The 288,358-nt window shown below is 36.5% G+C and overlaps 1 protein-coding gene and 1 non-coding gene across 3 annotated transcripts; one reads left to right on the top strand and one right to left on the bottom strand.

The window, feature by feature from the left end:
* Nucleotides 1-79,316: 79,316 nt before the first annotated feature.
* Trnaa-agc (transfer RNA alanine (anticodon AGC)) lies at nt 79,317-79,387 on the bottom strand. The gene has a single exon. It is a non-coding gene; the product is annotated as a tRNA-Ala (tRNA).
* A 19,066-nt stretch (nt 79,388-98,453) lies between these two features.
* On the top strand, nt 98,454-268,414 carry Parp8 (poly(ADP-ribose) polymerase family member 8). Of its 2 annotated transcripts, XM_027954404.3 has the most exons (27): nt 98,454-98,749; nt 98,837-98,938; nt 99,877-99,931; nt 196,672-196,709; nt 204,512-204,601; nt 205,112-205,182; nt 206,552-206,629; nt 208,452-208,546; nt 216,334-216,394; nt 216,818-216,908; nt 225,644-225,710; nt 230,588-230,713; nt 231,217-231,781; nt 233,508-233,558; nt 233,664-233,759; nt 245,123-245,215; nt 249,163-249,288; nt 250,435-250,500; nt 252,724-252,791; nt 254,621-254,669; nt 255,808-255,920; nt 256,136-256,208; nt 257,583-257,652; nt 260,406-260,479; nt 261,599-261,668; nt 262,655-262,739; nt 268,038-268,414. In XM_027954404.3, the coding sequence occupies exons 1-27, from the start codon at nt 98,644-98,646 to the stop codon at nt 268,138-268,140; spliced, it is 2,682 nt and encodes an 893-aa protein (XP_027810205.2). In that variant the 5' UTR covers nt 98,454-98,643; the 3' UTR covers nt 268,141-268,414. The 2 variants fall into 2 exon arrangements, with proteins under 2 accessions (XP_027810205.2, XP_071468711.1); XM_071612610.1 differs by lacking the exons at nt 98,454-98,749; nt 98,837-98,938; nt 196,672-196,709 and adding an exon at nt 99,184-99,471.
* Nucleotides 268,415-288,358: the final 19,944 nt, after the last annotated feature.

Below are 288,358 nucleotides of genomic sequence, written 5' to 3'. Positions count from 1 at the left end.
CTTTAGATTTTGTGTCTTTTCCTCCTATAGAAGTCTGCCAAATTCTGTGGCATCTGGGGTATATAAATTTACCAGAATTATGGTATACTTCACATTTTTGGTTTTTACTTTTCTATGAGACGTGAAATAAAATTAGTTTGCCTATTAAAAAAATTTTCATGTTCAATAAATGAGACTCTGAACTCTGAGAAACTTCTTCAGAGATACGAAGAGAACTTCAAGTTCATATATTTGCAAAAAATCAGAGGTCCCCTAAAAGAAAATGACCTAGAGTTAACTTCTTTCTCTTTTTTTTTTTTTTTTAATTTTTTATTGTTGGCTGTTCAAAACATTACATAGTTCTTGATATATCATATTTCACAATTTGATTCAAGTGGGTTATGAGCTCCCATTTTTACCCCATATACAGATTGCAGAATCACATCAGTTACACATCCATTGATTTACATATTGCCATACTAGTGTCTGTTGTATTCTGCTGTCTTTCCTATCCTCTACTATCCCCCCTCCCCTCCCCTCCCCTCCCCTCCCCTCCCCTCCCCTCCCCTCTTCTCTCTCTGCCCCCTTTACTGACATTCGTTTGTCCCCCTTGTATTATTTTTCCCCTTCCCCTCACTTCCTCTTGTATGTACTTTTGTATACCTCTGACGGTCTCCTTCCATTTCCATGCATTTTCCCTTCTCTCTCCCTTTCCCTCCCACCTCTCATCCCTGTTTAATGTTAATCTTCTTCTCATGCTCTTCGACCCTACTCTGTTCTTAGCTACTCTCCTTATATCAAAGAAGACATTTGACATTTGTTTTTTAGGGATTGGCTAGCTTCACTTAGCATAATCTGCTCTAATGCCATCCATTTCCCTGTAAATTCTATGATTTTGTCATTTTTTAATGCAGAGTAATACTCCATTGTGTATAAATGCCACATTTTTTTTATCCATTCATCCATTGAAGGGCATCTAGGTTGGTTCCACAGTCTAGCTATTGTGAATTGTGCTGCTATGAACATCGATGTAGCAGTGTCCCTGTAGCATGCTCTTTTTAGGTCTTTAGGGAATAGACCGAGAAGGGGAATAGCTGGGTCAAATGGTGGCTCCATTCCCAGCTTTCCAAGAAATCTCCATACTGCTTTCCAAATTGGCTGCACCAATTTGCAGTCCCACCAGCAATGTACAAGTGTACCCTTTTCCCCACATCCTCGCCAGCACTTGTTGTTGTTTGACTTCATAATGGCTGCCAATCTAACTGGAGTGAGATGGTATCTTAGGGTGGTTTTGATTTGCATTTCTCTGACTGCTAGAGATGGTGAGCATTTTTTCATGTACTTGTTGATTGACTGTATGTCCTCCTCTGAGAAGTGTCTGTTCAGGTCCTTGGCCCATTTGTTGATTGGGTTGTTTGTTCTCTTATTGTCTAATTTTTTGAGCTCTTTGTATACTCTGGATGTTAGGGCTCTATCTGAGGTGTGAGGAGTAAAGATTTGTTCCCAGGATGTAGGCTCTCTATTTACCTCTCTTATTGTTTCTTTTGCTGAGAAAAAACTTTTTAGTTTGAGTAAGTCCCATTTGTTGATTCTAGTTGTTAACTTTTGTGCTATGGGTGTCCTATTGAGGAATTTGGAGCCCGACCCCACCGACTGTAGATCGTAGCCAACTTTTTCTTCTATCAGACGGCGCGTCTCTGATTTGATATCAAGCTCCTTGATCCATTTTGAATTAACTTTTGTGCATGGCGAGAGAAAGGGATTCAGTTTCATTTTGTTGCATATGGATTTCCAGTTTTCCCAGCACCATTTGTTGAAGATGCTATCCTTCCTCCATTGCATGCTTTTAGACCCTTTATCAAATATAAGATAGTTGTAGTTTTGTGGATTGGTTTCTGTGTCCTCTATTCTGTACCATTGGTCCATCCGCCTGTTTTGGTACCAGTACCATGCTGTTTTTGTTACTATTGCTCTGTAATATAGTTTGAAGTCTGGTATCGCTATACCGCCTGATTCACACTTCCTGCTTAGCATTGTTTTTGCTATTCTGGGTCTTTTATTTTTCCATATGAATTTCATGATTGCTTTCTCTATTTCTACAAGAAATGCCGTTGGGATTTTGATTGGCATTGCATTAAACCTATAGAGAACTTTTGGTAATATCGCCATTTTGATGATGTTAGTTCTGCCTATCCATGAACAGGGTATATTTTTCCATCTTCTAAGATCTTCTTCTATTTCTCTCTTTAGGGTTCTGTAGTTTTCATTGTATAAGTCTTTCACCTCTTTTGTTAGGTTGATTCCCAAGTATTTTATTTTTTTTGAAGATATTGTGAATGGAGTGGTTGTCCTCATTTCCATTTCAGAGGATTTGTCGCTGATATACAGGAATGCCTTTGATTTAGGCGTGTTGATTTTATATCCTGCCACTTTGCTGAATTCATTTATTAGCTCTAATAGTTTCTTTGTAGACCCTTTTGGGTCTGCTAGGTATAGAATCATGTCATCTGCAAATAGTGATACTTTAAGTTCTTCTTTTCCTATTTTGATGCCTTTAATTTCTTTCGTCTGTCTAATTGCTCTGGCCAGTGTTTCGAGAACTATGTTGAACAGAAGTGGTGAGAGAGGGCATCCCTGTCTTGTTCCAGATTTTAGAGGGAATGCCTTCAATTTTTCTCCATTCAGAATGATGCTAGCCTGAGGCTTAGCATAGATTGCTTTTACAATATTGAGGTATGTTCCTGTTATCCCTAGTTTTTCTAGAGTTTTGAACATAAAGGGATGCTGTACTTTGTCGAATGCTTTTTCCGCATCTATCGAGATGATCATATGATTCTTATTTTTAAGTCTATTGATGTGGTGAATAACATTTATTGATTTCCTTATATTGAACCAGCCTTGCATCCCAGGGATGAATCCTACTTGATCATGGTGCACAATTTTTTTGATGTGCCTTTGTATCCGAGTGGCCAGAATTTTATTGAGGATTTTTGCATCTAGGTTCATTAGAGATATTGGTCTGTAGTTTTCTTTCTTTGAAGTGTCTTTGTCTGGTTTAGGTATCAGGGTGATGTTGGCCTCGTAGAATGAATTTGGAAGTTCTCCCTCTTTTTCTATTTCCCGAAGTAGCTTGAAAAGTATTGGTATTAGTTCCTCTTTAAAGGTTTTGTAAAACTCTGCTGTATACCCATCCGGTCCTGGGCTTTTCTTAGTTGGTAGTCTTTTGATGGTTTCTTCTATTTCCTCAATTGATATTGGTCTGTTTCGGTTGTCTATATCCTCCTGACTCAATCTGGGCAGATCATATGACTTAAGAAATTTATCTATGCCTTCACTATCTTCTAATTTATTGGAGTATAAGGATTCAAAATAATTTTTGATTATCTTCTGTATTTCTGAAGTGTCTGTTGTGATATTGCCTCTTTCATCCCGTATGTTAGTGATTTGAGTTCTCTCTCTTCTTCTCTTCGCTAGCATGGCTAAGGGTCTGTCGATTTTGTTTATTTTTTCAAAGAACCAACTTTTAGTTTTGTCAATTTTTTCAATTGTTTCTTTTGTTTCGATTTCATTGATTTCAGCTCTGATTTTAATTATTTCTTGCCTTCTACTTCTTTTGCTGTTGTTTTGCTCTTCTTTTTCTAGGATTTTGAGATGAAGTATGAGATCATTTATTTGTTGGTTTTTTCTTTTTTTAAGGAATGAACTCCAAGCAATGAATTTTCCTCTTAGAACTGCTTTCAATGTGTCCCATAGATTCCGATATGTTGTGTCTGTGTTTTCATTAATCTCTAAGAATTTTTTAATTTCCTCCTTGATGTCTTCTATAACCCATTGATCATTCAGTAACCTATTGTTCATTCTCCAAGTGATATATTCTTTTTCCTTCCTTCTTTTATCGTTGATTTTCAGTTCCATTCCATTATGATCAGATAGGATGCATGGTATTATCTCTACTCCTTTGTATTGTCTAAGAGTTTCCCTGTGACATAATATATGATCTATTTTTGAGAAGGATCCATGTGCTGCTGAGAAAAAAGTGTAACTGTTTGATGTTGGGTGGTATATTCTATATATGTCAATTAAATCTAGGTTATTAATTGTGTTATTGAGTTCTATAGTTTCCTTATTCAACTTTTGTTTGGAAGATCTGTCCAGTGGTGAGAGAGGTGTGTTGAAGTCTCCCATGATTATTGTATGGTGGTCTATTAGACTCTTGAACTTGAGAAGAGTTTGTTTGATGAACATAGCTGCACCATTGTTTGGGGCATATATATTTATGATTGTTATGTCTTGTTGGTGTATGGTTCCCTTGAGCAGTATGTAGTGTCCCTCTTTATCCCTTTTGATTAACTTTGGCTTAAAATCTATTTTATTTGATATGAGTATGGATACTCCTGCTTGTTTCCGAAGTCCATATGAGTGATATGATTTTTCCCAACCTTTCACCTTCAGCCTATGTATGTCTTTTCCTATCAAATGCGTCTCCTGTAGGCAGCATATTGTTGGGTCTTGTTTTGTGATCCATTCTACTAGCCTGTGTCTCTTAATTGGTGAGTTTAAGCCATTAACATTTAGGGTTATTATTGAGATATGGGTTGTTCTTCCAGCCATATTTGTTTATTTATGTTACTAAACATGGTTTGTTTTCCACTTTGATTATTTTCCCCCCTTTAGTGTCCTACCTCCCACTGTTGGTTTTCATTGTTATTTTCCATTTCCTCTTCCTGTAATGTTTTGCCAAGGATGTTTTGAAGAGATGGTTTTCTAGCTGCAAATTCTTTTAACTTTTGTTTATCGTGGAAGGTTTTAATTTCATCTTCCATCCTGAAGCTTAATTTCGCTGGAAACACAATTCTTGGTTGGAACCCATTTTCTTTCAGTGTTTGAAATATGTTATTCCAGGATCTTCTAGCTTTCAGAGTCTGTGTTGAAAGATCAGCTGTTATCCTGATTGGCTTACCCCTAAATGTGATCTGCTTCCTTTCTCTTGTAGCTTTTAAAATTCTCTCCTTGTTCTGTATGTTGGGCATCTTCATTATAATGTGTCTAGGTGTGGGTCTCTTATGATTTTGCACATTCGGCGTCCTGTAGGCTTCTAGGATTTGGGGTTCTGTCTCATTCTTCAAATCTGGGAAGTTTTCTCGAATTATTTCATTGAATAGATTGCTCATTCCTTTGGTTTGAAACTCTGTTCCTTCCTGTATCCCAATGACTCTTAAATTTGGTCTCTTGATGTTATCCCATATTTCTTGGATGTTCTGCTCATGGTTTCTTAACAGTCTTGCTGAGCTGTCTATGTTCTTTTCAAGTTGATATACTTTATCTTCATTGTCTGATGTTCTGTCTTCTAAGTGTTCTACTCTGCTGGTAGTATTCTCAATTGAGTTTTTAAGTTGGCTTATTGCTTCCTGCATTTCTAGGATTTCTGTTTGTTTGTTTTTTATAACCTCTATTTCCCTGTATAGTTGATCTTTTGCTTCTTGGATTTGTTTATGTAATTCATTGTTGAAGTGATCTTTCATTGTCTGATTTTGCTGTCTGATGTCTTCCTTGAGACTCCAGATCATCTGAAGCATGTATATCCTGAATTCTTTATCTGACATTCCATCAGCTGCAGCTATTACCTCTTCTAAAGTTGAGTTGACCTGCAATGCTTGTGGTCCTTTCTTTCCTTGTCTCTTCATACTGTTCGCGTTCCTTTCTTCTTGGTGAAACTGTTGTGCTATTGAATTTTCCCCCTATATATTTATATTGGTCTTGTATAGTTGCAAAGTCTCCCTCGCAGGCACGGGCGGCGGCTCTGCCCCTCCGCCAATTGGGGCAATGTGCCTACCACGCCGGCAGGCCGCTGGGCCTGCTCTGCCAGTCGGTAGCAGGTCCGCCGTCCTTGCAGGCGCGGGCGGCGGCTCTGTCCCTCTGCGGGCCGCTAGGCTTGTTCTGTCGGTGGTCGCAGTTCTGCCTACTTTGCAGGCGCAGGCAGCGGCACTGCCCCTCTGCAGGCCTCTGGGGCTGTACTGCCAGTGGGTCGCAGGTCCGCCTACTTTGCAGGCGTGGGGGGGGGGGGGCGGCTCTACCCTTCCTCAGGCCACTGGGCCTGTTCTGTCTCTCGGTTGCAGGTCTGACCTGTTCTGATGGTGGTCTCAGTTCCGACTACCTTGCAGGCGCGGGGGGGAGGGGGCGGCTCTGCCTCCCAGCAGGCCGCTGCTCCTCTTCTGCCGGTGGGTCGCAGGCCCGCCTACCTTGCAGGAGTGATTGGAAGCTCTGTCCCGCCGCGGGCCACTGGGCCTTTTCTGTCGGTGGTCACCCTTCCCCTACCTGGCAGGCAAGGGGGGTGGGGGGCGGCTCTGCCCCTCAGCAGGCCGCTGGGCCTGCTCTGTGTTTGGTCCCAGTTCCCTCTACTATGCCGGCGCAGGGGGAGGGGGCGGCTCAGCCTCTCAGCAGGCGGCTGCTCCTCTTCTGCCAGTGGGTCGCAGGCCCGCCTACCTTGCAGGAGTGATTGGAAGCTCTGTCCCGCCCTGGGCCACTGGGCCTTTTCTGTCGGTGGTCACCCTTCCCCTACCTGGCAGGCGAGGGGGGTGGGGGGCGGCTCTGCCCCTCAGCAGGCCGCTGGGCCTGCTCTGTCTTTGGTCCCAGTTCCCTCTACTATGCCGGCGCAGGGGGAGGGGGCGGCTCAACCTCTCAGCAGGCGACTGCTCCTCTTCTGCCGGTGGGTCGCAGGCCCGCCTACCTTGCAGGAGTGATTGGAAGCTCTGTCCCGCCCTGGGCCACTGGGCCTTTTCTGTCGGTGGTCACCCTTCCCCTACCTGGCAGGCGAGGGGGGTGGGGGGCGGCTCTGCCCCTCAGCAGGCCGCTGGGCCTGCTCTGTCTTTGGTCCCAGTTCCCTCTACTATGCCGGCGCAGGGGGAGGGGGCGGCTCAACCTCTCAGCAGGCGACTGCTCCTCTTCTGCCGGTGGGTCGCAGGCCCGCCTACCTTGCAGGAGTGATTGGAAGCTCTGTCCCGCCCTGGGCCACTGGGCCTTTTCTGTCGGTGGTCACCCTTCCCCTACCTGGCAGGCGAGGGGGGTGGGGGGCGGCTCTGCCCCTCAGCAGGCCGCTGGGCCTGCTCTGTCTTTGGTCCCAGTTCCCTCTACTATGCTGGCGCAGGGGGAGGGGGCGGCTCAGCCTCTCAGCAGGCGGCTGCTCCTCTTCTGCCAGTGGGTCGCAGGCCCGCCTACCTTGCAGGAGTGATTGGAGGCTCTGTCCCGCCGCGGGCCACTGGGCCTTTTCTGTCGGTGGTCACCCTTCCCCTACCTGGCAGGCAAGGGGGGTGGGGGGCGGCTCTGCCCCTCAGCAGGCCGCTGGGCCTGCTCTGTGATTGGTCCCAGTTCCGTCTACTATGCCAGCGCAGGGGGAGGGGGCGGCTCAGCCTCTCAGCAGGTGGCTGCTCCTCTTCTGCCAGTGGGTCGCAGGCCCGCCTACCTTGCAGGAGTGATTGGAAGCTCTGTCCCGCCCTGGGCCACTGGGCCTTTTCTGTCGGTGGTCACCCTTCCCCTACCTGGCAGGCGAGGGGGGTGGGGGGCGGCTCTGCCCCTCAGCAGGCCGCTGGGCCTGCTCTGTCTTTGGTCCCAGTTCCCTCTACTATGCCGGCGCAGGGGGAGGGGGCGGCTCAACCTCTCAGCAGGCGACTGCTCCTCTTCTGCCGGTGGGTCGCAGGCCCGCCTACCTTGCAGGAGTGATTGGAAGCTCTGTCCTGCCCTGGGCCACTGGGCCTTTTCTGTCGGTGGTCACCCTTCCCCTACCTGGCAGGCGAGGGGGGTGGGGGGCGGCTCTGCCCCTCAGCAGGCCGCTGGGCCTGCTCTGTCTTTGGTCCCAGTTCCCTCTACTATGCCGGCGCAGGGGGAGGGGGCGGCTCAGCCTCTCAGTAGGCGACTGCTCCTCTTCTGCCGGTGGGTCGCAGGCCCGCCTACCTTGCAGGAGTGATTGGAAGCTCTGTCCCGCCGCGGGCCACTGGGCCTTTTCTGTCGGTGGTCACCCTTCCCCTACCTGGCAGGCCAACTTCTTTCTCTTTAAGATGTTATCAGAAGAGAAAATTAATGACTGAGGCTCCAGCTGCCATAATAAAATGCCATAGACTAGGCAGTTTAAAGAATGGAAGTTTATTTTCTCACAATTCTGTAGGCTAGAAGTCCCAGAACAAGGAAGGTCAGGGTCAATTTCAGGTCAGTTTCTGGGCTCTATTCCTGACTTACTGAAGACCTCCTTCTGTGACGTTCCATGTCAGAAAGCCAGAGTGAGGTCACTGGTGTTTCTTCTCAGAAAGATGCTAATCCTATCAGATCAGGGCCCCATCTTTGTGACCTCACTTAACCTTACTTCTTAAGAGCCCTCTGCCTCCAAATACTACCCCACTTGGGGTTAGAGCATCAACATCTGAAGATTGGAGAGACCCAAACTTTCAGTTTATAATAGGTGGCTAAGCTAAATTATTACACTAGCAATTAGTAGTAGTATGACATTAGACAGTAATGTGTATGAAAATTATTTTGTGATACTGATTTTGGTTATCTTTAGTTATTTGCCTATTGTTGTCAAACTCAGAAATGACATTTATTCTTTGGATGCATTAATAGAATATACCTAATTATCATTGCCTATAGTTGATTTTTAGAATCAGGGATTATAGTTTTTATGTTTTTTAAAAAAAATATCTACTGATAGAGGCTTGGGGCATGGTTCAGTGTGTGTTTAACATGCATGAGGGCCTAAGTTGATCCTAGCACCATTAAAAAAGAAAGAAAAAAAATGCCACTGCCTTCAATAAATGGAGAAAGAACCTTTGCTATTATCACACATATTTATCTTTCAAGGCCAAATTAAAGGCTGCATTAAGCTCTTTTGTTGTAAGATTACTATCACTGTTAGAGGAGGTGAATGAAGGGGCAAAATTCACATATCAAATTTGTTTTTCAGTACAGTCTCCAAATAAAAATGAGGCTCATTTACTAAGATCTCTCCCTTGGGTTTTCTTTTAGAGGTTATAATGGTAGTTTTCCATGAGTATCTGTAATGTAGTAGTCGTGAAACTAATCAAGTGTAGTGACCCTTCATCTGTAAAGTCCTCAGATTTTGTTTAATGGGTCATGGAAGTTATTTATACAGACCATGAGTCAGTGAATCAAGTCAGTGTTTTTAGTGGTTGTTGTTTTTTTTAGTGGGAAGATATGATAAATAGAAAACACTAAGGTTTTTCTTTATAGAAAGTAAATATACATTCTGGATATTTTCATTTCTATACAACAGAAGTACCACCAGGCCTTTCTGACCAGATAACCGAATGCTTTGTATATGGTGTATACCAAACTGGCTAACCAGTTAACTTGCAGGCCTTCTTAAGACTTTATTGGGCAAACAGATAACCTGAGAATACTGTTAAATTGCCCTTTCTGAGTTTCATATGCAGTGGATCTAGGGTGGAGCCTGAAATTCTGCAATTCTGAGGGCAACGCTGATGTCGATTCAAACCACATTTGGGGGAACAAGTCTTCAAAGGTGCAAGTCACAGTCGTTTCTATAAGAAACATACAAAGCTCAAGTTAGTAAAATAATATTACCAGTTGATTCTCTGGGAGTAGTTTTTGGGGACTGAAGAAAAAAAATGTATATAATAAGCAATTGGCACAAGATAGTTGAAAAAAGATAGAATCTATTCATTGAATAAACGAGATCTTTGTCTAATATGGTTAATTTTATGCAGCTAAATTGACCTAAGGCAGAGAATCCACGGGGCTTGTTAGGATAGGATAGGCATGTAGATATGAATTTACTGAGTATACTCAACTCTAAATATGTAGGACTTTACTTCAGAAATGGGATTAAACTCATTTATGGCTTTCCATCATTACAATGAAAAAGTAAAAGTGATCATTTTGCCCAGTAAAATCAAAGTCTGAGAAATTAATGTGGATACTTTTACATAACATATATCTGACCTGATGAAGGCCCGAGGGTAGTGGTGGAAGTAACAAACGACAGAAGGCAAGCCGCAGCTTACTGAGCGTCCACTCTCAGACACTCTGCTTCACATTATGCTGGTTGCATAGCAAAACCATCTGGAAGACTTTCAAAATGCATATCTATGTACCCTCACCTCTCTAGGATTTTTGTGGGAGGATCCCGGTAGCTCTTTTCAAAAGCCCATCAGGGGACAAGTGTCCCACTCTTTGCCTGTAGGACTTCCTCTTCCCAGAACTCTCCACTTTGTTCCCTCCCTGGTCCTCCCCCTCCAGCCTGCCTACCTCCATGGACTGTCCCCTAGGAAGAGGTAAATGGTCACATCAGGTATGCTGTGTTCTGCTCCCCTGACCACTGTCTCTTCTTGTTCTCAAAAGTCCAGATTAAAAGTAAAAAACATTTTTAAATTAGCTGATTTTTATCTTAGCCTCCCTGCTCTACCTAATTCTTCTAAGACAATGTCGACACTTTTGCTCACTGAGCTATGATTGGACATGCAGAAAAGCAGGAGATGCAATGGTTTAAGATTTTTTTTTCTCATGCCAATAAATGGCCTGAGTCAGGGTATAATTCCAGGTCTTACTGAGTCCCAAATAATTATTATTCCCCCTATGTCCTACTGCCAAGAATTGCAAGCTATCTAGGAAAAAGCAATTATATTAATAACAGCTTTTGCCTTCCCTTTTCTAAGACAGGAAGGAAAGGAAGTTATCATTTCATCCTGCAAGAACCATAGCATGAAATATTAAGAAATAAGGTGAAGCAATTGTAGCAACACCCTTACCACAGCTTCCATTTTTATCATTTAGCTCAAACCTTTCCTTAGTTTTTTGTTTTTTTCTTTTGTTTTCTTTTGTTGCCCGTGACTGAACACAGGGGCACTCAACCACTCAGCCACATCCCCAGCTCTTTTTTGTGTTTTATTTAGAGATAAGTTCTCACTGAGTTGATTAGAGCCTTGCTAAGTTGCTGAGCCTAGATTTGAACTTGTGATCCTCCTGCCTCAGTCCCCCAAGCCGCTGGGATTACAGGCATGTTCCACCATGCCTGGCTTCCTCAAGTTCTTATATTTGGTCCAATTCACATTTTTTTTTTAAGTTGTAGATGGACACAACATCTCTATTTTATTTATTTGTGGTTTTTTTTTTTTTTTTTTTAATGTGGTGCTAGAGGAACCCAGTGCCTCATGCTTGTAAGGCAAGCGCTCAACCACTGAGCTACAACCCCAGCCCCCATTTCATATTTTCACAATTTGAATATCTGTTGTTCTTATAGATCTTCTTCACCCACTTCTGCCTTTTCAAAGGTCTTCTAATGCCTCTAACCCATCTAGACTATGTCAAACCCTCTCCCTTCTATTAATTTGTAGTTTGTCTCTTTTTTAGCATGAGACAAACAGAGTAGTTGAGCCCACCCAACTATAACTCTATATGCATTAAAAATCTTAATAATCCATATCCATTATGACTCTGAAACTCTCTTTCAAAATTGGAAATTCCTCAATATCCATGTCTTCTTAATCTATGTTCTTTTAAAAGTGTGTGATATTATATTACCTCTGATGTTTACTTTGAATCTTCTCTGAAATATATCTATTATGATTTTCTAGGAACAATGATTCTCAGCACTGGCTACATGTTAGGATCACTTGGGTTTATTTTTTGAATATTGCTGTTTGGCTGGGCTGAGGTTGTAGCTCAGTGGTAGAGTGCTTGCCTAGCACGTGTGAGGCACTGGGTTAAATTCTCAGCACTGCATATAAATAAATAAATAAATATCGATCAACAACTAAAAAAAAAAAATTTATATATATATATATAACTATTGTTGTTTGGGTGCAATTAACAGAATCTCTGGGGTAAACCCAGGTTGAGCATATTTTTAAATGTCAAGATTGAGAACTGCTACTTTGATCATACAGTCCTTCAAGTTTAAAATTTCGTTTTTCCTTTTCCCTGGGAAAATCCAAAAACAAACAAATAAAATTTAAAAACACAGGGCATTGGTTTGGGCAGAAGAAGCCCTACAAAATGTTTGAAGGTCTGAAAACCAAAGGGTTCCCAAGACACAAATCTGGAAGTCTCAAGAATTGAAGAAACGTAATTCAACCAAGGATATTGACTGAGCTCCCAGGTGCTGTGTTTGTAGTTAGTTCTCCAGCTAAATCCCCTAAGCAGATAGGAAGTAACTCTTGCTCAAAATCAATTTTTCAGTTGATTGCGGATCAATTACTTGTGTTTCTCTGGTCTGCACTGGAGGCTGTGGGGAGGAGACTTGTCACTGTGCCTTCATAGCTGCTCCTTTTCCCTGATACTCATACAGACCCTGCATCTTTCAGGTCTCCACCTAACTTTATTTCACATTTAATACAGGGTAAAGGAGATGTTTCCATGTTCATTTAATAAAAGGTCCAGAGTTTCTAGCTAGTCCTTGGCCATAGGAGGGCACAGGCCCAGAAGGATGTCATGGGATAGCCTGTGGTTCAGAACTTGAGCCAGGGGACTCCTCTCTATAACAATTTCTCTTTATTTTGAACTCATCACTCATAACCATGTGCCTGGATTTCTTCACAGGGTTAATGGACGTAGGATCGAGTACCAATATATATCTTAAAGGAGTTTGTGAAGTGAGACAACATACACCAGTACTTCGTAAAGTACTATGCAAACAAAAATTATTTTTATCCTTAGTAATCTATGAATGATGAGTTTAGGCCAGGCTTACCCACTTCTGTAATCGAATGGTGTGTACAAAGAAAAAGGAAAAGGAAAAATTCATCACTGTATACTTGATGATACGAACTCAATTAAAAACAAAGAAAAAAGATTAAAAACCTATACATTGAGCATTAGTGTTGGTAATGAAAATTTGGGGGACAAAGAGAAAATGTTGTTTTGTTTTTAAAATTTCTGCTTTATTTGCAATGCAATGATAGTCCTCCTGCTTATTCTTCCCATAGTAACCCAAGCATTGCTCTGGGCTGAGATGGCTGACTTTTAATTTAAGTTGAATTCTCTAAACTCCAAAAGGAACTTTAGTCACTTCCTAAGCCAAATAAAAAATTCAGTCTCTATCCTCATTACATTCTCCAGGGAAATTTCAGCTTCTTAGTACAGCCCCTGAGACCTGCTTCAGAAAGGCTGTTTGGCTGTTCTGGAGAGAAAGAATGCAAACTTCCCCCTGAGATTCCACCATAACTGCTCATTTTAGATATTCATACATAGAAAGTCTTTATTTTCAGAGTAATTTTTCAGGGATGTGTTTTCCAAACAAATCATACATATTAAAATTCCATATCATTAGTTACTCCTTGGTAAAAGGTTACTCCACATTAAACAAGAAAGGTTGTAAATATATTTTATGAATGACTGGTAATCTATCAAATACAGGAAAATTATAATAAGCAAAGGAAAATATGTTTTAAGCCATCAGAAAGAATTGTATTATATTCTGTTCCTGCCATGATTACTCTTCTATTCTGTTTTTCCCCAATGTTTATGAAATTAGTCAAGCAATATGATTTCATTTTTATTATGTCTTTGGATAAATGATTATAAAGAATTAATTAAAACATTTTCTTCTTTTAAACACATTGTACATTATTACACATACAGCTAGCATTCAGTAAATACTTAGGAATTATCCACCAATTTCAATGACATCAAATTTCTGTTTTCAAACTTGGAATGGAACCACCTTTTGACCCAGTTATTCCACTCATTGGAATATATACCCAAATATATACCCAAAAAACTTAAAATCAGCATACTATAATGATGCAGCCACATCAATGTTTGTAGCAGTTCAATTCACAATAGCTAAACTTTGGAACCAACCTAGGTACCCTTCAACAGATAAATGAATTTTCAAAATGTGGTATATATACACAATGGAATATTACTCAGCCATAAAGAAAAATGAAATTACGGCATTTGCCAGTAAATGGATGGAACTGAAAATTATCATGCTAAGTGAAATAAGACAATCCCCCCCACACACACACAAAAAAAGGCCTAATGTACTCTCTGATACGTGGATGCTAATACACAATAAAGGTGGGGGTTAGGGAAGAATAGGAGTACTTTAGATGAGACAAAGGAAAATGAAAGGAAGGGTGGGGGAATAGGAATAGGAAAGATAGAATGAATCGGACATAACTTTCCGATATTCATATATGAACACAAAACCAGCATGACTCCACATCATGTACAACCACAAAAATGGAAGTTATACTCCATGGATGTATGATATGTCAAAATACACTCTACTGTCATGTATAACTAAAAAGAACAAATAAAAATTAGAAAAAACAATCTCTGTTTTCATGAGTTGAGTATAATTCAGTATCATCAATCTCTTATGTCTGGTCTCATACCTAATTGTTGACAACTACTTTTCACATATCAATTGTTTTTTGGTTTGGTTTGTTTTTTGCAGTACTAGGAATTGAATCCAGAGATGTTCTACTACTGACTACTTCCCCAGCACTTTTCTTTCTTTTTTTTTTTTTTTAACATTTAACTTTATTTTTACTGCATCAACAATGTTACAACTTTCACTTTTTTTCATAATGAATTTTGAGAAGTTTACATTGATTTCAGAAATTGGATCACACACACACACAAAAAAAAAAAAATCAAGCCATTATTGGAAATGACTTTTTGAAGCATGAAGGACATTGGGAAAAAAAAAAAAAAAATTACATCTTTGGAAAAGATAAGAGGCCCAAAATAGCTAAAGCAATCCTTAGCGAGAAATTTGAAGCAGGAGACATTACAATACCAGACCTTAAAATTATACTACAGAGCTATAGTAACAAAAATAGCAGGTATTAGCACCAAAATAGGCAAGAAGACCAATAGAATAGGAGACAAAGAGGCAAACCCACATGAATCCAGTTATCTCATACTAGACAAAGGCACCAAAAACAAACTGGAGAAAAGATAGCTTCGTCAACAAAAGGTGCTGGGAAAACTGGAAATCCATATGTAACAGAATGAACATTAATCCTTATCTCTACCCTGCACAAAAATCAACTAAGTAGATTAAAGAACTATGAATTAGACCAGAAACTGATGAACCCAGCCTAATGCCATCTTAAGATTGGGATCCATCTCACCAAAATGTCATAAAAATTTCCTTTCTGTTTTACTATAAAATACTTAGATTTCTATTTGGCCTGACCATACTCTGATGCCCAGCACTTTTTAAATGTTTTATTTGAGAAAGGTTTCCCTAAATTGCCCAGGGTGACCTCAAACGTGTCATCCTCCTGCATCCTCCTGCCTTAGTCTCCCAAGTGACAGGCATCAGGTAGCTTATTTTAAATCTGTGAATATCTTTTAAACCTATCTTTTACCCACCTATGTCAGAAAAGTTGAGCTAAGTTTTTCTTATTTCCTTCTTAACGTGTAAAGATTTGCTTTATGTGGCGGGGGTGGGGGGGGATTCAACTCAGCAGCACTCTACCATTTATCAACATCTCAGCCCATCTTACTTTTATTTATTTGTTGGTTGGTTGGTTTGTTGTGGTGCTAAGGATTGAACCCAGAGGTGCTTTACTGCTAGCTATATCCCCAGCTCTTTTTATATTTTGTTTTGAGACAGGGTCTTGTTAATTTGCCCACGTTGAACTAGCAATTCTGCTGCCTCAGCCTCCTGTGTAGCTAGGATTAAAATGTGCAGTAGCAACATTGCTTTTTTATAGCAATTAAATAATATTTTATTCATTGTATCACCATTTCAATTATTTAAAAATATTTTCTTTTCATAAATCTTAACACAATTCTCTATAATTCACTGATTTTAATTATACTTCTTTGAGGTTAAAGAAAAGCACCTCATAGATAGGTAAATTAAAACTGGAATATTTTAGCATTACTTTTTTTTTGAACAAATGGTTATAAAGAATTAATGAAAACATTTCCTCATTATAGGCACAATTGCACATTATTGCATATGCAGTTAGCACTAAATAAATACTTAGGAATTATACAGCAATTCGAATGACATCAAATTTCTATTTTCATGAATTGAGTGTAATTTAGTATCATCAATTTCATATGGCTTTGTATTATTGACATATATAAATCACAAATTAGCTAGCAACATTATGGTTTCTTTTTGGAGGACAGGATGGGTACCAGGGATTGAACTCCTCAGGGGAACTTGATCACTAAGCCACATTACCAGCCTTTTTTTTTTTTTTTTTTTTTTTTACTTTATTTAGAGACAGGGTCTCACTGAGTTGTTTAGTACCTCACTTTTGCTGAGGCTGGCTTTTAATTCTCCATCCTCCTGCCTTAGCCTCCTGAGCTGCTGGGATTATAGGCATGCACCACTGTGCCTGGCACATTATGATTTCTTTAACACCATTTTGAAATTGTGTTCATCCAAATTTAAAAAGGCAAATTTCCCAAATTCCTTTTAGTCAATCCTAGAGCATTCCTCCATATTTTACTCTTTTCCTGCTCCTCCCACCAATAGTAAACCAATATTTTAAAATGTTTATTTCAGAACAAGAAACACAGATTTCTTTGTGATAGTAACAGAAATCCATGAGTGTTAAAAATGTCTAACAAAGTCATACTTCAAGTGACTACACATCTTTCAGGATGGACTCAATTTTCATGATTTTCTTCTCACCACCAAAGCAATACAACCTTCATAAATACTAGATAACAAAGTACTAGCCAGGCATGGTGGTGGTCATCTGTAATCCCAGTGGCTCAGGAGGCTGCAGTAGGAGGATCTCAAGTTTAAAGCCAGCCTCAGCAGTTTAGTGAGGCCCTAAGCAACTCAGTGAGAACTTGTCACTAAATAAAATACAAAAAAGTCTAGGGATATGTTAAGGTTTAGAGTAGTGTCTCCCCAAAACTCATGTGTGAGACAATACAAGGTTTGGAGCAGAAATGACTGCATTATAGCCTTAAACTAATCAGTGGATTAATCCCTTATGGGATTAGTTGGAGGCAGGTGGGGTGTGGCTGGAGGAAGTGGTTCATTGGGGCGTGGCTATGGGGTATATATTTTGTATCTGGAGATTGGAATGTCTCTCTCTCTCTCTTTCTCTCCTTCTAGATCATCATGTGAGCTGCTTCCCTTTGCTACACTCTTCACCTTGAGCCCCAAGGAATGGAGCCAGCCACTTATGGACTGAGACCTCTGAAACCATAGCCCCTAAATAAACCTTTTCTCCTCTACAGATATTCTGGTTGGGTCTTTTAGTCACAAAAAAGCTGAGTAAAACAGGATAAGTCTCAGTGGTTAAGCTCCCCTGGGTTCAATCCCCGGTATTTTATGTATATAAAAAAAATAAAGTGTTATAAAGAAAAAGTATCATTGTTTTCCCTTTGCTTCCTGTTCCATTCTCTTTTCCAAAATGTAGTTCATTATTTCAAGATCATTCATCTACCAAGATGGACACAGCTGCACTTTCAAAATACTGATATTCAGGCTGGGACGGTAGCTCAGCAGCAGAGCGCTTGCCTAGCATGCATGAGGCATTGGGTTCAATCCTCAGCACCACATAAAATAAACAAATAAAATAAAGGCATTGTGTCCATCTACAATTACAAAAAAAAAAAAAATTTAAATAGTAGTTGCTTTAAAGTTTCAAAAACAAAAATGCTGATATTCTGGAATCCTGTTTCCCACGCTAATATAATGAGTCCACTCTCTCACATCCTGATTTCCTACACCTTAATTTTAGTTGAGGTAAGTTCAGAGCTTATTTCGCTTTTCTTCTGTATGCCCTTCTCCTGGACAAAAGCTTTTCCCTTACCTAAGAATTCGTGTTGACTTTAGCTAGTAGTTACATAAAACCTTTCATGTGCCAAGTCTGCATTGTTCTAGTTCCAATTTCAGCAACCCTTAAAGCTGTTCCTCCCCAGCTTTACCATTCCTTTCTTGCATAATAGAATCGCCCTCAATATTCCTTTGTGTCCATTTATTTTCCAACTGGTCTTTCCCCATGAGAGAGGGGAATGGAAATGAAGCGTGGAGCTGGGAGGAGGGAGGACTGAGAAAAGGGGACCAGAGCTGGCAGGGTGGGGAGGAGGAGAACAAGACACTGCTGGTGAATTCAGTGCTTACTACTAGGACTGCCTCCTTTCTAAAAGTTCTGGAGACTGAAAGAAAGAAGATATTAGAGAAGGTGTTGTGAAACTGGTGACTGAAACTTGGGTCTGGTCTGATGAAGAGCTGTGTGCAGAAGGTATTCAATAAACCACAGGATACTCAGTGCTGGGTTTTCCTCTACTCCCACCCAATGCCCAGCTCCAACTCAGGCTAACTTGCTTGAATAGCTGATCACTGTTAGACTTGTCTCCAGTGTCTTTTCATTGTCTCTCTCTTTTAGACTGAACTTGAAAAGCAAACTATGAAATAGTCTTATGACACATTTTTCTAATTATTAATCTATGTCTTCATAGCATCACTTTTAGGAACTACCTAAATTACACTATTCTGTTAGATTGTCAAAGTTGGTTGTTTTAAAGTTCTAACAAACAAAATTAAACTTGAGTTAGTTCTATCAATTTAAAAAGTTTTAAAAAAGTTGAGCACAGTAGCACATACCTGTAATCCCAGTGGCTCAGAGGTTGAGGCAGGAGGCTGGCGTTCAAAGCTAGCCTCAGCCTCAGGAAATTATCGAGGCCTTAAGCAATTTAGTGAGGCCCTATTTCTAAGTAAAATATTTAACATGGGGTGAGAATGTGCTACCGTGGTAAAACACCTCTGGGTTCAATTCCCTAATACCAAAAAAAAAAAAAAAAAAAATCCTTTGCAAGACATAACAAGGTAAATATTTGAGACTCTACACCTTCTTCCAGAGCTGACAGCTTCCAAAAATAAAAACTTCTTTGTTAAAAATCACTAAAAGAATTGATTTTAAGTGTTATTAACACACACACACACACACACACACAATAAAAAGTATGTGAGGTAATGCATTTGTGAATTAGCTTAGATTTAACTATTTTAAAATGTAAACAAATATCAAGGCATCATATGGTACACAATAAATAGATAAAATTTGAGTGTATGTAGGGTACTGGGGAATGACCCAGGAACAATCTACCACTGAACTACATCCCCAGCCTTTTTTTCAATTTTATTTTGAGACAGGGTCTCACTAAATTGCCCAGACTGGTCTCAGACTTGCAATCCTCTTGCCTCAGCTTCCTGAGTAGTTGGAATGACCGGAGTATACCACCATACCCAGCTATTTGTCAGTTAAAAATAAGTAGTATTTAAATTTTTTTCTGTTAGTAATGGGAACAACTTTTCTAAACCTCATGACAATTTGGCAAATCTTCATCCAGTGTTTGGTTTTTTAACAAGCTGAGTTAATTCTGGGATTCTCTTCACTACCAATCCCTAGGTCTTCTTGGCAAATCCCCATAAAAACAATTGTTTGTTTTTTTTTTTGTTGTTGTTGTTGTTTTTTCAGAGTAGAAATTAGAAGTTTATTAAAGGGCAGCAGAAAAGACTTCTCCCGGAGGAAGAAGGGGACCCAAGAGGTGGAATCCCTAAAAACAATTGTTTACTTTTATTCTTCAGATGTCCCTATTGTCTATCTGCCGTGCTATTCATTCAGATGGGTATTCCAGGGATGGCCTATTTCTTGTCTTCACTATTCTGCTGCAGTTTGTTCATATATATTTCTACTTCCATTTTATGCATTGCAGCTTTAAAATGTTTTATATCTGATAGAAAACTCCCTACCCATCTCTCTTCTTTTTTCAAAATGACTTAAATTATTTAGTTTGCATTCTATTAAATACATTCTGTTAAGAGTAGATTTGATTTTTTTGTAACTATATAAAAAATGTTTTCCATAGTAGTTGTATTAAACATAACATTAAACTTCTAAATTAATTCTGAAACAATTCAATTTAAAGTCTTAGAATTTAGAGTATTTCTTCAGTATTTTATTTCTGAATATTATTTTGTCTCTCAATAAAGTTGATTATTTTCCTTTATTTATTTATTTATTTATTGTATTTTGGTACTGGGAATAGAACCCAGGATTGCTTTACCACTGAGCCACATCCCCAGCCCTATTTTGTATTTTACTTAGAGACAGGGTCTCACTGAGTTGCTTAGCACCTGGCCATTGCTGAGGCTGGCTTTGAACTCACATTCCTCCTGTCTCAGCCTCTCCAGAAGCTGGGATAACAGGTGTGCAGCCCCGCACTCAGTCCCCAGTCTTTTTTATTTCTTTATTTGAAATAGGGTCTCACTAAATTGCTTAGGGCCTCACTAAGTTGCTGAGGCTGGCCTCAAACTTCAATATTGCTGCCTAAGCATCCCAAGTGGCTGGGATTATAGGTGTGTCCCACCATGCCTGGCAAATTTGTTTTCTTCAGAAAAACTAATATAATAGAAATTTTCGGAAAAAATATACATATGTGTCCCGAGCCAGCCATGGGCTGTGTGTGTGAGCTATGCGCAATTGAGCACATGAGGGGACTGGACTGACGTTGCTGCTCTGACTGGGCTGTCTATATATGTGTCCTTTTCAATAGCTCTGTCCTCCCACACAGCACCTGAGATGGGTGTGGCTTTCCAAGATGTCAATCAATCTGCTGACCACAAAACATCAACAAGCAACCCCCTGAAACCCAACCCCTTGTCTTATTTGGGTTGAACTTTTGAATGTCTTTCCCCTCAATAACCAGGCTTTCAGGCATTCTCTATCTATCTATCTATCTATCTATCTATCTATTTATTTATCTATCTTTTGCTTGCCTCTCTTGCCTCTTCTGTGGGAGCTGGGGCAGAGGAGCTATCGCTGAACCCAAAGAAAAAGATACTTTCTGTGTCTGTGATTATTTAGTGCCAGCCCAATTCACCTGGAATGACCCTGACTGACTTAGTTGTGTGTTGCTGCACATATGATCATACCCCTATAGAAGCTATGATATCAATTTCTTCCTTTTTTAAAAATTCACACAAATGTAAAACATATAAGTTAATTTGGACCATTTTATTCAATTAGTATTGTTTTCATTGGTGTTTAAAATTTCCCGTTTTCCAGGTGACTGATAATATTACCCCCAAAATATTAGTGATTATATTCCATTTTTTGGGGGGAGGAGGGTACAAGGGATTAAACTCAGGGACACTCAACCACTGAGCCAAATCCCCAGCCCTATTTTGTATTTTATTTAGACTCTCACTGAGTTAATTAGTGCCTGGCCATTGCTGAGTCTGGCTTTGAACCCACAGTCCTTCTGTCTCTGCCTCTGGAGCTGCTGGGATTACAGGCGGCACCACCGTGCCCAGCCCAGCTGCTTTTTAAATGTTCCACCTCTAATTCTTGTTTCATGTTATGACAGGTTAAATAATAGCTTCCTAAATTCAATGTTTGCATCCTAATGCCTGTAAATTGTGAATTTCTTGTGTTTCGTGGCAAAAGAGAATTCAGGTTGCTAACTAGTTGATCTTAAAAAAAAGAAATTATCCTGATGGGTGCAGTCTAATCACATGATTCCCTAAAAGCAGAGGACCTGTCCCAGTTTCAGTGTGATAGAAAGCCACAGAGTTGAGACATGAGACTCTGAAATCATGAGAAAGGGAGCCAGGAGGCCAGGAAACAAGGCGGCTCTGAAGGCACTTCTCTAGTTCCTCCAAAAAAGGTCACAGCACTGTCAGCACCTTGATTTAATCCACTAAGGTCCCTGTTAGACTTGTCATTATAGAACTGTGAGATAATAAATTTATGTTGTGCCAGGTGTGGAGGCACACACCTATAAACTCAAGTACTCAAGAAGCTGCAAGTTCACGGCCAGCCTAGGGAGATGCTTTCTCAAAATTAAATAAAGGGCTGGGGACGTAGTTCAGTGGTGGACCACTTGTCTAGCATTGGATTCAACAACCAATACCAGAAAAAAAAAATAAGTAAATAATATATTTTGTTTTATGTTTGTGATAATTTGCTAACACGGCAATAAAAAGCAAAACATCAGCTGGGCAACATGGCGCACACCTGTAATCCCAGAAGCTCAGGAGGCAAAGGCAGAGGATCGAGTGATTTCAAAGCCAGTCTCAGCAATTTAGCGAGGCCCTCAGAAACTCAGTGAGACCCTATCTCTAAATAAAATACAAAATAGGGCTGTGGATGGGACTCAGTGGTCAAGTGCCCCTGAGTTCAATCCCAGGTATCCCCCCACAAAAAAAAAAAAAAAAAAAAAAAAACTTCTAATATTGACCTGAACAATGCTTAATAATACAAATGAAAATTTTGGAAGGAGAGATGTGGAAAAATACAAGTAAGGCGTCAATAAGAAATGATAGGGGCTATGGCTCTGTGGTAGAGTACTTGCCTAGCACGTATGAGGCACTGGATTCATTCCCGAGCACTACATAAAAATAAATAAATAAACAAACAAACAAAATAAAGGTATTTTTTTTAAATGACACCTTTAAAAAAAAGAAATGATAAATAATTCTCCTTCATTTGACTAAACATTCCTAAATTTCTGGGTTGTTTTTTTTTGTTGTTGTTGTTGTTTTGTTTTGTTTTGTTGGTGGGAGGCACTGGGGATTGAAATTAGGGGCACTCAGCCACTGAGCCATATCCCCAGCCCTATTTTGTATTTTATTTAGAGACAGGGTCTCACTGAGTTGCTTAGTGCCTTACTAAATTGCTGAGGCTGGCTTTGAACTCCTGATCTTCCTGGCTCAGCCTTCCCAGCCACTGGGGTTACAGGTGTGAGCCACTATGTCTTGCTTCTTCATTTATTTTTTAAGAAACTATTTATTGGCCTTTTCTCCACTGAGTTTTATTTTAAGGACATAATCTCTGTAAAATATTGGCCCCTTTACTGCTTTTGCTAGCATGACTCCTATACATGCTATGACAAGACTCAATTTTTATGTGTGCATTCTTAATTCATCCTTTGATATTCCTCAAATTTCAACTAAATTGCTAAAGAGAATCTGTGAGCAGTGTATATAGTTAACAGCCTGGCTGCAATCTCCCTGATTTCCTCCTTTGCAGATCCACTAGTTTTAGACAAAGTGAATTAAATTGTCTTTTCAGAAACCTTTCTTTTTTTCTCTGGGAACAACACACAGCTATTTTATTATAAATCACGGTGGCTTGCCTCTGTAATAGATAGGGGGGAAGAAGAAGAAGAAGAAGAAGAAGGAGGAGGAGGAGGAGGAGGGAGGAGGGGGGGAGGGGGGAGGGGGGAGGGAGGGGGGGAGGGGGAAATCTCCCCTGGGAATCTGAAACTAGAATAGAATATTATGGTGTTCTTGAACTTGAATGTTTGGACCTCAAAAGAGTTTATGACTGAGATGCCCAAAGCTCCTGGAGTTCTCTTTCCTGAGACCTGGTTTCCCTCGTATTATGTGAGCTATACAACATCTTCCTTTTAAATATCTCTATTGAATTTAACAAGTGTTATTTTCTAGTGTTTTCTGCCAAAGGCTTTAAATGGATGAACAGAGAATGGTGGTCAAGATGATACATAAAATCACACTTATTCCTGTGGATCATATACAAATGTGTTTCTTCCAATTAACTCCTGTTTTCTCTCAGAGTAAGAGATCCCAGTGGTTGAAGTGAAATTGTTGGGATAGTACACTTTTTGCTTCCTCTTTTACTGTGAAGATGTCAGCAAACAACTTTTCCAAGTCAATTCCATAGAACTCTCAAAGGCCCTAGCAATCACAGGTCTGTGACTCATTCCAGCCCTCCACAGATGGATGATGACCTATAAACAAGGATGATGCATGTAATGGGTTCTATATAACAAACAAGGACAAGCTATCCCATGGCAAGAAAACGAGTGACAAGGAGAGCAGCCCTTGGGGGGAAATGCCAGAATGCTACATTGCATCAAATATGCCAAGCAATAGACATCAAAAAATAAATGAGGGGCTGGAGTTGTAGCTCAGTGGCAGAGTGCTTGCCTTGTACATGTGAGGCACTGGGTTCAATCCTCATAAAAAATAAATAAACAAAATAAAGATATTATGTTCATGTATAACTAAAAAAATTTTTTTTAAATAAATAAATGAGGTTTTACAGTGGATCCAATAGTTTGGGCTTTGTCTCTAAGCCATTAGAGAGCACCTACTCTCTTACCCCACATAAATCCGAGCTTCCCCTATTCCTTTCACTGAAATGAATCTATGCCAGAAAAGTTTCAGAGCCTGAACACCAATGAATATACAACTCCATTTATCCAGAAAGAAGAATAAAAGAATTTTTTTTAAAGCTACTCAGGTATCACTTTTTCTAAGGAAAAACAGGAATACTGCCACCAGGATGTCTCAAATCAGTGTAGCTCAGAGAAACCAAGCAGCAGTTCCTGTGACTCCCTCTAGAGTTCTACCATCAGGTTAACTTACTTCACAAAACTAGGGAGTTAAACATGTGAGAAATGATAGTCAAGGGCTGTGGCATGTGGGGCACCCCTAGATTTACTCTCCAGTACCAAAAACAAAAACAAACAAATAAAAACACATTTCTGAGCCAGGTGTGGTGAAGGCTAGACAGAAAGATTGCAAGTTTAAGACCAGCCTCAGCAACTTAGCAAGACCCTAAAGATAAAAAATAAAAAGGGCTTGGTATGTGGCTCAATGGTAAAGTGTCTCTGGGTTCAATTTCCAGTACCAAAAAAAAAATAAAAGGATAGTTTTAAGTCAATCAAGGAAATTACATTAAGGAATAATTATTAACTTTATTATGAATGATAATAGCATTATCCTTCCCCACCTGAGCTACCTCCAGCCCCTAAAAATCTATATATGTATATGTGTATATATATATATATATATATACACATACACATATATATTATATATTTTTATATTTATCATACATATATTTGGACTATTTTAATAAAATATATACTGTTGCATGGTAGAGTAACATGATGAATGAAATTTGATTTTAACTACTCCAGTCTCACAATTTCATTTTGGCAAAACTCTGACTTGGGATGAGGAATAGTTGACAAGACAGAAAGAGTGTTAGTAATTATTGAAAGTGGACAATGGTTGTGAAGGGATTCATTATTCTCTCCTCTCTGCTTTTGTAAACATTTGAAAATTTCCAAGTAAGAATGATGAGTTCATAGGTGGTTCGTCTTTCCTTTCAGTATTTTCTAATTTTTTTACTATAATGAATAAGTATTAGTTGTGCAACGACAAAAAAAAAAAAAAAAAAAAAAAGACTTTAAATTTTTTAGATGCATGTCCAACATTTTAAATGAATTGCCATTTCTAACAGGACTTTGTTCATATTTCATGTGTCACTGCCAGTTTTTCAAGTTTTGAGAAATGAATTTTGACATTATCAGGAAAGATGCCATCTTCCATCACAAAGCAGTTTTGAAGTTCAATTGAGATCAGATTTTAGAAAAATACAGTACAGGCATCATAGCATTAGCCAAATCTAATCTCACTTGCCAAGGACTTGTTTCTTTAAAAAAAGAGAGAGAGAGAGAATTTTAATATTTATTTTTTTAGTTATCGGCAGACACAACATCTTTGTTTGTATGTGGTGCTGAGGATCGAACCCGGGCCGCACGCATGCCAGGCGAGCGCGCTACCACTTGAGCCACATCCCCAGCCCCTTGCTTCTCTTTTTGTTATTAACAGTCCATACTGTTCGCACATATATTCAAATATATAGACTTACATCTTATATTCTATCATGCCTATTGCTGTTATTTAACGTTAGAAGTTATGTTGTTTTCTTCTGGTTCTAGGCTCTTTTCCCTGAGATGCAACTGAAAGAACAAACAAGGCTCATCCTTGGAGAAAATGCCCGTTTATCCAGGAACAGCTCTGCATATTTATAGGGGGGGTAGTGGTTTGACAGTTATGACAGTTAAATGGTTGAAGGGTTTGACAGTTGGCATGGGGTGCTTTCTGATTGGTGGGTAAGGATCATGTGAGTCAGCAGGGCTAGTCTGATTGGTGGGTAAGGATCACGTGAGCCAGCAGGCTCACCATTGGATGGCTCTCCTCGGGGGATGGGGAAGTTAGTCTTTGGAGCCTGGGCGACTCCCAAGAAGTTATGTTGTTTTCTTCTGGTTCTAGGGTCTTTTTCCTGAGATGCAACTAAAATCTCCTTTGAATAATTGTTATATGCAGAGAAATTATCTTCAGATAACTCCTCATATTTTTCTTAATTATAGGTTCCTCATGTTACACTGTTAGGACAAAGCACCATCCTCTTGAGAGGTGAATGTAAATACCTTGGCACATGAGAAATATTGAAGTGATAATAAGTTTTCCTTTCCATACCCTTCAGTTTTTCTTTCTGCTATTTCCACTTGTCTCATTCCTGTTGTTATTGCCCTGCTCTTATGTTCCTGGTTCTTTTAGGCCTCATGGTCCATTTCATTGGGCCTTTTAACCCTGTTTCTTTGATCACTTTACTCAGTTGATTTATCCGTATACTCTTTTATTCCTTCTGACTTTCCCCTGCTGGACTTACACAAAACTTCTTTCCTAAAAAAAGAGCTATAATTTAATCTGTTTTCTTTATAAGCATTGTTTAATTTGCAGCTACACTGTTTGTCTTCATGTCACCTCTAACATCAGAAATCCAATTTCTTTGTTTTCTGTTTAATTTCTGGAGCATTTACTTACTCTACTGCATTGTCTCATGAGGGTTTTTTTTTTTTTTTTTTTTTTCCTTTTCTTCTACCAGTCATTTGAGTAGAATTAGCCAATTCTATTCTTTAATTTTTCATTGGTTTGAGCTGGCCTGACTGTGTCTCTCATTTTTCTTTTTGTTTTTTATGACAAGTTTCTTAGAACCCACAGAGCACACAGGGGGCTCTTGGAATTGTAAATCCAATGTCCTCATTTTAATGGTGAGACACGAGAGCCACTGTTTCCTGATTTCTGGAATTCTTTTTATGACACTTCAATTCATTATACATTTTTAAAGTGATTATATATATATATATATATATATATATATATATATATATATTTGCAAAACCTATAGGTTTTGCAAGGGGCTTTCACATCTATCTTCTCATTTGTCTATGGACAAATAAGCCATTCCTACATACTAACTCCTAAACATATCATCCACAGCCTTGAGAAATTTCTGTCCTTTAATTTCACTTGCCCATCTGGGCCTTTGAATCACAGCAAAGAATCCTACACTATGTCTGCAGTAATGCTTGTTTTCTCATTCTCTGGGGAACAAATTGCATTATATGCCCCATTATCATGGTAATACTTGCCTTCAGTCCTATGTAGAAACATTTAAAATGTGCCTAACACATATCCTCTTAATTTATTATCCACAGAAGCATCACTAGGGGTGGAGGGGATGTAGATGAATAAAAGAAGAACACACTTTCTTCTAAAGAAACCCACCAAGAAAATCCTGAAAAGAATTATGATAACAACCTGGATAAAGAGGCATACTTCAGGGGCTAGGGTTGTGGCTCAGAGGTAGAGAGCTTGCTAGCATGTGTGAGGCACTGGGTTTGATCCTCAGCACCACATAAAAAAATAAAGTTATCATGTTCATCTACAATTAAAAATATTTTTTAAAAAGGGGGGCATACTTCAACAACAAAAGCAAAATAATCAAGATAATCTTAGATGTAATCTCATATTAACTTTCTATAGCGTTTTCTAATTCTTTTCACACACTCTTTCTTATCTTTCTTGTCCTACCAGAAATTAGTTATGTTGCCAGGCACAGTGGTGCACACCTATAATCCTAGCAAATTGGGAGGCTGAGGAAAGGGAATTGCAAAGTGGAGACTAGCCTCAGCAATTCAGCAAGTTATTGAGACCCTGTCTCAAAATTAAAAGAGAGAGAGAGAGAGAGAAACAACTCTATGGTAATGGCCAAATCTCTCCAATTCTGCTCCTCCAGCCTGCAAAATTAACACAACAGAAAAAAGAGTTTTTCTCTTGGACATCCTTAGCAACCTGCACCATCTCTACCACATGCAGGTGCTCAGGATCTGCAGACCCAGAAGAAATGTAAGATCTAGATGGAATTTTCATGGCTTACCCACTTTCCACACTTTCTCATGCAGCCCACCTTCCTCCATAGCACAATGTTCTACCTGTGTAAGTAATTTGCCAATCAAGTCACCGGTAGATCCATTTAGACAATGTTGCCTTCAACTCACCAGGCACTGACCCTTAACAGAATCCCGTAAGGAAGTCAGGAAACTTTAGGAATGAAATGGTTAAGAAAGAAAAAGATTAAGCCATTTTCCTAAATATCACAAGCAATTAGGAAAAATTCCAAACTTGGACTCAAATCTCTGGCTGAGAGTTTAGTGCTTTTCATTTGAACCATACTGCTTCATAAAAGTAGAACAGTAGGAATACTAAAAATTTCCAAAGTGCATTGTGGCTGATAAGATACTATGGAAACAGATATATTGCACACAAAGCATTTGACCATATGCCACCCTGGTCCCCCTCGTGGATTTTGTTTATATACTTACTTTCCTTGGGCAGCGGGAGGCAGCACAACAACTGTCAGGATGAATTTAGGCCACAGTTTTATGTGGCTAAATGTGTTGAGTCATTTCCCTTAGTTCACACTTCTACCTCGCTTTATCTTCTAAGTCATTATCATGGCTTTAATCTCTCCTTTATTTTGACAGTTGGGATTTTTTTAGCCATTATCCAAATGAAATATTGATTCTCACTTAGGAGCCCCTAATCCTTCCCCAGTGGAACTGGCTATTTATTTGATACAACAGCAAAACCAGGGTTAAAAAATGCTTTTACAAAGACACTAAAAAATTGTTTAAAAAAAATTTAATTTACAGAAAATAGAAACTGAAACTAGAAACCATTGTCATCAGCTTTCTCTAATGTGTGCCTGGCTCTTTTCTCCCTGTGATATAAGTTGAAATCTTTTTTAAGAGACCATTACCATTCATGTGAGAAAAAAAAAAAAAAAGCCAAATCGCTGAATTAGTTGGTAAACATAACAATTTGTATATTCTATACTAATATAGGTATTATCTTTTGAGGCCTCTATATCATATTTAACTCCCAGATAAAGAAAGTCTATGTAATTTCCTTATCATCTATTATTCCTTGGTGTTTAAATCTTTTAATTAACAGAAATACAGTTTAATTTATATACATAAATATTATTAGCAGTCTCAGTGTACAGGATGAATCCATTTTGGAAATGGAATCAGGTAATCACCATTGGAGAGCTGGTTTATTGAGGAGAAAGGACATATCCAGACAGAGGGAAACCAGGCAGCGTGAAGAGTGGAGAGGTTTGATGGAAGGGAGAGACCTAATATAGTTTATCTTTATGCTTATAATAGTTTACTTCTTGCTTCTGCTTGAATGCCCTCTGTCATTTATTATAACTAGATTTATTGTTCAAATAGGGATGTACCTGGAGTTTCGACTATAATCAGAACAAACAAATCACTGGATTTAGCTGCAGCCTCATATATATATGACATAATAGGGATTTGCACAGATTGGCCCCAATGCCTTCTCAAATTTCTCTCACCATAAATCCATCTAGCTGGAGCTCACTGAAGGTCATCAGAGGTCAATGCAACTTTAATAAGGTTTTAACTAACGAATAACCTTGACTTTCAGTGACCTTTAGACATGATTACAACCAAGAAGCCGCTTGTCTTGTTGAAGGATCACTTGGCACTAGAGTCCTTCAGCCTGCATCACATAGCCCAGGGTGCTCACACTCTGATCAGCCACTGATGACCACAAAACCAGCTTCCCCAACATTAATGATTGAAATAACCTGAATTACTAGCCTAACCTTGCCAATCCCATCTCTTTTCTTCATGCTTTTGATCACACTGTGTCCACCTGGAATGTCCATATGCATCCACTCCATTTTCCACTTCATCATTCCATCTTCCATATGCTCTATAGACTGTCCGTCATCAGGACTGATCCTAGCCAACCCTCCTCCAGGAAGCTTTCTATGAGTTTACCCTAAATATCATATGTTAGTAAATGACTTCTATAACTACCTTAAAATGGAATAAATGAGAAGAAATCTCTTCTTAAAGAAAAGATCTGCAGGGCTGGGGGTGGAGCTCAGTGGTAGGGCGCTTGACTAGGACATATGAAGCACTGGGTTTGATCCTCAGTACCACAGATAAATAAATAAAGATATTGTGCCCATCTATAACTAAAAATATTTTTTAAAAAAGAAAGAGAGAGAAGGAAAGAGGATCTGCAGGAACAGGCCTGCCTTGAGTTGATGTAAGGTCTAGATGATAGGTTTAGAATCTGAAGATTACAACAACCAAAAATGAGTGTGAGCCCAGGAAGCTATCAGAAGGAATGCAGGCAGGGCTGCAATGCAAAAATATTGTGGGAAATTGGTAAGAAAGACCAAGAATAACATTGCCACCTAAGTTGTTAAGAAATTAAGCTTGATATCCAGACACTGAATCAATTATATGGACATAAAACCACACAAAAATATATTAAGAGCAAAACTGAAATAATTTTGAGTTCAGAAATACTGAGCTAGAAATATTTAAATCCTTCTTGCGAATGACCAATATAGAGGACAATTTATTGGTTCAGGGTGAATTTCAGGTCTTACTTAACAAAGCTAGAAAAGAAATAATCCCTTCCATTAAAAGTGAACAATGAAGCTCTAAACTCCAAGCGTAGCTGCAGGTGTCATCTCCTGCAGATTTATGAGCACAGCATATGAAAGGAAGGCTCAGAAGCAAAAGCATACACACAAAAAAGGAGAAGTTGGCATTTACTTGCAAAGAAATGTGAAGAAGTCAAATTTCAAAGTAAATCAGCAAATTTTAAAAAATAAATAGAACACTTTTTTAAACAAAAAAAATATGAAGACTATCAAATTTGCACCTTTTCATAGTGGAAACTACAATTTTATTATAGTTACCATACTGACAAAATTCATGCATAGATTCAGACAATAGCATTACAAAATTCAGGGATGACATTATTGCCATTCAGGAGATATCAGCTTAAAGGAACTTCTGAAGATTTTATTGATTTGCAGGATGACAAGTACAGACCCTTTATTAATTTATGCAGTACTGGGGGTGCTTTACCACTGAGCTACATCCCCAGGCCTTTTTCTTTTTTGAGACAGAACCTCACTAAAGTGCTGAAGCTGGCCTTGGATTTGTGATACAGGAGGCAGGAGGCCTCAGTCTCCCTAGTAGCTGGAATTTCTGGTGTGCACCACCTCACCTGGCTTATTTTTTTTTTTTTTTTTTTTTTAATTTATGTCAGAGTGGAAAGTGAGGTTTTTTTTCTTTTCTTCAGCAGTGGGCCATGATGTACGGGTATATGATGGTGTCAGTGACAGATGTCACTTCTGTTTCAGAATCCTCCTTCTTTTAATCAGATTTTTTTTTCCTGTAGGATATATTGTCTGCCTACAATTGCTTACCAATTTCCTCAATCAGTACTACTAATTTCATATTGTACTTGAAGCCATTTATTTATATAGATGTAACAAGAAGTACTAATTAATATATCACAACCTTCATGTATTTATTTTTTAAAGGAACAATATGATACTAAGGCTTAAAAGTTTATTCCTGCCTGCATATTTGTAAACCCTTGTATATTTTATTTCTCTGAGCTACAGTTGAACAAGTTACCTGTGTTTATACAGGCAAATGAAAACAGGAACTCCATTAAATTTAAGAGATTGCTTAACCTAATTCATTAATTTTCTCCAGAGATAGGGGAATGTACAAAAATTTATTCAAAAGATATTTACAGGGCTGGGGTTGTGGTTCAGTGGTAGAGCACTCACCTGGCATGCCTGAGGAACTGGGTTCTGTCCTCAGCACCACATAAAAATGAATAAATAAAATAAAGGTATGTGTCCATCTGCAACTAAAAACATATTTTTTAAAAAAAGATATTTACACACACACAATAGGAAGTCATTATCAAATTTCTGAGCCAGCAAGATTTTCTTCCTATTTTATTATAAACTTTTGTGTGTTGTTTGTTTATGGTCTTCATCCAGTCTGATTGTAGGTTCAGTTAGGAGCATAATTTTTAAGATTTAGTAATACATTGCCATTTACCTACAGAACATTCCCCATATCTTATTTTGATTCATTTTTATATTTCTAAGATATTTTCCTGCTTCTTTCTGAGAGAAGGGAGAGAGATTTATATGCTTGAAACCCTTTAGAGCTTTCAGGACATGGAACTCCAAAAGCAATGATTCCACTTCAAAATGCATTCAGGCACATTAATGCTTTTTTTACACAAACCAAGCAAAACCCTCTCAAAAGTTATAGCTCTCCATGTATAGAGCCATGCAAGACTGTCTTCCATAGTTGTTATAGCAGTGATTCAACTTGAGTGTGCCCAAGAATCATCTAGAAGCCTTAGTTAAACACATTCCTTGGCCCTCATTTGGCAGTATATGAGTTAGTGAATTTGAATTTGCAGATACCAGGACTCTGGGGACCACTTTAGAATGCTCAAAAAAAAATGACTCTAATTTTTGCACCCAATTAGTATGCCAAAATTTCCCAAGGGGAAAAAAGTAAAGAGAAAAATCAAGGGAATCAGCCATAACATTGAACTTGTCACACTTAAAAACAAACCATTCTAAAGGTTAATTAACTTTTTCTCATAAGAATGGGAAAAGACTTTTGTTTCATTTCACACATATGGAAAGTTTTATAACTTCATTCATTTTTCAGTAGAAAGCATAAAACCTCAAAATTTCTTGGATCTCAAAGTGTGCCTCTCCATTTCAATGAGCACAAAAATCTTGAGCTCACATTTTTGCACAAGAAGGATAAAATACAAAGCATGTTAGAAGCTATAAAATCCTCAATACAAATAGGTTTTTTTAAATTATAAAATATCTACTAGATTTCCTATCACTTCCACCCAGAATGACTCCTTGATATGTGCTACACAAGCCCATCAACAGATGGCCCAGACCATAGAATCAGATTCTCTTTTGCAGCTGCCCGTAGGGACATAAGGAACCAGGAACAAATCTAAGTCAGAATAGATAGGCCTCTGCCATGAATAAAAGATTTTGCAGTTATGTACAAGTGAAGATGTGAAAGTGAAGACTATGTGAAAGAATCAGGAGCCCTATTCTTTTGCAGGAATAGGTACGCCCTGTCCTAGTTCTTCCTATGTCATTTGTTCAGTTTCTCTGGGAAAATTTTGCTGGGCGTCTTGTACACACTGATAGGGGGAAAGGGAAAGAATTGAAGGAATGCCTGGAGATGAAGTTCTATCAACAGGTCTCATGGCACAGTCCCTCCTTGCCTACTTGCCGCAGTTCTTCACACTAATGGCTCTAGGTCCAGAATCTCATTCTATGGAGCAGACTCTCTCCTTCAGTGTGGTCTCTCACTGAATGTAATCATCCACTACTCCTTCATTCTGTGATATCTGTCCAATAAGCTTTCATTTTTCTGTACTCCAGAAATTAGTTGCAATCCCGTAAAATGATAATAATCTAGTCTCTGTGTTAAGAGAACTCAGAAGGAAGAGGATCGAAACATCTCTACTCTGTCCTCCACCATCAAGATCTGGAATCCCCTGTATTAATCACAAACAAGGAACGCAGGTTTCTTCTCCCCAGCCATAGCTAAACTACGTGCTACCCGTCCCTTCTCAGTCTTTACAACTAATTCTAATTGAGAATTTGAATTGATTGAGTTTGAACATGAAAAGATGTATTGGCTCATGTGACCAGGAAGTCCAGAGGAGAGACTAGCTTCAGGTATCTTTATTTGTTTTGAGTGGTTCAATGTATCATTAAGGTATGTAGCTTAGTTGTAGAGTGCCTCTGATTTCAATCTCCAGTACCAATATATAAATATATATCCATATGTGATAGTAAAAGCAAATGTGACTCCATTTTGTAAAACAACCATGCCAAAAAAAAAAAGGGTCATGACTAGGGCAAGATGTTCTTTTCCTTTTTCTATAGAAAAATTTAAGAACATGGAACTACCTAATGGGGCATTGTTTCTGTAACTAGGGTAACGGGGCTCTATTTCTATAACTGGGGTGATTGGGCTAACTGTGATTGGTTAGGCTTCCCGTTGCTTGACTGCACTCTCCAGCTTCTGTAACCTGGCTTGCTTGCATTGGCTAGACCCCCCAACCTCCCTTTTGCGGTTTTCAGGCTTATAAGGAGCACCCTTGCAATTGTTCGGGGCTGATCAGGGGAACAGCTTTATGTTCTGGTCAGCCGCCACTGGTGTGCTTCAATAAAGGCTTGATTCAATTATACGTGTGTGTATGTATGTGTGTGTGTGTATATACACACACACACACACACACATATATATGTATATATATATGAAAACATTCTTCAGTTTGAAATTTCCTGGTGACTAAAGATGTTAAGACAGGTGCCATGATGCACGCCTGTAATCCCAGTGGCTCAGGAGGATTACAAGTTCAAAGGGAACCTCCGCAATTTAAGAGAGGCACTTAGCAACTCAGCAAGATCCTGTCTCTAAATAAAAATATAAACAAGGGTTGGGGATGTGGCTCAGTAGTTGAGTACCCCAGGTTCAATCCTCAGTACCAAAAAAATAAAAATAAAAATAAAAAAACAAAACAAACAACAACAAAAACAACAACAACAAGATGTTAGGCATTGGCCTTATTCCTTTAAAGCTTAAATACTGAATGTATGTATAATAGACATTCAGGGAAAGGGAAACTTTGGTCACTGTGCTTGCAGAATATTTTAAATATCATGGTAGAATATTTGAAAATTCAAATATACATGAGAGAAACCTCCTTTGTACCCTTAATTCTTTCAATGTTAATTTATTCACTCTTTACTAACTGATTAACTGTTGGAGTCTACTCTGTCTACCTGAAGTCTGTCAACAATATGAAATAATAATTCCATGGTACATCTTAACTTTCCCCCATATATTGAATTATAGCCAAATTTTAATTTTAAAAATATTTTTTAGTTGTAGATATACACAATATCTTTATTTATTTTTATGTGATGCTGAAAATTGAACCCAGTGCTTCACTCATGCTAGGTGAGTGCTGTACCACTAAGCCACAACCATAGCCTCCATTGGGGATTTTTTCTTTTCTTTTTTTTAAATTTTGGTACCAGGGATTGAACTCAGGGACACTCGACCACTGAGCCACATCCCCAGGCCTATTTTGTACTTTATTTAGAGACAGGGTCTCACTGAGTTGATAGTACCTTGTTTTTGCTGAGGCTGGCTTTGAACTCGCTATCCTCCTGCCTCAACCTCCCCAGTCACTGGCCACCATGCCTGGCTCCTGATCTTCTTTTCCCTAAACTTCTCCTCCCTGATCTTCTTTTCCCTAAACTTCTCCTCCCTGGTCTTCTTTTCCCTAAACTTCTCCTCCCTGGTCTTCTTTTCCCTAAACTTCTCCTCCCTGATCTTCTTTTCCCTAAACTTCTCCTCCCTGGTCTTCTTTTCCCTAAACTTCTCCTCCCTGGTCTTTTTTTCCCTAAACTTCTCCTCCCTGATCTCTCTCCTCCCTAATCTCATTTTCTCTGAATCACCATTATTAAAAAAAAAAAAAAAAAAACAAACCTGTTCCTGCTGAAGGGCAGAATCACAGTCTTTGGGACAGGAGTTCCCTGTGTTTCTCCTTTGCTAGCAAAGCAATAAACCTTTTTGTTTTCCCTCAAGATCTTGTCTTCATTATTGGATTGGCCTCAAGGATGAGGACTGAGCTCTCAGTTACAAATGTATTCATAGTAGAAATGACTTTAAAATACTTTGCTGAAAAATGTGAGATACCTACTGTTTTCACAGGCCATTTACCTTTTCTTTAAAATACACAAATAAAGCATATTATAAATAAACAACAAAAAACAAAACAGAAAAGAAACCCCATATAAATATAAACCTTAGTGAAATTCTTACTGGTGAAATAGTAGTACAGTGATCTGAATAATAATGTCCTCCAAAAATTAATACGTTGAAATTATAACCCCAGGGTGATGAGATTAAAAAGTGGGGCCTTAGAGAGATGACTAGGTTATAAGCACAGAACTCTCATGAATAGGAATAGCATCCTTATTTAAACAAACAAAAAACATTGGCCCCTTCTATCTTGTGAGCACACGGCAAACAGGAGCCATTCATATGCCAGAAAGGGGGGGCCTCACCAGACACAGAGTTTACCTTAATCGTATGTTCATCACCAATAAAACTTCACATCAAGTACAACCACAGGAATGGGATCTTAATTAGAAAAGTTATATTCCATGTATGTACAATGTGTTAAAATACACTCTATTGACATGTATATCTAAAATGAATAAATTAAAAAAAAGAATTTGCCTTAAGCTTGGACTTCCCAACCTCCACAACTGTGAGAAATAAATTTCTATTGTTTATAAGCTACTCAGTTTACAAGTGAAGACCCTGTTAAACCATTTCCTCAGCTCATTCCATTCATTCACTGTTCCTGTTTCTTTCAGTATGACACCTTTGCTATTTGTGTAAATGCACTCATTCTTCCAATTTTCCATTTTTAAACTTTGAATTATGTGATCACTTTGTAATAACTTCTATCAAGTGTTAGTTTGCATGTGTTTCTTCTTGGCAGATTCAAAGCACTTGGTGCAATTTCCTGCAAATCACCTTCCTCCCATCTCACAAACTGCATTATTTTCAATTAATTCCCAATAAACTCTCAATTGTCCACGCTCTGGAAGATCTAGCAGAGTTAATCCCCATTTAAGCTAATAGGTTCAACTTCTTCAACAAACAAATCTTTCATGAAAGCTGCTGACAAGCTGGAGTATTAACTGAATCTAGTTTCATTGCTTCTTGTTTTCCTTGATCTTTCTCTGTTATTTTTCAGGAATTCATTTTGGTGCTAATGGATATGATAAAAAGTAGAGAACACAGTTCAAGGAGATAGAATATTCTTAAGGCTCATGTGATGCCTCTTATGCATCAAGCTTCGGCTTCCAAGTACCTAAACTAGTAGCAGTACTCCCCAAACTCATCCTCAAACATAGGCAAGGGCCAAATAGCTGGCAAAATGTGATTTCACTAGTACTGAACACAAGCACCAAGAATAAGAATGCCCTGGAATGCAGCTCTGATATAATGATAGGACACTTTTCAATAAGAATTAATTTTTCAAAGTGGAAATAAATTAGTCATTATTTTTATTATAAAAGCAATATGTGTGTATCATTTAAAAAAATAAGTATAAAGCCAGCCACAGTGACACACACCTGTAAGCCCAGAGACTAAGGAGGCTGAGGCAGGAGGATTACAAGTTCAAGGACAGTCTCAACAATTTAGCAAGACCCTGTCTCAAAAACACACACACACAAAAAAAAAAAAAATAATAATAATAATGATAAAAAGGACTGAGGATGTAACTCAGTAGTAAAGCATTTCTGGGTTCAATCTGTAGACCATTTAAAAAAAAAGTTACATTTCACTTCATGGGTGTACAATATAATATTTACTAATACCTCTGGATGAGAATTTATGTTGTTTGTAAATTTTGCACTACAAACATTATAAGAATAATCTTTTTAAAGGTAAAATTTTTCTCCCATATTACCATTTGTGTGGGAAATTACTAGAAGCGGAATTGCTGGGTCAATGATTTAAAACACCTTACTTACCCAGGTGTGTTAGCATATGCTTATAATCCCTGTGGCTCAGGAGGTTGAGGTAGGAGGAATACAAATTCAAAGCCAGCCTCAGCAAAAGTGAGGTGCTAAGCAATTCAGTGAAACCCTGTCTCTAAATAAAATACAAGACAGGGCTGGGGGCTGGGAATATAGCTCAGTTGGTAGAGCACTTTCCTAGTATGCCCAAGGCCCTGGGCTCAAACCCCAGCACCACCCCAAAAAAATAAAGGAATAAAATAGGGCTGGGGATGTGGCTCAGTGGTTGAATGTCCCAAGTTCAATCCCCAGTACCAAAAAAAAACCCTTAAATTTCAAGACATTGTGTCAAACTTTACTCCCAAGTATTATAGTATATAGTATTTGAATTTCGTTTTCTCCATTCTTACTACTGCCGATCTGATTATCTTTGCCAATCATGAGGCAAAGAAAAAAAAAAAAAAAGAACACACAACGCAATACTATTATATAAGGGAGATGAAGTAGCAGAAAAAGGAATATAAATGGCCAGGACTAATAAAGGATGATCAGTAAAAATCTAATCAAATTATCAAATTAGTGAACCTTTTAAAAATGTAATAGCAGTGTTAGCAAGGGTATAAGTATAGACACTTTAATGATGTTGATAAGAATATAAACTAGGGCCATGTTTTAGGAGCATATTTGGTCACAGAAAAAAAAAAAAAAAAAATGTTGAAGTCGGGTGCAGTGCCACAAGTCTGTAATCCCAACTGCTTGGAAGGCTGAGGCAGGAAGATATCAAGTTCAAGGATGGCCTGGGAAATTGGCAAAACCCTGTCTCAAAATAAGGATATAAAGTTCAAGGATGGCCTGGGAAATTGGCAAGACCCTGTCTCAAAATAAAATTTAAGAAAGGACTGGGAATGGAGCTTCCCTAGCATGTGTGAAGCCCTGGGTTCAATCCCAGTATTATAAAAAAGAAAATTGAGAAAAGGTATTTTTTTTTTTTTTAACAGCAGAATTTATCACACAGATAATCTTGAGAAAGTCCACAAACTAAGGTGTGTTATTTATGTTATCAGTAACAAACCATTTCAATAAAGAATGACTCAGTCATACAATAATGTTGTCACAAGTAGGAATATCTTGAAAATAAATTATTTTTAAAAAGTCACAAAGCCTAGGTTCTGAACATCCTTTTGTGTTGTATTAAAATATAAAATTGTATTTTTGATAACTTATATAAAATACATATTTTATAAAGGGAACTGTGTGTATTTAGATCATTTTGAAAAAGATACTGAAGAAAAACTGCTCTATGATTCTCTTTGGGGAAGTTCTAGATGTCTGCTAGTGGGAGACAAGAGAGAAGAGAACTTTATATTTCATTTTTACCTTTATTTAATTCTTGAATTTTCCTGACAGGAATATGAATTATATTTTTATGTCATCATGAGTTATCAAGTAAATGAAATTATGAACCAGTTCCTTTTTATCCCGTTTATTTTTATGTATAAGAAAAATGAAGCTTATCTTTTTTAAATTTCATAAGCAAGTCCATGATTTGTAGGAAAGCCCTCTGCCATCTTCCTATTTCCTTTCAACAATTTTTGTTGTGTAGTCAGTATTTTCTCATGACAAATATCTTAGGAGATAGATACAAAAAAGAGTATATATTGTAGTTCAAATTTCATGTCATGAACAAAATTGTGTAATGTCACTTCTAAGACTTTCTCTGATCTATCAATCCACCAAGTTAAACAGCTGAAATCACTTCCAAAACAAATCCTTTTGCAGTCAGCAAAACGAAGCAATTACATGAATAAGTTTTTCCACTTGGCCTATTTTTCTGCCCGTGGTTATTAATCAGTCTCACTGACTACATTTTCCATTTTATATCCACTTTCAGGCACTATTCCAGGTGGCCAAACATTTCACATTACGTAAATAAAGTAAAACAAAACCTTTGCCCATTGAGCAAATGGATATACTTCATCCCTAATTCCCTCTCAAATCACTGAAAATTACAATACGGTTTCCATGAAAGGACATTCAGTATTTTCACTCCATTTAGCTAAATGGAATTTATTTAAGTAAAATTTTACTTTAATAATCTTAACCAAGTGATTGAATGAATTTCTTTGGAGGCCCTGCAAGGCACCAGCTCTTCCAGATCCTTTGCTTTCTGGTTGTATTGCTGCCTTATCTCTTCTTCCTGAATTCAAAGTATGGAGAATGTCTTTTCTGAAACAGCTATTTCACAAAATGTTCTTTAGGATACTGGTTCTTAACTGGCTGCACATCAGAATCACTATTTCTTAGCCACAGGCCATAGCACATACCAGTAATACCAGCAGCGCTGGAGGTTGAGGCAGGAGGATCGCAAGTTCAAAGCCAGCTTTAACAACAGTGAGGCACTAAGCAACTCAGTGAGACCCTGCCTCTAAATAAAATACAAACTAGGGCTGGGGATGTGGCTCAGTGATTGAGTGCCTCTGAATTCAATCCCTGGTACACACACACAAAAAAAAAAAAATCACAATTTTTTTACATCAGTTTTCTGGACACACTCAAGCAGAGATTCTGATTTAATGGTTAGGGAGTGGTTACCCATATTTTTAAACATCCCCATGTAACTTCATTGCCCCATACATATCTTAGCCCTCAAGAAGAACCAAATATTTACCTTACTTATATTTCCCCTAAATGTAGTCCTGGGCTGGGTTGTGGCTCAGCAGTAGAACACTCGCCTAGCACATTCGAGGCCCTGGGTTCAATCCTCAGCATCACATTAAAAAATAAATAAATAAATGAATAAAGGTATTATGTCCAACTACAACTAAAAACCCCTTACAATGAGTAGATTTAAATCCACTCACATCACCCATATTCCTCATAGGAATTGCAGTGCTGTAAGATCAGTGGTTCTTCCTGTCCTATCCCTAAAGGCTCTAGCATGTGAATCAGGCATTGGAATATTTTAAAACTTTGCTAGGTGATAACATTGTACAGCCAAGTTTGGGATACACTCTGCAGGGACTGATTTAAAAACAAAACAAAACCTTTAAACTTTAAAAACTTTTTAAAAAAAGTTTTAAGTTCTGACTTGTCAATTACAATGCCCCGCTTTTTCCCAAAGAGATGCCAAAGGACACCTAGCCTCAGTATAATGACAGAAAAGCACATAAACCACAACCAATATGTACACATATTCTTCTGTTTTAGAACTTCTATTTGAAAATATCCATGTTAGTGTTTATTTCTAAAACCCTATTTCCAGAAAAAAAAAAATATTATTCACTCCTCAATACAGGACCAGTTATAAGAAAATTTAGATTGGAAAATGTTTTCCATGGTTCTCTTTCAGCTTCTACTTTCAACTTTGCTTTCTTCTCTTCTCAGTGTCTTCATTGATGCACAGGAATCTCTGTCGTGGAGCAACCTTAGGGAGCTTTACTCTTACCTTATTAGTTAGACACCAACTTTCAAAAGCACAAAATACTCTTACAACATGTAGAGTGTCATAATGAAATGACATATCTATTGTCTGAAATGGATACCCATCATTTTCCATAAAATTTCTAATCCTCAAAACAACCAAAGGCGGGTGGGGTGGGGGGGACAACCACAAGGATACATAGAGTATCTATATTTAATAGGGCAGGTTATGTAAATATTAAGTTCCTTTCCAGAAATATCACATAACTCTTGCCATTCATCAAAATAGTCACATCTCTGGACCAAGATAAAAATTCACAGTCATAAACTAAATTCCTATAGGACTTCTGTACAGGCTTGGTATGTCTGATACTGTCCTGATTTTTATCAATGAAAATTCCCCATTCGGAAAATCCCTCATTCCTGGGTGACTTGCCAGATCAGTCACCTGTTCCTTTTTGTGATTCTCCCTTTCATCATTGGCTTCCTTTCTCCCTCCCTTCCTTCTTTCCCCTCTCTCTCTCTCTCTCTCTCTCTCTCTCTCTCTCTCTCTCTCTCTCTCTCTCTTTCTTGATACCAGAGATTGAACTCGGGATATTTAATCACTGAGCCAAATCCCCACCCTTTTTATTTTTTATTATGAGGCAGGGCCTTGAAAAGTTGCTTAGGGCCTCACTAACTTGCTGAAACTGGTTTTGAATTTGTGATCCTTCCGCCTCAGCTTCCGGAGCCATTGAGATTACAGGTGTATGCCACCGTGCCTGACTTTGTTTCTGAATTTTATTATAATACATTACTTCTTGCTGTTTTCTCAGTTTAAAAATTAAGTACTCTTGAGGAGGGATGGGAATAGGAAAGACAGTAGAATGAATCAGACATAGCTTTCCTAGGTTCATATATGAATACACAACCAGTGAAACCACATCATGTACAACCACAAGCATGGGATCCTAATTAGAATAAGTTATACTCCATCTATGTATAATGTATCAAAATATACTCTACTGTCATGTATATTTAAAAAGAACGAATTAAAAAAAGAAAGTATTGGTAATAAAACACAAATCTTTTTGACAGAAATAGTCATTAGTAAAATCTTTTTTTTAATAGATGCACACAATATCTTTATTTTGTTTATTTATTTTTATGTGGTGCTGAGAATCAGACCCAGTGCTTCTCATGTGCAAGGAAGCACACTGCCACTGAGATACAACCCCAGCCCTAATAAAATCTTAATATACTCACTTTCAAAATTTATACTCTGACGTATACTGATCCTTATTGATGCTGAAAGAAAATTTGAGGGAGTCACTCCTGTAAAGCAGATGTCCTTCACCTCTACATAGTAGGTAACAAACACATAGCTCAAATCTGTTCATCCAAGCTTCCCTTTTACAGATGCCATACAGATTGACATTCTTCTATCAACATCATTTCTTCACAAAGAATAAATATGATTACTAGATGCTTTCTCAATTACACTGCAATCCAGTTATGCACATTTATAGTAATTGGATTTTGAATGATCATTGCTAAAGAAGGTTGATCTTATCTCTGACAATTTGCATCTTCATTTTTTTTTTAACCTCCAGCACTGGGGGTGGAACTCAGGGTCTCATGTGTGCTAGGCAAGAGCTCTACCACTGAGCTACATCCCAGGCCTTTTGAAATTTTTATTTTATTATTTTCAGTATTTTTTTTGTTTATATATGACAGCAGGATACATTACAATTCTTTTCTTTTTTATAAAGAGAGAGAGAGAGAGAGAGAGAAATTTTAAATATTTATTAGTTTTCGGTGGACACAACATCTTTATTTTATTTTTTATGTGGTGCTGAGGATCGAACCCAGCGCCCTGCGCATGCCAGGCGAGCATGCTACCTCTTGAGCCACATCCTCAGCCCCCATTACAATTCTTATTACACATATAGAGCACACTTTTTCATATATCTGGTTGTATACAAAGTATATTCACACCAATTCATGTCTTCATACATGTACTTTGGATAATAATGATCATCAGGTTCCACCATCATTTCTAACCCCATGCCCCCTCCCTTCCCCTCCGACCCCTCGAAATTTTTATTTTCAATCAGGTTCTAGTTAAGTTTTCCCAGGCTGGCTTTGAACTTGAGATCCTCCTACCCCAGTCTCCAAAGTAGCTGAAATTACAGGTATATGTATCACCACCAAGATTTTTTCCTTTTAAAATTTAAGTCTTGTGATATAACTCTAGTTTGGGGTTGTTTTTTTGTTTGTTTGTTTGTTTTTTAATTTGGCCTTATATTCAAATTCTCTGTCTCATCAAAGTTCATGTATATTTCTATATTTATGTATTTGTTTATGATATATAATACTATAGAAAATAATAATGGGATTATACTGTACATACAAATTTGTATCCTACTGTCTTAAAATGAAATTAAGTAATATGTCTGAGAGATTATTTGTGAAATATGTGTAACGGAATAATAATAATAATAATAATAATAGTCTCTATCTCTGCATTTTAAAACTAGGACATTGAATATGATGCTCATTCACTTTGTCCAGTATCTCTTTTTCCTTCTCTGCTTCAATCATCTATTGAGTCTCAATGAGTTTTCTCTCAGATCTCTTTCCAATTACTCTCCTACTCTGTTCTGTCTCAGGGAAACACACCCGCAGTTTCCTTTGCCCTAGAGTTTCCCAGTGGGCTAGACAAGGGGAAACAATGGTCCGTGGCAAGATGAGAGCCTCTCCTTGTCTCCTGAGGTACTTCCAGCAAAGCCTGCATCTTTTCTGCAGGTCTAATTCCTGCCAGATGATTCCTCCCTTCATGAGCCCAGTTCCTGCCAGGCAATGCTAATCTTACCTTTAGCACCTGCCTAAGGTCCGGCCTCTTGGCTCTGACAATACCTTCTCCATTACCTTTCCAGTCCTAGGGGAGTGCTAGTCTTCTGCTCTTAGTTGCTGACTCATTATGCCTGGTTTGACTCCTATCATCTGTGTAGTCAATTACTTGTATTAAATCATCTCTGCTTGAAAAACCAAGAATAGCTTCTGATTTATAAGCAGACACTAAAAGCTCTTCTATGTCTCATTTGCTAAGAAGATGTATCATACTTAATTGTTTAAATTTTATTAAATTCACATTTTGCTTCTCCTTAGATGATGATTTGTTTTTCCTCCTTCAACGTGTTAGTGTGATGAACTACATTTATATGTTTATACATTTTCTTCTTGTTGAAAATATTTGTATTCATGGAATAAATGCAATTTTCATACTATATTGTGTTTTTTATAGATTGCTAAGCTTTGTTTACTAATTTATAATTTATAATTTTTGCTACAAGTTCACAAAGAAAGATGGTCTATGATTTTGCATTCTTAAATATTTTGTTGTTTTGTTTGTTTGGTTGGTTTGGGTTTTGTTTTTGGTACCAAGGATTGAACCCAGGGGCACTTAACCACTGAACTACATCTCCAGCCATTTTTATATTTTATTTTGAGACAGAGCCTCACTAATTTGCTGAAACTGACTTTGAACTTACAATCCTCCTGCCTCAGCCTCCCAAACATTTGGGATTATAAGTGTATGCCAGCATGCCCAGTTTAAATGTTTCTTTTATTACATTAGTATCAAGGTTGCATTAGTTTTCTTCTTTTTCTATTTTGGAATATCTTTTATAAATTGGAAATAATCCAGTCTTTGAAAACAGCCAATAGACTTTACCAGTAAAAACATTTAGGCCTACTGGGTGTGGTGGTACACACCTGTAATCCCAGCAGCTCCAGAGGCTGAGGAAAGAGGATCATGAGTTCAAAGCCAGCCTCAGAAACTTAGAGAGGCCCTAAATAATTTAGCAAAACTCTGTCTCTCAATAAAACATTAGAAGAAAAAAAAGAGGGCTGAGGATGTGGCTTAGTGGCTGAGCACCCTAGGGTTTTCCCATACCAAAAAAAAAAAACAATGTATAGGCCTATGGAATTTCTTTTTGACAGAAAAAAATTTGCCCTTCTAATTAAAACTCTTTAATAGGTTAGAAAACTTTTCAGGTTTCCCATTTCATCTTGAAATTTATATTTGAATTATGAAAAGTCTTAGATATTATTTATTTCCTTCAATATAACATTTCCCTAATTATTTTTTTTCTAAATCAGATTAAATATAGACTCTACGGATTTCTTAATTTCTGTTTCACATACACACTTTCTTTCCTCTCTGTGCTGAATTCAGAATAATTTCTTTCTTTCTTTCTTTTCTTTTCATTTATTTTTTTGGAGTGCTGGGGATTGAACCCAGGGCCTTGTGCATGCAAGGTAAGCACTCTACCAACAGAGCTATATCCCCAGGCTCCAGAATAATTTCTTTATGTATAACTTCCAATTCAATTATTTTTTCTTTGGCTGTATCTAATATGGTATTTAACTGGTCCATTGAGTTTGTAGTTTTACTGTGTTTTGTTGCTTTTAAATTTTCTTAAATTGAGTTCCAAACCTGCTTGATAGATACAAAAATTATATATATATATATATATATATATATATATATATATATATATATATATTTAGAGATTATATATATATTTAGAGATTATATATAATTATATGCAATGATATGTAATAATATATAATATATATTATATTACATGTAATTTATATTACATACATGTAATATAAATTAAAAATTATATATAACTAAATGTAATATAAATTTTAAAATATATATAATTAATACATACTATAATATATATATGTATTACATGTATAATACATACTTATGTTTATTTATATATATTAATTTCTAATTTTTATTCTTACCATAACTGATTGATGTCTTTAAGCATATTAGGCAGTTTTTAAGTCATCTTATAATTCTAATATCTATAATCTTTATGATTATAATTGTAGGCTGTTCTTGTTTGTAACCTCATGAGTTTTGTGACAGTCCTATTTTTATGTTACTTGATAAAATTTTATAATGGTAATTCTTTGAGACCTGGGAAAAATGTGGATTTCTCACAAAATACTTTTCTTCTGTTTTGCTGGGTGCTTGGAGGTAACACCAACCAGGGACTATAAACTATAAAATAAATTCTGCTTAAAATGGGAATTTAAACCACAAATTCGTGTGAAGATGGATTCAGGATTTTTGTTTTCCTGTCAACCTAGCACCAAGTTTTGGGTGAAAATTTTCCTGCCTTCTAAGAGGCAGTCTTTTTTTCTTTTTTGCTTTTCCTAGTTTACCATTTTACTGAAATTACCAACCTTTGCATTTCTAGCATTAAGCAGGCTTCTCCTGTACGAGAGAAAAGACTGAGAAGATACTAGGCTTTGTCTTTTCTCTTCCATACCCATGTAGTCATAAAAATTGAAGCTTAGGGGAGTAGAAACAACATTCCTTTTACAGCAGCTTCTGTTTTGATGCTTGCAAAGTTCTCTAGATTCATCTATTTCCCTCCTAGTTGAAAAATGGGGTTCACCTTAATTGTTTTTCAAGAAGTAACAAACTTTAAAACTATGACATGCAGGACTGGGGATGTAACTCAGTGGTAGAGTACTTGCCTAACATGCACAAGGCCCTGGGTTGAATTCCCAGAACAATAAAAAATAAACTACGTGTCCATTTTATCTGGTATTTGCAGATTTTTTATAACAGGATGGTGATTTAGCAAATCTAGTTTATCATATTGCTCTCAATGAAAATCTCATTTTTTAAAGTATTATATCACATTTTTATTGCCATTAATATCTTTCATAAATGTATTTTCGAGTAACTTCACAGCATTTTATCATGTATTTAACTAATCTGCTCCCCTTATGGTTTGTTCTTTAAATAAAAGTTGTTCTCAACTTTCTATTTTAAGCAATGCTGCATTAAACATCAATCTATGCATTAATGATGATTTCCTGGAAAGCAATTAGTGAATCATGGTTTCTTTTATGTGTGTGTGTGTGTGTGGTAGTTGGGGTTGACAGTAGGGCATCGTACATGCAGGACTAGCACTCTACCACTGAATCACATCCCCAACCCTTTTTTTAAGATTTTAGTTTAAGATAGGGCCTCACTAAATTGCCCAAGCTGACTTCAAATTTGCAATCCTCCTGCCTCAGTCTCCCAAATAGCTGGAATTACAGGCATGTGCCACTACACTTGGCACGTGATCATTTTTAAGACTTTAAATTTTCAAATTGCATCCCAGAAATAATGTTATTAATTTACACTCTGATCAGTTTCATATGCAAGTGCCCTCTTCACTCCACCAATGCAAGCTATTGCTTTTTTTAAAATCTGTACATGGGGCAAATATTTTAAGAGAAGACATCACCATCATTCCAACCTGTATTTTTGTTTACCAATGCACTAAATTACTCAGTGTTCTATCATCCATTTTGAACACAACATGAACCATTTTCATATTTTTAATACTCATACAAGTCCTAAATTACTACCTTGTTTATCCAAAATTATTTCAAAAGCAAAATTTTATATTACTCTACTCATACATTTTATGTTAGCTTTTACCTTTGTTTTTACACCTTGAAAAATCTGGCAGATTTATATATTAATTATGAACATTGATCATCCATAATGTCTTCATTTGGATACTCTTTATAAATCTAAATTTTATCCATCTTCCCTTAAGTAGCTCTATAGAATTTCCTTTGGTTTTAATAATTGTAGATAAAGTTGTTCAATTTCCTTTTGATTCTGGCCTGTTGCTCTCTTTTTTCTTCCATAAAATAAATAATTTTAGCACCAGACTCTTATAATGTACTATTTCTTACTCCCAGCTTCCCACAACCATTTAAACATTCAAATTCACCTTTTCTCCCATCCTTATTTCAAGTTACCATCATGTCAATACAGAAATCTCATCAAAAGTTTATCAATCCATACCCTACTGACTCATTCTTATTTCAATTTTATTTTTCTTATTCCCATTCAACATGGTTTTCAATAATATAACTTTTCAAGCTTTTTATTCTCTAATGCATTTCTCCAAATAGCAGCCGTGACCCTTATTTGCCCTCATTCAGGGGAAAAAAAAATCAAGTGCATTAGTCTTCTTGGAAGAAAAGCACTATGCCAACTTGAAAACAAGAAAATTGATGTACTGATGAACTGATTTTCAAATCATCTTCCTCACAAATAGAGCAGAGTTAGAGTTAGGAATACCTAGGACCCTCCTGGGTTTTATTTTCAACATGTTCAACAAATTACTTTGTAAAAAGTTAAGTTTTTCAAAAATTAACAAATGCTGGCCAGGACATGGAGAAAAAGAAACTCTTGTTACACTGTTGGTTGGAATATAATTAGTAGACCCTCTATGGAAAACAATATAGTGATGCTTCAAAAAACTAAAAAATACAACTACCGTATGATCCAGCTATCCCACTCCTAGGTATATAGCCCAAATAAGTCAAGTCAGCACATAAAAGAGATACCTGCATAAGCATTTTTATTGCAGCAATATTCATAACTACTAAGGTATGAAATCAACCAATGTGTCTGTTAACAGACAAATGGATAAAGAAAATATGATACATATGCACAAGGGAGTATTATTCAGCCATAAGGAAGAATGAGGGTTGAGGACACAGCTTATAGATGGAGCACTTGCCTAGCATGTTTAAGACCGTAGGTTTGATCCTCAAGACTTAAACAAAATGAATGAAATCCTATCACTTGTAGGAAAGAGAATGGAAATACAAGATATCATGTTAAGTGATATAAGCTGGACACAGAAAGATAAGTAGCAATTGTTTTCTCTCATATGTGGAAACTAAGAACAAACAAACAAACAAAGACAAACTGAAAGTAGAAGAGAGATTCCTAGGGACTGGGAAGGAGACCAATAGAGAGGGAGAGGAGAAGGGGAAAGAGTGGAAATGTGGATGGACATGATTAATTGGGCATGATTAATGCACAATGTATACATGCATGAAAATATCAAAATGAATCCCATTCGTTTGTACAATTAATGGGTGTTCATAAGTATAATTTTTAAATTAAATAATTATTTTTTTCTACAGTCCTGTATTGTTTATTTTTGCTGATTTTTCATTTTTTAGACCCTGATGGTTAAAGACCTATAGATAGACCCTGAGGCCTACAGATAGTATCACCTTCACTTGAGGGGTTGCCACACAGGCAGATTTCAAGTTCAACTCAGACCCACTGAATTAGAATCTGCTGTTTATCAAAATCCTCATGTAATTCGTACATATAATCAATTTGGAAGCACTGCTACGGCAGACTGGAAGACTCTCCTACCTGACTCATGTAAGTTAAGTTAATTAGTTCATCAAGCTAAATGATCACATTTCTTAATGAGAAGAAGATGATACTGGGTCTTATTTTTGTGTGGTAAAACAAGTTATTCAGCCTTAGCTAAAAATAGAGATGAGAGGAATGGAGATAAAGATTTTTACTTTGAGACACTCCTGAGCGCACTTACATTTGCTGAAGGAAAGCGCTCAAGCAACTCATTCTTTCTTCTTTATGAGATTAAGATAAGAAAGGGTAGACTGATGGAACACAAGGGAGTAGATGCCAGCAAAACAGGACATCTAGTTGTTTCATATTACTCAAAGTCCTCTGCCAGTGACTCTGGAAGTTTGGGTTTCTAGATCAACTTATGACCATATATACATACACATTTGAGTGTGGTGATAAGCACGTATTGTGTCTTATAGAACTTTCAAGTATAATAGAATGTGTATGTTCTTTATTTGTGCAATGTTTAAGCAGGAATACGAGATAAAACTGTCATGTTTTTCTAATGCACTTAAGTTGACATGGAAAACTGGCTTCAGTAACTAAATACAAATAAGAATATTTAAATGTACTCTAAACCCTTTTGAGTGCATTTTGTGATGGAAAAGAACATTACTTTCAATTTGAAAATATTCCAGAACTACAATGTTTAAGTATACTTTCCAGGGGCATGCTTAAAGACAGAATCTCATTTTTTAAATTAGTTGGGTTTTTTGTTTTTTTGTTTTAATATGCTGATCAGAAGAAGAAAGTCTAGCCAGATGTAATGGTGAAGGGCCTATAAATAATCCCAGCAATTTAGGAGGCTGAGGCAGGAGGAAGTTCAAGGCCAACCTCGTCAACTTAGTGAGACTGTAAGCAACTCAGAAAACCCAGTCTCAATATTGAAAGCAAAAAGGATTGGGGATGTAGCTCAGTGATAGAGTGCCCCTGGGTTCAATTCCCAATACTCTCCAAAGAAGGAAAACAAGAAGTAGAAGAAAGCCTGGTAGTTAAGAATAAAGTGAATATTTTTACATATTGCTAATTGGATTAAAGAAAGAAGAATTGTAACTACTAGTACTCTATGAAACTTGCAAAATGAAATTATGATGTGTCTTTTTTTCTTTCTCTCTATTGAATGTTAGTTGGTTTTATGCAATGATTTCAAGAGAGCAAGGGGGTGAATTTACCTGTATCATAAGGTTTGACTGGCTCTGTTTGCCCTTTTGTTCCATGTTGCTGAATAAATCCATACACTTGGGGTCTGGCTTTTCCTATTCTGAACCATCTTGATTCTTAACCTCTGAATCTTATGTTTATTTTATAATAAATATACATGGCACATGTGCCAATAAGTAGAGTGGAAAATGGTAAAAATTGCCAAGAAACTGTGTTTAATTCTGTTTTTTTTTTTAAATAAACCAGACACTAAAATGCAGGAAAAAAATTAGAAATGTGTGAACTTTGAGAAATAATAATACAAATGCTATATCCTTTATTCTCTTAATATTTCTTCTGCATATGGTGTTTGGTTTGCACATGTGGTTATTTTAATAAGGTCAGAGGCAAGTAGTGTTTATCATGACCTTTCAACTTTTTTTATATACTCAATTTTCTGACCATTAATGATTCTCTGTAACCCATCTTTACAAGATTTGGAAACAATTAACAGAATGACAAACAATAGCCATATTGGGGCTGGGGTTGTGGCTCAGCAGGAAAGCGCTCGCCTAGCAAGTGTGAGGCCCTGGGTTTGATCCTCAGCACCACATATAAATAAACAAATAAAATAAAGGTAGTGTGTCCAACTACAACTAAAAAATAAATATTAAAAAATAGCCATATTAAAATATTAATTTATCTACAATCAGTCCAATTTTCAAAAGACCCTAGTGAAATTATTTCAAATTTGTATGGAGTATTATTCAGCCATAAGGAAGAATGAGGGTTGAGGACACAGCTTATAGGTGGAGCACTTGTCTAGCATGTTTAAGACCCTAGGTTTGATCCCCAGCACTTAAAAAAAAAAAAAAAAAAAAATGAATGAAATCCTATCACTTGTAGGAAAGAGAATGGAAATACAAGGTATCATGTTAAGTGATATAAGCTGGACACAGAAAGATAAGTAAGAATTAGCTTTTTGTTGCTGTGATAAAAATACTTGACCAGAACTTAGAAGAGGAAAAATTAATTTTGGCTCATGATTTCAAGAGGTTTAGTTCATAGGTGGACAATTCCATGCCTCTGGACCCTACATAAGGCAGAAAATCAAGGTAGTGGCAGAGGCTCACTACAGTTGAGAAGCAGGGGAAAAGAGAGAGGGTGCATAGGGAAGATGAGCCCTTCCAGGACAAGGCCCCAATGACCCAGTTCCTACAGCCATACTTGCCACCCGTCTACAGTTACCACCCACTCAGTCTGTTCATATTAGGATGGACTGACGAGGTTACTACTCTCATAATCTAATTATTGCACCTCTGAATATTCATGCATTAACACAGGAGTTTTTTTGTGGGTACAGCTCATATCCAAACCATATTAAGATCATAGCACAAAGTCATTCAACAGATTATAGAGCTAGAGAATAGAATGACCCCTCCACACACAATAAGTGCAATTGAGGCAGAATCTCTTGCTGCCTACCCAAGAGCTATTTGTCATCCCTCCTTGATAACAGATCTGATGTTGTTTAGGACTCTGGTCTCAGTTGATGAATCATGAAAGGGTCTGAGCCAACCATGTAATACAATTTCTCCCTTACTTGGGATTGTTGTGGAAGCTGATCTGCGATCGAGTTTGAACTTTGGGATATATGAGGAAACAGGGTGAGAACTTATGGGGAAGATCTGACTGCTGATAGAAGAAGGAAGGCTACACAGGAGTCTTCTTCACCTCTTTGTCCCTTCCTACTTTGGAAACTTTCAAATAAATATGGGCTATCTAGAGTTGCAGCTGCCTCTCATTGAAATCCAGCATTGTGGGGAAGGCAGAGTAAAAACCAAAACAAGGAGATGTAGTGGCCCATGTCTGTAATCCCAGTGATCTGTGAGCTGAAACAGAAGAATCACAAGTTTGAGTTCAGCCTCAGCTATTGCAAGCCATCCATGGGCTGTATGTATGAGCTATTGCATTGTAGCTATAGGAAGGGACAGCTTTGGCATTGCACACTGATTGGGCTGTGCAATGCAAATGCGCCTCTCCTCTCGCTCTGCCTGTGATCCCACAGAGCACCTGAGATGGATGTGACTTGCCAAGGTGTCAATCAATCTGCTGACCACAGACATCATGAAGCAAGATTCCACCTTCGAAACCTTATCCCCTGCCTTATTTGGTGAAGAACATCCCATCAAACCTCCTTTGTGTGTCCCCCCTATAAAAATAAAGAGATTCCGGGTGCACACTCTTTTCTCTTTCGCCTTCCAGTGTGGAAGCTGACCCTTAAGGTCTCAGACCCGTCCTACCCTCGACATGAAAACTACTTCTGTGTTGCATGATATCTTGCTGTTTTCTTAGCTTAATGTTGCAGCCAGCTCTTTAAACCCAGCTCATCTCATCAGCACAGGTCACTGGCGAGACTCAGTAACTTAGTGATGCCCTAAGCACTTAGCAAGACCCTGTTTCAAAATAAAAAATAAAATTAAAAGGACTGGGGATGTAACTCAGTGGTTGAGTGCCCCTGGGTTCAATCCCTGGAACCAAAAACAAACAAACCAACCAAACCAACCCTGGAACCAAGTTATCTTAAGACTTCTTGTCCAGTAAAAATCAAATGTCACAGTGTTATGTCACTATATTAGTAAGGTTTTCGGTAGCTTTCAACCACACATACCCTCACTGGGATAATCTACTATGATTAATTATGTACCACATGCAAGGGTTTGTCTCTATTTTCAATAATTAGCTCCTTTCTGAGTAGTCTACCTTTTCATGCATTATAATTGCATTGCTTTCATTTCTACTATGACATTTTACATTGGTATTCCCACTGATTTAATACCTTATGGTTGCTTTGCTTGCATAATATAATCCAACATACTCTATTAGAAATATGAATAAAATATATTACTTATGCTAATGAGCTGGCACATCCCTCCTTTGGAAGGTCAATATATACCCTCCACAATGAAGGACAGATCATGATACTTTGCAGCCCAAAACATTAACTATGAGCATTGATGCTTTTGAGGTCTCTTTGAATTTTGGAGACTTCATTTTTATTTTTATTATTATTATTTTTTAGTTGTTGATGGACCTTATTTTATTTATTTATATGTGGTGCTGAGAATCAAACCCAGTGCCTCACACATGCTAGGCAAGCACTCTGCCACTGAGCCACAATCCCAACACGAGACTTCATTTTTTTTACCTAGTTTATTTACTTTATGACTTGTAGTGCTGAAACCTGTTGAATTGGCCAAGATCAAGAGAATGATTTCCAAGTGGTGCAGATTACCATACCCTTTGGATTTGGGGGGCAGGATTGGGTACTGGGGATTGAACTCAGGAACACTCAACCACTGAGCCACATCCCCAGCCCTATTTTATTTAGAGACAGGGTCTCACTAAGTTGCTTAGTGCCTCACCATTGCTGAGGCTGGCTTTGAACTCGCAATCCTCCTGCCTCATTACAGGGCTGGGATTACAGGCATGCACCCTGTGCCCAGCTCTTTGGTTCTTAGGCCTAAATACAATAGTGTTTCTGACAAACCACAGCTATAGATTTTAGGATTTGGAGCATAGGGAATAGTAAATACTATGGTGGATCTTGTCCTACATTGTCTTCAAGGACCTACTTAATAACAAAAGAGTAAGTTATTCATTGAATTTACCTTTTTTCATCACTTTTCCTATCAACTCAAAATAATAATTACTACAGAATGGTAAATATTACAATTAAGACTTTATCATAGCTAGGCATGGTGGCACATGCCTGTAATTCCAGTGGCAGGACAGGAGAACTGCAAGTTAGAGACGAGTCTCAGCAATTCAGTGAGACCCTTAGTAAGACTTTGTCTCAAATAAAAAATAAAAAGGGGAGAGGATGTAGCTCAGTGGTAAAGTTCCTTGAGTTCAATGTCTAGTCCCCCCCCCAAAAAAAAAAAAAAAAAAAAAAACAGAAAGAAAAAGAAAGAATTATAGTACTAGCTGAAATACAATGGCTCACAAAGTTGAGCTGATGCTAGGGAATGTGGTGTGTGTTCAGAACTAGAAACTAAATGAGAGTTTATATGATGTATCCCATATTTTACATTGGTATTCCCACTGATTTAATACCTTGGGTATGAATGTCAGAGCTAAATGTTTCATTATCACATCAAACGATCCACTGCACATTTTTTTGTTTCCTGCACTGAAATTCTAGACTTTTCTGAATAAAACCCAGAGAATATCCACAGCAATATTCCATTCCATGATCCATTCTTCATTAGAAGATGAGAAATTGCTACGTGGCCTTTTGTGGCTACTCAGGCCAATAAACCATTCAATATCTAAAAGGCAGATATATCATTGTCCGGGGTAGTAAATCTTAACTCTGAAATTACTATTTCTGAGAAAAATGGAAAAAAAATCAGGGGATCCCCTTGGAAGGCTCCTAATCCTGTCATGTCCTGTGGTTGGAGTTAATGAAGACTAATTACCAAAACTTGAAAGCAACCAAGATTTCCTTCTATGGCTAAATGGGATAAACTGTGGGTATATTTATAAAATGGAATAGTATTCAATGATAAAACAGAAAAGCTATCAAGCCATGAAAAACACATGGAAGTTACTTAAATACACTTTGCTAAATGGAAGAAACCAGTCTGAAAAGGAAATAAATATACTGTAAGATTTCAGCTGGGTGGAGTGGCACATGTCAGTGGCTTGGGAGGCTGGGGCAGAAGGATTTCAAGTTAAAGGCCAGTCTCAGCAATTTAGTGAGGTCCTAAACAACTTAGTAAAATCCTGTCTCAAAATGAAAATTTTTTTAAAAAAATGAACTTGGATGGGCTCCTGGGTTCAATCCCTGGTGAAAAAAAAAATCCAACTACATGACATTCTAGAAAAGGCAAAACTATAAAAACAATCAAAATATGAGTGGTTACAGTGCTTGAGGTAGGTAGGGAAATGATAGGAAGAACACAAAGCATTTTTACAGCAGTGAAGCTATTCTGTAATGACTGATACACATCATTAATGTCATACTGTAATGACTGATATTGATCATTATGCATTGGGCAAAACCTCTAGAACATGAAGAGTAAACCTTGCCAGATGCCATGGTGCATCCTGTAATCCCACTGGCCCGGGAGGCTGAGACAGGAGGATCATGAGTTCAAAGCCAGCTTCAGCAACGACAAGGCATTAAGCAACTCAGTGAGCCCCTGTCTCTAAATAAAATACAAAATAGGGCTGGGGATGTGGCTCAGTGGTTGAGTGCCCCTGAGTTCAATCCCAGTACCCACCCCCCGCCCCCCAAAAAAAGAATGAACCTTAATGTGAACTGAAGGTGAGGGGCTGGGGAAAAGACTGTGTGGTACTTTCTGTTCTTTGTACTCAATTTTCCTGTAAACCTAAAACTGCTCTAAAAAAATATAGTCCATTATTTTTTTCTGTACCATGACAATAGATTATCAAGCATATCCATCTGTCCGTTGTGAAGATTTGATTGTCTCACAAGGTAAAACTTGGACTGGTCAAGATGTTAGCTGAGGTCACATGGTCATGGACTCTGCAACCAGGTGCATAAACAATGGGCTTGACATCCCCACATTTTCTTCTTGAATTGTCTTGCATGTATTTATACATATTAATGACTTTCCCTCTTTGTCTCTCCATTTCTCCATTTTATATTGAGCATATTTGGAGTGGTTAACTTAATTTTTAAATGATATATGCCAGAATATCAAAATACTATACTGATGATTTAGAAGAGAAATAGATATCACCCAGAATTCTTTACTTTTTTATTTTTTTATTTACTTATTTTTATTGTTGTTGTACATGGACACAATGCTTTATTTTTATTTATTTATGTTTATGTGGTGCTGAGTATAGAACCTAGTACCTCACACATATAAGGCAAGCACTCTACCACCGAGCTGCAGCCCCAGCCCCCAGAATTCTTGAACTTCAAGTAGATGTTCAATTATTGAAGAAAGTTGCATTCTGTTAGGATGAAGCTGAGATCATTTGTGTTTAGTTTTTGTCTTTGGGAGTTTGTTGTTGTTGTTGTTGTTGTGTGTGTGTGTGTGTGTAGATTTTTGTTTTTGTTTTGTTCTGTTGCTGTTTTGTTGTCCTGGAATAAAACCCAGGACCTTGTGCATGCTAGGCAAGTGCTCTATCACTGAGCTACAATCCCAGTCCTTTGTAAAATTTTATCTGAGCCAGGGTCTCTCTAAATTTCTGAGGCTGGCCTTCAACTTGAGATCTTCCTGCCTCATCATCTAGAATAGCTGAAAACCATGCCCAGTTTGTGTTTAGTTTTAAACAGAAAAGTCTATATTGATACTGGTAGCATCAGTCATGCTTGCAACAAATCAAAGCATGAATATCTATTCTTACTTGAGTTCTGTTGCTTTCTGAGGAATTTCCCAGCCCATCAGGTTTGATGGGAGCAAGAAATCACCACCCGCTTTGGAAGTTAAAATGCCAAATGCTTGCTTTCTCAGCCTCCTTTGCAGCTAGGGTATGAGCATATGATTTAGTTTCCGTCAATCTGTTTGCCTGTGCTGAATTTTGACTTGGGAATTAATAAAAATGAAACCGATTCAATTATGCTTTCTCTGTTTCTAATGGAGGCAACATAGCAGCTGCTTTGGTATCTGCTGTCTAGTGAACAAGTGGGAGTGGTGATGGTGGTTTAGCAGTTGGCCTCGATTGAGCAACTGCTACAAGACTGCTGTCTGCAAGCTGGGGCAGTAGTTAGTTCCCAGTAGTGCTTTCCTCCCTGCATGACATGGTTTGGGGCACATTTCCTAACTGCTTAGCTTTGAGTGTGGCTTTCAAGCACTTTCAACAGACTCCCCAATATTTCTGTAATAAACTTATGTACTTTCAAAGTCAGTGGTAACAGACTTCTGTGACTTCTATTTTTAAAACTCCAATGTATATAAATTGTAACAGATGCTCAGGGTACATCTTATTGTTTAGGTTAAAATGTAGTCTGTGTCACATAGGGTATAAAAGTCAAAAACTCAATAAGTAATTAAACTAAAGAACAAAGCTATATTAAGCCTGGCTGATCTTAAAAATGTAACTGGATAGACCTTAGGTTTTTGACTTAAGCAGAAATTTTGATGAGCTGAAGGCATCTGCTCTTAGCACCAATTAGCACCACTGAGAATTGGGCAGAGATCATCCCACTCAAACATGGTGAGGCTGACAAACTCACTGTTTAGTTAGGAATGTGAGTGAGTGGGAAACATGGAAAGCCTGGGAGGCCACAAGGATGTTCACTGTGTTGCCATTTCAGTAAACATTCCACTGTGATGGTGCTAGAAGGAAATCAGAGTAGAGCCTGGATCCAGGTCTGATGACCTGACAAAATGAAGTTGTTTCAATCAGACAATTTTAGATCTCACATATGTCGGTATCCCACTTCAAATTTAAGTTAAGCCATTTTTAGATCCATTTGTTGATCTATACATTTATGTATTAAATAAATACATAAACATTTTTAGCAGGCACACATTCTTAAACCTCTACATGTTTTGGAGGTATTCACATGAAACTGGCAGCCACTATGAAGTCAAACAACAACAAGTGCTGGAGAGGATGTGGGGAAAAGGGTACTCTTGTACATTGCTGGTGGGACTGCAAACTGGTGCGGCCAATCTGGAAATCAGTATGGAGATTCCTGGGAAAGCTGGGAATGGAACCACCATTTGACCCAGCTATTGCCCTTCTTGGACTTTTCCCCGAAGACCTTAAAAGAGCGTACTACAGGGATACTGCTACATCGATGTTCATAGCAGCACAATTCACAATTGCTAGACTGTGGAACCAACCCAGATGCCCTTCAGTAGATGAATGGATAAAAAAAAATGTGGCATTTATACACCATGGAGTATTACGCAGCACTAAAAAATGACAAAATCATAGAATTTGCAGGGAAATGGATGGCACTAGAGCAGATTATGCTTAGTGAAGCTAGCCAATCCCTAAAAAACAAATACCAAATGTCTTCTTTGATATAATGAGAGCAACTAAGAACAGAGCAGGGAGGAAGAGCAGGAAGAAAAGATTAACATTAAACAGATAGATGAGGTGGGATGGAAAGGGAGAGAAAAGGGAAATTGCATGGTAATGGAGGGAGACCCTCATTGTTATACAAAATTACATATAAGAGGTTGTGAGGGGAATGGGAAAATAAACAAGGAGAGATATGAATTACAGTGGATGGGGTAGAGAGAGAAGATGGGAGGGGAGGGAGGGGGGATGGTAGAGGATAGGAAAGGTAGCAGAATACAACAGTTACTAATAGGGTATTATGTAAAAATGTGGATGTGTAACCGATGTGATTCTGCAATCTGTATTTGGGGTAAAATTGGGAGTTCATAACCAACTTGTATCTAATGTATGAAATATGATATGTCAAGAGCTTTATAATGTTTTTAACAACCAATAAAAAAAATTAAAAAAAAAAAAAAGAAAAGAAAAGATGAGTGCAGGACTTGAGAAGAAAAACTTTATTTACATTTGTAGTGTTTGCATCTAAACATTTCGCACTAAGATGTATTAATATTTTATAATTATTTTATCTTGTAATTTTATTTTCTCTTTATATTTTTATAACTTTAAACACCACTTAGAAACAGAGAGATGCGGGACTAGGGATATAGCTCAGATGGCAGAGTGCTTACCTCACATGTACAAGGCCTTGGGTTCAATCCCCAGCACCACGGAAGGAAGGAAGGAAGGAAGGAAGGGAGAGATTTGCCAGGTGTGGTGGCACATACCTGTAATCCCAGAGACTTGGAAGCCTGAGGCAGGAGAACTTAAGCTTGCACAACTAGTGAGGCCCTTAGTGAGACACTGTCTCAAAATAAAAAATTAAAAAGGGTTGGGGAGGGGCTGGGGATGTGGCTCAAGTGGTAGCGCGCTCGCCTGGCATGCGTGCGGCCCGGGTTCGATCCTCAGCACCACATACAAACAAAGATGTTGTGTCCACCGAAAAATAAATAAATAAATATTTAAAAAAATAAATAAATAAAATAAATAAAAAGGGTTGGGGAATATAGGACAATGGTACAGCACCCCTGTGTTCAGTCCCTAGTACCCTCCCCCCCAAAAAATAAGTAATTAATTAAATAAATAAATAAAATAAAAAACAAAGATATGATCACATGAATCAAATTTGGTTGTCAACTGAAAGATATCAAAGTATATCCTAAATGTAATTGACTTGTCCGGCTTCTACTAGAAATTGAAAACCCTTACATTTCAGAATGGGCTGGACCTGTAATTGCACGTCAATACTCAGGTCTACAATTGCCAGGTCTGACAGACAGCTCCAGGGTGTTGTAGAGAGGTGGCAGCTCTTGTGTTTACATCACCCTTCTACTAGCTTCTTCATTTTCCTGTGTCTGGCGTGTTTCGTGTTACTGTCTTTAAAGTTGCCTTAACTACTGAGCTATTGTGCTTCTATCCCTTAGGGGTCTCATGTGAACCCTTAAATAATTAAAGATGCATTAGCTCCCTGGAGAGCCACCATGACTCCCTAAAGGATCTAAAATGCCTAAAGACCTAGTCATACAATTTTCCTAAGAAATAGCCTACCCTGGAGGAAGAAGTCACACCACTCACCAATGAGTATTATAATTACTCACAGCAGTTTGCCTGGTGCTGTATAACATCCAATTTACAGAATTAAAGGTAGTGTAATTCCAAAGAAAAAATGGCTGGCTTTAAGGAACCAGTGGCCACATCAACTGTCGGAAGTATCTCTGGGTTAGACTCTACCTTAGGATTCCACATTTATATTTTTAATTAATATCCTATTCTACTTGTTATAACTTTGTTCTTAAATTATTATTTTTATTTTTTTTTTAATTTATTTACTTTGATGTAGTGCTGAGAATCAAACCCAGTGCTTTACACATGCTAGGCAATGAGCTCTGCCACTGAGCTACAGCCCCAGCCTCTTGTTATAACTTTCATTGAGCTTTTCTAGGACAAAACAAATCACAGCTTGATCTTCGAACGTAATCCAAAAACCAACTGGGAGTGGTGGTGTACATCTATAATCCCAGCTACTCAAGAGGCCGGGACAGGAGAATCAAAAGTTTGAGGCCAGCCTTATCAACTTAGCCAGACCCTGTCTCAAAATAAAAAGGGTTGGGGATGTAGCTCAGTGGTGAAGCATTCCTGGGTTCAATTCCCAGTATTTAAAAAAAAAAAAAAAGGATTATAAGACTTAAGATCTGAGACAATTTTTGAAGAGATCTATCTACCTAAGAAAATAAAGACTAGCTAGACAAAAAAAAAATGTGTCAAAGTCTCATGAAACAACTTAATTTGTTTTTGTTTACTTGTTTGTGTTTGTGTTTTTCTTAAAGAGGAGGAGTTTAAGCTGGGGGTGGAGTGGCTCCATGGTAGAGCCCTTGCCAAGCATACCTGAGAAATGTATTTGAGTCTTAGTACTGCAACAAAACAAAAAGAAAAGAAAAAGGTGACTTGGGGATCTGGGTTGTGGCTCAGTGGTAAAATGCTTGCCTAGCATGCACAAGGTTCTGGATTCTGTGCCTAACACCACTAAATAAGTTGAGAGGAAGATTTCCATTTACCAGAGAGAAAAGTTAGCAATCTGGAGGCCTAACACTGCTAATTTCATGCCTGGAGAAGAACCAAATAAGATACCAAAGAATTACTTAAACCGTAGAAATGAAACTTCAAGTGTTCTCATAAAAAATTGGGATGCTAGAGTACATAGTATTGGAGCTCCATTATATTCATGTTTAATTTATATTAGTGCTTAAAAATTACATTTCATTGTTTAATTATTTTGTTATAAAATAAGAAATGCAGTAGCATTAGATTTAAAGAATTCATTGAGTTTAAAATGAGAAAAAGTGCCTCTATCACCACTACCGAGTCTTTATTACCCAGAGGTAGCTGTCGATAATTTCTTGTTTGTGCTTTTATGTGTTACATTCCTTATTTTAAAAAGAAGCATATTTCTGGGTGTGGTGACTCAGACCTGTAATTTCAGGGGCTCAGGAGGCTAAGACAAGAGAATCGCAAGTTTAAGGCCATCTTAAGCAATTTAGTGAGGCCCTAAAGATTTAGTGAGACCCTATCTCAAAATAAAACATTAAAAAAGGGGTGATAATGTGACTCAGTGGTTAAGCAACATTGGGTTAAATTCCCAGTACCAGAAAAAAAAATTACTGTAAAAAGAATACGATTCTAGTATACATACCATTTACTCATGAAACTTGCTTTTGCCATTTTGTAATATATTTGTGCTCTTTTTATGACAGCATATATTTCTGTCCCACACTGTGACTACAAATAGTGCACAGTACAAGCGTACCATTATGTGCTCATTCAGTGTCTTAATGATGATTATGTAGATGTTTTCAATTCGCCCTTGCAGACAACACTGCAGTGATCATCCTTAAATGAACTGTTGCAAATGTATTACCATGGTTGTTTTCTCAAAGAGAATATATGATTTTGGTAGATACCACTAAATTGTACACCAAAGAATGTTTCATCAATGTGTGTAAACTCCAAGAGTGTTTGGGCATAGTCTTTGCTTCTCAGGCTGTCAACAACACTGGATTTTATCAAAATATAAGTTTTGCCAGTTATTTGTTATAAAATACTGGCTCCATCTTATCTGGATTTGAACTACCAAGGTGTTGAGCCTCTCTTCACGTATTCATGAACAACTTCTTGTTCTTCCTCAATTTTTCTCTTTTCTTGTGTATAATAATTGTCTATACAATCTACCATTTTGATATTGTGTTGTTTAATATTTTCTTATTTGTGTGTGTGTGTGTGTGTGTGCGCGCGCGCACGCGTGCGCATGCTAAAAATCAAAGGCAGGGACTCTTGCATGCTAGGCAAGCATTCCACCATTGAGATAGACACCCAGTTCTCTTAATAATTTTTAAGTTAAAAAATGGTTTTTAAGTTTTAAAAAGTAATTTTTTCAGTTTAAAAAATATATACATTTTTTTCTGGGCCTGATATTATGTACCTGTCATCTCAGCTACACTTTGTGAGGCTAAAAAAGAAAGATAGCAAGTTTGAGGCCAGCCTAGGTCTCAAAATAAAATATAAATGACTGTGAATGTAGTTCAAATATAGAGTGCTTGCCTAGCATGTGCAAGGACCTGGGTCCATCTCTAGTACTACAAAAATAAATAGATGGATAGATAGATAGATAGATAGATAGATAGATAGATAGATAGATAGACAGATAGATAGATAGAGTAATATAAAATTCACAAACCTTAATGTTGCAGAGAACCCTTCTCCCCATCTCCTTGCCTTAACTCAAACTTGATTCTTTTTCTTGGAATCCAGCTCCTCAAGTGAAATGAATACTGTTTATTTCAACACTAGAAAGAGATTATTAAAAGTTTCAGCTTATGCTCTAAATTTTTCCTGTTAGCATATGCATTGTTGCTAAAATTACCTGGGCTGGGTATGGTGATGCATACCTGTCATCCCAGCTACTTGGGAGTCTGAGGCAGGAGGACTGCAAGTTCAAGGCCAGCGAAGGCAATTTAAGGAGACCCTGTCTTAAAATAAAAAAGGCTGGGGATGTAGTTCAAGGGTATATTGCCTACCTGGCATGTGTGAGGCCCTGGGTTCAATCCCCAGTACCACAAAATTAAGCAAACAAAACTACTGGGATTCCAGAAGTTTGACTCGATGTTCTTTCTTTATTTTGAAGTACTGGGCATTGAATCTGGAGGTCTTCTATCACTGAGCTACATTCCCAGCCATTGTTATTATTTATTTGGTACTGGGGATTAAACCCAGGGATGCTTTAAAAATAAAAAGGACTTTTTAGTTTTTTTATTTTGAGACAGGGCTTTGCTAAGTTGCTGAGGCTGGTTTGCTATCCCCCCGGCCTCAGCCACCCGAGTTGCTGGGATTATAGACATGCACCTCCCTGCCTGGCACTTTAAATGACTTTTTAAATGGCTTTAGAAAATATGCTTTTAAAAAGACTGTCCTACACATCCCTGTTCTTGCCTCCTACTTATTTTCACTCCACCTTAGCAATCTGGCTTTCTACTGGCACCTTTTTACTAAAGCTCTTTAAGCAGAGGTAACTTGTTTTATGATGATGATGATGATGATGATAATAATAATAATAATAATAATAATAATAATACAGGTTTTGTTTCTAAATTGTGATTTGATGGGCTATCCCAACATTTAAACTATCAACAACTTTCTTGAGCATGTTGCCTTTGTGTTATTGTCAAGTTGGGACTTACTCCCTACTTCTCATTATTTCTTTCATCATTCCACCTTTGCATTTCCTACTGATTCCTCTTACCTCGCCAAAATTTAAATGTATGTTTCCGCGTGTCCCATCCATGCCTCTTGCTCAGTGAACATTATTTTTTTCTGGGATCTAACCACTACTCTTGGCTTTAACAATGCCCAGATGACTCTAATAAAACACCCTAAATAGCAAATCCCTGGGAGATCTGCTCCCAGACATACACAAGCACCCCATCAACACTTAACTTATGACTTTCTCTGTAGTTCCCCTCCAGTTCCACGAACTTTCCTCATTTTGGGTCTTCCTCTGCCTGAATGGCATCACCACTCCTCACCCACATCAAATGTGGAACTCACATCTCCTTCTCCTCATGCTTCGTTAAAGAGTTATTAGATTCTTCATTACTAAGTTTTCTCCTATTCACCTTCTTCTATTTTTGAAGCAGTAGCCACCTTCCGCGTTGTTGGTGGGATTGCAATAAGCACAAACACTTTGGAAAGCAGTATAGAGACTCCTCAAATTATTTTGAATAGAGCTGGGTGCGTGGCACATTCCGGTCATCTCAGCAACTTAGGAGACTGAGGCAGGAGGATCGCAGCTACAGCAACTTAGAGAGGCCTCTAACAACTTAGCAAGACTCTGGTAGAGCACCCTTGGGTTCAATACTCAGTGCTAAAAAAGAAAAAAAAAAAAAAAAGACTAGGAATATAAGCACCACGTGATTCTGCTACCCCATCCTTGGTATTTATCCAACAGATCTAAAATCAGCATATTATAGGGATACAGCCACTTCCAAGTTTATAGCAGCATTTTTCAAAATAGCCAAGTTACAGAACCAAACCACCATCAACAGATGAATGGATAAAGAAAATATGGAATATATACACAGTGGAGTTTAACTCAGTCATAAAAAAGGATGAAATGATGGCATTTGCTGGTAAGCGGATTGAAGCAGAGAACGTTAAGCTAAGTGACTCAAAAAGTCAAGGGTCAAATGCACTCTTTCATATGTGTAAGTTAGAGAAACGGAATACAAAAGGGACTTGATGAAAAGAGAAGGGAGAACAATAGAGGAAGGTGACCCAGAAGGAGGTAGGAGTGAGACAATAAGGAAGTACTGGGGAATGAAATCTACCAAAGAATGCTATGTCCGTGTATTCCATGAATATATCACATGGAATCCACTTTTTTTTTAATTGTATTTTTAGTTATACATGATGATAAAATGTATTTTAGCAGAATATACATACATAAATTAAAACTTATTCTACTAGGTTTCCACTCATGTAGAGTTACCTTGGTCCTGTATACAGATACAAGGCTAGGAAAGTTATGACCAATTAATTCTACTGTCCTTCCTATTACCCTCTCCCCTCACATCCCCTCTCCAGTTCTATTTCTATTATTTCCCTCCCCAACCTCCCCTGTTTGGGAATAGCATCTGTTTATCAGAGAAAACATTCAGCCTTTGGTTTTTGGAGACTGGCTTATTTCACTTAGTATGATATTCTCCAATTCCATCCATTTACCAGCAACTCTATAATTTTATTCTTTATGGCTGAGTAATAATCCATTATATATATATATATATATATATATATATATATATATATATATATATATATATATATCTCACATTTTTCTTTATCCATTCATCCATTGAAGGACACCTAGGTTGTTTCCATAGCTTGGCTATTGTGAGTTGAGCTGCTATAAATATGGATGTGGCTAGAATACACTTTTATATATAACTATAATGCACTAATTAAAATAATATAAAGGAGACCAGTAGAGTAGAGCAAGGGGATCTGGGGAAGGAATAAGGAAGGGAAAGAGAAGGTACTGGGAATAAGATTGATCATATTATATTATGTGCATGGATGAATGTGGCATAATGAATCCCACTATTATGTATAATGCACCAATTTTAAAAAATTGATGCAGTAGTCAGACACTTATACCCTATCTCCCAGGAGGGAAAGGACATCTTCTGTATCCCTACTGTTACCAATTTTTTGCCTCAAACTGGATCCTCTTACCCTCTAGGAATTGTGGAACCAAAAATAAGAGCAATCGTCTATACAGCAATGAAGGAAGTTAATTCCTGGTTAAAATTAGAAGTTGGGAGATAAACTCCTAGACCAACTTTCTAACCTGTTGTGAAGGTAAGAAAGGGGACTAATACTGATGTCTTTTCTGGAGATGGGCAGAGGGTTCCAGGAATTCAGGCCCCACCTCCTTTCACTGTTCTTACGGTTCCTGCCAGTTGTTGTCATGACAATTGTCAACTGTCATGGCATGGATGAGGGGGTCAATAAGCATGAAGATGGGATCATAAGGCGTTCAGAGGTTGTCTGGGGTCAGTCTGGCAGTCATCCTAGATCCAGCCAGTTCAGGGAAGCCCACCTGAAGAGGGACTTCCGGACTACTGGCATCCTGTCCTCAAAGAGAAACAAAGTAAGGGCAGGGTAGAAATTTAGCTAGGTCACATAGGCAGCACAAGACAGGGAAGGGTGGAGAGATGGAACTTTTGAAATAATTAAGTTTCTTCCATCCTCCTTTAAAGCTGACTTTGAATAAAACCGATTTTTTCTACCAATTTGACTGGAGCAAAGAGCATTATAGTCTGAACTCTTTCCTCCTCAGGCAGAATCTCCTGCCACCAGTAACAGTTTTGGCAAGTCATCCAGGAGGGAAATCCTGCCCTTGATCACAATAGCTCAGGCTGGCAGCAATCTCTGAGGGGGAGAGGGTTCTTGCAACTTACTGAACCTGCACTTGGAATGCTGGGAAAGGGGCTGCAGCTGCCCAGAGATATTCAAATCCTGGGAGATGTATCCCTTTCCATCTTACTGCAGTCTTGACCTCCAAAGATTACTGCCTTGATAAAGAAAATAAGATTGGAAATGACCAACAGGTTATGTTTGTAGTCTGATCGGGGGCACAATGAGGATTTTCTCTCTCCTCATTGAGTCTTTTGACCACAAGTAGATCATTTTGCAGTAGCCAGCTATCCACTCTCTGGACTTTGAGCTAAGGTGAACTGTGGAACTGAAGGGAAAGTTAAGCTGCTTGGCGCTTAAGCTGTCCTAAGCCATTTGCTTTTGGGGTACCAATCAGTAAAAGAAAGGATATAGAAATTTTCCAATAATTATATTGGTTTGGTGAGTGCCCTTTTGTTCAATTTGTTTTGGAAGATTATATCTGATTTAGTACAAATGTTTCAAGTTTGTTATCTTGACAAGTGGCTTCAATAGGCCATGTTCTAATAGCCACAGCAACAGATTTATCTGCTAGCATAGAGAATTCCATCAGAAGAATGTATCTCATCTGTGTGGTGGAAAGAAGTTTGAGTAGCTCATCCCGAAGGTGCATAATAAAAGTGTGGTCAAGCTGTGTGTGGTGGCATACTCCTGTAACCCCAGCCTGTACCTCCCCAGCCATTTGAGGAGGAGGCAGGAGGATGTAGGTTCAAAGCCAGCCTCAGCAACTTAGCAAGACTCTTAAGCAACTTAGGGAGAACCTTGTCTCAAAGTGAAAAAAGTCTAGGGATATGACTCAGTGATAAATTGCCTCTGGGTTATATCCCCAGTTACTCCCCCACAGTACCAAATAAAAAATAAAATGCTTAATTTCCATGAGTAATCTAGACATAGTTGAGTTGTTAAATTAAATAAATTAAATAAATACATAAGACAGCCATTTGGAATTCTTAAAAACGTTGCTTTTTATTTAAATTGTTTAGATTTTGCAAGAAAACCTTAATCCAGAACTAAAAATCTTGGGTTTTTCACAGCTCAGAAGTGTTCCATTTCCTCTTAGTAAGTATGTTCTACTTATCTCTCTATATGACATTCATGTTTTGTCTAAAATATTGATTTTTCACTTGATTTGGAAATTCACAAGTGAATCTTCTTTCCTTGTTCCAGGCCTGTGATAAGTCAAAGGAAATAACCAAAGGCTTAGAACACTAACAACCTATGTATAGTTTGTTTCTAATTTTTTAAATGACATTATCAGGAGCTAAAATTGTGGAATTTTTGTTAATTGATTATAAATCCTAGCAGTACTTTCAGAAATTAACCATCAGTCTGTCTGTACCTGAATGTTATAAAACTAGTTTTGTTATCATCTGAGTGTCCCGTTGGGAGTCCTTGATGTCTCACACTAAGAACTGAATAAGACACACAAGTAACAGGCAAAGTACAGATTTAATGAAGGTGAAGGTGGAATTAGCACTTAATAAGTTGTTAAATTAGGGTCTTACATGCTGAGCTGTGAGGCTTTCTCTTCCCTGTGTAATCGGATCGAAGACCTTACCCTGCTTGCTCCCATTGGTTACTTTTTGATATCTCATTAGAATGTTGTCCAATTTTCCCTATTGGTTACTTTAGAAAATCTAATTAGAATACTGTACAAGTTACCCCCATTGGTCATTTTAAAATCCCAAACTTTGGGTGGGAGTTGTCATGGTAATGGGACTTATCATAAACGGGGACATGATTCCTCCTCCTGTCTTGTCCTCCAATGGCATTCTTCTTATGCCCTGCCTCCTTCTCCAACTTGGATCAAGGACCTTGGAATTAAACCAGAGACACTGAGTCTAGTAGGAAAAAAAGTAGGCCCAAATCACCAGCATGTCAGATTACATGCCCCAACTACCTTAATAAGACTCCTATAGTGCAAGAATTAATATTAAGTATCAATAAATGGGATGGATTCAAACTAAAAAGCTTCTTCTCAGGCAAAGAAGCAATCAGTGAGGTAAATAGAGAGCCTAAAATTTGGGAACAAATTTTTACCACACGCATGTCAGATACAGCACTAATCTCTAGGATATATTAAAAAAAAAAAAAAACTCAAAAATCTTGACACCAATAACAAATAACGCAATCAATAAATGGGCCACACTTCTCAGAAGAGGATATACAATCAATCAACAAATATATGAAAAAATGTTCATCATCTCTAGCAATTAGAGAAATGCAAATCAAAACTACTCTAAGATTTCATCTCACTTCAGTCAGAATGGCAGCTATTAAGAATATAAACAACAATGAGTGTTAGCGAGGATGTGGGGGAAAAGGTACACTCATATGCTGCTGGTGGGACTGCAAATTGGTGCAACCAATATGGAAATCAGTATGGAGAGTCCTTGGAAAGCTGGGAATGGAACCACCATTCGACCCAGCTATCCCACTCCTGGATCTATACCCAAAGGACTTAAAAGCGGCATACTACAGGGACACAGCCACATCAATGTTTATAGCAGCACAATTCACAATAGCTAAATTGTGGGTCCAATTTAGATGCTCTCCAGTAGATGAATGGATAAATAAGATGTGGTGTATATACACAATGGAATATTATTTAGCATTAAAAGAGAATAAAATCATGGCATTTTCAGGTAAAAATGGATGGAGTTGTAGAATATAATGCTAAGTGAAGTTAGCCAATCCCCAAAAACCAAGTGCCAAATGTTTTCTCTGATTTAAGGATGCTGATTCATAATGTTGTGGTGGGGGAGGCACGCGAGGATTAGATAGAGCAAAGGGGAAAAGGGGAGGGAGGGAAAGGAGGAGGTATGGGGGTAGGAAACACGGTGAAATGAGATGGACATCATTCCCTTAAGTACATGTATGAAGACATGAATGGTGTGATTCTACTTTGTGTAAAACCAGAGGTATTAAAAATTGTGCTCTATATGTGTAATATGAATTGTAATGCATTCTACTGTCATGTATATAACAAGTTAAAATTTAAAAAAAAATAAACTTAAGTACTACAGGAATTAATATTTTTTAAAATCTTCATTTGTTCTAAAGTCCTATCTGGTTTGTGACTCTAAAGCTTTAAAAATCTGATGGTTTGAATATAATGCTATAAATCATTATTGTTATCTTAACATATAAGAGATATATAGACATATATAAAGAGAGAAAATTAAATTCTCTTGTTAAATTGCTAAGTCCTCCAAGTAACAATGCCATCTTATGGTCCATTTTATTCTTTCAATGTAGCCTGTGCTGCTCTGCTGCCTTGACTTATTTTAAAAACAAACATGTAGGAGGCTGGAGATATAGCTCAGTTGGTAGAGTCCCTGCCTTGCATGCCCAAGGCTCTGGGTTCAGTCCCCAGCACCAAAGAGGGAAAAACACACACACACACACACACAAAAAAAAAAACCAGACATATTTATTTCTCTTCCTCTCTTCTTCCTCCTCCCTTACCTCTCTCCATTTCCAATCTGAGGGGAAACAGGATTACTTTTCTTCCCATCCTAGAGTCATACCCAGGAACAAAGTAATTCAGACTTTGGCACCAGAAGATCTCAGAAATAACTATCTCCTAAATTAACAAGTGACTCAAAACTCCAAAAGAGAACACAGGGAGTGTAGCCTTTGAATCACCTCTTTAAAAGCCCCTTGTTCCTGCTGATGGGCAGAATTATAGCTTCTGGAACATCGGTACCTTGTGTTTCTTTTTGCTAGTAAGCAATAAAACTTCTTTTTATCAAAACTGTGCCCTCATTATTGGATTGACATTAGGGACAAGGACAGAGCTTTTGGTAACATTTATATTGTGAACTATGTCCCTGTAATTAATAAGGGATATTACTGCTTTGTTCATCTTCCATCTGAAGAGAAGTTTGAAGTTAAACATTTTAATATAGAATATGTGTAAGACTGGCTATTTTAAAAAGGTGATTCTATCTCTTTCCTTCCTTTTTGGTACTGGGGATGAAGCACAAGGGTGCTTTATCAGTGAGCTATATTCCAGCCTTTTTTATTTTGAGACAGGGTCTCACTAAATTGCTGAGGCTGGCCTCAAACTTGTGATCCTTCTGTCTCAGCCTCCTGAGTTGCTGGGATTATAGATATGTGCCACTATGCCTGGTTTAAGAAGGGATTTTTTTTTTAAATTAAACTGTTTATATTGTGTTGTGACTCAGTTTACAAACTACATTTTAATGTATACCTATATTTTTAATTAATGGAATGACATTCTTATAACCTGTGCTCAAAGAAAATAAAGTGTACCTAAATTCTCAAGATGCTTTCTATCCACATAGTGATTAACCTTGATTTGTAAAAGAATGACTCTAGCTAACAATCTTCTAGACAAGTTGCTTTTCTTTGTGTAAAGATAATAAAATTAGAGAAATTGCACTTATTTGTTCAAATCAATTTGGGTCGCTTTGCTCTAGTTAATTGTTCATATATTTCTGGCCTAAGACATCCTTTCCAAAAACCTTCTGTTAGTTAAAATTAGCTAAATAGGGGGTCTTATGATACAGACTCAAACTGTCCTCTTACATCCCGTTAGAAGCAAATGATCAACAGAGTCTTCAGAGGAAATTGTCTAGAAACAAATAGGAAAGTCTCATGGAGTTGTGGTGTGAACTGATAAATACAATCAATAAGAGTGTAAGTTATAGGTTATAGATTAGTAAAAAAATATAGATTATAGATGTAAGATTTTGATAAGTGAGATAAGACAATTATAAAGCAATAACTATTATAGACAGACCTAAGACTCCATTTTGCTGCATTCTATTAAACAAACAAATAACAACAAAAAAAACTGTCACAAGAGCTGTTTCTGAGAAACTAAAATGAAAACTGTTTTCTTATATTGTTTTCTGTACTTTGTACCCCACAAAATGTACTCAACCCAGGATATGGTGGTCTTGGTGACCCAAGACTTTGAAGTAGATTCTCGCTCTTGCTAACCACCTGCTCGAACTCAGGATACGGTTGTCTAACACCTGCTTGCAACCAAGATGAGGTTAACTGAGTTGCAAGCCAACTGCTTTTTTTAGCTTCTGTAACTTGCTTGCTTGCTAACTGGAAAATTTTAGCTTCTGTGATTGGCTTGCTTTCACGATGCTGAGAAAAGCCCCTGAGCTGTGGTTTTGGTCCTCAAGTTCCCAAGACACAGGCCAGGAAATTGTTGATCTCCCACAGAGCTTCAGTCTCTATGGGTGGGTCACAGTCCCTGGCCAGGTAAATAAAGAACTCTTTGATTTGAATTCGGACTTAAGAGTGTTTTCTGAAGCGGCTCCTCATAACAGAGTCACTTATCAAACTCCACCAAACAAACAAACAAACAAACAAAAAATTGCACAGCTGGGAGATGATGAAAAGAGAGCTCTTGGGCAAACTCACATTAAAGTCCTTCCCTTAGACAGAGCTATTTCAGAATTTGCCTCCTTTAGGAATAAGTGTCTGACCTTTTTATATTTGAGTTCTATGCTCTAATCCAACTGTGGACTGCCAACCAGATAACATAGAAGTCCCATTTCCCTAAAGGTCGAGGGTATGAACTACCTGGGGAGACTTTAGTGCCCTTCCATCTGAAATTGGGAATGGCTTCCTCATGTTGAGTGGAGGCTGGTGGGATTGCAATCCTCCTCACTCCTATTCCCCTACAGGTGCCAAAGAAGACAGGAGCAAGGTTGCCCTCTCAGGCCAATTAAATCTGCATATGTGTAGTTCCCACCTTTTATTGCACTAACCAGTTCCCCTTTCCTTCTTTTCTCCCCTTGCATCCTCTCATGTAAAATTTTTCTAATCTTCAGGGACTTGGGAGATGGGACTTCTAAGATAATTAAATTTTCCCCAATCCGGGCAGTTTAGGAGGCTGAGGCAGAAGATCACCAGTTTGGGGACTGTCTCACAATTTAGTGAGGTTCTAAGTGATTTAGCAAGACCCTAACTCAAAATAAAAGCATTAAAATAAAAAAGGACTGGGAATGTGGCTCAGTGCTTAAGCGCCTCTGGGTTCATCCCTGGTGCCAAAAAAAAAAAAAAAAAAAAGAGAGAGAGAGAGAGAGAGATAACTATGCCATAAAATAGCACATTCTTCCGTCCTTACTTGTGTGAGACTTTGGAGAAATTTAATCCCTGCATAATTGCTTTTAATTCTCAGTATAACATATAGCATAAGTGATTTTTATTATAACTGTGGTATAAAGACTTCATAATTTACCCCAATTATAAAAGAAATAATCAGGTATGTTTGCACACACACCTGTAATCCCCAGCCTGAGGAGGCTAAGGCAAGGAAGATGACAAATTCAAGGCCAGCTCAGTGATAATGTGCCCCTGGACTCAATCTCCAGTACCTGAATAAATAAATAAATGAAAGAAATTATGTGACCAGAATTCCAAGCTGGGCACCTGAAGTTGAGCCTGAGTCACTTTGCCTCTGCCATAGCAATCCCCTGTTGAGAATTACATGGCAATATCTACCACATTTAACAACTGTTATTCTTACATGTCTATTTGGGAGAAATCTGCTGTGTGGTAAAAAATGTGTTAATTTTCTCTGTATTCTCCAGTGCATAGCACAAGACCTATAAACCAACAAAAAGACGGCTGGTAGTTGTTATCACCGTTCAACTAATTGTGAGTATTTAACAATTACAGTAAGGATTAAAAGAAATGGACATTACAGACCCTTGCCCAGAGAATATTTAGGTTATTTGGAAAGATAAACTAAATATCCTTAGAAAGACTGAGGTAAGATAGAATTATCTCCTTACCTCCCCAAAGAGACTATATTAATATTGAAGCAAGGCCGGGCGCCCACCTATAATCACAGAGGTTTTGGAGGCTGAGGCAGGAGGATCGAGAGTTCAAAGCCAGCCTCAACAATTTAGTGAGGTGCTAAGCAACTCAGTGAAACCCTGTCTCTAAATAAAATACAAAATAAGCCTGAGGATATGGCTCAGTGGCCGAGTGCCCCTGGGCTTAATCCCCAGTACCAAAAATAACAAAGCAAATCAAGTTTATTCATGAAAGGCTGAGTGAAGAGTGCTTTGTCTTACAGGTTATTTTCTTCCTAATATTTTGACTGATGTTTTGTTATTTTTTGCAAAGTATCAGATTGAATTTTTAACGAGAAAATTCAGTATGAGCTTTAGATTCAGAAATAAGGTGATATAGAGAGGAAAATTCAGGATTAAGGTTAGGTTCTGTGCAACCACACTGATACAGAAAAAGAAGATTTTCAGTTTAGTCTCCAGCTGAGTGTGAATTAAATGGTGGGGCAGTGAGAAGGTGAGTGGGAGTAATCGCCTCTGAAATGTTTATAATTCCATCTCAGTATGGGCACAACATTTATTTTGACATTTGGCCCTGGCAGGGTAGAAGGGAATGATGACATCACTCTGAAATCTGGACTTGGAGAACTTTTTCATATTGTTCTCTGAATTGATTTCTCTCTACTTCATTCTTCTGTTAAGGGCAGACTCAATTCTCTCTCTCTCTCTCTCTCTCTCTCTCTCTCTCTCTCTCTCTCTCTCTCTCACACACACACACACACACACACACACACACCATACAGTAACCCAAAACTTTCCTTCAAATACATACATATGGACTGAATATTATCCCCTACAATTATTATTTGAAACTCTGACCCCTAACATATCAGAATGAATTTGGAGATAAAAACTTTAAATAGGTAATTAAGGTAAAACGAAATCACACAAATGGGCTCTAATCATAGGCCCTTATGATGGCATACACCTGTAATCTGAATTTGAGTTTACAGGAGATTGAGGCAGAGAAATCCCAAATTCAAGGTCAGCCTGAGCAATTTAGCAAGAGCTTGTTTCAAAATAAATTAAAAATGGCTGGGATACTGGGAATATAGCTTAGTGGTAGTACACTTCCCTAGCATGTGCAAGGCCCTGGGTTCAATTCCCAGTACTGCCAAAAAAAAAAAAAAAAGGGTGGCGGGGGGGTTACAGAGAGGGGGCTGTGGATATAGCTCAGTGGTAGAACACCCTTGGGTTTAATCCTTAGCACTGGGGTGGAGGGGAATGGTCTTAATCCAATATGAATTTTATCCATGAATTGTGTCCTTATTAGAAGAGGACATTTGGAGATGGATGTGTGCATGTAGACAGAGAAAAAACAAAAAGACAAAGTGGGAAATAGCCATCTACAAGCTAAGAATGGAGATCTCAGAATAAATCAACTCTGTTGAAGCCTGATTTCAGACTTCTAACCTCAGAAAATAAATTTCTGCTATTTTTACAAGTTACTTTTGTTACCTGGATTCAAAAGAGAGAGAGAGAGAGAGAGAGAGAGAGAGAGAGAGAGAGAGAATACATAGATTCTTAGTATTTAGGGAAAAATTATCTCAAATCTCCCTTTCTCCCTTTTAGCTCTTTTTGGATGACAGACCTTCTCTCGTAAACATAAAAGGTATAATATCGTTTCTAAAAAGATATAAGTAATAATGTTTTTTAAAAGAACAGACAAACCCTTAGCCATGCTAGCAAAGAGGAGACAGAAAACTCAAATTACTAAAATTTGTGATAAAAAAGGAAATATAATGACAGATATTATTGAAATACAGAAGATAATTAGAAACTATTTTGAAAATTTATACTCCAATAAAATAGAAAATATTAAAGACATCAACAAATTTCTAGAGTCATATGATCTACCCAAACAGAATCAGGAGGATATGCACAATTTAAGCAGAACAATTTCAAGCAATGAAATAGAAGATGCCTTCAAAAGCCTACCAACCAAGAAAAGTTCAGGACCAGATGAATTCTCAACTGAGTTCTACAAGACCTTCAAAGAACTAATACCTGTAATCCTCAAATTATTCCATGAAACAGAAGAGGGAACCCTTCCAAACTCATTCTATGAGGCCAGTATCACCCTGATACCAAAATCAGACAAAGACATATCAAGGAAAGAAAATTTCAGACCAATATCTGAATGATGCAAAAGTTATGATGCAAAAAAATATCTGAATAGATAGAATAGATCAAAATTCTGGCAAATCACATACAAAAACAAATTAAAAAGATAGTGCACCACAATCAAGTGTGGTTCATCCCAGAGATGCAAAGGTTGGTTCAACATACAGAAATGAATAAATGTAATGCATCATATCAAGAGACTTACAGATTTTAAAAAATCACATGATCTTCTCAATAGGTGCAGAAAAAGCATTCAACAAAATATAGTATCCCTTCATGTTCAAAACACTAGAAAAACTAGGGATTACAGGAACATATCTCAACATTGTAAAAGCTATCTATGCTAAGCCCAAGGCCAACATCATTCTAAATGGAGAAAAATTGAAAGCATTCCCTCTAAAAACTGTAACAAGACAGAGATGCCTTCTTCCACCACTTCTATTCAACATAGTCCTGGAAACTCAAGCCAGAACAATTAGACAGATGAAAGAAATTAAAGGGATATGGATAGGAAAAGAAGAACTCAAACTATCACTATTTGCTGATGACGTGATTCTATACTTAGAGGATCCCAAAAATTCCACCAGAAAACTTCTAGAACTAATAAATAAATTCAGCAAAGTAGCAGGATATAAAATAAACACTCATAAATCAAAGGCATTTCTGTACATCAGTGATGAATCTTCTGAAAGAGAAATTAGGAAAACTACCCCATTTACAATAGCCTCAAAAAAATAGAATACTTGGGAACCAACCTAACAAAAGAGGTGAAAACTATAGAACACTAAAGAAAGAAATTAAAGAAGACCTTAGAAGATGGAAAGATCTCCTTTGTTCTTGGATAGAATTAATATGGTCAAAATGACCACACTACCAAAGGCACTATATAGATTTAATGCAATTTCAAGCAAAATCCCAATGATATTCCTTATAGAAATAGAAAAAGCAATCATGAAATTTATTTGGAAAAATAAGAGGTCCAGAATAGATAAAGCAATCCTTAGCAAGAAGAGTGAAGCAGGAGGCATCACAATATCAATCTTAAACTACACCAACTATACTACAGAGCTATAGTAATAAAAAAAAAAAAAAACAGCATGCTATTGGCACCAAAACAATGTTACAGAACAGAGGACACAGAGACAAACCCACATAAATATAGTTATCTCTTACTAGACAAAGGTGCCAAAAACATACATTGGAGAAAAGATAACCTCTTCAACAAATGGTGCTGAGAAAACTAGACATCCATATGCAGCAAAATGAAATCAAACCTCTTTCATTCACCCTTCACAAAACTCAACTCAAAATAATACAAGGACCTAGGAATTAGACCAGAGACTCTATGCCTAATAGAAGAAAAAGTAGGCTCAAATCTTCATCATGTCATATTAGTCCCCAACTTCCTTAACAAGAAATAAAATCAAGAATCAATAAATGAGATGGACTCAAACTAAAAATCTTCTTCTCAGCAAAAGAAACTATCAATGAAGTGCATACAGAACAGCCTACAGAATGGGGGCACATTTTTACCATGCACACATCAGATAGCGCACTAGTCTCCAGGATATATAAAGAAATCAAAAAACTTCACATCAAAACAACAAATAACCCAATCAATAAATGGGCTAAGAAACTGAGCAGACACATCACAGAAGAAGATATGCAATCAATCCACAAATTTATGAAAAAATGTTCAAAATCTCTAGTAATTAGAGAAATGCAAATCAAAACTACTCTCAGATTTCATTGTACTCCAGTCAGAATGACAATTATCAAAAATTCAAGCAACAATAAGTGCCAGAGAGGATGTGGGAGAAAAGTACACTGATTCATTGCTGGTGCGATTGCAAAATGGTACAACCACTTTGGAAAGCAGTATGGAGATTCCTTAGAAAACTTGGAATGGAACCAGCTATCCCATTCTTCTGTCTATACCCAAAGGACTTAAAATCACCATGCTATAGCGATGCAGCCACCTCAATGTTTAGAGAAGCTCAATTCACAATAGCTAAACTGCGGAAACAGCCCTGATGCCCTTCAATAGAAGAATGGATGAAGAAATACACACACACACACACACACACACATAATGGAATATTACTCAGCCTTAAAAGAAGAATAAAATTATGGCATTTACAGGTAAGTGGATGGAGTTGGAGTATATCACAGTAAGCGAAGTAAGCCAATCCCCCAAAACCAAAGGCTAAATATTTTCTCTGATAACTGGATGCTGATCCATAGTGGAGGGTGGTGGGGCAGGGCAAGGAAATAATGGAAGAACTTTGAGCAGAAGCCATGTTGAGGAGGATGGTGGGATGAGTTGAACATTATTACTCCTATGTATAGTTATGACTGCACAAATGGTGTGATTCTACATAATGTACAACCAGAGAAATGAAAAGTTGTGCTCCATTTGTATAAAAAAATTAATTAAATAAAAATAAATTAATTAATTAAAAGAGTAGATCAGAAAATAATACTGTTTTTGACTCCTTTTTAGTGCTTTCTAAAATTACCAAAATGTAGCTTTTTTTTTTCTTATAGGGCACTTTATTTTATCTTTTTTAATTAATTTTTATTTATAGATGACAGCAGAATGCATTACAATTCTTATTATTCATATAGAGCACAATTTTTCATATCTCTGTATATAAAGTATATTCACTCAATTCATGTCTTCATACATGTACTTTGGATAATAATGTCCATCACATTCCACCATCATTTCTAACCCCATGCCCCTCCCTTCCCCTCCCACCCCTCTTCCCTATCTAGAATTCATCTAATCCTCCCATGCTCTCCCTCCCTACCCCACTATGAGTCAGCCTCCTTATATCAGAGAAAACATTCAGCATTTGTTTTTTTGGGGGGATTGGCTAACTTCACTTAGCATTATCTTCTCTAACTCCATCTATTTACCTGAAAATGCCATGATTTTATTCTCTTTTATTGCTGAGAAATATTCCATTGTGTATATATGCCACATTTTTTATATCCACAAAATGTAGCTTTTATTTACATCAAAATATTGATATTTGAAATCTTGGGGGGAGGGGGGTTGGGTACCAGGGATTGAACTCAGGGGCACTTGACCACTAAGCCACATCCCAGCCCTATTTTGTATTTTATTTAGAGATAGGGTCTTACTGAGTTGCTTAGCACCTTGCTTTTGATGAAGCTGACTTTGAACTTGCAATCTTCCTACCTCCAACTCCCAATCCTCTGGGATTACAGGCGTGTGCCACTGCGCCCAGCTATATTTGAAACTTTTAACAACATGGAAATATTCACTCATATTCCAACTACACAGATATAGAAGGAAAATGTGACAGAGACATCAATAAGACTGAGATCTTAATTAGAATAAGATATATTCCATGCTTGTATAAATACATCAAAATAGATTCTACTGTCATGTATAACTAAAAAGAACAAATAAAAACAAAACAAAACAAAAAATAAGACAGAATTATTCTAACTACACAACTGGTTTAAAATAGTATGAAATAATTCCCTGGCCCCACCAGGTGCAAAGCCACAGGCATGTCACATTAGGTCACGGCAAGCGCACAGGTTACTAGATTCCAGTCTATGAGAAATAGAAAGTTTGGTGACCCATTTTCAGAATATAGTGTTCAGCCTTCGTTGGATCAAATTGGAGTCATCTTATCGTAGTCTTTCCCTTTTGCCAGCCCTAATTCTGAAATTAGCCAATTGTGTAGATTATAACCCTGAATCCTTCAATCAAAGTGAAGGGCAGTGCTGGGTTAGGTAGATAAACAGGTGGACTGCCTACCCAGGTGTACTCGCTAGCCAGGTTCCTATAGCACAAGTTTTGCCTTGTCAACCCACTTGTGTGTGTGTGTGTGTGTATGTATGTGTATGTGATACTGGGGATTGAACCCAGGGCCTCATGCATGCTAGGCAAGCACTCTACCACTGAGCCATATCCATAGCCTTTGCCCACCAACTTTTAAGCACGTTTGATTTCTTGCGGCACCTCGCTATTTCTAACAAGTCTAAGGACTGAAACAGAATATACATTAAGAGAGAGAGAAAAAATGACAACCCAGTTAGGTTTAATAAATATAGGCAAGTTGGGAACAATGGCACATGCCTGTATCCAGTACTAGGGAGGCTGGAGCAGGAGGATCATAAGTTCAATACCAGCCTCTCCAACTTAGAAAAACCCCGTTTGAAAATAAAAAACATGAAGGACTGGGGCTATAGTTGAGTGGAAAAGCACCCCTAGATTTAATCCCCAGTGCAGTGGGAAGAGAAAGGAAAACGTAAAAAGCAAATTAAGGTAAAAGTGTGTTTGAATATTATTTGTGCTATGTTAATTTTTTCATTTTTTATTTTCAAGCTTATCTGTAAGTTGAAATTATTTTACAGTAAATTTTTTAAAATGCTTTGTGGTGACATTTTCATAACTGTGCCTTCTCAGATTTAGGAAGTACTCTAAGATCTGAACAAACTCAGTAAGAATAAATCCATACCTGGATATACCACACTGAAATGTAAGACAGTAAAGACAAAGAGTCACCCAGAGAGGCAATGCAGATGATCTGCAAAGGAAGAACAACTAGATGGTGGAGACTTCTTTTCATCAACAATAAGAACAGGCAGACAGGTGTGGTGGCACACGCCTGTAATCCCAATGGTTTGGGAGGCTGAGGCAGGAAGATTACAAGTTCAAAGCCAGCGTCAGCAAAAGTGAGGGGCTAAGCAACTCAGTGAGACCCTATTCCTAAATAAAATAAAATATAGACCTGGGGATGTGGCTCAGTGGTTTAGTGCCCCTGAGTTCAATCACCAGTACCTGCCACCACACACACACATAAAAAAAGAAAGAAAGAAAGAAAGAAAAAAAAATAAGAACAGGCAATAGGGAAACATTATCTTCCAAGTTGTCAGGGAAATTACCTGTCAACTTAGAATTCTACAACTAAGTAAAATTTCATTCAATAATCAGGGATTAAAGATACTACCAGAATACTACAAGAGGTTTAACTTAACGATCTCACTTAATGAGATGATTGAGATGTGAAAAATGGATCTCTGATATGCCTTTTGGGATTAGTTAAAGCTCTTCTGGGTGTCCTCATTGAACATGTATTGCTTCCCACCTGGTTCCTCTCCAAAGCCTGGTCCTTCTCCAAAGAAGTCACCCAACCTCAGAAGCCATGTGGAGAACATCTTTCAGTTCTAGCAAAAGCAGGGTCTCTATCCCCTACTTTCGTGTATGCAGATAAGCATGACACAGTGCCTCTCCTTCAGTCATGACATTCCTGAGACTGTCTGTTTTAAAAATCATCATATTCTCCCAGCCTAGATGTCTCTCAATGGATGAAGGGTAGATAAAATGTGGTATTCCTATACAGTGGAGTTTTAGTCAGCCCTAAAAATGAAATTTTGTCATTTGCAGGAAAATGGATGGAAATTGAGAACATTATATTAAGAACTTAGAAAGTCAAGAGTTGTGTGCTTTCTCTCCTATGTGTCACTAGAGAAGAAATCGAAAAAAGTGAGAGGGAAGGATCTCTGAAAAATCAAAAGAAGTACAGTAGAGGAAGGAGATCAGGCAGAGGGAAAAGGGAGATACAGGGGATTAATATTGGCCAAATTATGTTGTTATATTGTGTGCATGTACAAATATGTAACAACTAATCTCACCATTATGTACAACTATAATGTATGAATAAAAACTTGGTACCAGGGATTGAACTCAGGAGCACTTGACCACTGAGCCATGACCCCCCTATTTTGCATTTTATTTAGAAACAGGGTCTCATTGAGTTGCTTAGCACCTCACTTTTGCTGAGGCTGGCTTTGAACTCTTGATCCTCCTGCCTCAGCCTCCAGAGCCTCTGGGATTACAGGTGTGCACCCTGGATCCTGGCTGGAATTTTTTTTTTTTTAAATCATTGTATTCTCACCAACAATATAGAGTTATGCTAAGTAAACTTACTTTAATTGTATTGACTGCATGGCAGTTATTTGGCTGCTGCATTTATTTTCAAAAGAAAATAAGTTAAGAGGATGTAATCTGGGATGCTCTCCCACTCCACTGAGCTACATCCCCTGCCCTTTATATTTTTAATGTTTTACTTTGAGACAGGGTCTCCCTAAATTGCTCAGTCTCCTGCCTCATCCTCTCTAGTGCCTGGGATTACAAAGTATGAGCTACCCTTGCCCAGCTGGCATATTTCTCTATAAAATATTTTATGCCTAAATGGAGAACTGTAGATAAATACTGCTAGGAGAATATTTTCCTTGGCTGTCTCTAGAAACCTAGAGACCTATTGTTAACTCCTCTTGCATCTAACAAACAAGGCAAAATAAATGTATTCACAAACATAACTGTTTTGATCACACTTTCAGTTGGTATGTGAGGTAGCACACAGAAAACAAATAATATGCAAGAGAGAGAAAAAGATCATTTTTTTGAAATTGGTGCTGAGAAAGAGAAATGTGTGAAGTGTGAGCAATTGTGTGAGAAAAGCTGGAGCATAATCGCATCTTTTATTTCCGTAAAATACTCTTTTCTCAGAGGGTCTGACACCATTGCAATAACCTATTACAATGAAGTAGAATTTACATTATATGAAAAGAGAATATGACTCCAAGAGATTGGGCTTCCTAGATGAGAGTTAAACAATGTGGATCTGAAAAAGCAGCAGGGAGAGGAAAAGAATTGGAGCATGGAGTGAAGGGAAATTCTTGGTGCTGCAGAAAGCCATGTGAGGTCTTTCTGGAAAAACTTGATTTAGGTTAACGTAAGGACAAAGCAGGAATTTTCAGTGGAGAATTATCCCATACAAAAAAAAAGGCAGATGCCTTCCTTCATCATTTGAGACACATTGAAGGTAGGGCTGCAAGGCTTGATGGGAATGGTGGCTGCTGGTTTTCCTAAACAGTTAATCCCAACAATCATCTGGTCTTTTCCTGCTGAACGAATGGCAGACTAATGATGGAAGGTTAAGATTTTCCAGAAGAGGAGAGCAAATGACTGCCTTCTTAGATCCAGTGCGGAAAAATAATCATTAAGCCATGCTCAGTGGCGCACAACTGTCATCCAGTGACTTGGGAGGCTGAGGCAGGAGAATTCCAGGTTCAAAGTTAGCCTCAGCAATTTAGCCAGACTCTGTCTCAAAATAAAACTTAAAAAAGGCTGAGGATGTAGCTCAGTGGTAGAGATGTGTTCAATCACCAGTACCAATAATAATAATATTAATAATAGAAAAAATAGTGTCCTCCTTATTTATTAAACCTATGTCTACCTACCTCTATATTGTCACTAATTTGTTTAATTAATTTGTTTGATTATTTTTCCCTCTCTCCTTCTATCCTAAACTTTTCAATCATTTACTAGACCACTTTGTGCTTGTTGACTCTGGGGAAAGAATTGAAAAGATGAAGCCCAGAATAATTTCTGGCTTTGGTTTCTGAAGTTCTAAGTCCTTGGGAAAACAGAGAGATTCCAGACTTCAAGTATTTAGAAGCAGAACGTTTTGTCCTTGGCTTCTCATTGTAAACAAAAACATACATACAAAAACCAAAATCCAAAATCCTTTCAGTTTAAAAGAAGAAGAAAGAAGAAGAAGAAGAAGAAGAAGGAGGAGGAGGAGAAGGAGGAGGAGAAGGAGGAGGAGAAGGAGGAGGAGAAGGAGGAGGAGAAGGAGGAGGAGAAGGAGGAGGAGAAGGAGGAGGAGAAGGAGGAGGAGAAGAAGAAGGAGAAGAAGAAAAGAAGAAGAAAAGAAGAAGAAGAAGAAGAAGAAGAAGAAGAAGAAGAAGAAGAAGAAGAAGAAGAAGAAAGGAGAAGGAGAAGGAGAAGGAGAAGGAGAAGGAGAAGGAGAAGGAGAAGGAGAAGGAGAAGGAGAAGGAGAAGGAGAAGAAGAAGAAGAAGAAGAAGAAGAGCGGGAGTGGGGGTGGGGAGATAATGAAAGTACAAAGAGTCAGACTAAAAAGAAAAAGAGAAATATCCATAATGCTACCACTCTGAGGCCAGGCACTATGACATAGAGCTTCAATCCTGGCTAACCAGGAGGCTGAGGTAGAATGGTCTCAAATTCAAGTCCAGCATGAACAATTTAGGGAGACCCTGTCCCAAAATATAACTGAAATGGGAGCTGGGGATGTAGCTAAGTAGTAGAGCTGCCTAGTGGATATAAGGCCCTGGATTCAGTTCCTAGAGCCACTAAAAACAAACAAACAAACAACAACAAAAAAAAACAAAAAACAAAAACAAAAAACAGAAAAAGAAAAAGAAAGCAAGCCACTGAGAAGAATGAGGAATGAAGCAGCAAAGACCCACAGTAAGAGGTATTGTTAGGGGCCCAAAAGAGCTAGCTGAGCCTCAGCCAGCACTTAGCTTTCCCTTGCACGCAGCCTAACCCCAGGAGTGAGGCACACTTAACTTCCCCTCCAGTACTCCTGTAGACTGCCTCTTAGCAACAGGAAGCATCCTGCCTGAGGAACAAAGGTAGCCCCTATCAGTGCCCATGGGATGATTAATGACACCCCTAAAATGGTACTGGACAAAAGGGTGTGTGGAGGTTTATATGAAAGAGCCATTCCCTTCTCTTGGACCCTGGTGAAACCTATTCCTATGTTTTTAGAGCCTTCTACTCACATCAAGAAAGCAGTATCTAAATGTTTACTTAGAGGATTCTGCAACAGTTCATTAAAAAAAAAAAATTTATAAGAGTTAAGAAAATAGAGTAAAAGTAAAATAAATACCATACTGATTGAAATGTAGTAATGTTAATTTTTCATCTTTTGTTCTTGTCATTCCTGATATTCCCAATTTGGGGACATAAGTAATCATTTTTAAAAGTATAATTTGAAAATCAGAGTAAATTTGTTTCTTTTGTAGCAAATCAAAATGTTTTCAAATTATGCCAATAATCTGTGTATTACTGGAAAATTACAAGTAAAGAAAAACTAAATACAAATATGCATAATGCCACTACCCAGAAATAATAATTCTAAAAATTTTGGTATAATGTCCATGCATACTGTATCATATACCTATTTATATTTCAAGAATTTTATTTTATAAATTTTTGAAATATAATGTCAATTTGATTTCAGACTCTCCCTTCAGGTTAAAATCCATGAGCTAGGGCCGAGGTTGTAGCTCAGTGGTAGAGCACTTCACCAGCACATATAAGGCAATGGGTTACATCTTCAGCACCACATAAAAAAAATTAATAAACAAACAAAATAAAAGTACTGTGTCCATCTACAACTGAAAAAAAAAAAAAAAAAAAGCCATGGGCTGAGTGTGATACAATGGAAGTAAAAATGGAAGGTTCAAAAGCATCATTTACGTAAAAAGTTGGTGATTTTTTTTTTTTTTTTGATACCAGGGATTGAACCCAGGGGTGCTTAACCACTCAGCCACATCCCCATCCCTTTTTAAATTTTTTAGGGAAAAACACTTTAAAAAATATATATATATATATATATATATATATATGTTTTTAGTTGTAGATGGACACAATATCTTTTTTAAACATTTTTTTAAATTTATAAACAGAATATCTTTATTTTATTTATTTATTATGTGGTGCTGAGGATCAAACTCAGTGCCTCACACGTCGTGAGGCAAGTGTTGTACCACTGAGCTACAACCCCAGCCCAGGGAAAAACACTTTTATTGGGTTTTTCAGAAAACACATTAGACTCAGGGCTTTTTATGCCCTAAGGCATTAAGGGCTGGGAAACCAGCTTAGGGGAGGCCACATCCACTGACTGGAGCAGAATGAAGTTCCTGGAGCTTGGGACCGTGACAAACTTGGAATGTGTCACTTTCCAAAAAATGGGAGATTTACAGCAGGTGTTATAGAAGATGCCCCATTTACCCAAGCCAGCAAAGAAGGGCCCTGTGGTAGCTCTGTGGGAAACCTGACATTCTAGAAAGAGACCTTTGAAGTAATTTTTAAGATTTTTTTCTTTTGAACTACCCGTGAGTAGGGAGAATGGAAATGTGAGTGAAGTGATGGAAGATGAGAACAAGTGATTAAGGTCTATTGAGCCCGTGCATTGTCCCTCATCTGTAATACCAGTTTAGGAGGCTGAGGCAGAAGCATAGAAATTTCCAAGTCAGCTTCAGCAGTTTAGGGAGACTCAGTCTCCAAATAAAAGACTTCCAGGCTGAGTTTGTCACAAGGTAATTTTTTTTTTTTTTTTTTTGTAAAAGCTCTCACTAGGTAGCTGAGACTAGCTTTGAACTTGAGATCCTCCTGCCTCAGCCTCCCCAGGGATTAAAGCCATACCCCAGTACTTTTATTGGGTTTTCCTTTCTAGAAACTCAAAATTTTCTAGTTTATACAAGCAATGGTCTCATAGACATTTTGCATCATTTTTATTGATTTGTTTGGTGTTCATCATGTATATCAGTCAGCAATTAATAGTGCTGAGTAACAAAACCACTCCAAATTCAGTGACTTAAAATAATTCTCACTCATGTCTCAGGCTGGGGTAGTCTAGACTTGGCTCTTAAGTTACAAGTTGGATCCCGGTCTGTCTTCCATATCTCTCATTTTTCTAGGAACTAGCAGATTACTGAAGCTATGTTTTTCTCATGGTGATGTCAGAAGTGAGAGAGAGCAAGTCTAACCACACAATCATATTTCAAGCTCTTACTTGGTGTGTATCTGCAAACAAACTCTTAGTTGACACAGCCAGTGCATAAGCCCAAAGTCAAGGGGCGGCAATGTGCCCTCCATTTGGCATGAGGCCAAGGAGTTCCACATCCTACAACAGTAAGAAGCATATTTTTTCCCATGCAGATTGACAGGCAAGAGGATTTTTGAGGAATAAAGTAATCTTTTCAATTCATTCTCAATACCAACATTAAGTATAGTTTGCTTTGTTGATTCTTGAAGAAATTATATACTGTTAATGTAATACAATTGTATTTTGATTCACAGAAATTTGCCCTCTGATAGTCAGGCATATCGGTGTATGTCTGTAATCCCAGCAACTCAGGTGGCTGAGGAAGGAGGATTACAAGTTAGAGGCCAGCCTCAGCAACTTAGTGAGATCCTATCTCAAAATTAAAAAATAAAAAGGACTGGGAATAGAGCTCAGTGGTAAAGTGTCCTTGGGTTCAATCCTCAGTGCTACCCCCTTGAACAAAATTTTCCCTATGACATTTTTTTTCATGGATGACTCAATTGCATTAGATGAAAAAAGAAAAATAAGGTTTGTTTTTTTTTTTTGACTGTGATCTTTTTTTTATTATTATTATTGGTTGTTCAAAACATTACAAAGCTCTTGACATATCATATTTCATACATTTGATTCAAGTGGGTTATGAACTCCCATTTTTACCCCGTGTACAAATTGCAGAATCACATCGGTTACACATCCACGTTTTTACATATTGCCATACTAGTGACTGTTGTATTCTGCTATCTTTCCTATCCTCTACTATCCGCCCTCCCCTCCCCTCCCATCTTCTCTCTCTACCCCATCTACTGTAATTCATTTCTCTCCCTTGATTTTTTTTCCCTTTTCCCTCACATCCTCTTATATGTAATTTTGTATAACAATGAGGGTCTCCTTCCATTTCCATGCAATTTCCCTTCTCTCTCCCTTTCCCTCCCACCTCTCGTCCCTGTTTAATGTTAATATTTTTCTCATGCTCTTCCTCCCTGCTCTGTTTTTAGTTGCTCTCCTTATATCAAAGAAGACATTTGGCATTTGTTTTTATCTTCAGTAACTGCTTTTCCATGTCAATAATTGATAACAATACAATTCTAATTCCTGGTTCTATTACAGATTTTCTTTGTAAACTTTTAGAAGTTTGAACACATAGAGCAATATTTTTAAACACAAAACTTTCCCTGCAACAGGGCAGTAGAAAGGTCAAAGGCACCCAGAGAACAGGGAGTCAGATTCAGGGCAACTACAGCTCTGTAGGCTGTTTTTAGGGACCAGAAACTGGAGAAAGGGGAAGAAGGCACTTTGATGGCTCTGATGCCAAAGCAGAAGTTTGCAGGAGCCTCTCTATTAAGGCCCTCAGGCTTTTATATGCACAAAACCCTAAGTGAAAAACAAAAGTGACTTTGATAAGAGTGTTCCAATGTAATTTCTCAAGACAACCAATTTGCTGCTGCTGCTTTCACCATTGTATAAGCTTCCACTTCAACAACTGTGGAAAGAACTCAGCTTACTTTTTAAATAGGTGCCATGCTTCCTGTTCAAAAGCATTTTAGTCTTGTCTTCCCTCTCTCCCTCCGTTGTTCTTGAATAAACTCCTCTCCTCTTCTCTCTCTCTCTCTCTCTCTCTATATATATATATATATATATATATATATATGTGTGTGTGTGTGTGTGTGTGTGTGTATACACACATATATGCATATATACATATACATACATATATATGTACATACACACAGATTTGGAAGCAATGTGAAAACCCATTTAGTTTGTACCTCTGGCATTAGGCAGGACCACACCTAAAATAACCCAGACAGAAAAGAAAATATATGGTAAGGTTTGGCAACCTTTTTGTTGGAAGTTTGCTAATATCCACCTTTGAGGAGGCTGGTGTGCCAAGGGGCATGAGGAAATAGACTTGTACCATCTGGGATATATGAACTGCTTTCGCTGATTTAAGTGGTGCTGCTGTCATGGCCACACCTGGTCCTGCTGGAATCAGGAAACCTGAGAATGGGTCTGGCATAACTCCAGGGTAAGCTGTAGGCTAAGATTGATTTGCTTGGACAGACAATAACTTCTCTAAAACTGCATGGATTTCATACAGAGTCATTATTTGTGCCACATTCTACCAATTTTGCCACGCAAAGCTACTGTTGAAGATGCTGGTCAGCAGAGGTTAAGCAAGTAGTATAATGTGCTTTCCCTTTCACAATCTTTCTGTGGCTGAGAAATTTAGCTGTCTGTGCTTACCACATAAGTTCCTCCATGATTTAATTTTGGAGTACCTTAAGCCTCATCAATAGCAAAATTCCTCTCCCTTTTCTTCTTTCATGCGATAGCATGATAAATGTCCCTTAGTTCCCTGGTGAAAAAAACAAAAGCCTTACTTTGTGGTGATTCCAATTTGCTTTTATTTTTTTTTTGATACCAGGGATTGAATCCAGGGTGCTTACCCATTGAGCCACATCCTTGGCTTTTTTAATGTTTTATTTAGAGACAGGGTCTCTAAGTTGCTTAAGGCCTTGCAAAGTTGCTGAAACTGGCTTTGATCTCAGGATCCTCCTGCTTCAGCCTCCTGAGCCAGTGTGCTACCAGGCCCAGTGGTGATTCCAAGTTCTATGGTGTAAATACTCCCATTATGGCTGATTTCAAAATACCAACATGAATCACTGGATATAGAGCTGGGAAGAGAAGCACACAATTGTTCTTGGAAGTTTGTACAAGCCAACCCCAGCACACCACTGCTTCCAAGCCCTCCTACCGCCTAGAATGTCCTTCTTCACTTTCTTCACTCCTACTCTTTCTTCCGTACTCAAGACTCCCCACACCTCCAACCTCCATCCCCAGCAGTCTGAGTTATATGCTTCCGTTCTGCGTTTCTATTTTGTACTGTGAAACAGTATGATGTGTCTTTCTTTTAACAAGTATTTATTGAGTGTCTGTTTTTCACACATTAGCTGAAGTATAGGAGAAACACTGCTGGACAAAGCAAATTACCCAGGCTTTGAGCACAGGGTTTAGCCTCTTAAGAAAGGAAGACATACAGGAAGGGAGGTAAGTGTTATCACTGGGCAACCACAGAGTAGAAGCAACAATAAGCAGCATAGCCTGTAACTAAAATTATTACACTATGAGAATACAATAATCTTTTTCATGTTTTGATTCATTCCCAAAAGAGATAGATGAGTGACTATCCTAGATGTAGTTTAAAGAAATGGAGTGAACTGGGTATATCAGAAAAAAAACATGGCCTTCACCCTTTTCCCACTCTCCCTGAACACAGAGTAAGTTCTAAACACTGAACGCGGGCCTAACAAATCATTGTCCTTCATCCACTTGGCAATAGTGGATAGTCCCTTGATCCAAAGTGAGCAGTTCGTTCTATTATTTTAATCCGGTATTGGTACCTAGATCCGTGTGTGTGTGTGTGTGTGTGTGTGTGTGTATGTGTACTTTCCTCATTGAATTTAATAAAACAAGATGGTGTAGGTTTGGGATTAGCAGAGAACTGTTTTCCCATTACCCAAAAGAATGAGAATGCCAAGCAGAAGTGGCAATAGGAAGGTAATGAGCTCTGATTGAGTTGAGCTCCCTGTTTAGTTCCCTGAGCCTCTGAGCCTGTTAGTTCTTCTTGCATCTGCTAGGCCACCCAAGCATGCTTCCCAGGTATATGAGCCAACAAACTGCATAAAGTCTCTGTAGGTGTGTGTTAGAGTTTTGTCCTGGAACCAAATGTTTCCTGACTAATACAGCGACCCTGCACATGACCTCAAGAAGGCAGAACTGGATTGCGACTGCTAGTAAGAAAACAACCTACAAGGAGGCAGTTTTTGCACAATTCCCTCAGCGTCTCAAATATGTTTGAATTCCCCATAGCACCAAGCACACTTGACTTACTATTATTAATAAGAGGAATTTCCCTATTCAGGGAATTACAACTGTGACAAATTCAAACAGTACAAGTAGAAAACAACTGGATAAATTGGGGGGGAGGAATTATTCAGTGGGATAGATATGTGAGACAATAAAAGTAGCTCCTTAATTACTTAATAATAATTCTTTTTTTCTTTTGCAGGGGGCAGAGTTGGGATTGAACCCAGGGGTGCTTTATTTTCAAGCCACATCCCCAGCCCTTTATTTATTTATTTTTATTTTTAGACAGGGTCTATTTAAGTTGCTTAGGGCACTCACTATGTTGCTGAGGCTGGCTTTGAATTTGTGATCCTCCTGCCTCAGCCTCTCAAGATGCTGGGATTATAGGCATGCCCCACTGGGTCCTACAATAATTATTTCTAATAAACAGCTTTTGTATTTTTGTCATGTTTATCTCATTTAACCCTCTCCTACAACTGCTAAGGGATGGAAGACTTTGTTCCTCCCATTTTTCAAATGAGAAAACTGAGATTTTATATAATTAGAAATTGTGTTGGGCTAGGAGTGTAGCTTAGCGGTGGAGTGCTTGCCTAGTACACACAATGCCCTAGGTTCAATGTCCCTGGCATGCAAAAAATATAACAAATAAATAATGGATAAAAAGAGAGATGGCAACAACAACAACAACAACAAAATCATGCACCTCACCCTGATTCACATATTTGGAAAGCTGCAGAGTCAGAAGTTGAGACTGTTTTCCTCCAAAGTTCAGTCATCACAAGCTTTCCTTGAGATGAGTGTTAAAATTGTTTCACAGTGCTGGGTGCAAAAATTTCTATTGCATTATTTTGCTGAAGACAAATCAACTTTGCCAGGTGCTGTGTCACATGCCTATAATCCTAGATTTGGGAGGCTGAGGCAAGAGAATCACAAGTTCCAGGCTCAGCAATTTAGTGAGGCCCTAAGCAACTTAGTGAGACCTGTTTCAAAACAAAAAAATAAAAAGGGCTGGGGAATGTAGTTTAATGGCAAAGCATCCCCAGCTCAATTCCTAGTACCAAAAAAAAAAAAAAAAAAAAAAAAAATTCATAGTTGATATTCTAGGAAAGAAAAACAACATACAATGGAAACTTTACCTGAATTTTAAAAATGTGTTATTGAAATTACATGAACATAACTACTGAGTAAACATTTTCAAAGAGTCAGGGAGGGGGGGCAATGATAAACAAACCTAAATGTTCAATCATCTAAAACTTTTTAAAAATGCCACATTAGGTATAGTTCAGGCCCAAATTTATTTAGAGAGCACTTTATTTAACTTTATTCAATCTACTTTTTCCCCAAATCTACCTTGGATCATCTTGATGGGAAATCTCATTATATAATATAAAAATAATGTCCCCTAAAGTACTCTTGGGGAAATATTTCTGTTGTAAAGAAAGCATGAATACTGAAAGTCAGTACAAAAGAGAGTCAATTACCCAATCAATGAGTACTGTACTTTGTATCTCCAATGTAGTTAGCATTGTCTCAAGGGCTGTTTAGGAATAAACAACAAGTGGAATCTAAATCTATGGGAATTTAAACAACAACAATAAAGGACAATAAGTAAGACCTCACATCAACCCAATGCTTATCCATTGAACTACTTCGCATTCTATTAAAATAGTCTCCATCATATAGCATTTGGTGATTACTAAGGTGAATAAGAACAATTCCCGCCATGAAGGAATTTACATTGTATAAAAGGAAAGTTCAGAAAGAAGGAAGATTACTGACTTGGAGAAATCAGGAAAGTTTTTTTTTTTTTTTTTAAGAAGGTAGCATTTAGTTTAGAGTTGTAAAGTTTTTGGTAAATAAAAATGTATAACTTCTGTATGACTGAAGATTACAACAGAAAAGGGATTGCTACCCAGAATATATAAGACCTTTCATGAATACTGTAATACAAAGTCAGAAACCTCAATAGGAAAATACAGAAAAGATATAAGAGGTGATCATACAAAGAAATTATACAGCTGATTATGATGGTCTGTGTCTGCAATCTCTGCCACTTGAGAGGCTGAGGCGGGAGGATCACAAATTGGAGAAAGTGTGAGCAACTTAGTGAGACACTGTCTCAAAATAAAATAAAAAGGGTTGGGGCTATAGTTCAGTGGTAGAGTGCCCCTGGGTTCAATCCCCAGTATCAAAACAAACAAACAAATTATACAAATTGTCACTTAGCAGTTGGAATAATGCCCGATTTCACTAATAAACAGGGAAGTTCAAATAAAAATAAGATGAATATTTTTTATTCAGTTGTTTAGAAAAAAATTAAAGACAGACGGTGTCTACTGCTAGGAATGTTGCAGAGAATTAGGTATTCTCAAATATAATTGATGGGGTATAAAATGATAAAGCAATTTGAGATCAATTTGGTTGTACCTATCAAAATTGCCAGTTCCCTGTGATCCAGTCAATCTACTTCTAACAATTTATCCCAAAGAAACTGCTGAAACTGTGCATAAAGATGTGGGTTTATTGCAAATTGTTTTAATCACAAAACACTTTGGAAAGACCAGCATGACTGCAGAGGCCTGGTTAAAATATATTACCTGTGCATTCATTTGTTACAATTCTCTGCAGTGACTAAAAGGAATGAGATAGATCTTTTTTGCCCTGATGTAGGAAGTTATTACTAGACAAGTAGAAACATCATGTTGCATCTATTGTTTAATTCTATATAAGTTAAAAGTTATATTATAAATCTATCAACATATTTATACTCATGTACAGCTATATGAATGCAAGAATGAGAAGATTCCCAAGTAATTATTAATAGGTTGTTACTAATAGGGTGAGGAATAGAACTAGGAGTTTGAATGGATGGAGATTTTGACATTTAACTCCATGTACTAATACAAAGGTCTGTGTACAAATGTCTCAAATCATTTGAGACTTCATGTACTAATTTACTCCATGTACTGAGAATATGTTTATGCAGTATTTGTATACTTTTAAAAATAAAGAATACCAGGGGGCTGGGCATACAACTCAGTTGGTAGAGTGCTTCCTCTCACGCACAGGGCCCTGAGTTCAATCCCCAGCACCACAAAAAAATAAAAATAAAAATAAAGAATACCAGTTGTGGCCTGTAATTTCAACTACACAGGAGGCTGAGGAAGGAGCATTGCAAAAAAGTCAAAGCCAGCCTAGGCAAGACCAGATCCTGTTTCAAAATAAGATTATGAAAGGGCTGGGGTTGTAGCTCAGTGCTAGAGCACTTGCCTAGTACAGGTGAGGCACTGGGTTTGATCATAAGCACCACATAAAAATAAATAAACAAGATAAAGATATTCTGTCCATCTACACATATATATATAGCTATGTTTATAGGGGCTAGGGATATAGCTTAGTGGTAGAGCACTTGTCTAGCATGCATGAGACCCTGGGTTCAATCCCCAGTATCAGAAAGAAAAGGAGAAGTATGTATTCAAATCAAAGAACTAATATAAATTAGTATAAACTGAGAAGTTTGTTTATATGAGATGGTGAGGAGTCTATACTACCTGGGACTGAGGATGCTTCCAGAATACAGTATTTAGCTTTAATTGGGATGGAAGATCCAATCATAGCCATTTTGAGCTTCCCAACCTGTATCCAATCATAACCATTTTAAGTGCATCCCTTCACTTTGCCCTCCTCAATTTTAAAATTAGCCAATTGCATAGGTTGTAACCATGAGCCTCTCCTACCAGAGAAAATGGCAATGTTGTGTTAGGGATAAAAACAGGTGGATTGCTCACCCAAGTGTGCATGTTTGCCACTTTGTTTGGTAACACAACCTGTAGAAGTAAAGTTTTGCTGAGCTGCCTTTTTTTTTTTTTTTTTTTAAGATGGACGCAATATCTTTTACTTTATTTATTTTTGGTACTGGGGATTGAACTCAGGGGCACTCAACCACTGAGCCACATCCTCAGCCCTATTTTGTATTTTATTTAGAGACAGGGTTTCACTGAGTTGCCTAGTGCCTCGCCATTGCTGAGGCTGGCTTTGAACTCGTGCGTGATCCTCCTGCCTCAGCCTCCTGAGCTGCTGGGATTACAGGCATTCACCACAGCGCCCAGCTATTTTATTTATTTTTTTGTGGTGCTGAGGATCGAAACCAGTGCTTCACATGTGCGGGGCAAGGACTCTAACACTGAGTTATAATCCCAGCCCCTTGCTGAGCTACTTTTGCGCATGTATTTGATTCCTTGCTATACCCCCGTATTTCTAACATAGGGTAAGAATGGAAAAATAACACTTAATGTGAAAAAAAAAAATGGATCAAAAGTAAAGCAAAACTTGCAACTAGAAAGAGTTCAGGTTTCATGCTGTAGTTTTGGTATTAGTGGGGTTCAGTAAAATGCTAGAAAAGGTCATACAACACCGTCATTGTGTTGTTCCCTTTGACCTTAGGTTAGGAGGTATGTTAAGAATGAAACTGTGACAAATTTCACATTAAACCACCTAAAATACTCTTCCGTTTTTCAAATTTATTCAAAGCTGATTTTGATTTGGTCATACTTTGATTACTAGACTTATCCAATGAGATAAACAAAGATAACCAGAATTAAAGAAACAAAGAAACCAGAATTAGTTTCTCCCAAAACAAGACACAAAACTACTAGTAGTTCCTAAAGTAAGTTGCTCTATTTAGAGGAGGCTAGGGGCAGGGAATGCTCAGTTGTAGAGTGCCACTGGTTTCCATCCCCAATACCTTGAAAAAGAAAAAGAACTAGAAAAGGCCAATTGGACCCAGCAGGCATTTTGAATTTCATGCATGTCTTTCCACTAAAGAACTACTTCAAGGAGAATTTTCATAAATCCAGTAATTGAAAGGCATTTTTGAGATCTGGTGACTTAACATTTCTCAACTTGGTTTAAAGTCCCTATGTGGTTGCTTCCAACCAAGATTCCTTGGACCCACCCTGTCTTTCCCTGATTCTGCTACAGGGCAAATTGGATGCTGTTTCTACCAGAGACCCTAGCTGCTGGGCATTCCTTGATCATGACATCATCACCTGTTTGACAGATGCTATAATCCTATCTCCTTTGCTAATCCTGTCTCTCTCTCTCTCTTTTTTTCTCAATTCCCCTGGAATAGCAGAGGATAGGCTCTTTCCTTAAGACTTTACTAAGAGTTGGATCATTTGAGAAAGGAAGTTCAGTACAAGAAAGGGAAATAAAACTGCCACTAGCAGAGACTATTTTGAGAAGCCATAGGCCTCAGGCCTCCTTTAGAATCTATTATATGGTGTCCTTGGTTTCACTTTTTAGCCTGCGGCCATTGGCAGGACCAGTTTATTCCCAAAGAGATTTCTCTTCTTTTTACTTTATTTTCTCGTGGTACAGGGGTGGGGTTGAACCCAGGAGTGATTTACCACTGAACTATATCCCCTACATTTTTTAGTTATTATTTTGAAACAGTGTCTCACTAGATTCATGCTGGCCTTGAACACTTGATCCTCCTGCCTCAGTCTCCCAAGTCACTGGGATTACAGGCATGTACTTCTGTACCTGGCTACATCCCAGTGAAAATACTGATCACTTATCTCTCTTAAGTTCTGTTCAAATGCTGAAAGTTTGGGAGAGAGGAAAACATTCATTGAAGGCCCTATCTCACCTTTGAGGAGTTAATTAACCCTGTTGTGCCTCAGTTTCCTCCTTGGTAAAACACAAAGAATAATAACAGCTACTATATAGTGTTATTGTCAATGTTAAATGAATTAATATAGGTAAATCTTTTAGAACAGTACCTGGTACTTAATAAATTCTGGACTTATTTTACATCACATAGCTTACACACTTACATGACATTGTTGAAGTTCATGCTATAATGACCATTACCTTATATTTCTGCAGTTGAGTCTTTCAGTATAGGCAAGGAATTTACATTTTGGCATGAGATAATTTTCCTAAATGGATGAGTTTTTCAACTAGACTTTATGACCCAACATATAAATTATTATCTTTAATCTATTATGGGACACCACCAGAACTCTCCCTCATCCTGAATGTTGGTTTTAAGAAGACAATGAAGGTCTATCATATGGTATGTTCCTGGATGCAAGTGTGTTTGTGTACATGAGTGATAAAGGCAGGGATAGTACTGTCTTCTCTCAAAGGTCATTATAATTGTCAGTAAAGGAGCTTTTTGAGCACCAGGAAGCTAAATATTTATTTATTTATTTATTTTGGTACTGGGGATGAACCCAGGTGCACTTCACCACTGAGTCAAATCCCTAAGCCCTTTTTATTTTGAGAAAGGGTCTCACTAAGTTACTTATGGCCTCCCTAAGTTGCTGAGGCTGGCCTTGAACTTGCAGTCCTCCTGCCTCAGCCTCCTGAGTCACTGGGATTGCAGGCATGTACCACCACACCCAGTAGGAAGCTAAATACTTAAATCAGAGTCTGAGATGGAGTAAGGACCCAGGTTGTGGTCAGAGTTTGAATCAGTCTATAAGGATCTGGCCTGGGGCACTCATGTTTTGTTTATGGGAGAAGCTGACCTTGAGAAATGGATACTAGATAGAAAAGTTGTTTTTTATTTTTTTATCTTACCCCTCAAGGTTTAAAAAAATATTTAAATATATCACACCTTTAGGGCATGAATAGGGTGAGGTTAGCTTTTTTAACAAAAGCAGGGCAGCCCATGAAACTTGAGGAAAATCAGATATAGGACAGCTCACAGGGAGGTCTATTTTATGGAGTAAGTAGTAAACTAAGAGATGATCCAGGCAAACATTTTGTAGCTTTAGAGCTATTTTAAATTTACTTGTGTTATACTTTGAAAATATAAGCCTTGTGGCTAGACAACTATTAGAACAATTCTTGTGAGCTAATAAATTTTCAGGCTTGTAGAGAAAGTAGAGAACATGACGGACAAAGAACACACTTGGGAAACTCAGTGATGATGTGGAGAAGAGGAAAGTGCTTTTGGTGGTTCAGAGGCCTACACAAAGCAGCATAGCCAAGAAGAACTTGAACCTGTCCCTCCCCAGTCAGGAAGCATTTCAGGAGAGGACTGAGCAGAAGTAAAGGCTGCAGTAAATCTAGAGAATGCAGAGGTACTTTATAACTCATAGTGAGTGTGGCTGTACAAGAAATCTTTGACTGATGTTTTCTTTCCTGCAAGATGAAAGAATTGGAACCTGTTTTCTCTTGCTTTTGATTTGCTAGAATTGTGAGCATATAGCAGGGATGACATTCTTACTCTCCTAAACATCATGTTGCCAATGTCAGAATCAGAACTGGACTGAGTAAGGGTCTGAGCCAGTTCGTCAATTCTTGGAAACTTGTCCTGATGAGAAAAGCTGATTGAAACTAGGGTACCTATGAAGAAAGGCTGCAAGGAAACCGCATTCATCTATGCACGCATTCAGTCAGCATTTAGACCCCTCTCCTGTATTCCAGGCACTGCACGAGGCACTTGGAATGCAAAACAAAATGAGACATTGTACGCAGGGTGGGGGTGGGGAGCCTTCTCAGTAGAGAAAAGTCCACATACTCTCCTATTCAAAATTACATGTGGCAATAAAGGTAGGTCAACGACATCAGCTTAAGGTGTCCTTAGGCTGGACAAGAAGCAAGGATCTGAGCAGCCTCTTATTTCTAAACAAGAGAACATGGTTGCGGGAGTTTTCCCTCAGCTAGATGGCAAAAGGGTGGCTTTTTAAAAGCCAAGCGGATATTCAAGTTGTAAGAAGAACCTGGCAAATTCTATTCTAATTGCTTCTGTTATTTATTTATTTATTAGCAAGAGGGAAGAATTGTGAGTCTTTGGAAGTGGAAGAAGTCCCTCAAAAAAGGGCAGCTTTTCATAATGGGCGCCCAAAGTGTGCTGAAATACTTTGACATGGGAGAAAATAAACCGGGAAATAAGTAAATAAATACATAAATAAAATAAACTCGGGCATGGAGTCGGAGGTTTGTGTCTGGAGTAATTTCAAGGCTTTTTCCATCTCGCCTGCAGTGGCAACAAGGAACGATTTGTTCACTTTATTTATTTAATTTTTAATTTAAAAGATTTTTCTTTCCCCCTTTCTCCCTCCCAGCCACTCCGGTTTGGGTTTTCCATATGACTCATAATTCCTTTTGAAAGTGGAGTCGAATTCATAAAAGTGGCGGAGGGGGAGGGAACGCTGGGAGCCCCAGGGAATCTTCACTACCTACATTGTCACTCAGCTCCAGGCGCGAGTGGAGGTCGGGGGTGGGGAAATCCAGCCTGCGCCGGGGATGGCGGATACTATTAAAGCCCTGGCGGCGCGCGGCCGGGCTGGGTGACCCGGCGGCGGGCGCGGGAGGGTCTGCGGCGGGCGGGCGGCGCTGCAGCAGCCTGGGCACGGCCGTCGCCGCCCGCGGGCGCGAGTGTGCGCGGGTGTGGAAGGCCGGCGTGCGGGCCGCGAGGGGTGTGCGCGCGTGAGTCGGAGCGGGGCTCGCCCCTCGCCGGCGCCCGCCGCCCCGCCGGTAATCGCTCTCCGGCGGTCCCCGGCACCCTTGGCCCCCACGGCCGTTAGTCCGGGCGGGGGAGGGAGAAAGTGAGACTCGGTGTCATCACCATCCATTGTCAGAAGGGGAGGAAATTGGAATCCAGCAGCGGCAAGCAGCAGCTGGGCGGTCACATCTGGGAATGCAAAGCCGACCTCCCCCCCCTCCTCCTCCTCCACCACCACCTCCTCTCTCACCCGGGATCACTTCCGAAACCACTTCGTCTTCAGCCCCTGCCTCGGCCAGAGGTTTCATTTTTAACTGAATATTTACGAAAGCTGGAAGCGTGCGAGGGGGGTGGGGTGGGGTGGAAATAGCGGCTGCTTCTTTTCCAGGGATTTATTTAATGGGGATGTGTTCAAGGCAAGAGCGAATTCAGAAGGATATCGACGTCGTGATCCAGAAGTCCAGAGCCGAGAAAGACTGCCTGTTTGCAGGTGAGTTCTCGCCTTCCCAGAGCCTCGGACCCAGAGCCAGCTTCCTCTTGCCCGCCCGCCGCCCTCCTTCCCAGTTTTCTGACCGCGACTTGTGTGGCTGGGGGTGGGTGGGTTGCACGTCCCCATTCCGGGGTTCATTTGGCAACAGCTGCTGCAACGAGAGTGGGAGCCAAAAGGGGGAAGGGGCGCCAGTCTCTCCTCCCCCTCCCCCCCAAGTCTAGAGCAGCCACCAGCGTTGCGGGCAGAACCCGGGTGGCCCGAGCAGAGGTCTAGGCGGAGGGGCTGGGCGTTGTAGTCTAGCCCCTGGAGATGCCCGAAGCGTCCAAGTCAGCCTCCCGGGTTCCAGCAGCAGCGGCCGAGCGGGGCGGGTTGGACCCGCCGGGTTTGCGCAATGGGCTGAGCGGCGGTGGCCGGGAATGGAGCCCGCTGCGTTGCGCTGCGCTCCTCTGCTGCGCCTGGCGCCGAGGCCCCTCGGGGCCAGCGCTGGCCGGATCCCCGGCCCCTTTGGCTCCCTGGGTTCTCCGACTGGCAAGGTAGTGCCCCGAAAAGTGAAGTGATTACAAGGGTTTCCGAGGCACACAGCTCTCCAGCCTGGGGGTCGCCTTTCGTCCATTTTGCTCCCCCGAAAGAGGGATCAGATTTTGCTTTCGCAGCCTGAAGCCCGGCGGGGGCCGCTTCCGGCCGCCCGACCGGGAAATTCCCGCCGTTGCCATGGCACCCGGCACTTGTTGCGGGGGGCGGCCTCCCGTTGCACCCGGCTGGGGGTGCGCAGCATCCCCTCCCGTGCGACGGGGAGCCGAGACCTCTCGGCTCTCCAGCCCTCGCCTCCTGCGGGTCCAGGCCTCCCCTAAGCTCCGGTACATAAGGGGTTCAAGTCAGGACTGGGGTTAAAAGAAATCCAGTCGAGGGATAGCTTTTAACCGGACTTTCCGTTTCAGATTTCAGATACTCAGACTCCACCTTTACTTTCACCTACGTTGGCGGCCCCAAAAGGTATTTATGTGAATAGAGTTGCTTCATTTCCTGTTCACACGCTTGTGTTTCCTTTGTTCTTAGCGTATTCCCTGTTCGGGGTTGGTATTTTGTTTGCTTGTGTATTTAATTCTTGCCGCTCTTCTTTAGCCAGGTCCCAAGTGTGATGTCCCCACGTTTTACGTAGCAGAGAAAAAATAAATATGTTTGAAGTGTTTCTAAAACCACTCTATGGGCTGTGAGGGAACTCTTCGGTTAAAACTGTTCTGCTACAGTAGTAGATTGCTCTTGAGGCATTCTGTGGTTGATACAGTGAGCCGGTGTAAAACTGGAATGCTGGGTATGAAGTGAAATGCATAAAAGACAAAATATCACAAAATAGTTTGATCACACGTGGTGATTTCCTGGTGAGTTGTGGCTATATGTTTCCATGTTTTCTGAAGCTTGACATAAACATGTAGCCTGCCAATTCTACACACAGCTCGCTCGCTTTCTTTCTTTCTTTCTTACTTTCTTAAGGAGGGGTACTTTTTTACATTTAGTTGTAGGAAAGAATTCGGAGAGTTATGTGTAACTGGACTGGATGACTTCTATCTTTGGGGGAAGAATGAGAGGTACACATTTTAGTAGTAAATTGTTAGCTTGAAACAAGCCCAAATCCAATTTTTTATTGAGGAGGTAGAGTTAAATTGAAAGGTAGCAATTCAGATATACCTTGGTGTCTTCATCTGTGAAGTTAGGATTTTCTCCTAATCCTTTTTAGGGACAATCATGGTTTAAAAAAGCAATGGCCATGTAGAAAAACTGTCAGATTTTAGCCTAAGGGGGACTCAGCTCAGCCCTGCTGTTAGGACTTGACATTCAATATCATTTGACCACATTCCAAAATATCTCTTAGCTAATGGAAACATTTATGGACATATAAATTGCAAAAAAACCTTTCTTCTGTAAATACTTTTTATTAGCGTGATATTAATTGAATCTTTAGAACAGTTATGATCTGTATTCTACAGCTCAGAAAACTTTTAATGAAAAAGTTATCAGGTTTCCCTTATAGATGGTACATCTAAGCCCCAGGTTGGGTATATTATTTACTAGTTGAAAATACAGCAGAGAATCATTGAATTTCAGCCACTTTTTTTGGAAAGAGTAAAATTACTTCATTAAATTTTGTAGTGTGCCATCATTTTTATAATGAATGGACAAAGTTAAATTAGAGTATATTTGATTAAATTAATACCACTTATACATTAAATATCCAAAGGAGATTAATAAATGACTGATGTCCTCTGTATTAATTTAACAGTTTAAATGTGTTCTGTGGCCCATTGAAAACATTCTCACACGATTGAGTGGATTCCATCCACTGGGTTCTCTGTTGTCAGAATTGTAGCTGTCCTAGTGCAGTGTGTGCACAGGAATGAGTGGGCTTTTCAACTAACCAGTTTTCTGATTGTAAGATACTTTAGTTCTTTTGGTGTTAGTTTACTTGTCTGTACAAGGAGGGGGTAAAGCACACACTTAATCTCTTAAGATCTGTTAAATACTGCAGTTAAGATCCTTTATCAGCAAGTTACTGAACTAGCAGTTCACAAAGTTGGAGGTGGAGAAGGTATGGATGCCTCCAGGAGTAAGGCCTGAATGTTGGGATGAATAATTAACTAATCAAGATAACATCAGTTTTCACTGTTGGAGCAAGTACCAAGGTTGTTCTTAAAGAAATGTTTCCTTTTCTATGTAATTTTCCTAAGGTTTAATGTTTTGCTTTTTTCCCTGGTTTAAATTCTTGGGACTTTGATATCTAATAAGATAACTGGTGAAACTGCATGATTGTTTAGTCTTCTCAAACTTTTTTTACAGTACAACATCAAAAGTTGTTTTAGTATACATAGTATGTTAGATAATCTTTTTATTGTTTGTACTTGAGGACAGCGAGACACTTTTTTTCCTAAAATTTAAAATATATTGTTTTCATTACCTATATTAGAAACTGATATTTAGCTGGGTATGGTGTTGCACCTGTAATTGCTGGTAATCCCAGCAACTCAAGAGGCTGAGGCAGGGGGACCATAAGGTCAAGGACATCCTGGACAATTTAGGGAGACCTTAAGTTTTTATTTTATTTTATTTTCAAAATAAAAGAAAAAAGGGCTGGGGATATATGTGGCTCAGAGGTTAGAATGCCCATGGATTTAATCTCCAATACCACCAAAAACAAAGAAAACAAAACAATATTATCTATTTCCCATACTGAGTGAATACTACCATGCATTTAAAATTAAAATAATCCTGTTTATTTTGATTCTGTGTTCTGTGTGCTTGCCACCTTATAATATTGATTAATAGTGTCCTTTCAGGTAAATTAGACTTAGTTCAGCTTTGAATGAAGTGGGAGTTTTATGGAGAGATAGTACATGATTATCTTGAATTGGATTAAACTGCCTTTTCATCTGAATCATCCAGAGCATATTTCAAAAATAATTTTTAAACATATTTTTTTAGTTTGTCAGTGGACTTTATTTATTCATATGTGGTGCTGAGATTTGAATCCAGTGTCTCACACATGCTAGGCAAGCTCTGTACCACTGAGCCACAACCCCAGCCCCCAGAATAATTTTTAATTCAAGTTGTAAATAAAACTTAACATACCATTTCCTCTCTCACACTATGAATCACATCCTGTTATAAAATTTTATTTTTCATGTTACTACTAAAAAGAAATACTGAAAAGTTTTTGACCTATTAATTTTTTTAAAAAAATATATTTTAGTTGTTGATGGACCTTTATTTTTGTGGTGCTGGGGATTGAACCCAGGGCCTTGTGTATGTGGAGCAAGCTTTCTATCAACTGAGCTATATCCCCAGCCCTGGACCTTATTTTTTTATTTACTTATATGTGGTGCTGAGGATCAAACCAAGTGCCTCATACTAGGCAAGTGATGTACCACTGAGCCACAACCCCAGTCCCTGTATTATTAATTTTTAAATATTTAATATTTTGTATTTAATTTTTTTGGTATTATTAATTTCTAAAAATGTTTAATGTTTACCATTTAAAATGTTTCTCTGGAGAACAGGAAATGGCAAAGAAGCTATTGTATTAGGGCTGACCAGTGGCCTAGTAAATTGGCCTTTTATTTGGTGGTTCTCTGAGGGGCAAGGTGCCTGTTAACATCTGCTGTTGTGTTTTGGACTTCAGGTGAGGAGTGAGGGGGAGAAATGGTCAGCTTAAAGACTGAGTTAATCTAATTTTTCCCAATAGGAAGGTTGATAGAATCACTATTCTTAGATTTGGATGTGCAAACTGAGCCTCAGAGTTTAATATGCATGGTGGAACTCACTCAGTTAAACGACAGAGCCATGGTGTAAGATCTGCTATATTGTACTCCTGGAACCTGTGGTTCTTGATGTACATTAGGGTTTTCAACCTTTTTGAGCATGCAGACACTTTAACATTAAAAAAATTAAGCAGATACTTAGTTGAGAGTTGTAATTTTGATATTTGTTGGTTGAGAAATACTTAGTGAAAATGAGGTTAAATATTATGAATTTATTAATAGCGTCGACCTAAGTTTGAAAACCTGTGGTGCATATTTAAGAATACTTAACTCTAGCAGTGGATCTAATGGCATCCCTGGTTGCCAAATTCCCTGGAATGACTCCCAACCATCAGACGTACAGAGACAGCCGTGGTCTTTTTTTTTTTTTTTTAAAGTGAGTCCGATTTATTTATTTATTTATCTATTTATTTATTTATTTTTATGTCGTGCTGAGGATTGAACCCAGGGCCTCGAATGCGTAGGTGAGCGTTCTACCACCGAGCCACAACCCCAGCCCACCAGCTATGGTTTTTATCTGGTCCTTCCTCCCAGGAGGTTTGCCAAGAACAGGCCTCTACTGTACACAATTTGAAAGTTAATCAGAATTCATTTCTTCCTCATAATTTGTGATGCTTACGATCTCCTGTTTCTTTCTCTCTTAATGATTATCAGGAAACTCCTTAAAATTCCAAAGGTTGGGGTTCTGGTTCTTCATCTTACTTGTAGTCAGACATGGAGTTAGTGGTAGAAGAAATAGGAGGGATTAAGATGGATGGTGACAGCTACAGAGGGGATAGGGAAACTGAGTCCTAGGGGCCTGTGGTTATCAAAATCAAGGTAAGAGTGAGGGGAGCCCTGAGGTTCTGATGCTGACTTCTCTGGGAGCTGTCAGTCAAGAAAGGATTGTGAGAATGGAACTTTGAAGTTTTGAAAAACACAAATAAGAATTGTTGATTGGAAAAAAAAATCAAAGAATAAGATATACCAAAAAGAAAGAAAAAGCTGGGGGCAGTGGTGCAGGCCTCTAATCCCAGAGTCACTGGAGGCTTAAGGCAGGAAGATCACAAGTTTGAGGCCAGACTCAACAATTTAGTGAGACCTTAAGCAAGTTAGTGAGACTCTTAGAATAAAAAGGTTTGAGGATGTATCTCAGTGGTAAAGTGCTCTGGAGTTTGATCCCAAGTACCAAAAGAAAAAGAAATTTTAAAAACCATGATTTCTCTGTACTAGAGTTTGTGCTTTTAGAATTTTTGTAATTTTATGTGCACATGAAATACTTAAATCTAAAGACTGTATTATCGTCTCTAGACCCCTCACTTTTTTATGCAAGAACATAATATTTATGTTTTTCTTTTAAAAAGGATATGAGCATACATGTTTATTAAATGGATAATTTCCCAGTTAAGGGGTAAGAGTGCATTATAAGAATTCAGATAATTATGTTAGAAGTTGTTATAAAATTTGAAATGTAATATTTGGCAGAATATTTGGGGTTGTCTGCTTGTGTACACCTCTGTTGTACAAATAGACACCCTTCCATGTGATTGTGGATACACTGGCATCCTTTGAAGTGTGCCCTCTGATTGTACTTTCCAAAATTCCTCAAAACACTTGCTACCTCTTTCTCCTGGGCCTTTTCACATTTTGAAACAAATAATCATTTTTGAATGTTGAGATCTTTGCTAAGCCAAATTCTCTTGAGAAGTCCTTCTTGGCACCTCCCTACTCCCCCACCGCCCCATATAATTTTGTTAGGTATTTCTTTTTTTTTTTTTTTTGGCAGGGAGTACTGGGGATTGAACTCGGGCACTTAACCACTGAGCCACATCCCCAGCCTCTATTAGATATTTCTAAAACTATGTTGTCACAATGTACAGATGCTTCAGTGCATGTTAAGTCCTACAAAATCCACAGTAAGTTGAAAATATGGTACATTGAGAAAGCATAGAATATATCCAATCATAGCAACACAGTACACTGCAGAGCACTGATTCCCTTTGTGATTAAGTGGCTGATTTGGAACTGCCCAGCATTGTAAGAGTATCACACAGCATATCAGTAACCTGGGAATAGATCAAAATTTAAAAATCAAAGTATGGATTTTTCTAAATCTGTATTGCTCTTGTATCATCATACAGTAGAAAAATTTTAAGTAGAAATGTAATATATCAAGGACTGTCTGTATTGTAATTTTCTGTTTACATCTCTTTGATTTTGATTTTAGGGATGGGAACTTTATCCTATTCATTGTGGTTTCTCCATCCCCTAGCACACTGCCTAATATAATATTATTTCTCAATAAGTAGTTGTTGAATGAATATTCAGTGAATGTTAAAGAATGTGGCAGGCAACAAAGAATTTCCTAAACTAAATGACCCAAAGAGCCCTCAAACTGGTGATGTATGTTTGCTTGTTTGTTTGTTTCTTTTTTTTTTTTTTTTAATGCTTTTAGTTGTAGATGGACACAATACCTTTATTTTGTTTATTTAGTTTGTTTATGTGGTGCTGGGGATTGAACCCAGTGCCTCGTGCATGCTAGGAAAGTGCTCTACCACTGAGCCACAACCCCAGCCCCATGGTGATGTTTCTTGCAGCAGAATTTCATGTGATCCATAGTGACAGAAATTGCCTAGCCAGATTATAAAATCTGTTCTCTGGGTGGATGTTCAAATGTTTTCAGGGACAGACAGATAATAATAGTTTAAAATAATAGGACATTATGGAACCTTGGTGCACTGGTGAATTTGAACTATAAATATAATTCATTCAGCTGAAAATATTAAAATTTAATTTTTGAAAATTAAAAAGTCAAGCAAACATTCTGGAGGCTCTAGTCACCTGGGCCCCTAATGTGTTAATTCCACACGTCATGGAATGCAGCAGGGAGAGACAGGTAAGGCCATTTGTTTTCTTTAAACTTCTTAGAAAAGAGAAGTATATGTGTGCTCAGGATAAGGAAATCATTGCTGTGCTCCTTGTCTACATTATCCCATCCCTGGGTTTGCAGCCAAGATAAATAGGACTGGGAAAACGAAATAAGCAATTCCATCATCTTAAAAAGATTTATCAATTTCATTATGAAAGAAGTGTAGAAATGCTCATTCTAGAAGTCTTGGAATACGCATTATTTTGAAATCATCAAGCATTCTTCAAGATGTCAGAATGAAAAGAGTGATCATTTTTTAAAATAAAAAATCAACATGTTCTTCTTGGCACTTGGGACTTGCTGATCATAAATTCATGTTACATTAGTTATCCAAAATACTGACTTTAAAAAGTGTCTTCCTTGGAGTCCTGGAAAGCTACCTCATAAGTTGGGAAGAGAGTGTGAAGGAAGCTGAATGAGGTGGTGAGGATCTGGATTTTCATATCCATTTTTAAATTACAGCTTCTCTTTTCTGTTCTGTATAAAATTCTGTATAAATTTTTAAAGAGGGTTTCATTGTTAAATGAGGTTTAAAACCACTGATCTAAAGTAACCACCAATTTAACCCAGGTATAACTTTATTGAAGCTTATATATTAACAAAATGTAAAGTTCATTTATTTCATGGATGAAAGTAATACCGCTAATGGTATTTATTGAGCATAGTCTCTGCTGTGCTTCTTCTCTACATTACCTCATCCCTGGCTTCCAAGACAAAGAGGCATTTTGTAAGCTAATACACATTTTATAGCTAAAAAAACTGAGGCCGGAGTAATGAATGTAACTTTGAGTTAGCAACAGACAGAGTAGGAATAAATTACAGTAAAAGTCAATGTTTATGTAAGGTTTAAGGGGCATTGGTTTAACTGGCATGACTAGAATAGTTGGAAATGTTTGGGGATGGGGAGGGATTGCCAGTGGATGTTTGCCAAGGGCAGTGCTGAAAATGCACTGTTTGGCAAGGAAAGTTCCTAAGACCAGTGCTATGCATAGCTGAAAAATTATGTACCCCGGCTGTGGAATCCTTATGCAAATATTTGGCTAATCCATTTAAATTCCCCATCATTACTCTCTCCAGCATTTACAAAAAAACATTTAAGTGAAATTTCATCAATTCTAAAAATGTTTTGTAATTCTCTGCCCAGATTTGTTTTTGTAGATTGTCTTTGTAGATAAATCTTGCATTACGATAACTGCCACTGATTTAGCCAAGTTATTGACTTGTAATCCCTTTCTTTTTCTAAAATTTCTGAAATCCCATTTTTATATCTCCCACAGGAAAGACTAGTAAAAGTTTTTTTGTTAATAAGACTCATGTTTCCCATTTTATTTTCATGACTTTGTTTTCTCTTCAAGTTATCTCATTACATGAGTAGACACGGACACTGGAATATTTGTCATCTTCCCCTCAACTTGGCATGTTCAAACACACCCTCATTTCCTCTGTAAAAGAAGCTTCTCTCCACAGCTCTGCTCAGGCTCATTTGAACCAGGTGTGGGGATCACAGTCTCAAGTTTCACATGGAACCCTCCTCTCCCTCCCTTCCTCTACTCACACTGACCTCACTGAAATCCTTGTTGGCAGCATTGCCAGTTGCTATCCCTTCCCACATCAACACTGAGTCCATGCACCACTGGCCTTGTCAAATATGTTTTACTCTGAGCTATGTCCCTTGGCCTCTTTATTTTTTGTTTTGAGACAGTTTACTTAAGTAGTTCTTTTTACTTAGGGGTGAGGGGTGGTGCTGGGGATTGAACTCAGGACCTCATGCATGCTGGGCAAGAGTTCTATCACTGAGTTATATCCCCAGCCCTCCCTAAGTAGTTAGGGCCTCATTAAATTGCTGAGGCTGGTCTTGAACTGTAATCTTCTGGCTTCAGCCTCCTGAATTTCTGGGATTGCAGCTTCTGACCCATCCAGACCATTTATACCTGAAGTCTTCCCCCCACCACCCTCTTAGGAGTGGGGATTGAATCCAGGAGCTTTCTAACTTTAAGCCACATTCCCAGCCCTTTTTATTTTATTTTGAGACAGGGTCTTGTTATATTGCCCAACCTGCCCTTGAATATGTGATCCTCCTGTCTTAGTCCCCCCAGCTACTTTTTTTTTTTTTTTAATTTTTATTTAATTTTTTTAAACTTTCTTTTAGTTGTTGATGGATCTTTATTTATTTATATGTGGTGCTGAGAATTGAACCCAGTGCCTCACACATGCTAGGTAAGTGCTTTACCACAGAGCTATAACCCCAGCTCCCAACCACTGTTTTAGATAGAATTTGATCATTTGCGTCTGTTCAGAAGCTTTCAAATGTGACCATAGTTTTCTCCACATTGACCTTAAATTTCTGTTCTTGGCTTGTAAGAACCACTGTCCCTACCCATTCATATCTGTTTCTTAGGCTTCCAGTTATCAATATGCTTCTGTTTCCTTATTGACCTCCCCGTCTCCATTCAACAACAGTTTAATTAATTTATCATGCAGTTGTTCAAGGTTTGTTGATAACATCTGCATTTACAATACGGTTGTTTTGGATATGAAGATCTTGGTTTGTATTATCACAAAATCCACTTCATTTTATCTTTCCCTTGTTCACAAATGGTATTTCTGTTTATTAAAATGTATAATGTGTTTATACATAAGAAGGATAGAATGAGAACATTAGTAGAATGAGGTGAGAATTAGAGAACAGTGAAGTCTGAGGATAGATGGGATAAGAGGTGAGCAGATTGTCCCATCCATTACAGATTAATGAAAACAAAAACAGCAGTACTAGTCTCTGGTGTGGTTTGTTTGCATATCCGTGATCTCCAGTTTGTGGCTGAGGCCCTCTTGGTATTAAATGGAGGATGACAAATAGTTCAACATTAAATATAAAAGGGAGACATCTTTTGAAATCTGTATACAGTCGGGTGAACTTTCCCTGTACAGGAATTAGCAGAGAGCCAGTGCCAGTTGACTTCTCAAGGTTTATTTTTGAACATTTTGAAATGTAGGTTGAAAAGATGGATTTGTCAGTCAGCTATGAACTTCTGTGGTTGTTATTTTCATTGTTTTGTTTAAAAAAAAAAAATAAGTACAGGTGATGATTCAAGCATCACTTATAAAATATTTACTGTATTTAATATATAGAACCGAGGAACAGAATAATACTGCTTTATTTGTTAGCTTTTCATATCTATGAAGAAAAAAATACATTCAGAAATAGAAAGCAAACAAACAAACAAAAAATTAAGTATATAGCCTCAATTGTTGAAAGTCAGATTTTAATAAGTCAGTATTTTGTTTAGAGACTAGAATCCTAGTTCCTATCAGAATGCCTTGAACATAGTAAATATTTTATAATATTTATTAAATGGAGTAATATTTTCTATATTATGTGATAGCATTTCCCAAACTGTTTAATTAGGTGTTAGGGTTGTGGCCAAATATGTCAGGGAAATACTTAAACAATATTTAACGGTTTTAATGGGTTAGTTTTTTTTAGAGTCTTTTATGTAACTGTGCATTATGCATATCCAAGAGGTGAATGAAATATCAGAGTTTTTCAGACTTATTTGATTACAGATCTGGGACTTCTCAAGAGAGTTGTTTTGTGGAAAACACTTTGGCAAACTCTGCTGAGTCTTATTCATTAAAAATAGTTTTTGGGTAAACAACAGTGTAATGGAAATTGAAATTACTGATTCTTATTGAGCACTGAAGAATTTATTTTCAGCAATATTTATAGAAGTTGCTTGATGACAGGGAAGGCTTTGGTTAAAATGCATTTGGCATTTCTTGCTGCTGACTTCTGCATGAGGATTTATTTCTTTGGGTTTCTCTCTCTCCTTAGTTATGCTATATCCATTTATGATAAGGGCTCTCAACTGTTCTTACTGATCAAAGCCCCGATGTTAGCAGAGCCCTCTTTTCAGCATGATTAGAAGTCAGACTCATAAGGAAGTGTTAGATAGATAATGATTTTGTGGAGCAGCAGTACTCATTATGTCTTCTTAAATTCTGTCACTTTGACTGCAGTAGAGTTTCTTAGTGAGCAAACTGTGATGGAGTATACCTTGGAGAAGTTTATGGTGAGGGAAATCTGGAATTTGTCTAAATGTTTCATTTCTTTGAATTACATTTTAAAAAATCAATAAGGGTATCTGTTTGGTAAAATCATTTTCCCCAAGTGACCAAACAAGAAATTTTGTGAGGGATTCAAAAACATTTCTCAGACTTATTCCCTGTTAGTCAGGAAGCAGATTTCCTTTTCTTAGGCGGTTTTGGTCATAGAGCTTTTGGGGATACTCCTGTGGACCCAAGGTGAAGCAGATATTTTGAATGATTCCTTTTAAGGTAGCGATATTTTTATTTATTTATTTTTTTCCCCCACAGTGAAGGGGGGATCAAACCCAGGGTCTTGTGTATGCTTGACAAATATTGTATCACTGAGCTAAACCCCTAGCCCTGGTACAAGTGTTATATGGGAATGCTTTGCAGTTTTGTGATTCAGGAGGATAACAGGGGCGCCTCTAGTAAATTCTAGGTTTTTTTTTTTTTTTGGGTGGGGGAGAGGTACTTGTGGATTGAACCCAAGGGTGCTTCATCACTGAGCTATGCCCCTAGCCCTTTTTATTTTTTTTATTTTGAGACAGGATCTTGTGAAGAAGCTGAGGCTGGTCTCAAATTGTGATCCTCCTGCTTCACTCAGTCTCCTGAGTCTTTGGAATTACAGGTGCATGCCACCTTGCCCAGCAGATTCTAGGCTTCTTAATTTGAAAGGCAGTGAGCAGAATCTTAGCTAAATGAATTCTTTGTTATAAAGCTCTATAGTTTTCCAGTCCATATGTCTCAATGTCATTCATCTTTTTTTTTGAATCCAGAGGAGCTTTACTACTGAGCTTTGTCCCCAGCCCCTTTTTGATTTTTATTTTGTCTCACTAAGTTGCTTAGGGCCTCACTATGTTACTGAAGCTGTCCTTGAATTTACAATCCTGCCTCAGCCTCCCTAGGAGCTGGGATTATAGGAATGTGCCACAGTAACCAGTGCACGTCATTGATCTTCTTAAGAGCAGAGTCTTAGATTGACTGGGAGAACTAAGCTGAATGCTGAAATCTGCCCGATGGATAAAAGCTATGCAGTCATCATTTCTCATTAAAATGCACCACAGCTAGACATGCAGGGAAAAAAAAAAGTCTTCAGCTGAAAAGCAGTTATTACTTTATTATCACCACAGAATTTGAAATGATTTCTACAGTGAATGGTTGGATGTATTTTTACTCAGCTGAGAAAAAAGTTTGAAATAATTCACTGTAAGTCAAATTCTTTTTATTTCTATTTATTTTTATCTTTGAGTTTTTCTAGAGCAGTACGTCCTTATGGGGAAACCAGCCTAGCATAGTGATTTCAGTGAGTATTAATTAGGTGATATCAATAAGACTACTGTTTTTGGTTGAATTTCACTCCATATTGATGAAACATGGGCCAATAAAAACTTTAAATTTAATTTTTTGAAATCATTAGTTGGATTTACAATGATCTTTGTTGTTGACTTCCTGTGCCGTTAATTAAATATTTCTAGTGTCTTCAATTCTTTTTTTTTTTTAAATACATTCTACTGTCATGTATATCTACCTTTATTTTATTCATTTTTATGGCGCTGAGGATCGAACCCCCCACACATGCAAGGCAAGCACTCTACCACTGAGCCACAACCCCAGTCCCGTGTATTCAATTCTTGATATTTAATATGCCCAGAATCCTTTCAGCTGTAGGTATCTGTCAGGGAAAAAAAAATCTAGTTATGGCAGATAATCTTCACTAAAGATTTTTTTTCTTCTTTAAACAGAGAAATGATAGTTCTAGCCTCTGGAATGCATTTTGGAAAATGTTACATTTTAAATTTAAAAGTCTAAGGCCAAGACATTTTCAACTTCTAGATAAGGATTCTGATCTGTAGAAAATCGTAGTTTTTTTGTTTTTTTTTTTTAAATTTTAAGCATATAAATTTGAATCAGATAAATGTAAAATTAGCTAATTCTTTTTATTAAGTAAAAGTGCCTTGGCACAAAACTAAAATGGATAACCAGTATAGTTTTTGGTATGTATCTAATTGCATGGAAGCAAATTAATATTTTATATTAATGGAAATCTACCATCAGTTTTATTCAGATGTAGATTTTAAAACTAAACCAAGTAATAGTTATTTAGTATTTCAAGAAATGTTAGTAACTACTACAAAAATTCTATGCCTGGTAATTCTCCCTCCCCCTTTTGTGGTGCTAGGGAAGGAACCCAGGACTTTGTGCATGCCACCTACCACTGAGCCATCCTCAGCCCTATGCCTAATAGTTTTCTGGTAACCATAGAAATAATACTGAATAATACTAGTCACTATTCAAAAGAAGTCAATTAGGAATTGATGGTATAACGTTTCTGTTGTTGAATACTGAGCTTAAATGAGACCTGCTTGAAATGTTTCTCCCCCCTTTTACATGCACATACCTATAAAATTTGTTGCAGTTGCAATGTGTTTTAGGATCTACCCTTGCCCAAAAGTACAAAGATAACATTGTACACTACATTTTCAGACCTTAAGTATAATTAAGAATATAATAATATATACCTATATATCTGGATAGATATGTAGATATAGAATATGAAAGAGGAGATTAGAGATTCCAGAGGTGGGAAGCATTAATTAATTGAATTACTTTGGAGATTTTTTTTTGGTGGGGGAGAGAGAGATATGTTTTCGAAAAGAAGTGTCAAAACTGCATTCTCTATTACTGCTTTTAGAACCACCATACACATATAGAGTTGGTTTTGTGTCTCTGGGTTTTGTGTGTGTGTGTGTGTGTGTGTGTGTGTGTGTGTGTGTGTAGGAGGCGGGTACTGGAAATTGAAACCCAGGAGCTCTCTACCACTGAACTGCATCCCCAGCTCTTTCTGGTTTTGATTCTGAAACAGGATCTCACTAAATTGCCCAGGCTGGCCTCCAGCTTGGGTCCTCCTGCCTCAGCTTCCTCAGCAGTTGGGATTAAAGGGATGTACTACTGTGCCTTAGCTACATAAAATTCCTTATGAATATAAATTGGACTGAGTTTACTGGCTGAATTTACAGTCAAAACAATAAAAAGCATTTTCAGGGCTTATGAAATTGCATGTTTTTTGAAAGAAAAGTTGCAAATATTGGGTGTTTTAAGATTATTTTAAAATTATTTATAATTCATGATAATAGAGTGGTATAACACTCTAGTGCTAATATCTAATCAATCAGTGAATTAATATCATTATTTCTTGTAATTAATGAAATTATTCTCACTGAGTCATGACTTTATCATCTGAGAAATGGCAGGAATTTTTCAGGGCTTTCAGGATCTGAATAGTGCACTGGGTATGGAGGATCCCAGGATGACCCAGATGGCTCAGCTAGAAGGACTCACAAGACTCAGAAATATCTGCTGTACTCATGGTTTATCACAGTAAAAGATTGAAATTAAAATCATCAAAGGACAGATGTTTTGGGGACAAAACCTGGGAGATACTGGGCACAGGCTTCCAGATGTCCCCTCATTGGAGTCACATATGTGCTTAATTCTCCCAGCAACAAAGTGTGATAGCATTTGCTGATGCAAGTGTTGTCATCCAGGGAACCTCACATGAGCCTTGGCGTTCAGGTTTCTCTTTGTGGGGTCAGCCAGGCATATGCAGTACCTTTGTGATTGACTTTAGCTATTCAGATGCCGGGCTTCCAGAGCAAAAGCAAGTTTTCACTGCAAACCATCTTTGTTAGCACAAACTATCTGATCAGTGTTGTGTGGCCCAGAACCTGGGCAAACAAAACCAGTAAAATATCCCAAGAGCTCACAGCTCATTTTTTAGGAGCTGGCAAAAAAGGCTAGTCCTAAAAGACAGTCCTTTCTTAGGACTTGCAGGGTTTGAGTACCCAGGTCTGCTGAGTTAACCCTTTCCTGCACAGATGCTGACAAGTGTTCAGCACAGGGCCATGCCAAGAACGCAGCACTTGTTATTCTCAGCACCAGTTCAGTTCCAGTTCCTGGAGACTGTGAACAACATGAGCAAGAGAACAAGGGAAAAATAATTGCCATTTTGTGAGCATTCACCTTGATTTGAAAAGAGAAAATTTTCTTAATTTAAGGTGGTACTAAAATGTAAGATGTACTATCTTGAATAATGATTTGTAATTAAAAAACTACATTAAATATATACAAAAGTAAAAAAAAAATCAACAGCATACATTGATTATTTTTAATTGCATATATTCTTTATTTTCAGTGTTTCAAAGTCCAGGTTGAAGCCTTTGTTATTTTCAGTCTGAAGATTCTCTAGACTCACTTTTGGCCTTTACCAGATCCCTGCAGCATTCCTGCAATAATGCTTTTCCTTTCTCATGGTCTGTGTTCCTAATCTTCATCTTTACCTATAGCTTTAGAATATAGAGTTGTTTTTTTTTGTTTGAAAAATTCTAATTTTGGTCTACATTTCTTCCTTGGTTAATTTTGTATTTTTTTTTTCCTTTCTTTAATTGAGGTATATATCATTGAAAATTAAATAGTGTCTCTGGAAAATTTACTAAAACCCACTTCAAGGCCATGAGCCATTTTCTTGGAGGTCTCTCATGATGTACCAGCCTTCCCCATCCTTTGAGAGACTGGGTATGTTCTGATGGCATTTGCAGTTTCTGCTGGATTTTCTTGCATTGCTTGATGTGATAATCCTCTCCAAAGGAAAAGAGAATCTTTATTTCAGGGCTGCTTTGTAGCTTTACCCAATAGGGTAAATGGTGATCCCAGTAGTGACCCAGGAATGACAGTCAGATGAAGTGAGATATTCTGTTGAGAGCTAAGTTCTCATTTTTGTTGACAACGATAGATAAATATCACAACTTCCTCCTAACAGTGGTTAGGAAGTTTCTTTTTTGTTGTTAATGACTGAACCCAGGGTGCTTAGCCACTGGGCCACATCCCCAGCCCTTTTTTTATATTTGATTTTAAGACAGGGTCTCACTAAGTTACCTAGGTCCTTGATAAGTTGCTGAAGCTGGCTTTGAACTTGTGATAATCCTGCCTCAGCCACCAGAGCTCCTGGAGAAAGTTTGTCTTGATACATATTTTAAACATATATAGGTAGAAAACATGAATCTTTTAATCAAGAAAATGTAAAAACTGAGTTAATGTTTGAGGAAAAATATTAATGCTTACTTGAATAATTAATATGGAATACACAAAAGAGATACAAATATTTCCTAATTCCTGCTTCTAAATTACTCTGAAATTTTCCCCAGCAGATTTCTCATTTACTGTGAATATAGAATATCTGGAGAAGCTGTTAGAAGGAAAGGGTAGCTGGAGCAATCTTCATGCACATCGATAGGCCCAGCCTGGGCTGCCTCAACATTGACATTTTTAAGTAAAATATCTTCTTGATAATTTAAACTATTTTAAGCAGTCTGGTAAAGGGAAAAATGTTCAGATTCTATGAGAAGAGGGTATTTTGGGTTCATTGTCAGGCTGCTTTCTTCATTATCCTAAATTACCGATTGGTGCCCTTTATTTTCCTATTTTATTTATATATATATTACAATTCCCTCTCTTGTGCGCATACTCTACACATCTCTTCAAGCTTCCAGTTTTTCCCTTTAGTCACAGTGAATGGTGGTTGTGGAGGTGTTATATCAGGTGAGATGGGAAACAGGAAGGGCGAATGAACTTGAGATTATTTGTAAATTTACTGTTTAGTGTTCCTTCATTCACTCTGCTTCTGTCTTTCTGTGATACACAGTATCACACAAGATGGGCATGGAGGCCCACACTGTAATCCCTGCTCCTCAGAAGGTAGGATTGCAAGTTCATAGACAACCTCCGTGATTGAGGTCATGTCTCAAAACAAATACACACACACACACACACAAGTCTATACTTCTTTTTGCATAGCTGTGTATTGAATCCAGAGCGTTGAGCATGCTAGGCAAGCAGTCTACCACTTAGCTATGTCTCCAGCCCTTTATATTTTTATTTTTAGACATGATCTCCTTAATTTGCCCAGGCTGACTTTTCCCTCAGCCTCCTTTAAAGGAAATACTTGTTAGCAACGTGAGTTAATCCTCCCACCATGCCAGCATAAGTGTATTGATCCCATACACTCAGTAAAGAAAACATTACTGACATTAAGTATTTTTAATTTTTGTAAGTCTTCCATATAGCATTAATTTAGAAACTAACCATTAAAAAGAGGAAACCTAAATGATATTAGGATCCAGGCGGTTAGAAATGGTAAAGGATTATAAAATTGGATTTCAACAAAAAAAGTAAAGCCTGATAGATTTGCACACATTTAGGTAGCTCTGTCTACTTCGTCAGGACCTGAAGGCATGCCTGATTTTCGTAATCAATGCATTGCCACCAAAACAAGCAGAAATTACTTTTGGTGCCTGATGGCTCATGTATATATTAAGTGTTTTAGAAATTTTGCCAGTAGTTTAAATTTTATAAATGCTCATAAATTCAAGAGAGAAACTTTAGTTCAAACTAATTTACATAGATAATTTCCCTAATGGCACATAAGTAGGTTTTAGTTCCAACTGAAAAGAATATGTATTAGTGTGGATATATCTTATCCCGTTAGAAATTATTATTTTCTTTTATTATTATTATTGTTATTTTATTTTTTATTTTTGGACTAAGGATTGAACTCATGGGGCACTCAATCACTAAGCCACATCCCTAGCCCTGTTTTGTTTTTTATTTAGGAATAGGGTTTCCCTGAGTTGCTTAGTGCCTCACTGTTGCTGAGGCTGGCTTTTAATTTGTGATCCTCCCGTCTCAGCCTCTCCAGCCGATGGGATTACAGGTGTGCACCACTGTGCCCGGTTTATTATTGTTTTTTGTGGTATTGGGGATCAACCACAGGGCCTCACACATGCTAGGTAAGCACTCTACCACTAAGATTCATCACTATTTTTTGAGATTTTTAATAAGATCTTAATTATTCAAGTATCTGTCATTTAAAAAAAATTGTTTTGGGACTGGAGTTGTGGCTCAGTGGTAGAACGCTTGCCTGGTATGTGTGAAGCCATGGGTTTGATCCTTAGCACTGCATATAAGTAAATAAAAAAAATGAAAAATCCATTAAAAACTAAAAAAAAATTTTTTTTAAATTGTTTCAATAAAATTTAGTTGAGCAATTCAAATTTGTTCTCTCACTCTTTGTAGACTCCTCCTATTTGTAGACCCCCCCCCTTTTTTTTTTAACCTTACAATGAAGTGAATTTGGCTTTGAATTCTTTTTTTTTTTTTTTTTTTAATGTGGTGTTGGAGATTGAACCCAGGGCCTTGTGCATATGAGGCAAGCACTCTACCAACTGAGCTATATCTCCAACCCTCATTCACTTTTGAAGGTTTATTGGATTACTGATCTCTTTGACAACAGTTTAATTATCCTTATTGTGGTTAGTGACTTTAAAACATTGCTTTTTAGATTCTGTGTGCTTAAAATGAAATGTTTAGCATTGATAAGGTGAAGAGGAAGAATGGTTCACAGTCCAATTTTATATCCACAGCACAAGTTTACATTTGATTTATTAATTTTACAAGTTTTAAATTGTCTAAGAGCTTCATATAAAATATATTTTCAATTTCATTTAGTATGAAGCATTTGATCCCAACTAAAATTAAACTCCTCTTTGAAGTTGTAGAGGAGATTGGAGTCAGAAGAGTTTCTTTTAACCTCTTTAAGCTTCTGTGAGTTGAAGGACTAAGTAAAAAAAGAAAAAGTTTATTTTTGCAGCATTTGGGGATTGAACCAAGGACCTGGAATGTGCTAATAAGTAAGCACTCTGCCACTGAGCTATATCTCCAGCCCCAAGCCACTTTGTATAATCATTAAAGAAAGACTATTCCTTGTGGGTTCTGTAAGAAGGTTAAGGGACATTTCAGCACTTAACCACCTCATTCCCGGTCCGTCCTTTTCCCTGCACCTTGTTTTGTTTTTCCAGTTTATTGCTTGTATTATGATGTGAACAGAAAACAACGCTTGTTAGAATTTTGTTCAAAATGCTAGACATTCTTAAAGAACCTGAGAGAGAATATAAAGACATGATCTTGTGGTATTGATGGTTTAAGACCTTTTTGTGTGTGTGTGTTTTTTTTTTTTTTAATCTTAATTTATAGTTATTTCATGTCTGACTTAGAGGTTTGACTAAGTAAGTGTAAGTGTTGTACACAGTACCACTTGCTATATAGGCGGTAGTGCACAGAAAGTTTGCTCTTTGATCAAGGCTGTGCCATTGAAAGCTTGTTTTCCTGTGTGGCTATATTCTGGACTTAACCTGGAAAAACAGATCTGGGCTGAGAGCATTACTGAATACAGACAGGGCATGAAGGATGTCAAATATTTGATGCCACTTCTTTTGTTTTTAAATTGTTCATCTGAATATGAATGAAAAGGTCATCTACCAAGTAGTGAAACCAACATTTTGCTAAGCTAAATTTTAATGAAATCATTTGGACTTTTTTATAGTTACTTAACATTTTCAGTTCATGTGCTAATACTAATTCTGCTTGTTGGAGAGAAAGAAATGGTCTTCAGTATGACAACCAACTTGTTACTGCAGAAATGTAGAATTTTGGCATTTTAAATATCAATAAAAAATATTGCCTGTGTCTTAACAGCAAAGAGATTATATTTGTTGGCTGTGTTCCTTTAATCCTTGCTTTATCAAATTAAACCTAGAGGCCTTACACTATTTAAAATTTTCAAATTAGGTCACTTAGATGTTGTGTTGGACTTCCAGTTCATAAATAGTATCCTTATGCATAGTGAAGATGAGATATATCTATATCCTGTTATCTATGGACCAGAGGTTAACAAGAGTAATAAGGATATTTCAGTAAACTGGTTTTCTGTGATCTCTTGGATAGGAGTGTGATGACCTTTTTTACCCCCTGAACTAATATTGGAACATGTGGTTTAATAGGTGTGTATGAGCACCTTTTGGGAGGGCAGGAGAGAAAGCTTCAATCAGGACTGACCTAGAAACCCTTGGTCCCAGTGTTTGTGGACTAGGAGGGGCAAGGACTGAAAAAGGAGTTTTAAAAAGCTGTGGAATGGTAGAATACAGATTAGCAGCAAAACCCTGGGATCCATCATGCAGAGATTGAGGAGAGTTCCTGTGGTAATGCAGCAGGGGTTCAAATAGAAAGTCACCCACATAGGAAATGATTCAAATACCCTGATCCTCCCTGGACTATGAATGTTTTATTTACTTTGAGGAAGTTGTTTAACCCTTCTCATAGATTTCATCAATTTCAGAGTAATGTAAATACATTTACCCTTTGGCTATTTTACAAGGATGTTGACGATTAATTATATTTAAAAGAAAGTAGTGCAATGAACTCCCAGGAGATAGAACTGTTTATCATTTCTCTCATCATTCATTCTTTATTTGTTCATTTTACAAATATTTGTTGAATACTAATTATAATGAAGATATTATACCAGGTGCCCTGATTGGGAATATAAAGATGAATGATTAGGGTGACTTCTGCCCTCATTATGTTATGCATTCATATTTTTAATACTCCCATTTTAATGAGTAATTGTACTGGGATATAATATTGCTAGTCTCAACAAGAGTTGATCTTTGACTAATATCTCTGTCACATATTTTCACTTAGTATATTCATTTTTCCTTTCTAAATTTAGAACTCTTTATTTTTCCTGTATTGTCATCAATGCTCAATGAGTTATATTTTTCTCACCAAAACAATACATGTCTACTTTGTATGACAGATTCAGATTTTTTATGAAACTATCACTAAGTCAAACATTTTAAAAAAGAACACCTAACATTCTTATTTTAGAATTCTTAATTTAGAATTAAAGAATGTATTAGGCAATGTAGCAGTGTTCAGAGATGAAGATTATGAGAGCTGTAAACTTAACAGATTAATCTATTTGATAGTTTAATAGTTTAACGAATTATTGGCATGTAGCTATAGCAGGTAGGTTGTGGCTAGAGAAGTAGGTTATTGGGGGCATGGCATTGACTATATATTGTCCCTGGTTTTTTTTTTTGTTGTTGTTGTGGTGGTGGTGCTGGTATTGAACCCAGGACCTTGTGCATGCCAGGCAAGCACTTTACCAGCTGAGCAATATCCCCAGCCCATGTTCCTGGTTCTTTTTGCTCCACTTTCTTGCTGCTGTGAACTGAGCAGCTTTCCCCCTGCCTTGCCCTTCTGTAATGATCTGCTGTTTCACCTCAGGCCCAGAGGCATGGAGTTGGCTGAGCATGGACTGAACCTCTGAAACTGAGAGCCTCAAATGGACTTTCCTATGTAGATTTTGAACACAGCAATGAAAAACTGACTAATATAAGAAGCATATATACATTGATCCACAAGATTGAATTAAAACATGTTAATTATCCAAGGAAATTTAGGCATTTTCTATAAACATTTATAGTGCTATTCTAGATCAATAGACTATTTCCTAGAAGGTGGGTGAAGGTTTCTTAGCTTAGGTTGTTTTTGGAGTTTATTAAATAATGAGTATTGGACAATTTTGACTATTTATCTGAAAATGTTGATTTTTCAGTCTGAACAAGGTGAGAGTAGATATATTCATATTGTATATTTGAGTTTCTTCTCTGTTTGCAAAAACAAACAAACAAAACAAATAAGACAGGAAAAGACAGTGCTCCTAAAGGAGGAGTATTTTGCTCCTTGATTTATTTCTCAGTTTTGGTTTGTACCTGCCTGTCTCTATGTTCCCACCCCCCCACTCCCTCTTTCCAGGACTGGGGATCGAACCTAGGTGTTCCCTATTGAAAGGAAAGGGAGGAATCTGGAGATGGGCCAGCGAGAGATGAAAGTCAGAGACCAGGCAGAGATACACAGGAGAGCTGACAAATACAGGCACAAAACTCAATAGATGAGAGAGGCAAAACAGGCTTGGGGTTTGGAATTTTTATGGGGAAGGCTCTGGGATTAGAGACAGGTGGGTATGAGGGAGTGGTATGCCCTTGGGGGCGGGAAAGAATGTGGGCGGTGTTGGGTTGGGTTGGTGGGTGAGAGTGGTGAGCCTTTCTCAGAAATGCCCTTGGGCAGGAAAGTGAAATTTTCTTAAAGTGGGGCTTTCACTTAAGATGGCTGTCCAGATGCTAAGCAAGGACTTTACACCTACCACAGAGCTTAATCCCCAGCACCTTTTTTTTTTTTTTTTTTTGAGACAGGATCTCTGAATTACAAAGGCTGGTTTCAAAGTTGTGATCTTTCTACCTCAGCCTCCTGACAGGGATGATAAACTTGAACCACTACACCCTGCTGGGGTTTTGCTTATAGAAAAGGAAAGCAATAGTATGAAATTAGGAATATGTAGCCTTTGTCACTGCTGAATATTGCAGATTAGCTTTTTTTTTTTTTTTTTTGGCGGAGTGGGGGTAGTTGGTTGTACAAACAATAGTTAGGCATAATCTGTTTGTTAAGATGTAAGAATTCTGGGGCTAGGGTTGTAGCTCAGTGACCTCATATGCATGAGGGCCCAGGGGTTGGTTCCCAGCACCACATAAAGATAAACAAATCAAAATAAAGATATTGTGTCCATCTACAACTAAAAAAATTTTTTTAATTTGTAAGTATTCTGAATTTATGTGAAAATTATGGGCTGAAAAGTGCCATATTGAGAATTATGGTGACAGCTAAGGATTTATATATTCACGTATTCTGTTTCTTTTCAATTTAAGTAATATCATCAAAATGATAAAATGCCAAAATGTAGTTTTGACAGCATCAGGAACCAGCTTCTGCATAAATCACATAGGCTTATCAGAGCATTCAGAGCTATATTATAAGGTTAAACTAATGTTAGGAATCCAGTGTCTGAAGTGATTTCTCCAAACCTACTTTACTTGCATATTATAGCATGAACTTTTAAAAATGATTATCATCAAGATGGCTACTTTGAAAGCCAGGAGCTTAGAAAGTGTCACAGATGGCATCTTGCCTCCAGTTCTTTCCCTGCAGTGGGGTGTGGAATACCAGTGATTATGGTCTCTTTGTGGGTGGTGTGCTTGTCAGGCAGTTGGCACTTTGGTTCTGCTGTAAGTTCTTCTTGTGAAGATGGTCAAGTCGTTTACTGTCTGTTGCTTCAGCTGTCCCATTTATAAAACAGTTGCTATAGACTACTTAACTGTGAGCTTCTTTCTCAAAAGTGCAAATTTTAGGAAATTACTAATCATTCTCTTTGCATTTGGTCTAAACATGTTTTTTGTAGTTGATTGAAGAATGGAGCCAGTAAGCAGGGTTTCTGGAATGCCAGGTCACTGTCCCTGCACATGGACAGCCACAGAAGAGCTTTCATGTCTTGATTTTTGTGCACATTAGCATGCCTTCATTTGCTGATGACACAATATTCTACTCAGACTGGCTTAAATAAAAGGGGATTTTCTTGTTTACTTAATTCCCAGTTCAATGGTAAATTGTCTTTCTGGGTTGATTGGTTTAAGGCTTAACACTCTTCAAGGGCTTGATTTCTTTTTGGAAGTGAGTGTTGCCTTCCATGTTAGCTAGTGTTGTTTCCCCATGGGATTGCAGGACAGTTGCACACAACTCCCGGGATTCTTCCTTTCCCACGTCAAGAGAGGCGAGTTACTTTTAGAAGTTGATTATTTTAGTCCTAAATTCCATGTCCCATTGCCAGAGTCAGGAGTCAGGGATAAAATGAGCTATTCCCATAGTAGCTATCTTAAAGAAGATGATATAATAATAAGTAGCAGGAACACTTTTAAGAAAACATTTCTAAGAATCATATGTTGGTCTGGGTGTGGTGGTGCAGGCCTGTAATCCCAATAATCCCAACAGTTTGATAGGTTGAGGTAAGAGTTTTTTTGTTTGTTTTTTTTTTTTCCCCCTTGGTCCTGGGGATTGAACCCAGGGGCACTTATCCACTGAACCACATCCTCAACCCTTTTATTTTTATTTTATTTAGAGACAGAATCTCACTGAATTGCTTAGGGCCTCACTAATTGCTGAGGCTGGCTTTGTCCTGCCTCAGTCTTTCAAGCTGCTGAGATTATAGGCAAGCACCACTAAACCTGGCAGGGTAGTGGTTTTGAATTCATGCTGGACAATTTAGTGAGATCTTGTCTCAAAAAGGGATGGGGATGAACTCAGTGGTAGAGCACCCCTGGGTTCAGTCCTTAGTGCATTCACAAACAAAGGAAGGAATAGGTACTGATGTAGCATCCTCAAAGTCCATCAGAGTGAGGATTTTTCTATTTAATTCTAAATTTATTTTTTTACTTGGTCTCAAAATCTAGGGGAAGATAGGAACTTATCTTAAGCAATTAAATGCACTGTGCTGAGAATACTTCAATGTAACAGAGCATATGACCTGTGTAACACATGCCAATCTTTCTACCATGAACCTTAAAGATTCCTGGTGAGTAAGCATTGCAAAAAAGGAAGCTTCAGCCAGGCTCAGTGGCGCTCACCTGTAATCCCAGCAGTTCAGGAGGCTGAGGCAGGACAATCATGAATTCAAAGCCAGCCTCAGTAATAGCAAGGTACTAAGCAACTCAGTGAGACTCTGTCTCTAAATAAAATACAAAATTGGGCTGGGGATGTGGTCAGTGGTTGAGTGCTCCTGGGTTCAATTCCTGGTACCAAAAAAAAAAAAAAAAAAAGGAAGCTTCACACAAGGTAGAGATTCTTCTGGAAGTATATCGGAATATGACATAATGAATTACCCCAGTTTTTGGACAATTTTAAAGTTCATTTAGAGTTTATAAGATATTAATGTAGGTTTTGAATCCACATAGATGACATGAAATATCATGTCATGAATTTTATTGGGATTAATGAATCAGGTAAGTTGTATCTGTAAAATGTAATTAAGTTCTCAAATTACTAATATATGCCTAGAGAGTAACTTTATCTTGACCTTTTCTTTCTTTCTTTCTTTTTTTTTTTTTCCTTTTTTGGTACTAAGGGTTGACCTATTCAGGGAGCTCTAGCACTGAACTATATTAGCAGCCCCTTTTATTTTTTATTTTGAGATAGGGTTTCTAAATTGTCCAGGCTGGCTTCGAACTTATGACTGCCTTCATAATCTTGCAGCCTCCTGAGTCATTGAGATTACATCTGCTCACCACTGTACCCAGTCTCTAGTTTGACTCTGAAGTAATATTTACATGTTTTTATTAAAAGAAAATCACTTATCTATGATGAATGGTTACATACTTTTTTTTGGTACCCGGGATTGAACTCAGGGGCACTTGAACACTAAGCCACATCCCCAGCCCTATTTTTGTATTTTATTTAGAGACAGGGTCTCACTGAGTTGCTTAACCACCTCGCTTTTGCTGAGGGTGGCTTTGAATTCGAGATCCTCCTGCCTCAGCTTCCCGAGCCACTGGGATTACAGGCGTTCACCACCATGCCCGGCAGTTACATACTTTTTTTTCCTTTCATTATACATTCTTGTCAGTTAAAAATTAAGAACATCTTGATATATTGTTGGTTGAGCTGCAGCCCAAAGTATTCAGACAACTAAATGATGACTTAATTGTACTTGATCTTGTTGGACAGTATGATTCAGAACTGTTTTCTTATTTACAGTAGAGGATGGGGTGGAATTTGGATATGAATATGATCCTGATGAGTTCTTCAGGGGATACTGTTAAGTTATGGAGCAAACTTACTTTGATCCTGTGGCTTTCTGGGGAAAGAGGCGGTTTTTAATTTATTTTTTATTTTTTGGTATTGGTGATTGAATGCAGAGTGCACTTTACCACTTAGCTATATCCACAGCTCTTTTATCTACTAGTTATTTGAGGTGTGATGTTCTAGGACTCATTGAAATTGTACACTGACAACTTGTTCATTTTTGTTGTACACTGTTGTTATCACAGTTTTTGATTTTCCTGGTCAATGTGGATGTTTTCTACATTCACTGAGTATACTTGAGGCTGTGCTTCAATAAGCAGATAATTCTGAAATTATCTGAGCCAGTTAATTCTTCCAAGGTTTATTTTTCTCTTACTCTGTATAGCCACCTCTGGCTGGTGGGGCCTCTGCTCCATATAATCCCTTGCGAAGTCAGATTGAAAAAGAGTCTTCATCTTATCTGTGCATTATCTCTCTTTGGTGTCCATTTCAGAGAAGGAGAGAAACTGGAGAATTCTACATGGGTCTTTCAATACCTCAGCCCAGAAATGACACATACCATTGCCTATTACATTTCATGGGCTCACATTCCTCAAATAGACCTGTACAATTCTAAGGGTTGCAGTGAAGGGGAGCAAAAAGAACATTTGGTGGGCATTACAACACCTGATATATTTTTTTTCTTACCCAGAAAATGTTATAATTGCTGCATACCTGGTAAGGTTCATAGGGATTAATTTATTTCCTTACCCACCAGCTCACTTGATAGAGATATCTCTTGGAATTAGGTTCCTCAGTGAGGTATAGGATTCATTTTGCACCTGGATTGCAGGCGTTTTCTATTGGAGGACCATTTTGAAAGCACCCATTCCAGCCTTTTACTTACTTTTTGTCAACTTCCTCCCAATTCTCTCCCATTCCTTTTAGATATGTTCCATCATTTTGAAGACTCTTTTGCCAATAATCTCTCAATTTCCTTGTCCTTTTATCCTTTTATTGGACCATCTAACAAAGCTACATTTAAAGATCTATCCCTGTATTCCACTCCTAATGCCCAGGGTAATCTACATTTCTGGAAACTAAACTCAGCAATGGTAATTAATATTCCTGTAAGTATGTATGATCTCCAACTGCATTTGGGTCCTCATATTTCAAGGAGTGCATACACTGTGTGTGTGTGTGTTTTTTTTTTTTTTGTGTGTGTATGGGGGTAGGGGGCACATTCCTGGGGATTTAACCCTGGGGCACTTTACTGTTGAGCTACATCTCAGAGCTTTTTATTTTTTGAGACAGTGTCTCTCCAAGTTCCTGAGGCTGGCCTCAAACTTGTGATTCTTCTGCCTCAGCCTCCCAAGGAGATGGAATTACAGACAGGTGTGCTCCTGCTCCTGGTTTATAGATGTTTGAAAAAAATGTGAAATACTTCATTCATTCAGCTGTCTTTTATCTATAGTATTTTATAAACATTTCATCTTCTGCCGGATGATGGTACATCAAACTTCACATAAAAATCAGTTATCAAAGATGATAACTTTTTACATCTTACCCGATACATACTACCTTAATGTGCCAATGAGCTGTTGTTATTCCTTTATTCAGATCTTGCTGATTAGGAGACATTGACTCATGCGTGACACTGCTTTTCTCTAGGTTTCATTCCCTGATTTATTCCTCTTCCTTCTCCCTGTTGCACAACAAAAACAAAAAAAACAAAACCAGACAAACACATACACCCCAGTAAAATTCTCTTGATACCTCTTTCTTTTGCTCCTGCTTTCTTTTTCCAAAGCCAGATTCTGACAGAGGTGTTTTTTCTTTTATTTGGTCCTCATGTTGCTGAAAGCTCGGTCCTTATCCCCAATGCCAATCCAATAACAAGGACATGGTTTTGAGAAAAAGGAAAAAGAAGGTTTATTGCTTTGCTAGCAAAGTAGAAACACAGGGAACTCTTGTCCCAAAAGCTTTGATTCTGCCCTTCAGCAGGAACTGGAGCCTTTTTAAAGAGGGATTCAAAGACTACATTCCACATGTTTTCTAGAGTTGTGATTCACTTGTTAGTTTGGGAGATAGTCATTTCTGAGATCTTTTGCTGCTGTCCCCATAGTCTGAATTACTTCATTCCTATGATGATGAGTGTTCAGGGACAGACAACTCTGTTTTGGATAGAGAAGTAATTCTGTCTCCTCTGAGATTAGGGAGGGGGAGAGATTAGAGAGGAGCAGGGAAAAAGGAAGAGAAAGAAATTATTTTAAAAGTTGAAGTGCCAGAGCAGCAAGGGTTATATTCAGAGCATAAAGTGGACCACTGTTACACTCAGGTTTTCTCTTTAGCTCAGCAGCAGTCTGGCAATCTAGGACTCCCCGGTGACTTTCCTTCACTGGGTTAACTTTCCTTTGACAGGGTTAAGCTTGCTGTGTCTTCTCCCTGGGCCTCTTGGGATGGTCACCTGGTTGGTTCTACTTCTGCCTCCTATTTGTCTCTAAAATGTTAGTGTAATTGAGTGTTTTCTACTATTCTTCCATCATTATTTACTTAACATACTCTAGGAAATCTTCACAACTTTCTACATTTCTTTTACTATCTAGGTTACAACTTAGAGATCCCCCAAATTCCTGACTACTGTTTTCCCTCTGTAATCTGTTTCATCTCAGATTTATGTTTTATATGTATATTTGTATAGTCATCGCAACTTAGGCATTTTAAGAATTTTCAAACTTATAATTAAAAATGAAACTATCCTTCTCTCAAGTACTTTGTACTTGTGAATGATGCCATTATGCATCCAAGTTTACCAGAAACCTGTTGCCATCTATGATGCCTTCGTCATCCCACACTCTTTAAATGACAACTGATTACATTCTTATTGATTTTTAACTCCTTGATATCAGTTAAGTGATTAATATCAAGGGTTGATACTGAACAATGACTATTTTCCAAATAACTGTCTCTACCTTAATTCCAATCACCCCCAAAGTCTTTCCAAATGATTCCCAAAGCATTAGTCTCTTCCAGTTTTGCTTCATTCTGTTCTACTCAACCCATAGCAAAATAATCTTTCTTAAGTATAAATCGAATCATATTACTTCCTTGTCAGGTAGCCCTACCCAGTTGCTTTCCCAACCACAGGGTGAAATCTAAGCTCTTCATTGTGCCATTCAGAACTGCCCCTGTGATCTGGCATCTCTTGACCTTTCCAGTCTTAATCCACTAATTCCCACATCTTTAATTTAAAATATTTGTTTCTATCTTGCATGAGTTCCTCCTGTTTATTTCAGGAGTCTTTGCCAAGACCCTCAAAAGTAGATTAAGCATTTCTTCTTGGTAATACCATAGCCTGGGGGTAGGGATGACATGATAAATTCTCTGTGACTGTCTTTTATACTCCTGCTGTGGCGAGAATGTGTCCTACAGATTAATGTGTTAAACTTAATTCCTAATGGCAACAGTGTTGGGAGATGGGGCCTGATAAGAGGCTATGCCTTCATGAATGGACTAATATTATTGTGGGAGTCAGTTGCTTATTGAAAGTGGGCTGGTTAAAGCAGATTTGGCCTTCTCTTGTACTCTTGCTCTTCTGTCTTCTGCCATGGGATAATGTAGGACAAAGGCCTTTGCCAGATGCAGGTGCCATGCTTACACATCTCAGCTTCTAGAACTATTATAAATTACCCGATCTTGGGTATTCTGTTAAGAGAAACACAAAACAGAGTAAGACAGCTTCTTTAGGGCAGGAAGAGTTTCTTTTCCACTTAGCATAGTGCTTGGCGTAATGAAAAGGTATTCATCAAAGTTTTTAGATGAAGGAATGAATGCATGTGTTAACTTTTCATTGCTCTAAACAAAATACTGATAAGAACAACTTAGAGAGGAAGAGTTTATTTTGAGTTTCTGGTTTCAGAGATCTCAGTTCACAGTCAGAAATTTCATTTCTCTGGGTCTGAGGTGAGGCATCATGAGGTAAGGGTGTGACAGAAAAAAGCTGTTCAGCTCAAGGTATCCTGGAAGCAGAGTTGCACATGTGGAAGGAGCCAGGGACAAGATATAATTCCTAAAGGTGCACCACAGACATATTTCTCCAGCCATACCCTACCTGCCTGCAGTTACAGGCAGATGGGTGGTAGTAGTAGTACTAAATAAACAGTAGTTTATTCAGATTAATATTTCATCAACTGTATTAGTCTATTGACAAGCTCTCAGCATTGCTCCTAAGTCCCAGTTCTGAACTTTTCTTCCTTGGGAATCGTGGTTTCAAAACATGAGCTTTTTGATGGACATTTCTAGATCCAATTCTTAAGAATGCTTTTGGGATATTATTAAACAAGAAGACTATTGATGGAATATTCTTATTCCTCTGATTGATTGTTCTTATTTTTATGAGCTTGTAAAAATTAATAATACCCTTTCTCTCTTAATCCAGAGGACCAAAATCTTACTGTCTTTTAAAATTCAGTTTAAGGAGTCCCACCTGGCCAGTTTTCCTGTCTTAGAGACACTGACTTGGCACCCTGTTGGGTACTTGTTTGTCATAGCACTTAAAACTTTTTTTGTGTGTGTGAGTGATACTGGTGATTGAACCTGGGGCTTTAAGTATACACTAGGCAAGTGCTCTACTGAGCTACATTTCCAACCCTTTTTATTTTGAACCAAAGTCTTGCTAAGTTGCTCAAGCTGGCCTCCTGCTTCAGCCTCCCCAGTTGCTAGGATTACCAGTGTGAGCCACTACACCTGGCTAAAACAGTTATTTATAATTGGTTTTCCTGCCTGGATTCATCTCTTGACTTTAAATTCTTTGAAGCAGGACTATATATTGCTGTTACGTGTTTCTAAATGAGTAGCTCCCTAAAAGAGGAACTGAATGTCCCTATTGTTAGGGTATTGGGACCTCCCTTAGGAATTCTTACATAGTTAAACATTAGAGTTGGCAAAGTGATTATCAAATTAAATAAACCATATGTAGTAATTTTTTTTTTTTTTTTGTTTTTGTTTTGGTGAATACTGGGGATTGAACCCAGGGCTCTGTGCATGCTAGGAAAGCATTCTACTAACTGAGCTATATCCCCAGCCACGTATAGTGTTAAGCCAAGTCATTAGTTGACAATAAATGAAGTGATATTTTATGAAAAAAATGGTTTTTCAGTGTGGTACTGGGGAGAAAGGAGTGTTTTAAATGCTGTGTGTGTGTGTGTGTGTGTGTGTGTGTGTGTGTATGGTTTCATTTATTTATCCCAAGTAACTACAGATTCTTCTGATTTTTTAAATCTATTTTTTATTCTTTTTAGTTATACATGACAGAATGTATTTTGACTTTATATATACATGAAATATAACTTCCCCTTCTTGTGGTTTTACATGATGTGGAGTTTCTCTGGTCGTGTAATCCTATAAACATAGGAAAGTTAATGTCCAATTCATTCTACTATCTTTCCTATTCCTATTTTCCCTCCCTTTCCTTCATTCCCCTTTGTCCAATCCAATGAATTTCTGTTATCCATCCCCCACCCCTTAGTGTGTTTTAGCATTTGCATATCAGAGAGCACATTAGGCCTTTGGTTTTTTGGGATTGGCTTATTTCACTTAGCTTGATAGTCTCCAGTTGCATCCTCTTATTACTGATTTTTTTTAAAAATTTTGTTTAGTTGTAGAAGGACACAATATTTATTTTTATGTGGTGCTGAAAAGATTAAACCCAGTGCCTCACATGTGTGAGGCAGATTCTCTACCACAGAGCCACAGCCTCAGTCCCTCTTCTACTGATTTTTAAATGGCATATCTCAAATAAAATTTGAATGAGTATGAGAAGATGGTATGGCCCAGCCTTTTCTCACCCTTTATTCATTTAGCACTGTGGTTCAAAGTATTCCCAGGCATAGGATGAATTATAGTTAGCCAGTATTTTGAGTTTGAGCCTTGTTCTGAAGCCATTAGGAAATTAAATCTGCCCAGATGTTACTGATTATGCTGATTGACTTAGAAGGTCAGACTCTATCTCAGGATAGAGCATAGATACATTTTTAAGAAGAACATGTTCAGAGTCTAGGGTAATATCACAGAGTAATTCTAAGCGTTTTTGGCTTATTATATTCATGTCTACATTTCCTAGGATTTTAGAGTTATGCATATTTTTTTCTAAAATGTCTTGACAATGTAGAAGGATATGAAAAAAGTAAAATTTTAGCAACCAAAGATAATGTGTTGACATATATCCTTTCATTTTTTTCCCTGTACACACACATACACACACACACACCCCTTGTGATCTTTTGATCTCAGTCTCATACTTTTTTTTGGGGGGGAGGGGGCATGTACCAGGGATTGAACTCAACCACCCAGCCACATCCTCAGCCCTATTTTGTGTTTTATTTGGAGGCAGGGTCTCATAAGTTGCTTAGCATCTCGCTGTTGCTGAGGCTGGCTTTGAACTTGTGATCCTCCTGTCTCAGCCTCCTGAGCTGCTGGGATTACAGGTTTGTGCCAGTGAGCTCGACTGAGAACCTCAGTTTTAACTACAAACCTGACAGCGTAGCTCCAGATATTCTAGGAATTGGAGTTGTGTACCTGCCTGTGTTGTGCATATGGAGTAATCAGCTTCCAAGTTTAGTCAGAAATGTTACATTGTGACAGGTGCCTTTACAACATTGAATTATCAGTGCTCAGGTAGGTCTGGACTGTATGTGTGTTCATGACTTGATGTGGCATATCCAACACTAGAAAATGGCAAAAGTAACAACCTTGTTCAGGTTTATGCTTAATCCTCCAGGCCTTCTAACAGAGTGAACTAAGTTGTAAATGTTTGTTGGAGTCTGACCAGTTTAGCTAATTGAACACTTCATAAAAGCAAATGAGTAGGTACTGGAATTTGTGGTGATAATGTGCACTGATTAATTAATTATTATTATTGTCAATAAAAGGCCAAAACACTTTCATAAGCTAATCTTTTATGACTCATTAAAATTTAATGTGGTCATTTATTTCCTTTGATTACTATTCAGTTTTTTTTTTTTTTTTCAATTTTTGTGGCCGTGATTTTTTGTGTAGTTCAGCAATGGATTATTTCCAAACTTCTTTTCCTTAATAAATTAATTTGATGTAAAAATAACTCAATAGATACAGAATATTTCTTTGCAGTATTATAATCTGATTTGGTTTTGAATATGCAAAATTTGAGCTTTAGTATATTTGAGCAATGTTTTTGTGATTTAGAGTTGCCATGGGAATTATGAATTTCACAAAGTTTCACTTGGGTGAATTCAAAAGCCTTCTCCATCATGGCATTATCTTGATATATTTCAGTTGAATTATTGTTTTCTTTTATTTTTTAAAAAGATATGATTTAGATGAAAGAAATATATTCTCTATTGCTAGTTATTATGTAAATCTTGTAAGTTAAATCTGTACATCAGCACTTAATAAGACATATTTTAATGCTTCTAAAGGAGAGTATAAATTGAAAAAGAGGAAAAGAGAAACAGTACACCTAATTTCAAATATATAATGCAGGCAGGGATTAAGTAGAATCAAGACTGTAGCTCCATCTGTGGGCTAACTTACCTTTTATTTTGTAGTCGTCTTTTAGACTGGATGGCATTACAGAAATAGCAAGAAGGAAATAGATTAAATCATTCAAGTTTTATTGGGTAAAAATAAAAAACTTTATTCTAAGATTAATTTAAAACTTGGGTAATGGAAAAATTTTCCTCAATTTTAAATTAAACTTGATTATCCAGGGTTCCATATTTTAACATAAATATCTTAAGTGATTAGCCATAATCCTATATTGGAAAGGATGAAAACTATTAGGCAGCCATGCTTTATTATCTAAAAACAAACAAAGTGGGATCCTGGTATCCACCAACAACTTTTCTTTCTTGTTCCCTCTTCTGAGTAATGTGCTCTTTATTTCCATTTAGTCTGATACCTGCCCTCTGCCCAAACAGGGTTCTTTTTTTCCCCTTTGGGAGTTGTGGAACCAATAGCAAGACCCAGCACAGATTGAACAGGGAAGGAAGGTTTATTGTTGGCCAAGAACAGGAGGAGGAAGAAAGGCTCATTGATCTACTCTCCACCTGCTGGTTACTGGAGGTTACAGATGCAGGTGAAAGAAATGAGGATGAGGGATATGATAATGAAGGGGAGGAATATACATGTCTTTCCTGGGAATTTTGGTGCCACCTTTTGGTGCTCCTTTTTTGGTTCTTTCTGATGTCATTTCATGGCCATTGTCAGCTGTCATGGTTCTGGGGATTTCAGGTGTAATTATAATGAATTTAGAGGTTGTATGATGGTCATTTGGGCAACCGTCTTAGATCCAGTTGGTTTTGGCTAGCCCACCTGAAGAGGAACTTCTGGATCATAGGCACCCCTATGATCACCCCTATGATCACCCCTACCCTCAAAGACAAACAAAATCAAGGCAGTGTAAAAATTCAGCTAGGTCACCTAATCACTATAGGATTAGGTCTTTTTTTTTTTTTTTTTTTTTTTTTTGTGCTGGGGATTGAACCCAGGGCCTTGTGCATGTGAGGCAAGCATTCTGCCAACTAAGTATATCCCCAGCCCCTGTTCCCTGTTTCTTAGTTGACTAGTTGTAATTTCCCTCCCTCTCTCCTCGCCGCTTTTTTTTTTTTTGTACTGGGGTTTGAACCCAGGGACTCTTCCATGACCAAGCTACAAACCCAAACCCTTTTTAGTTTTTATTTTGTTTCAGGGTCTTGCTGAATTGTTGAGTTTGGCTTTAAACTTGTGATCCCACTGCCTCAGCCTCCCAAGTAGTTCGGCTGTAATTCCTTATTCTTTCACAAACTCAACCATCAGCCCCTGAGAATTTAACTTCCTTATCTCTGCCCTTGGAAGTGCTGCTCTTGCTTTGGTGTTTCTATTCTTTATAAGAGCAGAGACCCAGCCTTGCTACCAGGCTACTGTCACTCAGTAGGATATTAAGAAGGAATCTTGCAGTAGGACATTAAGAAGGAATCTTGAGTCTGAAAACATCCATATTTTTCTGTGTAAAAAAAAAAAATCTATGAATTTTGTAAAATTGTTGAATAGAATGACAGAATCTTCTCTTGAAATTTCTCTCTTTTATATTTCAAACCTTGGTTGAAAATGTTTTAAAAGAAGAGAATCAATATTTAAATGAAGTTAATTCAATTCAAAAGGCTTGTTAATTTCAGAATAAAACCCACAATTATTTTTATCATTTTCTTGATAACTGTTGGTTATAGGGATATTCAAAAGTTTATCTTTTGAGTGATATTCTCATTTGCCATGAGTAATGTATTTTAGTGTGTGGAGTATAAGCATGTTTATTGTTCACTATGATCAATTTGACTAGCAATGAAAACAAGCACTGTGTTGTACCAGTGGCTCCTATATCCTCTGGTTACTGCCCAAATGGGTAGGTTAAATCCCATACTGGAGTTTTTCTCCTGTCATTGCAACTGCACTTCACATTTAGATAAGGCTGTTGATGCAGCCTTTGGGTGTCATATATGTGGCTTATGGTACATGATCCGTGCTCAAGGAGTATTTTTTAGTTGAATGGATGAATAAATAAATGAATGAATTGTAGCTTCATGATTAAATTGGAGGTGTAGGTAAGGTAATTATAGAGGCAAAGTGGGTAAAATACTTCCTAATTTCTCATCTACCACTCCAGCAGGGCTTCCTGAGACTCCTAGGACATCTATGTATATTATAATTGAAATAACCTTGATGAATTCCCTCCCAAAAGTTTCTTCACATCTTTTCATTTGTTAGCATATTAGCATCTCTTATTACTGTGATAAGTGACCTTTTTGCCTTCTTTGAAACTCGAAATTACACCTCATAGTTTTATATGCAGCAGAATCTTTGTGGAAATTGGATGATGCAGTTTTTCTTCATACAGCCCAATGGAGAGCAGGAAAAACACCAGGGACCTAACAAAGAATAATCATTCTTCATTCTAATGAGATATCTGACCACTACTCTGAATGAAAGGAAAACCACTGGAGAAATTAAAGGAGAAACAAAAAGATCTCAAAGGAAACCAGAGCAGAAAGGATTCTCTAAAAGAGTTCAGGGAAAGAAAAGGATTAAAAACCATATATTTTGTAAAATATTCCAGCTGAGATGAGCCTTAGTTTCTAACTAGTAAGTTAAAAATGTATCGATAAATGCATTCCAGGATTGTTCCTCTTGCCTTAGGGAAGGATGAGAGTTGGTTTCACCTAGTTTCACAGAAAACCAAACAAACCCCTCAAATCAAAGTTTTCCTTGAAAAAAATTGCCAGTCTTGCTTCCTGAATTATATTTAGAAGATATTTTCCCACATCCCTTTGTTCAGGCAGTGAGGACACAGTAGTGTCATTGCATGCTGGGGATCTTGTTGGAACTGGGCGACACCTATTCTAGAGCTGTGTTCATGTCAGTTCCCATTCAAGTAGAGTTTTGTCTGTCTTGCCGTTCAAAACATGCATGGTACAGGTGGTGTTGAATACGTGTGTGTTAAATGACTACATGAAAAACTGAGAAACACTTTGTGTTTCTCCCTTGCTAAGTCTATTACTAAAGAAGATGGATCTTAGTAGATGTGAATTTTCAGAAATATCATAGTCATAGGACTTTATTATTATTATTTTTTTAACTAGGTATTGAGCCTAAGGGCACTTAACCACTGAGCCACATCCCCAGCCCTTTTTTATATTTTATTAGATATTAGAGACAGGATCTCGCTGAGTTGCTTAGGGCTTTGCTAAGTTGCTGAAGCGGACTTTGAACTTTCGATCCTTCTGCCTCAGCCTCCTAAGCCTCTGAAATTACAAGTGTGTGCCACCATGCCAAGCACTGTTTTCATTGTTTATACGTAAATTTTATTTTCATGGAAGCCTCAGTTTCCCAATCTGCTTGAAGAGAGCAGTGTAAAAAGGTAATGAGATCAAAGGGAAAGATATGTTTACTTAGCCATCTTCATTAAGGCATCCTTGCCTACTTAGGAGGCCTCCTAAATCCTACATCCAGTGCTAGAGACAGTTGTGAGACACCCAAATGATTGCAGTGCCACTTTTGTTAACAGTATGATGAAAACGTGTGTGCTATGCATTAAATCTCAGAATTGAAAGTCACACAAAATCATCTGGGCATCTATTGAATAGTAGATCAGTTAGTAGGTATGGAGGGGCCACAATGGAAGGGGCTTATTTTTAGCAAGTTCCTATGTGGACTGTCAGTCATAGTTTGGGGAGTATCAAGTTACTATAGAGTTGCTGTAGGGCTTAGGTCTTTGCAGCTGTCCACTCACTGGTCTTTCTCTGTCTGATTCTTAATAGGTTATCACTCTTGGGATAAGTAAAACCTTTATTAACATGACAAAGGCCAGACAGCCTGACTTGCAGAACCTACCTTTATTGGGAATTAGTGAAATAAACCAAGTTAAATATCTATTTCTGAAAGTCTAACTTAGGTATTTTGGTGGGAAAATTGAGGCTTTCAGACATGTTCCCTGGCTCAAGGTGAAGAAAATATTGTCCTCTTTGTACTGGACTAAAAGCTAGTTGTACTAGCATCAGCTATGGAAAAAGGAATTGTTAGTATGTTGAAAAGGGAACTTGCTTTTATAATTTTCCTCTTTAACTTCACTGAAGAGAGGATAAAGCTTCTCAGCAGAGAAAACCAAGTTCTATCTAATTATTGATTATTCTGTAGATAATTTCATTCACAGTTGGGAGACAGTAAGTTTGCACGAAAATACTTTTTTCTTTGAGGAGCCTGTGTTTTCCAAATGTAAACTTTTGATTGGCTTTTCTGTAATGGGAGTGAAATTGGAGACTTCATTTGATCAATGACAGAGAAGTAAACTTGCTATGATCTAAATGTAGTTAATCATGTTTTTTTTTTCTTTTTGAGAGAGAGAGAGAGAATTTTTTAATATTTATTGTTTAGTTTTCGGCGGGGACACATCTTTTTTTTTATTTTTATTTTTTTGTGTTGTTGCACATGGACACAATGCCTTTATTTTGTTTATTTATTTTTATGTGGTGCTTAGGTTTGAACCCAGTACCTCACACATGCTAAGCAAGTGCTCTATCACTGAGCCATAACCCCAGCCCTATACAACATCTTTGTTTGTATGTGGTGCTGAGGATTGAACCCAGCGCCGCGCGAATGCCAGGCGAGCGCGCTACCACTTGAGTCACATCCCCAGCCCTGTACTTAATCATGTTTTAAGGCAAATATTTAAATTAGGAAGTATATTTAAAGTAAGTAGTATTTAAAATAGCAATGCTAATTCAGCTTCTATTTTGTAGATTTCCAGGTCTTTTTTTTTTTTTTTAATCTGGCAAAGGCCTCCCCTCAGTCTAATCATTACACTTAGTAATCCTCACTCTCACATTTGAAGTGGTTACCTGATAATCCTCCAAGCAGCACTCCAGATCCATCTGAATACTCATTAAAACACTTTGGATGCTATGAGAGATTCTGAATTCTTCTGTTTATGAGACAATGGAAATTCCCCAGGTAATGCCAAGGAGAATTTCTTATACTAGAATTTATATTCAAGTCTTACATTGTTTGACTGCATTCTTCTAATTTTAAATATGATATCCATGCCTGCTGTGAATTTACATTTGAGATTTTTAATTTTGGTGTCCACACATTGAAGATTTGATAGCCTAAGTCATTGCCTCCTAATTTTTTCTTAGAATAATAATAATCTGAAACTAGAGTTTTGTACAGTTTATGGGGTGGTGGTGGTTCTAGGAGGTTGTTGTAGTAATGGCCATAAGGGTGGGTGGCTAAATTAGGGCAGAATGAACAGCATTCAACGTTGATTGTGCAGTACATGGATTAAGGTTAAGTCCTTGATACAAAGCTCAAGGCATGATTGAATTTGGTTGCCTGCTTATGAAACCTTTAATTCCTTTTAAAAATATGCTTTTAATCTGAATACATTTACTATTAATTTGCTTTTGTTGGCATAGTTTTCATAAGTATGTGCAATATGTGATATTCTAATTATGTAACTATATTTTAATTCGAATACCCATTTCAGAAGAGACTTTGGTTAATAAGATTGGTTCTTTTAAATCTAGAAAATTTATGAGATAAAGAGATAAAGTCAACTATCTAAAGAAAGAGTTGATTAATGACTTCAAAATAAACAGTTTACTTTCCTGCATAATTAGAACCACATACAGGAATGGGAAGATCTTGCTTTGCGAAAGGGTCTTCAGAAGTGGTGCATGCTGAGGAATTTTCTTTTGTTCAGTAACATGATCATATACAAATATTTAGAACTTCTTTTCTTCTTTAAAATTTAGGAACTATTTCTGTTGTAATCATATTTTTTAAAAAATTAAGAATTGATCCTATTCTTACAGTTCTCACTTATGAAAAGGATGGGCTTAATTTTGATGTTGTGATCATTTTAATTTGGAAAGATAACCTAATGTGGTTTTCTTGCTTTGATAACTGACCCTTTTAAGAAAATGACATACAGTTAGTTTTTCTGCATTTGGTTCTAGTTTATGGACAATATGATTTGGAACACGATGAACACATATTTATATTTAGTTATACAGTTTAAATTAATATTCTCAAGTTTGGCCCTTTCAAGAATAAAAAGAGCATCTTAGCTTCAAAATAGTCTTTAACCATTAATTGAATTTTGTTTAATTTCTTTTGAGAAGTAAATTAAGTTCTTAAATAGCATGCATGATTGTACAGTTATAATAATTGAATCCATCTGTTGCTTAACAATAAATAACTTGATTGATGGTCAGTGATTAAAAGATTGAAGTAAAATAATTTATTTTTTAAAAAGTATTATAATTTGATTTTAAGTCAAGAAACCTTATTCATTCAAAGGTAAGAACTTAGTAGGTGAGAGACCCTTGCTTTTGATATCTCACTAATCTCAGAGATATATAAGAAAATGTATACAATCCAAAGTCTCATTGCCCCACACTATTCTTTTCTTTCCTCAGCTCCACTTTCTAACCTTTCCAACTAATTAGTAGGAATTGTTTTTAGCTAACATAGTGTCAGAGTTTTTTTTTTTTTCCTTTAATCCTCTTACAAAAACAACTGAGGTACCAAATAATAATAAGCGAAAAAACAAGGATTAGGCGAACACATAATTCTAAGAAGAGGAAAGAGGAAAGTACCTGTTTCATTCATGTAGTTGCTCCTTGAGTGCTTCCTGTGTGCCAGGATCACTCTTGTGTTAATGACAAGGCCAAGTGGCCTTGTCCTCTTCCGGCTTGTCATCTAAGAGAGACTCACAGGCAAAATAACATTTATATAATACAACTGAGATGATGGTGCTGTGGAAGCAGATTCCAAAAATATTAAGTGAGCATCTGTTTTATTTCTTTCTTTCTTTTTGGAATTTAACCTTTATTTATTTATTTATTTTATTTTTTATGTGGTGCAGAGGATAAAATCCAGTGCCTCACCTGTGCTAAGCAAGAGCTTTACCAAAAAGCTAAAACCCTAGCTCATTATTTTTTGCTCAATTCTCATTGTTGAGAACACAACTGTCAAATCCCCTTATCTCAATGAGCTGGCCATTTGTTCTCTGCTCCTTTGAGAAAACCCATGTTGGGAACAACAGCTTTGTATTCTCTTTCTTCTCAGAGAGAAAGTTTCTAACAGAAGATACCCTTGGGTGGGATATTTAGAGCAATTCACCATGGAAACTTGATTTTACATTTATATACTTTCTGGGAAAGTGAAATAAAGGGTCACAGAATAAGACTTTGGAATTGCTCGTGATTGGCGTCTTAGTCTATTTTCTGTTGCCCTAACAAAATACCCCAAACCAATAAATGATAAAAAGTGGAACTTTACTTGGCTCATGGTTCTTTAGGCTGTGACATCTAAGACCATGGCACTACATCTGCTCAGCATCATGTCAGCCTTTGCTGCATTATAACATGGTGAAAGACCTCATATAGCAAACATGGTAGCTCCAGTCTCTTCTTTTTCTCCCAAGTTGCTGGGATTACAGGTGTTCCTCCACCATGCCCAGTGGAACAGTCTTTTTAAAGTGAGACTCATCTCAGTAAAATTTCCTTTTAAGCCAGGTGTGGTGGCACCCTCCTATAATCCCAGCCACTCCAGAGACCTAGGCAGGAGGATAGAAAATTTGAAGTCAGCCTCAGCAGTTTAGTAAGACTAAGCAATTTGCTGAGATACTATCTCAAAATAAAAAAAGTAAAATGGATTGGGGATATAACATAGTGGTAAAGTGCTTCTCAGTTCAATCTCCATCTCTATCCCCCGCCCCCACCCAAAGTTTCCTTTTGAAATTTTTGTGTCAGATATGGAAAGTCAGTAAATTTGTTTTTGTACTCGCCTTAAGACTCTTATTTTTTTAAAATTTTATTTAGCTAAGACATTGAAATTTCAAACTACTGAAATCTAGGAGATGAGGTTTATTTTATTGAGGTTATATTTTATGAAACAAATATTTGGCAGAGCTTTCTATAAAAAATAATGGACTGCATTTTTGATTTGTTGATTCAATAAGTTTTTATGTATTATTGCATCTACTGTATGGCAATACCCTTAGTTTCATTGTACAGTCTGGTAGAAAACAGTGATACATGTTTAGTACTGGTGTAGAAAATGTGACATGGTTACTTTGAGTATCATCCCTGCCTTAAGAAAACTGTAGCTGGATGCTGTGGTGCATGCCTGTAATCCCAGGGCTTAGGAACCTAAGGCAGGAGGATCACAAGATCAAAGCCAGCCTCAGCAATTTAGTGAGGCCCTAAGCAATTTTGTGAGACTCTGTCTCAAAACAAAAAATAAAAAGGGCTGAGGGTGTGGCTCAGTGTTTAAGTACCCTGGGTGCAAGCCCTATCCCCCCCCCCCCCCCCAAAAAAAAAAAAAAAAAACCCTCTAATGAGGGAGAGTTGATAAGACTAAGTTTAGTGAAGAGATTTAATTCAAGTAACCGGAGTGTTGAATGATATTGACTATATACATGTATTGCCATAGTTAAAAAAAAAAAAAAAAGGAAATGCAGTCTTGAATGCTGAACTTGGATTTTTAAAGAGGAATATAAATTTGAAAAGCATCAAAGAAGATGTCTGACTACTTTTTAGCTTTTGGTACTGAGGATTGAACCTGGGGAGACTTTACCACTGAGCTACATCTACAGTTTTTTGTTTGTTTGTTTGTTTTTTTGAGACAGGGTTTCACCAAATTGCTGAGGCTGATTTTGAACTTGGGATCCTCCTGCTTCAGACTCCCAAGTGGATTACAGGTGTGCACCACCACACCTGGCCTAAATTATATTTTGTCTGCAGAAAAGATTGCTTTGAAAATTTCAGATAACAAAACGGTGTTGTCCTGAGGGCATGGAAGCACATTAGATTGTCTTAAATTACACAGATTCATTTCAAATCACATACATACAAATACACAAATGGATACATACAGGTGTATATATAGTTCCAATAAATAATTTCAAATTCACATGTATGACACCACTGAGCCCAGGGAGCTACCTGAACATGTCAGTAACATTTTAAAATTAATTCACATAGGTTTCAGACATTTATGCATGCTCACATATACACATATATTTTTAGGTAACATTTTCAGTTTTTGAATTTTTTTTTTTTTTTTTGTACCTGGGATTGAACCTAGAGGCTCTTAGCCACTGAGCAACATCCCTATCCCTTTGTTTTATATTTTATTTTGGGACAGGGTCCTGCTAAGTTGTTAAGGTTTGACTTTGAATTTATGATCTTCCTGCCCCAGCCTCCCTAGCCACTGGGATTATAGGTGTGTCCCACTATGCCCATGTACTTTTGAGCTTTAATGTCTTAAAAAAATTTTGTTACTATTCAACTACTTAAACTTTGAAGGGAATATATTTTTCATTAATACCAGGAATGTAATATGTGATACATCCATGAATAATGCATGTTGGGGGAACTTATAATTAGTGTATAAAAGGAAATTCCAATATAATAACAATGATGAGAAAATAATTTTGAAAGAAGAAATCTTTAAAAAGCTTTTGGCAGAAATTTTAATATACTGTTGGCTCTTCCTGTTAGATAATCCCTAAATTGGTGATTGTCAAAATGCTGCTTTGACTTCTCTGTTACTTTTTATTTATTTCTTTAGTGGTGTTGGAGATTTATCACAGGGCATCAGCATGCTGAGCCACACCCTAACCCTTTCTAAATTTTGTTTTGAGACAGGGTCTGGGTAAGTTGCCATCTCCACCTCAGTGTCCCAAGTAACTGGGATTTTAGATGTACACTACTGCACTTGGCTTTAACTTTTCATTTTTTTTTTTTTTAAAGTTGTAGATGGACAGCATGCCTTTATTTTATTTGTTTATTTTTATGTGGTGCTGAGGATTGAACCCAGTGCCTCACACATGCAAAGCAAGCACTTTGCCACTGAGCTACAGCCCCAGCCCTTAACTTTTCATTTTCTTGTTGAAAGTGTGGTGTGCTGTGGCAATCAGACTTTTTTTTTTTACGTTTGTGTTCTGAGGAGAAGGCAGAAGAATCTCATTTTAACATTTGAGCTAGAGACATCTACTGTGTGAGACAGGTGAGGAACCTGAGATTCAGAGAGATGGACTTTACCCTGATAATACAGCTTCCATGGTGACATAGGGCTCAAAGTGTGAAGCCACATTCACATTAGAATTTTTTTTTTCCCCTACATGCCTTTTTCCTGGGAGAGAACACACCTACGAAACAATTCCTTTTCTCCCAGTCCTTTTAAACAAAGGAGCCTGCTTATTGTAAAAAAAATGTTTGAAATAAATGGACTTAAATTTCTTGAACTTTCATTTTGGAAACCATTAAATGGTGAGAGCAAGTTAAACTTGTGGTTTGGTTTCTTATATTGATAGAGTTAGTGAAGGGGAAACTATAGCTGTAGGAAGATTAGATAGAGGGCTTAGACTTGTTTTATTTCCATTGGCAAAAGATGAGCTGAGAAGTGAAATAAGGAAAAGCTTAGTTTTGCATTTCATTTCAGTAATTTTCTTCCCCATCTTTTCAGCTTCCCCAGATTTTATCTTGAAGTTCAAAGTCTACTAACTGTCCAAAGCTTGTATTTATAGCATGCCTTATGCAGCCATCTGTAGGGACAGAAAGTGGGATACTTTTCCTCCCCATCTGAAGGGTCATGGCCAACACTCCCATAAGAAAAGACATGTTATGAGAAAAGCAGATATATTTAATCATAGTTTTATATGACATGGGGGCCTTCAGAGATGATTCTCAGAGACTTAGTGAAAACAGTCTCTGTACACAGGTGTAAAGAATGGACAACTGTGCAGAAGTGTGTTTGGATGAAAGGGTAGGCTCTAATGGCAGCAGACAGAGGGGGGAACCAGCAGGCCTGTTTCTACAGATCCTTCTTAGTCTCTGGCATTCCTTCCTTGTGGAGCAAGACCTGTGGTACTAGAGCCTCATGCCGGTTACAATACAAGATGGTCTGCATGGTAGGTGGGAGAGTTTCTTAACAGCCAGCTTTCACACAGAGAGGCGGGGAAGATTAGAATAATATTCCTGGTTTTTATGAAACAACTTGGGAAAGACAGATTTCGGGTTCCATGAATTGCATTGGGACAGAAAGAACAGTGGATAATAGTAGTGCAGAGAAGGTCCCAGAGAGACTTGGATCCTAAGATTGTTTCTGAGGCTTTCCAATCTCTTTCATTAATATATATATATATATATATATATATATATATATATATATATATATATATATATATACACACACACACATATTGTGTGTGTCATACTTTGTAGTAGATAATGGCTACCAGGGGGTGAGGAGGAACTGATAGTAAATGGGGACATGTAAGTCAAAAGGTGCAGATAGGTAGGAAGAATGGGTGTATGGATTGGATGTACAACATGGGGCCTGTGGTTGATAGCAGTGTTTCATTCTCCTTTAGTTCCAGCTACTCAGCATGCCAGAGTGCGGCACTCTGGGGTATTAGTTTCTAAGTCCCAACATTTTCCTGTCTGGAACCACCCCCCCCCCATCCCCCGGAAGTTTCATAGTCTAGATTGGGCTGGTGGGGATTGTCTTATAAACTACTGAACCAGTCTCTCAGTCCTAAGAATAAGTCAGTCCACTCCAGTGAAGTAGGGAGTAGTTTCATTTCAGGAGATGGTGTTATAGGTGGGTTTCCATGAAAGATAGGCTTTGATGGCATAAGCAGTTCGATATTTAAAAAGAGGCATTTCTGAGGAAACAAAAGAAAAATAAGATAGGTATTAGAACAAACTACAGACTCATCTTTTTTTCTTTTTTGATACCAGGGAATCGATCCTGGAATGTTCAACCCCTATTTTATTTTGAGATAGGGTCTGGTTAACTTGCTAAGTTGCTGAAGCTGGCCCTGAACTTTTGATCCTCCTACCTCAGCCTCCCAAGTCTTTGGGTTCTCAGGCTTGTGCCACTGCACCTGGCTCTGACCCAGTTTTGACTTCAGACAGCAGCTAGTCAAGATTTCAAAATGTCAGGTTTAAAACTCAGATGAACGCAGTGGCAATCTCACAGGTTGTCTTGGATTACACTGCAGCTTGTGTTACATGTCCCTGTGAACTTTATGCATGGAGCATATTCATAAACTAAGATTTTGTGATTATTTCCTAGCCAGCTGTGGTGGTGCAAGCTTGTCATCCCAGCTACCCTGGAAGCTGAGGTGAGAGATCACAAGTCCAAAGTCAGCCTCACCAGTTTAGTGAGGATGCCCTAAGCAACTCAGTGAGATCCTGTCTCAAAATAAACCAATAAGGGTTGAGGATGTGGCTCAGTAGTTAAGTTCAATTCCCAGTAACAAAATGAAAAAAAAAAAAAAAAATAAGATTTTGTGGTTATTTCTTAAACCTTGAATCAAGCCATCCAAGTTCAGCTTGCAGGTCTTCAGGAAAAGGACCACTTTAATTTTAGAGATTCAAAGCCAAAGGGTGGGAGAAATAATTGAAAATTTTAATTTGGAGAGTAGGTAGTCAGATATTGGAGGAAAGTAGAATAATTAAGAATCCAGTCCAGATTTCAGGTATATGACAAATCTTTGGGGGGAAAAATAAAGAAAAAGGGAAAGAAAAATGGTAAAATAGCAGTATAGTGGTTTTATTTTTTTTTTCAGACAAAATTATTTGTCTTTGTATAGGATCTCCCGTTTCTGCCAGAGATAATCAAAGGAAAACTAATTTATTGTAAAACAACTTTAGTCTTTAATTAAACTTGGCCTAATTATTTATAGGAGTGCAGTGAGACATGTGAGTTTTGCCTTGCTAGGCCTTTGTTCACCGCTAACAATATGTTCTGTCCCTGAACTACATCCTCCCCTGCCTCCCTATTTTTTATTTTGGCACAAGGTTTTGCTAAGTTGCCCAGGTTAACCTTAAACTTGTGATCCTCCTGAGTCAGCCTCCTGAGTATAAGGAATTTCAGATTAGGCTTTGGAAACAAACAGAAAGGCCTTGAAAGCCAAGCCAAGGGCCATCAAACTTTTCATCTGCACTAGGGTTCCTGGGCATGCTAGGAAGTGGCATTCTTTATTCTTCTGTAAGGCAGCTGAGTGATCGTGTATTCAAGGAACCAAGCCAGTTTTTCCAAGGGAGGCTTTATTGATTTCATAAAGTCAACCTTAATTTTTAAAAGCTCTCTTATGATATCTGAAATAGTACATTCTAGTTAAAGCCTTTACCACAGTCCGGCTGCAGCAAAATAACCGGGGGGTGACGAGCAACTTGTGTACATTGATACAGCAGGAGTGAGAGCCGTTTATTGTAGGACCGGAGGGGTATATATACATTACACACAGCTTATCTTAATTAACATTAACTAGATACAGCAGTCAACCAATAAGGAATCTCCACACTTAATAGCTCGCTGGCGTTACTTCACAAACCACTCCCTCTGGCAAAATGCCAGGCGTCATACTGACTTGTTTACAGCCCCTAACAAGCCTTGGTGATATAACCACTGTTTCCAGTTGTCTTTGGTTACATGGATAATAGATTTGTATTGAACTTATGCAGATAACTGTATTAGAATTCTTGAGGGATCAAATAGGGGAGAGAAAGTAAATGTTTCAATTATGATTGCAAAGCATACTTTACCAAATTGCTGCAAGCCATAGACAGTTTTAGGGGGGGAAGTTTCTTTACACCTATAAAATAAAACAAAGCACTAGCAGTATTGCAAGTTAAGTTATAAAAACATCATTGTCATCAGTTTATTCAGTCTCACATAATAAACTCTTGTTCTGTTTGATCTTTAGATAGCTCTGGAGATTTTATTTGCCCAGTACAGTTGCATGATATTAAATTTGTCAGCTGAATTCCAGGAATCTCATAGCAGATGCTTTTAGAGAAGAATGAGAAAAATAGTTATGGGTGACAAAGACCTGGAATGACCATGATTAAAATATCTGGTAACAGTTTATTATGATAATGATGCAACTCACAAGGAAATTCAGTTATTTCTGTGTCATACAGTGTCTAATAACCAAAAATTATGATTGCTATATTAGATTTCTGATAATCTTGTATCAGTTTTGGAAAACTCATATCAATAACATACTTATATACTTTCCATATTCCTTAGCAAATAAGTCCAATCAGAGAGGCACATCCTTTGGGCTTTCCCAAGCCCTACTGGAAAATTCCAGGTAATACAGGGTCAAAAAAACCTTATTTTACAATTCGATTTTGGTAAGTTTGTAAAAAATATTTAAAGGTTTCATACACTTAATGTAATATAGTCTTATTTATCTGTTTACTCAAAGTAACAGTAAAGGATTTAAAAGATGAATATAATAAAAAACCTAATAACAAATTATAAGAAACTATCCTTCCTTCCTTCCTTCCCTCCCTCCCTCCCTCCATCCCTTCGTTCCTTCCTCCCCCCCCCCCCCCCAGGCCCTTGACCACTAACTTACATTCCCAGTTTGTTTGTTTGTTTCTTTCTTAATTTCTTTATTTTTCTTTTTTTAAATTTTGAGACAGGGTCTCTCTCATTAAGTTAGTTATTAAGGGTGGTCTGGAACTTGCACTCCTCCTGCCTGAGCCTGTAGAGTCACTGTTGTTGAAAGCTCAGTTTTTGTTCCTGATGCCAATCCATTAATGAGGACATGGTTTTGAGGAAAAATGAAAAAAGGTTTTTTGCTTTGCTAGCAAATGAGAAACACAGGGGACTCCTGTCCCAAAGGCTATGAGTTTGCCCATCAGTAGGAACAGGGGGCTTTTATAGAGGTGCTTCAAGATTAAATGAGATTAGGGAGGAGAGATCAGAAAGGAGAGGTTTAGGGAAAAGAAGATCAGGGAGGAGAAGTTTAGGGAAAAGAAGACTGAGGGGGAAAAAAAAAAAAACATGCAAGTTCCAAAGCCACAAGGGATATAGTCAAAGCATCAAAAGAACCCCTGTTAGAACTGGAGTTATAGGCATATGCCACTGCCCCTGGCTAAGAAATTGTTTTAATAAAACACTAAATATTTGTTTATTGAACCAAATACTTAAAAAGAAGTACCTTTACACTCTGAGAGTAATTCTCAAGAAAATGCTGTCATTTTAACAATGATTGCCAAATTCTACTTTTGCATCAGTATTTGACCCAGATAGCTGAAGCTAATTTTCTTATTTTAAAATAAATCGAATCTCAGGGAGCTTTGACTGCACAAGATAAGACTTCCACAAAACTTTTTTTTTTTTTTTAAAGGTATTAGGAATGTGTTACAGCATGAGATCTTGTGGGAGGAAAGAGGTTAGACCACAACATTTTTTAGAACTATTCACAGTCAAGTTGATAGGAAAGTAGTTTTTATTCAAAGCCAGTTTTGAAGGAAGATGAACTTAATTGTTTCAGATGTTCCATTGCTGAAATCCCTGAAAATTAGAACTTGTAAAGGGGAGGAGACAGAAGAGGAAAGGAGGTGGTTGGTGAGGCGAAGATGGGAATGCACATATGCAGATTTAGTTGGTTTGTGTTAGGCCTGAATGGACAACCTCTGTACCCATCTTCTTTGGCACCTTTCAGGGTGGAGGGTTTGCAACTTCTACTCTCACTCTTTAGATGTGAGGACCCCACATTCATCCTGTTTCAGATGGAACCTGTGGATACCCTACCACTAAGTTACATTTCCAGCCCTTTTTATTTTTTGAGACAAGGTTTGGCTAAGTTGGTCAGACTGTCCTGAAACTTGTGATCCTCCTGCCTCAGCATCCCTAAAAGCTGAAATTATGGGTATGCATCACTGCACTTGGTTTATAATGTTTTAAAAACAAAAACGTCCTTCATAACTTTCTTTATCACATGTCATTTTCCTTGCATGCAGTTGTTTCCTTAGTAATTTCTAGCAGTTTACTGAAATTTGAGAAAAATTCCCGAAGTTCAAAACCATATTGAATTAGTTCAGCTTCTGAGCACAGTAAGAGTCCTGAAGGATTGGAGGGAGGATATAATATCCTTTGATATTTGCAAGCATACACTCTAGCAGTGGGTAAATTAACTCCTAGGGCTGTGCATTATTTGGGTGAATGTCATCAGGTGCATCATGATAGTTGCTATGGCAATATTTATCTGAAAGTTTTCATATTTAAAACATTTAGCCAAAATAAAAATTATGGCCCTTAACCTTAATGGTAGGAGTGAAAGTTCACTGAGAAACAATTAACAATTGGGAATAACAGCAGTACATTTGTTGGTGTCAATGGGTAGGTGCCTCAGTATCTCACACTCATGCTTTTCTTGCCCAGTACACAATATACCAATTGCTGAAATTAGTTTTTCAGAAGAGAAGGAGTTTATTAACAAGGCAATGAAGTGTCCATATTGGAGAGTGGGTCTCAAATCCCCCTCCTGGGGCTGGGAATATAGCTCAGTGATAGAGCACTTGCATGTGAGAGGACCCCCCCCCCCCCGCCCCCGCCCCAGGAAAAAGAAATCTGATGTCTTCCTGGAGTAGTGCTTGGAGAATATGGGATGAAAGAAGCAGGATGAAGGGGCAGGGAAGAAGTCATTAGTGGTCTGCATATACATCATCTAGCTTTATGGTTCTTTATAGTATTAGTGTTCAGAAAATGGAGTATTAGTATGATCTGAGGATGGAGTTTTTTACCCGCTGAAGTCAAAAACATCCATTGGACATCTACTCAGAAAAAAGTAATGAGTGTCAACAAAAATGGCCTTCAAGTTCCTGAAAATCAATATAAGAAATTGTTATAACCCACGTGTCAGAAGTGTTGTCTGTACCCAAACTAGTGGAGGATTAATAATATTGCTCAGCTGCATGACTTATTAAAGTCAACTAAAAGCAAGTTAAAAAAAAAAAAAAAAAAGGCAAGAGAACCTGGAGAGCTAATTCAGGTTTTATTCTCACAGCAGTCTGAATATTCATTTTCCAAACATGAGTTTCCATAAGTAAATACGAATTGTAATAGAAAGTACCTACCATGTAAAGTTAAAGATTTAAGGTTTAACTTCTTATGTATAGAAATTATTTGACTTTTATTATTTTGAGCTGTATTTAACATTCATTAATTTGCTTTCTTAGGTCACATTAAAATTTTCCTTACAGTTAGAAGTTGTGTAGCATGTGTACTGTGCAGAGAGGTAGTCAAATCCGCCTCAGGCTGGAGAGTCTGGTATGCTTTATTTAGCCTTTGAGACACAGGCACATCAAAGTCCTTATCATTCTGGTTGATTTCTTGTGGCTGGCTCTTGAGTGTAGATGTTCCACTAATTCCTCTTGGCATTTGGAGATCCTGATCACCAAAGGCCTTTGATGCTCAAAAAGGCCATTTAGTTGTCTTCTTTCAGGTCATAATCAAAATGTTGCTTAGTTTTTCTAATGTCTTTGAAAAATTACTTGGAAAATTTAATTACTTAGGTTAACATATGGTCATCTACTTTATTTGAAGTTTTAGTCCCTATATACCCACCTGTAAGGATTTGGAGTAATAAATTTAATTTCTGAAAGCTATTGCTTTTATGTGCCCTCCCACACACATGGTGGACACTGGCCATTAGTAGTTATTGAGCAGTTGAAAATATGGTTAAATTGAAGTATGCTGTAAGTATAAAAATACATGCCAGATTTAAAGACTTAGGATAATCAAAGTAATACAAAATATATCATTAATATGTTGAATATATTTGGCTAAGTGAAATGATAAAATTTATTTGACCTTATTTCATTTTGCTTTCTTAATGTGAAAGTTTAAAATTACAAATGTGGCTTGCTATGTATTTCTCTTGGAGAGCACTGCTTTAAAATAGATATGTGTACAGGATATTTAGCATGGCTTTAGAAGCCTGATTTGTTGATCCATTTGTGGATTTGCAAGATTACATTAGAGCAGTATAATGTGTAAATATAAAACTACTTCATGATCAATAATTGGCTTCTTTGTAAAGCTAGTGAAAATTTTAATAATTCGTATGTGAGGGATACAACATTTACAAATGGACAAACTTCAGACATGCCAAAGAGTTTTTTTTTTGTTTGTTTGTTTTGTTTTTTTTATTGCCATCCTGATTATATGGAAAATGTTTTGGTGGAAATTTGTCTCAATTTTTTTTAAAGTGATACTTTAAATTTTTGGTTTGACGTGAATGGGCTTATTTTGGGGTTTTCTTTGTTGTATCTTGTGCTTTGATGAGCTTCCAGACACCAAAGTAAATCAAGGGGTTTCTACTTGAGTTATTTTCCTCACTTGATTAAAGGAGACCAACCACAGTAGCTATTAATTTGTTTTTTTTTTTTTTTCTTTAATAGCCATTTCTTTATGTGTCACACAAATGAGAAAAGAAAATTACTAATTTAATAATGGTGCCTGACAAAGGCTGCAATAATACATTAAAAAATTGGAAACATAATTGGGAGAAAATACATAAAATGGAGTTTTTCATTTTTGTTTTTTGATGGTTATAGGGATTAAACCCATGCCTTGCACATCCTAGCCAAGTGCTCTACCACTGAGCTACATCCTTCCCCAGCCTGAAAGTTTTCAAAGCAAGTGTTTTTATTGTTTTCGGGAACAGGTTACTGATTAAGACAGTTGGTCTGTGTCAGGCTGCTTGCCTCAAGACTGTGATTTTAGAGGTAAGAGATGGAAAGGACATGACAGTCCTTTTGGCCTAGTGAGTATCTCCAGTGTCTGGCCTAGCTATGGAGGGTAAAGGTGACTCAGGTTACTGACCAAAAGTGATGAAATGAGGACAGAGGCATATTGTTTCAAGGCACTGAGATGCAAACCAGTTAAAAAAAACTTTAAAAAGTAGTAAGGCATGTACACATACAGTGTAAACAGTAAAAATGATAAAATAAGAAACAGAAAAAGTGTAGATAACCAGAGAAGAACTAAAATTGAATTTAAAAGGAATTGGTAGGACTGAAAGAGGGCTTTGTTTTCTTCATAAATTGCACACACCATTGCATTTGATTTATTGACTTTTATCTATGTTTAATTGACATTTTTCACATTTGATTGGTGCATTATAATTTGTACAAAATAATGAGATTTGTTGTTACATAATTCATACACACATCAGAATTATTGAAATGCATGCAAGATGTAATTCTAAGTTTCACCTCAGAACAGCTGAACAAATTTTTCATATGCCTGGAAATCTGTATTTTAGCTTGCTTCCCAGTGGGATTTTGAGAATGTTAAAGTGACAACTCCTTAAAGGTGTGTCAGAGTACATTTGGTTAAAAAAAAAAAAAAAAAACAACTTTTATTTTTTGGTCCTGGGGATTGAATCCAGGGGCACTCTACCACTGAGCCACATCCCCAGTCCTTTTGATTTTTTATTTTGACACAAGGTCTCACTGAGTTGCTTAGGAGCCCATTAATGCAATCTTTTTTTTTGGGGGGAGGGGTTGAACTCAGGGGCCCTCACTGAGCCATATCCCCAGTCCTGTTTTGTATTTAGAGACAGGGTCTCACCGGGTTGCTTAGTGCCTCACTGTTGCCGAGGCTGGCTTTGAACTCGCCATCCTCCTGCCTCAGCCTCCCCAAAACACTGTGATTATAGGCGTGCACCACCACACTGGGTGCTAATACAATCTTTTGACCCATATGTAATTACGTGTAAAATATTTCAGTGATCAGTAAAGTGTATGTGTAGTACACGTTCGTTGGTATTGGTATGATATACAGTTCCAGCTAGCCCTGCGTAGTACTGGGGTTAACAAAGTATTTATGATAGTGCCAACTGGGAACCAACTATTTCTGTATTAACAGTAAGATGTCAAAAATCTACTTTCCAATCCTTGGTGCTAAGCAAGTCTTTTCTTAATATCTGTGATGCCAACGTTGTGGGCAGCAATGCCCCATTTTGTTTTTCCTTGGGGTGTTGGTGTCTTCTGTGACTCCATCCGGGATAGAATCCTTGTGTCAGGCAGTTATACATGTTACAGAGGAACGCCATACATAATGCTTCAGTTACGATCTTTTATAGAAAGTACAGAAAACCTGGCCTTCATCTGGCTTAAATAGAAAGGATATTTATTGTCTCAAAGGCAACAGTGAATTACAGTTGGAGTATAAATCAGGGATAAGTGTCATCCTCAAAGAACCTGGTTATGCCCAGGCTTTGTCCTGAGGCTGACCACTCCCCTCCCCCACTCCATCCCTGCTTTTCATGATACCTGCCATTAACAGTTTGCACTTGGTGTGCCTCCTGGAGTTCAACAGAAAGAGTGAGGAGAAATCTCTTATCCAAACCAGAAGTTTAGCTCTTTATTCTTGTTTTCATTAGGCCAGTTTGGAGCTGGCATAGGGATCATCTTAAGTTTTGAAAGAGGGAGAGGAATAGGCTTGAAAAAAAAATTAGAATTTGTTGTTTAGGAATGAAGAAAAGCACATTATGAGCAAAGAGCATTGCCCTCCATAAAGACCTTTTACTATATTTTACTAATATTTCTAGTAACTTATAGAATAAGTAGGGTAATTTTTTTGCATAGATAATACAGAAATTTGATAATGATTTGTAGTACTTGGTGAGTACTTACATATACTGGGTATCATTTTGATTTTTAATATTAAGTCATTTAATACAGCAGTCTTAAATTAAATACTATTATTATCTTTCCTTTTTGAATTAGGAAGCTGGAAAGTAGACTTCTAAGTGCTTGTTCTGGGCAGCATAGATGAGAAGTAGGAGATAGGGATTCGAGCTGTCAATCTGGCTTCGTTGTTTATGCTCCTAACAATTGTAGTATGACTGATACAATGGTGGCTGAATGAGGTTGTTCGGCTGAAGAAGGTATGATCTTCGGGAGTTATAGTCCTTATAAATCAAGGCATTAGAATTTTTCAGCTAGTTTATGTCAGAATGGCTTTCATAGATGCTATATTATATTAATTCCAAGTTGAAATGGAGTGATTACTCAAATTATAGAATACAGTTCATATTAATAGTAGTAGTATATAGGTAATAATAAAATTAACCTACAGTCTGTTATAAATCTGCTTGGATGAACTTCATATTTATGGTTTCAATATTATTTTAAATTTTCTGAAGCCATGCATTCATTTCCCTCACCTTTATGTTTATTACATCTGTTGATCTATTTTTCTAGCAATGTCTGTGTATTCACTGAATGTATCTCCCAGAAAGACAAGTTCAAGGATGAATAAAAGCAATGCCTCTGGCTTTTAATAATTTCAAGGTCTGGGTAAAGAAAACATGTTAAGCACATAATTGTGATAGGGAATGATAAGTGCTTAAAAAGAGGAGTGGAAAAGCTAGCTGATTCTGACTAGGAGATTCTGCTGGTTGTTGGAAATGGGGAGAAGCCTGGGGAAGTTTTCAGAGGAAAAAGATTTTGAAAGATGAAGTGGGTAGGCCTGACCCAGAGGAGAGTAGATGAGACATTTCAGGAGGCCTGAAGAACAAGCACAAGGGTGGCTGAGAGCCACAGAGTTTGTATCATTTGGGAAAGAGGAGGGTGGTGGGAGTTCAAGTTAGGTTATTGTTTTTGGAATGCTAACATTTTAATATGTGCTGAATTCTGAATCTTTAAGAAATGCTTGTTTGGGTTTAGGCCTGAGACATGTTTATAACCTTCAATATCTTTTGATTTTTTTTTTTTTTTAATTGAACCCAGGGCCTTGTGCATGCAAGGCAAGCGTTCTCCCAACTCAGCTATATCCCCAGCCCCAATATCTTGATTTTTTACTTTAGATTTAGAACTCTTATTGATTCAAGGACCCTTATATTTAATAAAACCAAAGTCAGAATCATTAGTTACATTGCACTGTCTTCTTGGCATGTACTTAAAACTGGGTGTGTTTCAAAGAACTCTAGCATGCTGTTTGGAAAAAAAAAATTAATGAGTCATTTTATTTTCAAACTGAGGACCCATTTTAAACATTTTAATATAGCATAGAAGGAACACATACATATTTGCTTTTAAGTCATTGGAAAACCTTATATCAGTTTTGTGGTAGGATAATTTTGTTCCTTTGGTTACTTGAAGTTAGGAACTTATTTGATTCTTTTTGTTAGTAAATCTTTTCAATATATTTGATTTTGTTTTTATAATTTGTTAAAGAAAAATTCAAAGCATACAGAATAATAACGTATTGAAAAAAATTTTTCCCATTTGGAGAATAAGTAGATGTTAGTATTGCTTCTATATTTGTTTTAGATGTGTTTTTTCTTTCTTAAAAAGTTTAATGTTGCAGATACAGCTAACCCTGCCATCCAAACACTTGAGTGGTTTTTTTTTTCTCTCCAGAGGAAATTGCTGTCCTCAAGTTGAAGGTCATTTCTAAGCAATCTTGTACTTTCATTATAAATGTATTTATAAATAAAACATTTTTATTGTTTTGAGTGTGTGGTTTAGTTTTTACGTCAATAATTTTGCCCTATATATACTTTTTTTGCAATGACGTTTTTACTGTGCTTTTGAGATTTGTCTGAACCTTTCATATAGATCTAGCTCATTCAGTTTAGTTGTGTAGATAAACCAGTTTATGTGCCCATTCTGGTGATTATGCACAGTCCTTCAGTGAAGGTCTTTGCATGTGTCTTTGTTCATTGTGCTAGATTCTCTCTAGGGTAAACTTTAAAAAATGGAATCCGTTGGCTTAAGAAACTGTCAATCAACAAATGCTTTCTTTCTAAATCAGTTCTATTAACTTCTGCTCTAGATAGAAATGTAGTGTTTCCTTCTTAAAATTCATTCTTACAATTAGTGATACTGCATTTTGAAATTTGTATCAGTACTATGGTGTTAAATTATCACATTTTAAAAATTTGTCTACTGATTACTAATGAGTTTGAGTAGTTTAATATCTGTAAAGACACATTTTATATATATTTTATGGGGGTTTAAATCTTTTTCCTTTAAATTTTTGGAATTATATTCTGGACAGTTAGTTGGCTTATGGGATTATAAAACTTCTCATGATCTCAATTTTCTTTTTTTTGAAAATTATTTGATTTTTTTTCCCCCTGTCTCACTTGACTTTATCTGGAGTCTTGTGATTGTTAATGTCTTGTGATGGTTAATCTTAGAAACAAGTCTGCTTAATCTTAGTGGTTAAGATCAAGATTTTAAGAGTTCAAAATTTTTTGTTTAGATCTAGATTATTCATGATTTTGGGTGGTTATCTAATCTTCCTCATTTCAAAATAGGAATAAATAGGAATAAGATGCTATAATACACACACACATGTACAAATTCCAAAGAACTTGGAACTGTATCCATAATAACTTGAAATAGTAATAATACAAAAAGAATATCACCAACAACGTTCATTTTGTTAAGTATTTTGTTTTCAGAATGCTTTTACTTCAATAAAACTTGGTTAATTTGAGCATCACTTAATTCAGATTCTTATAGAGTATTCTGATGGTAGTATAGAGGGACTGATTACTGCACTTTTTATATACTAGTAGACATGTATCTTGCTTATGAAATCAGTACTCAGGAGTTTAATAATTTACACAAAAATCCATACAGCTATTTTTTTATTGGGTACTCTTGTCTTAAGTGTTAGATTTGCATATATTTATGTACTTCACTAAATCAATGAAGTCTTTGTGAACTGATGGAAAATATTCCTATACACATTTATAAGAGCATTTATTGATTTAATAAATCAGATGCTTGTCAGACTTGTATCCGTGTAAATTGTTGTTTATGTATAATGTAAGCATGGTTCTTTTGGACAGAGTACATAATTCACCATTCAATTAACATAAATATATAATCAATCAGTAGTTTATCTTCCAAGGCCCAATGCCTGCAGGAAAGAAACTTTCTTTGACACATAGAAATTGTAGTTATTGCTTATTTGATAATTCTTCTAGAGTGCTCTTTTTTGCATTCTGTAGATGCTTTAAATTTAGACCTTTAAAAGCTCATTTCACAGTTAACTATTAAATAGACTTTACAGTTACTCAAAATGCATAATCTTTTTTCTCAAAACTATATGGTAAATTGTGAAGGTTTGATTTAACTTATTAAGTCATTAAGACCTACTTTTTAAAACCTGAATATTTGAATGATTTGAAAATTTACTCAAAAAAATTCAAAGCAATAAAAAGAAATTCAAAGCAATATTCTGGGTGGGGTTGGGGGGAGCTAGAAATAGAGATGGAGAGATATCCAGGGACACACTCTGCTTGTCAAAAGAGTATTTTTTGAGAGTTGACTATATTCACTGCTTTCTTTGGGACCTGAATGGAACGCAGACTGCTTCTATTTGTTTTGATCTCCTTGTTATCTATAGGGAGTTATTTATTCAAGTAAGCATATATATAGTTACAAAACCAAACAGTATTAAGAGGCTTATACTAACTATATTCAGCACATTTTAAAGTGATATGCTTACATTGCTCTTCATTGCTCATTATCAATTTTAGATGGTTTCTGTTGAAGCCTGTTCTGTCAGTGAGTCTTCCTTACCTAGGATCACTCACATGACCTATTTTTTTTTTTTTTTGTAACTGCACTGGGGATTGAATTCAAGGGTGCTGTATCATTGAGCTACATCCCCAGTTGTTATTTTTGAGAGACAGAGTTGTGAGTTGTTAGCACAAAAGGATCAGGCTGGATGCAAATTTCATGGATCAGCCAACGCCCTTATTTAGGAACAGAATCACACCTCTGAAGGAACCACTTTCCTGGTGGAAAATGAGCCATCCCCTAAAGGGGGAGCCTATGCTTACATAGGTTACACCGAGAGGTGACTTAATTAATGAACTTGTCAGTTTGGGACACTTACGAATATAGGGTCTGTTTTATTGGGTGAGATGGGAGGAGTCTCACAAAATAGGTTTGTAAGAATTTGATATTTGTTTTTAGTGGGCAGTATTTTTGGAGAAGAGTAAGAGTGTCCGGAGTCAGCATTCAATGCTTATCTCTTTTCCTTCAGGGTCCCAATGTATTGTCTTTGGGAAAGGATTTATTTGGGGAAGGATCAATGCTTTTGCTTCCTTTCTAGGGATTGTTCTGTCACTGGAAAGAATGCACTGAGAAAGGATCAATGCCATCCATGTGCGTCTTTCCTCTTCACTCCCTCTCCCCAGGCTCCACTATTTTGGGGTTTGTCACGTTCCATATTCAACAACGGTCTTGCTAAGTTGCCCTCGCTGACCTTGATTTTGTGACCCTCCTGTGTCAGCCTCTTGATTGCAGGTGTGAACCCTCCACAGGTGCTTCTCTCATAGCCTTTTACAATTTTGGTTGCATCAATACGCAATGCTACCATACAACTGTACTGTTATACCGCAAGTATACATATGTTTTCTGATAAGTCTTACTTTGCCTAGAGTTAAAAATTGCTTAGAATTTTTCATTAATTTTATTTTATGCATATTAATTAGTTTTTCCCACTAACTTTCACAACATTTGTCTTAGCTCTCAGTTGTTTTTCTAAATGATTGAACACATCAAATTTATCTGCAGTTTTTTTCCTACTCCTCTTCCACCATTTTAGAGTACTTCCCCGAACTCTCCTTTTTCTTGAATGGGGACCACATTCTCTTTTGGCATGATTTGTCTTCTCTTTTACCATAACTTTGGGGTTTTATCCTCTGATTTCTGGATGCCAGGTAGTTCTTGTTTTGTCAAAACATACACTCTAGCTAACAAAGAAAAACTGTGTTGAAAGGCATTTTTTTTTTTTTTGCACCTGGGCATGTCTAAAAATTTTTTTTAATGATTAAGAGGGTATGGAATTTTGTGTTAGAACTCATTGTCCTTCATAATTTTAAAGATACTGCCCAATAATTTGTTATCCAGCACTGTTAAATAATTCAGTTACCTTTCCTTCCTTTCTTCCTTCCCTCTCTCCCTCCCGCCTTCCTTCCTTCCTTCCTTCCTTCCTTCCTTCCTTCCTTCCTTCCTTCCTTCCTTCCTTCCTTCCTTCCTTCTTTCCTTCCTTCCTTCCCTCCTTCCCCCCGCCTCTTTCCCCTCCCTCCCTCCCTTCCTTCCGTTACCTTTCTGATTCTGATTTCTGTATGTATAACCTGTCTTTGCATGTTTTTATAAGTGTTTTCAGACATTCCTTTATCTCATAAGTTCGGAGATTTTATAATAATGTGGCTTGGTGTAGACTTTGAAAAAATATTAGCCTTAGCATTTAGTGCGGCGGACATGTCTGTTCTAAAAAAACTTTCTTGTACTCTTTGATAATATTTCTTCATCTTTTTCATTTTTTTTTTTTTTTGAGGATCTACCATTGAACTCCGTCTAATGAACCTGTTACTTACTTTTACTTTTATATTTTCCATCTCTTTATTCTACTTTCAATAAAACATTTGAAATTTCCAAGGGCTCTTTTTTTAGTTCTTAATTTTTCCCAAGTATCTTTTCCTTTTTTAGGGGGATGAGGGTACTGGATATTGAACCTGGAGGTTTTTTATCACTGAGCCACATCCCCAGCCCTTTTTATTGTATTTTATTTTAAGAGTGTTTCAGTAAGTTGCTTTGGGCCTTACTACATTGCTGAGGCTAGCCTTGAACTTGCAATACTGCCTCAGGCTCCCAAACTGCTGGGATTACAGATGTGGGCCACCACACGTGGTTTATCTTTTCCTTTTGAAAATACTTTTTGAGAGACTTTTGTTTTTATTCAGTCATTTTTTTTTTTCTGGTGATCTGTATCTATTTATACCAATATAAATTTCTTCTTACTTAATTTTCCAGGTATTTTAAAAGTTTTTCTTTTTTGGTGTTCCACATTTGTGTTGGAAGCTTTCCTCAAATGTATAGTGATCTTTCTTTGCCCATTCACTTTCAAGAGTAAGGCAGCAGGAAAAAATGTTTTAGTAATAGTACGAAGCCTTATAGTTTGAGGCTGAAATTAATTATTAATACTGAGTGCAGTAGTCACAAGGTTCAGGGTGTCATCTTCTGAGCAGCACCACTGCCATCTCTGTGACTTCATCTACAAGTTACTCCTCTCACAAAAAACACCAGTGTCATTAGGTCAACATAAACTGTAAAAAAGAAGAAATGAGTGAGGCAGAAGACCATGTCTCAAAATAATATGAAGGACTGGAGATGTGGAAAAAGAGAAAGAAATATAGACAGAGTTGGAGATAGATGTATTGGGTGTGTGTACAAGTGTTTGGGTATATGTAGGGGTGGTAAGAAAAATACAAAGTTAAAACGAGAATATATGTTTGTGAAATGTACTTAATGTCCTGTCAATTGAGAAAAAATGTATTCTGAAATTGGCCAGAAAAAAATCGTGAAGAGAGAAAATTCATGTTAGTAATTTCTTGGGTCTAATTATTATGTTTACATTTTATCACATCATTGCCCTCCTGAAATACTCCCTTTTCAGTTATTTAATGGTGATAAAATGAGAACCTTCCATCCGCTCATTATTTATATGCATCTTTCTGCTGCTGCTGCCCGAGGGAGCTCCTTTTGCATGTCTGATTCAATCTGAAATGAAAAGTAGAAACCTTTTGGTTTCCATCCAATAAAGACCTTTTTAAAATGTATTCTTCTAAGAGTCAGGTTAGAATGGGTTTATAACCAATTGTACTTTGATTTCACCGGGTTCTGCTAATTCTCATTTCTGCTCTGGTTAGAAAAGAAAGATAAGTAGCATCTTGTTTTTGTGTGTATGCTCCATGGTGTGAGTTTTCTTGAATTTCATTTTCCTTTGTCAGAGTATCAATATTTAAATAGAACAGAGAGCAGTGTAACTTTGCTATTGACTTTTGAAAAATAATAGTTCTGTTTTCTTGTCTGCAACCTACATATTTGTTTAAAAATGATGGCTATCTATTGACTTATTACCTAGCCTCAGTATGTCTGTCTATACCTTTATATTCATGTATTTGTTTCTGTCTGTATATACACAAATGTACTTACGTGTGTATATATATTCAGGTTTGTATATTTTAATACTTTCCTAGCATTACTATATATGTAAGTGTGTTTAACTTTTGGAAACTGAGTTGGTTGTTTCTGCCCATCTTTAAATTGGTAAGCACAACTGTTTTGAAACTTTCTGCCTTCATGCTAACTTCTCAAAGCTTCATGATTTGGCAGATTAATATAGAGTTAACTCTTCTAACACAGTTTCTTTTTCAAATATTGTTATTGGTCATTCATTCCCACCTTTTGCCATGCACAGGGAATACCACTTTTGTTGAGGAAATCACCTTTTGGTACAGTGAACCTCTTTGACTTGCCTCTCCTGCTCCCACTTTTCTCTCAATATTGCCTGATCCACATCTGACCTCTGAGATGTGAGGAGTTTACTGTGAGGCTTTTGGAATTGACTCCCACCCTCTTAAGAAGGAAACACACAGGAAGCTTCTTCTGCTTCAGACACTTTCATATCTGGAAGTGATGTTGTATCCATCTTCCAAATAGGGAGGTCAAACATAATTTATTTTTTAAAAAATATTTATTTTTTTTGTATTTGTAGTTGGACACAACACCTTTAATTTACTTATTTGTTTATTTTTATGTGGTGCTGAGGATCGAATCCAGGGCCTTGCACGTGTGAGGTGAACCATAACTCCAGCCCCTCAAACATATATTTTAATATAAACTAATATACTAAAGGATAGAAAGAAAAGATAGAAAGAACTATAGTGTTTTTGTTTGTTTGTTTGTTTGTTTTGGGTGGTGGAAGGGGTGACCCAAGATTGAATCCAGAGGTGCTTAGCCACTGCACCACATCCCCTGCCCTTTTTATTTTCTACTTTGAGACAGGATCTTTATAAGCTGGTTAGGGCCCTGCTGTGCTATGTTGCTGAGACTGGCACAGAACTTTTGATCCTATTGCCTCAGCCTCCCTCGCTACTGGGATTACAGGTGTTCAGCATTGTGCCAGGTAAGAACTTGAGTTTTTGATGACACATTGAAGCTGCTGAATTAAACAGTTGTGGGAGCACTGTCAAAACTCCACTGCAATATACAGTTCTGCACGTACATGAGAAAACCGGAGTCTCCACCCCTACACACATGCTAGGCAAGTGCTCTAGCACTAAGCTACAGTCCCAGCTTTTCATTTTGAGACATGGTCTCAGTATTGCTTAGGACCTCGTAAATTGCTGAGATGAGGCTGGCCTTGATGTTGTGATCCTCCTGCCTCAGCATTCTTGTTAAAACATATTATCACTTTACTTGTTATTTCAGTTTTCTATAGTGTTTCTTAATCTGTTAACTCTTTTTTTGCTTTTAAGTGGATGGAATAATTGTTCAGGTTATTTGTCGAGCATTTTTGTGGTAATAATGAAACTTAAGTAAATAAAAATCTGAAGGATTTTTCCTGCAAAATTGATTTGTCTATATCCAAAAAGACCTCATCACCGCTTTCATCTCTGACAAATATTTATGGTACAATATTGCCTTCTTTTTTATCAATATAAAGAGGAATATGTTTTATTAATCGTCACTATTCAAAATGAGTTGTAATAGGAATGGCGGGACTAAATTATCTTTAAAGTAATAAAAGCAGTATGTTGATCTTTGGCCTTTGAATTGCCATTTTGTAGACTTTTCCTAGAGCTATGTATTTAAAAATAGAGGGAAAAAAATACTTCAGGAAAGGGTCTTTTGTTTTTGTGAATCACCTGTGAAACAAAAACTGAACTGTTTTTTGTTTTTCATTTGATTACTATGCCATCCATTGCAGAAACAAAACAGGAACATTTTAGAATCTGTTCAACTTTGTATTGATTTTATGCTAATATCAAACAGTATTTTATTGTAAGAAGCGTACAAAGTTGTAACAGTTGTAAAAGATTCTTGGCAGAACAACCTATCAGGGTTTTAAGTTCTTGTAGCTCCTTTTTTCTTTATTCAGTCATTCTGTAAGCACTGTGATGAGGCTTTGCAGGCCAACTGAGTCTAGAAAATTCCCTGTCCTGAAGGCACTCACAGAGCAGGGATGAGACTGAGGCACTCAGCTTGGTATGTTCTAGTATTGTCAGGAGGGCACATGGGAGCCAAGTTTAGATCTGGGGGCGGGGAAAAGATATTTTTGTGTAAGGAATATTGTATATAAGAAAGTTGAGTTATTTCATTTTTTAAAAAAGTTTTGTTCCAAAATTGGGTTTGATTGTCGTCATGTTTTCAGTTTCTTTTAGTTGTTCATATTAGTGGCACAAGATTAACATGATAAACTCAATGCAGAGATAGAATAACCAAAATTTATTTGGTTTGTACCATCATGGTTAAGAGAGTCGATGATTCCAGACTGTGTGACTTCTTATTTCCATCAAATATTTGCAGTGTAATTTGATCTTATGATATTAATTGGCTGTATTTTCTTTCATATGTAAAATGGGGGATGATAGTCCTGTGTGTGTCAAGTCTGTTGTGAGGTTTTGAGGTTTATTCTTTAAAGGATTTAAAAGAGGGCTTGAACATGAGTGCCCAAGTAAGCTCATTTAATCTTTTCAGTAATCTGATAAAGTAGTGGGAAGACAGAACAATGGCTTCCAAGATGCACACATCTGAATCCTGTGAATATATTACTTAATGTGGCTAAAAGGATTCCTGCCTGACCTGCCAAAGTAGATGTGATGTAAGTTTTGTTATTTTGTGTAACGCGGAGCCTGTTTGGGTTGGTCCTTTGTCTTGTGAATTTGATATAAAAGAAATCTACAGACACAAAGGTGTTGAGCAAAGTAACAGATTTATTAGAGTAATAGAAAGAAAGCAGAGCTTCCTAAGAGTGAAGGGGTCCTATGAAAGGGTTGCCTCCAGGTGTCTGTTGTTTAAGGGTTTATATGAATCTACAGGGTTAAAGAAGTTAGCCCCTGATCCAGTTCTGGGTATGGCACTCTATGTGCTCTTCACATTTTTTTGGAGCGGCTAGACAACCGATGTCTTAATTGTTTTTTGCTTACACAGGAATCACCATGACCTTGATGGGGCCTGGCTTCTGTGTGGTCTCTCAACCTGGTTACATAGAAGACATGATCTTGGAGGGGCCCAAGTTTCCTATCTGCCTATCCTAGCTTTTTTTTTTTTCCTGCCTCATTTTGGATAATTTTCTATGGATCGATGTATACTTTTTTTTTTTTTTTTTTGATACCTAGGATTGAACTCAGGACCACTCAACCACTGAGTCACATCCCCAGCCCTTCTTGTATTTATTTAGAGACTCTATCTCACTGAGTTGTTTAAATCCTTGTTAAGTTGTTGAGGCTGGCTTTGAACTCATGATCCTCCTGCCTTAGCCTCCCGAGCTGCTGGGATTACCCGCGTGCGTCACCAAGCACAGCCTGGTTTCGTGTATACTTTATGAACTTTCTAGAAATTTACTCATACATTCAAGAATTCCTTCTCCGTATTTGAAGAGAGAAAGGAAATTGCAGTGAATACTATTCTGGAAGTATGAGTATGTGCCATTCATTAGGACCTTTTATAAAAGCCTGGAAATACTGTAGATGAAGATTGCCAAAATTGATCATTTGATAAGGAGTTGATTAAATATGATTCATCAAGATTTTAAAGCTTGGGGTTTTAAAAAGTTGTTTTTCAGACCTTCATGCCACAAATATAATAAAAAGAGCAAATACATATTAAGGAAAAAAACACTCTATTTTAACTCTTATTTAATTTGCAGTGCACAGCATGTTTACCAAATTCCCATGTTTGTATGTAATTTGTAACTATTAGATCTTAACACAGAGATATGTCCAGAGCTTCTTTGTCCTCCTTCACTGTGCAAGAATAATCCTATTCATCTGTTATGGGTTAATGGTGAACACTTTCTTGAATCCTTATTTTACATGTTCAATTCCTACTGGAACTGTTATTCCATTCGTCTTTGAATTCCATTTGCAAAAAGTACATCTGAATAAATGAAATGATCTTTGTGTCAGACAGCTTTTTGTTGCTGTGACCAAAATATTCAACAAGAACAACTTAGAGGGGGGAAAGTTTATTTTGACTCAGGGTTTAGGAGGCTTAGTCCATGGCCAGCTGACTTCATTGTTCTGGGCCCTAGGCAGAAGGGTATGGCAGAGGAATGCAGCTCAGCTCCTGGCAGCTGGGAAATGGAGAGAGAGGGGGAAGGGACCACAAGGAACATGAACCCTTCCAGGGTGCACCCCCAGTGTCCTACCTCCTACAGCCTTCCCCGCCACCTGCCATTAGTTCCTTCAAACTGGGATGGACTAGGATTGGGTTACAGCTGACACATACTAGTCATTTTGTCTCTTTAACATTCCTGCATTAACTCAGGAGCTTTTGGGAAACACCTCATGTTCTTCTTATAGCAAGAATCCTGAATTTATTACATCTGTATGTAATAAGTGAGTATTTCTCGCTCAGATTTGCTGTTTTACAATGATCATATTAGACTCCTTTGTTTCCACATAAAGGCTGAGAATTGCCAACCTGGAACCTTGTGTGGAGTGAGGAGGAGACTACTTCTTCCTTACTCTAGAATACAGAGGAAGTTAAATTACAGAGGGAGGTGTCTTGGTGATGTGGCACAGAACTTTACAAGTGAGACATGATTATTAAGGTACTTCTGATTGCCATAGAACAAGATTTCAACAGATTGAGTTTAATGATCTAATTGGCTTTTATTAGTAATTCATGAATTGGGCAGCTTCCCACCTATGAAATAAGAAAGGCACTGCACTGAGCTATGCAGAGAGGGTCACCATTAAAGGCAGGAAAGGGCTGAGTTGGGAACGAAAGGTGCTTTCAAAATAACTTTCCTTATAAAGTTAAAGCAAGGGGACTTTTTTTTTTTTTATCATACTACCTCAAATAGACTAGATATCTTTCTTTTGGTGTTAATCTCTTTGTGTTTTTTTTTTTTTTTTTGGAAAAGTCAGTTTGAATACATGGCACCCCATGTAGACTCAGTTTTGACTTGGTGTTTTGGCCTAATGCAGGAATTTAGCTCAAAACATGGACCCTGTGAATTTTATTAAACAGAACTTCATACCTGTGTTAATACAGTGAGTATGTTTTTTTTTTTTTTAACCTGCTTGCTAAAGTATTGGATGATTAACATGAGAATTCTCAGGTTTCAGGAATTTGTTCTAAGATTTGGTTTCTTGGTAACAATAATGCAAACTGTTTAAATAAACATACTGTAAATTTAAAGTTTTACACTTTTCCATTCATTAAATAATTGAATAAACACAGCCATTGTGTTTTAGACACTGTTTTTAAGGCTGTATTATTAATAGCGAAAAAGGCAAGATAAAGTAGGTGGAAAACTGTGCAGGGCATATTAAATAGTTTGAAGAAGGCCATAGAAAGGTTTTTTGTTTTTTTTTAAATCTTACAAGAACTCCAAGGTGCTTAGCCACTGAGCCACATCCCCAGCCCCCCCCCCCTTTAGATAATTTAATTTTTGATTAATAAATTTATATTGTTCTGAATATCAAACTCAGGACCTCACCTGTGCTAGGCGACTGCTCTTACCACTGAGCTACAACCTCAGACCCCCTTTTTCTTTTTTATTTTGAGACAGGGTCTTGTTAAATTGCTTAGGGCCTAAGTTGATGAGGCTGGCTTTGAATTTGTCATTTTCCTCTTTCAGCCTCCCTAGCCACTGGGATTATAGCCCTGTGCCACTGTGCCCAGTTCATTGAAGGTTTTTAAGCAGGAAAGTTGCACAATCTGAATAAAATTTTTTGTTTTTCTTTCACTTAATGTATTATTTGGAGAAACAAAGAGGAGGTTAGAAGAATAGAGTCAAAGTCTTCCAGAGGAAATATGATAGTGGTTGAGGTTAAAAAGAAAAAAAAATGAAGAACATTTAGCATCTAATATGGCTGCCATGAATTGAGACTCTTTTTCAGCCTCGTTTGCTTCAAGGAATTGTGATATAGTCAAATTCAGTTCACATGCATTAATACGAAGCCAATAACAATACTGGCTTCAGTGAAAAGTTTTTGCATGTGGAATTTCAGGGTTGGTCTGATCCCCCTGCTTGGGGACCAGGCCCTTCCATTTCAACTTTTCCTTAAGGTTAGGATGGTGTTCTTATTTCAGCAAGAAGGAGGTAGATCCTTGGAAGAAGAAGTCAAATGAAAATCACCCAGCTGGATCTTGGAGGAGGATCTCAGGAGCTGTATTTGCATTTGTGCCGTTTTGATCAGAACTTGACTGTATCTCATTTCTGTGGAGCAGAGTGGGCTGGGAAATACATTTGGTTCATTGTGACCATATTCCAAGCTAAACCCCAGGTTTCCATGGGGTACAGTATGAATAATACATTGAGGTCAAGAGCTGTATCTGCCATACCACCCAACCCCAATACCGTGAGGGCCTGCATTTCCTTGAAATACAACATACTCTTGAGATGTCTTCCGTCTTTCTTTTTTACTCAGCATAGTTGTTTGGTATGGAATCCTTGAGTAGGAAAAATGGCATCTCCTTCTTCAGGCCAAGCGGCACTGTGGTGCAAGTCTTTTTGAGCAGAGTGTAGGCTAAATAATGATCCCTTGGGAACCCTCAGCCTGGAGCCTTTGTGAAGTGCGCACCACACACAGCCACACATGGCAGTCCCGTTCCCTTGCTCTAATGTATTGTTTTCTCTAATATCCCTCTGTGTGAAACTTTCCAATAGCAGTGTCCTGGCTCTTATAAATCTTTCTCGGTGTAGTTTTGTTAGGAGGTTGCAACAGTGGGTTTCTTTCACATATTTCATGCCATTTAAACACCAATGGGTGCAGGAGATTCTTAGTATTTTTCCCCCCAGAGGTAGAGTTACCATTTGTATTTCAGACATAGTTGATGCATGATTTATTGGAACATAAAAACTGGCTGGGTATTTTAGAAGCATTAGACTAATTGTGGGTTCTGTCATAGTTGATGTATTTTGTAATTTATCATAGTCACACAGAATTGACATAGTTGAGAAAAAGAATGTTCAACTCAGTGAAGCTTCTTTCCTTCCTTTTTTTTTTTTTTTTTAAATTCCAAAAGTCAAGTGCCTATGACTTCTTAAGTAACCACAGTGCCTTCCTTTGTGGCTGATTAGCTTGGATGAGCAGAGTACAGCTGCAGTGGCCTGTATGAATATGGGAATGAGACTGCTCCTATTCTGTAGTTAAGTCTCTCCCCATCACCCCCCTTTCTTTCAACTCTTTAGTTGCCTGTCTGGCTTCCTTCCTTCCCTCCCTCCCTTCCCTTATCCCCCTCCCTCCCTACCTCCCTTCTTCCCTTCCTTTCTTTTATTGAACCCAGGGGTACTTAACCAAGGAACCTATTCCCATCCCTTTTATTTTGAGACAGGCTCTTAGTGAGTTCCTTAGGGCCTCACTAAGGCTAGCTTGGAACTTGGTCCTCCTGTTTTAGCCTCCCTAGCCACTGGGATTACAGGCATGCACCACTATGTCTGGTATCTTTAGATATTTTTTGTAAAAACAATAATATCTTGCACATCAAGAAAGAACACATGAATTCATAGAAAAGCTTTCTTGTTAGTGAAAGAACAGGTTCTTATTGGTTGGTAAAAATCATGCTTTTGTATGTAAAATATAATGACTTAAACTGCCAAAGATATATTCTGATTTCTTTTTTTAGACATTTCTTGTAAGATAATCTGTTCAGCTTTATATATTTTACATTTTCTGTATATTTATATTGTGCTCTAAAAATTTGTTGCTTTGTAATAGTATTAAAAACATGATGAAGTGCAAATTTTATTTTCCATGCTTAAGCTGCTCCTGTTTTGTTTTTGTTCCTGGCCAACAGTTTTCTTAGTGAATATTTCAGTATAGTATTTGAAGGATGAGGGACAGCTGCACTGAACAGTTGTTCTTGAGAAAGTTCTTTTGATTATTGAAATTTACGTTAAGTTACCTATGTTTGTTTTTTTTCTGCCATCAATTATTAGTGGCACTGCCTCTGAAAACTGAATTTCTATGGTTTAGGAAAGAGTTTTCAAAGGAATTAAATTTTACAGTAAAACAAATATATGATTAATGCTAAAGGATATGGTGCAGACTTCTGTGTATTCACCGAATTGTGTGGCCCCTGAACACACATCTAGACAACATTTCCCAGCCTTCCCTGTAAGTCTGATCATGCACCTGAGTTCCAGAAAGTAGAATAAGGGTGAAAATGATCATGAAAATGGTCATGCCATTTCTTGTCCCATGGAGTGATTCTCTGTCATCCATGTTCAGTTGTCTGCTCATGTGATTGCATGTAGATGAACCACACGCTTTATCAGATGGATGGACAGGACACTTAGTAAATCTGGGTCCCCCAGTGACTGTAGAGCAGAGTCATCAACCTCACTTTTCAATGTGCTGTGATGTGGATAAGCTGTCAACCTTGATTGTATAAGCTTCTAAAAATCTAGGACTATTATAATATTTACCTACTTTCATGTAAGAATTGGTACTAAAAATATATATTCTTCCCAGGCCCCTTTAGACCACAGGAATCCAACCATGTGATCTGTAGGAAATGGAGATGGTACTCGGTAAATGCAGAATATTGGTTCTAACAGAGCTATTTTGTCAAAATTTTCAGGCATGAAGCTTTTGTGTGCTTAAAATAAAGATTCTGTGTATCTGATACTAGCAAAGCTCTTTCCTAACCCTGCAGTGTGAGGTGAGTTGTATACTCTCCAGGAATGTTTTGGACACCCCAACCTCAAGAATCCATTTCAGTTCACTCTAAATCATGAATATTTCTGCAGCAGATAATTAACTTCAGTAATTGTATTGTTTTATGGCCAACTTACTGGAATGATCTGAAATGCATTTTGGCAGCAGTGAACAGTTATCAGATGCCATTTGAAATAATTTACTGATTAAAGATAATAGTTATTAATTCTTGCCCATCCTTTTTATTTGATGATTGCTAAAGTGTATTCTTGCCTCTTAAACATGATAATAGCTTTTTCTATACCTGCAACTATTTTTAGTTTAAAAGTAAGCTACAAAATTCTTTTCTAGATACCTTTAATGAATGATAAATTAAAATCATAAAATTAGATTTTTTGGTTATCTGATACTTTAAAAAACTTAACTTTCTTTAGAGCACTGATTTGAAGTCTGTTCTTTGTTGAGAAGCAGTGGATAGTTGTTCAACTTGTTTCAGGTATTGGGTGTATTCTCTACCAGAATACACTGTTCTGTGTTTCAAGATCAAGCTGTTGCCTTCTCAAGACTTGAAGCAGTGATGATGATGGTTACAGTATTAATATGATTGAGTGGGTATCAAAGTCCAGAAGAGGCCTTTTCTAGAGGAAGTGGTTGTTTTTTTCTTGGCTGATTCATATTTTACTTATGCAGTTTTGGTTCTGGATCTATTGGATTCTTGTGCTTTTTTTTGACACTTGCTGTGTGATACCAGATAAACCTCTTAAGCTAATCTCTTTTTGCTTTCTTGTTCATTTGTATTTATAATGTGAAAAGTTAGGAGTCCTTTAAAGTTTTGACAAATGATAGTGTAATTTATTGAATTTATGACTTACTCTTGGTGTGTGTATCATATTTGCCATTGGTGGTAATAATCTACAATTAGAGGAAAGAATAACATCTTGAATAAGATATTGAGAAAGAAAACCAAAAGAGAGAACTAAGTGAGAAAAATAAAGATATACTAGGAAAAATTATGTATCAATGAGGAATATTCCCCAGATTTATTTCTATTTCTTAATATTTTTTTTTAAATCACCTTTTAGGAAGAAAGAGGGGAATTTGTAAATTTTCTAGTTCATTGAAATATTTTCTAAATATATTCTAGACATTGAAATATTTTCTAAAATTTATTTAGGACAAATTCTGCTTCCCTTTTACAATTTAAGTAGAGAACTTGAAATCCTTTTGAAGAAATTATTCTTTTTGGGCTAACTCCATCTGTGCAATGACATGCCTATAAATATTCTTCAGAACCAACTGTAGAAATTCTTGAAAATATGATTGTCTATTCACATTGCATGCCCTTCCTTTTTGGTTTTGGAATGAACAAACAAATATAGCTCAGTGAAATTTTATTGTAGTGTGAAAATTGATTCTTTACTTTTACCTCCCTTATTAAGCATACAAATTGCTAACTTTTCAGCAGATGCTTTTAAAATAAATTATGACTAATCAAATGTGTTGCCTTGTCTCCTTTTAAATGAAGGTGTCTGTCAGCACAGCAAGAGGAAAAAAAATGAATTTAGTTATCCTTTACTGAAAACAAAGTGATTGGTTTAGGAAAGAATTTGCAGTTACTACGACTTGATGTGTAGATGTATAAGAATCACAATTAGTCACAAATTCTGCTTATGGCACATGGCAAAATGTTAGATAATTCTTTTCCCTTTTATCCATCTGTCTATAATTTATTCATTTTTAATGGAAAATATTGCAGTTATTTTTAATTTTTAAAAATGGCAATACATATTACATTTTACATTATTATGATACTCTTAATGTAACATAATTTAATTTAATGTTTTCTTTGTTATAAGTATCTCTGAACTATTTGTAGAGTAGCTTATTAGCAGCTAAATAAATGCTGAAAACCACCCCACTCCCTCTGGCAAAATGCCAGGTGCCATCCTGAGTTGTTTACAGACCCTAACAAATAAATATAATTAATTTTCATAAACTGTCTTACATAATGTTTGTGTATGTATTAGCTTGAATTAAATGCTGACTGATGTCTAAAGTAAAAAAAGAAAGAATCATTGGATTTTTCATCTCTACATATATATACAACAAAACACTTAAGTTCAAAAAAATCTTTTGTTTGGCTCCTTATTGTTAATCTGGAAGAGTATTGGCCAGATATCTCTCCCTGACACGTATGCCTGTACAACCAGGGCATATTTATGAAATTTAAACATTTTGTGTTTACTGCTAATATGACTATAATTAAAGCAAAATGAGTGAGCTAAATAATGTAACTTAAAAGGTACTTTATTAATTTACTAATTGTTTGATGTGTCATGAGTTTCCCGTGGCTGACACAGTACCACCATATTGCCAAGACAAGTCTCTTCAGTTTAGTTAAATTGCAAAAGCAGTAGATCTGCCAGATCTTAAGTCAGTCTTTGGAAAATGTAGTCAGTGTGCTCTTGTCTGTTGGTTTTGTACTTTTAAAACGGCACTGCTAATGTTGGCATTATCAGTTTGTAAGCAGTAAGGTTTAAATAGTACACAAAGCTAGTTCTTCTAATTCTATGCACATATATTCAAGATTCCCTTTAAATCAAGACTAGAGAAGCATTTCTGTTTGTGCTTTGCCACCTACTCCGATGGTATTTTGATGCCTCATTTTCAAAAACTGACAATTTGATTGCCTTACATGTGGTTATTCCACAGCTATGCCATGTTGTTCCAAGTTGTCCTCCTCCCATCTTTTCTTGGGGAAGGAAAAAAAAAAAGAAAATCTTAGCTGTGAGTTAGATAGACTTGCGTTTGAAGCTTCTCTTTAATTCCTTTGTAGCATGGTGACTGACTGGGAGTTTTTCTAAACTTCTTCCTCGTTTCTTATAGTAATAGTGAACTTGTGTTGTTTTAGTAAGTGACATAATTGCTTTCTTCATTAATAGTGTTAAATAAAAATCTACTAAATGGATAGACATACATGTGATCTGTTTACCGACTACTTTCTAAGTTTTAGTTTTTTTTCCCCATTTAGTAAAATACCTTTTTACTGATATTACCACTTCAGTTTTTATATCAGACCCTGAGAGGAGAAGCTGATTTTTCTTGTTTAACCACCTTGATTAGCATTGCTAACCACTGTAAAGTATATTGCCAATGATATCTCAGTGAACAAAGCTGTATTTAATGAAGTTGGCATGGGCGCAATGATGACTGCGAGTTTCCCCACCACCCTGCCAGAAAACCCACGTAAGAACTGTTTTCCACATTGGCTTCATGTAGACTTATTGGCTCTTTACTTTTGTCTGAGAAGGGCAGAAATGCGTAGCCAGGTGACATGCAAGTGCCCAGAGGGGCTTGTAGAGATCCACAAAGATCTCTCTCTTTGCTGTAGTCCCTTCTCAAGAGGCAGAAACTAGGTGTCTCTGTTTGCCCAAAAGGTAAGACTCTTTTTTTGGAGGGGAGGTGATGGATGGAAGTTGCATTTTGGTATAACACATTCTTCTGTTTCCTATAGTATTTCTTTTTGTGGAAATAACAAAATATGTCATTAGAAACTACTGTCTCATTTGAGGATTTGTTAATCCTGGGCTATATAGTGAGAATGACATTTACAGTCCTGAAACAAAACCATCTGCAATTTCTCAGAGCTTCTGAGGCTTGTGATTTTGAAAAACTGCAATTCCTTTGTAGTAGTGTTTTGTGAGTGACAATGTGTAGCTCAGATAACAGCTTTTGGTAATTATTTTACCTTTGGCTTGCACCTATCAGTAGAGCTATAGTATTTTTGTGACTCTTCCTACCCCTTTTTCTAGATGAACATTTGAGATATCTCCTTGTACAAAGAGCTTCAGGCACATTTAAGATGGTCATGAGTCAGACCTGGCGCTTGGTGCCAGATGCTCCCTTCAGCTGTTGAAGTGTGCCACAGTCCTACACACTGCCTTCCCACCCATCCCCAGCATCCTTCGGCCTTTGGAAAAGACAGATGTCAACCCAGTCAAGCTTGGTCTCCTTTTTCATTGTTGTTTGTTGTTTAGGTCCTGTGTCAAATCCTTTGGCCTGACTTTTGGTCAGGGTGGATGTAGACTGCTTCTCAAAACTGAAATAGTTCAAGTAACAATTTATCTGTAGGCTTGTTTTCAGTTCATTTCAATTATATGTGTTAAGGCCAACTGTGGTGTGTTCATCCCAGTTTTCAGGGGCTACAGATGCACAGAGGAATAAAATGCAATCTGTGCCCACACAGAGGTTTGAATTCTACATTTAATTTGGAATTTAGGCAAAAAAAAAAAAAAAATGAAAAATATGAAGAACAGTGGTGGTAGAATCAGATTCTTGAATTTTTTTCTTTTCCTCTCCTATACATCTTTGCCTGATGATCACTTTTTCTAGGAAAGTCTTTCCCCGGAACCTTTAGTAAGTCTTATGTTCTTTTTTTATGCTCTGATGTGTGGTATAGTTTTCCTTGAGGGCATTTATAATAACTGTATTTTTTTTAACTGGCTGGTAGTTTGTGTTTTCCTTCCTTACTAGAAACTGTCCAAGGGCCCTGTCTGGCTCTTTTATTCACCAGTTGTGTGGGCACAGAGTAATCATTTTCTTTGTAATTTATTGAGTGAATAGATGAGTCCTGCTCATTAGTGGCTGGTGATAGCTCTGAGTTGAGGTAGGTTCTTACTTTCATCCACATGTGTCATTTTTCTCAAGGGCTTCATATTTGTCATATTTATAACCCTTCTCAAGTCTGCTTGTGGAAGATCACCTTTGTTGTGAGGTAGTTTAGTTGTGATGGGATAACCATTTTGAAGGCTTCCCCAGAGTTCCTGTGTGACTGCTGGGAAGTGGCTGGGAGGGGTGTGTTTGAGGAGGGGGTCTGGGCTGCATCCTGGCAGACATTGCAGCATCTGTCAGTTTCCTATCATTTTTCCAGGTGAAAGTAAATTAGGCCGTGTTTTCCTTTCAGTTCTAATGAATATTTCTAAGCCATTATCCTGTTTTCTCTGTTAAATGGCAACATTAAGAAGCTTTATTTTAGAATTATTAGATATCAGAGCCAGTACAGAATGACTTCAAAGAATTTTTATTTTTTTTTGTGTGAATCCACTCATAAAAATGATTCCATTGATCTTAGTTTTGATAAATTTTTTAGTGTTACTGTATATTTTCTTATGATGTTTTAAAATCGACACCTTTTCATGTATTTCCTTTTATTATATTCAGAGTGCAGTTTAATTGATGGTTATGTCAGCTTCGCCTTTGCAGTTTATCAGTCTGTTTGTATGCCAGGCCCTTGTTCTCATAGGAATCATATTTTCGAAATTGAGTTCCTGTAGTTTTCTCACTTTCTGAAAATTACAGACTTTATTGGCACCCAAATGAGACTTTCAGTTACTCTCAGGAAGTTGCCTTTCCTTTCCTGAGACTCCTGAACAGAAATACTCCTCAAAGAGAAAACAAAACTAATATCGTATTATGGAAGGCAAATATTTTTGTATGATAGCTTCTCTATCTTAACTTATAAAGTTTGAGTTTGGTATTACTGAATGAAATTTTGTGCTAAGTGAGATTTTCATTTTATTTTTATATTGGAGATATGCAAATATTAACTTAAAAATATTTAATAATAGGAGACATTATAGACAAATTCAGGATCTTCCTTGTTGTACAAAAGGCAATTTATTAGCCTATTTTTCTTTGAATTTACCTAGAGTTAAACATTTTAAAATAAATTTATATAGATATGATTTTATTATCCAGTCTTGTGTTATACATATTCATATTGCATTTGTTGAAAATAGTTCCTCTTCTAAAGTCTCATTCAATTAACAAAATAATTTTTGGGGGGACAGGTACTGGGATTGAACCCAGGGGTGCTTCACCACTGAATCACGACCCCACCCCTTTTTATTTTGAGATAAGGTCTTACTAAGTTGTTATGGACTTGCTGAATTGCTGAGGCTGGCCTCAAACTGTGATCCTCCTCTCTCAGCCTCTCCAGTTGCTGGGCCTACATGTGTGCATCACCACAGTTGGCAAAAAATAAAGTAATACTGGTCGTTATTTTCATAGGAATCATATTTTCAAAATTAAGTTCTTATAGTTTTCTCAGTTTCAGAAAATTACAGACATTTTTGGCACCCAGTTGAGACTTCATTTACTCCCAGAAAGTTGCCTTTCCTTTCCTGAGACACATGAACAAAAATACCTCTCAAAATATACTGCTTTAACAACTATGGACAAGTAAAAATGGCTTTCAGCAAGGTCATCTTTTGTTATTGAAACTCTGCTTCAATAACCAATCACTTTGCAAAATTAAAGCCAAAAAAAAATTAGTGTTTGCTTTTACAAAAGTTACTTTGGTAAGAAAACAATATACAGGGAAATACTTTTTCTTCACATTTGACTGTTAAATGAATTTTCAGGACTGGTTTAAATTATGATTTAAGCATGAGCTGTTGTTCTAGATCTGCAAATACTTTTTAATCAAACAAAGAAATAAAAATTCCACAGCAAGTGCTGTGTAACTTAGGGTAAATTGATAGACCATTCTGGACCTTAGTTTTCTTGCCTGCAAAATAAGAAGAATAAATAACATAGTGCATTTTATGAGTCGTACAAGAGTAAATTTTATTTCTTCTTGCAGTCCGAAAAGCTTACTCTTGCTGAATTATTTTTCTTCAGTTGGGTCTGAATATCTCCTGCAGGCGTCTTTCATCCATCTCCTGCAGATTAGCTGTCTCAAATGTTTTTCCTTTACTTTCTTACCGATAAATTTGGTCTCCTTCTTGACTCTGATGACAACTTTAGTATTCTTCTTGTCACTTTGCAGACTGTAAACATAAAAATACTCATTGGTTTTAAAAGAAAAAAAGTATATATTACAGCCATGGAGCTAGGCATTGAAACATTTCTTATCTTTTATTAAATGTTTGTTGCCTGAACAGAATTTGTTTTAGAATGCAGAACGGGAGAAGAAAGAAGCTCTGTGCATTTGAGAATAAAGTCACATCAACTAAATTTTAAATGCTTAAAAGTGAGCATATGCAGAAATATATTTGACTAATGTAGTAAAGGTGTTTTTGCTTTTATATTAGTAAACTAGGACAAGCAGTTGGTGTTTTTCCTTTTCTGAAATTTGAATAGATGAAAAATAAAAACTCAGTTTAGATTATAGAAAAAACCTTAGTTTAGATTATAGAAGTTCATTAACTGGGTTTTGTTTTTCTTTTAGTCTGCGTAATTTTATAAACAATTTTTGTTTGTTGTAAAAAATTGGTGTGACCAAACTGAGTTTATATGCTGATTATTAACTGGTACTTTCTTTGAGATATTTATTCAGTGCCAAGAATCACAGATATTTCTGTTATATTTTAAGATTTCCTTTAAAACTTTTCATAGTACGAGGTCTTATTTTGTTTTGTTTTTTGAACAATGATGATTAAAGGTGAAGCATAACAAATGAAAATAATTGCTGCCTAAACTTAGGCAGAATCTTTAGAAGACTATAGGGAGTAAACTGTGAGGGAGGGCTACTGGTTACCCAATTGGGCTAGACTCACCTGTGGCAGTGTTTTTCTCTGTAGACTGTATTCAGAAATATTTTGAATAAGAAAGTTAAGGTCTTGTCCCTAAGCAATTAGATGTTCCTTCCACTGTAAAGCTCAGTGTGAAAAATGACCAGAGGCCAAGCGCAGTGAGGAAATGTCAGGAATCTTGGCTTTGCAGTGGTTCCACGTGGACCTGAATGAGTCTCTTTGAATTTATGCCTTCTTCTTCTTCTTCTTCTTCTTCTTCTTCTTCTTCTTCTTCTTCTTCTCCTTCTCCTTCTCCTTCTCCTTCTCCTTCTCCTTCTCCTTCTCCTTCTCCTTCTCCTTCTCCTTCTCCTTCTCCTTCTCCTTCTCCTTCTCCTTCTTCTTCTCTCTCTCTCTCTCTCTCTCTCCCCCTCTCCCTCTCCCTCCCTCCCTCCCTCTCTCTTTCTCTCTCCCTCTCTTTGTGTGTGTGTGTGTACCAGCAATTGAACCCAGGGACTCTTAACTTCTGTGCCACATCTCCAGCCCTTTTTATGTTTTGTTTTGAGACAGGGTCTTGTCAAAGTTGCTTAGGTCCTGGCTACATTGCTGAGGCTGGTCTTGAACTTTCGATCCTCCTGCTTCCACTTCCTGAGCTTCTGGGAGTACAGGCCTGCACACTGTGCCTAGCAAATTTATGTTTCTCCATCATATGTGTTCCAACTTAACCACTGTGAAATTAAGATCATAAAATATACCTTTTTAAAAAAAATTATTTTGCCATTTTCAAAACATTTTTATGCTTTAGTTGGCTTTTAGAGAGTAAAATCAACCCAAAACTTATTCCATTTGAATTTCTTTTTTCAATTGGTTTCATTTTTGCTTTTCATTCCAAAAGAATGAGGATGTTGGTCTATTGAACTTGAGTCAGTTGAAAATGCAAAATAGGAAATTCATAAGAGTGTTTACTCACTGGGACAGACCTGGCTCCTGTGAATCTAGAAAGTCTGGTAGAGTTTTTACATTTATTTATATGCTAAAGAAGATGTGTTTCTGGTAGCCTGAATAAAGGATTAGGAGACAACATTTTGTTATTTCCATTGTAAAGATGCACATTCATCCCAGTCTTAGTAGGAGGAGAGGTGTTCCTTGTCCCTTCAGATCTGTTTCACTTTTGTGGGTGCAGTAATTCGGAAAGCATAAGGTATAGGACTCAACACTTAGGTTTGTAGTTATTGGTTTTCTCTATAATGAGTTGTGCATTTGCTCCATTACAGAACTTGGCTTTGTGAATCATCTTTTATATATTACATTTTGAAATATTATAGTTTGGATATAATTAGTTATACAGAATTTCTGAATCCCAGCTTTCTGAAAATTGAAACAATTACTTTGTAAATTTGACCCAAACATATTTTGTGACAAAAAGATCTGACATGAGATTATCCATCTTTTGCTCTAATCCATGTAGTGGGAACATTTAAACATGTCTTTACAGATATAATGATTATTTTTAATGACAGGGGGTTTTTGTGTAAAGTAGGTAGTGTGTTATCTTTCTAAAATATGAAAAAACTTTGAATTTTGAAAGACATGTGGCCACATGGTTTCAGATCAAAGTTTTATAATAGGCATCAGAGATCTACAAAATAATTTTGTCATCATTAATTTTATCATGAGAACATTGGTTTCTTATTTCTTATTGCTAGCAGTGGAAATACAATATTGTACAATAAAAATGCTCATAAGAAAGGTTAAAATTAGAATCTGGAGCAATAAACTACCTCCATATGAGGGAGACCTTAATAATATAAAATTTATGATAGTGCTTATCCACAGAACTTGGTGCATATTACTTGTAATTTTTAAAACCATTTTTCTGTTTAACTTATACATGCAAACACTTCTGTATTGATTTACCAAAAAAAATGGTTAAAAGAAATTCTGAATAGAAATAGTAGATATGAAGACTGATTTGCATAAAAAACTAATTAAAGCACTGCTTTGGAAACATTCTGTATTTTACTGAGTTATTTGGCTTTGAAAACAAAATAGTAAAAGTATTTTAATGATATACAATAGCTTTGACTCAGCAGCTTGTATTTTTTTTTAAAGTACAGGAAATGAAACTGAATAGTTTTTACAAAACAATGCTTACTTATTCTGATCTGTGGTCATAGATGACTGATTTAAAATAGTGAAAATCTTGCTTCTGACATTATAGGTGCTGCTTGTCTGACTTTGTGACAAGCAAGGATGCTTTAAAAAAGAGAGATGTAGAGTGACTCTAATGCTTTTTTAAAAAAAAACTTTGTTTTGCTTAAATTTTGTTTTTTCACATTATAAAATTCTGGATGAAGTAGTGTTTTTTTTTTTTTTTTTTTTTGTACTTGTAATTGAATCCATGGGTGCTTAACTGCTGAGCCACATCCCTAACTAAATTTTTTTTAAATTTAGAGACATGATCTTGCTAAGTAGCCTAGGGCCTGGTTAAGTTGCTGAGGCTGGCTTGCCTTAGCCTCCCATGCCGCAGGGTTTATAGACATGTACACCCACGCCCAGCTCTGAAGTGTTTTTTTTTTTTTTTTTAAGAACTCATAGAATGATTCCTTGATTGTGACTTTAACTTACTATTCTCATTTTATAGTAAGTGAGTTTTTAAAAGATGTTAAGCTACACATAGCAGTATTTCCATCTAGATCTCTACATAAGGACAAATAGTGATTGTTGAATAATTTAGAAAATGGCATTCACATCCTCAAACTTAATTTATTGTATCTAATGAAAAATTGTGTTCTATATGTGTAATAAGAATTGTGATGCATTCCACTGTCATGTATTTTAAAAATTAAAGCAATTAAAAAATTTATTGTGTCTAAAAGGGCACTTTGTTAATATCTGTGGTAGAACCTAATGTCTTATCATTGAAATCTATCTCCTTATCATGTGAACGAGCCTTCATTTTAACGTTCAGCGTGATTACTTATTTTCCTAACAAGTCAGATTCCTTAGAGTTGCCTGCAGAACTGCTTCTTAGATTTGTTCACCTTGTCCTTAAATCAAATATACTGTGTTCTCAAATACAGTATACCTTTCCTTCAAAATAACAAAAAGACTTATTGCTTAATAGGCTTTGTCCATGTAGAATTTCCTTATTTTTCCTACTCTCTACACATGATGGAGGTTTTATTTTAGATCCCAATTGGATCCTTATCTACTTGTCTATTGATACATGGGAACTCCAAAACATTTCATCAGGGGTCTGGGGCTGGACAGTTGCAGGAGGGAAATCTTTAGTCTTCACCTCCCTTTGTGGCTCAGTGGCACTTTAAGGAAAGGAGAAGAGAAGGAAAGGCTTGTGTAATGAATGGTATAGATGTTGATTGTCAGTTCTTCATTCTGGGCAGTCACTGGAGGATTAAATCATGACAATCACACATAACCCTTTGTGATAACAGAGAGCAATAAGTATGTGGGCAAATGGTTTGCTGAAAATCATTGAATATTTCAAACAGAGGAATCTGTCCATAATAAATCTGTTGTTATATAAAATTGAGTCTCTTTTCCTATTTCATGTCCTTAGAACTTTGCAATTTTCATCCAAGTTGCCAGTGTCCCCAGGATGGCTGGTGTATGTTTTTCTGTCTCAGATTGACTGAACAAACAGCTGAGCCATCCTGGGGAGAGTGGAGGGATGCTCTCTTTCTTGTCCTTTTGCTTTTCTTTTCATTCTGTGCGCTAAGAAATTTCTTTATTGAATTAATTATCTGGAGATAGAGGTATGTTTTATTTAGAAATCGAGAAGTTGGGTGTTGGAGTTTTCCCATTTTCTTCAGTGAATTCTTAATGCTTAAAACCAGCGATACCAACACCCAGGTTTATGACTTAACCATGCATTTCCTAGAAAAGGAAGCTGAGGCAGGGATACTTTCGCCCACCTTAAAATTCATACCTAACAAACAAGGTAAAATATGCAGAATCAAGTACTAGATAAACCTGTGTTCTAGAGTCTCAATATTTTCAGTATCAGTATAGCATATTGCTGTAATAGAAATCCATTCTGGACAAAAGGAGGGGTATGTGATAACTGGAAAAACATTTTTTTTTTTTTTTAAATTAGCTGGATTGATGGATGCTTCTCATGTGTGGAAATACTATAAGATGATTCCGGTGTACATTTATTTGGCCCTTAATGTAGCTACCTGAATAGAATATGTTATGCAATTTGTTTTAAGCCTATTTGCATGGACTACAAAATTGTCTTTTCAAGACTTTGAAGTGCCCTTTGATATTTGTTTGGATTTTATATTAGTGTTGCAAAATATCAGGTGTAGTATTTTTATGATTTTAGGGAATGTTGAATTATAGATGGATTGATTTCTTTATATGTAATGCATAAACAAACACTGTGACTCCTTTGTTCTTGTTTTATATTATATAGTACAATAAAATTCTATTATGATGATTTATTTCATGCACAAACAGTAAAGTCCATTTATGTCCTTTCACATATTACATATGTTTAAAATTCATTCCTGTGTAAGACAAGTATATCATCTCTTTCAAAATTGGAATAAACAGACTTAATTAGATTTAGACTTTAATTGGATTTATCATGCATAAGATAAAATAATTTTCACTCTACCATTATTTAATAGTCATTCATTATACATGGCAAGGTGTGTGTGTGTGTGTGTGTGTGTGTGTGTATGTGTATGTGTGTATGTGTATTTATAAATAGCTCCTGAATATATCATGTATTTTGAACACCTTAAATTTAAGATACAATCTATATATTGAGTATCTGGTCTACAGCAGTGAATAAGAAATACAGATGTTAGATTTAGTGAGGAAAACAACATTAATCTTACAGTCTTGTAAGTTACAGCTGTGAAAAAAGTTTCAAAAAGGTTTGTAATAGGGCTTTTTAAGTATTTAGTAATGGGATTCACCTTTCTCTGGGTAAAGTTAGGCAGTTTGGGGTAGAAGCTGAGAGGGAGAGCGTAAGACAGTGATAGTGTAAATTAATATCTGAAGAATGGGTAGGAACAAGCCAGGAGACAGGAAAGCGTTCCACATTTTGTTAGTGAATGCACTGTCACTTGAATTATAGAGTATAGTGTTTAAATAGTTTTTCTCTATGAGTAACATTTGATCACCATTAGTAAAATTTATTCCAGAAACAAAAGGAAAATGAATACCTCCAGCAATAACACAAATGAACCAAGAACCTTCTCCCTGAAAGCCTATCCGCCCCCAAGCTCTAGACCAGTAAAAGTCTATACAAAAAGTGGCCTGTGATATGGTGATAGATATCCTGGAAACCCTTTTCTGTGCATATGTTTACAGTTGTATATGTATTGATTTGAGTAGAAATGATACTGTGACTTCATGAGATTAGTTTTATGACTTTTTATTGGCCTTAGCTTCCTGGTAATCTTTTGCTATTTGACCAATACTGATTTGTGAACATTTTACTTATATATAACTTTTCAAAATCCAGAAATATTTGTCTCTACTATATTTATAAAGTTGACTTGTGGCTGGGGTTGTGGCTCAGTGCTAGAGCACTGGCTTGACATGTGTAAAGCACTGGGTTTGATCCTTAGCACTACATAAAAATAAAATAAAGGTATTTTGTCCACTTACAACTTAAAAAAAAAAAGGTTGCTTTGTTTAGGGCCTATATTAGTCTGAAATGAGACATTTATTTATGAATTCTAGAGCTTTGCTTGTGTTTGCATACTAATAATGGTTCAAAGGGGAGCTGGAGGTAAACATTTAATTACTTATATATTCTTTAGCAGACAGATTTCAGATTCTTTTCCCTTGAGTCTCTATTCTGTGATTATAAACAATTTTGAAAAGTATTTTTTCCTTCTCTTTCCACATTTGTATTGGTGCATTATCAAAAGCAATTCTTCATTAAACAAACCAACTGCAGTGAGAGTGAAAAGGAGTGCCCTGCAGGCCTCCCAGAGTTAGCAAATTTATAACTATGAACTATTGAGTAGCTACTGAGAAAGGCCATAGGAGTAACTTCTCTCCCTGAATTTTCTTAGGAAATCTTTGATTGGATTTTAAAAAGCTTTTGTTATTTGTTTCTCTGCTGCTAGAAAAACAAAACTAGGAATCACTCTCCACCTGTTTTCACCTTTGGAAGTTCCATACAATTGGGTCCTTGTTTGTCTTACTGAGGCTCCTCCAAATTTGTAAGTTGCTTCTCTTGCCACATTTCCACCATTGGTATAGTCTGGGAGTATGCCTAATTATTAGGTTAGCCTTTCTGGGAGGAGTTTAATTTCACACCTAAAGTCATTCCTGTCTCTCCTGGCTTGTTCCTACCCATTCTTCAGATATTAATTTACATTATCACTGTCTTACGCTCTCCCTCCACATTTTGTTAGTGAATGCACTGTCACTTGAATTATAATATAACTTATTATAATATAAACTTTTGAAACATGTGGGGCGGATAGGCTTTCAGGGAGAAGGTTCTTGGTTCATTAATTGCTCACGATTCCTGATTAATGGAAAATTGTCTTCAAATGTGATATTTTAGAGATACAGCCTTGAATAAATCAGTTTATCCTATAATGTTCTTGTAAAAAGAAAGACACAATCTTATTGAACATGAAAATAGCAAAATTGCAATGAAACCATCATTAGGAGTTCTGAATTCTGTTGATTAGTGAGAATCAGGTGGTTTTTGATGTTTCATTTTAGTTTATAAAAGCTGTGTCCAAAAAATTCATAAATGTAGCTTAAAAATAAAATAGATAAAAGGCTCCCTTGTATATACATTAAAAAATAGAATATTAAGAAAACATCAATAATTTCTAAGCAAATATCCACAATTGGGTGTTCCTCGAAAGTTGATCCAATCCTGTATAATTCTTGTTTCATCGGATCTTGGCTCAGTGGTTCACTTTGTGCTTCCCTGTGAAAAATCTGCACATTGTGTTCAGTTTTGACATATATTCAAAACTGGTGTTAGAATTGTAACTGTTTTGAACTTATTTCCATAGGTAAAACCCAATGGGTGGCTATCTTGAATGTTTATAACAGGCATTTAGTTGGGGATTCCCTGACATAAGATTGAATTGAATTTGCTAAATAAATATTAATCACTTAGCTTTGTGCTCAAAATATGTCATATTTAAGCATAGTACCCATGTTTTCAAATAATTATGCTTTCTTATTAATCTTGAGAGAATAAAACATGTTTCAAAAGTTTATTGAGGCTGGGCGCAATGACGCATGCCTGTAATCCCGGGAGGCTGAGGCAGGAGGATCAAAGTTCAAAGCTAGCCTTAGCAGAAAGCCAGGTGCTGAGCAACTCAGTGAGACCCTGTCTCTAAATAAAATTCAAAATAGGGCTGGGGATGTGGCTCAGTGGTCAAGTGCCTCTGAGTTCAATCCCCAGAACCTCTCCCACCTCCTCCCCCACACAAAGTAGTCAAGTACTGAAAGGCTAATTGATTTTAGTCAATTCTGAGAAGTACTGTTGTGGAGTTTGACACTAGTACCACCCCACTGCTAAGTAGCCCTCCTCCCCAGAGGCTGGAGTCCAAAGAGCAACAGACAACAAGAGAAGCAGAGGATGGAGTTATGTGTTTGAAATCCACTCTTATATGCATATAATTTCTAAGCAAAATAATAAATTGGAGCCTGTAAAAGACTAAAATAAAACAGCATGTAACCACTAAGAAAAAGTACTAAACAGTAAAGAAAATGACTTTATCTTTGGCAAATTAAGAAATAATAAAAGTTGGGCGCTTGGGTTCTTTGGGTGCAACCTTTATACTTGAATTTTTTTTCTTTAAAAGATGTTAAATTTCTAAATACTACTTGAAACTTTTCATGAATCACAAGTACATTCTCTTAATTAGGCAAAAATCATAAAACTAAATCATACTTGAAACTTTACATGAATCACAAGTGCATTCTCTTAATTAGGCAAAAATCATAAAACTAAATCAAAGCTATATGTTTACACTTAATTTTTAATTTAAATTTTGCAGATATTTAATATGTTCATAAAGTAAGATGATGTGAGTTATATGAAGCAAATATATTTCATGCTGACTTAAAAAAAGTAAAAGGAAAGTTATTTGCTCCTGTAATAAATTTATAATGAGATTTAGGTATAGTTTGATCAGGGCCCTGTCTCAGATTTTATAAGTTCCACCTTTTTTTGTGTCAGGCACCTCCTTACACAGTCTTTCTCAGGGTTGTTAGAAGGCCACAAGTGGAAACTAGTGCCCAGTGCTTCCTTGTTCTGTTGGAGGCATCAAAGGAGGAGGAGGAGGAGGAGGGTGAGGAAGAGGAGGAGGGTTAAGAAGAGGAGGAGAAGGAGGACTTCAGCAGCAGCAGCTAGTGACCATTACTAAAAGTCCCAGCTTTCCTCTGAGTGGACGGACCATTGAAGTTGAAGTGTGGAACATAGTCTGGGTAACACTTCCACCACAGGAAGGGCATCCGGTTATCTGACTGGCTTACAGTCACCTCTCCTCTCCTGTGAGAGAGTGCATTCTCTGCAAATCTAAAAGCTTCTCTCTATGAAGCAGGTAGGGGAAGAGAACAGATTTTGAGGAGACCTTGTGAATGAGAGATGCTGATTCATTTGGCTTCTGTTTTTTTCAGTAGTTTTGGGGGAGGGAGCAGTTGAGAAATTATCTTCCTTCCTTCCTTCCTTCCATCCTTCCATCCTTCCTTCCTTCCTTCCTTCCCCCCTCTTTCTTCCTTTCTTCCTTCCTTCCTTCCTTCCTTCCTTCCTTCCTTTCTTTCTTTCATAGATGGACAGAATGCCTTTGTTTTATTTGTTTATTTTTATGTGGTGCTGAGGATCGAACCCAGTGCCTCACACATGCCAGGCAAGCGATCTGCCACTGAACTACAGCCCCAGCCCAAGAAATTATTTTCATTGATCACCTTTTCTCACTACACAAGCTTCTTGCTTCTATGTACCATGTTCCATGTGATCCTCTTGACAATACTAGGATGTAGATATTAACTCACTTAGCAAATTAGCAGCAGGGCCATTAACAGATTTGTTTTTCTCTGCTTCACATAGCTAGCAAAAATGCAGAACTCAATCCAAACTTGCCCTGATTAGAGTCCTTGATTTTTCTCTTATGTTCTTCAGGTTTTAAACTAGTTCATTTTTCTGAAATAATTTTGGGAGGAAGTTGCTAGAATTATCCTGGGAAGAAAACAGGTGCCTTCTACTCTCATAGATTAGAGGGAAAGCAAATGTGAATGAGTTATGCAAATGGGTATATAATTCAAACTGCATAACTGCTCTGTAGTAAGCTCTGACCAAGTTTAGGACTGTGCATAAGCAAGCTTTTTCTAGGAGGTGACACTTGAGTGGGAACCTGAAGGGTGAAGGTAGTTTCAGTAGGCAAAACAGCACAGAGAAGGAATTGCAGGCAGAATGAGCAGGATGTGCTCAAGACTGAATGGAGTCTTTTTTTTGTTGGACCAGAGAGTGAATGCAGGGCAGTGATGTTAGACAATGATGTTAGATAGGCATGGTCCTGCAGGTCTTCACCTGGAGTGGAGAATTGATATTCCACAAGACCTCATTCTCCATGCTGTAAATGTTTTGAGAAAATTTCTGAGGTGGCATTGTACTATCTATTGCAGTTATTGCTCTAAATATTTATAGTGTTTTCTTAGCACATGTTTTCTTGCCTCAACAAAGCCTTACTTCAGATATAGAATCACTCAGTCTTGAATAGGACATTGTTTAGTCTTCATATGCCATTTGATTCACTTGTAGCAGATTTAAACTTTTTATAGAACCATTTGTAACTGGAACTCAGATATAAAACAGAGAAGCTAAATGTCTATAAATGTTAGTGAATATTCATGAAACGTATATTAAGTCAGTTATAGCTGCAAAGTATGCAGAAAAAGTCCAGACAATTATTTTTTTGGGAAGGACTATGGAAACAATATTTACATAATTAATTTATTGAAGGCATTAGTATTTGGCAATTTGACATGTTCTGTCTATCATTTGTATCTTAATGAAATTGTGTCTTTAATTTTTCATTGTGATTAAAGAATGAGAGAAATAAAATTTTATGCTATTGACTCTTGCATGAGAATAAGGCAGAATAAAATAAAAAAAATTTGCTCACTTAAAAAAAATAATACAAAGCATGCATCAGTCTTACCAATCAAAATCAGACTTAGTTCTCTCACATTCAGCCTTTTGAGAAGATGGCTTACTTATAAGTGTAAACATTTGAACTATTGTGTAATATTTAAGCACAGAATTTGCTGACTTGGCCTCTTTTCTAAAATAAAAACAAACAGGAAAAATTACTTTTGAAAACTTTAAAATATTTAAAAATAACTTTTAAAGTTATATAAGTTTTGGAAATAGGAACATATTATTAAGAAACTAGGTATTTGTTGGGCAAGCATCTTTACTCGTTTACTTTTGTAAAGGGTAACAGGTTGTTTCATCGATGAGAAACAGATGTTTGCTTTTCTGGAATGAGAACTTGGTTCACTTGTCTTTGTGTTGAATGGCTCTGAAAGAGGGCAGGGCAGATATCTGTGTACAGTTTCATTCAGTGTTTGAACTAAGTATGCTTATTCCTTGCTATGGGATATGTGATGTTGCAATAAATTCCTTATGAAATGCTTTACACACCATTTCCCCTTTTCGTTGAGAACTGATGTTCCTTTCCCTATATTTTCAAGTGTAAATAAATACTTTCAACTGTAGGGCACTCTTGACAAGTAAATTATTAGACGCCCTGAAATGCTAATGTTTCTACTCTTTCATGTAGAAGGAAATTGGTGTTTCCATTTTCTTTGGAACCTTGCAGAGAACTTCCATTTTATGGTATCAGTGCAGTGAATTTTAGCTCATATATTGGGATGGTAACAGTGTATCCATCACCTTCTTTATGTAGTGAAATTGAAAAAATCTGAGAACACATATAATTCGGGCATCAGTCAAAAAAGGCTTGTGAAGACAATGTTCTTAAAGACTGTCCCAGAAGGAAGTATCCTATCAAGGATTGTCATGGTAGTGCTCTCAAGTAATTTTTGGAAAAAAGGTATGATATGCTAATTTTTTTCAAAATTCCATATTGAGTGATAGGTTACTGTTTCTAGGCGGTGGGATTCTGAGGTTGAAAACGTCTGGTGTGTCTCTTCAGCTTCAGGGCAATAAATAAAGTGGGAAAGGAACTCTCTTGGCTGCCTTGGTAGTTGAAGTTTCAGAGAAACTTCTTCCTGAGAGTGAGTTTGGAAGGGAGAGGGAACGTGTTACTGGGAGGTAACTCTGCATAGGACTAATAATAATAATAATAATAATAATATTTTAATAATAGTAATATTTAGTAAAGCAACTATTATTTATGGACTATTTTTGTCAGTTTTATTCCTAACTATATTTTGTGTATTCCTCGTGATAACTGTGAGAGATAGGAACCCCAGAAGAGAAAACTGAGGCAGAGGGGAGTTAATTTTTTGGCACAAGGTCACATAGTAATGTTAGGTCTGAATTCAAATTCAGACAGTCTGGCTTCTTTCTTCTATGTGTGTGTGGGGAAAAAAAAAGACATGTCCCAAGCTTGATGAAACTTTGAGTGGCTGGCAGTTAAGGTCTTGGTATTCCTGGGATTTGGGAGATAGTTATGGATTAGATCTTCAATAGCTTTAGCAGACTTGTCAAGGGTTTAGAATTGTACTTGTAGAATTCATCTGTGTTTCTTGGAAATGATGTTCAGAGTTCGCCTTTGTCAGAGTCACCTGGAATACTTTTTAGATATCTCCCTTTTCAGGTTTGTGATCTTCTAAATCACATTCTCCCTGCCTCAGATTGTGTTCTGATAAAGACCTACAATGCCTGGCAGCAAGTACTACATTGTTTGTCTTTTGGCATTTAATTTTCTCAGTAAAAAATATGAGATATATTTGGAATGTGTTCAACTTATTTTGCTTGTGAAGTATCTTGTTGGAAATGTGTAAAAAAAGAAGGTGTGGCTTTGGTTAGGAGGAGCAGAATTTTTAGTAAAGATTATTCACGGTGGGAAAACAGGGCTGTAAGCATGAGCTGCAAAGTATGAAATATGCAACCTCAACATGAAAATTGAAAACTTCTTAAAAGTCAAGAAAGAAATTGAAAGAGAATCTTTAGAAGCAATACAGGATCCAGGGAGAGAAGGGATGGGGTGTTAAGGACTCAGAAATACGGAGCTTTTCCAGAATTTTTAGTTTTTATTGAATGCATTTAGAGAGTTTGTGTGAGAACAGAAGCAAAAATAAAAGAGGCCACTGGGGACCCAAAGAAGCAGAATTTTGGTGGAGGGATGAGAAGTTCAAGGAAGATTGTAGTGTATGTGTGCACAAATGAGTGGGTTGGGAGAACAGGTTAGAATACACTTTGTAAGAATATGACATGAAGGGATGTAGGTGGTAATTAGACAGGGCTATAATATAAATGGGAGTGCCTAAATATTACTAGCATTTATCTTATCATATACATACAGTTACAAAGATTGAAATAATATAAATGCACATGAAGAGTCAAATTTCCTTTCATTCCCCAACACACAGAATATCTGTTAAAATTTGTTATTTTTCAAACCATGTAGGCATATACTTGTAGTAGGTATGTATTTGTTTTTAATGGAAATAGCTTCAGTTGACCAAATTATTTACCTGATGTATCAGAAACACATGTGTTTTTTTTTTTTAAATGTACTTCTATCTCATTTTCTCAGTTACCTAGTATCCTAGTATTATATTATATCATATTTCATATAATCTTATTTTGGACTTTTTTTTTTTTTCAAACTCATCTGCTGATTTTATTTGTTTATTCATTTATTTATGCTGTACTGGGGATTGAACCCAGGAGCACTCTATCAATGAGCCATAAAATATATAAAAAACCTGTATTTTGATATATTTCAAATTGTGAAATGGTTAGGTTAAATTCAGAGAGCACAATCCCAAATGGAGTGTGGGTTTATGTTATCTGTACAGCTAGTAGATGGATTAAATTTAAATAGAAGGACAGGCATTTCCTTCTTCCTGGCTGTAGAAGTAAATACTCTAAGAGTCTGTTTGTGGACATTGGTAGCAGAAAGAATAGAAGGAATGCCTTGAGGGAGTAACCATAAGGTGATTTCTTTTATCTATAATGTGGAAATAAAACACTTTTTAATTGGTTTAAAAAAATGACAGTGGAATGCATTACAGTTCTTATTACACATATACAGCACAATTTTTCATATCTGGTTGTACATAAAGTATGTTGACACCAATTCGTGTCTTCATACATGTACTTTGGATGATGATGTCTATCATATTCTACCAATAAAACATTTAATGACAGTGAAAGGGCAGGTTGTTATTAGGTTGTGGAAAGTTGGGAAGATTTGAAAAAAAACTTGGAAGAAGAAGCTTAAGACGAGTCTATGAGGGATGGGTTCTGAGGCTACTGGGCAAAATTGCTAGTAGCCAGTACTGAGCACCATGTGTCCACATGTCACCAGACCCCCTTGTGTCATTGTCCTTTCCAGCATCATTCAGAGGCCAGGTCTAGGAATACAGAATGCCAAGCATGACTTGTCTATCCTTTGGAGCTAGTAGGATTGTGCAGGTGGTCTGCAAGGTAGGGGCTGCACAGAGGAGTGAACCTGTAGTGGAGAGAGCTGTTAGGTATTTGTAGTCACATAAAGAAGGAACTGAAGCCCTGAGGGACCAGTAAAGATACAAAGAGTGAATGATCTGAGACTGTTAGACAGTAGGGATAAGGGAGTGAGTGCTGTTCTCCAGTGATAAGCACTAGTTAGAAAGTGGGATGCAGTCCATTGAGCTTTTAGACAGGGAGCAGTTCTACCCTAAGTCAAGGTCCAAAGTGTAGCCATGAATTTGGAGAGATAAAGGTAAGGGGAAAAAGTGCTGTGGAACTATGTGCAGTTTAACTATAGCTTGTCCATAAGATGTAGTGATATAAACAGCAATAGACTGCCCTAGAAATCCTTAATTTTAGCTAAGTGACACAAAGATTGTAGCTAATAGTGGTGACAAATGAGGGTGCTGTAGTTGGTTGATCTGAATAATTAGAAAATGTTTTTTGAAAATGAACAGGATCATGAACATGAAGGTGAATGTTTTGGTCATTGAATGACATTAAAATAGCAAACTGAGCTTCTAGGTTTCCTCAGTTCACCTCGCAATTTGAGATTACTAGGGGAGAGGCTAGCTGGCAGGGCTAGGAGGACAGTTTCTCTTTTACCCTCCTGCACTGAAGAGCAGGGCAGACAGATTTCTAAGTGTTGGCATGGATGTTCTTCTAGTAAGCTCCAGGGTGTCTGGGGGTACGGTGTGGGGTTCATCTGCTGTCAGGTTTCAGCTGTAGACTTGCAGGTGAACCGAGAACATGAGATCTGTGCTCATAAGCATCTTAGCTAGAGTGGAGGATTGATGCCATTGACTGTCTTTTTGTTGTTGTTGTTGTTAGCTTCTGCTATTTGCTTTTTTCTCATGTAAATTTTAAAACAACTGGGAGAGAAAGAGATGTGGAGATGTAGTTTATTGGAAAGTTTTAGATTTTAGAGAGTAAGGTTCAAAGGTATTTTCACAACAGAATGTTAGTTTTACTTCTTCCTTCAAAACCTTTGAATGTAGTTGAAAAAGCAAGAGCTCAGAATCCAGGAGTTTTTTTTTTTTTTTTGTTGTTGTTGTTAAGAATGGCAGAAAGTCACTGTGGATCCCACTAGTAAAATTCAGGCACTGGTTTAGCCCTCTGGAAAGGTCTTCATCTTCAAATCCAAGTTCACATCTCTTTTATGTTAAAACTGCCATCTTCCACCAACTCCGGATTGTTGAGGAATTAGATATGAGAACTTGAGTATGGAAATAGGACTAAACTATAAGCACTTTGTAGCATTTTATAAGGAGAAGGATGGTGAAGGAGCAACTGGTGAGTTAAAATACAGGAATGACCTTATGAATGAATTCAATTACAGGAGTAAACACACTACTATTTAAACAAAATGCAAGGTCAGGTAAATATTGAACACCCGAAGACTCTTCCAAGCCCGCCTCTGGGTCTACTCATTCTCTGGAGATCTTAGATGCTTTCAGAGGAGGAAGAGGTGAAATAACCATTTTGTTTGAAAATTATTGAGGTGTTAGACATAATTGGTAGATTCTAGTTTTAAACTTGTGATTTTGAGGACCTCTCACTGTGCAGGTAAGTATATATGAAACACCTATCGACTGACCGACTTTCTCTGACAGAGCCCCTTAATATAATTATAATATAACACATTCCAGATTTCTGAAGGTCCTCCTTCCCAGGAATAGGAGTGCAGAGCTTGCTTCAAGGTTTTCTTTCTTCTCAGGCGCAGCTTCTTTGGCATCCTCTTGACAATTTCTTTTGCCTGCTTTGTAGCATTAAGTGCAGCATAACACTTAAAAAACCACTTAAGCTTTGCACTTTGTACTTTTTTGGCCCTGTCTATTGGATCCTCTGGCATCATCATGCATGTCTGCTTCTACTGGATTGCTTCCTTTCGAACCCTGTAAGCTACAAAGTGAAACTGATTAGGATTTTCCAGTTGTGGTAATTTTCCTTCTGGTATTCTACCAAGAAAATGCTGTAGCACAAGGAGCTGATGAATCATTTTGCAGTGCTTTTTTTTTTTTTCTCCTTGTATTTGAAAAAGTAGGTATGGTTATGAACATGGGCATTGTCTCTCAATATCATGAGTACAATACTACCATACAATAAAGTCATCAGTGTTACCTTTGGTCTCTGATAAATGTAATATATTTAATTTTTTTTTAAGCAAATTGAGTTCCCCAGAGACATTTCATTCATGTACAGTTTCACTAATGTAAATTTTAATTTGCTTGTGCTGGGACTAAAATTCCCCAGCACCTGCTGCTCTGTGTCTGGCATTGTCCTAGGGGCCTTACACCTGTTAAACCATTAAATAATCACAGCAGAAGTAGAAGTCACAGGTATGGATTCTCCCATTTCACTGAAAAGCAGTTGAAGCTGAGTATTTTGAAGTAACTTTTCCTATAGTACTCGGCTATGAAGTCTCAAAGTTAGAATCTGACTCCTTTTTGTGTGACTCAGGCTAAAGCAGGCTGCATAATTGGAGGTAGATAAAGGAACAGATTCAGGCTTCATTTTGTTTTTAGGCATGATTTGAAAAACAAAACCAACTGCTGTTGGTTGAGATGGAAGGCTGTTGGGAATTAATTCAGCTTACTACTGAGTATAATCTTTGGCAAGGTTCCGGGCTTCTGCCACATAGTACTGCCAGATCAGAAGGGGTGCTCTGATCAGTAATTTCATTTCTATATAATTGTTTACTGTGTAAACAAGTGAACTATGGGAAAAAAATTCATATGGGGCCAGAGTGTATATTTCCCTAACTTGTTTGAGGCACTGCTGGCATGGACATTCTATCTGCTTGTTATTGGCATTTAACTCAGAGCCATGATTCCCAAAGCTAGGATCTTGGCTGGGGTCCAGCATCTGCCATTTGTTCCTGCCTTCTAAGTCCCATTACATATTTTCCTAGTAATATTTGCTTATATTTTATACTATTGTGATACCTTCTTAATCTGATCTCTCTTCTCTCTATCCTAAGTACTATCTACTAGAGTAATTTTTTTCAAAATACAATTCTGCCTTACAATCCTGTGTTTCATATTCTGGTTCTTTTGTATAATATTCTTGAAATGACAAATTTATAGAGATGGAAAGCTGATTAGTGGTTGCCTGGTGTTAGGGATGTTGGGATAAAAGGGAGTTCAATGTTCCTCTAAAAGGGTAGCCAGCATGATGCAAATCTTTGAATAGTTCTATATCTAGATTTGTGGTGTTGGTTATATGAAGCATGTGTGATAAAATGACAAAACTACACACAAACTTATCAGTTTCCTGGCTTCAGTGTTCTACTGTAGGTACGTAATGTGTAAGTAATAGGGAAAAGTGGATGAAAGATATGGGAGATCTCTTTGTATAGTTTTTGTAACTTCATGTGAATCTCTGTTAACAAATTAAAAATTAAAAAAAAAAAAAAACTTGTTTAAACTGTCAAGTTGGGCTGAGGTTGTAGCTCAGTGGTAGAGAGCTTACCCAGGATATATGAGTCACTGGGTTCAATTCTTAGAACCACATATAAATAAATAAAATAAAGATCATCGACAACTAAAAGAATATACATTTTTAAAAAACTGTCAAATTTCTTTGTCTCTCATATCCACTATTTCATATTCTCTGTGTCTCTTGAATTAATTGTCCAAAGTTGTCTTCTATAAATCTTTTTACTTCAGTATTACTTCATGTTAACATAGTATTTGACTTATTTCAGGTTACCAAAAAATTGCTCCTTGAATTGATCATTGAACAATTAAATATGCTTTGATCTCATTACTAATCATCCGTCTTTCCTACTAATTTTTTGGTCTTTCTTGTCTCTGCCTAAACTTTTTCAAGAACTAAGCAGCATGACAGGAATTCTATGGTGGAATCTTGGGGACTTGGGCTTGCGGACTTGCCTGGGATGTTGCCCTACTCATGACCGTTGTCTCAAAACACTAAATCCAGTCGCATATTCTAAAAGTCAGGGACTTTTTGAGAACTTCAGACTCAGTGCCATGAAATCAAGATGAGTCAGGAAACCCAGAATAGGAACTGTGCCTCTATTCATTCAAATTTATTGAGAATTTTAGCTCAGTATATGATTTTTCTTTGTATTCTGCAGTTATAATGTTCTGAGAAAATATTTCAGACCTTCTGTGTCTTTTTAATGATTTATTGTTTCGTTTCTTTGTATTTTGATAGGGTTCTATCGATTATTCAAACTGTGATTTTGGAAGTTGTCTACGTCTCCCTGTAATTCTGTTAAGTTTTGCTTCATATAATCTGCCGCTCTGTTATTATTAGGTACATAAATATTTACGATTGTTATGCCTGCTTCCTGATAAACTGACCTTTTCTAAAAATTTTGGGGATTGAGCCCAGGGCCTATAAAGTAAGTCATCATTCTGAATGATCCCTGTATGTCTTTGTCTTCAGCTACTCATGCTTACTGTTTGTACTGTCTATTATCTTTTTTATTCTTTACTTTATTTCTGTGACTTTATATTTCACATGGATCCCTTAGAGACAGTTACTATTATTATTTTTTAAAATCAGTCTGGCCATCTTGTCCTTTTACACAGTGTGTCTAGTTCCTGAACATTTCATACCTTTGCTGGTATGGCTAGATCCAGGCTTCATTTACTATTTGCTTTTAATTTGTCCCTTTTGTTTTGTTTTCCCTGTGTTCTTCTTTTTTTATTGTCTTCATTTGGGTTGTATGTTCCAAAACGAGTTTTAAAATTCCAGTTTAATTTATCAATTGCCTTTTCTTTTGTTAAGTAGCTATATATCCTCAACTTCTCTTTTGAGTTGTTTAGGATTTTTATTATATCAATTAATTTAACATGCAAGGACCCTGCACCTGTGTATGGCATTTGTCTCCTCTGAAACATAGCCATCATGCTATAATTGTTATATGTCTAACATTTACCTATGCTTTAAATCCTGCAGTGAAGTATTATAAAAATTTATGATAAAAGGAGAACTTTGTTAAGGATATGGCAAGTTCTGCTGTGGACAGATTTTCTCTTATCTGAAAGTTTATTTTTCCTTCATTTTTGATGGGTATGTGGTCTTTTTTCTTTGATCCTGGACTCCAGGATGACAGCTGTTCACCTCTGCTGAAGTCGGAAGTTTTCACTGATGCTTATCATTGTTTCTTTGTATGTAATGTATAATTTCTTTCATAATTTTCCCCCTTATTTAGTTTTCAGGAATTTGACTATGTGCCTGGGTATCATTTTCTTTACATTCCTGTTTGGTGCATAGGTTTTGAGTCTCTTCAAACCATACACCTGTCTTTCACCCAACCTGGGAAATTTTCAGTTCCACTTTCCCAAATTATTCTCTTCTCAACTTCTCTACTAGGCCTTCTGAAACAAATTACATAAATGTTTACTCTTTTGCTTGTGCCCCACATTGATGGTCGTGTTCATGTTTGTTTTTATCCTTTTCTGATTGGATTTTCCTTTACATACTTAAGTTTGTGTAACTATTTTAATGTCATTGTGGGTTAATTCCAATACTTGGATTGGAATATTTTTTTCATTTGACTACAGATTACATTTTTCTGTTTGTGCACAGATTGCTTTGACTTTTAATTGTATTGGGTTCACTTTAAATGACATTTTTAAATAAAATCTGTATCAAAAGAATTCAGTTTTTTTCCCTTTAACAGGCAGATGTTTTTGCTGAACTCAAACAGAATTTTGGCTTTTTTTTTTTTTGTGGCTGGTGACTGCTCTATTGATTCACTCAAATAACTAGTATTGAATATGTGCTCTGTGTCATGCACTAAAATAGGTGACTATGCTACAAGTATAAATAGACAGGCCATAACCTCAAGAGATATGCTACTGGTTGATTGACATATAAAATTGAACTAATAAATATGCTAAATTCCTATATGTTACATTAGATAAATTCGTAGAAGCAATGATGTTACTGAGAAAAACAGTTTTGAAATTGTTAAAATGCAACTTAAAAATTATTTTTGAAACAGTTTAATTCTTGTGAGAATAAAAGGTAATTTATTTGTTGTATAGAGTGGTGATGGAAGATTGACTGATGAAGAATACTTCTTAAAAGTTTTAATTCTTGAATTAAATAGAAGGAATACATGCCTCTCTTTCCTGCCAGGGCATCTAACCCTGGGGGGCTTTAGCCCTGAGCCACATACACAGTCCTTGTGCACTTTTGAGATAGGTTCTTGCTGAATTGCACAGGCTGGCCTCAAACTCATGATCCTTCTGCCTCACCTTCCCAGGTAGCTGGGATTACAGCTGTGCACCATTATACCTGTCAGTGAAATGCGTTTTGATATGAAAAGAGGATATAAGAAAATCTAAGCATGCCAAACAAATGTTTATAAATGACTTTTTAGAGATTATGGAAATTTTAAAAAAAGACATATATATGCTAGAAAAAGTATGACTTGGAAGAAAGAAATTTCAAAACCGTTAACAGAAAGATTCATTTAAAACTCTATGCATTAAAAATCTGTAAGCTCCGTATGTCACTGATAAATGAGGTTTTCAGGATCTTGTCTGGTCATAATTTCATTTTCATCTGTGTAAATGAATGTATAACATTGGGTTTGTTATGCTTTTGTAAGAGCATGTCTGCTTTCACAATAACTTGAAACTTTCTTTTCCTATTTTAACAGTGTATCCTACTCAGTACATGTGTCTGAAGATTACCCAGGTAGGCTTTCCTTTTTGTTTTTGTTACAAATATTCATGTTCTAACTCCTTGGAATGTTTTTTTTTTTTCCCTTCTGGAGATATAAATATATATAAATATAGTGAGTGGTGAAGTGTTGACAGAGGAAGTCTTAAAAGATATAGAACTCTGTTGATTACTTGTGAAGTACATGTGTTAATCTGGGACATAGTTCAGAGTCAAAACAATTTACCATTAAAAAGCACTCATATGAGTTCATGTGATATCTTCAGCCTGTATCAATACATCATTACAATTAAAGGTTATCTGAACTGGTGTAGTCATTAGTTTTTGACATTATTTGGCTTTTCATAATATACAATACAGGTAATACTTATTTGTTCTTTCTCTTTCCCTCCGTCTCTCCCCACTACTTAAAATTATTTTTCTATGCTCTCCATATGTTTTAAACATAATATTATAAAAAACTAATTTATAATAATACAATGGGGATTGTTCATTATTAAGGGCATGCCTATTTTTAGAGAGTAATATAGAAAGCATACTTGGCATGCTTTACTGGATGCGCAAAATCAAATATTTGTAAAGAAAAATATTGTTGGTAGATGGACATGAAGTCATTGTACTTATTATGATATTGTATGTTTCGGATCCTGAATTCTTACAAATTATCCTTGGAAAATAAAAGACCTACTGCTTACTGTAAAAACTGTATTTATTGTGCTTCTCATCTGGGCTTCTTGGAGAGATGTTAACAATGAGAGGGGCAAAAGTTTAAATCAAGGTGCTAGAAGTAATGCCACAAATCAAAGCCTAATTTAAAGATGTTAAGTGAATTATTCTGTGGTATTAGATATAAGGTGGAAGATGCATTTAGTGTACGGTGTACCAAATGCTTAGCGCCCTCTTGTGGCCAAGATGTATTAATTGGGTTTTTCCTGCACTGCACAGAAGCATTTGGAAATATTAATATGTAAAAATTGAAATTTTAAAACAAAGTTTTTGTTATTATTTGTGCTGTTTTTTCCACTGAATTTCACTTCCTGGAACAAGTTTGTAGTGAATTTCAAGTATGATTTCCCCAAAGAGGAGGAGTATACATAAATAAACACTGTATTTGATCTACTTGATGAAAAAGTTGGTTTAGGTAGGCTGTAGTAAAACACAAAGAGGGAGGAAGGAGATTAGAGCATTGGGTTTTAAGTACTGGGGCAGAATAGTGAATTGGTTGTTGTGTCTAGTATACCAAAACACACTGTACACAGCCCAGCTTACCAAAATATTTCCACATAATTTCAGGGGATTCTAAATGCCTGCCTGTGTGAAAAGCCAAACAGGGGCAGTCATAACCTTCAAACTTGAAGAAATGTGCTGAGAGATTAAATAACATTTCCCAAGGAAATAAAATTTGATGGCTAAAAAAAGTCTACAATTCAGTTTGGATTCCTGTTGCTTCTTAGGAAGAAGCAGTATTAGCATTTTTATGGTGATTTCTTCAAAGTGAAAGTTAATATGATAACATTTCCATCATTACTCAATTTTAATCCATGTGTATATTTACAAAAAGTTGTTAAGTCATGCTTAACTTTTCAAAAGACAGCATTATATAAAATTACGTTTGCTCTTTGTTTCCAACATTCATACCTGTATGTTTATTTATTTATTTTTCTTCTTCCTTTCTGGCATTGGTTAGAAGTTCCAGAATAAGTTTTAATAATGAATGGGGTGCCTGGGATGAGTGTAGGAACTTTAGATTGGGAAAAGGGGAGAGAGAAGAAGGGAAGGGAGTAGGAAAGAGACGGACATCATTACATGTTTGTACATGTATGATCGCACGAATGGTGTGGCCCTACTTTATGTACACCCAGAGAAGTGAAAAATTGTGCTCCATTTGTGTACAATGATTCAAAGAGCATTCTACTGTCATGTACAACTGATTAGAACAAGTAAATAAGTAAAAAAATAATTTTAATAATAGGTATGAACATTGGCAGCTTTGTACCTTTTCTCAAAATTAACGTTTCCAATTGCTTTCACAAAATCAAGTATCATTCCTTTTCTCATTTGTCACTTTTTGTTTAAAAACTTAGGGAACAGTAAATATTCATTAACTTCTTAGTAGCCAACTGTTGGAGTATTGTGTATTTTCTCCTTTAAAAATAAGGTGACATGTTACTTTCCAGGTGTCTAAATAGTGAGCTATAAAAATTATGTGTGTTGTTGTCATATACTTTGGCATGATAGACTTTTGGTTCCTGATGGAAGTAAACTGTTATACTTGGAGCAAGCAAGCCTGTCCAAGCCGTGTATCATTATAGTGATAGTTCCAGGGCAATTCTCTACCACGACTGTTCTGTTTTTCTCTTTCTTAGACATCTTTTAACTTGTTTTCTTCCTTAAAGTTACTATGTTGCTTAAATGGCCATTTTTTTTTTTTTTTAAGTAAACAGTATTTGATTTGGAGTTGTTAAAAAACAAAAAATCTTGTGTGTCTTTGTGGTTATTTCTCCTTTTTACTTTTTTTGTGTGTGGGGGGGAGAGGGATGCCAGGGATTGAAACAGGGGCATTTGGCCACTGAGCCACATCCCCAGTGTCCGCCCCCCCCCACCCCCGCGCGCGTGCTTAAATATTTATATTTTAGTTGTAGTTTTGACATAATACCTTTATTCCATTCATTCATTTTTATGTGGTGCTGAGGATTGAACCCAGGGCCTTGCATGTGGGAGTAGAGAGCTCTTGTTGTGTTTTATTTAGAGACAAGGTCTCACTCACTGAGTTGCTTCATGCCTCGCCATTGCTGAGGCTGGCTTTGAACTCCTGTCTTGGGATTACAGGCATGCGCCACCATGCCCAACTCCTTTCCTATTTCTGTTGTTTATATTTGTTTTTGTCCTCCTCCACCACTGGTTTGTCTTCCAAAACATTTGTCTGTTTAAATTTCTTTTTAAATAATTAGCTCTTTTTATAGTTGGTTTTTAAGCACTAGTGTGGTAATTTCAACATTACCTTCAGATAATGCTCCTTAGGATTTTTTTTCTTCTACTTTTTTGTGATTATATATTTTAGTGATTAGATCATCATCTAAGCTTGGTATTATGAGCTTTTCTTTGCTCTATGTAAATGTATCAGCATTATTCTTTTTTTAAAAAGATGAGCACACAGTAGCTTTATTTTTATTTTTATGTGGTGCTGGGGATTGAACCCAGTACCTCACACATGCAAGTTAAGCACTTTACCATTGAGCTACAGCCCCAGCCCCAGCATTATTCTTTAGAGTAAGAATTAAGTCACCCTAGCTTATGTCCCTAGGGGTGGATTTATCATTTTACAGTTTTGCTCTGCTATTTAGCCTGTGCCACCTATTGACACTCATTTCATAGTTTGTTTTTTGTGAAAATTACAATTCCATTTTATTGAGTCAGGCAGACACAATGGCATGAATGTAAATGAGAAACCAAATGATATGTTGACTCTTCAAAATAAAGTGAATAAATAGAGCAGCTTTCTGTCTTGTATTTTTTTTTTTTTTTTTTGTGGATTTTATAGAGGAGATCTTTTTGGGGGATAGTGGAATAAAGAGCAGATGTATGTTATTTAAGTCACAGGTTGGCTCTGCTATAGTAAAAGAGCGGAAATCTTACTTCTCATCTGTTCCCACCTTTCATTAGGAGGCTTACCTACTGATGAGAGTGAATTCTCTCACCTCTTCTATATTCCTCACTAGGATCTAGAGGAGTGAGGAGACAGTTTCTGGGTTCTCTGGTTCTTGTAAATCTTGGCTTAGGTCACATATTTGAACATTGAAATAGCTTTGTGTATAAATCATTTAAAAATTAGAATCCTATACAGTCTCTTATCAAGTTAGAAACTCTAAAGTGTAATTGTTTAAATACTTAACAAGCATTTATATTTTGTAAGACTGTAGTGTTATTTTAAAAACACATAATGACAAAGCATTGATGTTTGAATTCAGAAATATTTGAGCTTCATTACTTTCTACTGGTATAATTAATTAATTACTTAAGTAATTTGAACAGATGACTTAATATCTCTGTCTCGATCTACTAATCTAAAATAGAAATAATAATTGACTTGCTTGGGAGATGACCTGAAATTACATAGAAAATTCAAGGAAAATATATAGGATCATACCTAATCTATGTAATTATTGCTTATAATTGTCATTTCTTTTAAATTACATAGTAATGAAGAATGGAATGACTTTACTTAAATTATGCTGTATTTGAAGTAGAATGAAAACAGTAGTTTAAAAGGGGCTTTTCTGTAGCTCTCTACTTATCTTTCCCAGTTGTCTATGAAAGTTCTGGTAATATGTGAATGCTTTGGTAGGGAAGCGAAGAGAAAAATATTCATATTGTTGCCAGCTTTAACAAAGATCTGTTGGTCTTCTACAAAATGTACACATTAAACAACCTGTCTCCAGAGGTCTCAAAGCAAGACAAAACAAAATTGACAGTTCTGGGGTCAAGTAGAATTCCAGTGAGGAAATTTATTTTGAAAACATCCTGTTTCTGTTGCCTTAAATGTATTCCGTAACCCTAATTATGTCCTACTTTGCCATTTCTAAATGATGATAATATTACAGGTGGAAAAATAATTCAAGGAAGATTTATATATAACTTTTAAAAAAATGTGTATTCATGGACCTTAATTTTATTTAGTTATTTTTATGTGGTGCTGAAAATCCAACCCTCACACATGCTATGCAACCGCTTTACCACTGAGCTACGACTCCAGCCCCAGGAAGATTTATAAGTAATTGCTTATTTATTTCTGGCTTTGGGAATTGAACCAGGTGTGCTCTACCACTGAGCTGTATCCCTAGCCCTTTTTATTATTTTGATATAGGATCTCTCTAAGTTGCTGAGATGGCTTCAAACTTGGCAGTCCTCCTGCTTCAGCCTGTCAAGTACTGGGATTACAGGCATGTACCACCAGGCCCTGCTGATGTTGTTAACAACAACAACAACAAAAAGGAAAACAGAATGGATTGGTACTGTTGTTGCAACCTCAGAGATCATCAACACGCCTCCTTGTTTTATAGCTAAGATTCAAACCTCCTCAGTAACATATCTAACATCACCCATCCTGTGTATTAGGACCTTGGAACTTTTTCATTTTATAAGTGAATGTTTTAGAAACACCTGATTTCCCTTTGACCAACATCTTTGTATTTCCCCCCAATCTGTTCTACTCTTTTCCAGTTCAGCCTTTTCCAGTTCAGTTTTTTTTTTTTTTTTTAAAGAGTCCATGTATATGAGATGAAATATTTGTTTCTGGCTTATTTCACTTAGGTTCACCTAAGTGAAATAAGTCCTTTAGGTTCACCCTGTCTCAAAATAAAAAGGGCTGGGGATGTGGCTCATGTGGTTAAGCAACCCTGGGTTCAATTCCTGGAATCAAAAAAAGAAAGAAAAAAAATAAAAGGATATGTCTTTGTGATCTGATGAGGCCCATTATATCATGGTAGTAATTTAATTGTTAATGACATGAAATCTGAGAACATCTTGATTTTTGGCTATCTTAAATCAAATATATATTCACATATTATATTATATTGCATCAAATCACTGTCCTATGGTTTACTTGTACTTTTTTGTGGATTTTATATTGTAAGAGTTGTTCTTTTTCCCCCCTAGTAATGAATAGAGAATAGTTGTATACATTACTTTACATGAGACATTTTGATAGAAAATCCTTAAGTTATTCACTGTTTATTTCTTTTTAAAATTTTTGACTTAGAACTTTATAATCATGCATAGTATTTGGGATTACCCTGGTAAGTGCATACTGGAAATGAAATTTTAGTTCATGAATGTTCAATCTGCCTGTTTTTTTTTTTTTTTTTTTTGGTTTGAGGGGGCATGTTGCTGGGGATTAACACATGGTAGGCAAATACTTGACCACTGAGCTATACCCAGGATCTTAACACATGTTAGGCAAACACTTGACCACTCAGCTTCATGTTTTCTTAAGAATATCTTAATTTGCCCGCCTCTAGAAGGCTTCAGTAAAATCTCCGTCATCCCACAATGCCATGAATTGCATGATACCGTCCACTTTATGGATCGTTCAAGATCATCACTTCTAGCTGGTGGTCAGCTGCTACTTTTTGTTTTTCTAAAGCTCCCTTTTAATACTTATTTTCTCCCTACTTTACTCCAGTGAATCCATTCTGCATAAGTAAAACAGATAATTATGTTGATTTAGTAGTAAATAACTTTGAATTACTAACAGGGAAAGACTTAAAAAAAAATCTGGCTCTAATGGAAAGGTTTTATGCTTACCTGAAAGTACAAGGTTATAGCTAGAAGTGGGATTATAGCTAGAAGTGATTCTTGATAAATGGTCAACTAGCAGGCTAAAACATTAACTAAAATAATTTATAGTAAATGGGTTTCTTAATCTGTGGTCCCACTTGATAGGCATGAAAATTTCATAACCTCCTTGATGGTATTTGAACATTAAATAAAGCACTATTTGTGATTAACAGTAGTCAAAATCATGAGGCAGAGTTGTTTTGTTTCAGGGATAATCGACTCCCACTCCCCTGAATAACTGTTAAAGACTTAATGTCTGTTGAGAGTCTTTTGCAGTTAAGCTGTAGGTGCATATTTCTATCATTGACTTATTCTCAAAGTCTAAAAACAGTACAGATGTTTTTTTCAGAAATAAAGTAATGACTTAGATAACTATCAATTAAGAATCATGTTCTCACTGTACTGACACAATATTATGAAAAGCTGGCTTAGAAAGATCTTGTAACAGTCATCTCAATACTAATTTCCCTTAGCAGAAATTGATCCCATGTTTCTATTATTCACTGGTAATATTTTATTTATACAATTTAGTAGGTCCTTGATGGGTGCATTATAGAATCATCATTAATGAATTAGTTCATTAAATAGCTGTCTTACAGATTCTCTGCAGTCAGCAATGAGAAAAGGACAGTAAATACCTGTCTATTATATTTCCATATACTTGTAGATACGTGTCTATCAGAACAAAGTGTTGAACTTATATATTATTTTTCCAGAAGAAACAAACAATAAATAAGAAATGCAAGGACTCATGGAATATTTTAATGCTCTGCATACTCAACTTGAATAATGTGTGTGTGTGTGTGTGTGTGTGTGTGTGTGTATAATTGATTTAGGGAAGAATGATAATTGTGAGACTTGATTTATATCAATTAAAAAAATATACAGTAGAGGGCTGGGGATATAGCTCAGTTGGTAGAATGCTTAAGTGCCTTGCATTCACAATGCCCTGGGTTCAATCTCCAGCAGCAGCACCACCATCACCACCACCACCACCACCACCACCACCACCACCACCAACAACAACAACAACAAAAACCAACGGTAGAACATTATGATTTCAACAGAATCTTCAGTTCAAATTCTTACATGATTTGACTGAATTTCTTTTACTGTATCATGTGCTCTTGAGATTTTTCCCTCCACACTTTCACCCTGCTCCTTATGGTTCATATTGATAGAGAGCAGGAGCCAGTTGAGGAAAACCAGTTACATCTGAATGATTTATTGCCTCATGGAATATTAGAAATGTATTTGGATAGGGTCTATCTAAAGTCTGTATTTTAAAGGGAGACTATAAAAATCTTTCATCAGGCCATTTATGCATAAATCTGAAATTTGCTTCATTTTTTTAAAGAGTTTATTAGAGTAGCAGTGTGTTCTTTATAAGAATTGGAACTATTACGTGATCTGAACTTTCTTATTTTACAATTTTATTTTACACTGTGCCTTTAATTATCCATATATTTTTTTGTGTGCAGACAATACATATGTGTCAAGTTCAGAAAATGATGAAGATGTACTAGTTACTACAGAGCCAATTCCAGTAATTTTTCATAGAATTGCAACAGGTATTAGTAATACTTTTTTTTTTATCCTAGCTTTGTGTCTTTTATCTGAGTTAACTAATATTCACCTTTAGCATCTATAAATCTGGTTCTATGTGTATACCTTCTGTTTAAAAACTATTAGTTTGTTATAAAATAAATTTTAAAACATGTGAGTTAATTGTTTAAAAAAACCTCGTTTAAATGTATTATGTTGACAATGGCTGGTATATGTCATTTCCTTATATATTATTTTTCTATTTAATGGCAATGAAAAATACTGTAAATATATTCTGAGAGCTGAAGAAATTTGTATACTGGTGCTTTAGTTTGATAACGTCTTTACATACACTGAAAAAAAAGTCAGAATAACTTTCATTATTGTATTTTTCCCCAATACGATAAAATTATAAAATATCCTTTAGTTCTTTGCAAAGTAGAGGGAAGGGGTAGTTTTAGATGGAAACTCATGAACACTTGGTGAATGGTGTCCTCAAAACTAAAGTAATTTTTAAAATTATAACTTTATTTCAGAACTAAGAAAAACAAATGACATTAACTGTTGTTTATCCATAAAATCCAAACTGCAAAAGGAAAATGGGGAGGTATGTAAGTTCTATTTTTGATTTTTGTAAACAGCATGAATATGTTTTAAATTTACCATGTATTGGGAGTTAATATCTCATTGTTACTTAGAATAAAATTGAATGTTGTGAATGAAAATCAAGCTTGTGAGTTAGGGACTTTTTGTGTGGTAAGGGGAGTGACCTAAAATTAATTTTGAGAATTAATTTCCCTTTAAAATAATAGAAAAGAACATTTGGTTAAAAAATGGTTGAAATGCGTGCCAAACATAATTTATTCTGTTGATTACATAGAACTCCACATGGCTATACATAATTTTGATGGGACCCTTAGGATCGGTATAGTCTTATTATTTATTGTTCAGTATTTTTTTTAATTATGTCTCCTCCCCACTTTTTAAAAATTCACTTGAGTCTATGAATAAGTAACATGACATTTAGAAATATATGTGCAGTGGGACAGTAGTTCTTTCCTTGAAAGCTATGCGCTTGATGCAGCTCCCTTCCTGTTAAGGGTTGTGCCATGGATCCTTCCTTTGTTTATCCACAGTGAGAATTGCTGCTTGCTCCACACTGTTATTGACCAAATGCTATTCTGAAAGTCCCCTTTTCTGGTTGTTTTATTTTCCTTAAGAACTTGAAATTTAGGAATGAATATTTCATATAAAATATTGGATGAATGGATTCTTGTGCCCCAAAGAAGTTATCTATTGTTTCTGACATTGTTAATATTAAGGTGATAATAGAAATACCAATAAGAATTTTCATTTTTTTTTGTACTCAGTCCTCATAGCAGCTTTGTGCATTTAATTAAAAACTGAAACTTCAAGTTTAAGCATTTAAATACCTGTTTGAATTCTGAATTCTAAAATAAGTTCTATATACTGAAAGGTTTTTTTCACAATGTGATTCATATTTATGTTTATAATTTGATTTTTATATTATCGCATTCATTCTTTTTTATTTTGATGTTGGCAATAGAAGTGAGGTCAGTCTTGGATAAACAATGCAAAGAGACTTGTTAATAAAAATTATACTAGTATGAACTCGCCAGATATTTTGTCAAAGGAAAGCTGAACATATAATTGATTATACAAAGGTTTTTAATACATATAAGCTTTTAATGCATATCAGATAATAAATTACAAATTTTAAGATCAGTGAAAGAAAGAAAGAAAACTTTCCAGGAAGTTATATTTTATGAAGAGGTCGATGCATCTGCAAAACTTCCTCTTACTACTCTTTTATTTGTTATACTACTGCACCAAGAAATCTATATATAAAATTGTTGTACTATGCATAAAAGCTTTCTATTATGGCAAATTTATTTTCAAATGGAGGCAAAGTAGTTTGACCATTAAAATTGTCTTATTACTCTCATTGTTTTAAGGAGTCAAGACAAAATAGTACAGTGGAAGAGGATTCTGAAGGTGATAATGATTCTGAAGAATTTTATTATGGAGGACAGGTAAGAAAACCTGTCTTCCAAATATCTAGTCTCAAAGTTCTGATATCCATGTTTATCTTAGTACAAATCAGTACCTGAGAGTTAAGAGACCTAGGAGTTCATCATGATTCTGTGACTAACTAAAAAAATCTGTATAATTGATGTGTTTCTCATTTTTTCTACATATCCTCAGAAACAAGATTATCTTTTTTTTAACTGTAATCATTTATTTACTTTGAAGTTGTCTTAATTCATTCCAGAAATTTTTCAGATTACATTTTCTTATGCTTTTAGCTTTTACTTTGGTTAAGTATATATCACTTAGTGTTTTGAAATAGGACACAATAAAAACATTGATTGTTAAGCTTTATAAAATTCCATGGGTCCTGATTATTGAGCTATTCCTTATTCATTTATATTTGTATTCACTGTGGTCAGAAATTGGTATGAAGTAATGTCGTAATTTAAATATATGAAAATAGCCTAGCTATATATATTTATAAAATAACTCATCAAATTTTTCCAGGATAATATTGAAATTTAAAACCGAATTTTTTAGGAAATGGGTTATATGTTCTGTTTCTTTATCACCCTTGATCAAATGTGCTTTGTAACTTGGGCAGTATAATAATAAGAGGGTGGTTATAATGTAAAATAATTCAAGCAATTCTATTCAGTCAGAATCAAAAATTTGTAGTTTGTTAGTTAAGCATAAGCAAATTACTAGAAATGTGGACTCAATAAAACCAGGTTTCTTCTCTCCAAGGAATAATTTTCTAGTAATGGGATAGTTTTCCTAATGAAAAGATTCTTTAACCAATATAATACTTGAACACGATGCAAAATAATAAGTTTGATTTTTGTTTCATTATTGATTGTTATAAAGGGGAAGTAAATGCTTAGTAAAATGTTTATCTAGAAGTTTTTGAGATTATCTGGCAGGCATTTATTTCACTCCTTTTTAACATTTCCTTTTTCTTTATGTCAATACAGTGTAATTTTAACAATGAATTATTTTAGCCATATGTGAACCTAGGAACACCAGTGAATTATCTTTTTTTTTTAAATGAAGTTGAAAATGTCCATGGCAGAACACATAGAGTGGCCTGTCCAAAAGATAGTGTTTTAGTGCTTGTGATTCTTATTATCCTTCAGTCACTTCTTCTTTTTTTTAATTGATTTTTTAAAAAAGTAAATGACAGTGGAATGCATTGCAATTCTTATTACACATATACAGCACAATTTTTCATATCTGGTTGTATATAAAGTATGTTGACACCCAGTTTGTGTCTTCATATATGTACTTTGGATGATGATGTCCATCACATTCCACCATCCTTGCTAATCCTCTGCCCCCTCCCTTTCCCTCCCACCCCTCTATCCTGTCTAGAATTCATCTATTCCTTCCGCCTCCCTACCCCACTATGAGTCAGCCTCCTTATATCAGAGAAAACATTCTTCATTTGTTTTTTGGGGGGGATTGGCTAACTTCACTTAGCATTATCTTCTCTAACTCCATCCATTTACCTGCAAATGCCATGATTTTTCTCTTTTATTGCTGAGTAAAATTCCATTGTGTATATATGCCACATTTTTATTATCCATTCATCTGTTGAAGGGCGTCTAGGTTGGTTTCACAGTTTATCTATTGTGAACTGTGCTGCTATAAACATTGATGTGGCTGTGTCCCTGTAGTATGCTGATTTTAAGTCTTTTGGGTATAAACTGAGGAGAGGGATAGCTGAGTCAAATGGTGGTTCCATTCTCAGATTTCCAAGGAATCTCTATACTGCTTTCCATCTTGACTATCTCTCAGTCACTTCTGAACCATCCCTTTCATCAGGTGAACTATGATGGGGAACTACACAAGCACCCACAGTTGGAAGCTGACTTATCGGCAGTGAGAGAGATATATGGGCCACATGCAGTTTCTCTCAGGTAAATGAGTGCCTTCGGTGAATAAAAATTAAAATTGGTTATGCATTTGGATTCTCTGTTGGAGTAGTTTACATTTAAGGAATTTTTTTGAGGGATATTTTATTTGAATATTTTTGGGACATTGTGTGTGTGTGTGTGTGTGTGTGTGTGTGTGTGTGTGTGAGAGAGAGAGAGAGAGAGAGAGAGAGAGAGAAGAGAGAGAATTCTGTTTCTATTTATAGAAAATGGCAGATTTATGTATATTTTTGTATGTGTGGTTTAAGATTTCAGTGATTACATTAAAGAAACTAGTTATTTTGGAGATTTAGTTTGAAGAAATAGTAGTCTTACGAAGTGTCAATTAATCACTGAAGTAGGTTTGGTCAGCTGGGTTCATCCTGTTTTATCATAAATCAAGGCCATATTCTTGTGAGCAATAAAAGTAAATAATGCAAAGCCACTGGTAATCAAATCACATTGTGATCTGATCCCTAAAAAAGAAGACATAAATTTGCACAGCTCTTGTTTGAATGGTAATGTATTTTATTCTTCACTTACCTAATAATTGGTGATAAATTTCCACTTTTTATATAGTCATTCAGAAGATCTCATTGTCCTTATTTACCTTCTTTTTCCTCTCTGTAATATAAGAAGAAGACTTCTCTGGCTTTAAAGTAGCTTCCAGCTGGTATTCTGGTTTCTTGTTCTTTGCCTGTAGTTTAGCCTTTTAAGTCTCCATGGAATTCTACACTCTCCTGGCAGTCTGACCTCAGTTCCCCCCTTATCCACCCAAATCACCCAGAGGCCCTTTACTTCCCCACAACTTCAGGCATTTGCAGATCAGTTCTCTCCTCAAGGAATACTTCCCTTCAAACCCGGTTACTGCCTCTGTTTAAGCCCCCATCTACACGTCTATTCTCTGAGCCACCTTTAAATGTTTAATGCAGATTAGCTATTTTGCCCTCTGGATTCCCCATATATTTATTTGGCATTTGTCTTATTTATTCTGCTTCTCATGTGTTTTTATAATTAGTTTACTTCCCTCTCCCTAGACTGAATTCTGTGAATGTTGAAGCAGTACTATTTTCTTGTTTCATTTTGTTTTGCTTTGTTTTTTTTAAATCATTCATCTAATATCGTGCATACCATAGCATGGGTCATACATGAAATACACAATTTATGGTGGATTCTTGACTGTTGTCAGTGGTACCATCTCTGAAAAAGGACAGCTACATTATCTCATTATAACTCCTTCTGTGGACATATTCATATTTAGAAAAGCAAATCTTTGTAGACTTAGAATATTAGCAATTTTTTTTTTGAGAGAGAGAGAGAGAGAATTTTTTAATATTTATCTTTTAGTTTTTGGTGGACATAACATCTTTTATTTGTATGTGGTGTTGAGGATCAAACCCAGCGCTGCACTCATGCCAGGGAAGCGCGCTACCTACCGCTTGAGCCACATCCCCAGCCCCAATATTAGCAAATTGTTTCACAGTTGTTTTCTGTTAATATGGATATTCAGTCAATGTTATAAAATAAATGTATTTGTTAATATGGATATTAGTTTATGGATAGTCATTCAATGTTATGATATAAAGGTATGAAGAAGGCAATAAGGACTATTTATAAATAGTCCAAAACAATAGATATTTTTTATAGCAATCAAATTTTGCTTTAAAGTTTAAAACTTTAATTTTAAACACAATAATGTATCCACTGAAGCAAAAGGCTATGAAATACATTTAAGAGACAAAATACAACAACATAAAATAGGATAACCTTAGTACTTATTGACTGCTTTTTATATTTAAAGGCTTTTCTAAAACACATTTCAGTACTTTATAGGCTTCAGTTAAATTATTATGTACATAAGAAGTTATTTGTTCACGATATATTTATTAAGTACTTATGATGATCTGTGTTTGTATTTTTATTGTTAACTCTTGAAATTTCAGTCAAATGAAGTACCCAAAGTCATAAATGGTTTTGTTCTTTTCCCTTGCATATTTTGCTTATAACATTCTTTGATCCAATTTAAATCTTAATGAATACAAAACGTACTCTAGCCTGCTCTAGATTTTCTCTAGCTTCAGAGGATGACTCCAGAATAAATGCTTTCCTAGAGTTCTTGTGGTATAAAGGTGAATTGTAGCAAGACTAGTTTTTATTTATTTAAAATAAATAAACATCCTGTACCTTCAAATGCTGAGACTTGGACTCATGGGGAAAATGGCAGTTAAGCATAAGGTCTTAGAATCATCTTCCTTGCATAGTTCTTAAGTCTGTTGAAACAGACCGTTCTAATTAACTGTTCTTTTACTTAATTGAGGCTTATAAGAACTTAATGGAGTCTGAAGAACAGAAGTACCTCAATATGCACAATAGGCTGTTTGGTGTCATTTTTTTATGTGACATTTAATGAGAAAGGCAACTAACCACATCTGAGTTCTTTGTGAGAAATGGAAATACAGATTGTCAAGATGGAGGAAAAACTCTCTTAAAAACTGAGTAAAAGAAGGTACAGAAATGGGAATAGATAGAATCACCCCATAATCCTCATTCCAATGTAGTAGGAGATGCAATTTTTTGTGTGTGTGTTATGCCTCTGAAATTTTTGAAGATGTTTGTTACCACAGCATAACTTAGTCTACATTGAAGGATGTCATTTATCAAAACAAGATCTTGGATCAGATGTTAGTAATACTTTTTCTAGCATATTGCTTCTCCACCTTCTGCCTCTAAGTGTGGTGGGGAAAAAAAAAATAAGTCTGTCACTAAAAATTGGGAAAGCGATGATAGGAGAGGCACAGAGAAAAGAAACCAGTGGAAGAGTATTTTCCAAAGACATGAGAGCATAATCTAGATGGAGCTTCAGATGCCCAGATCCTGGACACTCATCTCACCAAGGATGTTTAAGCTGACTGCAGAGTTGTAGCAGCTATTTATTCAGTACATTTTAGACACTTTTATTTTATAAAGATCAGATTCCCTTCTTGTTTGCATCTAATTTTTAAATTCTCCTTAGCCCTGTTGTCTTTTAGAGTAATTTATAGCTACCTTGGATGTAGTCTTGCAAATATCCTAATCTTGCCAAGATCTCTTCCTGACTACTGAGTTTGCATATTTTTTGGCCCATTCACAAACATCTTTCCCACACTGGGCAAAAACACACATTGAGTAGGCATGCAGAGATAGACATGCAAGCTGTTGAGTTTCAGATATCATGGGAAGCTGTACGTTTCTTCACAAAATATCTTCTCAAAATACCACTGCCCAATTGCTGAAAGTAGAAATAACTAAATAGAAAGAAGCTTATTTCTTCTATGGGGGCTGGGGTTGTAGCTCAGTGGTAGAGTCCTTGCCTAGCACGTGTGAGGCCCTGGATTTGATCCTCAGCACCACATAAAGATAAATAAATAAAATAAAGATATTGTGTCCACCTACAATTACAATTTTTTTTAAAAAAAGTTTATGGTAGAATTTCGTGTGTGTGTACATATAATTTTCTTGAAAGTTCATAACGAAAAATTAGACATTCAGAATAGCAACATAACCTCAGCTGATTTTGATGAAGTACTGTTATAAAATGCCACAGTAGTATAATGAAAAATCTGAAGTATTATAGACAAAGGCCAAAGGAAGACCAGATGGTTTAATATTTAATATATTATGAGTACATATGTGAATCTCATTAATGAGGTTATTTCTTGTTTAGTTCCATTAAAAATAGGAGATTGAAATGCCACGAATTCTGTCTAGATCATGTAAATATCCTGAATCAAATGTCTAGATTTCAAGATGTGTAGACTTTAGAATTAGCTCACCCTGAATTGGAAGTCTTGCTAAGTATCAGTAGAGGTCATTTATGTAATAGTTTTTTCCAGATCCTCTGTTTCAAAGTGAAATAATTGCCTCAGATCATTTCTGTGTTGCTTTCTTCATTTTAAGGGAAAAAAAGTCATTTAATTTGACATGATCTTTTCATGGTGTATACAGGCAGTGCATGAAATTATTTTGAGCTATTATAATCCTGAAAGTGCATTCAGGACATAGCCCAAATTCAAGTTGGATTCATATATCAAGCTTCTACCTTGATTCTCTGCATTTGCTATTCATGAGATCCAGGGTACTGAAAGGTATTTATTCAGTTATAGAAGTGATCCTGATCACTGGGTCCCTGAGTCTGGAGAAACCGTAATCACACTTCATAATCTCACAGTGGGAAACATGAAATTACTCACATTATACAGAAAGGGCATCACAACTGAAATGGGTTTGCAGATATGTAGCATCTTTTGTGGATTCTTTGAAGTGTGGCATAAAATTTAAGAAATGCCTATTTACAGGTCTACATCTGCAGGGTCCAGCTAATTGCAAACCTTCAGGGCTTCTACCTTAAATTCCATATTCACATTCTGCTGTGGTGAAGAACACTTTTGACTCTATATCCATTGTACCCCTTCCCTGTGTGTGTGTATATTTATGATATTGGGGATTGTACCCAGGGTTGTTTCATCACAGAACCTGTTCATTCCCAGTCCTTTTCATTTTTTATTTTGAGACAGGGTCTCGATAAATTGCAGAGGCTGACCCTAGAACTTCAAAACATTAGATACTTTCAGATATTGGGAAAAAAAAACTTTAAACCAAAACCAAAAAAATTTAAGAAACCATACACAGAATACTTTAAAATACAGTTAAAAGTTTTAAAATAAGGTCTGTCAGATTCTGGCCATACCTTTCTTTATGTTAACATGATCTGGAAAAGTGTAAGGAGAATTCATTGTGGATAAAATTCTTCCTGTTTTTTGTTATCTCTTTGTGTCTCTAAACATAACCAAAGTCTTGCCAATGTAAATAAATTCATATAAAAGTTATTCACCCAATGAAACTGACAAAGATGATAGAAAGGAAACCTGATCATGAGGATGTCAGAAATGGTCACTGTGAAAACCTGGCTAGTGTAATGCACAGTGGCATCCACAGTGGTATCGCTTTTTAGAAATGATCCTGCAACATAGATCAAGAAGGGCAAATACATTGGAGGTAATAATTTTTGTATCAACTTCCTTAGCAATGGGTATTTTTAAAAGTTACCTCAACAAGCTAAATGTTAACTATTATTCTTGGATATTCAATTGAATTGTTTCCAATTTCTGCTGATGCAGAGTTTGATGCACATGTTTACTGCTGTTTTCTTAGGATTAATTCCTATAGTTGTAGTCAAGGCTTCTTTATCCCTGTGAAACTTCTTGAACATTGCTATTTCTCCTTATCATTGCTCTTTTTACATGATTAACAATGGGTATTGATTTGTTATATATACAATCTGTTTGCTTTTATTCAGGGTTATTATATTAACACCTCGGGACTGTGAGGCCTGTTTTAATCTATGAATGGGTTTTGCTTTTTTTAATGGTGTTGGGGCACTTGACCACTGAGCCACATCCCCAGCCTTATTTTGGATTTTATTTAGAGACAGGGTCTCACTGAGTTGCTTAGAGCCTTGCTTTTGCTCAGGCGGTTTTTGAACTCGCAATCCTCCTCCTCAGCCTCCTGAGCCGGTGGGATTACAGGCTTGCGCCACCACTCCAGGTAGGTTTTGCTTTTTTAAAGTGTTACAAAAAGAGGAAGAGAAACAAAAGTGAAGAGGAATATGCCATGGAGACTATAAATACAGTCTGAAAGCCTAAAATATTTACCCTTTCTGTGGTTCATTTACTTGGTCCTGTTCTTAGTTATACTTCTGTATAACTGTAACAAAATTAAATTTGCATTTACCTTATCCTTTATGTAAAGCACAGATGTTATGTTGCTGTGGTAGTTTTTTTTTTTTTTAATTAAACCCCTATGTAAACAATTTTACTTTTTTTTCTTTATGTAATGTTTTAATATAATTTTTAAGTCTAAAATGCAGAAAAATAAAAAAAAAAGTATGTCACATTAGATTGGATAGAGAAAAAGCAAGGGAGAGGAGGGGAGGAGTAAGGAGGATAGGAAGGGCAGCAGAATAGAATGGACAATATGATTGATGTATGTACATTCCATGTATGTATTATATGTCAAAATTCATTCTGCTGTCATGTATGACTAAAAAAAAAATAAAGAAAGAAATGAAGAATTAAAAAAAATGCAGAAAGCCAGAGTTTCAAGTTGTTACATTCTCATATACTGCCCCCTTTTTTTGGTCACAGATAACTGAAAATGAAATGATGTCCCTGATTCCTTTATTTATCATACTATATTAAACTGTTAAAATCCTTAAAATTTCCTGCTCTGAATCATACAAAAATAACAGTATGTATATTGTTCTTGTATTACTTGCTTATATAATACACAACATTTTTTTTTTGAGTATTCTGTGTGTCAGATACTGTTCTGTACATAGTTTTAGTTGTTGATGGATCTTTATCTTATTCATTTATTTATATTCCGTGTGGAGAATTGAACCCAGTGCCTCACACATGGAAAGCAAGTGCTCTACCACGGAGCCACAACCCTAATCCTTTACACAGTTTTGAAGTTGGATGTGGAATGGATTTACTGCTTGACTTCCCCAGTGACTCATGTTACATTTGACAACTTTTTTTTCTCACTTCTCTGGCCTCAATTTTCTTTTCATGCAAAATGAGTGTATTATCCATTTCACAAGGCTCCAATGAGGACCTTATATGAAATTATCTGTCAATGATCAACCTGTTTTCTAATCAAAGGGTTAGTTTTTCAGATATTGATTCAATTTACTGGTTGCATAAATACCTAGAATACACATGTTCAAGTCCCTGCTCTACTACCAAGCAGTGGTGAATAAGTTAGTTTATGTACATATAAACTGGAGGTAACAATGGCACCAGTAATTTTTTAAAATATTTTTTTAGTTGTAGATGGACACAATACCTTTATTTTATTTATTTTTATGTGGTGCTGAAGAACGAACCCAGGGCCTCACACATGCAAGGCAAACGCTCTACCACTGAGCTACAACTCCAGCCCACCAGTAATGTTTTGTGAATGTTAAATCATCACATATATATTAAATCCTTAGAACAATTTCTGATAAATAAATATTGGCCATTAACTTTTTGGTGATTTCTGTAGTCTTAACTCTTGCTATCTATACTATTTGTAATTGTAGAATTTTATGAGTAACAAAAACATAGTGTGTGTGTGTGTGTGTGTGTGTGTAGAATCTTAAAAATGTTATTTTTCTTTCATTAACTTACAAAAATATGCTGTTTTGTGGTACCACCTGAGCAGTATAAAGTTGGTCTTCATAATGCCTTCATGTGGAATATACTATTCTTACTTGTTTCAGTTCTGATGTGCCAGACTCTTAGAGCTGCCTATCCAAACACAGTGACATTTAAATAGCAGAAGAATCTGGATTTGTTTTTGAACCACCACTGTCCCACACGTCTCCCTCTTGTTTCTTCCTTGTGTTAGAAACTCCTTTCTTGCCTTTAGAAGCAACTATTAATTTTCAGTGTGTAATAAAAGCAAAGCAGTAACCTGGGAAGATTGGCAAATTTGGGAACAGGGAATGTTTGAAACTATGAAGCAAGCCACCCTTGAATTTATGTATGCGTATGCATGTACACAAAAATGGAAAGATGTCTTTGTGGTATAAGTAGGTCACAGAACATGACAGCTCAACTAGATGTTGTTAGTTAATTCATGTCCATGGCCAGTTCTGAGTTATCAGTGGAAATCAGGGATCACAATTAGTGTTTGCATTTTTAATTAAAATAACTTAGCACACAATCTTTTAAGGAATTAAAAAAATTAATGTTAATCTTTGCTTTCAGGGAATATGGAGCCATTGATGATGTAGATATTGATCTGCATATCGATGTTAGCTTTCTCGATGTAAGTATCAATTTTTACAGTATGTCTGGTACATTTATTTTTACTCTAGGGGAGAATTTTAATTTTTGTCTATAATACAATTAATTACATAATGACTTTGCTACAGTGATTTGTGAAGGACTGCTATGACTGATTAAAGAAGCAGATTTTATAAGTTTTTTTCTTTGGCAATGATTCTTTTAATATATTCTGAATCTCATGGTTTTTAATATAATATTTCATGATAAGTTTTCACTTTTACTTTTCATGTTTTACAGCAAAACTTTACTTTGACCTTCTTTTCCCATGAATGGGCCTTGAGATAATTTGTAAACATTCATGATTTAGGCAATTTTAAAATACAAGTTTTTAAAACTTTTACTTTTTTTCCCATTTTGAACTCTTAATAGATGACTGATTCATCCTTTGAGTATATTTTTGCAGGAGGAGATTGCTGTGGCTTGGGAAGTCATTCGAACAGAGCCTATAATTGTCCGACTACACTGTTCACTTACACAGTATTTAAATGGCCCAGGTTAGTTTCATTTCTCTATTACTTTGAATGGCACATTGTTTTAAGTGAAGTGAGTATTCATTTGGTGATTCTGAACGTAATGTTAAATACCTTGGTGGTGTTATTTAAATTAGTAGCCTAAGATTGCTCATTGCCAATATGACTTGTGAAAACAGAAATATGTAACATTTAGTTGTGCAGATTTTTTATTAATTGACATTGCTGTCTAACAAACACAATAAAATAGAAGAAAGAGTATGTTAAATGTAGTAGAAACTGAGTAGTTACATTCTAGATTAATCTTAGATTTAATTCTCTTCCTGATTTGAGATTTAATTTTAATCTTTATTCCACCTTTGATTACCAGTGAATTTACCCTTTCTAATAATGTATTCCTTTTTGATGAGGGAATTTTAATAGTGCTTTTGCTTTTGGAATCCTCAGTGGATGATGTTAGTATATTTTAACAGATAGCTGTTTACAACAAGGTACCCTAGTGCACTGGGAAACATGTCTTCTAGTCTACTAATGTGTGTGTGTACATGTACACACAACACGTAATTGTACCCACCGACATTAGTCCATTCATCTACTGCCGCAAAACAGACCACTCCAAAACTTGGCTTCAGTATATAATGTCTCTGGCTGTTCCATGGGCCCACCTGGGCAGGTCTTGTCTGGAGTCTTTGTAGTAGGGTGGTGGGTGGGGCTGGGGCTGGTGGCAATTAAGGGCCTTCTTGCTGGGAGGCAGAAGATGCTGGATGTCAAAATGACTAGAGGTTGGTCCAAAAGTGTCATCCTGGCTCTGAGCTGGTATTATTGACTAGAGTGCTTGTCATATATGTGATTACTTCATGTGGTGTGGCCTTGTGCTACCACAGTGACTGAAATCCAAAAGCAAGTTTTTCAACATACGAGATGTGGAAGCTCCTGGGGAAAGGCACAGCGAATCTCCCATTGTATTTTGTTCATCAAAGCAGTCCAAAGAGGCCACCAAAACTCAAGGGAAGTGTACATAGCACCTCTTGCAGTTATGCTTGTCTTTAACCTGCCACACATATGCTAATATGGTACCTGCAGTTTTTTTTTTTTTTTTTTAAGGCACATCAAGGAACATATATCTACTTTTTGTGATGTTTCCCACTTCCTTCTTCTTTATTCTTTCTCTGATTAGAACTGGGGATCTTTCCCAGGAGCACTCTACCACTGAGCTACATCCTCCTGCACTTTATAGTTTTTATTTTGAGATAGGGTGTGGATTAGTTGTTCAGGACCTTGCCAGTTTGCTATGTCTGGCCTGAAACTTGAATTCTTCCTGCCTCAGTCTCCCAAGTCTCAGGGATTGCAGGCATGCACAACCATGTTTGCCCCGCTCTTTGTTTTTTACAAAAGAAAAGTACTTATTCTTTTAAATTTATGAAAGACAGGAAAACCTTTTGTTTTGAAAGTTGGTATCTGTTTTGTTTCTGTATGATGCATTCTACTATCTAAATGACTCAATATAAATTGACATATAGTAACTGATGTGGTTTAATGCTAGATGTGAAAAAATAGATGCTAGTATTTTATTCTTAGTTCATATATATTAAAATGCAGTAATGAAAAAAAAAGATTTCTCAAAATCCCTCCATACTAAGAAAACTATAAATAATTGGTGTTTTTTCCCCTCTGTGCATGTATTGCTTATTCTTGTTAACAACCATGCACCTTAATGTTATGTCATGTTCCCAAGTCATTTAATATTCTATAAACACCTGAGTTGTAGTGTCCACACAATATTTCAGCCTGAATACTCATAAGGCTGTTTTTTTATTCTTTTCTTTCTTTCTTTCTTTTTTTTTTTTTTTGGTACTGGGGATTGATCCCATGGGTGCTTAACCATTGAGCCACATTCTCAAGCCCTTTATATTTTATTTAGAAACAGAGTCTTTCTGAGTTGCATAAGGCCTTGCTAAGTTGCTGAGGCTGACTTTGAACTCACAGTCCTCCTGCCTCGGCCTCCTGAGTTGCTGGGATTGCAGGCATATGCCACTCTGCCTCGCTGGTATTTGGATTTTGGATGTTTCTACATATTTTTTGCCATGTGGCACTTTAGTGATTTACGATGTGCCCATTTTACTTTCATGGTGGTTAAAATATTTCATGTTGGGATCTAGGGCTGTAGCTCAGTGGCAGAGCAATTGTCTAGCATGTGTGAAACACCGGGTTCAATCCTTAGCACTGCATAAAAATAAATAAATAAAATAATTTTAAAAAGAATTGCTATTTAAAAAAAAGTTTTCTTGTCTCAACTTTTTATCTTCCATTTAGAATTATAAATAAAATCCAGTCAATCTCTACTCACGAAAATCCCATCTGTGTACGATGAAAATGTCACTTTTATTTTATTTACATAATCTTGAATTTTAGAGGTTTTACTTCACAATATCACTTTAAAGGTTTTTTTTACACTTCCATAGTTTTACAAGCATTTTAGCAATCACTTGAATTCATATTTAATTGTTTTGATTGTTTAACACTACTTTTTTAGTATCACAAAATATCCATCCTTTTTTTTATCTCCTGATTTACTTATATATTGAGCAATTTGTAAATTAAGGAAACCTGAGAGTTTGTTTTTTCATGCCTGACATTTTTGTTTTGTGAGACGAACTTTACCAAGTATAATTTGTGGTTCCTCCCAAAAAGGGGAAAAATGCTTTAGAAACTTCTATGGTTCATGTTTTCATGTGTTTTTGGACTATTATTTGCTAGTCCTAACATATGTATGTTGCGAGTAGTGCTATTAATAATTACTCAGAGGTGGATTGTCTTTAAATGCAAGCCTATATTTGATCACACAATCATCAAATATAAACAATTAATGCAAAAAGTGTTGGGTGTGTGGGAGCACCTCAACTAGCATTCAATGCATACTAATGAACACTATAAACAGATAAACAATTCTAAGGCAAACAGGAGCCCCCCAAAACCTCTGATGCCGCGTGACTTTTCTTAGCCAAAGAGCAGACATTGTCCTTCTCTGGTGTTTCTCTCCAGCCAATGGCTGGATGTCAGGGAATAGTGGAGTCAGTTAGGAACAGACAGCAAGGCAGCCAGTCTCACTGATGTCCTTGGAGAAAACTCTTCAATATGGCAGGACAAGCAATTTAAATACAATTCCAAGTTGGTGTTGTATGGTGGTGATTGGTTACACCTAGTGAAAGTCAGTGTTCATTGGTTATGTCCAGTGAGGTGATTTTCTTTGTTCATGTCCATTGTGCTGTGCTCCCTACTGATTGTAACCAGTCATTGCTAAGCATGTCTATGGCTAGTGCCCCTTACACCTCTTTATCAATTGCAAGCAGTTCAATGGCTGCTGTTTCTTATGGCCACCAACTTACTGAGTCCCAGCATGTCCCAGCATGTCTATGGCAGATACTCCTTACAATGTAGATTGGTTCTAATATCTTGGACTTCCATGTTGTTTATCATTTCTTTCATTTCTTCATCCTTTTTGTCTGAGTACTTCATAAGTTTTCTTGCAGTCTATTTTTTACTTCACCAAGTAATTTTTTTACATGATTCAGTCTTTTTTTTTTAATGTTTTTTTCCTTCTTCTTTTAAACTATTTTAAAAATTGTAGATGAACCCTTATTTGATGTATTTATATGCGGGGCTGAGGATCGAACCCAGAGCCTCATACATGCTAGGCAAGCGTTCCACCACTGAGCCATGACTCCAGCCGCATGATTCAGTCTTGAACTTAATGTTCCCATTGTTTTTAATTTGGTCAGTTTCTGCTCATTCCACATTATACCTTTTTTATCATTAATTGCTTTCATTTTATTTTATTTAATCATTTTAAATCTTTTGAACATTAATCAATAATTGTCTAAGATTTAGCATATTATTCATATAGAATGGTAATTTGTTTTCCAGTTGAAGGTACACTTTTTGTTTTGTGTATGGCTTTTTTTCCGTTAATAAGAAGAAATTGAACTTTCCTGTGTTCATATATGAATATACAACCAGTGAAACTCCCCTTCATGTACAATCACAAGAATGGGATCCTAATTAGAATAAGTTATACTCCATGTATATATAATAGTCAAAATGTTCTCTACTGTAAAGAATAAATAAATGTATAAATAATAAATAAATAAATAAATAAATAAATAAATAAATGTTCTCTACAGTAAAAAAATTAAAAAAAAAGAGGAAATTGAAAGAATTCTACTCTTAGTCTACATTAGATTCAGTACTTCTGAGATCTGACAGCTAGTGGGGGTGGACAGGGAACACTTGTGCCCTGGCTCCCTAAGACACTTTTTACAGCCCTGTGCACCTATCCTCCAGCCCTGCACATCTTGCTGCTAACGGCGGCTCATTTTTTCCGTAAAATATCTGTAATCACTCATCCTTGGAAGAAGAGGTTTGGGCTTCAGAGTTCTCTTTCTTCTCCCCACCTTTTTGGTGTGAACCCCAGTGGGAGTACAGTGGCTATCTACTTGGCCTGGAAGCTAGATCAACTTTGTGTAATTTGTGCTTCATTGTTATGCACAGGATAGTTGAAGCTGGGACTTTACCTTAGTTTGTACTCTTGCTGAACTTTCCCTCTTTGTTCTCCTTGAATTCCTCACATCCCTTTATTGGTTTCTTCTGTGAGCAGTTTTAAGACATTTGATCAGTTGACAGGACAGGGGTCAATATCTGTTGAAGGAAGCCCTGTCAGGCCTGCTCTTTGCTCCCTAGACAGCCATCCTCCAGCTCCTTGGAGCATGTTCGGTGTCGTGGTTCATTAGCCCTCTTAATTTTGAGATATGTTGGTGGTTGTTTGCCATTAACTTCCTCTTCTATGGAGTAGGGAGTTTAGGACTAGCCATTTAATGTCCCTGAAGATTGGTTCCATCTGCTCTCTTTGTAGTGAAATTTGTTGGCAGTTTCATGCATGGAATGGAATTATTCCAAATTTCTGGTCTTTTTTGGTGGTTTTCTCCACTTTTTTTTTATGCACTAGTTAAATTGGTGCTTGTTCGTCAGTATTTACTTACATCCATCTCACTAGTAAATACCTTAAAAGGTTATTTTTTTTTTACTTGTTGATAATTTGAGGGAAAAGGCATGATTAAAAATGGGCAGTAATGCGTAATATAGGAGTACATTTACAGATAATGTTACTGAAAAGGAACATATAATTTATTACTCCAGAAGAAATAGTTAGGTTTTATCATAGTTTATAATTTTGATTATTGTAAGCAAATAAAAAGGACTGTTTTGCAATGTGCCTTTGAAGGTATTAGCATTTATAGTAAAATAAACTTGTAAAACATGTGTGACTAATCCAAGATCCAGATTGACCTTAACAGTTGTTTTTGAAAATCACTTATTCCTGCATTTTGGAAATGTGTGTATGAATAGCATTGATTTGAACTGTAGTACATGGTTAAGGCTAATAAGACAATATATGTGAAAGACGAAGAAAGATAAGAATTGGAGAAATGCATGTCTTTTTCCACTTTGAAATAAATGTTTTTTTTTATTATTTATAGGGAAATATACTTTAAGCAAAGACATGATTTGTTATAATTTTTATGATACGATATATATCTATAAATGTATGTGTGTATATTTCAGAATTGCTGATGTGTAAGTCCAGTTTCAGGTCTAAAGGATAAGCCTGTAAAAATTTATTTTCAATACATTCTGTCAAGTTTTTATTTCATTGCCACCTAAATGAACCCTGTGGAGAATTTGATTGTATTTGAGGTAAAAAATTTGGGAAGAATAAACATTTCTAAAGTTTCAAAGTTTTATTCTCCCAGAAATGTTTGTTGTCGTTTCTAGTTTTATGTATTAGTACTGTCCTGTATGTTTAGGAAGGGACTGCTTAGGTCATTCATTTTCAAAGTTTGTTCCCTAGTACTTGTTTTCCTAACCAGACTTTTTTAGTCCAGTATATTTCCCAGTTATCACTACTGGTTTTTAGGTAACTCTTAATTTTAAAAAAGATTGTTAAAATTATCTTTTTAAGTATACAGAAACAAAGATAGTGTCCATTTTTCTTTTACATTCTGTGTCTTTCTCTGATGTAGTTAATTATAGTTAATTGCATTAATTTTACTAGCAATATGCGTTTTATCACTTGATCTTCAAATTTTGGGGGGAAGGGTACCAGGGATTGAACTCAGGCACTCAATCACTGAGCCATACTCCCAGACAAGGTCTCACTGAGGTGCTTAGAGCCTTGCTTTTGCTGAGGTTGGCTTTGAACCCTCATCCTCCTGCCTCGGCCTCCCAAGCTGCTGGGATTATAGGCATGGGCCACCACACCTGGCATAATATTTTATTCTTACTAACTGAGTAATATATGTCCCAGAAAATTTTACCATTTTGACCAAATAATGATACTTATTTTCTAGTCTGTCATGCCTATTATGATTAAATTTTATTGTCTATATTACTAATTTCTTGGAATAATTAATGTATTCTGGATAAAATACTTGTGTCTGTTATTATGCCTTTTCTATCTCAAACAATTTTCTCCAGTGACAGTTTGAGTGCTTCTAGCATGTTTTGGAGTTTCCTACCTTTTTCAAGTTAGTTTCCCTTCCTTCTTTTCTCAGTCATTTTTTCTTTCTGTGAAAAGATTGTGTCTTCTTAAAATTTATAGGGAGAGTACAATGTGGTCATATTTTGTGAGTTTTCAATTGGATTAGAGTTTTGAATTTCAATAACCCTGCATTTGGAGCAGTGGTTTGGAATGATGTCTACTTTATTCACCACTCCTTGTATAAGATTTAGACTATTCTTAGGAAAGAAACTGATGGCTTGGTAATACTGAGACAACATTTTCTCTGATTAATGCTGTGTTTGCACCGTAGAGTACTGGCCAACACAGGGAGCGAGGCATTTTGCAGATGCCATTTTGATTTCTGTGTGAATTTTTTTTTTTTTTTATCCCTGTCCCAACCCTTAACAGTGATTGGCACTGTTGGAGCACCCATTTCATGTCATCCTTTTGTTTGTGTACTGGCTTCCATCCCCTTGTGCCTACCCAAGGCACCATTCCAGCAGTTCTCATTTTGTTTGCTGTGCTACTCATATCTTTTTTCACCTAGAAGATTCCTACTGTCAAACAAATTTATTTCACCTTAAAACAGAACCCACTTGCACTGAAATCCTTCTTCAGTTGGCACCCTACTGCTGTTTCTCTTGGCTGTTATAGTTTCATCATTAGTTGTCTCTGTTAGGTAACTTCATTTCCATGTCTTTTTTCTTCCCTCAACTCCAACCAGACGACATTTTTTTGTTACCACCATTTTACAAATGCTGCTCTTGTCACTGTATCCAGAGACTTCAGTATTGCTAAATGGCCCCATCACCAGTTTTAAGTCTTTGTTGTAATTGAGTAGCATTTGTTAATGGTTGCTCACCCTGTCCTTGACAGGCTTTTGTGAATTTGTGTTCAGAGCAGCAGCACTCTGGAGTTTTCTATTCTAATGTCCCTTCCTCTGCAGCTTTTTTTTTCCTCATGCAGCCTCTGCATGCTCCTGGATGCAGAGGTTGCTCCTCCATCTAAATTCAATGAGTAGCTTCTCCTCTAGCATCATGTCTTTAATTACCTTTATACTCTGGCTATTTTGAGTTTTTTTTTTTTTTTTTTTTTTTTTTTTTAAGTATATTTCATTCACCGGAGTGCCTAAATGCTGGCCTTTACTGTCCAGTTACCTTTGTTTCCACTTGAGTGTAAAAGGCATCTCAAACTTAAAATGTTTAAGATCAAATAACCAAATTTATCACCTCTTGAAATTTGTTCCACCTGCAGTTTTTCATATACCAGGAATTTCTAAATTTCATCCTGCTCAGAATCTTTGGTTTTGCCATTGACTCCTCTGTTTCCCACATCTAAGATCTAACCCAGTGAAATCTGTCCTAGAAAGTATGAATCCAAAGTGTTCATCCTCTCCACTGATCCAAGTCACCATAGCTCTTGTCTCTGCAGTAGGTTCTTGAGCCATTTTTCTACTTCTTTTGCCCTTTGATTAAGAGATCCCATAAATCTCTATCCATAGTCCTCTGCCTCCATCTCCTAAAATGCGACTTGTCCATTTCTGTCTCTGCAGATCTCCAGTTGTGTCTGTTTTCTTATGCATTTTTTGTCTGTCTCCTCCCACTGCATTGCAGGCTTTCCCAGGGCAGGATACATGAACACTCTTTTATTCTTTCATCTATTGTTACTGATACAATGGGCACCTGATAAATACTCAAAACCAGTGAATAAAAATCGTTGAGAAAATTTTTTTTGAGTGGAGTTGCTAATTTCAAGAAATAGCTATTTATAAAGAAATATATAAATATATGGTAAAAATATGAATCATATGAGACGCTATATAGTAAAAAATAAGTCTCATGCTTTGGCCTCTTATTGTTTTTTTCTAAAAGTATATTGTATGTCTATGCAAACGATGTCTGTCTTCCACTTACGAATTTGTACACTAACTTTTCTATGTTTCTACTTAAGCTATTGTTTTAGAGATTATTTTCCATAGTTGCACATGATTTACATCCATGTACATTTATATTAATAATGGTCCAAAATGATCTCATGTGCATGTACACACACACATATATATGCACACATATACATAATGTAAATATCAATATATAGAACTGCATGCATACTATTTTTAACTTCATGTATATGCATGCATATCCTGGCTGATGATTGAGTTTTAATTCAGTACTTGATTGTAATATTTTTTTTTTCTTTCTAGTTCCCACTGTTGATGTCTTTCAGATTTCCACAAAAGAGCGATTTGGATTGGGACATCAACTAAAAAAGTAAGTCTGCAAAAGAATAATAAAAAGGAATTTCTATTCAAGAGAATTCTCATGTTGTTCATTTTCAGCGTCTTACTCAGTAAGATCTGTTTGAAGTGATTACCTTAGGAAAGGAAATCATCCTGATGCTAAGTGCTGCTTCCATAGTTTTGTTAGCAGAGCTCTCTGTCAGTCGGTCCAGGCCTATCTGTTTGCCAGCCCGGATCCACTATGTTTCTTCCAGTATCCTGCAGTTTATAACCAGGAAGGCTGGCCCATGTAGACACAGAGTCTGGTGGTGTCTTTAACCTCACCAACAAAGGGAGCAAGGAGCCTAAGGTGGGAATGTTTACTGCCCTGGTTTCTTCCCCAGGCAGTCACCTTGAGCTGCCTAGTCTTTCAACAGCAGCTTCCTGTTTGGCTCCAGGATGCAGCATTTGCCTGACTGTCCTTACCAGGTCTGTTGGTTGTTTTCACTGCCATCTTCATGGGACTTGGAGGAGTAATAGAAAAGCAGTCTCTGGCCCTGGGATACTGTACTAATCCTTTCCTAATCCTCTCCCTTACCTACAGCTGTGAAACATTCCTTTTGAAACTAAGCTCTTTATTTCCCAGTTGAATCTTGACTAGTACAGTGACAGTTTATATGTTATAAATTAATTTGTTTATTCAATAATATAATATGCATGTAGTTAATTTGCATAGACATTCTTGAATATGTTCTTATTAGTACACATACCCTTCCGTTTATATAGTCACTAAGATTTTGACACAGATCTGAAGTAGAAATAAATGGGAGTAGGTTTTGAACACCAGGAAAAGATGAGTGAAGCTCTTGTGTTTGACTTCATAAAATCTCATTGAGGCTTAATGATAATTTTTTCATTGTTTAACACCAATTTCGTTTTGTTTTCTGATTTTTATGTCTAACTTTAAACTTAAAACTCTTAAAACAACAACAAAAACCCAACTCTGATACAGCCCAAAACAAGGGCAACAGAAAGAGTTATGTCTTTGAGCAGAACCATAGTGGTCATTCAGTTCTTCCTAAAGTGGAGTGATTATTGGTATGAGCTGAGGCAGAGGCCTGGGGGCCTGTCAGTTTATGATTTTGCTTGCTATGGTTTCCCCTGAAGGAAATAATGATGCTGTCCATGTGCTCCCCTTTGTTGAACTTCCACAGGGGAAAATGTGGCTTCTTCCTCAGACAGTCTTGATGAGCCAGCCTTTCTTAAGAGGACGTGAAATACCCGTGTTGAACTGAGGGCATTTTTATTGTATTTATTAACTTTCAATTTTTAAAAAGTTGACAGGTAACACTATTTATTTACAATATGAAGTAAAGGTACACATTCTGATGGCTAAATCTAAATACTTCACAATGCATTTGCATTTTTCAAGAATGATTTTTAATTACCTTTATTAACATGTGTAAACATGAAAATTATACATATTAATAGTGTGATATTTTGATATATGTATACATTATACAATATTTAAATATATCTCTCTGAAACAGTTATGTCTTAATGGCAAAACATTCAAAATTTTTTCATGTAGTTTTTTTTTTAATATATATATATTTTTAGTTGTCAATGGACTTACTTATTTGTTTATTTATATACAGTGCTGAGGATTGAACTCAGGATCTCACATATGCTAGGCAAGCATTCTACCACTGAGCCATAACTCCAGCCCCTCTTGTAGACTTTTTGAAATATATAGTACACAAATGTTGTTTGTAGTTACCCTGTTGCACAGTTGCACACTAGAACTTCTTATTCTTACTTAATTCTAACTTAGAGCTGTTGACCAACCCTACCCATCCCTACTTTCCAACTCTCCTAGCCTCTGCTAACCACCATCTGCTCTCAGAATCTCTGAGATCAACAGTTTTAGACTCTACCTGTTCGTGACATCACATAGTACTTGTCTTTCTATGCCTGTCTTATTTCACTTCATATAATGATCTCCAGTTTTATGCAAGATGTTGCAATTGACATGATGTTATTATATTTTTTAAAAGACAGAATAGTTTTCCTTTGTCTGTATAGACCACATTTAAATGGGCCTGGGGGAAACTCTTGTAAATCCCCATTGCTGAGTTTAAATATGTACAAGTATAGAATTAGATAGCAAATCCTTAATGTTTAGAAGTCTGCATCTCTGAAACTAAAGTCAATTTACAATGTATGTTCAGCACATTATATTATGCAGTATTCTCTTATAAGGACTCACAGGAGACTTTCTCAGTTTTCTATTCTAGGATTAGGTATGATTTTCCAGTCCCATTGGTTTTATTGGATCAGTTGGATTTTGTTTTCTGCTATTGAGTCTATGTTCCACGCGTCTTGGAGAGTTCATGGAACCTGCCCCACATGGGGAGGTGCCACACATTTTGGCACAGTTTTTTTCTTTCTGTGATTTTTCTCCTCATCAAATTCCCTCCCTTGTTTTTATGCTATTCTATTTTACCTGCTTTTCTCTAATGTGCTTTTCTAATACAAAAGAACTTTATTTTTTTGTTAAAAGTAAAATGGAGGTGACCAAAAATAAGAATTATAAAAGCCCAGAGGTCCAGGAATAAATGACTTTCTCCCCTTCATAACTTCTGAGTACATCAGATGGGCTCAGAAAAAGAAGTTGTAGATATAATACAACTTTTTTTTTTTTAAGAGAGAGAATTTTTTAATATTTGTTTTTCAGTGGACACAACATCTTTATTTTATTTTTATGTGGTGCTGAGGAGCAAACCCAGCGCCCCGTGCATGCCAGGCAAGTGCGTTACCACTTGAGCCACATCCCCAGCCCCCATAATACAACTTTTAACAACCTGGTAGAATAGGTACTAGGTTTTATTAATGTTCCCATTGAAATGATTATTTGATAAATTTGCTTTATTTTTTAAAGATTGATTTTAGGTTGAAAATTTGATATTATAAATCATGTTTAGTCTGATACAAGTTTAAGTTTCCTTAACTGGGTTTTCAACTTAAATGCCAATCAGAGCCACATACTCAACATTTAAATTCATGCTGTTAATTCAATATGATGGATATTGCTTTGTTGAAATTCACCTCTCATGAGAATAGTACTGACTGCTCTTAAACACAGATTTTTTGACTTCAGCATGATGTTGCCCAAGTGTACTGACTTTTTTCCTGGGACCCATGTTCCCAAAGCTGGTCATAATGTTACCGCTGTTTACCGGTGACCAGTCCTGCTTCCCCACATGTTGAAGTTTGAACATTAGAGAAGCACACCGAGGCAAGCATATGAAGCAGGGTTTATTTAAAAAGGGGTAACACAGACTTCTCCCACGAAGGAGAAGGGGGCCACAGCTGGTAACATGGTATCCCCAGAAGCGAGGTCTTCTGCCCTTTTTATATGTCCTAGGCTTTCTTTGTTCTCTTTTTTCCCCCCTCCTCTTTCTTCTTTCTGTATATGTGACTAGGACCAGGAACTGCATGGTGGGGTGGCCAAAAGGTGAGCAATAGGTGGGCTGAAGGGGGAAGGGCAGGATGGAGTAGACAAGGACACATTAACAACCTTATGGCTACCTGTAGGGAAGGGAAATTCTTGGGACAGGTTACCTTGGCAACAGGTTGGAGCAGGGGCAGGTTCTTGATAAAATCTCTGGGGACAGTCTCCAACTTCCCAGACTCACTCAAAATTGTCCTCCTAGATCTGTCCTGATTCAATTTACCTATCTACACTGACTGCCTGTCTAATTCTGGCTTCAATAACATTGCTTGTCACCTGATTCAAATGTATGCTTTACCTTGAAATGGTTTTTCTCTTTTATCATCAGCACGTGGCGACTGTAGAAATTCTTGGTGCCAGCACATTAGTAAACCCAGACTCAGGTGTGGATACTTAGATCTTTTAGTGGTTCTCTATGTGAGAAGGTGGTCATTATGCCAAAAGGGTTTGTAGATATACTTCTTGTTACCACTGTTGTTAAGTGACTTCTAACAAACAGTTCATTTCTGTTGCATCCCAGAAAAACTAGGAATTTGAATTCCCGACGTGCATCAAATTTAAAAAAAAGAATTCTGATTTTAGGTCTTAGAGTCGCCCTTCATCATGCTAAAGTAACATGAAAATAAGAAAATTTTAGCCATTTTATCCTGTTTAGTTTTGTTAGGAAGTACTTCCTGGCATTCTTACGGAATGGTGCATAAGGACAGGGATTATTTTATAGGAGGAAAAGAATCTACATCTGCTTGGTACAAAGGCTATTGTCGCTGGAGAGTTTTTGTTCTTTACAGGGAGAAATGATCCTAATGATGCTATTATACTTAAGTCCTGCTGAAATTTTGGGTGGAAAAAACTTGAAGTGTAGAATAAAATTTCCCCTTTTTCTTGAACTCTAAAGGCAAATTTTCTGCGAATTTGCCATTAAGTTATCATTCCTTGCAGTTTTACTCTTTTTCTCACCACTTATACTACTTGAGGACCCAGAATAATTCCATGTGTTCTTTCATTTCCTTGAAGAAAATTAAAGAAGGAAATTAAGTAAAAGAAATTGGCTTTACTTAATCAGATTTTTTTTTCCACTTAAGCTAAAGTTGCTGATCCTGAAGACTGTTCCCATTTTTTTTTTTTTATTCTTCCATCAGCCAGTCAGTCATTTGGATTGTTAAATCATAGCTATAATATAATTTAATTGTTTTAATAATGAGTAATTATTGTCAATTATTATGGTATAGTCACAGTATCATCCTGGTAATTTGCTATATAATTCTTTCATATATATGAGAAATCTTATATGATTCTAATTTGCACCTATTGATTACAGAATGCTTTTCCTTTGATCATCATCTTCTCAATAACTATAGAATATGAATTTAAAGTATCTCAGAATTGTGATAACACAATTATCTTTTAATTGACAGAATCATGCAGACATTTGTTACACAGCAGTGGAAACAGAGCAAAGAAAAGTCCAATTGCCTACACAATAAAAAGCTATCAGAGAAGAAAGTGAAGTCTCCCCTGCATTTATTTTCTACCTTGCGCAGGTTGGTAATAGGCATCTTTGTTGTTGCCTTGTTAGATAATGAGCTTGTGATAGTCAGTTATTATTCAGTTTAAAGCATTCTTTTTTTGATCTTGGCATCTGTTTATTTTCTTTATGAGTTCAAAGAAATGTCTACGTCACACCTGTTTCGTGGAATGCTTAGATATTCACATGTGTTTAGAGTTTAATTTCATGTTGATTAAACTTAAATTTTTTGTTTCCTAATCACATAACTCCTTATCCAAATTTTCCCTATTGGACTTTGGAGTAGGTAGGAAGGAGAAAAGTTGTAGGATCTTCTTTAGCTTTTCAGGAAAAATGTGATTTATTTCCTGTGATCACCCACAGGTATCTTTATGTGATTTTTAAATGGGTAGGCTATACTTAAATGAGGTGGTAACTATGCACAACAGTAGGGTGCAGTTTGAGCATGGCAACATTTCTCTCTCCATGGTCCCTTGAACCCATGAGTTTACCTGTATTAATTGTTGTTTCATTTCAAAGGTCGCCAAGTTATCCTCCCCCTGGTTGTGGCAAAAGCAAATCCAAACTGAAATCTGAGCAAGATGGAATCTCCAAAACACACAAACTACTACGGAGGACTTGTTCCAGCACAGTCAAGGCTGAGGACGTGTGTGCTGCAAAGTCCCACAGGACCTTTGGTCGCTCCCTGTCCAGCGACCCCAGGGCTGAGCAGGCGATGACAACAGTTAAATCGCACAAACTCTTGAACCGTCCCTGCACTGCAGCTGTGAAGCAAGAAGACTGCCTCACTCTAAAGTCCCATAAATTATTGACTCGATCTTGTTCTGGAGACCCACGATGTGAGCACAACACCAACTTGAAGCCCCACAAACTGTTAAGTAGGTCTTACTCCAGCAATCTCCGAATGGAAGAGCTGTATGGACTGAAAAACCACAAATTGCTCAGCAAGTCTTACTCCAGCGTCCCCAAGTCATCCAAAACTGAGCTTTTCAAGGAACCTAATGCAGAGGGCAGGAGGCTCTCTCTTACCTCAGGGCTTATTGGTATCTTAACACCATCTTCATCTTCATCTTCCCAGCCTGCTGTGCGTAAATATTTTCATCTTTAGTTCTTAACTGTTATGTAAGGGGCAGTGGAATTTTTCCTCCATAACATCTGGTGGAGGGAAGAACTGAGAATGGTGGATTTTATTTTAAAAATTTGTTATTTTCTTTTCTATTTGGATGTTGTTCTTGCACCAGACATTTACAGCTGGTACCTGAAAAGTTAGTTTTAAATCTGAAAAAAAGCGATGTAGTTATTGATTTGAGGTCCATTTCAAATTCCTGCCATACTAGTGAATGCTACTAAAAGGAAGTCAGTTGAATTCCTGAAACTTTTCCTTTTAAGAAAGCCTATAATTTGAGTGTTTTATTAAGTATGTTTATTTGATCTCTGCCTTTTTCCACGTGGAACACCATATTTGTCTTATAACTAGATTAAGAATAATCTACTTTCAGTTAAGATGGGAACTTTTGCACATGAAGGATGCCACTGATAGTGAGAAGCAATATGGACAAGTATATATCCCAGAGCCTCTCTTGAAGATGATCTTAATGTTCACATTATACTAAAACTCTTCTGGTGGTCCTGGAGCCAGGAGATGACTATAGTAATAATTTCTTTGGGTGGTGCTTTAAACAAAATTTACCTCATAAATTATGGCCATTAAAGCTCATTTCAGGTAAAAAATTAGATTATATTATTTACATTCTCAAAGCAGTCGGTTAAAAACTTTTGTTTGCTTTTTCTAGATAATGTTCACACATATGTTGGGAGATGCATGTTTAGCTATGACCAATGATATGAATACATCTAGCCATAAAGGAAGTTGATAAAAATAAGATACTATTTTCAGAAAGTTACTCTTCTGTAGACTTAGTTCTAAAGTCAAACTATAAATTATGCTGTAAAGTTATAAATTTGTGTATGTTGATAATTTTCTGTGAACATCCTAAAAGCCCATTTCTATTCAAAGATAAGTTTTGACAACCTGGAGAAAGTGATGTTGAATAATTACATAGCTAAATATTTCCCATGACAGTTTTTTCCAAGAAAAATAATTTCAGATATTCTGTGAAAGAAATGTATAAATGTTCTTCTATATGGCTGTGTATATAGTTTAGTGATGTGCCACATTCAATAGCTGTTTAATATTTCCTTAGAGGAATAATCGTATTTGAGTATAAAATAAGATTGAAATGTCCTAATTAGGAGCTATGAGCTTTTGCTGAAAAGTAATAGAGACAATTATGTGTGTGTGTGTGTGGTGCTGGGGATTAAACCCATGGCCTTGTACATGCAAGGCAAGCACTCTACCGACTGAGGTATATCCCCAGCCCCTGTTTGTTTAATATTTTTTATAGTTGTAGATGGCCCTAATACCTTTGTTTGTTTGTTTGTTTGTTTTAATGTGGTACCAAGGATCAAACCAGTGCCTCACGTATGCTAGGCAAGCGCTCTACCACTGAGCCACAATCCTGCCTCAGCAATGGATTTTTGATCATGCAAACATCCCAGTCATTTTTAGTAGAATATCAAAATTAATGCTACTGTTTAGCTTAGGTAAAGATTGCAGTAGTAATGTCAGAAAGGATATTATAATAGAACAAATAATTTATAAAATCTTGATTGCATAATCAATGACAGTATTTCATGTGATCTTCTAAAGATCACTTCTGTATTAAAAGAAAGCTAAAAGGTAAAAGGCTATAATTCATGCATTTTCCCAATTAAAAAATTACTTGGTTCTTTTACTTTGTTTTTTATAGCCAAATGGTGCAAAATGCATTCCAATACGAGACCGTGGCTTCCTAGTGCAGGTATGAGTCAAGACTCTATCTTTTGTGGAAATATTTTAGTCCTTACTGGGCTTTCAAAACATTTATGAACACTGCTGAATTATTTCTTTCTGTTGTTTTATTCAGACAATTGAGTTTGCTGAACAACGGATCCCTGTATTGAATGAGTACTGTGTGGTTTGTGATGAGCCACATGTGTTTCAAAATGGCCCCATGCTTAGGGTAAGTTCTTGCTGGTAGAGTATCAGTATTGGCTTAGAATATAAATGAAAAATGTTGAAATGTAAAAATAAATAAGTAATTTACCTTATGTTAAATATTTTCTTGAGCAAATTAGTTAACATACTGAGTGGTATAATTTACAAAAATGATTAGTATTATTTCTGAAGGGAGTCTGTGAAAGAGCAAGTAGTTTGGTATTGGGAAAATGTTTGTTATGTGTCTTTTATCTGTCTATCCATTTGTACTTATATCTATCCTGATGTTAAGTGTTAGATATTGTAGACTTAATAAATACTGTTTATAAGGTCAAATAACAAGGATACTTAGACAGTAATTATTAAAAATTCTACAATTTAAGATGCTTACTTTAAGGAGGAGACTGTATGCCCTATGTTGGTTAGGAGAGGTACACAGTAGCAGTAGGAGAATCAAAAGAAAGATTTCCAAAAATTGCCAACTTGACACATTTGGGACATTATCAAGGGAACACGGTAGTAATGATCACTGTACATCTGTGCACTTTGGGGGAGAATTGTTTAGTTTAAAAATTTTTTTCCAGTTTTTTCTGATAAACTTCATATAACATTTAAATCACGGAAGTATACAATTAAGTGGTTTTAAATGTACTCATGATGTTGTGCAACATTCAATACCAATTCCTGGACATTTCTTTACCATAACTATTGGCTGTCATTCTCTACCCTCATTCCATGGCAACTACTAATCTACTTTTTGTTACTTCTCGATATTTGGTATAAATGTAGTCATACAATATGTGACCTTTCATCTTGGGCTTCTTTCACTTAGTATCATGATTTCACTTTTCATTCTTGTAGCATGCCTCAGTACACTTCACTCCTTTTTATGGCAGAATATTCCATTATGGATATACCATATTTGATTATTCATTCATCAGTTGATGGAATTGCTGAGACATGTTAAATTGTAATTAATCTGTGTGTGTGTGGGAGGGGTACTTCAGCTCAAACTCAGGTTTGCACATGGTAGGCAAGCACTCTAGCGGTAGGCTGTATCCCCAGCCATTTTTATTTTGAGACAGGGTCTTCCTAACTTGCCCAGGCTGGTCTTGAACCTGTGATCCTCCTTCCTCAGTGCGCCTAGTAGCTGGAATTACAGATATGCACTACCACCCTGGGCTTGTTTAACATTTTGTGGAATGGATAAGCTGTATCATTTTATATTCCCACTAGCAATGTACGACATTTCAGTTTCTCCACTTCTGGTTATTCTCTTTTTAAAAAATCATAGTCATCTTAGTGATGTAAAGCAGTAGTTCATTGTAGTTTTGACAAGCACTTCTCTAAGAACTAATGATTTTTTCTTGTGCTTAGTGACCATTTGTATGACTTTATAGAGAAATGTGTATTCAAATTCTTTTTCCCATTTTTAAATTGGATTATTTTTATTTTTATTGGTGAGTGCTGAGTAATATATTTTGAATTCTAAATTTTTATTGTTAGATCTTTATCATGTATATGATTTGAAAATATTTTCTTATGCTCCATGGGCTATCCTTTCATTTTCTTGGTAGTGTCTTTTGACACAGATTTTTATATTTTGAGAGTGTCTAATGTATCACAGTTTTTCTTTAGTTATATGGGTTTCTAAGGAACCATTGCACAGCTCAAAGTCACAGGATTTACAGTTAATATTGTATTCTAAGGTTTTTATGTATAAGTCACTGATCCTTTTTGAGTTAATTTTCAGTATGTGGTGTGAGGCTGGGGTTCAGATTCATCCTTGCAGGTAGATAACCAAATGTTTCTTTTCCTATTTGTTGAAGTGACTGCTTCTGTACTGAATGATCTTGGCACCCTTGTTGAAAATATTTGAACTTAGATGTACTGGTTTATTTCTGGACTCTCAATTATGTTTTCACTGGTCTTTATATCTAAGACTGTACTACTCTGTCTTGATTAATGTAGCTTTGTAGTAATATTGAAATCCAGAAGTATGAATTCTTTTTGATCTCCTTTAATAGGATTGTTTTGACTGTTTGGGGTCCTTTGCATTTTCTAACCAATTGTGTGGTCAACTCGTCTTTTTCTGCTAGTAAAGGCAGTTAGAATTTTAATAGATTTGCACTGGATTCCTAGATTAATTTGATTGTAAACTGAATGTTTATGTACCCTCATAGTTTGTATATTGAAATCCTAGCAGTCATGTGATATTGTATTAGGAGGTGGGATCTTTGGGAGGTGATTATGTCATAAGAGTGGAGCCTCCATAAATAGGATTAGTCCTTTTCTAAAAGAAAGCACATGGAGCCCATATCCCTATACCATATGAGGACACAGCAAGCTCTGTCAGTGGTCTTATGGTGAACCAGGAAGTCGGCTGTCATCAGACACTGAATCTGCTCACACCTTGATTTTGGATTTTCCAGCATTCAAAACCACAATAAATAAATATTTGCTACTCAATCTAAAATATTTTCTTAATGAACAGTTTGAGTGAATTTTAAGGCACAGTCTTAAATTAAGCTATCCAATCTATTACCTCAGGATGTCTTTCCATTTATTCAGGTAATTCAAAATTTCTTTCAGTGCTATTTTGTAGTATTTCAGTATTCTATTGCACTGTTTGGATAAGCTTAAAATTATTTATATATTTTTATTTTTATATTTACTTATTTTTATATTACTGTAAATAGAAGTATATTATTTTCTTTTTGTGTTATTTTTTGTTACTATGTAGAGATACAAGTGACTTTGGCATGTTAAGTTGGCATTCTACAAGTTTGCTGAACCTTATTTATTAGTTCCAGTAAGTTATTTTTGGATTCTTTAGTGTTTCTCTATACATAATCATCTTATCTGTAAAATAGAGACAGTTTAGCTTTTTCTTTTCCAATCAGGATTCTTTGTATTACTTCTGCTAACCCAGTTGTCCTGGCTGGAACCTTCAATACCAGACTGATTAGAAGTGGAAAGAGCAGAAAGTCCTTGTGATTCAGGGGGAAAGTTTTTAATCTCTCCCTGTTGTGGATTTTTCCTAGATGTACTTTATCAGATTAAGAAATTTCCTTCTAGTCCTATTTGGTTGAATGTTTTTTAATCATCAAAGGTTTTTTTTTTTTTTTATGTTGTTATTATTTTTTCCCATGTCTTTTGACATGATCATGTTGAGTTTGGCTTTTCTTAATGTAATGTATGGTATGAGACTTTTTGTTTGTTTCTGTTTTTATTTCTATATATTGAATTTTTATTTCTGGGTTGAATCCCAGTTGGTCATGTGATATAATTTTTATATGCTGCTATAGTCAGTTTGTAGCTGTATTCATTTGGTATACTGTTACATTATTTACTTTTTTTGTAATATTTTTGTCTCTTTTCTGGTTGAGATATGTCAGATGTGTATTAATTCTTTTAAATATATGGTAGCATATTTATATGAGTAGAGTTGTTTTTAGTATTTGTCTTCTTTTTTTTTTTTATTTTACATACAGCAATACTAATGTCTATTTTATTCTGCTGCCCTTCCTATTCCCCTTCCCCTAGTATTTGTCTTCTTTTTAAAAAAATATTTTTAGTTGTAGGTGGACACAATACCTTTAATTAATTAATTATTAATTTTTTTTTTATGTGGTACTGAGGATTGAACCCAGTGCTTCACACATGTTAGGCAAGCCTCTACCACTGAGCTACAACCCCAGCCCTCTTATTATCTTCTTGATATCAGTGGAGTTTTTGTGGTATTCTTTGCTTGATTCTTGATGATGAAGATTTGTCATTTCTGTTAGTTAGCTTTCTATCCATCACTATAAGAAAATATCTGAAATAATCAAACAGGATTATTTTGGCTGAGCTTTGGATGTCTCAGCTGGCCCCAAGGATTTGTTTGGCCCTAGCATGTGGTGGAGCAAAACTAGTCACCTCATTGCCAGGAAGCAAGAGAGAGAGAGAGAGAGAGAGAGCAGTGGTTTGGGTTCCTGAGTCTTCTTCAAGGGCACACCCCAAGGACCTACTAGACTCCTACTAGACCTCACCTCTGAAAGGTTCAACCATCTCTCAAAGCACTTCCCTTGCGACCACTTGGTTAACTCAAGGCTCTTTCTGGGACCTTCACATCTAAATCAGAGTTCTCTCTTTGTTTTTCAAGCTAGGAGCTTATTGATTTTATGTATCTTTTAAAAAACAGACAAACAGACTCTTGTTTCCTTAATTTTTTCTCTATGGTTTCTTTTGATCTCATTTTTTTTCCTTTGCAGTCTTTATTGAAAGTAGGAATATGATAATTTCATATTATTATTGCTGAGGTGTCTGTTTCCATCTTGGGTTCGTTCAGTATTTCATGTATTTTGGGGTGAAGGGAGTCTTTTGTTAGGAGCAGATATTTATAATGTTACATGTTCTTTATGTTTCCATTGCTTTTCTCGTAAGTTTTGTCCCTGAGTTTTGTTTGATATAAGACAAAACTTTTCAATGATTATTATTTACATGGAATATCTTTATCCATGATTTTTTTTAAAAAATGTATTTTTGTCTTTGAAACAAAAGTCTCTTGTTGAGTGTTGGGGCTGTGCCTCAGTGGCAGAGTGCTTGCCTTGCACATATAAGGCACTGAGTTTGATCCTTAGCACCACATAAAAATAAACAAATAAAATAAAGACATGCTGTCCATCTACAACTACAAAAAACAATTTTAAAAAAATTTAAAGAGTCTCTTGTTGATACCAAATCATTGTATACTGTTCTTTTATGCATTTTGCTAATCTAATCTCTGTATTTAAAAGATATTATTAATAAGGAAAGACTTCTGCCATTTTGCTATTCCTTTTCTGTGTCAATTATATCCATTTTATTCTGCTTTTTCTCTTCACTGTTGCCCTTTTTTCTATACTAAACAGATATTTTTCTAGTATATCATTTTAATTCCTGGCAGGTAATTTGTGATGTATTTCCATAATAATAATCGTCCTAAGGATTAGGATAGACATTTTAATTTTTAAAATTCCAGTTTGGATTACTATCACCGAGATTTTAATAATATATAAAAAACTTTATTCCAAAATAGCTTCAGTGCCCCTCCCTTACACTGCTATGGATAAAGAGAAAAACTGCATCTTTTATATTGGGTGTTCATCAACATAGATCTATAATCATTGCTTTATGCTATTGCCTTTAATCTGGATAAGAAAAATCAAAATGTTAAAAAAGTAAGAAACACACTGTGTGCAGTCTTTTCTATGTACCTGTATGGTTACCTTTACCCCTGCTTTTCATTTCTTTCAGTGCACTCTCCAGGTTCTTTGCATTTCCTCCTAAAGAACTCCGTTTGTTTCCCGTGCGAAGTCTCTTCCAATGATGCACTCTCCATTTTGATCTGAGGATATTTTAATTTCTCCTTAATTGTTTGAATGGTAATTGTGCTGGACATAAGATTCTTGGTTGATAGGTCCTCTGCACTGTGAGCAGATTTGAAGTGCTCCTCTCTATAGCACTTTGAATTTGTCATCCTACTGCCATCTGGTGATTACCATCTCCAGTGAGAAATGATTTTGTTAAATTGAGGATCCCTTATGTGTATTGAGTTATTTCTCTCACTACTTTTAGGATCTGTTGTTTGTCTTTGGTTTTTAGCATATTTCACTATATTTTGAGTTCCTTGGATTTCTTGGCATTTTTCATTAATTCGAGTTTTTTTTTTTGTTTGTTTGTTTGTTTTAAATAACACCATGTATCTTCAGATATTCTTTCTGCATCTTTTCTCTCCTCTTGCCTTCTGGGACTCCCAAATCTGTAATTTTGTATGTGGTAGTGTCCATTAGGTCTTTTAGGGTTTATTTACTTTTCTTAATGAATTTTTATTGCTGGTAGTTTATAATAGCTGACCTACCTTCAAGTACATGATCCTTCTTTCTGCCTGCTTAGATTGGCTTTTAAGTCTTTCCATAATTTTTTCTTTCTCTTCATTTTAGTTACTATGCTCTCTAGTTCAAGAATTTCTTTGTGGTTGTGTTTTGGTGAATTCTATGTGTTGCTACTCTGTGGGGATATTTCTTTCCTTTTTTTTTCTAAATTAATTAATAATTTTTTTGTTTGTTGCCTTTAGCTCTTTGATCCTTTCATAAATAGCTAATATAAAGTGTTAGCATAGTAAGTTAAATATCTATGCTTTCTCTGTTACCCTTTTTCTCTCTCTTCTTTTAAATATTTATTTTAGTTATCAGTGGACCTTTACTTATTTATATGTATTGGTGAGAATCAAATCTAGTGCCTCACACATGCGAAGCAAGCACTCTACTACTGAGCTATGACCCCAGCCCTACCCTTTCTCTTAATTACCTTTTTCCTACATGTTACTTTCTTATTTCTTTGCATTTGTCATTATTTTTTTTATCAAAAACTTGACATTTTGACTATGATAATAGAGCTACTTTCGATCAGATCTCTGCTGTCCTAAAGATTTATTTTGTTGTAATTTCTTGTGTAATTTTTTTTTTCCAAATTATTTATGGTCTTGTTTGGCCCTTCAAGTTTTGTTCATTTAGTGGTCAGCTAATTGTTGAAGCACACCAAAAACCTCTTTCAGTTATTGTCAAGGGGCTCTGTGGGTAATGTCAGGGTATATATGAGATTCTAGTCCAGTTATTCTCAATATGTTTGAGTGTGTCTGTCACTTACTTGAGGAACGGAAATCCTGCTGAAACAAAGTCACTTGAGAAACCTGACAGTCTATATTTTTGTGTATCTTCCTTGCTGTGGCCTTTAGACTGCTCTTAATAACTAAGGCTTTTATTTTCTAAATGAAGTTAATAACACTCAGTAGTCATTTGGTCACAGTTTGAGGCATGCCCATGAAAACCTGTGAGAAACTGAGCAGGGGATAAACCAGAGTATTCCCATTTTATCTTCTAAATATGAAGTAGGTAGATCTTCTTATATTTAGGTCTCACTTTTGAACAGTGAATGAAAAAGTACATCCTACTAACACCCTGTCTCCCCTCCAATTTATGGAACTTATAATTTCAGATTATAATTTCAGCTCAATAATCATGCCCGGAAACTTTTAGTTCAAAAACATGATTTTTAAACATACCTAACTGAATTTTGAGAAGACATTGATTTTAATGCTCAAACAGTATCTTTTTTGTATGAAACAAACAGGGACTCTGTTCAGGCCTCTTTGCCTTCCTGAGGATCTGCCTTGGTCCCTGTGGTGTTTTTCTCTCTCTCAGTAGACAGTAAACCTTTCCCCACACTGAATATGTTTCTTGACTTAAAAAAAAAAAAAAAAAATTCAAAGTGTTGACTAGTGTACTAAAAATACAGAGAGTTCAAGGCTTATGGGTTTGTGGTTCTTAAACTTTTATATAAACACCAGTTTTAAATCAGGAATTTATATTTAAATTGATTTTTTTGTAAGAAAGATTGTAGCAGTAAATTGAGTTTTGAAAAACTGTGGATACAAAAATTAAAATGCTGCAAAATGTAATTCAAAGAAAGTATACTTTTATGAAATACTTATCTTTGTGTATGCATTGAGTTAAAACTGCTGCAGAGATGGCTTGTCTAGTTTCTTATATTAACACTTAAATAGCTCTTTATGCCTCAAGGAGATTTTATACATACCGTATCTCACTTGGTTCTCTTATCAACTCAGGCAGCTAGATGTTATTTTTCTTCTCACTTTACAGTTAGAAAAACAGATAAACACATGTGCTTCAAGTGGACAAGGTTCTACTTCTATGTGTTTTATATATTGAACTTACACAAAATACTGTTTGAACAAAAAGACGATAGCAGAAATGTTTGAAAACCATTCCTGATACTATATTTATCTCTATTCATAAATACATAGCTAAATTCTCTTTAGTAAGAGTTGCATCATTTCTCTTCAGTAAAGGATAATTTAAATTCTTTGACAATACAACTTTTCTAAAGTACAGTTAGATTCTAAAATATTCATTAGGGCTCAAGAAACATTTTGAAACCTTTTTTTTACTGCATTTAAATTCCTCTGATTCAATTGAAAAAGTGAATGAAAAAGTGCATCCTACTAACACCCTCTCTCCCCTCCAATTTGTGGAACTTATAATTTCAGATTCTGAAACAGAAGCTAAATAATCATGCCCAGAAACTTGTAGTTCAAAAACATGATTTTTAAACATACCTAACTGAAACCTTTTAAAATAAATTATATTTTAGGGACACATATAAAATTCTCTGTGCTTTTAAATGGTACATAATGAAAATATATTATGTTTATGTTGACAGTGGAGGGATTTGCCATGGTTTTGTTGTCTAAATTATATGAATTAATTGTTTCAAGACAATATAATAATACATTAATAGCAAATTATACTTTACAAATTCAAACTAGTAGATATATGGTAAACTGAAAAATGAATTAGTAAATAATAACACACACTTGGTTACATGTAGGCATAAATAAATTTGTATGAAAGTATTGTAATAAAACTCATCATTACACTTACCTGGTAATAGTTATTTAGTGATGGTGCTGTTTTGAATTAGGATTAGTGCTTTCTGTGTAAATAATGTCAGTGGAGGTATGAAGGTTGGTGTGGTCAGAGGATAATCGTTTCAAGGCAGAGAAGGCCTGTCCACAGTGTAAGTACTTAAGTTTCACTAAGGAAAAATGATTCAGTTTTCACTAAGGAAAAATGATTCAGTTTTTCATCCTCGAACAGGATGCCCCTTCTGGGAGCAGACATCTAATCTTGATCGCCTAGTGTTATTTGAGAATTTTCTTTTCGTGTGCCATCTTGTGTTGACATTTTGAACTCTTAAATGTGAATAAACAAGAAAGGATTGCTACTATAAAAAAAGTAAATAAATATGGAAATATTTCTTTGAAAAATAAAGTAATTTTCATCTTACTTTTTGAATATTTCTTGAACTTTCTAATCCAAGTAAGTAAAACATAGAACTGCTAATTAAAATTTCAAGACATGTTTACTTATCGTGGTGTTGGTGTGTTAATAAATTAATGACAACTTTATTATCTCTGTAGTTGGCTATATTAAAAAAATGAAAAGAAATTTATTTTCATAAGAATGTGATGTATACTTCTACCTTCAGCAGGTTTTCTAGTATGCCTAATTTTTGCCTGATCACCTCTTTCCAATTTATAGTAACAGGATATTACAAGAAACTTGCCTTACACATTTGGGTCTGGGAAGGAGTGCTACTTTCACACAAAAACATACAAAAAAGAACACGAATGTCCATAATGTGATAATGTCATCATTTTATTATAAGATTGCAGCTTCATTACTTCAAATAATGGACCACTTGGCAAGTTTATGTGATTTGGAACTATAGAGGTTAGAACATAAACAGGTCTCTGAGGGGATTAAACAGATGAAAGCATTATAGGAAGCCCTGAAAAGTAAAGAATAGGGATGTCTTAGTGAAATTGCTAAAAATCATAAGAGACCAAGTCAGAATACTCTTGAATACCCAGGATTGGCAATAATGTGTTATGACAGAGATATGTAAAACCAGCTGTGTCTATTAAAATTTCCCCCATGTCCTTGAAATTTTTTTGTTAACTTTATTTTTTTAAGAGTAACTGTCACAGCCTTCTTTTTAATTTTTTTTTTTTTTTTGTAGTTGTAGATGGACAGAATGCCTTTGCTTATTTTTATGTGGTGCTAAGGAGGATCAAACCCAGTGCCTTACACATGCTAGGCAAGTGCTATGCCTCTGAGCTACAGCCTCCGCCCTTGTGTTAACTTTTAAAAAATTAACTATAAATCTACTATAGTGATGTATTATATTTCAGTAAAAGAAATAATTTGGTGCTGAAGTTTCTATTGTTATATTCTCTGGAATGTATGTGTGTACATATTTATATACACATGTGTTATCATACACACATATATTTAGACATGTATTTTAATGATCACAAAGTATAGTTGATTGTCCAATGTTCAAAAGAAACTAATCATTATTCATGTCACTAATTAAGCATTACCTTGATATTCATCAATATACATTTGAGGGTAAAGTAAATAATCAGGAATGATCAGTGCTGTTACTTTTGATCAGACTACGTGCTTTGCCTCATGAAGTGAACAAAAGAAATAGCCTAATGTCCTTGGGAGAAATTGAGGTTGTAATATACACACATAGCTGTACATACACTGCCAAAATAGAAGATTAAGTTACACATTGAAGTTGAGGAGAAAGAAGTGGAATGGAAAAGCCTGCTGTGTGTATATCCATATCTATATCTATCTATATCTATATATATATGGCAATGTGTAGAGCTTGTGTCTGGAGACCTTTTTCAAATTAATTTCCTCCCACAGTCCCGATATTTCTGAAATGGAACCAGACTGCATTTTTAAGGCTGACAAGGGAAATATATCAATTCCGTTTTCCTCTTTAGGGGAGAGTCAACCAGAAATGTTTGTGATTGTTCAGCCCTTCTATCCGTAAAGCCACACATAGAGGCTCATTCTCAACAGAGATGTTCAGAGTGGTACCATACTTGCCCACTAGCTAAGCAAAAGACTAAGCCGTCCTCTAAAAGCAGTGAGCACAGGAACAGTGGCACTAACAAATGTCTTTTGTCTGCTGTGGAGAGGCACCATGGATTGCATCCTGTTAGGCTTCATCAGCTACCTAATGCAGTGTAACCAGGGAGATAAGATAAATCAAAGAGATGACACTATATTAGATTTGAAAGATGAGCACTTTTCCAAAGTAATTGCAGAATGCATATTTCAGTGCTGTTGACTTCAGGAGGTTATTGAAGTCCAGAGTCTTTGCAACAAAACCAGTCTTTCAAGAGCTGGGTAGCAAGTAAGCAGAGTCATGCTTATTTCTTGCAAACAAATTTCTTAAGAAAAAGAGGAGTTCTCCATTGTATATCTGTCTTGTAGAGCTTTTGTGTATAGTCTTGTTTTTATTTTATCATCTTAACCTTAGTATTTATTTATTTTTTTTTTAAAAAATGCATTTCATGGGGTTGTGGCTGTGGGTCAGTGGTAGTGCACTTGACTGGCATGTGTAAGGCCTATCAGTACACACACACACACACACACACACACACACATGCATTTCATGAGTCAAATGCGAATTTTGTAAGAGATACGGACTTCGCTTTTTAATATATTTTCATTTATTGCTGAATTGTTTGAAATGAAAGTGACTACAACTAATTGAAATTGATCATTTCTTATATCTTTACAATTCTTTATTAGTAAAAGATTCTACTAATTATTACCTAAATTTAAGAATGTATTTTTTTAAAAAACAAAACATTATGTTTTTTTTAACATTCCATTTATTATGTAGACAGTCATTAATCTAATTTTAAAATTGAGAAATGGAAAGTACTGTAATCAATTCCCATTTCTTTTTTAGCCTACTGTATGTGAACGAGAACTGTGTGTATTTGCTTTTCAAACCTTGGGAGTAATGAATGAAGCTGCTGATGAAATAGCAACTGGAGCTCAGGTACTAACTGATACTAATCGTTCCTTCTTTTGATTCAAAAAATTTGTTGTAGTCCAATAGTTATCTTCATTCTGCTTACTTTTTGTGGGAAATTTTCAAGAACTTCTTGTTGAATGCAAACTGGCACTTGATATTTTTTAGATGAAGACTAAATTTTCTCTTATCATCTTGTGTGTTTTTGACATTTTGCAGTTGCCAAGGGGAGAAATTAAACCAAATTTCTTTAAAGTATTATTGTAATTCTTGCAGGGTGAAATTGAGTTACTGAAATGTTTGCACATGTTTTATGTAAAACGCATTTGTAGAGTTATACTGCCATAAACTGGAAATCTGTTTATTTAAAACTGAACTTAAAAGATAATGGGAAGAATACAAAATAAAAGGAGAGCATTTGTTTTCAAGAAGGATATAAGAGATAGGAAGAAAAATTAAAGGAACAACTTGGAAGTAAAGAAGCAAGCTGTTTCTAGAAAGGAAAAGAATAAGTCATAAGGATGCCAAAATATATTATCACTTCATGCAACTTCATGAAAATTTCAGTCGTCTTTTTTTTTCATGTAGATTGTAACTAAATTACCAATTCATGTATGAGAAGAAATTGAAAACATTAAGAATTAATAAATGTTAATTAAGAGAGGTTAGGCCAACTCTTAAATCTTATTATGAAGTGCTATAAAATTTAAATAAAATACAGTATTATTGGCAAAGAAAAGGATGTTAGGTTATCCCCAAACCCAGTCATTATAAATACATTTAATATATGTTAAAAGAGGGATCACATCTTCTTTTGATGAAGAATTATGTAGTAAGTGAAATAAACACACTGGACCAACAATATGGGAGAAAATCTGTTTGACTCTTTCTTATTCTATTTATAAAATCATATTCCAAATAACTTAGAATGTTTGGGAAAATGATATGCATACTAGAGGAATGTAGCATGCCTACCTGAGTCGGTGTATTAGGCTTGTGCATTTATGCGGTTATTGGAAATCCTAAAGGAAATACCATACTTTTTCATGTTATGTGCTTCACTTGAAGAAATTATGAACATTAAGAAAGAAGTATCCAGAGCTGGGTGTGGTGGCACATGCCTGTAATTCCAGTGGCTCAGGAAGCTGAGGCAGGAGGATCACGAGTTCAAAGCCAGTCTCAGCAAAAGCAAGGTTCTGTCATGCTGTCAGTTACACTCTGTCTCTAATTAAAATACGAAATAGGGATGGGAATGTGGCTTAGTGGTTGAGTACCCCTGAGTTCAATCCCTGGTTCCTACCCCACCCTCCAAATAATGCCCATAATCTCAGCTGCTCGGGAGAGAATGAGACAGGAGGATCCTGAGTTCAAAGTCAGCCTCAGCAACTTAAGTCCTAAGCAACTCAGCAAGACCCTGTCTCTAAGTTAAAAAAAAAAAAAAAAAAAATGCTGGGGATGTGGCTCAGTGGTTAAGCACCCCTGGGTTCAATCTGCAATTACCCCCACCCTCAAAAAAAGTATGAAAAAGCTCTTTCCTTACACAAGCATAATTATATAAAAGCTGAATTTTTTTTTGAGAAGAAAAACATAGGGCCATAAGAGTTGAATAGAAAATGAACATGAATTCACAAAAGGGATGTATAGTTAGTAACGAAACATGAGAAAAAATTCAGCTTCATTAAAAATCGACAGGAAGCTGTTGTAAAGGGAATTACCAATCTTTCATTTATGAACTTCACAGGGATGGGTGGGAAGAATATTATTGCAGCATATACTCGCTTAAGTATGGGATGTTTCCTGCACAGGTGACCCTGTACCAGGTGATTCAGAGTAGATAATTAACATTGATAGCCTAAGCACCTAGCCCTTTCACAGCTTAGCCAAACTATGATGCTGTACTTAATGAAACACTAAGGATGATATTTTTTAATATAATCAATCATAAATGAAAAATACTACCACAGTAGAACAATGATTTTATATATTATGAAAAAAATGATTTCATAATTAAAATAAATATTATAAATACAGGTTGATATTTCCCCTACACCTCACATGTACTGTTTTATATATTAAAGGCTCCAGGAATCCTTAAAAGATATTTTAATTTTAATACTGACAAACCCTTAACTAGTGGGGTATATCAAAAAATATTTATATCATAGATTTACATGTATTTATGCGCATAGTTACTAAAAATATTTGGTAGCTCATGACTGTAATCCTAGTGACTTAGGAGGCTGAGCCAGAGGATCTCAAGTTCAAAACTAATCTAGACAACTTAGCAAGACCCTATCTCAAAATAAAAATAAAAAGCTCAGTGGTAAAACACTCCTGGGTTCAATCCTTAGTAGGAAACAACAACAACAAAAAAAAACCCCTGAAGACCTCAAATAGTCACTTAAAACTTGTATATTTTTCAAGATGTAACAGTTCCCTCAAATAAAACAATTAAAAACTAGAAATAGTAAGTTATTAATTAAAGGGAAATTAAATCATGCTAAAATTAGGGTAGTTAAACAAAACAATAGGTGACACTTTCCTCATCATTGTATTTCTAAAAATAATGGTTTTTAAATAGAAGTGGATTTTAAAATATCTAGTGGTAGTTAGAAAACTTAAGTGTTTGATCAAATCAATTGATTGATTTTCTGTACATATTAATATTCAATATAAATTAGTTATTCTATTAAAAGAGAGCATTCTTTTAACTACTATAGTTTAAAAAGAAAAAAAATCACACACAAAAAAACTGTCTCTATTCTCATTGCATCCGTTGACTCCTGCAGTTGATGGTGCTCTCTCTTAGGAGTTCTAGGAGACATGGAGGTGCTCCTCACCACTGCAGGAGCCTGGGCTGGGACAACAGTGTCCATGCAATTACCATTCCAGGCCCCCAAATCCTACCCTACTTCAACAGTTTTCTGTTCTTTGTTTGGAATAGTGTGTCAGAAACATTAGATGTTACATATCTGTTTTTTGAATGAGTTTTGTGGGTGTATATGTCTGTGTACTTGTGCAGGGTTGCTAACTAGTTTAGGTCACTGGAAATTCTGAATGAATGGGTATATTCTGTGAATACATGAGACAACAACAATGAACACAACTGATATTGGGTCACAACATCCCTCCTAGAAACATGGGAATCAGAAATTGTCCATATCCTGTTATGCATTTAAACTCTAGAAATAGCTTTCCTATGTCTGTGTTTAGGTGCATCTGTTCAGGTCTATGTTTTTCATTTAGATAGTATCAGTTTTCTATATCCAGTTATTGGAAATATAGTACATTGGGGAACTATGGAGGGGAGCCAGCTTAGCTACTGTGTAGTACTGCCTCTTAGTATGAGCAAATGGATCATGGATAATATAGGAATAAAGCAAATCAAAAGTCATTAGTAGACATTGACAGAGTAGGAAGAACCTTGATGATGTCAGGCATTTTGCTGTTCTTGGAGCATGCCAGACTTCCTGTTTTGTGTGGCTTCCTTTAGCTGGAACAGTTTCTCTCCAGATAGTGGCATTTTTTCCCTTCTGACCTCGAAAGACAGCACTCCCTTCTGCATTGTTCTTAAATACCTATTTTATTTTTATTGTTTTTAAAAGTACCAGAAATTCTATTGAAGCATATATTCTTTTAACTGAGTTTTTAATATGCATCTTCTCCTTTAGACTGTACACACCACCTGCTTATGGACTAGTCTTTTTTTCTCATTGTCTCTACCTTGAACAAGGCTAGCAGATAATATGTACTCATAATCATAACAAAGGCTTATTAAATGGCACATTTTTTATTTTAAATTGAGAGTTATAGTTTGGCAAAATTTGGTTTAAAGTCAGGAGTTGCAGGTGTGAGAGATAGGTAGTAGTCCTGGGCTTTCTGATGAACTCATGCAACCAGTGAGAGGGAGAAGCAGTGGCAAAACACTTGCAGAAACCTCAAGGAAAGTAACTGTCTCATGGGTGTGTTTTAAGGTGGTAGATCTGCTGGTGTCCATGTGTAGATCTGCATTGGAATCTCCTAGAAAAGTTGTCATTTTCGAGCCATATCCTTCTGTGGTAGATCCTAATGATCCTCAGATGCTGGCCTTCAACCCCAGGGTAAGTAGGCATCGTAACACATCAAGAACTCTGGTAACAGTAAAAGAGATGTTCTCTTTCTCTCTGAATGTCCTATGTCATCAAGCAGATCCACAGTTTCTTAAAGTTCATTGAAGTGTTTTGGGGGAGGATTCTGATTTTATGTAACCTCATTTAATTTTAAGGATCATGAAGAAAGGGAAAAATTCTAGGCCTTAAAATTTTTATTTATTTATTTAACTTTGATTCCTTTATTCCCTTTCTCCTCTCCCTTTTCAGTTATCTGAAGGTTATTGGAAGCTATATAATGCCAGTTCATACTGATATTGTTGACATTTCTTAAGAAAAATATTTTTTAAATATTTTGGGAAATAGGCAGAATCCTTCTGAAATAAAATTTTCAAATTGCATGAGGACTAAAATTACTAGTTAGTATTATTATTCATTTTATAGAAACAGCTACATAATATTTCCCTGGAAGAACTTGCTTTTGTTTTGAAGTGGCAGCAGTGCCCATATTTACCTTATGCTTACAAATGAATTATCAGAGGAGTCACATGCGCCCTGTCCTGTACTCTTTTGGGTAACAATATTCCAATCAAATGAAAATAAGAAGCCAGGCATGGTGGTGCACACCTATAATCCCAGCAGCTCTGGAGGCTGAGGCAGCCTCAGCAACTCAGTGAGACCCTGTCTCTATAATACAAAATAGGACTGGAGATGTGGTTCAGTGGTTAAGTGCCCCTGAGTTCAATCCCCAGTATCAAAAGAAAAGAAAAAAGAAAATAAGTTGAGATTTGAAGTGGATTTTTATGTTTTAGAAGGATTCTGTGCTTACTTTATTACCTGTTGTTTTAGTGGTGAAAGCATGATTCAAGAATTCCATGTCTGCTTTTGTATTTTGAAAACTTAACCCATAAGCTAAATATGATTTTCTATCCTTGTATACTGAATTGCATTGTTTTCTTTTTTCTTCACTCTAATTATGAATCCTATATCCTTGAGCCATCTTATAACAGTCTTCCCTTTTATGTATATAAAACAATTATTGGTTTTACACTGATTCGGATGGAAACTTCATGTATACAAATAATGTATTTCCCTAGTGATATGTAGCTTCTCAAAAGATTTTACTTGAATTCTGTTTTTTTTTTCCTCATTATGCAGAAGAAGAATTATGATCGAGTAATGAAAGCGCTGGATAGCATAACTTCTATCAGAGAAATGACACAAGTAAGTATACTGTCTTGTGGTCTTACACAGTTCATTATGTGTGGGCAGGATTATATTTTAAAATGTCTGAGTACTGACTATGTAGTGAAATGTAGATTTCCCTATTATATGGGGTATAATTAAAATCATAAAAGAATTGTTTTGTATTTAGAATGTTTTAGTTAAATTATATCACTGTATTGGTATGCTGAGATTTTTGAAGGGTAAGTACACAATTATAACCCTAATGCTTTATAACCCTTTAGGCTTTCACATAAAGACAAGGGCATTGAGCACATGAGAACGAGAAGATATATTTCCCACGAGCACTCCCCCAGTGACTTCCTCCTCCAGCCCCATTCCACCTGTGTACATTTAAAACCCAGTAGTCTCTTCCAGTTTTTAATCCATCAGATGAATCAGTCCTCTGAAGAGGTTGAAGCTCTCCTATAATCATTTTACTTCCGAACATTTCTGCATTGTCTATTACATCAGTTTATTGGGGGGCACCTCATATTCAAACCATTAGACAAGGTTTGTACTTCATGAGCGATTGACCCTTGTGGGCCTGTGATGAGACTTACCTTGGGTCATTGATTTTCTCTGGGGAAGAAATAATTCCTGCCCCAGGCCTCACTGAGCTTTTGCATTACTCTCTCCTTCACCTAGCATCATCTCTACTCCTCTATTTGAAGGCAGTGCTCAAAAATTATGTCTTTGCATTTCCAACTGTGAGTCTTGGTTCTTTTGATCATTATTTATTCATATAGTCAAATATTCACTCTTCATTCAGCAGGTATATGTCAGACCATGGTAAATAAGAGATCCTTTAATTTCCAAGTGATATTTACTTAAAAACTCCCATGTATTTTTCTATTTCCATACCTTTCTATATTATCTGAATTCTTCAAACAAGAATTTTTATTTGTATAAGCAAAGAAAACAATAAAATGTATTTCCACAAGGCGGGCCAAGAACTTTAATTCTGTGTCTGTACACAAAGTTAAACATTTTTAATCATGAAAAAGACTTTGGTATAGGGTATTTATACTATACCCTAGACCCAGATCATTCTTGGATTTAAAAATAGCTCAAACTCTGACTCTGAAATCATCTCTCTGCCAAAAATTGCTTCTTGTATTCTGGGTCATGTGTAAGCTATTTTAATAGGAGGCAATGTAGACGATGGAGTCAGCCCTGGGAAGTCAGAGGCTGTATAACTGGCTCTACAACAATGTGGCCTGTGACCTTGGGCAAGCTGCTTAATTGTTTGGTGCCTCAGTGTCTTTGCTGCCTAGGTAGAAAAAGTAATGCTGCACCCTCTTTCAGAGTGTACTTCATAGAGGTGCTGTCAGATTTTATTGCATCAGATTCTTTAAATCTTTCAAATATATAAATATAACATTATACTGTCCTATTTTCTAAAATATACTGTCCTATAGATAGCTCTGAATTGTTACAGACAGAACTCTCTTTGTTCTATAAAATAGTTAATTGTTTGGGTAAATTAATTTTAGAGAAGGATTGTTCTTTTGTAAATGGCTTTCTTATAGAAAGATCCATATCTCAGTCTATATCCCTAGGTATGAGCATGAAGAGTAGCTGTCACAAGTTCTGCTTTAATGTTAGTTAAAATTAAATGGTCATTGTTAAAAACAAGTATTAAAGATGGCAGGACAGACTGTCAGCAGAGTACTGCAGCAAGGGAGAGACTGCAGCATAAGTTGAGCTCATCTCCAGTTAAGACAAAAGAGCCTGAAGTTTTTAAAGGTAGAAGAAAAGAACCAAAAGGGGCTATGAGGATGTGAAAAAGTGGGAACCAAAAGAGTGGAGTAGGGGCATTATGTGGAAATGGAAAGGTACGGAAAGGGCCAAATGAAAATTACTGAAAATGGTTTGGCAGGGTGGGTGGGTCCGGTGTACACTTTGTGATTTGCCGCATTGCAGTTTCTTGAGCAGGACTTAACAAGGGGTCTTGGTGGGGTAACCATCCTTTAGGGATACAGTCTAGTGCAAGTGTGGAAGGTGAGTCCTTTGTGCCTCATGGAAGTTCAAAGTTGACATCATCTTGGGGAACATGACTAGGGTGATTGCTGACATTCCACGTTAAGGCAACAGATTTTTCAGTTTTAACTAGACTGTAGGCATGTCGTTCAGTCTGATTTTTCTGTTGTAGAAAAGGAAGAATGAATTTTAAAGACTAATCAAGGAAGAAAATGGCTTTTTTTTTTTTTTAATTTCCAGGCTCCATATCTAGAAATCAAGAAGCAAATGGATAAACAGGACCCTCTCGCTCATCCCCTACTGCAATGGTATAAAATTTTAGTTTTTCTCTTAATGAAAATAGCATCTTTTTCTACTGTTTGTTTGATAATGGGGACAGGTAGCCTATTTTATAAGCCTTGCAATGCTACGGATCCACAAGCCTATGGGATCTGGTGATTTTACAATCCAGGAGTCTTAATGACTCTCACTTTAATTAAAATGTATATATCACAAGGGGAAGAAAATGCTGCCATATGCACTATCAGGGTGTACAATGTATTTGACAGCAGTTTGTCTATAGTCTCAGAAGATGTGATTAACTTGATTATGTGTTGAAGGCATTTTGGTTCACTTAATTTTCTAGTTCAATGAGGACTTTTAATTTTTTTGTTGTTGTTGTTCAAAATGATGTCAATATCTTTTGTATATTTTGCTTCCTTTACAAGGACAGGGTAGATTTGATTAACCCCTCAGCTTGATCACTACAGAAGATGCACTGTTTGTGTGAGCTTGATGGGGGATAAAGAAATAGTCCAGCCTGAATTCTGGAAGGGAACCAGACTATAGAGAGGAGAGGGGTTATGAACTCACCTTGCTGGTATATCCACTTCAAATAATTTGTCTTTTTATTTCTCCTTTGCAACATAAAGACAGTGGGGTTTATAAGGATTTTATGTACATGCCTCTTTGAAACCTCAAAGATACATAGGATTTCCCACTATTGTCACACAAATGTAGAATTATAAGAGATTTGTTAAGATGAACTCTTATTCCATGTTATAACCAGGAAGATTTGGCAAAGGAAAAAGAATATGGCTTCCTTAAGATTATTATTTAATTGCCACTTAGTTGAACTTTTATAATGCATCCTTAGAATATAACAAGACCTTAACAAAAGTTAAGATTCTTATTTTTATTTGTTATGATCTATTATTAAAATTCTGATAAATTAAGTCTCCTCCTTTGCAGTTTAAATTTTCTCATTATCATATTCAAAATAAAGGTGAAAATCTCAAGTACATAGTTTTGTTTTTTTTTAACCTCCTGAAGTTAGCCTGTTAACTTGTGATCAGTCGCTCCAGCTTCTCGATCGCTCTTCTCTCAGGGAGAAGAAAACTTTATCAAAATGTCTTGCTTAGAGTGTCACCCCCTTACTATTTTATATATTGAAAAGCATAAAACAATCTTTTTTTCCAGATACATAATTATTTTCAGCTTTAATGTTTAAATATGTTGACTCATGTGAATGATGACACATATCAGCTCACAAGTATCCTCAAATAGTTAAACAAACGACTCTCCATAAGAACCTTTTTTTTTTAAAAAAATATTTTTAGTTGTAGATGGACACAATACATTTATTTATTTATCTATTTATATATCTATCATTTATTTATTTGTTTGTTTTTATGTATTGCCAAGGATCAAACCCAGTGCCTCATACATGCGAAACAAACATTCTGCCACTGAGCCACAATGCCAGCCCAAGAACTCATTTCTTAATTTAGGCAATGTAGAGAGAAGCAGAAGAATTAGATGCATGTGTCAGCCTCTAATGTTTGTAGGAATTATCATTACCTGAAGTACTGTGTATCTAGAAACACTGATTCTGCTGATGTTTAAGTTTTTGCTTTTAAAAAATTCTATCTTTGTTAAGTTCCTTCTCCTTGGTGTATATTTTCTTAGATTAAAATACCTTTTTTGTTACATGAGTTCTCTAAATGATTTCAGGAAATAAGCCAAATGTAACTAAATGAAAATATTATGGAATTTATTGTATGACATAGCAAAAATAAGTTTTAATCACCTGCTAACCCAGAAGAAAAACTTTAAATATATTTGGCATATATTATAACTGACTGATTTTTAATTTCAGGGTTATTTCAAGTAATAGGTCACATATTGTGAAACTGCCAGTTAACAGGGTAAGTAAGTAATTTCTTTACATATGCACACCAATATGGGAGGAGAACTTAATAATTGGGAAAATGAGGCCTGTGATTTTTAGGCAACCTCTCCAAGAACAGAGGTAGACAGACTCAGGTTAAGTCTTAATTCATCAGTTTGAAATTACCATTTGAAATCACTCTGAAACCTCAGCAAATTAAGATATCAAAATGCAAATTCAGGTTGATGCTTAACTTTTAAACAAATAAAAACATCCAATATAATTTAATTATTCCACAGTGATAGAAAAGCATTTTCTGGAGTTTCATCAGAGGAACATGAATGTGCTTTTTAATTATTGTTAGTTTTATATTGGCACATTGTACCTTCCCGTGTCTAAGAAGATGTTGTTTCCAGTTTCTTATTCATTTGGCTAATAAGATTAGAAAACAATATTAATAAACATCTAATGGACTCTAACTTCATTTCTGATTCTCACCTGAAAGTAGTACTAACAGTCTGTTTCTTGTGTACAAATCTGTGTTTAAGACTGTATAAAAATCTGTGTAACTATGTTCCTAGGAGAAAGGGATTTCACCTAGGAACAATTAGAATATTTTATCAAGCAATTAATCCAAAAGATTTTGCTTTCTTTTCATGATCAAAGGGCAAAACTATATTTGAATGTAGGTAATTTTCACTCTTAAGAATACATACAAATAAAGCATAGTGGTAATTTTTGTGCTTTTAAAATAATGAATTAATTTTTTTTTTAAGTTTCTGCTTCCCAACTACAGAATATTCTCTCAGATGAATAGATAGTGTACATTTAGGGTATTCAATTATAAAAAGTCTTGGAAAGAAATTTAATTTAGAAAGCAGATCTTTTTGAGTATGATTCCATTATATATTCCAAATATAAGTGACTTTGGATTATCTGTCTGTTCTTTTCCGTTGATCTACAGAATTATCAGTCATATAAGTAATTCCATGTGATTCATCATTTACACGTGGTTTTAAAATATATTTTAGGAATTAGTTTTTTTAATGAAATAGTGTAAAATCACTATATATTGAAACTGGATAACTCCTAAACCAGTAAAATTTGAAATTGTCATCTGCCTGATTATGTGTTAAATTTGACATGTTTTTGTTTATCATTATTTTAAACGGCAGCAATTGAAGTTTATGCACACTCCACATCAATTCCTGCTTCTCAGCAGTCCACCAGCCAAAGAATCCAATTTTAGAGCTGCTAAAAAACTCTTTGGAAGCACCTTTGCATTTCAGTGAGTATGGCTTAATGTTGATGGAGGTGTATTCCACCTAGTTTTCAGAAATATGTGGGAATCAATAGTTGACTATGAATTTTGAATAGTCACCTACACACTGACTTGGAAATCAGGACTTTGAGAGGCATCGTGACTTATACTATAACTACTTTTTAAAAAAATCATTGATTTTTCTGGTTTTGCTCTTTCCTTCCTATACTTTGTTTTTTTAGTGGCTCACACATTGAAAACTGGCACTCCATCCTGAGGAATGGCCTGGTTGTTGCCTCTAATACACGTCTGCAGGTATAGTTTCTGAATGCTTTAATAAGATGATTCTTTAGTATTGAGATTCAGTAAGCAATCCTCGTGGTGTGTTTTTCTTGTAAAAGGGGAGGCATGTAAGCTTTCAAATATTGTATGGAATTTCTAATACATACTAGTTCATTTTCACAAAATACCTGACACAAAGTTGATCTATATTTAATGAATAGAAAAAGAAAAGTGAGTTTCCTATGAGAAAACAGTTTAAGTCACACTTTGAAATTAAGTAGAAAAATTATCATGACAAAATAAAATCATATAGATGTTATATCTGTTATTCCAAAATTTGTTTTTTGAATACTCAGCCTCAGTGTGAATTCTTTTGGAGGAGAAAGTGTAGGAGCTGGCACGGTCGTGCAGGCCTATAATCCCTGTAGCTAAGGAGGCTGAGGCAGGAGGATTGCCAGTTCAACGTCATCTATAGCAACTTGGCAAGGCCCTAAGTGACTGTCTCAAAATAAAAACATTGAAAAAGGTCTGGGTATGCGACTCAGTGGTTAACTGCTCCTGGGTTAAATTCACAGTACCAAAGGATAAAAAAAGTTAAAAAAAAAAAAAGTGTATCAATAGGCAAAGTGGATATCGGCTGTCAAGGAGCCATCTGATACCTGCTTTTCAGAATCCAACACAGTACTCAACATTACCAGGATCATAATGTGACTGTAGTCCTCATCTTCATGCACACTACACTTCACTCTCTCTGATAGAGCTGAATTTTTCATTATCACCACAATATAATGATATTTGAAGTGATGCAACTAAATATAAATGTCCATCAGTACACATTTATTGAATTAGTATTCAGTTCATCCAAACAGAGTATAAGGGCCCTAGAGCAGATGTTAAGAAAGACTTTCATTATTCTAATTATTTCTTAGACCAATTGAAGATTTTCAATTAATGAAACTCCTTATAACTTGAAAAATTTAGAAGATAATATGAGTGGGATGGAATTGTTATATAACGAAAATCTGAGTAGGCACTTTGTTTATATACTAGCATGTGAGTGCTAATCAGAATGTGTTCCCATGTATTTCAGCTAGTTTTGATTTGGAATTTTAGATTCATTAACATAAAAATCCACTTGAGTATTTTATAATGTAAGTGACTATCACTAGGGGGTGGAACACATTCATCAAGTCTCCTTTTCCTCTGGCTGTCATTTTTCAGTTATCAACTCTGCATTTTAAGAGTACAAGGATGTTAGTACTATTTTCAAATTAGACCTTGGAAGAGGAACACTATCATTTTTCTAAGACTTAATGTTCCAACATGAAACTGATTGCCTTCTTTTGTTTAATATTATCATCTAAAACATTGACTGACCTCCCTTTATCCCATGTCTTCTCATTTTAGCTTCATGGTGCAATGTATGGAAGTGGAATCTATCTAAGTCCAATGTCAAGCATATCATTTGGTTACTCAGGTAATGCTGTATTTTATTTCTGTCTTCCAATTAATTAAGTTCTTATTTACTTATTGTTATATGCTCTAGGAACAGTTTACTATCAATTGAAATTTATTGGTATATTTAGATTAAATTCATTTGATAAATGAAAGAAGCAAAACAAAGCTCAAAGGATGACTTGCCAATATTTTGATGAAATCGTGGAGAAAATATATTTGAGGATAGATTAAGAGCATGTGCTGAGGGGGAACCTGTAAGTTCAAATTGTGGAAAGTGTGGTTACCAAATTGTTAGCACTGACTCTTCTTGTGTGGTAGAATTTGTGATGATTGCTTCATTGTATTTTCAACATTTAAGCATAAAGCACTTATGCTCATTATTAAGAGATTAAAATCCCATAGAATTTTTAAAGTAACAAATGAAAATTTCCCTACAACCTCAGTGTTGGGAATATTTTCCTTTACTATTCTAAATGCTGTCACACTCATACTACTGCCCATGCATTTTCAGGAGATGTTTTTCACATGTTTCCTAAAATTTTAAGTCTTGGTATCCCTGTGATATAGGAGAAAATACTTATGTGAACATAAGTTTATGCTCTTGCAACCATAGCAAGTTGTTTCTTACTGATGGAGGAATAAAACTGGAACACTTGAAACTAGATTTATACTTAGAAGTATTAAAACAACAGCAATGATAAAAATGTAAGAATATGCAGATGGAAAGAAAACATTAAAAAAAAATTCCAGGGCTGGGGATGTGGCTCAAGTGGTAGCGTGCTCAACTGGCGTGCCTGCAGCCCGGGTTCGATCCTCAGCACCACATACAAACAAAGATGTTGTGTCCGCCGAAAAACTGAAAAATAAATATTAAAAAATTCTCTGTCTCTCTCTCTCTCTAAAAAAAAAAAAAAAAAAAAAAAAAAATCCAGGTTTGCAAGATAATGGAAAGAGTAAAACTAGAATAAGAAATGTCATGAAAAAATATTCATGCTATGTATGTAGCGAACCACCCTAAATCTGGGGTTAAACAACTTCCTTATGTTCATAGATTACTTTCTTTGGCATAGGAGCTACTCAGGTGGTTCTTTTACTGCTAAGTGTCCACTGTGTGGTGCCCAGCTGATGGGTTGTGCTCATTCACAGTCCAAGAATAGGTTAGAATAAACACCCCAAGCTCCTAGAGGTGGCCTGTCCAATGTGGTGAGCCCAGGGCAGTTGGATTTATTACTTCGACTTTCCAGAGTGCCCTAAGAGCAACAGATGTGTTTCAAACAGCATTTCTAATCTATTTTCAAAAGTCACATAGTCAGAGCAGTTACAAACCATTCTGTACTGAAGAGTTGGGGAACTGGATACCAGCAAGTGGCCTTACAGTACGGGCTGAGAACTACTGTTGTGCTGATCTTTGAAATATATTAGACCAAAGTAACACCAAGAAAATAAATACCAGGAAATAAAAGACTGTATAGAGATAGGAAATAAAACACCAAGTTTAAAGAAGAAAACAGTTTAATCAGACTCTAAATTTTATTTAAATACGAAAAGCTAAAACATCAATTAAATAAATAAATAAAACCCTAACATAGATAATAAAAAGCACAACAAATCATCAAATACTGTTACTTTCTGCTTCTTATACTGATCTATAGACTCATTAAATAGTGAAGACTGAATAGAGGTACTGTGGGAATGCATGTCAGATTTTGTCTGTATGCATTTATCTGGAGAGAGAGAGAGAGAGAGAGAGAGAGAGAGAGAGAGAGAAAGAGGTTGGCAATATAGTTGAGTAGAGTGCTTGCCCCTCTGGTGTGTGTGAGGCCCAGGATTTGATCCTAAGTTGTTGTGCTCCACCACCTACACAGTAAGAATCACTACGGCAAGATGTAGTTGGTTAGAGGATGGAACATCTCCTGCATTGGATACCAGTTGCCTTTCCCTCAGACCTAGCTCCCTGAAATTCTAGGCCTATTTGCACCCCCGTCTGCACATTTTTGCTGTTCTGTTAGCTAGAATTCTAGATGGTACATGAGACAAAAAATAAGGGCAAGAGTTAAATACATTTTACAGATTTGCTCTTCTCCTTAAGGCATTTATTGAAACAAACAGAAATCATTAGGTGTCTCAATTTTTGGTTTAGAAAATTGAACAGTTTCTAATAAGTCTAGATTTAAATATTCAAAACAGATAAATATTTTGGTTTTGCTTTTCTAAACTTTCACGGTAAGAAATCATTCATTAACTAAGTAAGTGAAGACTTCTGACTATCATAGACAAAAATCTTTGATAAGTTTTTATTGTTGTAGTATTTGGCACTGGGGATTGAACCCAGGGGCACTTAACCATTCACTGAGTTGCTAAGTGTCTTACTAAATTGCTGAGGCTGGCTTTGAACTCGTGATCCTCCTACCTCAGCCTCCCAAGCCACTGGGATTACAGGTGTGTGCTACCACACCTGACAAAATTTTTTAAAACTATATTTTAAGATTATTCTAATTTTTTGCAAAAGAATTTTCTGTCCCTGCTTTCTATACAAAGCAAAACAAACTGAGATTCCTACTTCCTAACTCACCCAGGACTTCCCAGACCTCTGGCCATCCACTCCAGGTTCCAGGGCACAGCAGCTATTCCTTTGTGATCCCATTGTGACCATGTCTGGCCTGATGTGACCAGACCTTTGCCTAGAGTAGAATTTTACAACGTAGATGATTTATACTTTGAGCTTCCTCGTATAGCTTTGTCCTTAAATTATCATTTTGCTGATGTTTTCAGGGATGAACAAGAAGCAGAAGGTGTCAGCCAAGGACGAGCCTGCTTCGAGCAGTAAAAGCAGCAGTGCATCACAGGTGTTGTAGTGACTCAAGTGACTGCGCACAATTAGTGAACCGTGGCCTCATTAGCCAGCAAGACTTCCATAAATACACAGGCTTATTCAGTCTACAAAAATTATTTTAAGTAATCATTATTCAAAAAGAATAAAACTCACCCAAAAATGTAATAAGTGAACTGCCTCTATAAAATAATTATTCAACAGATATTTATTGATCTCTCACTCTAATTCCAGAGACTTTCCTAGGCATTAGGGGACAGCAGTGACCCAAAACAGACAAATACTCTTGTCCTCTTGGATCTTGCATTCTACCGAGGGGACAATAACAAATTAAAAATATATTTATATAAATAGGATGATAGATAGTATAGAAAAATAAATCAGGGAAAACAAGACATTTAATGTTGTGCTATAGAAGTGTGCATTTTATATGGGAGGGTCAGGAAAGATTCTCTGAGAAAGTGATATTTGAGTTCAGTCTTGTAGATGTTGAATGTAGGACTATGTGTCTTTCTGGGAAAAGAACATTCCAGTCAGAGAAAAGGGTAAGCACAAATCCCATGTTATTTCAGAGAAAGCAGTATATGCTACAAAAATTTTTAAATATCTTGAAGAATAATGTGATTTTAAATTAAAAGGAGTATAGCTAATCTAGTATTGGAAAGCAAAAGAGAAAACCCCAGATTTTCTATATAAGATGTTTTTGAAGCCTCTGTGGCTTAGTAAATGATGCTATAAAAATAAGTTGATTTTTAGATAGTTAGATGATCTGGAATGATTGATTGTATTGTTTGAAAAGATTGTGCAAATCTAATTTTGTTTACCTGGAAATAAAGATGCAAGACTTTAAAGTTTGAGTTCCCATTGTATGTTGTGAGACTACTGAACCCCGATTTTATAAATGTTTTGGTTCAGTCATCTTGTGAGTAATAGTGATTATGTAGAGAAGAGAAATTGATAAAATAAAAATAGCTGGGTATTAAGAGTATAAGGATATTGGTGCTAGTCTAGATAGGCCTTCTTCCCTGGACTCATCTTATGACTATTATTTATTTTTTTTCAATGATAAACAGTTTTTTTCATTATGGTGACTGCCCCATTTTTACTCTAATTTTTAAATTGTTTTGGAATTTAGTCACAGAAAAAAGGACAGCAATCCCAATTCCTGCAAAGCCGTAACTTAAAATGCATAGCCTTATGTGAAGGTAAGTGCCATAAGTTATTTCTTTATCTTATCTGAATTTAAGAATACAAGTATATTTACTAAGTTCACATGATGGAACAGAGAAAGCATTATTTCCTGTGACCATCTCAGAAAGCCCAGATGGAAAATGTGTACCATAGAGATTTTAAAGGTTAAAACCAAATTGCAACACTGGCAAGAATTCAGGCAGTGCTGTATTTTATTCCTGGCAGATATTTCAAAATGTTACTTGATCAGAAAGATAAAATTCATGCTCATCTCCTTTGTTAATGTTTTACCTTCCTGTCTAAGTTGATGTTTTGATGGTGTGATGAAAATCTTGATAAATGAGCCAAACATTGAGAACCCAGTAGGTCTTTCTGTTCCAACACTGAAAGTATTCTTTTAATTTGGGACTTAGGACAGAAAAATTTATAAGTAATTTGCAAGATCATGTAGTTTTCTTTGTTCTGCTCTAAAATTTGACTTTGGCTAAAAATTTGTTTTCTTCTTCTTTTGTTAGGAGCTTTAGTAGCCACTGTCAAAGTTGCTCTCAGAGTAATTCTTATGTGAAAACCTGTTTGTTTTCAGTGATATCCAAATGAATGATTTTCTTCCTGTTACACCAGTTCTCATTCAGATCATAAAGTTGTTACTTGGCCTTTCATTGTTTTCACCACATTTCTTAAAAGCTAATTAGGTTTAACCCTTTTTTATATGCCGAGTTGTATGTGATTTTTATTTTATTTTTTAAAATTATTAATTATTTTAACTAGGTATGTATGACAGTAGAATGCATTTTGATTCATTGTATACAATTTTAGCACAACTTTTCATTTCTCTGATTGTACACGATGTGCATCACACCATATGTGCCGTCATACATGTACCTACAGTAATGATGTTTATCTCATTTCACCATTTCAAAGAGAAGGAATATAGTAATGTGGAATGGACTAGCATTCCTTTAGAGTAAAATAATTCTTTAATTTTATCTTTCATTCACAGTGATCACCTCACCTGACCTGCACAAACATGGGGAAATATGGGTTGTCCCAAATACGGATCATGTCTGCACACGGTTCTTTTTTGTGTAAGTGAAAATGCTCAAATTTGTGTTACTGTCTTTTCACAAATGAGGTAACAGGTAATTGAACTTATCACCAACTTAATGCTTTTGTTTTATTTCATTAAGCATAATGAAAAAATGATTATTGAAAACTTGTGATTAGGATTGGGGTTGTAGCTCAGCGGTAGAGTGCTTGCCTTGTGCCTGTGAGACCCTGGGTTCAGTCCTCAGCACCACATAAAAATATATGAATAAAATAAAGGTATTGTGTCCAACTACAACCAAAAAATAAATATAAAAAAAAGAAAACCTGTGGTTAAATACTTTAGAAAAACTGAAGAAAGATGGCTGTTAGCATAGCCCTGAAGTAAAGCACTGTCTCTTTAACCATCTCTGTGAACTTCATTAATAGATTAAAACATTTTTGAACTGTGAATGAAGAAGACAATGATGAAAATTTTTTAAGATTCATATTCCTTATCATACCAGCTGTCAATGCAGTGAATTGTTATTTTTGGGTACAGTTGTTTCAAACAAATTGTGTGAAAATACAAAACCATTACTTTTCATTCCTCCATAATAGATGCAATAGATTAGTCTAATTTTCACCCCACCCCTTGATGCCCAACCCTTTTTCCCTCTCTATTCCCACCTTATCTGTGAGCCTGACACAGAAAGGATTTCAGGGAAGGGTTGAATATATTGCTTTTATACATTATGTTAGTTACTAAAAACAAACTGAAAAGATGATCTGGTTTATTTTATAAGCCATGTCACAGTGATAGCATCGAGAATGATTATTAATATACTGTATGTCCATGGTACCTTGTGCATTCAGCATTTGATCCATTAACTTGCTGACAGATTATTTACAATGAAACTTTTGTGAGTGACCTGCTTTTCTTTTGGATGCTATGAAAACCATAGATTTTCTTATTTACTGGCTATGATTTTTATCTTAAGGGCAAAGTAGCAGTGATCATAGTGGAAAGAGCCCTCCCATTGATCTACAGTTTTAATGAGAGCTTGACACAAATTAGTAAGATGATTTACTCAACTGCATAACCTCTAAAATGAGAATAATATACCCACCTGTATCAGAAGCCCAATAGCAAACAGATGGCCCATGGAAAAACCCATAATTTTTATCATCCACTATTAGATTATTTGCAATGGTATGATTTTAAGGGAACATCAGGTCTAGTGTAGTAACTTGGGTCTAATTGCACCAGAATCCTTAGACATCTTAGATCCAAAGGACAAAGATATAAAGTAGACTTTCTGGGAATCCCCATCGTGCCATAGCTGAAGGACAGTGATATGGATGCAATCCATGCAGATCAGCCTCCTGGGGCAGAAGGAACATAAAGCAGGATTCCAGAGGAGCCGAGGGCTACTGGGCAGATTGTCTGCACACACTGAGGATTAATTTAGAGCAGCACAGGTCTCTGTTGAAAAACTCGTTAAATATTTTTTTTCCTCTTCTCTCTTGGCTATCTTGGTTATAACCCATTGTTAAGAAGAGTGCCCTTCTAAAAGAAAACTCTAATTATAAAATTATTTCACTAAGTGATCTTGAGGATTTTGTTAGAAAAGTAATCCTCAGAGTCCATTTCATTAATCTACTCCCTTTGCTTCTTAAAAAAGTTCAGATTTACTGAGCAAAACAAACAATCTTATATATGGAAGTAGGCGGACCATTTCTAATACTTTTTGAAATTTTTTTGTTCATAAAACACAACTATAGGGGCTGGAGTTGTGGCTCAGTGGCAGAACACTTGCCTCACACATATGAGGCATTGGGTTTGATCCTCAGTACCACATAAAAATAAATAATCAAAACAAAGATGTGTCCATGTATAACTAAAAACAAAATGAAACACAACTATAGGGATATGTGGCACGAAGGGGAGCATTTATTGGAGAGAATTTCTGCACCAGTGAGGGGTAGGGAGAGAAAACATTTTGGCTACACTCAGACACTTTCCAAATAATACAAAGGAAAGAAAATATTTTAAGATAATTTTCATTGCTTTATGAACACAAATGATATTTCATTCTTTTTCTTTGCTCCCTCAGAGAAAAGAGACTCCTTAAGGAAAACTGATAAAATTCAGAACACATCAAAGGGAGAATCGTTTTTAATTACAACTCTGTTTCTTTCTTTGTAAGAAATATTATCACAGAGTTCTATTGGTGTTCCTCATGAGTGGCAATGTCTGTGAAAAAATAAATTGATGAATGATCTGAATTATCAGGCAAACTCAATTTGAAAATTTTTATATTTTTATTTAATATTTTATATTATGCCATCTCTGATGTTTGAAACTTTGTCTAATGGCTAGGATATAAGTTAATGTGTTTCTGTTTAACTTATCGTAGGTGAAAATATTAAGTGAAAATAACTTCAGTGCTAATCTGATTTCCCAAAGACAAGGAGGTAATAAAATAGTCATTTAGTATCATAATCACATTCTTTCAAATGACTAAACAACACAGAATAAAGAAAAATTCTTGGAAAACTTTTGGGGAGTAGACTGGTGTATCAGAAAAAATGAAACCTCTCAGGGGAAAAAAAAATAGGATAATGAGAAGTTTGAAAACATTTCACTGGTCAGTTCTGAAATGAACAAACTTAATTAAATATAAATGCTCCAGGCAAAATGAAATACTTCAGATGTTACAAACAGATCCCAGCCAAGTGTTAGCATCTAGAAATTGTCAGCAAAGCTTGATTGTGTTAATAACCTTGAGAAGCTTACCCAAGAGGATGTGAAAAATGAAGTGTGTATATTGTGCTCTGCTCACTTATAACAAAAGTGAATGAGGAATGCTAGAGAACACATGAGAACTTTATATTGAGTGTGAGTAAAATAGTAAACCTGAGAAAAGATAAATTGATGATTTGGCCCAGCTTTCACAACTGCCATGTGAACATGTCCTTTAGAGATGGAGATACTGTGTCCCTAAGCTGTCTGCAGATCAAGCAAAGTTTCAGAACCACTAGGTTTCCTGGTTTTTTTTTTTTTAAATATGACAACCTATGTGTATAATACTTCACTCTTTGATTTAGAGCAGGTAGATCTACTAATGAATTGTTTTCACATTTCAATTCTTAAACACATTTAGGGTATGTATCCTCTTCCCGTTTCTCAGAACATTTTAGGAAGTTCAGAAATTTTAGAATAGGAAGGACCACATAAAATAGTCTGAGAAAAATGGTACTGAGCATTTTTTATTCCTTGAGTCAAGCAGATTTTAGTGCTAAATAAATTTCAGGAATGTCTATACAAAATCTATTTTATCTTTAGAGATGTAGTTCAAATACCTTCTCTTTCACAAAACTCCTAGGCAAAAGTAGCCTGTCTTACTGATGTTTCTGTGACACATGGAAGCACTGCCATTTAAATCCCATTTATTTTTCAAAGAGTCCTACCTCTGTCTTCTGCATTTCTTGCAGCACATGACACAGTACCTCATGCGTAGTTTCTGGTCAGTAAAATTTTAATGAATGAACAAAAATAATGGCAGAAAGGAAAGAAAATATTTTTAATTATGTATAGTTTTTATTTGGGGTCAAAACAAAGTTTGAAATGTATCTAAAGATGCAGATGAAATGTACAATGACCTTTAAGTGAAATAAAAGTGATCTTTGTTTATGAATTTACAAAAGGTAGACAGCCTTCAGCTGCATGTACCATGGAGAGATGACTTGTTCATAACGTTAGAAGGCAAACCATTTAGTGGTTGAACAGCAGGGCTGGGATGTGGCCTTCTCTCTCCTAGAAATACACCCAAGTCTGCTTTTTTTTTTTTTGACAGTCTTTCATTTTCCATAATCTAAATCCTAGAGAGAGCTAGTCTGATTGTCTTGGTAAGACACTTTTATCAACCTACTATTGAATCTTCAAGCCAGTCTGCCTCTTCTATCTCAGCTCAGAATATGAATAGCTTAGCTCTTGCCTTTGGTCCAGTAAATCTAAGCAACATGCTTTACTGGATCAATAAAATATACCTTTACACAGTCTACCACAATGATTCTATTTGAGCAACTCTAAATCATTTCATTAACATCTTTGGTTCTTAACAGAACATTTACTATTGGATATCCTCAGAAAATATTTATAGTTGGGCTGTGTTCCAGATATTCATTCTGTGTATTACAGTAATGTTTCACTGTGGGGTGATATGATATATGTATGCACAAAAGTCTTTACACACACATCTATAGAGAAAGTGCTGAGTATATCTAAAATAGCAAACTTGTCCAAAAATCTTGGAGTTTAGATTTGGTGCAAGTACTTAAACTTGGTAACTGAGCAGTGGATTATGTAAAGAACTAAGTTCTCATTGCTGGATGTCATTTATTTCATTTTTCTATGTTGTACTATCTCAAGAGAACTTAAGTATAGTACAGAAAAGACAGTGGAATGCATTAATCTTTGAGAAGCTGCCTTTGCCTGTTTGGAAGTAATTACTGTTTATCTAAACCTTCTGTCTTGAAACCATTTTTATACATTAAAATTAATTGATTACCTATTTCACTCTCTATCACCATGAAAGTTTGAAAATTCACTCTTTGGAAATTCTTATTCCCCAAGTAAGTTTATTTGAAGAAAGATATTATCTAAAATGTAACCTTTTCTCCAAAGAATTTAGTGATTTCCGTCCTTTAACATCCTATCTTCACTTTTATTACTAAGCTAAACTTAGCAGGCTTGCATTCTTATGTAAAATGCCAGCATAAATAATGTGTCACAGTCAGACTAAACAGAGCAAGTAATGAATGATAAGTAAAAAGCACAAATTGATTATAGCTGAATAAGAAAGGTGGGCATGGCAGAGAACAGTGGTAGAAAGTGAAGTGCATGTTGTTAATCAGAAAAGAAGGAAATCATTGTAGTAAGAGTGGATTAAGAAGTCTAGGATCTTAAGAAGTCCAGGATCTAAGGAACACCTTACTTAGAATGGTATATTCTTTGCAGTTGGTTTCTTAACAACTCCTCTGGGAAATGCTTGTAATTCTGAAGTCACAGGGGTTCCTCTTGCAGCTCAGATAGTACTTTTATGTGTGGATGAACACATTAAAATTAAAATGGAAGGAAAGGATGACATGGAATAGCAGGTTGTTGTGTGTTTAGTCATGAGATAATAAATACAACTGGAAGATAACTGGTTCTTTTTTTTATTCCCTTTTTTAATTCCTTTTTTTTTTTTAAATTCCTGTATCAGATAGCAATTTTTTCATTAGTTGCTCATGAAACCATTTTAAATGCTGCCATCTTTTAATATATTTGTATGTTTTTGTGTTTTCTGTTTTAGCTATGAAGATGGCCAAGTGGGAGACGCAAATATTAACACACAGGAAGGGGGCATTCACAAAGAGATCCTCCGAGTAATTGGTAATCAAACTGCTACTGGTTAAAGGACCACCATTTAATTAACATGATTTGAAAGCCTTCCTCGTGTTCAAAGCTGGATTTTGAACTGAAGAAGATGATAAAATAATTTGTTGTTATTATAAACAAAATTAACCCTTTGAATACTGATTTTTTTTCTTAGTATTTCTAAGTATCTTATTAAATACCTAAAATGGTATAAATTTATCAACTGTAGGGGTATGGAATCTAGTAATAAAATTACAACAGCACGGAAACTGAAGTTTGGGTTGCATACACAATAAACAGATTGAAAAAACAGTTTTGTGCTGATATTTTTATATTAAATTCTTTAATTGGACATTTGGTATTATATACCGACATTTTAGGGTACCAAACTAGAATTGAGAACATTTTATAATGGCATCTAAATTATCAGATACTTTGCAATAAGTATAATGTTTGCACATTCTGATGTGCTATATAATTAGTTGATGAACATTTGAATATTTCAGGAGGGATGTTGTCTATTATCCTATTTTTTCCTATTAAAAAACCAGTTAGATCCTAGGAGCAGTATTTTGCCAAAAATATGTAACATACATATGTAGATTCACACATCAAGATGTGTGATTGTGCATATATGTGTGTGCATATTCACATATATGCATTATGACAATAGAGATGAGGTATGTAGCTTCACCTTTCTATCCTCATTCAATGAAGAGAATATTCAGTAAGCAGTAATTCTGAATAAACACCAAGATATGAGCCAGATTTACCACTATTCATTTATACATAGTATTTGCTGACAGTTTTCCTATTGGTTTAAAGAAATGTAACTTTGGTCAAGTTCTAAGTCATTTAAAATATTATCTGAAAGTATTTGGGCAACATCAGTGCCCCATCAGACTAAGTCTATATTCAAATGATCACAGGAAAGAACTCAGAATGGAAAGAAACGGTGTATACTTTTTATTTCCTATAATGGAACATTTTTTAAAAATTTTATTTATACCACACCAGCATTTTTGTATTTGTTCATCTAATACCTCTGCTTATTTTTTTCATATTGAGAAAGACGACAAACTTTGAAGCTTCTTTTATATTAAAAGAATACAAATAAGTTTATAGAGAACAATAACAGCATTTCCTTTTCCAGAGTCATGTGCTCATCCAAATCCTTTCTTTTGAGTCCTATTATTTTAAGTTTCAACTGATAGTGTTTATTTCCCTACATGATGTATTTGGGATCAGGCCATTCATGAAAGCAGTTTAATTAGTGAGTCTGCCTCCATTCCAACTCTGAATCAAGGCTCATATCTGATTTTAATTTATGTGGAAATAAAAAATACCAATGTACAGTCATTTGCAAGTATAATGTGATAACTTCTGTGTTCATTCCCTCTGTCTGGCATAAAAGGTGAGAAAAAGGTCATACACCTTGAGAAGGGCTGCAGTTAAGGAAGTATTTACTAATCTTTGTTTTTCTTATACTATAAGTAGTTGATAAGCCACTTATTTCTGCAAAAAAATATGGTCTTATAAAGGTTGGGATATTGATCATTTTGATAGTATTTACTTAAGATATTGTTTTGACTGGTGCCTCTGAACTCAGGAGCAGACTGAGGGATAATGTTAGCAAGGTAAGGCCAAGTTAGTGTTCTGTGATTTGAAGACTTTGGGGACAAGAATACCACTTGCTTCTTTCTGCCAAGACTCCCCAAGTCTCCTGTATCATTCTAACTATATTTTAGAAACACTTTTAGGCAACAAAATTAGTTTTTTGTATTAATTTTGTTGGACATTCTATGCATGACATATATATGAAGATGTACTACCAGGATTTGGGAGTTGGGGTCTTAGAACCCCACCTGTTAGGCTCCTAGGATCAGTGAAGCACCTCCAAATCTGCAGAGGACCTCCCACCTTCATATAAAAGCCATTCACCAAGTCAATTATGGCTTTACTTAACAGTTGAATGATCTGTAAGGAATACAGTGTTAGAATAAGACTGGAAGGCAACTTGAAGTAGTCAAGGGAGACATTCAGAGGAGGGAAAATGACATAATGAAAACCTCTACTGCCAGTTTAATAATAAAATAGATTCACATACCCAAGAGAGAAAAATAACTCTTAGTTCAGTGTCCACTAAATACAACACAACAATAGACATCATTTATGGAAATAAAATACAATGATCATTAATTGAGTTATATTTCAATACAGAAAGATTTTCTTTTCAAAAATTGTGACAGAACAAATACTTTAAGAGAGCTGATCTTTTAATTGACTTTGAAATTAGGAATACTATGATACACTGATGGAGATACTATCTTTATTTCTAAACAATTTATTTTTTTAATACCCATTAGAAAATGAATGGGTCCTTAAAATTCAAGATTTAAACACTTACTATCGTGCCAGTCACCTTCTTAAGATATTATCTGTTGACTTATTTGATGATTTTAAACATTCAATGTTATATTTTAATCCTCGTTGGAAATCTGTGCACCGATGTTTTATAGTATTAGCTTACTTGTGGAACAGTTGCTACTAGATATTAACCGACCAAGCAAAGGGTATCATTCTCATTCTTGAAAGGAGAAGACCCTTAATTTATTAGTTCTACTTTTTTCCTGCATTGCTGATTCTGTAAACATTTCACTATGAATAATTTGTCTTACTTCACTATATAAATAGGGGAGGAAAATTATTCAATATTTGAAAAAGGAGAAAATAATATTCAAATAATCTAGTGGTATGGAATGCATTATGTTGGAATAATTTTTATTTTTCAGTAAATCTCAGTCAAATGTTAGGTTTTAATGTTGTTTTTAAATTTAAAATTTAATTTTAATGCCACATCCTTCAAATTACTGCCAAATACTGTGTAGTATGAGAAACCAGTCCAAATATCTAAAAATGCTATGAATGTTTCTCATTGAAAACTAAAGCAATTAGAGAAGAAATTCCTCAATTGTTCTCACCTTTGCCAAAAGAAAACTTTCAATGCAAGTCTGTGAATCTTCAAATAAATGTTACTGCAACAATTTACCAGTACTTTATATAATTAAAATATTTTTTAAAACCATAACTTGTCTAGAGCATGGGGTTTCAGAAAGTTTTGAAGAAAGACTCATTTCCTTGTGAAGGAGTCAGGATAGCTGTCATCAGGGGGTAATGTAAATATGCCATGATAGACCACACAACCTCAGACCACCTACCATCTAAAATATAGGAATTATATGGTGGAATTAGAAGCACATTTAAAAATACCATAGTCTTGCTGAATTCTTCGTTACAGCACTACCTCAAGACAAATGATAGATCACTTGATAAGGTAAATTGGGTTTTCGGTGTAAGGATCAAATAAAACTTTACAAATAGTAGTCATCAAATAATTCAACAGGTAAGACTATGCTGGCCATAGATGTTGTCAGTTATTCCTTAGCTATGCTATACCAGGTATGTCAGTCACTAATGATAACATAGTTAACACTCTGAGTTGGTCAAAGGGGTTTTAAGTTGCAAAATTTGAAATTAATGAATTCCCTTTAAGATTGGTTGCCTACATGGGACTTTATGTCCATTCACCTAAAGCCACAAACAGTTGCCCACTCTAGAGTTCAAGGATTAAAAAACAAACAAAAAAACTAACTGCTATGCCAGAATGGCAGACTGAATATTCTAGTATTTTGGCATTTAATGCCTGCTAAATTTTTGTCCAATTATATATAGATTTGATGTATATTATTACCCAGCAAATTTTTCTTGGGGGTTTTGTATACACTATAAAATATAGAATAAGTTTTTGTAGGTCAAAAGACTTTCAAGTAGTTTTTAGACAAAACATACCCATGAGTGTTGAAAAAGCTGTGTTGAAGAATAGATTACATTACACATTTACCAGCAAGTCAGTAAAAAAATAGTGCTTATTTACATAGTCTATATAATTTAATGTTCTAAAAATATTTTCTTCAATCTGCCCAATATTTAATGTATCATTTGAGGTTTGAAAAAAATGCAGCCACTCCTTTATGTAAACATTAAGATATGCCTATGTTTCTTTAACTACATAACCTTCTTTAAAATAAATTTCTTGACTTTTGTGCACAAAATAGTATTGCAACCGCTATTTAGCCTTTGGTGCCTTAGAGTTATTATAAATATTTAATGGTATGTATATAATGTAAATACTGCCAAGAGATCACTAAGGCCAAATATTTTCTCTATTCACTTTTTATTGCACTTGCTTTCTATTGCTACTTAAGCCTCTTTTATCCAGCTTTGTAATAGTTCTAACATTGTAGCCAATGTAAATGTTTACTTTCAATAAATCTGAATTTGTTCAACAAATATGGTATATGTGGGCAGTATTTTGAAGCCTCGGGTAGGCCTTAGATACTACATTGATGAATCTTGTTTCTGGGGACTACATATCAGAAGGTCTCAACAGACTCTAAAAAATGATGTCACCCTTTTCCCTTAAAAAAGGAACATTTACAATATTCCCTATAGAGAGTTGTAATAGATTTAATTAGTCATGAGAGTGCCATTTTAATTTCAAAATCTGTCAGGAAGTATAGGATTGAAACAAAGGATTTTGTATATTTTGTATGTTTCTATTTATAACATCTCTGGGCATAATATCAAAAGGAGCATTTCAAGTGAACAGAAATGAATTTTGCAAGCTTTTCTGACCTGATTAGTAATTGGAAAATGATTTTCAAAGCACCACTTTTTTACAAATTGTATATCATTAACAGAATAAGACATCAGTCCATAAATAAATACAGTTCTCTAATGACATTAATGGCAAATATTTGTGAGGAACTAACTTTATATTCCCATAAGAAATAAAATAATTTTTACTCAGGATATATTTACAGCAGAAGTACTTTCAACAAGAAACTTCTATTTATTGAGCTGCTTTCAGTTACTTGTTGAGAATTTTGTACGCATTTTCACTCTTTGTAAGGACTTATTGTTAGATTTTGTGCTGCCTGTAAGCCTTCAGTCTGCTTGTGAAAATTAAGTAGATATGTTTGAAAATAATTTGAGGATCACACAAAGCAGAGAAGCTGAGAGGAAAAGATAAATGCTAGCCTAGCTGGGCCTGGGGCAGGGACGGGTCATCTTCATCATGGTGTACCACCATACAGGGCCAATGACATTGCTGGACCTTCAAACACAAGGGACTCCCTACTCTTGGGACTAGAACAACGAAAGAAAGGAAAAAGTGTGAGGTGTCAAGGAACAGGCTTAAAGATGCAGTGATCTTGCGTGAACCAATAAAACCTCTTAGATATTTGCATTTGTTAAAATGAAAACTGCACTCTCAATAAAGTCTTAAATTATTTCAGATACCAATAACTTGTAGCTTGAATCTAAGAAGACTCACATTTGGGAAGGTATCAAATATAGAGTTTAGAACTCTACAATGTAGTCTTGAATTTTATATAAGAAAATTTTGATTATCAGTTTTTTGGTTTTTGTGGGGGTTTTTTGTTTTGTTTTTTTGTTTTTGGTTTTGCACCAGAGATTAGGACTTTCAATTTGCCTTAAAGTCACTAAAGCAAAAATTATGACAAAATATTCTGATTTTCTTTACAGTCTCTCGACACATACATAAAACTATTTGTCGAGGATGAAACTATAAATTCTTGCAGAGGATGAAACTATAAATTAAAAACTTACAGATAAAGGTTGGCTCTATCATTCTTTGAAATGTTTTTGTGAACATCCAATCCAAACCAACAGGGTATCTTCTTTGAAGTATTATCTGTGCAAATTTCCAAATAGATAACAAACTACTCTCTTGGAATGTCCTCAGAAGACTCTAGTCAGGATTTATTTTACATAACACTTGCAAAAATACTTTCACTTGGATTGTCTATTTCCCCTTCAAAACAACAGAAATATGTTAGTGTCTGTGCCAACAACAAAAAGTTCACTACGCCTCCAACCTAGTGTCAAGAGTTTCTGAGTCTCATTTCTGAGCTCTTTTATTGGTTTATTAAAACCAAATGTATTATTGCTGAGATTCTAGGTTGGCAAAACAAAGCAAAGGTAGGAATTAAAGTAGGCTAGTGGGAAGTTGATGAGAAGAGATGGGGTTCTCTTGGAAAAGCTGTGTCAGGGAAATGTGAAACACTGTTGCATGGGCTGGGATTGATTTTATTCTGGAGTGCTTGAAAGAAAGGAGTCGGTAGCACCCAGTATAACTGGCAATGGAAATAGTGTCTGTCTTGGGATGAATGACATAAAAGGGGTTTTGAAAACATGCTGCCAGCTATATTCAGAAAGGCAGAAGCAAGAAGAAAGTTGGACATTTGTAGTAAATAACATGGAACGATGGCCAAGATGAGGAACTGAAAAAAAGAAGAGGTGTATAAGAAAGGACTGAGAAAAAGGCAATCAACTAGAAATAAATTCAATTTATATATTAAGGGATAACTAAATTGAGAATATGCCCCCCTTAGTTTTCTACTAGGGCTCAATTAGGATTTTCCTATATCTTTGAGTATTCAAAGAAGTTAAAGGAAAGCTAAAGACAAGAAGCCTGGTAAGACTACACTCAGATAGTTGGGGAAGTGCAGAGGAAGGATATTCTGAGCCATTTTAGAAGGAACCTCTCCTCCACCTGTAAAACTGGGCTTGCTACATATTGGGCTCTGTATAAGAATGATTGCAATAGTCAAGTCTCGTGTCTTAATATGATTTTGTCATTTCCTATATCAGATTGTCAAATTGGTTGTGTGTGTGTGTGTGCGCGTGCGTGCATGCACATGTATGTGTGTGGTGTGTGTTATGTACTCTGGAGATCACTTAAGGCTCATTACCTGGAATCCTGGCATCTTTTAATACTCCTCTGGGAAGACAGTATGAATGGCTCCAGATCCCATCTGTAGCCTAATGAACCCTAAATATGCAGTTCTTGTTCCTCTCTCTCCCCTGAGCTTCAAAAGTCATGATCAAATGCCACCAAGCAAACATCTCTTTCTGAGTGTTCCACAGATATTTCAGATAAACCAACCAATGCCCCGCTCCTCACCATTCTCCTCTTTTATGCCTATCAATGAACTCATGAATGTCCACACTAGCCACCTGGTTTGAGCCAGGAGACAAGTCACACCCCATTGTCCCTTTTATTCGATTCCGCTGCCAAGTCCTCTTATTTTCTCTTGTTATGCATCTTAACTGTGATTCTTTGTTAGGTTTTAAGGGAATTATATTAAAAAAAAAAAATGTCTCCCTTTTCCCGAGTCCGGTGCCCTCTACCAGGAAGAGATTCAGGTAGAACATATAAGTACAGGCGTAGGATTGGTAAAATCCTGGATGCCTCAGTGTGACTCACGATTGTACTGAACACCACTGAAAACACCTTGTTCTTTATTAATCAGATGCAGCAGCTAAAGGGTCAACTGAGTACCCATTGGAACTTTCTCCGGTGCTGTGGACTCTGCGAAATAGGCAATGAGATATTTTGAATGTGTGGATGGCTCTATCCCCTTCTTGAGCCTCCACCCTTTTATAACATTCAAACGAAAGTGACCTAAAATGTAGATTTGATTTTGTGACTAACCTAAAAGCCTTCAGTGTCTCCCAATTTCTCAGCTCAATGAAAATGCCTCACCAAACTTCCCACACTTGACTCTCCACTGCCTGGCCCTTGTGTCTTCCTTTCTCTCTGTTCTCATTTCACTAGCTTCGCACTTGGCTTTGGAATGAGAAGGACCCATTGTTTCTCACATCCTCTTACCAGATTTTCCTCCTGCCCCACTCTCCATCTCCAGTTTCTCCTCTTGACCCTCACTCTGCTTTCACTTCTTCCAAAATCTTCCTTCACATTCCCAGTCCACACTAGATGGTCCTCGTAGATCTTTTCAGAGCATCTGATCATGGTTCATAAACCTCACTCAGTGCACGATATTGAAAAGGGTTCATGCTTTGCCTGTTTCTTTACCCCTGACCATCATTTCTCCATACCACCAAGCACAGATTACCATTGCCAGTACCTTGTAAATGTTTGGTACCTGGCGGGCGCGCGCGCGCACACACACACACACACACAAATTATGAATGTCTACCTGATAAAGGTGGACTTTAAGGGGATTTTTTTTTTTTTTTTTGAACCCAAGGGCGCTTAATCACTGAGCCACATCCCCAGCCTATTTCTTATTCTTTATTTTGAGACGGGATCTTGCTAAGTTGCTGAGGCTGGCTTTAAATTTGCAATCTTCCTGCCTCAGCCTCCTGACAAGTCCAGTGGCTTTAAAGCTGGATATATATTAGGATATATCTTCCGATTGGCACAATATATTCATAGATCTAAATACATACCCATCAGGGGAAAAATGGTGCAGGCCAAAGTTATTTTCTTCTTCTTATACAAAAATATAAGAATCCCTAGACTTTGGGAACATCTGCTCTCTGCATCACCCTTGAAGTATGTATTTTTGTCTTTAGATCAAGTAGTACCAGAGTGGAAGGTCATTTTGAGGTCCCAGAATGAAACATAAAACCAGATACTTACAAATTTATAAATTTAATGTCAGTAATTTGCATAACTGAAGGATTGTTGCTTTGCTAAGTAATTACATTAAATAATGAGCTTCTGTAGCATATTTCAGAGTTCATTTACAGGTCATTAACTACTTGACACAAGAAAGTGAATTACTTTAAACTATAGTACTAATATAACCAATAAAAATAAATGAATGATGCAGTTAAATAGATCTATAGTTATAAGTGGATGGGCAAATAAGTCTCCTTCCAAAGGAATTGCATTCTTCTATCATGATGTAAATTGTAACAAACCTGAATTTTATTACACATAGTGTTCTGTGACTTCTTAATTTTTGCAGCTGTATAATTGAGAACATTTCTATTGTTTATGTGTTTCCTGGTTCACTTCTGGGATACATATTTCTTAATAGTTGGAAGTTTACAGCAAAGTCAATTTTCTAGTTCTATATGGCAGCCCTGGAGTAGTTTAGCTTTCTGCAGTTTATTATTTGGAATCTTTTTTTCCTTGAGTTGATGCTTGTTGAAAATCTACCCATAATTCAAGGTCAAGCTCAGGTACCCTCACATACATTAATACTTCTTTTATCATCCAGCATAAAAGATGTCTCCCTGCTCCAAATTTTAGCAACAATTTGTGTAATCCTCTTGAAGCCTTCATGTATAGTTATCACTATTTCTAGGGCTTTTGTGTTTTTTAAAAAAATGCATTCCTCAGCACTATACCATCAATTATCTCTTTATTAATGTTGTGTTTAATTATATAACTAATTTTCTAAAAGTTCTTTGTGTGTGTATGGTACTGGGGATTGAACTCAGGGGCACTCAACCACTGAGCCGCATCGCCAGAGACAGGGTCTCACTGAGTTAATTAGCACCTTGCTTTTGCTGAGGCTGGCTTTGAACTCGTGAGCCTTCTGCCTCAGCCTCATGAGCCTCAGGGATTACAGGCATGTGCCACCGCAGCTGGCTTGCTAAATGCTTTTTAACTTTATTTATTTATGGAATGGGGATTGAACCCAGGAGGGCTTTACCACCTAGCTAAATCCCCAGCTCCTTTTGTTTTTCCTTTTCTTTTGAGACAGGGTCTATTGTAAGTTGTTGAGGCTGGCCTTGAACTTGTGATCCTCTCGCCTCAGCCTCCCAAGTGATTGGGATTTCTACCATGCCCAGCTGTGTAACTTTTTAAATCTTGCAATTTAATAGTTTTTACATTCCTATTAGCATTTTTTTGTACAAATGGCAAAAGAGTGAGTTCAGCCTTTTTGGACTGAAGGTGACCATTCTCTTTATCTCCTTGAAACCTGTTCCACTTTTACTCCACCAGAATGATTTGGAGGAAGTCATAAGGCAGAGTTACCTTTGAATGTCATAAAACGACAATTTAATGAATAACAGATCCACCACTTTCTTTCCATCATTTTTATGAGAGTTTCCTTAATTTGCTCAGGGAAGAAGAAACTTGTTGCTCATCAGATGTGAGGAAAGATACTAAACTGCATATTGGTATTCAGAAAGCATCTGCCAACTGCAAAGCTCATCTTTTAATATGCAAAAGTTTTAAAAATATGTGTATGCAAACATTATATTTCATGAGCCTGTTGATTTTGTTCTGTAATGACTGCCTGATGTCATCTCTTTACAGGGGTCAAATACACTATTTCAACTTGCATAATTCTGACCATGAGGGTTTAGAAGAGTGCCAGATATTTTCCCCTCAAAAAACATGCTGATGTCTTATTACCTTATTTCTGTTCACAGCACCTCCATTCCTAAAGTTATCAGGCTAAAAAGCACTCCTCTTGCCTACCACCTGCACTAAGTCTCCAAGAACTGCAAATATCCATCGAGAATCTCTCTGAACCCCTTGAGTGGCTACCATAATATCCGGGTCTAATATTTATTATCTATTAATATGAAATGTACCAGCTCTTACAGATCTTCTCTGGAAGCTGGTCCTTCACCTTCAAGACATGTGCCTTGCCTTAAAAGAATCTGCAGTCTGTAAGAGTCCATGTTAGAGGCAGTTACAATCTAGAATGATGCATGGTACCACCAGTTACATACAAGGGAGACTTGTATCTAACTTGTCAAGATAATCTATCCTGCTGAGACCTTGTGGGTTCCATTACCGTTTGGACACACCTCATAGTATAGTACTTAAACATCTATGAAGAAATCGAGCAGTTCTCCATTTTTATTTAGGTGTGACAAAATCTGTTACTTTTTGCTTTCACCTGAGCCAGGGTCCCCATTAGTTCAGGAATCCACAAAATCCTGTGTTCTCTTGATTCTATGTCTTTCCTCACCCTGTGGCCTTCAACTTGAATCCCATTCCTTCCATCAGTTCAATGGTTTGAATTCTTTCTTTAAAATCAGAGGAAAGCTTACCTTTCTCTAAAGTCTGTTTTTATGGGTGATCTCTTTTTTATTGTACAATCACAGGGTTATTAACTCAAAGACTCCTTAGGGATACATCAAATTTTCTCTAACAACAGCACCTGTCTTGTTTTATTTCTTTGGCTAGACTGGAAGCTCCTCTGGGTTAGAAACCGTGCATGTTTTTATTTCTTGGTATCCTCCACAGTGCAAGTTAGCAGCAAAAATATTTTTAGTAAGAAATTTAATTTGAGGGGTAGGGGATATATGGCTCAAGTGGTAGCGTGCTTGCCTGGCATGCGTGACTGGGTTTGATCCTCAGCACCACATAAAAATAAAATAAAATATTATGTCCACCTAAAACAAACAAACAAACAAATAAATAAATAAAAAAGAAATTTGAAAACTTTGCAGGTAAAGCAGTACTATTCTATGTGACAAACATTTTCTTAAATGATTTCTGCCCTTCCACTCCAATGGTACCAAATTGTACATTGAGGGTAAACAATATGTCTATATATTGGTTTGCAAATTCTGTGTAGAAAAATGTCTGGCTTTTGTGTGGATAGTAACTGGAAGTCTCTCTCTCTCTCTCTCTCTCTCTCTCACACACACACACACACACACACACACACACACACACACATACACACACACACAGAGAGAGAGAGAGAATAATTGAACCCAACCTAATCTGGTTGTTCTCTGTGTTTCCTACTTTGCCTTGAAAGAAAGAAAGAACAGTCATCTAATATCTTCCTCACCACCCGTCACATCAGAGCCTGGCCAGGGTTGGTCAGGATTAGCATGCAAAGGGAAACCCTTACAACTCTGCTTTCCTTTTGCGCTGTGTGGCTTCTGCTCTCCGCTGTTTCCTCCCTCATTCTCATTATGTGGAAATGTCCTGTTCAGTATCAGTTATGAAATTCTCGAGATTCTCTAAAAAATTCATTTGACATATTAGAGGAAGCTACCTCTTTCCTTCAGGTACCCACGAGGCTAATTTTTTTGGAGGGGGGGAGTTGGTGAAAAAAAGAGGATTAAGAAAGGGGTCCTACTAGGTTGAAGTCTGAAATAATTGGGAAAATCCTCAGAAAACCAAGAGTAGCAACTTGTTTTCTTCAGGGTGAAGATGAAGGCCAAATTTCATGCAGTACACAGCCAATGGAGGAAAGGAGCCTCGGTAAGGGCAAAAGGGAGAACAAGGAGGCCTCTTGGGTTATCTGGGAGCCCTCTGAAGCTAGCAGGTGTATAGAGAAAAGCTGACTTTTCAGCCCCTCTCTGTTGGTCCTGAATGACCCACACTTATTTCTCAAGCTACTTTTTATAAACAACAGTGAGGTTTTGTTTAAGCATTCAGTACTTTTCTTGGTTTTCTCCATATTTCTGGTGCTATTTCTTTCAAATCATTTTGTTATTTGTGTCAAAAAAAATTCATGTTTATTTGTCTGCCATTTTTCAATTTATTTATAACCTATATAAATAAGTGTTTTCCTCAGTCTGACTATAACCACACTTTAGCCCTCACCCTCACCCCCACAACCACACTCCAAGCATATGGGTTGACATATTGTCAAAAATGTCAGTCTAGACGGTGGCAAGGTGAAAGGCTGGCCCATATTGGGTTGTGACACTGTTGACAAGTTTTTATCGTCTTAGGACTTCCAAACAAAAGGTGAACAATGTGAACACAATTTAGGAATCCAGGTAACCAGCACAATTTTCCATGTGACCAACAGACCTCACAACAGCAGAGGTCAAAGCGAAATGCTCAAAGTCAGTGACAGTGACTGACATTTAATAAAGGTAGCAAAGACAAAAAGTCCGGCCTACATAATATCAATTTCTCTTCACAATATAACTTTCTAGTGTGTTCAGTTCGTCAAAGAAAATCTCTCCTATCAATCCAACCTTATATCCCTTCTCTCCCTTCCATCACCCCCCAAAATTCTTCCATTTTTCTTTTTATTTCATGTCCCATCAACACACTGTGAGCACGTTATTTATTTGTGTGTGTGTGTGTGTGTGTGTGTGTGTGTGTGTGGTGCTAGGGATTGAACCCTGGGCCTTATGCATGCGAGGCAAGCACTCTACCGACTGAGCTATCTTCCCAGAACCCATGAGCTCTTTTCCTCTCATGAGGTTCCCAAGTTATCATTCTTGTTCAGAGGAACCTCCTCCCTCTCTCTTCCATGTACTAATCTCCTATCTCTACCTGCAGGCCTAAACTGGGCTCCACCATCTCCATGAACTCTTGACAAACTATCAGCTGGACTGTTCAGAGGTGCACTATGAAGTTTTTTTTTTTTTTTTCTGCCCAATATTTTGTGAAGTCCAGAGTAGGGGAAAAAACATTGTTTATTTTAGATGGCAAAATTCAGCATGTAATAAGCATTCAATAAGTAATTACCAAATGGGCATACTGAATTGACCAGTTCATTGAGTTTTAAGACAATGAAAAAATTGGGAGTTTGTAGAATACTAGATAAGCAGTCAAAAAATACATATCTTAAACTATATCATTTCATTACATCTACTACTTCACTCACACAGAACATGAATACACTTTTATTTAAAGTTATCTCACTAATATAATGATTTATTTACAATGATGCCTCTTGGTGTTTTGTCAGGCCTGGAGGTATTCATCTGTCTTGTGTGCCTTAGGCCAGTGCCTGCTGCAGAATAAGCACTCAATACACCCTAATAAATCGGCTAGTCATGCAATACAGAAATTAATTAATAAATACAAACAAGAAGATCAAATTTATCAAGCCTGTTTGGGAATCATGTCCTGTGTGAAAATATTCCTGCAAGCAACCTTGGTGCTTGAAGGTGCTTGAAGGAAGGAGAGGAGGGACTTCTAAGCAATGCAAACTACATGAGTGGAGATGTCTACAGTGTGCAGGCATTAGCCGGGAAGAACACAGCGTTCTGTGAAGTTTATGCTTTTGGTGCCTGGACTTGTGTCTTACTTTGCCTCTCTCTCACCATTTACTTTGAATTTGCCCTTCTCATTTGTTGGTTTTCCACATCATCTTCACTCTCCTGTGAAATTACAGTTACCCTAAAATGCAAACTGAAGTGGACAGAGGGTGAGAGAGCTAGGAGAAAAGCTAGAGGCTGAGATGCTGCTTGCGATACTTCTTACCCATGGTGGAAATCAGGGCATTTTCTAATAGCAACTTGAGGCATTTCGTTACATCTCAATAACAACAACAAAAAACATCATTTGCTAGACACTGAGTGGACACAAAGGTGACAGTGCTCTGCCCTCATACTTTGGAATGATACCAGATTTATGGAGTCTAAAGCAAAATATCACAGAAAATATAGTATGAATCTAGAACTCAAGTACCTATGAGTGAAAGGGAAGCTGTGCTGTGTTTACTTGATAGCCAGCTCTCAAACTGTGTCCCAATATTTTTTATCTAGTCTGATTTGTCTCGTACATCAATTAAGACAATCAAGATGAGTATTTGCCTGTTACGTGTAATCACAATTAAGGAGTTAGGAATACAGAGATAAAACAATGAAATGCTTGTATGATTCATGAGGACAGAAATTTCTTCGGATTTGTTCATCACTGTGCTAGTCTGGGCACTTTTGCCTTTAGATGCATTCTGTATCTTAAGGGGAGCTGAACTATAGGGCGTATTTCTCATGCTCCTTTATTGGCTGGCTTCCTAATGGACTTGAACAATAGGAGGTACTCTGGGCAGACTGAAGAACAGGAGCAGAGAGATGTCAGGTGTTTCTCCCTTCATTGGTTCCTCTGGTGGAGCCTGCAGCAGGAGCTTTTTCTTCTTCCAGGCTCCAATTGCCTCCTGCAAGCAAGTGGATATGGTCCAATTTTCCCAAGGATGAGCCCGACCCTTGGGCTCTTTTAACACTGAAACTTCCGACTTTTTCTTCTTGGGATGCTAGTGATTCCCTGAAATTCTTGATCTCTGATCTGCTTCTCCTGTTCTGTTGGGATTTTTTACCCAAAGCACCCTAGATTGAACCTCTTCTTTTGTAAATATTAAAAATGTTTTTTTACTTTAGACCCTGATTAATATAACTGCTGTATTCCTTGTGCCTAGAACAGTCTTACACATATTTATTTGTAAGCCTATCACATGGCTAAATGAATAAATCAGAGAAGATGAGTCTACAGATTATTATATGCATTAGAAGTGATAAAATGAATATGCACTACTGGAAGGTAGAAGAAAAAGAGTTTCTTGGTATGTTTTGAGAGTTTAGGATCTGGAAGAAGAAATTATCAGGAGAATAGTAAATAAAATGCTTTCCAAGTGTGAGAAACCACATGAATAAGGACAAGGAGACAAGAGAGAGAATGGGAACATGCTCAGGGACCATGCATACTCCCTCACAGCTCTTGTATAGAATTATTGTCTGGTGATTGTAGAAATTAAGTTAAATGATGATCAGGTCTATATTATAAAGGATCTCATGTTCACACTGAGGAGTTTGGGTTTATTTTGCAGAATTATTAAAAAAAATGGAAGCCAGAAAATTACATAAATCTTATGCATTTTGTGATCACTTTAATGTACACACTGTATTTGCTTATTTTTGTACCCAAAAGCAATTCACTGTAATATTTCTCCTAGTTGATATTCACTGACAGTGAATGCTTCAGTTTGAAAATGCCTTTATGAATACTAATTAGATAATACCCTCCAGTTTTATGCTGCTCCATTACAGTAAAGCTCAACCATTTTTTTGTTTTGTTACTATTGCTGCATCACCTTACAGTGTCAGAGGTGTGCTTCTTCACTGACTGCTAGATGGTTGCAATGTGACAGTGGCCTAAAGCTCTACAAGAAATGTCATCTACAGACTAGAATTATGTAGAAACTGTGAAAGGAGACTGCAGGGTTATGGGTAGCTGTTTTTTTGTTTGTTGTTTTACAAATGTGTAATCTAGAACCTTTGCTAAGTATACATTAGACCTCCAATTGCTGGAAGGAAAACCTATGCCATTGCCTACACTTATGGAAGAGTAAGAGCACATAATAGTGATTCGAATCTGCGAAGCACAGAGATTCTCTGGGACCATATGCTTCAAAAGGTTGTTTTTTTTTTTAAGTATTTTATTGCCTCCTTATACCCTTGAACTTTAGAGATGATTGATGGAAATGCCTAGGCCTGTGCCTTAGGAAAATGCAAAAATTGACTCAAGGTTTCTGTAGATCAGTCAAGGAAAGAGGTCACCTTCACCCCCTGGTTCCTGACTTGTGGTTTTTCTTGCCATACATGGTTGTGTGCAAACACAGAACTCAGCCATCCCACATGTTATACACACACAATAGGATGTAGCCTACCAGCACAAAAACCTTGATTTTCAACATTTGCAAGTTGTAAGTCCTTTCAGCCTCTTGTCACTGGGGTTTCCTTGCTGGCTCTGCATTGATAGCCATTCCAGGAAGTTTCAACTTCCTCACTACAATACTTAAGGAATTTAGGTGATAATATATCCAGCCTCCTCAGTGAATGCCTCTCTATTCTAGCTTAGATAAAATGCACATTAATTCAACTGAGGAAGAAACTTGTCAAGAATCCCAGCAGAGGGTATCAACATCAAGTGATCTCATCACCGAGGACACTGCTGTCTTTTAAACATCTTAAGGTTCTTTTGCCAAATTTGAAAAGTTTGAGAATCTTTTGCCAAATGTATGTCTTTTGCCAAATTTGAGATATTTGCAATCATGATTTTTGGGGGGGATAGACTTCCAGCCCTGCCCTCTTCCTTCCTTCTTCAGAGACCTGATGATGTGAATGTGGGCTCTTTGTGACAGCCCCAAGATTCCCTGAGGCACTGTTCATTTGTTCCTTCTCTTTCTCCTGGTTGTTTAGATGGGGTCATTTCTGCTCTTCTTTCTTCAGGTCGCTGATTATTTCCTCTGTCCCTTTCACTCTGCCATACAGAATCTATGTCAGTTGTTGTATTTTTCAGGTCTAACATTTCAATTTTGTTCTTCTTTGTATCTTCTATTTTTTTGCTAAGACTTTATTTCTTTGTAAGAATGTTGTCTTTCACTTGTTTCTAGCATGTTCACAGAAGTATTTTTATGATTGATACTTTAAAATCTTTGTTAGAGAGGTCTCACATCTCTGACCTGTAGATTTTGACATCTACTCTCTGTTTTGCCTTCAGTTTGAGATACTCCTGGTTCTTGTATTCAAAGTGACTTTTTGATTGAAATGTGGGCATTTGAGGTGTTTTTTTAACATTTAATATAAAAGTAAACACAATATAAAAGTAGAAGTAGAACACAATACCTTTATTTTATTTATTTTTATGTGGTGCTGAGGATCGAATCCAGGGCCTCGCACATGCTAGAGGAGCGCTCTACGGCTGAGCCACAACCCCAGCCCCCATTTGGGGTGTTGAGTTAAAAAATTCTGAATTTATTTAAATCTTCTGTTTTTTCCTTCCTTCCTTCTTTATGTCCCTCCTTCTCTTTGTTCCTCCTTTCCCCCCACCCTGCTTTCTTTCTCCTTCCCTTCCTCTTTCCTTTTGCTTTCTTTCCTCTCTTCTCTCTGGTTGGGAAGGGGTGGCTACTACACCATTACTTCCAGATCAGGGTTGATATCTAGTTCTCCATTTCTCCTCCATGGCCCCTAAGCAGGTGGACTCCTAGCTACCGTTGGGTGTGGTTCTGGCTCCCACTAGGCCTCTATTGGTGCCTCCCTGATTGGGAGGGTAGGAGTGCCACATTGATGCTTGCTACATGGCTTCCACTGAAATGACAGAAAGGGTTGGTTCTCATCACCATCAGGGAATGAAGGAAACCCTTATCTATTAGTCTAATAGGGATCCTCTGGCACACCCCCAACAGTCAGTGGATGGCAAACTTCATTACAGCCGGTGAGAATGGAAGTCTAGATTCTTCATGAGGGCCTTGTGGTGTGCTGTTTGACGAGAATTGAGTATCTTTATGTCAAACTTCTCTCTCTTGATACATTGCCCCTTTCCTGGTCCTTGGACCAGAAATAGCAGGCATTTGTATGGGTTTTTTCTTGTCTATGTCAGTTGATGTTTTTAGACTCCTGACCTCTTCAGCTGCAAGTCTAGAATATATGATACCAAAAGAAAATCTGGACAACAACTCATTTGTCTCTTGGAGCCCCAGCTTTCTACTCTTCCTCTTTGTATCTTTCATAGACTTCTTACGCTTGCTTTATGAATAACATCCAGGATTTTTAGTTGTACTTGGTGGAGAAATTGGGACAACCTGCCTTTTACATCTTCTGGGAATTGAAAGTCCACTTCCTTCCCATTTGTGTGAAAATTTTGTCTCCATTCTTTCAAGAATGTTCTGTTTATGATCTTCACATATGTAACTATCAGATTATCCATGCTGTTTTTACCTCATTACCTACTTATAGTTTAAGATTATTAACAATTCATATTGGTTGCAAATATTTCATCAGCTTTTTAATGGACTTCAATTTTGTTCATAGCATTGATATGTAGAAGTGTTAGTATTTTTGTAGTCAAATCCTTTGTGATTTTCCTTTACATAAAGCTTTAAAAAAATCCCTCCCTATCCATTTATCCAGATTTTCTTTTCAGTCTTAAAAATGACTTATTTTCTTTTACATCTCACTCCTTTATCCATCTAAAATTAATTTTGCTCTATGATCTTAGGGGAGAGACTTTTTTGAACTATGATTTTTTAGGGAAGGAATTCTTGACTATATTAAAAACTTGAAAATGTCCAAATAACCTCAATCCAGTTCAAAATTTTGCTGCAGTAACTAAGGATTCTTTCTTTTATATACTACACAAATCAACAACACCAGTCCTTCCCAACAATGTATCTGCACTTAGCTTGATGGGGAGGTGGTTTTGTGCTTCAGCACTCCAGATACATGGCCAGCAGAAAAGCCTCGGTGGATGGTGAAGGATGTCTTGACCTGCAATATGATAATATATAGGTTGAGGCATCTTGCCAAGTCTCCTGTCACTCAACATTGACTTCTAAGCTAGGAAACAGAAAATAGTTCACTGAAATATTAATGAAGTGATGTACTTCAAGCATCTTGATTCAAATTTAGGCAAGATCTGAAAGACATATAAGGACGCATTATGACTCCTTTGATTTCCCTTGCAAATGGTGGCTTTTACTAGGTACTCTAGGGCTGGGCCAAAGTTATTCTTTCTGCTTATTTGGAAGCCAGGGGATTCTGTGACCATCTCCCAGATACAATGGGCCAGTGTGGTATTGTCATTTTGAGATACCTAGAAGGAATCACGTGGTAGCAGATATACTACTAAAAAGTCCTTCAGTGCTTTCTGTCATTGCTTTTCCTCCCATGCTTTTAAGTCTTCATCAAAGCCAAAGGGTGAATAAAGCAGAGAATTCTTCTCTGCTTAATTCATGGTGAAGAAGAGAGAATTCATAATTCAACTCAGAAATGGAACCATAAAAGGGAATCTCATTGCTGAAGTAAGACAATTATAAAGCCTTCATGGAAGGCTGTAAGATGTTTCTAGGATCCACCAAGTTAACCAAATCAAGATGCAAAATAGTATGGTCACCATTTTAAGAAATAAACACAAATTATGAGAGTTGTAACTTTCAAACGTTTTGTCTCTTTTTTGTTCTAAACTTGATCTAATGTTGTAAATTAAGAAAATATCTGGAAATTACATTTTTATGTTTTTATTAATTAAAGAAGGGGATTATATAAGAGGATATTACTTTAATGTCCTTTGTTGTTGGTTCCCACTGATTTTAGAGTAGGGCTCATGTGACCTAGTTCTGCAGAAATAAAATATTGCTTTGTTGAAAGTTGCCTCATCATTGCCTGCATTTTTATTGCTACACAACTCAACAGTGCATTAAAAATAAGTCAAATGTTATACTGCTTTATAAATTTTAGCATTCGTTTATAAGCAATGTCCAGACAGAGGAGAGTACAAGATAAAAAGAGCTTCTGCTATTTCCCTGAGGAGACCATTGCTGCTTTCTAAGCTGTGGCAGGGATATTTAAACCCAATGAAATCACAAAGCTCCAGCAGAGTAGGTTTGCTTCCTTGGGGTGTCTTTTTCATAGAGGCACTTTGCCAGGACACCCAGGCAACAGAATTTCTTTGGGGACAGCTAGAGACTTCAGTCACACCAAGAATTTGCTGGGAAGAAAACCCCAGCAGCACTCCATTCTCCGAGGGCAGGTGTTGGTGCAGATGGAAGGCGTATCTACTGCCTGTGTGTAACTTCAGGGCAAGTGAGTTTCATACTGCACAACAGAAACAGCAAAGCCCAAGTGCTAGTCAAAAGCTTGCAATAAATTGCTGCAGAACAACAGAGAGAAACTTCATAGGTAATACATTAAAGG

This window comes from Marmota flaviventris, chromosome 5 (assembly GCF_047511675.1).
Source record: "Marmota flaviventris isolate mMarFla1 chromosome 5, mMarFla1.hap1, whole genome shotgun sequence".
In the NCBI taxonomy this organism is placed as follows: Eukaryota; Metazoa; Chordata; class Mammalia; order Rodentia; family Sciuridae; genus Marmota; species Marmota flaviventris.
Note: the sequence above shows the minus strand (reverse complement) of the source record. Positions and strands in the feature narration are given on the sequence as shown.

Bases quoted from the DNA above. Each gene is read 5' to 3' on its own strand.
- Parp8 (XM_027954404.3), top strand. From the start codon at position 98,644: ATGCAAAGCCGACCTCCCCCCCCTCCTCCTCCTCCACCACCACCTCCT. The intron at 204,602-205,111 runs GTATTAGTAATA...ACTTTATTTCAG, and splicing joins TTTTCATAGAATTGCAACAG to AACTAAGAAAAACAAATGAC. The intron at 231,782-233,507 runs GTGCGTAAATAT...TGTTTTTTATAG, and splicing joins CTTCATCTTCCCAGCCTGCT to CCAAATGGTGCAAAATGCAT.